At 45.1% G+C, this 251328-nt stretch overlaps 3 protein-coding genes and 1 pseudogene across 4 annotated transcripts; 2 read left to right on the forward strand and 2 right to left on the reverse strand.

The window, feature by feature from the left end:
* Positions 1 to 9633: 9633 nt before the first annotated feature.
* Positions 9634 to 11964, forward strand: LOC112253329 (kelch-like protein 23). Its single transcript, XM_024425329.2, has 3 exons — positions 9634 to 10661; positions 10831 to 11242; positions 11364 to 11964. Exons 1-3 carry the CDS (start codon positions 9698 to 9700, stop codon positions 11665 to 11667), a joined length of 1680 nt encoding a protein of 559 aa, XP_024281097.1. The 5' UTR covers positions 9634 to 9697; the 3' UTR covers positions 11668 to 11964.
* Positions 11965 to 89830: 77866 nt separating this feature from the next.
* fbn2b (fibrillin 2b) lies at positions 89831 to 214098 on the forward strand. 2 transcript variants are annotated; one of them, XM_042323054.1, is made up of 64 exons: positions 89831 to 89950; positions 91669 to 92009; positions 104472 to 104554; positions 104870 to 104971; positions 111667 to 111762; positions 111890 to 111985; positions 121380 to 121577; positions 128556 to 128681; positions 139141 to 139266; positions 159162 to 159314; positions 160028 to 160267; positions 171100 to 171243; positions 171467 to 171586; positions 171777 to 171902; positions 172046 to 172168; positions 172310 to 172585; positions 172856 to 172909; positions 173159 to 173284; positions 173559 to 173684; positions 174193 to 174312; positions 175909 to 176046; positions 176118 to 176168; positions 176343 to 176468; positions 177017 to 177244; positions 177607 to 177732; positions 184066 to 184194; positions 184365 to 184490; positions 185801 to 185926; positions 186146 to 186268; positions 186351 to 186476; positions 187131 to 187256; positions 188883 to 189005; positions 189276 to 189524; positions 189614 to 189736; positions 190062 to 190184; positions 190322 to 190483; positions 190644 to 190712; positions 190825 to 190950; positions 191121 to 191246; positions 191403 to 191552; positions 192557 to 192628; positions 192852 to 192977; positions 193302 to 193427; positions 199252 to 199377; positions 199493 to 199609; positions 199717 to 199845; positions 200085 to 200204; positions 200531 to 200656; positions 200867 to 201019; positions 201192 to 201257; positions 201375 to 201500; positions 203257 to 203376; positions 203652 to 203774; positions 204446 to 204577; positions 204795 to 204920; positions 205099 to 205305; positions 205477 to 205602; positions 205719 to 205841; positions 209091 to 209207; positions 209549 to 209677; positions 210588 to 210707; positions 210981 to 211212; positions 211580 to 211739; positions 211894 to 214098. In XM_042323054.1, the coding sequence occupies exons 2-64, from the start codon at positions 91831 to 91833 to the stop codon at positions 212263 to 212265; spliced, it is 8664 nt and encodes a 2887-aa protein (XP_042178988.1). In that variant the 5' UTR covers positions 89831 to 89950; positions 91669 to 91830; the 3' UTR covers positions 212266 to 214098. The 2 variants fall into 2 exon arrangements, with proteins under 2 accessions (XP_042178988.1, XP_042178990.1); XM_042323056.1 differs by having other exon boundaries at positions 201195 to 201257.
* A 3327-nt stretch (positions 214099 to 217425) lies between these two features.
* Positions 217426 to 250846, reverse strand: LOC112223281 (cortexin-1-like). Its single transcript, XM_042323057.1, has 2 exons — positions 250678 to 250846; positions 217426 to 220213 (listed from the first exon to the last, which is right to left on the reverse strand). The coding sequence occupies exon 2, from the start codon at positions 219187 to 219189 to the stop codon at positions 218920 to 218922; it is 270 nt and encodes an 89-aa protein (XP_042178991.1). The 5' UTR covers positions 219190 to 220213; positions 250678 to 250846; the 3' UTR covers positions 217426 to 218919.
* The window catches only part of LOC112253277, a 52726-nt pseudogene continuing 48557 nt past the window's right edge, over positions 247160 to 251328 (reverse strand).

Raw genomic sequence — 251328 nt, forward strand, 5'->3', positions numbered from 1 at the left:
TGGTTTCCATGGCCGAATATCCGCACAAGTCTAAGACCACCATGCGCAATGCCAACGTCGGCTGGAGTGGTGTAAAGCTCGCCGCCATTGGACTCTGAATCACGCTTCACCATCTGGCAGTCGATGGACGAATTTGGGTTTGGCGGATGCCAAGAGAACACTACCTCCCTGAATGCATAGTGCCAACTGTAAAGTTTGGTGGAGGAGGAATAATGGTCTGGGGCTCTTTTTTATGGTTTGGGCTAGGCCCGTTAGTTAAGGTGAAGGGAAATAAGCTACAGCATACAATGACATTCTAGACGGTTCTCTGCTTCCAACTTTGTGGCAACAGTTTGGGGAAGAACTTTTCCTGTTTCAGCATGACAATGCCCTTGTGCACAAAGCGAGGTCCATACAGAAATGTTTTGTCAAGATCGGTGTGGAAGAACTTCACTGGCCTGCACAGAGCTCTGACCTCAACCCCCTCGAACACCTTTGGGATGAATTGGAACGCCGACTGTGAGCTAGGCCTAATCGGCCAACATCAGTGACCAACCTCACTAATGCTCTTGTGGCTGAATGGAAGCAAGTCTCCGCAGCAATGTTCCAACATCTAGTGGAAAACCTTCCCAGGAGAGTGGAGGCTGTTAAAGCAGCCACGGGGGGGGGGGACTCAATATTAATGCCCAAGATTTTGAAATGAGATGTTTTTGACGAGCAGGTGTTCACTTACTTTTTATCATGTAGTGTCTAAATATTTGTGGTCATGTAGGCTATTATACTGAACAAAAATATAAACCCAACATGCAACAATTTCAAAGAATTTACTGAGTTACAGTTCATGTAAGAAATCCATCAATTGAAATATATTCATGGGGCCCTAAGCTATTGATTTCACATGATTGGGCAGGGGTTGCAGCCATGGGTGGACGTGGGAGGGCATAGGCCCACGCACCTGGGAGCCATGTCCAGCCAATCAGAATGAGTTTTCCCCCACAAAAGGGCTTTATTACAGGCAGAAATACCAACACTTTACGTGTTGCGTTTATATTTTTTGTTCAGTATACATCATTACCTTATCTCCTGACATAGTAAAACACTTCAAGATGGAGGGGAGAGTCCTGGAATTCTTTTAACTTTTGGCTCGATGCCTTGGGCTCACTGCTCTTGGCAGATCTTTACTTATCTTACCAGGACTGCAGTCTCTCTAGCCAACTTCGCTTATCAGTTCTAGTTACATGGTGCATTTAGACCACATCCACTGTGCCACTCACGCAGTACACTATTTAGGATGAAAATAAAGTGGCATTACATTTTGATCTATCTACAGATAAATAATTGCCAGTAGCTGGTTTAAATGTAAATGCTTTCAAGAGTCAACAGTGTTTCCCCTATATTCATTTCGCAGCCATGCACCGCTTAAGACCCCAGGAAGACCCGAGCCGCCCACAAGCGTCTCTTTGTTTGTGCCCACAAGCTTGAGTAGCCCCCTACAGCAGCTAAGAATTACAGCCTGCTGATCACAATCAACAAGCCTCCCTTCCTGGAGGATGAAAAGAGCTGTTCAGCCCCTCTAACTTAGCTATAAATGTGACACTATAGCCAGCAAGCTACCAACCCTCCACAATGTTCTTTTTACAGTGGCTGCGGTTCCGGATTTTCTGGAACCCAGATTTTTTTTTACTAAAGATTTCTACATATGTGCAGGATCATCTGCGCACTTCCCCCTCCAAGTTTCAGCTGCTGCTCAGTGTTCACTCACTCTGTGACACCGCTGCTGCTTGTACATGAAGAATTACACTACCGGTCAAAAGTTTTAGAACACCTACTCATTCAAGGGTTTTTCTTTATTTTGACTATTTTCTACATTGTAGAATAATAGTGAAGACATCAAAACTATGAAATAACATATATGGAATCATGTAGTAACCAAAAATGTGTTAAACAAATCAAAATATATTTTATATTTGAGATTCTTCAAATAGCCGCCCTTTGCCATGATGACAGCTTTGCTCAAAAGATTTTTAAAGATTTTTTCTTTAACGAGTCAGATGCAAAGGATTTACTTCAGACACCCAACAAGGCCCTCATCCCCAATATTCGCAGGAGAAAGAGACAGAGATATTGGGGACGTAGGTCTGGGTGCCTTGTAAGGATCCGATGGCGAGTGGGTAATCTGCCTTTGCCATTGGTCCTATTAGCCAACATGCAATCATTGGATAATAAAATAGCCAAACTACGAGCACATATATCCTACAAACGGGACATTAAAAACTGTAATATTTTATGTTTCACCGAGTCATGGTTGAACGCCGACATGAATAACATACAGCTTGCGGGTTTCACGCTTTTTCGGCAGGATAGAACAGCTGCCTCCGGTAAGACAAGGGGTGGGGGTCTGTGTATATTTGTAAACAACAGCTGGTGCACGAAATCTAAGGAAGTCTCGATGTTTTGCTCACCTGAGGGAGAGTATCTCATGATAAGCGGTGGACCACACTATTTACCTAGAGAGTTTTCATCTATATTCTTCGTAACTGTCTATTTACCACCACAAACCGATGCTGGCACTAGGACCGCACTCAATGAACTGTATACGGCCATAAGCAAACAGGAAAACGCTCATCCAGAGGTGCCACTCCTAGTGGCTGGGGACTTTAATGCAGGGAAACTTAAATCAGTTTAACCTCATTTCTACCAGAATGTTAAATGTGCACCAGAGGGAAAAAAACTCTAGACCACCTTTACTCCACACACAGAGACACGTACAAAGCTTTCCCTCACCCTCCATTTGGTGGCAAATCTGACCATAACTCTATCCTCCTGATTCCTGCTTACCAGAAAAAAACTAAAGCAGGAAGCACAAGTGACTCGGTCAATAAAAAAGTGGTCAGATGAAGCAGATGCTAAGTTACAGGACTGTTTTGCTAGCACAGACTAGAATATGTTCCAGGATTCTTCCGATGGCATTGAGGAGTACAGCACATCAGTCACTGGCTTCATCAATAAGTGGATCGATAACGTCGTCCCCACAGTGAATGTACGTACATACACCAACCAGAAGCCATGGATTACTGGCAACATCCGCACTGAGCTAAAGGGTAGAGCTGCCGCTTCCAAGGAGCGGGACTCTAACACGGAAGCTTATAAGAAATCCCGCTATGCCCTCTGACGAACCAGGCAAAGCGTCAATACAGGACTAAGAATGAATCATACTACACCAGCGCCGATGCTCGTCGGATGTGGCAGGGCTTGAAAACTATGACAGACTACAAAGGGAAGCACAGCCGCGAGCTGCCCAGTAACATGAGCCTACCAGACAAGCTAAATTACTTCAATGCTCGCTTCAAGGACTGTAACGCTGAAACATGCATGAGAGCATCAGCTGTTCCGGACAACTGTGTGATCACGCTCTCCATAGCCGATGTGAGTAAGGCCGCTGGGCCAGATGGATTACCAGGACGTGTACTCCGAGCATGCGCTGACCAACTGGCAAGTGTCTTCACTGACATTTTTCACCAGGCCCTGACTGAGTCTATAATACCAACATGTTTCAAGCAGACCACGATAGTCCCTGTGCCCATGAACACTAAGGTAACCTGCCTAAATGACTACCGAACCGTAGCACTCACATCTGTAGCCATGAAATGCTTTGAAAGGCTGGACAGAAGCTCACATCAACACCATTATCCCAGAAACTCTAGACCCACTCCAATTTGCATACCGCCCCAACAGATCTACAGATGATGCAATCTCTATTGCACTCCACACTGCCCTTTCACACCTGGACAAAATGAACACCAAAGTAAGAATTCTATTCATTGACTACAACTCAGTGTTCAAGACCATAGTGCCCTCAAAGCTCATCACTAAGCTCAGGACCCTGGGACTAAACACCTCCTTCTGCAACTGATCCTGGACTTCCTGACGGGCCGCCCCAGGTGGTAAGGGTAAGTAACAACATATCCACCACGCTGATCCTCAACCCGGGGGAACCTCAGGGGTGCTTGCTCAGTCCCCTTCTGTACTCCCTGTTCACTCATGACTGCATGGTCAGGCACGACTCCAACACTATCATAAAGTTTTCAGATGATACAACAGTGGTAGGCCTGATCACCGACAATGATGAGACAGCCTATAGGGAGGAAGTCAGAGACCTTGTGGTGTGGTGCCAGGACAACAACATCTCTCTCAGCGTGATCAAGACAAAGGAGATGATTATGGACTACAGGAAAAAGAGGGCCGAGCATGCCCCCATTCTCATCGACGGGGCTGAAGTGGAGCAGGTTGAGAGCTCCTTGGTGTCCACAGCAACAACAAAGTATCATGATCCAAACACACCAAGACAGTCGTGAAGAGGGCACGACAAAGCCTATTCCCTCTCAGGAGACGATTTGGCATTGGTCCTCAGATCCTCAAAAGATTCTACAGCTGCACCATCGAGAGCACTGGTTGCATCACTACCTGGTATGGCAACTGCTTGGCCTCCAACTGCAAGGCACTACAGAGGGTAGGTAGTGTGTACGGCCCAGTACATCACTGGGGCCAAGTTTCCTGCCATCCAGGACCTCTATACCAGGCGGTGTCAGAGGAAGGCCCTAAAAATGGTCAAAGACTACAGCCACCCTAGCCATAGACTGTTTTCTCTACTAGATCCAAAAGACTTCTTAACAGCTTCTACCCCCAAGCCATAAGACTCCTGAACAGCTAATAAATTGGCTAACCAGACTATTTGCATTGACCCCCTCCCTCCCGTACGCTGCTTCTACTCTCTGTTTATTATCTATGCATAGTCACTTTAACTCTACATGTACATATTACCTCAATTACCTCGACTAACCGGTGCCCCTGCACATCAACTCTGCACCGGTAGCCCCTGTATATAGCCTCACTATTGTTATTTTACTGCTGCTCTTTAATTATTTGTTCCTTTTATTTTTTACTTATATATTGTTTACGTAACACTTATTTTTCTTAAAGCTGCATTGTTGGTTAAGGGCTTGTAAGTAAGCATTTCACTGTTGTATCCGGCGCATGTAACAACAACATTTTTATTTGATTTGATATAGTTACAATAGAAGTGCCCATCCAAAAAGGCTCAAGGTCATTGGCCACAGATAAAATTACGGCAAATCACGTTGTATGTACAGTAGCTTTGATTGGACTGATCATGTCAACATCATATTTTCAAAATCTTAGCTAAGAGTCATCATCATGAATCAAGTCGACAATCATTTTTAATGCTTGTCCTATGAAAAGAAATAATGAAGAGAAATTACAGATAAAACGTAGTTGTGTTCATCGGACATTGGACATAAACATTCCACAACAAGTTGGAAATCACAAATTCAACAATGAGTGGTTTGGAAGGAATTAGTGACAGAGGCTAACTGCAAGCATTGCAATGCAATCACTAGCCTGCTATTCAATAGAGTGGCTGTATGGTCCCAAATCTGCGATTAAGGGGCTCTTTTCCAGGTTTTAAATGATAAGCATTCAACATTGGTCATGGTGTCAATGAAGCATGAGTGGTGCCGCACTCAAAGCAACTGTTAACTCGGAACTGCGAAAACTTGACTTCAGTGAGTTCAAGACAACTGGGAAGTCAGGAATAAACGAGCTATGACTGGGAAAATACGTTTTGAACAGTCATCCAACTCCGAATTGTAAATCTGGCCTCTTTCTAGAGCTACGACCTGAAGACCAATGATGTCAACATGATTCAACCTTGTTTTTTTTCCAAGTTCCCAGTTGTTTTGCCCACGAAGAACCGTCGCGCCACCTTCCTGTTCAAATGAGCACAGCATAATAAGGTGAGTCCAAAAATGCATTGTATGCTGCTACATAAATTATGTAATATGCCAGGGAGATATGTATACTGTAGCTAGGAAATTAATACTAAGTGTATGTTGTGTAATAAGATATTAGTAGCCCATGTGCCTCACCCTAATAATTTGGTCTATTTACCCCACTTCCTTTCACCTACTGTTCTGACTTAGTGGTGCACAGGTAACCTATAACCTGTTTTAGAGAAATGTAATCATTGAATATTGTAAAAGCTTTCATTGTCTGCTTACTATGTAAAATTATGTAAAATCATTCATTGTCTGCTTTATTTATCCTACGGTTCTGACTTGGTGTACAGGGAGAACACTGTAAGAATGGCCCATGTTCTGAATTCTGTCGCTGTACATTTCAAAAGTGTTAAACAAATAGTTATATTGACTACGCCCATCCTAGCTCGTTCATTAATGTCTTCATCTAAATGACGGATTGCCTCTTATCTGCTTGTCGTCCCCTTATGCCGTAGTTTGTACATCTCAATTGTCATAGGAAACCACATTTGTTTAAGCAAGTCAGCCATATCAGCTATGTTTGCTTAAAAGGCAGTAAATGAGGCTAAATGAACTATTTCGCTGCCAGACAAGGCTCCGCTGATAGCCAGGTGTAGCAGTGGTAAGATGTTGGGACTGCTGTTGGGACAGCTTTATGTAGGCCCTAACAGTTGGTGGACACCGTTTGTCACCGTTATAGTGCAATTAATGTATTGCTTAGTGTTGTGCTGTGGCTTTGCTGGCATGCATCCCACTTGTTGTTTTTTTTGCCCAAACAAGATGTATTTGCTAAATCGCCACTGCTTAAGTATCAAAAGTAAAAGTACAATTAATTTCAAATTCCTTATATTAAGCAAACGAGACAGCACAGTTTTCTTCAAATTTGACCATTTTCCTGTCAAAATGTAAGGTATACTTTTGGGTGTCAAAAATATAAATAGTAAAGTAAAGTACAGATACCACAAAAACAACTTAAATAGTACTTTCTTTAAAGTATTTTTACTTAAGTACTTTACACCACTGCTATGTAGGCAAGCTATATGTATGTAGCATATCAACCAGCAAAACACAGATAGGCAGTCAATAGTAATTTAATGCGCAAACATTGGCTGTTGGGAGGCAGAGTTCTCTGGATATATGGCAGCATAACTATAAAGATGACATAACACAAAACACTGATAGTTTTGCCACAATACAATGTGTAGACAGTCTTGCTTGTGCTACAGCAACATCCATTACAACAGACAGACTTTATAATATATATGTTTTTGGAATGTTCTTTCAAATCGCCGGCAAGTTTTTATTTCAGCTGTTCAGAAATATGAGGCAGAGACATTGGCTACATCATCATGTCGATCAAATTGGTTGAGGGTGCAGAGGAGGTTGAGAAAAGCATAGAGTAAAGAGAAAAACTTGAATGTGTGTGCAAAATAACATGCACAGAAAGTGATTTGGATCCTTAGTTTTGAGAAAGAAGTTTCCAGAAGGGCGGTATGAAGGTAAAAACACTGTTTTCTGAGCCTCTGCTTTCTTTTGAATACACAAATGTGGTTGAAATAAAAAATACTGACATTTAGTCCTTCAAAAAGAGTACTAAAGTAGTACTACTTAAGCAGTACTTTAAAGTATTTTTTACTAAAGTACTTTACACCACTGAGGTTAGGGGAGGGTTTGGCCAGGGTAGGCCGTCATTGTAAAATGAGAATTTGTTCTTTAGTAAGGAGTATTGGTGTCTCTGAGGGGTCTTTGGCCTGGTTAACTAACTACCTCTCTCAAAGAGTGCAGTGTATAAAGTCAGAAAATCTGCTGTCTCAGCCACTGCCTGTCACCAAGGGAGTACACCAAGGCTCGATCCTAGGCCCCACGCTCTTCTCAATTTACATCAACAACATAGCACAGGCAGTAGGAAGCTCTCTCATCCATTTACATGTATATTTATATCCTTCCCAGGATTGTGTGTACAACAAAGCTTTCTTAGTCTCCAACAAGCTTTCTCTACCCTTAACCTTCTTCTGAACACCTCCAAAACAAAGGTCATGTGGTTTGGTAAGAAGAATGCCCCTCTCCCCACATGTGTGATTACTACCTCAGAGGGTTTAGCTTACTTGAGAGTATGACTAGACAGTACACTGTCCTTCTCTCAGCACATATCAAAGCAGGCTAAAGTTAAATCTAGACTTGGTTTCCTCTATCGTAATCGCTCCTCTCACCACAGCTGCCAAACTAACCCTGATTCAGATGACCATCCTACCCATGCTTGATTACGGAGACGTAATTTATAGATCAGCAGGTAAGGGTGCTCTCGAGCGGTTAGATGTTCTTTACCATTCTGCCATCAGATTTGCCACTACTGCTCCTTATAAGACACATCACTGTACTCTATACTCCTCTGTAAACTGGTCAACTCTGTATACCTGTCGCAAGACCCACTGGTTGATGCTTATTTATAAAACCCTCTTAGGGCTCACTCCCCCCTATCTGAGACATCTACTGCAGCCCTCACCCTCCACATACAACACCCGTTCTGCCAGTCACATTCTGTTAAAGGTCCCCAAAGCACACACATCCCTGGGTCGCTCCTCTTTTCAGTTCTCTGCAGCTAGCGACTGGAACGAGCTGCAACAAACAGCTGTTAAATTGTTGTTCAATTCATCCAACGTATGCATCACACAGAACGTGGTTTTCATATCTTTCTGAATATGTCCTCCTTATTGGAGTTCCACCTGCAACTGGACACAGAGGTTTATAAGACACCGGCCCCTTCCAAATCGAGAACAAAGAAAGTATCACCAAGTAAAGTTTAGTCAAAAATATCTTTACTGCTAATAAACAGCATATTAGATCTGCAGCTGAGGTTGGAGTTTACATGGCTACCCTCCATAGAGGATTGTTTTCTAATTATGTTTACTGACTGGCTTTAATATACTTTCGTTACTCGCAAACATAAGTGTTGCAGGAGTGCTGACAAACTTATTTAAGTATGCGCAAGTTGTCATTTGTCCAAAATACGAAATAAACTACTTTCGAGCACTCTGGTTGTCTTCAGACTAGCTCTTGTCCATGCGCACACAGCTCGTAATGCAGATCCGACTCATGCCCATGGACCTGCTCGCACATTGCGTCGAATTGTCAGAACTTTAACATATTTCACTTTGGTGAGTAAAGATAGAGGGCATTGAAGTAGACTCAAGCCACATGTAATGCCATGGAGCAGAGCTAGGTGTCTCTATCTAGTCAGAATGATAAGTAAAGACTACAAAAATATTTAAAAGTTGAACCCTTTACAAAATGTATGGAAATTAGCTCAATTATTTTTGTTTATTCATTCAAACAAGACGAACAAAACACGAACTCCCGGCCATTTTCGCTGTTCCGTAAATTCAGTGACAGTTTGACCTGATTAGTCCTCCAATCTGACGGTTTTTGTGTGTAGTTGAGACCATAACAATAGAATATTCTATTAATAATAAAGAGGTGTTTTTTTCCATAGTCTAAATATGTTTCATAGAAAAAAACCTGACCTGATATTTATTCATTTCCCTCTGTGCAGAAATCTCTCATGTTCGGGAAAGAGCAGGGGTCACATGCAGGGGCTACAAAAAAACATGTAAATTGATAATTCTCTATTTAACACATAAAGCTGCGATTTATAAAGGAGCCAACATTATAATTCAATGTTATTACATGGGTCTTTACAAACCCCTTTCACCCACAACAAATAGTTTGGTATGCCTGCTGTCTGGTTGGCACATAGGCCACAGTTATATTTAGCTTGTGTTTTGCAAACTGACCTGACCTATTTTCCCCATTGGTAGCCAACAGAGAACCAGAGAAAGGTCGCACCAGAGAAAGTAAGACGAGGGGAGGACCGTGGCTGTTGTGACATGGCCTGCAGAAATCCAGAGCTGGTGCCGTATACTGTAAGAGCAACACCTTCTCCTGTGTTATGCCCCGATAACAATAGTTCCAACGAGGAGGCTGAGATAAATGTGAAGATACCTGACACAGTTCTTCACATAGAGACAGAATCCTTCTTTGTGAACCGTCAACAGCTGGCTCTTCAGAGCCCCTATTTCCGTGCACTTTTCTATGGCGGCGGCAGAGAGAGTGGCAAGTGCCACGTTGAGATCAAAGGTGTGGGTGCGGACCAGTTTCATGTCCTGATGGAATACACCCAGACATCCAAGCTATCTCTCAGCAGAGACAATGTCCTGAGGATCCTAGAGACAGCAGACTTCCTCCAGCTGGAGAGACCCAGGCTCCTATGCTGCAAGTTCCTGGAGAGAGAGCTGCATCTAAGCAACTGCTTGGGCATGATGTCCTACGCTTGGCAGCTGGGATGCCGGGAGCTCTACACAGCAGCACGTGAGGTGGCTCTAACCCACCTACCTGCTATCGCAACAGAGGAGGACTTCATGTATCTGTCTAAGGAGAGTGTGGCGGACCTTCTTGCCAGTGATAAACTATTTGTATCCAGGGAGGATCAAGCCTTGGAGATGACCTTACGCTGGGCAACCTTTGACCCCAGTCGGGAGGAGGACTTCATGGAGTTGGTGGAGCTGGTGCGACTAGAGAGCCTGTCTCTGCCTTACATCACTGATCTGCTTACCAGGCTCAAAGGATCTGACCCACAAGCCAAACTCATCTGTAAACTGAATGACAATTTTCCTACTAGCTGGTCTATGGGCAGGTCCATACCTCGGGCCAGCGAGACACTGTACATACTCGGAGGGCCCCATGACCAGGACAAACAGTCTCTCTACCAGTTTTACCCCCACAGTGGGAGATGGCAGTCCCATGCACCACTTCAGAGGAAGAATCTCACACAGTACTCTGTGGCAGCAGTAGGTAATGATTTGACAATTTGACACCCTTTCTTATTCTGAATAAATTAAGTCAGCTAAAGTGATCCATGAACTTACTATCAGTATGCTATCGGGAGCATGTATACTTGAATAAGCCATAGGAGTCATAATTCAAGTAATTTATGCCAGGCTCTTGTTTCTTCCTCTCCCAGGAGAAAACATTGTAGTCACCGGAGGAAACTTCCGTGATGAGATCTTTTGGTACAGCGTGGACTGGGTGCGGATATTCCAGTGTGGGAACAAGCGCTGGGTGGATGGCCCTCCGCTGCAGAAGTCCAGGCACAGCCACTGCTCTGTGGGCCTGGGGCAGGAGCTGTATGTCCTGGGGGGCACCATGGACGAGGGGCCTGTGGCCCATGTGGAGAAGCTGCCGCTGGGAGCACAGGTCTGGGAGGATGTCAGCCCCATGGTGCGGGCTGTGGATAGGGCTGCCACCGTTGCTCGCGATTTGTGTATCTATGTCGCCTGTGGACTGGATGAGAATGGGGAGGTGTACAGTGGCATTCAGAGATACCTGGTGAAGGACGACCAATGGGACGTGGTCACCTACTCCCCTCTGCCCAGGTAAGTGAAATCAGAGCTTGCACTAGTTCTGCTAGGTTGAAAGTCATGGAACTAGCTAGGTTGCATCAACAGACTTTTGTCTGGGGCAGGTTCCTTATAAAAATAGATTTATGTCCCATAGGTATGACCTTCTTGCAACAGTGCTCAACGGGGCCCTCTATCTCTTGGGAGGTCAGGCATTGCGGCTAGATGTGGAGACAGACGAATGGACAGTTCTAGAAGAAGAATGTCTGGACAGAAAGTTCTTTGGTGGCTGCACCACAGTCAATGGGCAGATCTACCTGCTGAGCGAGCGAAAGATGAACAAAGCATTCCCCAACATGGTACTGATGGATCCTTACATCGACACCTGCATGGAAATAGACAATGCCATACCCTGTCCTGTGCCTGTCCGTGGCTGTGTTACCATGCGCTTGGTCACATGACACTGGTGAGTTGCCAGTAATCATTTAGCAGTTCACATCCTTCTCACCAACTCCCTCTCCCCAATATAAGAGATATTCTATTGAAATGGTCAGACACTTATCAGCTATTGATTTTGTTTTTGAATGGAAAGGTACAAACACATTTATCAATAGTTTGATAAAGGTTATTTATTGATTTTGTTGAACTGGCCAGAGTGAACAAACTTATGTGTGCATTCAGAACAAGATGTGTGTCATTGCCATTTGTATCGTTGCACTAATAGAACTTGTAATAAAATAAACATCCAATAATCATGATGGAAGGCCCAGCGCAGTCAAAAATGTGATTTCCCCATGTTTTATATATGCAGTACATTTCCACACTATGAGGTTGTGAACATTTGAACATGCTGATAATGCCCTTCATCCCACCAAAATAGTCAAACATTTCAGGCGGTCTTTTCAAACAGCTCTTAAAAGGGAATTATCATAATTTTCACAATTTCACAGTTAATAGACCAAGAGTTCCAAACCTCTCTGCCAATAACAGCTAGTTTTCAGTTTTCCCCTCCCCACTCAGACCACTCCCAGACAGTTCTAGCTAAATTCTTGATTAAGAAATTGCTCTTTGCTAAGAAGATATTTTTGTATGTGTTTGAGCATTACAACTGTGAACTTTAATACCTTCAAAACAAAGCAAGTGTTTTGGTTAAGCAGAGGTTGTTGATTCTGCTCTTCACAAGGCCTCACTGTCAGCCCTAGCTATGGAAACAACATGTCCCTAGTATAACATAAGGGTGTAACACTGGTGTTACAGTACAAAAGCAGCATTAAGAGTGTGAGACACACCTAGACCCTGGTAACAACATAGTCAGTCTCAAAGAAGTGTGTTCCTACCCTGGTCCCAGATCGGTATGTGCTTTAGTAATCCCATATGATTATCGCTGTCATTGCATGACAAGCTCATACAGATCTCTTATTCCAGTGTGAGATAGAGATGATTGTGATTGACACGTCTCTGGGCAAAAGAGTAATTCCAAACCCCCATCTTTTCACAGCACAGTAGTATCATGTCTTTAGTGCTTGAACATTTTGTCAATCAATGACATCACATTTTTGCAAAAGCTCCTGTAACCAATATGAGTAGTAAAATTGTATCAATTGAGACTTTCCAGTTATAGATTCAGACAGAATCTAAAACATTGTCATATTTTCTAACAAGTGCTTGTGACAAAGTGAAAGTATTCAAGTTCAGTAGCACAGAGTAAAACAACCTATTGGTGAAACATGCTGCAAACTCCTCTCTGTTGTCACAGGGATATTCATATAAAACAATTATAGAAAAACATTATTTTTTTCTTATAAAATGTTAAATGCCTGGTCATGACGCTGCTCCATAAGGCCCCCGCCCCAACGAATAGGCATGTTCTCATTTTCTTCACTAGAGGGCGATATCACAATTCTAACAAGGAATATGGCCAGTATGACAAATTGATGACAAAAAATGAGAATGCTTGGGAAGTTTGTATAAATTGTCAGCTAAAACCACAAAGCTAGAGTAACTGCACATTTAATTCTAGAGGCTGTCAATGTTGCCTGAGATATCCTTAATTTTAATAAAAAGCTAATTGTTTAAATGTATACATTTTTCTAAATTCTACCATCATACTTGTGTTATTAATGTCAGTTGTTAGTATAATGAACAAAAAAGGCCATAGATTACTAGGTTGTTTCTTTTGATCTAAAAGTAAAACCAGTGTTCTTGTTTGGCCAGACCATTATTTTGACAGTGCAGTAAACAGTAATGTACTTCAATTGCAGTGAAGTATTATCTTAAACTGTAAATTAAATGACAAATGGACTGCATTGACAATATATAAGCCATTTATAGTGCATACAGGCTCTCTTCTTTTCCCTCTGTCAATTAGGTTGGTATTGTGGAGAAACTACAATGCTGTTGATCCAACTGATGTATTTCACCATTGGCCTCATGGTGAAATCCCTGAGCGGAAGTATTCAGACCCCTTGATCACATTTTGTTGCATTACAGCCTTATCCTAAAATTGATTTTTTTTTTAAATTCCCTCAATCTACACACAATACCCCATAATGAAAAAAAGGGTTTTTAGACATTTTAGCAAATGTATTAAAAAATTTAAAAAACTGATCACATTTACTTAATTATTCAGCCCCTTTACCCAGTACTTTGTGGAAGCACATTTGGCAGCGATTACAGACTCAAGTCTTCTTGGGTATGACGCTACAAGCTTGGCACACCTGTATTTGGAAAGTTTCTTCCATTCTTCTCTGCAGATCCTCTCAAGCCCTTAGGTTGGATGGGGAGTGTCACTGCACACATCCAGAGATGTTTGATTGAGTTCAAGTCCGGGCTCTGAATGGGCCACTCAAGGACATTCAGAGACTTGTCCCGAAGCCAATCCTGCGCTGTCTTGGCTGTGTGACTGAGTTTCATAGTAAAGGGTCTGAATACTTAAGGTATTTCTGTTTTTGCAAACATTTCTAAAAAACGGTTTTCACTTTGTCATTACGGGGTTGTGTGTAGATTGATGAGGATTTTTATGTATTTATTCCATTTTAGAATAAGGGTGTAACAAAATGTGGAAAAAGGGAAGGGGTCTGAATACTTTCCGAATGCATTGTATATTAATGATATATTACCAGCATATACTGTGGATGGAGAAGAAAACGCTTTGGGCAGTCTGCTGTTCATATTTCCATGATTGGTTAGGTTGTTCAGGACACAGTTGTTGGCAAGCAAAGCCAGTTTGGAATTAAGAGTGCCCTTTCTCAGTTCCCAGCTAGTCTCTCTGCCTACTCTTCAGGCTCGCTTTCCTCATCGCTCATCATATATGCACATACATATATATACATACACACACACAGTGGGGCAAAAACGTATTTAGTCAGCCACCAATTGTGCAAGTTCTCCCACTTAAAAAGATGAGAGAGGCCTGTAATTTTTATCATAGGTACACTTCAACTATGACAGACAGAATGAGGAAAAAAACATTTAAGGATTTTTAATGAATTTATTTGCAAATTATGGTGGAAAATAAGTATTTGGTCACCTACAAACAAGCAAGATTTCTGGCTCTCACAGACCTGTAACTTCTTCTTTAAGAGGCTCCTCTGTTCTCCACTTGTTACCTGTATTAATGGCACCTTTTGAACTTGTTATCAGTATAAAAGACACCTGTCCACAACCTCAAACAGTCACCCTCCAAACTCCACTATGGCCCAGACCAAAGAGCTGTCAAAAGGACACCTGAAACAAAATTGTAGACCTGCACCAGGCTGTGAAGACTGAATCTGTAATAGGTAAGCAGCTTGGTTTGAAGAAATCAACTGTGGGAGCAATTATTAGGTAATGGAAGACATACAAGACCACTGATAATCTCCCTCAATCTGGGACTCCATGCAAGATCTCACCCAGCAAAAATCCCAGAACCACACGGGGGGACCTAGTGAATGACCTGCAGAGAGCTGGGACCAACGTAACAAAGCCTACCATCAGTAACACACTACGCCGCCAGGGACTCAAATCCTGCAGTGCCAGACGTGTCCCCTGCTTAAGCCAGTACATGTCCAGGCCCGTCTGAAGTTTGCTAGAGAGCATGTGGATGATCCAGAAGAAGATTGGGAGAATGTCATATGGTCAGATGAAACCAAAATTTAACTTTTTGGTAAAAACTCAACTTGTTTGGAGGACAAAGAATGCTGAGTTGCATCCAAAGAACACCATACCTACTGTGAAGCATGGGGGTGGAAACATCATGCTTTGGGGCTGTTTTTCTGCAAAGGGACCAGGACGACTGATCCGTGTAAAGGAAAGAATGAATGGGGCCATGTATCGTGAGATTTTGAGTGAAAACCTCCTTCCATCAGCAAGGGCATTGAAGATGAAACGTGGCTGGGTCTTTCAGCATGACAATGATCCCAAACACACCGCCCGGGCAACGAAGGAGTGGCTTCGTAAGAAGCATTTCAAGGTCCTGGAGTGGCCTAGCCAGTCTCCAGATCTCAACCCCATAGAAAATCTTTGGAGGGAGTTGAAAGTCCGTGTTGCCCAGCAACAGCTCCAAAACATCACTGCTCTAGAGGAGATCTGCATGGAGGAATGGGCCAAAATACCAGCAACAGTGTGTGAAAACCTTGTGAAGACAGAAAACGTTTGACCTCTGTCATTGCCAACAAAGGGTATATAACAAAGTATTGAGATAAACTTTTGTTATTGACCAAATACTTATTTTCCACCATAATTTGCAAATAAATTCATAAAAAATCCTACAATATGATTTTCTGGATTTTTTTCTTCTCATTTTGTCTGTCATAGTTGAAGTGTACCTATGATGAAAATTACAGGCTTCTCATCTTTTTAAGTGGGAGAACTTGCACAATTGGTGGCTGACTAAATACTTTTTTCCCCCACTGTATATATTTAAGTGACAGGCCAAGGTTGTAAATCTCTCCCGAGAGGCGCAGTGGTATAAGGCAGGCTTTGTCGCAGCCGGCCGCGACCGGGAGACACATTGGGAGGCGGACAATTATCCCAGCGTCGTCCGGGTTAGGGCGGGTTTGGCCGGCAGGGATGTCCTTGTCCCATCTCGCACTAGTGACTCCTGTGGCGGTCCGGGCGACGCTGACACAGTCGCCAGGTGTACAGTGTTTCCTCCGACATATTGGTGCGGCTGGCTTCCAGGTTAAGTGGGCGTTGTGTCAAGAAGCAGTGCGGCTTGTTTGGGTTGTGTTTCAGAGGACGCACGGCTCATCTATCTTCGCCTCTCCCGAGTCCGTACGGGAGTTGCAGCGATGAGACAAGACTGTAACTACCAATTGGATACCACGAAATTTGGGAGAAAAAGGGTTTTAAAAAATAACGGACAATTACCAGATGGTACAGAAGAGAAATTATTGATAATGCCAATAAATCTTACAAACACTATGCTCTAAAGGTAGTACTCTGGGACACTTATATCTACTGTATATTGAAAGAAAAGGACTGTACACCATAATAATCTTCAATGATTCATGTATTCTCTGTAGGGACACGTTTTGTCTGCTGTGTGTTGAACGTTTAGGATGAAACACGTCCATACAGAGAATAAATAAATCAATGAAGATAATGTATAGTGTCAATTTCTATCATTATGGGCTTTACTTCAAGGATTCAGCACCAAGCTACTTCTGACAAATAATCTATTATTGTACTGTATCATGGTACCAATGAAATCCCTACTAGGCAGTAAGGTAAATGATGATGACTTTAGTCTACTTACCTTGCCCATGAAGACAAACTTGTAGACCATGCGTAGGATCAGGCAGGCCCAGAAGATGTGCAGAGCTTGCAGCACAAGTAGCAGGGCATTGAAGAAGTATTAGGAAAGGAAAGGCTGGAAGAAATCTAAAGTAACAAACAGGGTATTGTGGACTATTCTGAAAATCAGGAAGTAGTGTCATAGAAAACAGTAAATGAACCCTTCCTCAAGCCTTGCATTTTGAACATTTCCTACATGATAGATGTTTTATTGTCACAGACCAGATAGGTATAGTGAAATGTGTTGTTTTATAGGTTCAGCCATAGTAGTATGGCACCACTGGAGCAAATTAGGGTTAAGAGCCTTGCTCAAGAATACATCAACAGATTTTTAACCCCCAGATGGCTCAGGTATTCAAACCAGTGACCTTTCGGTTACTAGCCCAATGTTCTACCTGCTAGGCTACCTGCCACCCTACTTCTGAACACATCCATCTGATTTACAGTAGACACTATGTACTCTATTCTGACTTTAGTTTAGTTAATTAATTAGACCATTTAAAAAAAAAGCATACATGCACATGAATAAAATCATGGAGGATAACACAATAAAGTCTGGGACCTATTTCCATTGTGGTCCTCTTGAGACAGATGGCTAGGCAGGATCCAACACTGTTGAACACAGTTGAGATGTGCGTACATCAGAATCAATGGAATATTTGCATTGAGGCCTACATTTGATTTACACATGTACAGTCGAAGTCTAAAGTTGACATACACCTTAGCCAATGTCACGATCGTCGTAATGAGTGGATCAATGCGCATTCGTGATTGAAGTTCTACATCTTTATTACGGTGAAACTTTAAACCAATAACTAAACTTGAACAGTAGTGGTGCACAAACACAAAACAATATCCCACAAAACACAGGTGGGGAAATGGCTACCTAAATATGATCCCCAATCAGAGGCAACGATAAACAGCTGCCTCTAATTGGGAACCATATTAGCACCAACAAAGAAATAGACATACTAGAACACCCCCTAGTCACGCCCTGACCTACTACCCCATAGAGAAAGAACCAAGGGCTCTCTATGTTCAGGGCGTGACAGCCAAATACATTTAAACTCACTTTTTCACAATTCCTGATATTTAATCCTAGTAAAAATTCCCTGTCTTAGGTCAGTTAGGATCACCACTTTATTTTGAGAATGTGAAATGTCAAAATAATAGTAGAGAATGATTTATTTCAGCTTTTATTCCTTTCATCACATTCCCAGTGAGTCATAAGTTCACATACACTCAATTAGTATTTGGTAGCATTGCCTTTAAATTGTTTAACTGCTAACGTACTGCTAACCTACAAAGCATTACATGGGCTTGCTCCTACCTATCTCTCTGATTTGGTCCTGCCGTACATACCTAAACGTACGCTATGGTCACAAGACGCAGGCCTCCTAATTGTCCCTAGAATTTCTAAGCAAACAGCTGGAGGCAGGGCTTTCTCCTATAGAGCTCCAGTTTTATGGAATGGTCTGCCTACCTATGTGAGAGACGCAGACTCGGTCTCAACCTTTAAGTCTTTATTGAAGACTCATCTCTTCAGTAGGTCCTATTATTGAGTGTAGTCTGGCCCAGGAGTGTGAAGGTGAACGGAAAGGCTCTGGAGCAACGAACCGCTCTTGCTGTCTCTGCCTGGCCGGTTTCCCTCTTTCCACTGGTATTCTCTGCCTCTAACCCTATTACAGGGGCTGAGTCACTGGCTTACTGGTGCTCTTTCATGCCGTCCCTAGGAGGGGAGCGTCACTTGAGTGGGTTGAGTCACTGATGTGATCTTCCTGCCCCCCCCCCCCTTGGGTTGTGCCGTGGCAGAGATCTTTGCGGGCTATACTCGGCCTTGTCTCAGGATGGTAAGTTGGTGGTTGAAGATATCCTTCCTGTTTGGGGGTATCATCGGATGAGGCCACAGTGTCTCCTGACCCCTCCTGTCTCAGCCTCCAGTATTTATGCTGCAGTAGTTTATGTGTCGGGGGGCTAGGGTCAGTTTGTTATATCTGGAGTACTTCTCCTGTCTTATCCGGTGTCCTGTGTGAATTTAAGTATGCTCTCTCTAATGCTCTTTTTCTCTCTCTTGGAGGACCTGAGCCCTAGGACCATGCCTCAGGACTACCTGGCATGATGACTCCTTGCTATCCCCAGTCCACCTCGCCGTGCTGCTGCTCCAGTTTCAACTGTTCTGCTTGTGGCTATGGAATCCTGACCTGTTCACTGGAAGTGCTACCTGTCCCAGACCTGCTGTTTTCAACTCTCTAGAGACAGCAGGAGTGGTAGAGATACTCTTAATGATCGGCTATGAAAAGCCAACTGACATTTAGTCCTGAGGTGCTGACTTGCTGCACCCTCGACAACTACTGTGATTATTATTATTTGACCATGCTGGTCATTTATGAACATTTGAGCATCTTGGCCATGTTCTGTTATAATCTCCACCCGGCACAGCCAGAAGAGGACTGGCCACCCCTCATAGCCTGGTTCCTCTCTAGGTTTTGGCCTTTCTAGAGAGTTTTTCCTAGCCACCGTGCTTCTACACCTGCATTGCTTGCTGTTTGGGGTTTTAGGCTGGGTTTCTGTACAGCACTTTGAGATATCAGCTGATGTACGAAGGGCTATATAAATTGATTTGATTTAACTTGGGTCAAACATTTCAGGTAGCCTTCCACTAGCTTCCACAATAAGTTGGGTGAATTGTGGCCCATTCCTCCTGACAGAGCTGGTGTAACTGAGTCAGGTTAGTAGCCATCCTTGCTCGCACACGCTTTCTCAGTTCTGCCCACAAATTTTCTATAGGATTGAGGTCAGGGCTCTGTGATGGCCACTCCAATACCTTGACTTTGTTGTCCTTAAGCCATTTTGTCACATCTTTGGAAGTATGCTTGGGGTCCTGACTGATGTCTTGAGATGTTGCTTCAACATATCCACATCATTTTCCTCCCTCATAATACCATCTATTTTGTGAAGTGCACCAGTCCCTCATGCAGCAAAGCACCCCCACAATATGATGCTGCCACCCCGATGCTTCACGGTTGGGATGGTGTTCTTCGGGCTTGCAAGCCTCCCCCTTTTTCCTCCAAACATGACGATGGTTATTATGGCCAAACAGTTCTATTTTTGTTTCATCAGACCAGAGGACATTTCTCAAAAAGTACGATCTTTGTCCCCATGTGCAGTTGCAAACCGTAGTCTGGCTTTTTTATGGCGGTTTTGGAGCAGTGGCTTCTTCCTTGCTGAGCGGCTTTTCAGGTTATGTCGATATAGGACTCGTTTTACTGTGGATATAGATACTTTGTACCTGTTTGCTCCAGCATCTTCACACGGTACTTTGCTGTGGGATTATTTTGCCCTTTTCGCACCAAAGTACGTTCATCTCTAGGAGACCGAACGCGTCTCCTTCCTGAGCGGTATGACGGCTGCGTGGTCCCATGGTGTTTATACTTGTGTACTATTGTTTGTCCAGATGAACGTAATACCTTCAGGCATTTGCAAATTGCTCCCAAGGATGAACCAGACTTGTGGAGCCTTATAAAAGATTCTGAGGTCTTGGCTGATTTCTTTTGATTTTCCCATGATGTCAAGCAAAGAGGCTCTGAGTTTGAAGGTATTCTTTGAAATAAATCCACAGGTACACCTCCAATTGACTCAGATGATGTCAATTAGCCTATCAGAAGCTTATAAAGCCATGACATAATTTTCTGGAATTTTCAAGCTGTTTAAAGGCACAGTCAACTTAGTGTATGTAAACTTCTGACCCACAGGAATTGTGATACAGTGAGTTATGAGTAAAATAAACTGTAAACAATTGTTGGAAAAATTACTTGTGTTTTGCACAAAGTAGATGTCCTAACCGACTTGCCAAAACTATAGTTTGTTAACAAGAAATTTGTGGAGTCGTTGAAAAACACGTTTTAATGACTCCAACCTAAGTGTATGTAAACTTTCAACTTCAACTGTAAACGATCTATAAAATGACTATAAAATGGACCCTAAGTAATATTATTACTACTTTTATTAGACTTGACCTTCATAATACACTAATAAATTGTTGCGCCAATTTGTGAAAAAGCCTCTAGTCTCACCGGCCAGGGAAGACCACTAGTCAATGGTGTATATAGCCAATATACCACGGCTTAGGGCTGCAACTCGGATTGCCTGGACACAGCCCTTAGCCATGGTATATTGGCCATATACAACAAATCCTCAAGGTGCCTTATTACTTAATTATCATCTGGGTTTACTAATATAGCACAGTGGTTGAGCAAATAGTAATGTACAGTACAGGGATGATATTGTATGAGCTCCCAGTTCCTACTCTCTGATGGACAAGTGTAGTGGTTTTCTCTAACATACATTTCACATTTTAGCTATTTACGCTTTTATCCCGAGCGACTTACAGGAGTAATTATGGTTAAGTACCTTGCTCAAGGGCACATTGGAATATTTGTTACCTAGTCGGCTTGGGGATTCGAACCAGCAACCTTACTGGCCCAACACTCTTAACCGCTAGGCTACCTGACACCTTGTCCCCTTCTGTTCCAATGTCTCCCATTGACTGCTTCTAAAGGAGGTATTCTTCATGCCTGGATCCTCACCCCAAGCCACACATATTTCATCAGGCTCAGATGAGAGAGACAATGTTTATTATGAGATAATATCAAGGCAATAACTAGACTTTACGGAGTTTGTTTAAAAACACTTTTAGTGTTTTAGTGAATAAATGTGACAATAGGAGTCGTATTTCAGAGCTGAAAGTCTCGAGAGGTAAGAAAAGTTTACCCCCAAGATGAGTTTTGCTTTCCACAAAAAAATTGCTACTTAAAACCAAATGTGTTTGATTGCTATGAAAACAGAGACATTCATGGTCAAAATAAGATGAGGATGTTATGTGAATAAACAATCCCTGTATTCAAATCAAGTTTACAGTGACCTCCATGTCAGCCAAGAACCTTGCTTAAATAACCACACAACCCATCAAAACAGTCTGTGGGAAAATGGTAATGCCAAATTAGCTTGAGCATGTATGATAAGAATAATTATTGTATTCCTATTTTACTTGACTTTAGTTTACTGTGTGTATGATTTGTGTGAGACTTGTAAGCTGAGACTGATCTCCTACCTCTAGGAGGAAGTCTGAGGAATAGTGAACTACCATCACCTGAGTGCCAACGTGCACATAGTTGGCATAGTACGAGAACCCGATGAGGAAAACGGTAGCAATGTGGTGGATAATCTGTTCTTTGAAATCCTGGAAACAAACAAACCACACAACTGTAGAGGATACTATAACCTGGGCTTCAGCAGTCCTTCACCCCTGGTGCTGTAAATCAGTCAGCAGTGTACAGTACTGGTTGATTTATCAACATTACAGAATGCCGAAAAAGCTGTTTAAAGAAACAGTACAAATAAGATCTATATTGTATTCTGAAAGTATTCAGACCCATTCCCTTTTTCCACATTTACTGTAGTTACAGCCTTATTCTAAAATGGATTAAATAAAACATTTCTCATCAATCTACACACAATACCCCATAATGACAAAGCAAAAACAGGTTGACATTTTTCAAATGTACTAAAAATAAAAAACAGATGCCTTATTTACATAAGTATTCAGACCCATTATTTTGATCCTCGAAATTGAGCTCCGTTGCATCTTGTTTCCACCAATCATCCTTAGAGCCCACCTTGGATTCTACCTGTGGTAAATCAAATTGATTGGACATGATTTGGAAAGGCACACACCTGTCTATATAAGTTCTCCCAGTTCACAGTGCATGTCAGAGCAAAAAGGAATTGTCCGTAGAGCTCCGAGACAGGATTGTGTCGAGGCACAGATCTGAGGAAGGCTACCAAAATGTCTGCAGCATTGAAGGTCCCAAGAACACAGTGACCTCATCATTCTTAAATGTAAGAAGATTGGAACCACCAAAACTCTTTCTAGAGCTGGCCGCCCGGCCAAACTGAGCAATCTGGGGAGAAGGGCCTTGGTCAGGGAGGTGACCAACAACACGATGGTCACTGACAGGGCTCCTGAGTTCCTCTGTGGAGATGGGAGACAACTATCTCTGCATTACTCCACCAATCAGGCCTTTATGGTAGAGTGGCCAGACGGAAGCCACTCCTCTGTAAAAGGCACATGACAGCCCGCTTGGAATTTGCCAAAAGGCACCTAAAGGACTGTCAGACCATTTTTTTATTTCACATTTATTTAACTAGGTAGGCTAGTTGAGAACAAGTTCTCATTTACAACTGCGACCTGGCCAAGATAAAGCATAGCATCGTGAACAGACAACACAGAGTTACACATGGAGTAAACAATTAACAAGTCAATAACACAGTAGAAAAAAAGAGAGTCTATATACATTGTGTGCAAAAGGCATGAGGAGGTAGGCAAATAATTAAAATTTTGCAGATTAACACGAGTGATAAATGATCAGATGGTCATGTACAGGTAGAGATACTAATGTGCAAAAGAGCAGAAAAGTAAATAAATATAAACAGTATGGGGATGACGTAGGTAAAATTGGGTGGGCTATTTACCGATAGACTATGTACAGCTGCAGCGATCGGTTAGCTGCTCAGATAGCAGATGTCTGAAGTTGGTGAGGGAGATGAGATGTTGGCTTTAGGGATGATCAGTGAGATACACCTGCTGGGGCACGTGCTACAGGTGGGTGTTGCCATCGTGACCAGTGAACTGAGATAAGGTGGAGCTTTACCTAGCATGGACTTGTAGATGACCTGGAGCCAGTGGGTCTGGCGACGAATATGTAGCGAGGGCCAGCCGACTAGAGCATACAGGTCGCAGTGGTGGGTGGTATAAGGTGCTTTAGTAACAAAACGGATGGTACTGTGATAAACTGCATCCAGTTTGCTGAGTAGAGTATTGGAAGCTATTTTGTAGATGACATCGCCGAAGTCGAGGATCGGTAGGATAGTCAGTTTTACTAGGGTAAGTTTGGCGGCGTGAGTGAAGGATGTTTTGTTGCGGAATAGAAAGCCGACTCTAGATTAGATTTTAGATTGGAGATGTTTGATATGAGTCTGGTAGGAGAGTTTACAGTCTAGCCAGACAGCCAAGGTACTTAGAGATGTCCACATATTCTAGGTCGGAACCATCCAGGGTGGTGATGCTAGTCGGGCTTGCGGGTGCAGGCAGCGAACGGTTGAAAAGCATGCATTTGGTTTTACTAGCGTTTAAGAGCAGTTGGAGGCCACGGAAGGAGAGTTGTATGGCATTGAAGCTCGTTTGGAGGTTAGATAGCACAGTGTCCAAGGACGGGCCGGAAGTATACAGAATGGTGTCATCTGCGTAGAGGTGGATCCGGGAATCGCCCGCAGCAAGACCAACATCATTGATATATACAGAGAAAAGAGTCGACCCGAGAATTGAACCCTGTGGCACCCCTATAGAGACTGCCAGAGGACCGGACAGCATGCCCTCCGATTTGACACACTGAACTCTGTCTGCAAAGTAGTTGGTGAACCAGGCAAGGCAGTCATTAGAAAAACCGAGGCTACTGAGGCAGCCGATAAGAATATGGTGATTGACAGAGTCAAGATACACTTTGGCCTGAATGCCAAGCGTCACGTCAAGAGGAAACCTGGCACCCTCCCAACAGTGAAGCAGACATGGCAGCTCTGCTTCTAGCTCCTAAGCAACTTTGTAATATTCTTTTTTGTTTGTTATTTCTTACATTAGCCCATAATGTTTTTTTTACATACAGCCGGAAAGAACTTTTGGATATCAGAGCGGCGGTAACTCACCAGCATTACGACCAGGAATACAACTTTCCCGAATTGGATCCTTTGTTCGTACCCCCCAGGGCAATTGAACTTATCCCAGAGGTTGCTCCAAGTCGCTGCCGGCAGAGAAGAGGTATTCGGAGTGGACTTCTAGTCCGACTTAGGTGGCAGGCACACCCTCCACTACTTCCAAGTATATTACTCGCTAATGTTCAGTCTCTGGAAAATAAAGTAGACAAGCTCAGGGCGAGGATCTCCTTCCATAGAGCCATTAGGGACTGTAACATACTCTGTTTCACGGAATCATGGCTCTCGGGATATACTGTCAATGTCCATACAGCCAGCTGGGTTCTCAGTTCATCACGCAGACAGGAATAAATAACTCTCCGGGAAGAAGAAAGGCGGGGGTGTATACTTCATAATTAACTATTCATGGTGTGATTGTGATAACGTACATGAACTCAAGTCCTTTTGTTCACCCAACCTAGAATACCTCAATCAAATGCCGACTGTATTACCTCCCAGCAGAATTCTCTTTGGTTATAGTCACAGCCGTGTATATTACCCCTCAAGCCGATACATTGACAGCCCTCAAGGAACTACACTGGACTTTATGCAAACCACATATCCTGAGGCCACATTTATTATAGCTGGCGATTTTAACAAAGCAAATTTGAGGAAAACACTACCTAAGTTCTATCAACATATTGACTGTAGTACTCATTTAGGGACATCACTAGATCATTGCTACTCGCCTTTTCGAGATGCCTACAAGGCCATCCCCCACCCTCCCTTCGGCAAATCAGATCACGACTCAATTTTGCTCCTTCCTATAGGCAGAAACTCAAACCGGAAGTACCCGTGCTAAGTTCTACTCAACGCTGGTCTGACTAATCGAAATACATACTTCAAGATTGTTTTGATGACGTGAACTTTGATATGTTCTGGCTAGCCTCTGAGAATAACATTGACGCTTACACGGACACAGTGACTGAGTTCATCAGGAAGTGTGTAGGAGATGTTGTTCCAACGGTGACTATTAAAACCTACCCAAACCAGAAACCGTGGATAGATGGCAGCATTCACGCAAAATTGAAAGTGTGAACCATGTCAAGGTGACTTGGAATATGGTTACATACAAACAGTGTAGTTATTCTCTCCGTAAGGCAATCAAACAAGCCAAACGTCAGTACAGAGAATTTAATTGGAGTTGCAATTCAACGGCTCAGACAAAAGACATATTTGTCAGGGTCTACAGACAATCACAGATTACAAAGGGAAAACCAACCACCTCGCGGACACAGACGTCTTGCTCCCAGACAAGCTAAACACCTTCTTCGTCCGCTTTGAAGATAACACAGTGCCATCGATGCAGCCTGCTCCCAAGGACTATCCCAGTCTGCTGTCCTCACTTGCTTCAACATGTCCACCATAGCTTTCTTGGGTACAGGAACAAAAGGTAACTGAACTAAATGACTATTGCCCCATAGCACTCACTTTTGTCATCATGAAGTGCTTTGATAGGCTAGTTAAGGATCGTATCACAGCTACATTATCTGACACCCTAGACCCACTTCAATTTGCTTAATGCCACAATAGATCCACAGACGATGCAATCGCCATTGCACTGCACACTGCCCTATCCCATCTGGACAAGAGGAATACCTATGTAAGAATACTGTTCATTGACTATAGCTCAGCCTTTAACACCATAGTATCCTTCAAGCTTATCATGGGTCTGAACCCCACCCTGTGCAACTGGGTCCTGGACTTCCTGACGGGCCGCACCCTAGTGGTGAAGGTGGGAAACAACACCTCTACATCGCTGATCCTCAACACAGGGGCTCCACAAGGGTGGGTCCAACTCAATCATCAAGTTTGACGACAACAGTAGTAGGCCTGATTACCAACAATGACGAAACAGCCTACGAGGAGGTGAGGGCCCTGGCAGAGTGGGGCCAGGAAAATAACATCTCTCTCAATGTCAACAAAACGAAGGGGCTCATCGTTGGGACCATCATTCCAAAGCTTGGACAGAGTGACTGAAAAACAGTGTCTATCTCAAGGTCATCAGACTGTTAAATAGCCATCACTAGCCGGATACCACCCGGCTACTCAACCTTGCCCTTCAGAGGCTGCTGCCCTATATTGACATGGAATCACTGGCCACTTTTTAAATAATGGAACACTAGTCACTTTAATGTTTACATACCGATTTACTCATCTCATATGTATATACTGCATTCTATTTAACTATATTAGTCAATGCCACTGACATTGCACGTCCTAATATTTATACATTTCTTAATTCCATTCTTTTACTTTTAGATTTGTGTGAATTGTTAGATACTGCTGGAGCTAGAAACAAGCATTTCCCTACACCCACAATAACACCTGCTAAATATGTGTATGTGACCAATAAAATTTGATTTTATTTGGTGGCAGCATCATGCTGCGGGGATGTTTTTCAGAGGCAGGGACTGTGAGACTAGTCAGGATCGAGGGAAAGATGAACGGAGGAAAGTACAGAGAGATCCTTGATGAAAACCTGCTCCAGAGCGCTCAAGACCTCAGACTGGGACGAAGGTTCACCTTCCAACAGGACAACGACCTTAAGCACACAGCCAAGACAACGCAGGAGTGGCTTCGGGACAAGTCTCTGAATGTCCTTGTGTGGACCAGCCAGAGCCTGGACTTGAACCCGATCTAACATCTCTGGAGACCTGAAAATAGCTGTGCAGCGACTCTCCGCATCCAACCTGACAGCTTGAGAGGAACTGCTGAGAAGAAGGGGAGAAACTCCCCAAAATACAGGTTTCCCAAGCTTGTGTCATATCAAAGAAGACTCGAGGCTGTAACCACTGACAAATGTGCTTCAACAAAGTACTGAGTAAAGGGTCTGAATACTTACGTAAATGTGCTGTTTTGTTATTTTTAATACATTTGCTAAAATGTCTAAACCTGTTTTTGCTTTGTCATTATGGGGTATTGTGTGTAGATTGAAAAAAATGTTTCCCTCAATTTTAGAATAAGGCTGTAATGTAACAAAATGTGGGAAAAAAAATCAAGGGGCCTGAATAGTTTCCGAATGCACCGTACGTGACACAATCTGTGGAAAACAGGTAGATGTTTCATCAGTACAGCAGAGGGAATAGCAGGAGAGAATAATCAGAATAATTAGGTGGGTGCTTATAATTGTCCTATTTCACACATGTACAAGTGTGTATTAATACTAATGTGTGAATTGAAAATGTGTTTTTTGCAGATCCCAAACTCCCTTTTCACCTTGTCGGCTTGGGGATTCAAATAAGTGACCTTTCAGTTGCCCATTTGAATGAGGAGAGAATGGGAAGGCTTGGCAGGGAGCAGGTAACCTGGGTCCTGAGGGGCAGGACTAGTGTATAATTACTAAACCTCTGTGGACAACGTCCAGATACATACTGTAGTTATCATTGAAAACATCAACCACCTCTGCAGGCAGTTCCTTTGAGGAAACATGACTCTACAAAAATGAAAAGGAAGTTTCAGCAAAACAAGCTGGAAATCTGCTGTGAACACTAACTATAATCTGGAATGGAAAGTAATGGTTTTCCTATGAAAGCTGAGGCCGTCCTGCGGTTTAGAGTCACTATGTGTGTAGAAAGTTTCTTTGTTGCCATGCCATTAGCTAAAATCATATTCCACATTTTTTGTTGTAGAGCTTTTTGAACCATAATCCAGGATTCTCTAAATAGACTGAACACTGACGAATGGTAGAATGTCCGGCCTAATTTATACCGAAACAAACATCCTCTTAGATAACAATTAATCATTAGGTCATAAAAATATGTGTTCACATCTTTGATGTTGTCTCACCTAGCTATTTTAAGATTAATGCACTAATTGTAAATCGAGCATCTGCTAAATGACAGTAGTTTGTGTGAGGTGACAGAAGTGACACATACCTTCCGCTTTACATCCAGACAGAACAGCAGGGACCAATAGAAACCAAGCTCTGTGATGTAATACCAATAGTGAGCCTCAGCGACAGGCTGCAGGGAAAGAGAGAAACAAAACAAACACCAGGGGGGGGGGGTAAAGGTTACTGACCATGACCCTGGGTGCATCCCAATCGTCTAAAATGGCTTCCTTTTCATTTCCTCTTCACTTTATCTGCACTGATCTGACAGAAAAGGAAAGTTGAAGCCTAAATGGACGTATTTGCTTTCCCCTGTCCGGTTCTCACACTTAAGCGGGGATGATGAAAAAATGGAAACCAGGGAGAGTAAGGAGACATTTTGAGACCCAGCCCAAGTAGGGAGGACTATCAATCAATCACATGTATTTATAAAGCCCTTTTTACATCAGCAGATGTCACCAAGTAACTCATACAGAAACCCAGTCTAAAACCCCAAAGAGACAGTAATGCACATGTAGAAGCTCGGTGGCTAGGAAAAACTCCCTAGAAAGGCATGAACCTACGAAGAAACCTAGAGGAACCAGTCTCCGAGGGGTGGCCAATCCTCTTCTGGCTGTGCCGGTGGAGACTATAATAGTACATGGCCTTTAAGGCTAGATCGTTCTTCAAGATTTAAAAACTTTCATAGTTGACCAACTGGGTCAAATAATAATCACAGTGGTTGTAGAGGGTGCAACAGGTCAGTGCCTCAGGAGTAAATGTCAGTTGGATTTTCATAGCCAAGCATTCAGAAAACGAGGCAGGTGAGAGAGACTCCCTCCCCCAGTGGTGCACTGGGAGAGATCAGTCAGTCGGAAGGTTACCAAGGAGGCCCAGCAGCAGCAGATAGACACTCAGCCCATGCCAGGCCGGAGTCCACACAGCTGAGTATTTACAACATGGAGCTCTGTGTTTGGAGGTCCTCCCTTGACTGAAATAGAAAAAAAGTTTGAAAACCCTGTCCTTTAGCAAGCGTTCCAACGCCTCCGCAGTCTAGGGCTTGACATAAAAAACCAGAGGGGATATGTACACGCAAAAAAAAAAAAAGTGGTGATAAATCAAAATGGCTGTGACGCTTTAACTGGAACAGAATATGGAAAAGTATGACCTTGGCATCCCCTAATCTGAACCATAAATTTATACACTAAATTAGTACAGACTATATTTAACACCAAGTCAAATGTTTTGATGAAATTGGCCCCAAATCCCAACTGTTTACTGTGTCCCCTAAATCAGGTAGGCACATTCCTTCATATGATGTGACAGTGCCCTGCAGTCAAAGTTGCAAAATTAATTTTGAAATGCATGAATATAAATATTCAATGCTTTCCATCTATTATCTAACTTAACAATGATAGCCCCTTGAATCTCTCAATCAATCAGATCACTGCTGGCAGGCACTACTGATGCAAAATAAATGTTGACTCTAAGATGGCAACCACCTCACTCTCTCCCATTTAACCAGTGGATACAGTTACAATTAGAAGTTATACCATTGCAATTATCGACAGCAACAGCTAGTCTTTGATTGGGTAACATGCAGAAGACACATTTCAGTTGAATGCATTCACTTATGCAACTGACTAGGTATCCCACTTTCTCTTTGAGGCCTGGAAAAATGTATTTTACTCTGTAAAGAAAAATCTCAGCTAAAGCCCCACACATACAAACTAGTTATATGAATTGATTTAGACTTTGTGCTTTCTTCCCACTGGGAAGGAGTGGTACAAGGGGGAGGGGGGTGCATCTGATCAAATCAAATTGTATTTGTCACATACACATGGTTAGCAGATGTTAATGCGAGTGTAGCGAAATGCTTCTAGTTCCGACAATGCAGTAATAACCAACGAGTAATCTAGCTAACAATTCCAAAACTACTACCTTATACACACACAAGTGTAAAGGGATAAAGAATATGTACATAAAGATATGAATGAGTGATGGTACAGAGCAGCATAGGCAAGATGCAGTAGATGGTATTGAGTACAGTATATACATATGAGATGAGTATGTAAACAAAGTGGCATAGTTTAAAGTGGCTAGTGATACCTATATTACATAAAGATGCAGTAGATGATAAAGAGTACAGTATATACGTATACATCTGCGATAAATAATGAAGGGTATGTAAACATATTAAGTAGCATTGTTTAAAGTGGCTAGTGATATATTTTACATCAATTCCCATCAATTCCCATTATTAAAGTGGCTGGAGTTGAGTCAGTGTCTTGGCAGCAGCCACTCAATGTTAGTGGTGGCTGTTTAACAGTCTGATGGCCTTGAGATAGAAGCTGTTTTTCAGTCTCTCGGTCCCAGCTTTGATGCACCTGTACTGACCTCGCCTTCTGGATGATAGCGGGGTGAACAGGCAGTGGCTCAGGTGGTTGTTGTCCTAGATGATCTTTATGGCCTTCCTGTGACATCGGGTGGTGTAGGTGTCCTGGAGGGCAGGTAGTTTGCCCCCGGTGATGCGTTGTGCAGACCTCACTACCCTCTGGAGAGCCTTACGGTTATGGACGGAGCAGTTGCCGTACCAGGCGGTGATACAGCCCGACAGGATGCTCTCGATTGTGCATCTGTAGAAGTCCAGGACCCAGTTGCACAGGGCAGGGTCGAGACCCAGGGTCTCGAGCTTGATGACGAGCTTGGAGGGTACTATGGTGTTAAATCCTGAGCTGTAGTCGATGAACAGCATTCTCACATAGGTATTCTTCTTGTCCAGATGGGTTAGGGCAGTGTGGTTGAGATTGCATCGTCTGTGGACCTATTTGAGTGGTAAGCAAATTGGAGTGGGTCTAGGGTGGAGGTGATATGGTCCTTGACTAGTCTCTCAAAGCACTTCATGATGACGGAAGTGAGTGCTACGGGGCGGTAGTCGTTTAGTTCAGTTAGCTTTCTTGGGAACAGGAACAATGGTGGCCCTCTTGAAGCATGTGGGAACAGCAGACTGGGATAGGGATTGATTGAATATGTCCGTAAACACACCAGCCAGCTGGTCTGCGCATGCTCTGAGGGCGCGGCTGGGGATGCCGTCTGGGCCTGCAGCCTTGCGAGGGTTAACACCTTTAAACGTTTTACTCACCTCAGGCTGCAGTGAAGGAGAGTCTGCATGTTTTGGTTACGGGCAGTGTCAGTGGCACTGTATTGTCCTCAAAGAGGGCAAAAAAAGTTATTTAGTCTGCCTGGGAGCAAGACATCCTGGTCCGTGACTGGGCTTGTTTTCTTTTTTGTAATCCGTGATTGACTGTAGACCCTGCCACATACCTCTTGTGTCTGAGCCGAATTGCAATTCTACTTTGTCTCTATATTGACGCTTAGCTTGTTTGATTGCCTTGCGGAGGGAATAGCTACACTGTTTGTATTCGGTCATGTTTCCGGTCACCTTGCCCTGATTAAAAGCAGTGGTTCGCGCTTTCAGTTTCATGCGAATGCTGCCATCAATCCACGGTTTCTGGTTTGGGAATGTTTTAATCGTTGCTATGGGAACGACATCTTCAACGCACGTTCTAATGAACTCGCTCACCGAATCAGTGTATTTGTCAATGTTGTTGTTTGACGCAATACGAAACATATCCCAGTCCACGTGATGGAAGCAGTCTTGGAGTGTGGAATCAGATTGGTCGGACCAGCATTGAACAGACCTCAGCGCGGGAGCTTCTTGTTTTAGCTTCTGTCTGTATGCAGGGAGCAACAAAATGGAGTCGTGGTCAGCTTTTCCGAAAGGAGAGCGGGGGAGGGCCTTATATGCGTCGCGGAAGTTAGAATAGCAATGAGCCAAGGTTTTGCCAGCCCTGGTCGCAATCGATATGCTGATACAATTTAGGGAGTCTTGTTTTCAGATTAGCCTTGTTAAAATGCCCAGCTACAATGAATGCAGCCTCAGGATATGTGGATTCCAGTTTGCAAAGAGCCAAATAAAGTTTGTTCAGAGCCATCGATGTGTCTGCTTGGGGGGATAATATATACGGCTGTGATTATAATCGAAGAGAATTCCCTTGGTAGATAATGCGGTCGACATTTGATTGTGAGGAATTCTAAATCAGGTGAACAGAAGGACTTGAGTTCCTGTATGTTGTGACCCCACCACGTCTCGTTAACCATAAAGCATACGCCCCCGCCCCTCTTCTTACCAGAAAGATGTTTGTTTCTGTCGGCGCGATGCGTGGAGAAACCAGCTGGCTGCACCGACAGCGTCTCTCGAGTGAGCCATGTTTCCATGAAGCAAAGAACGTTACAGTCTCTGATGTCCCTCTGGAATGCTACCCTTGCTCGGATTTCATCAACCTTGTCATCAAGAGACTGGACATTGACGAGAAATATGCTAGGGAGTGGTGCGCGATGTGCCCGTCTCCGGAGTCTGACCAGAAGACCGCTTCGTTTCCCTCTTTTACGAAGTCATTTTTTGGGGTCGCCGGCTGGGATCCATTCCGTTGTCCTGGGTGAAAGGCAGAACACAGGATCCTCTTCGCAAAAGTCATATTCTTGGTCATACTGATGGTGAGTTGACGCTGCTCTTATATTCAGTAGTTTCTCGACTGTATGTAATGAAACCTAAGATGACCTGGCGTACCAATGTAAGAAATAACGCGTAAAAAAAAAAAACTGCATAGTTTCCTAGGAACGCGAAGCGAGGGGGACAGAGATGGGGGGAATCTAAGGGGAGACTCGGGATGGATGGGTGGGAGTGGGACAGATAAACAGCTTTGGTTGCAGGGTGGGATGGGAATACCTGTAACCCCCCTCTGAAAAAGAAAAATAACAAAACTAAATAAAAAGTTGGTCACAAAAAAAATGTCTGTGACGTGAACCAAACACCCACCACCAAACAGTACTCGCCAAGGCTCCAGAGAGAAGCTTACTGGGCCATTTAACACCAAGAAATCACATCCTCCCTCCCTGCAAGGCACAGAAAACAGCCAGGCTTCAACAAAGAAAAGGTCAACAGCATTAGGGGGTTACAGTGCCATAATCAGTTTAAGTTTAGATAGAGATGCCATGATATTTGTCCTTGTAGCGTTTTCTCTGTTTCAGGTCATGACCTCCAAAGGTAAAGAGGGAGGGGTTAAGTCCCCTAGAGGAATGTCATTACTGTTATCAATACCTCCAGACAGACATAATTGCCAATGGTGAGAGAGTGAGTTTCCTGAGATTATCCAATGCAGTGTTCTCAAATCTTGTTTTGGGACTCGACTCTCAATGGTGTGGGATGCGGCTTATTCCACTGGAAACATTGGATGTATTTACTTAGTGGGTGACAGGAAAATTCCATAGGATTTTGATGAGTGACGGGACAAATATGTTTGGGAACCACTGGTTAGAGTGAACTGTTCTACTCACTTGTTTTGGGTAGCTTCGCCAGCACTCGCTGTGGTCACAGAACTAGGGGGTCTGAGGGGTAGAACAAATGGTCACAGAGAGGGCCTGTTAGAAGTAGTAGGCCTGCATGGAGCAGTAGCACTGTACAGGATAAAGGTTGAAACAGTGAATGTGCTTAATATATTACATCAAATCAGATACGCAAGTGCTGCCACAAATGCAATGATGTAGAAAACAAACCTCCAATTGCAAAAACCAACTAAACAAAATATTTGTCATGAGACAATAACTTAGTATTCTTTCTATAATAAACTATACCTTGACCTGTTATGAATCACATGAATAGGCCTACATAGAACCCTGAATGAGAGTTGACTCACAAGGCTTCTTGGTGTTGCTCGGTCTGTGTTGGTTTCGGCGATGGTGAAACCACGGTTCCATCTGTCGCTGACTGAGACCACACTGCTTCCCCAGGCCCAGGACCTCACTATGAACACAGACGGGACAAATCAAATCAAATTTATTTATATAGCCCTTCGTACATCAGCTGATATCTCAAGTGCTGTACAGAAACCCAGCCTAAAACCCCAAACAGCAAGCAATGCAGGTGTAGAGGCACGGTGGCTAGGAAAAACTCTAGCAAGGCCAAAACCTAGGAAGAAACCTAGAGAGGAACCAGGCTATGTGGGGTGGCCAGTCCTCTTCTGGCTGTGCCGGGTGGAGATAACAGAACATGGCCAAGATGTTCAAATGTTCATAAATGACCAGCATGGTCGAATAATAATAATAAGGCAGAACAGTTGAAACTGGAGCAGCAGCACGGCCAGGTGGACTGGGGACAGCAAGGAGTCATCATGTCAGGTAGTCCTGACAAATGCTCAGAGAGAGCAGCTCCACTGTCCCTTTTCCCAAGAAGACAATCAATATAATATCTTTCATATACAGATTTTTCAGAGCGATAATCCATTACCTACTTCAGTGCCTTAAAATGATCTCAACAGGTGTTTTATCACAAGTTCATTAGAACAGAATTCCAATATTTACTGTATGTAAAAGAAATAAGGACGTTTCTTAAAATGACAAATGTCTTTAATCCCACCATGTGTCTTCCCCTTATCCCTGCTCTGTGTAAGCTATACCCCTTCCCCTCCGCTCCTCCCTGACACTTTACACTACCCAGGCTTGTGTTTCTACTGCACTGTATAATGGCTGCTGTGTGGGGAGGTACTTCATTTCCCTAGGAGGCTCCTAGTAGTAATAGTAAGACAGTAGCCTGTCACTTTATGTAAATGCCGAGCACAGAGACAGACAAACCACTCACCTAAACCGCCAAAGTTTTTGGGGGAAATCTGTAACATACTGTACCAATGAGCAGGGCTCTACAGTGCGACCATTTTACTTGCATATGCGCCTAAATATTTTGCTGCAATCTGGATTTTTTTTATTTTTAGGAGCACCGGTGTGCTTATAAAAATGAAGGATTCTAGCTTTATATTTTTCATTGTACTCCGAAAAATGTTTACTTAGGCTCCTTGTTAAAAAGGTCAGCATAGAGCCCTGCCAATAAGGTGGTTCCACAATATGGGTGGGGCTAGTGTTGTCCTGGTGAATGTATATGTTGAGAGCATTTCCCTTCAGGGAACATCCAGGGAACATCAATAGGGAGCCCATTTGCTTCATGAAAATGTGAGGTTTGAAAATGAGACAATAAGCAGACTGAAGCCTGTCAAGTCAAACAGCCAGGCAAGTAATAGCGTACCAACAACATAGCCTGGTTCAACAAAGTGCAGAAGCAATGTGTGAATTACGCCGTAGCCAGGGGTGGCTCAGCTCCCCTGAATGAGACTCCAGCCACTTTAATAAATGGGAATTGATGGAAATTGATGTAAAATATATCACTAGCCACTTTAAACAATGCTACTTAATATAACGTTTAAATACCCTACATTATTAATCTCATATGTATATACTGTACCCAATATCATCTACTGCGTCTTTATGTAATACATGTATCACTAGCCACTTTAAACTATGCCACTTTGTTTACATACCCTACATTACTCATCTCATATGTATATATTGTACTCAATACCATCGACTGCATCTTGCCTATGCCGTTCTGTACCATCACTCATTCATATATCTTTATGTACATATTCTTTATCCCTTTACACTTGTGTGTGTATAAGGTAGTAGTTTTGGAATTGTTAGGTTAGATTCCTCGTTGGTTATTACTGCATTGTCGGAACTAGAAGCACAAGCATTTCGCTACACTCGCATTAACATCTGCTAACCATCTGTATGTGACAAATTGATTTGATTTGGATGGGTCAGGTGGTCAGGAAAAACTCTTGGTTCTACACTCAGAAAAAAAGATGCCATCTAAAACCTAAAAGGGTACTTTGGCTGTCCCCATAGGAGAACCCTCTTTCCACAGAGGTTCTACATAGAACCCAAAATGGTGCTACCTGGAACTAAAAAGGGTTCTACGTGGACTCAAAAAGGTTTATCCTATGGGGACAGCCGAAGAACCACCATGGAACTCTTTTTTACTAACACGGAAACCAAACCGGCTGCGCGCGTGCGCCATCGTGCATAAATGGATTTTGTCCCCCCACACCAAAACATGATCATGCCACGCAGGTTAAAATATCAAAACAAACTGAACCAATTACATTAATTGGGGACAGGTCGAAAAGCATTAAACATGTATGGCAATTTAGCTAGCACTTGCTAGCTAATTTGTCCTATTTAGCTAGCTTGCTGTTGCTAGCTAATTTGTCCTGGGATATAAACATTGAGTTGTTATTTTACCTGAAATGCACAAGGTCCTCTACTCCGACAATTAATCCACACATAAAACGGTCAACCGAATCGTTTCTAGTCAGCTCTCCTCCTTCCAGGCTTTTTCTTCTCTGGACTTTATATTGCGATGGGCCACTTTCATAAATTAGGTGCTTTCCCGCCACTGACCTCGTTCATCTTTCAGTCACCCATGTGTGTATAACCAATGAGGAGATGGCACGTGGGTACCTGCTTCTATAAACCAATGAGGAGATGGGAGAGGCAGGACTTGCAGCGTGGTCTGCGTCACAAATAGAACTGACTTCTATTTTAGCCCTTGGCAATGCAGACGCTCGTTGGCGCGCGAGCAGTGTGGATGCAATCATTTCAAAATTTATTTCAGCGCACGCGAGCGGTGTAGTCAGGGTATAAGACTACACTATTCCCCATAAAAGTGCACTATTTTTGACAAAAGCCCTCATAGTGCCTTGTGGGGAAAAACTCCTGGCCCTAAGTATAATTTGAGATGCAATCGTTATCTCCTAAACAACAAAGAGTAGAGAAGGAACATGAGAGCTCATCATGTCAATATTCATCAAGGAGCATGACAAATGCACAGACAACCACTGGAGCCTCTTCCATTCCCATGCGCTTAGAGTCAGGCCAGACAACCTTTGTGCTTAACTGGTACTACTCCTTCAGGGACACTTGATCTGTGTTTGTGCGTCTGACTGAGAGGGTGTGTGCATGCGCTTGGGTGTATGTGCGTATATCAAATCAAAGTTTATTTGTCACGTGCACTGAATATAACAGGTGTAGGTAGGTGTAGGTATTATGCATATATTATGAACAGAGAGTAGCAGTAGTGGAAAAGAGGGGTTGGCGAGTGGTGGGTGTAGGTACACAATGCAGATAGCCCGGTTAGCCAATGTGCCGGAGCACTGGTTGGTCGGCCCAATTGAGGTAGTGACTATGCATATATTATACACAGAGTAGCAGCAGCATAAAAATAGGGTTTGGGGGGGGGCACACAATGCAAATAGTCCATGTAACCATTTGATTACCTGTTCAGGAGTCTTATGCCTTGGGGGTAAAAACTGTTGAGAAGCCTTTTTGTCCTAGACTTGGCACTTCGGTACCGCTCGCCATGCGGTAGTAGAGAGAACAGTCTATGACTGGGGTGGCTGGGGTCTTTGACAATTTTTAGGGCCTTCCTCTGACACTGCCTGGTGTAGAGGTCCTGGATGGCAGGCAGCTTAGCCCCAGTGATGTACTGGGCCGTACGCACTACCCTCTGTAGTGCCTTGCGGTCAGAGGCCAAGCAATTGCCATACCAGACAGTGATGCAACCAGTCATGCAACCATGCTCTTGATGTTGCAGCTGTAGAACCTTTTGAGGATCTCAGGACCCATGCCAAATCTTTTTAGTTTCCTGAGGGGGAATAGGCTTTGTCGTGCCCTCTTCACAACTATCTTGGTGTGTTTGGACCATTCTAGTTTGTTTTTGATGTGGACACCGAGGAACTTGAAGCTCTCAACCTGTTCCACTACAGCCCCGTCGATGAGAATGGGGGCGTGCTCGGTCCTCCTTTTCCTGTAGTCCACAATCATCTCCTTAATCTTGGCTACGTTGAGGGATAGGTTGTTATTCTGGCACCACACGGCCAGGTCTCTGACCTCCTCCCTATAGGCTGTCTCGTCGTTGTCTGTGATCAGGCCTACCACTGTTGTATCATCGGAAAACTTAATGATGGTGTTGGAGTCGTGCCTGGCCATGCAGTCGTGGGTGAACAGGGAGTACAGGAGGGGACTGAGCATGCACCCCTGTGGAGCTCCAGTGTTGAGGATCAGCGTGGCAGATGTGTTGCTATCTACCCTCACCACCTGGGGGCAGCCTGTCAGGAAGTCCAGTTGTAGAGGGGGGTGTTTAGTCCCAGGTTCCTTAGCTTAGTGATGAGATTTGAGGGTACTATGGTGTTGAACGCTGAGCTGTAGTCAATGAATAGCATTCACATAAGTGTTCATTTTGTCCAGGTGGGAAAGGACAGTGTGGAGTGCAATAGAGATTGCATCATCTGTGGATCTGTTGGGACGGTATGCAAAGTGGAGTGGGTCTAGGGTTTCTGGGATAATGGTGTTGATGTGAGTCATTACCAACATTTTAAAGCACTTCATGGCTACGGACGTGAGTGCTACGGGTCTGTAGTCATTTAGGCAGGTTGCCTTTGTGTTCTTGGGCACAGGGACTATGGTGGTCTGCTTGAAACATGTTGGTATTACAGACTCAATCAGGTTCGAGATGGTCAGTGATCTGTTTGTTGACTTGGCTTTCGAAGACCTTAGATAGGCAGGGCAGGATGGATATATGTCTGTAACAGTTTGGGTCCAGGGTGTCTCCCCCTTTGAAGAGGGGGATGACCGCAGCAGCTTTCCAGTCCTTGGGGATCTCAGACGATATGAAAGAGGTTGAACAGGCTGGTAATAGGGGTTGCGACAATGGCGGCAGATAGTTTCAGAAATAGAGGGTCCAGATTGTCAAGCCCAGCTGATTTGTACGGATCCAGGTTTTGCAGCTCTTTCAGAACATCTGCTATCTGGATTTGGGTAAATGAGAAGCTGGGAGGCTTGGGCGAGTAGCTGCGGTGGGGTGGGGGGGTGGAGCTGTTGGCCGAGGTTGGAGTAGCCAGGAGGAAGGCATGGCCAGCCGTTGAGAAATGCTTGAAGTTTGATTATCATGGATTTATCGGACCTGTTTAAAGGTCTTACTCACGTCGGCTACGGAGAGCATGATCACACAGCCGTCCGTAACAGCTGATGTGCTCATACATGCCTCAGTGTTGCTTGCCTCCAAGCGAGCATAGAAGTGATTTAGCTCGTCTGGTAGGCTGTTGTCACTGGGTAGCTCGCAGCTGTGCTTCCCTTTGTAGTCTAATAGTTTGCAAGCCCTGCCACATAAGACGAGCGTCTGAGCCGGTGTAGTATGATTCAATCTTAGCCCTGTATTGATGCTTTTCCTGTTTGATGGTTTGTTGCAGGGCATAGGAGGATTTCTTGTAAGCTTCCGTGTTAGAGTCCCGCACCTTGAAAGTGGCAGCTCAACCCTTTAGCTCAGTGTGAATGTTGCCTGTAATCCATGGCTTCTGGTTGGGTTATCTGGTTATCTACGTAGTCATTGTGGGGACGACGTCCTCGATGCACTTATTGATAAAGCCAGTGACTGATGTGGTGTACTCCTCAATGCCATCAGAAGAATCCTGGAACATGTTCCAGTCTGTGATAGCAAAACAGTCCTGTAGTTTAGCATCTGCTTCATCTGACCACTTTTTTAGAGACTGAGTCACTGGTGCTTCCTGCTTTAATTTTTGCTTGTAAGCAGGAATCAGGAGGATAGAGTTGTGGTTGGATTTACCAAATGGAGAACGAGGGAGAGCTTTGTACACGTCTCTGTGTGTGAAGTACAGGTGATCTAGAAATGTTACCCCTCTGGTTGCACATTTATTAACATGTTGATAGAAATTTGGTTGAACCGATTTTAGTTTCCCTGCATTACAGTATCCGGCCACTAGGAGCGCCGCCTCTGTGTGAGTAGTTTCCTGTTTGTTTATTTCCTTATACAGCTGACTGAGTGCGGTCTGAGTGCCAGCATATGTCTGTGGTGGAAAATAAACAGCCACGAAAAGTATTGATAGTGAGTCGTGTGGCCTGCAATTTATCACAATATACTCTACTTCAGACGAGCAAAATCTAGAGACTTCCTTAGATTTTGTACACCAGCTGTTGCTTACAAATATGCACAGACCACCCCCCCTTGTGCTGTTCTATCTAGCCGGTGCAGAGGATATCCCGCTAGCTGAGTATCCATGTCGTCATTCAGCCACGATTCCGTGAAACATAGGATATTACAGTTTTTGATGTCCCGTTGGTAGGATATTCGTGATCGTACCTCGCCTAATTTATTGTTCAATGATTGCACGTTGAGGAGTAGTATTGACGGTAACGGCAGCTTTCCCAGTCGCCTTCGCCGGGTCCTGACCGGGCATCCCGCTCTTTGTCCGCTGTACCTGCGTCGCTTCCTCTTGCAAATAACAGGGATGTCGGTCCCGTGGGGTGTTTGGAGAATGTCTTGTGCGTCGTCTTTGTTGTAGAAAAAAATCTTAGTCTAATCCGAGGTGAGTGATCACTGTCCTGATATCCAGAAGCTTTTTTGCCGTAAGATACGGTTGCAGAAACATATCCAGTGCCTGCTGAGAAACCATTGTGTGTGCATATATTCTACGCTTTCTCAGACACTACAAACACACCTAGTCGTCAGCATCTGCTGTATCCCAACCCATGTCTATCTACTGCACATCAGCCTGATAGAGAAACACACCATCACCATCCTGCCACAGCCTGAAGCAATGTGAACCCAATCCCCTGAGAAGAACACCTAACAGCAAGGCATTTCACAACCCCAGCAAAAACAGACAACTCATCAGGCATGTAGCTACTGTCTACTAGGAATACTTCCAAAGGGCACCAGCATAACCCCCACAGACAGAGTCATATTCACTAAACACGAAATGGAAGTTAATGGGACAAAACAGGGATATACTATCCATTAAGAAATGCTTGTTTTCATTTCGATTGCAAAACGTTTTACTACAGCGTGCCCAAATAAATGTGACCCAGCTCACCTCTCAAAGACATAGTGCAGGGCAATGAAGCCCAGGGCCAGAGGCAGGGTGTAGAGCAGGTCCTGGGGTAGAGGGTACCGGTCCCCCTCCTCCATCTCTATGTCCTTCCACGTAAACCCTGGAGGCAGCCAGTACTCCTCTTTCCATAGCCACTGGTCAAGCAATCCCTCCATCCTGCCAAGAGGAGAGGTGAGGGAGGGAAAGAGGTATATTGTTTGAGAGCTCCAGTCTCACAAGTGGCGGTCCCTGGTGAATCGGCTGGGAGCCTGCAAATTAAAATATGGCAAGCTAAATGGAGTGAACAAGACGCTGTGTCCATGATTCAAACTTCCCAGACAAAAAAAATGTTCTAAGTGAGAGCCAACATGAAATCTGTGTGAGCCTTAAAATACCATACATTCCTCATTAGTGTAGCAACTCCTCCAATTGCAATACAGTAGCCTACATAAAAAGCTAATAACCCAGAGCATGTTATTATGATTGTCTGTATGTCTGTAAATCCCCAATGTTGTATTATTATCTCTTGTCAAGTTGATAGAATTGTTGTTGAGTGGATGGATGGACCTCGCCTCCCTGAACAGCAATGTAAACAGTTCCTCCCATTCATGATCGGGCACCTCACTCCATCAACCTTGCGAGATTTAATTGCATGCCTTCTTCAGCGTATAGAATTTCTCTGCATTTATCAGCCTGGTGAAATGTCCCAATGAATTCTCGCACCATAACGAAGAGATGGGAACATTACGGGTTTGGCATAGCACTTTGATTAATAGCTCATAATGTAGCCAATGTCAGAGATAGAGACCCCAAACAGCCCAAAACAAACAACGGTTTCAGTCAAATTAAGAGTTGCGCTGGCTATGCCTTGAATGACTACATAAAATACGAGGTATATCCTATACATTACAGCTCCGCAATCTTCAACAAACATGCCTCAATACGACACCAAAAACAACCGAGATAAATAGATCAACAATAGCCAACTATTATGTAGCCTAAAAAAAATACATCAATTCGCCAAAAGGCATTATGGAAGACGATAAGTGTAACTTGCTATTTATTTAAATTGAAAACAACATTGGGATTACCTGTCCTCGCTGGAATAATGGGACGGAAAGCACAGTGTTGTCACAGCGGTAAACGGGCAGGGGGAGCCAGCGGTAAATTGTCGGAACTAGAAGCACAAGCATTTCGCTACACTCGCATTAACATCTGCTAACCATGTGTATGTGACAAATCAAATTTGATTTGATTTGATTTGATTTGATTTAATTTAATTTAATTTAATTTAATTTAATTTAATTTAATTTAATTTAATTTAATTTAATTTAATTTAATTTAATTTAATTTAAACGGGCAGGGGGAGCCAGCGGTAAACGGGCAGCTCGACTGAAACGAAACAGTTCTGTAAGGTGACATACATTAAACAGAAAACAACTACCCACAAATCAAGTGGGAAAAACAGGGTACCTAAATATGGTTCTCAATCAGAGACAACGATCGACAGCTGCCTCTGATTGAGAACCATACCAGTTCACATAGAAAACCAAAACTAGAACAACACATGCCCACCCCAACAACAGAATGCCCACCCCAACTCATGCCCTGACCAACCGAAACAAGAAACATAACAAAGGAACTAAGGTCAGGACATGACACTCCTGGCCCTTGCATGACTTCCATTCACCAATCATTCTAAACCACATGCATCCCCTCTTCCCTAACTCATTAAGAATTTAGGAACATTTGGATAGCCAAATCCAGACTTAATCATTGAACCCAAAAATAATCCCACCACCCTAGAGATGCAGCGTCTCCTTGAGGACGCTGTACTGTTCATAACCTGGTCAATCTGGCAACCATCTCCTTTTTCCATGCTGCTAGGCTATATGTGGCTTTCGGCCAAAACCAACAGTCTTCTGAAGGGAAGGGGCTCTCCAGAGTTTCCCTAGAGGACCACCATGGCTCTACAATGCATGGCTCTGTCTGTTTCTAACCTGCTGTTGAAGGTATCCCCCCCTGTAAAAATGTTACACTGTCTTTCCTCAGGAATTCAGGGTGTGTATAGAGTCGAGGCACCTGAGATGGGGATACAGCATGTGTCTAATGTCTGCTCTCTGATCATCTGACTGTCAAGGCATATTTATACTCCTATCAGATTCCAAATAATAGCCTGGAAACTGGAATACATTATATTAGGGTGTGGACTTGAGGCGCTAGTGAAATATTCTTAAATTCATTCTGATTAACTAAATTAGCTTAACATTTCTGGAAAAGCTCTCTGTTAAAAAGTAAACACTGTCATTTCAACGACTGACTAACCAAACACAAGTGTACCACAGGAGGTTGGTGGCACCTTAATAACGATCGGTCCCTTTCTTTTCAATTTTCACCTAAAATGACACATCTAACTGCCTGTAGCTCAGGCCCTGAAGCAAGGATATGCATTTTCTTGGTACCATCTGAAAGGAAACACTTTGAAGTTTGTGGAAATGTGAAAGAATGTAGGAGAATATAACACATTAGATCTGGTAAAAGATAATACAAAGAAAAAAACAACGTTTTTGTATCATCATCTTTGAAATGCAAGAGAAAGGCCATAATGTATTATTCCAACCCAGGCGCAATTTAGATATTGGACACTAGATGGCAGCAGTGTATGTGCAATGTTTTAGTCTGATCCAATGAATCATTGCATTTCTGTTCAAAATGTTGTCTCAAGACTGCCCAAATGTGCCGAATTTGTTTATTAATACCTTTTCATGTTCAAAACTGTGCACTCTCCTCAAACAATAGCATGGTATTCTTTCACTATAATAGCTACTGTAAATTGAACAATGCAGTTAGATTACAAGAATTTAAGCTTTCTGACAATATCAGAATGTCTTTGGAAATGTTATGTTCTTGTAACTTATCCATTAGCCTACGTTAGCTCAATCAACCCGCAGGGGACCCACCAATCCTGAAGAAGTTTTATTTGGGGAGGATGGGCTCATGGTAATGACTGGAGCGGATTGAGTAGAATTGTATCAAAAACATCAAACACATGGCTTACAGGTATTTAATGACATTCCATTTGCTCCAATCCAGTCATTGTTATGAGCCGTTCTCCACTCAGCAGCCTCCAGTGATAGTGTACTCAGTGAGCAATTCAACAAAATGTACATCAGATTCTACTGTAAGTTTAACTTGACACTCTAATCTAATTTAACCTACGAATGTCAGTCTTTGTTATCACAACCACTCTAAATGTGATTTACAGTGATGTGTCTGTAGCGGTAGCTATTACAGTGAAAGCTGTCCCCAAAGGCACCAGCTACACAGGTCACCATGGAGATACTGTGACCATAGCAACCATGATGTTGCTGCTTGTTCTTGTGACAGGTTTACATTAGTATGTAGGGTTGAGACCTCGATAGTATCTCCACAGGGAGAGAAATGACCTGGTCCTATAGGTTGTCGTCATCTGTTAGCATTTAATGTTTGTCACCAGAACTACAAGCAGCACTGCTTTCAACATGCACATAAGGCTTTTTCATTCCCCCATGCTGGGTAGCCTACTCAAACACACATGCATACACACACACACACACACACACACACACACACACACACACACACACACACACACACACACACACACACACACACACACACACACACACACACACACACATATGCACACAGGCATAAAGTTGACACACACACGCACACACCCATGCACGTCAGGCATAAAGTTGACCCCCCCTGTGTTTTCACTTTTCACCCTGCTATCACTCTGGGCCGTCAGTCCGATGGTTAAGCTGTCACAGGGCATGTTTGCCATAGAGCCCTGGCTGCAGCGATTTGATTTATACCCTCAAAGCAATCACTGAATCTGTGAGAAGCAATGTGGTTATTAGACCCACGCTGGAATGTAGTCTGACAGACTGGGGTGTTCAGGCAGCCTCCCTCGGCAGCCAGCCAACCTGCAGACAGCATCAAAGTGCCCTCTGAAGGCCTGAGTCATTACACACAGAGGGGGAAAATAAACAACCTGAAAAGAACAGATGGACATTTGTCCCCCACCAAGCCGGGAGGTGGTAACTTCTTGAAACATTGTAGGGAGAAGAGAAACTCTGCTCGGTTTTGGTCTTGACCTGAAGCCAGAGAACATTTTATAGTGCGGATTTCTCATGATCAACAGGCCAATGACCTTTGTGAAAACAGTGTGTCATTTGGAGGGTTGTGGTGTGTGTGTGTGTGTGTGTGTGTGTGTGTGTGTACCTGTTAGATGTGTGTTACCACCGAAAGGGACCAGTGACGGTTGTCCAAACATATGAGTCCTGAGCTTATGAACTCATATCCTGTTCAAATTAACCAAGGTGATCAAAATGACAGCGATGACTAATGTAAGTGGACAAAGTTAACCTGTTTCAGACAGACTGAGAGTCACCCAATCTGCACAGCAACGAAGTGCGCTGAGAGTCAGAAAGCAAGTCAAGGGAGTGAGTGTTTTAATAAATTTGAACAACACACAGACACGACACCGGAACAATAACGCCTGGGGAAGGAACCAAAGGGAGTGACACATATAGGGAAGGTAAACAGGGTCCAGTTGAGTCTGATGATGCGCAGGTGTGTGTAACGATGGTGACAGGTGTGTGCCATAACGAGCAGCCTGGTGACCTATAGGTCGGAGAGGGAGCACACGTGAGAGCAACACATTGACATGAATAATTCATTCTTCATGCTTCAAGGTTCAAAGTCAAAGCCATCAATACCAGCCATTACGAAGCTGAGCTGAAATACAATACAGAAATGATCCAGAGCATTTCAACACAGTTTGCTGTTTTCCCTAACTTCAGTGTGTTGTCTTGTAGACAGTGAAATCCCTTCCTATTGATATCTACTGTAGTTCATTCAGGGACAAGAGTTTTCACAGGAATGTTGTTTATAAATTATGTGGTAATGAAGGGTTGGTGGATGGTATAAACGACCCTCCTGAACCCCCAATTACTGTAAAAAAAAATAATACTGTACTTTATTTTGTAATAAGAGGTTTCTGAATAATGTTTTCCGACTGTTAGAAATGATGGTGTGATGCTGGCTGAAAAATGGAAGGTTAAACTGACCATAGCTCTTGTCCTCCCTTAGCCTTGGTTAATGGAGTAGACATCTCTAGTCTGCCAGTGATCAAAGCTGTTCTTCTCTGGCTGGACTTCACATAGATCCAGCTTAGACACAGCCCCAGCCCCAGCCACAGAGAGGAAACAACATTTAAACAGACAGAGAGGGTGTGAAACACGGCGAAAGGGGGAAGATAAAATAAAGTGGACCTAACTGGCTGCCAAGATTCTGTGGGTTAAGCAATACCACAGACATGCAGTCCCAAGGGGCAGAGGGGTGGTTGGGGAGGCCCCGCTCGGCTGCAGACTCCCAGCCTCCAGCCTGATACCTCTCGCAGGGCCAACAACAACACAGCCAGGGAGGTAGGGAATGTGGACAGGAAACCAATATTTTACATCTCCGCTAAGCTGCTGAAGACCTGGCCGGAGTGGAGTCACATTTTGCCCAGAGAGAGAGGTCCTCCAGCAGGAAACACCCCCTGCTTTCCCACGGGATCCTCCTGACCCAAGTTCACACGCATGCAAATGTAAAGGACCTCACACTGCTTGCTTAGCAAGTACCACTTCCTCCTGATTTGGCACATACCTAGCTCAAACCCGGGACCTCTGCTTCACAAACACACATGACCGTCCTCCCTCAAGTACCTCTACCGGTCGGGCCACTCAAAGGCTAGCTATTGACCGGCGCAAACATGGACACCTAATGCTGAGGAGTACGTTTCACACATCTCCATGTTTTTTATTTATTTATTTTTATTTTTTATTTATTTTACCTTTATTTAACCAGGTAGGCAAGTTGAGAACAAGTTCTCATTTACAATTGCGACCTGGCCAAGATAAAGCAAAGCAGTTTGACAGATACAACGACACAGAGTTACACATGGAGTAAACAAACATACAGTCAATAATACAGTATAAACAAGTCTATATACAATGTGAGCAAATGAGGTGAGAAGGGAGGTAAAGGCAAAAAAGGCCATGGTGGCAAAGTAAATACAATATAGCAAGTAAAACACTGGAATGGTAGTTTTGCAATGGAAGAATGTGCAAAGTAGAAATAAAAATAATGGGGTGCAAAGGAGCAAAATAAATAAATAAATAAAAATTAAATACAGTTGGGAAAGAGGTAGTTGTTTGGGCTAAATTATAGGTGGGCTATGTACAGGTGCAGTAATCTGTGAGCTGCTCTGACAGTTGGTGCTTAAAGCTAGTGAGGGAGATAAGTGTTTCCAGTTTCAGAGATTTTTGTAGTTCGTTCCAGTCATTGGCAGCAGAGAACTGGAAGGAGAGGCGGCCAAAGAAAGAATTGGTTTTGGGGGTGACTAGAGAGATATACCTGCTGGAGCGTGTGCTACAGGTGGGAGATGCTATGGTGACCAGCGAGCTGAGATAAGGGGGACTTTACCTAGCAGGGTCTTGTAGATGACATGGAGCCAGTGGGTTTGGCGACGAGTATGAAGCGAGGGCCAGCCAACGAGAGCGTACAGGTCGCAATGGTGGGTAGTATATGGGGCTTTGGTGATAAAACGGATTGCACTGTGATAGACTGCATCCAATTTGTTGAGTAGGGTATTGGAGGCTATTTTGTAAATGACATCGCCAAAGTCGAGGACTGGTAGGATGGTCAGTTTTACAAGGGTATGTTTGGCAGCATGAGTGAAGGATGCTTTGTTGCGAAATAGGAAGCCAATTCTAGATTTAACTTTGGATTGGAGATGTTTGATATGGGTCTGGAAGGAGATTTTACAGTCTAACCAGACACCTAAGTATTTGTAGTTGTCCACGTATTCTAAGTCAGAGCCGTCCAGAGTAGTGATGTTGGACAGGCTGGTAGGTGCAGGTAGCGATCGGTTGAAGAGCATGCATTTAGTTTTACTTGTATTTAAGAGCAATTGGAGGCCACGGAAGGAGAGTTGTATGGCATTGAAGCTTGCCTGGAGGGTTGTTAACACAGTGTCCAAAGAAGGGCCGGAAGTATACAGAATGGTGTCGTCTGCGTAGAGGTGGATCAGGGACTCACCAGCAGCAAGAGCGACCTCATTGATGTATACAGAGAAGAGAGTCAGTCCAAGAATTGAACCCTGTGGCACCCCCATAGAGACTGCCAGAGGTCCGGACAGCAGACCCTCCGATTTGACACACTGAACTCTATCAGAGAAGTAGTTGGTGAACCAGGCGAGGCAATTATTTGAGAAACCAAGGCTGTCGAGTCTGCCGATGAGGATGTGGTGATTGACAGAGTCGAAAGCCTTGGCCAGATCAATGAATACGGCTGCACAGTAATGTTTCTTATCGATGGCGGTTAAGATATCGTTTAGGACCTTGAGCGTGGCTGAGGTGCACCCATGACCAGCTCTGAAACCAGATTGCATAGCAGAGAAGGTATGGTGAGATTCGAAATGGTCGGTAATCTGTTTGTTGACTTGGCTTTCGAAGACCTTAGAAAGGCACGGTAGGATAGATATAGGTCTGTAGCAGTTTGGGTCAAGAGTGTCCTCCCCTTTGAAGAGGGGGATGACCGCAGCTGCTTTCCAATCTTTGGGAATCTCAGACGACACGAAAGAGAGGTTGAACAGGCTAGTAATAGGGGTGGCAACAATTTCGGCAGATAATTTTAGAAAGAAAGGGTCCAGATTGTCTAGCCCGGCTGATTTGTAGGGGTCCAGATTTTGCAGCTCTTTCAGAACATCAGCTGAATGGATTTGGGAGAAGGAGAAATGGGGAAGGCTTGGGCGAGTTGCTGTTGGGGGTGCAGTGCTGTTGTCCGGGGTAGGAGTAGCCAGGTGGAAAGCATGGCCAGCCGTAGAAAAATGCTTATTGAAATTCTCAATTATGGTGGATTTATCATTGGTGACAGTGTTTCCTATCTTCAGTGCAATGGGCAGCTGGGAGGAGGTGTTCTTATTCTCCATGGACTTTACAGTGTCCCAGAACTTTTTTGAGTTAGTGTTGCAGGAAGCAAATTTCTGCTTGAAAAAGCTAGCCTTGGCTTTTCTAACTGCCTGTGTATAATGGTTTCTAGCTTCCCTGAACAGCTGCATATCACGGGGGCTGTTCGATGCTAATGCAGAACGCCATAGGATGTTTTTGTGTTGGTTAAGGGCAGTCAGGTCTGGGGAGAACCAAGGGCTATATCTGTTCCTGGTTCTACATTTCTTGAATGGGGCATGTTTATTTAAGATGGTTAGGAAGGCATTTAAAAAAAAATATCCAGGCATCCTCTACTGACGGGATGAGATCAATATCCTTCCAGGATACTCCGGCCAGGTCGATTAGAAAGGCCTGCTCGCAGAAGTGTTTCAGGGAGCGTTTTACAGTGATGAGTGGAGGTTGTTTGACCGCTGACCCATTACGGATGCAGGCAATGAGGCAGTGATCGCTGAGATCTTGGTTGAAGACAGCAGAGGTGTATTTAGAGGGGAAGTTGGTTAGGATGATATCTATGAGGGTGCCCGTGTTTAAGGCTTTGGGGAGGTACCTGGTAGGTTCATTGATAATTTGTGTGAGATTGAGGGCATCAAGTTTAGATTGTAGGATGGCTGGGGTGTTAAGCATGTTCCAGTTTAGGTCACCTAGCAGCACGAACTCTGAAGATAGATGGGGGGCAATCAGTTCACATATGGTGTCCAGAGCACAGCTGGGGGCAGAGGGTGGTCTATAGCAGGTGGCAACGGTGAGAGACTTGTTTTTAGAGAGGTGGATTTTTAAAAGTAGAAGTTCAAATTGTTTGGGTACAGACCTGGATAGTAGGACAGAACTCTGCAGGCTATCTTTGCAGTAGATTGCAACACCGCCCCCTTTGGCAGTTCTATCTTGTCTGAAAATGTTGTAGTTTGGAATTAAAATTTCTGAATGTGTGCTGCATTCACCCTCAGACTTACTCAACAGAGACCCCAGCATTGGGCTGAGCGCAACTGTAGATCCAAGTCACTAGGCACTACTGTAAAGGACGTCACACTGTTTGCTTAGCAAGTACCACTTCCCCCCGATTTGGCACAAACCTGGCTCGAACTCCGGGCCTCTGCTTCACTAATACAAGTGACCATCTTCCATAAAGCGTCTCTACTGGTCACCCCACTCAAAAGCTAGCTATTGACTGGCGCAAACGTGGACACCTAAGGCTGAGGAGTATGTTTCCAACATCTCCATGTGCTACACAAGAACACACACGCAAGTATGCACACATGCAAGCACACACACACACGCAAGAGCACACATTCACACAAGCGCACACACAGACACAGACACACACACAGGAAAGCTGGCAATGTCTCCATGTGTGCCAGGTGTCTGGACTGCTCCCTGCGGTTGCCTACACAACAGGACCACTGTTTCAGCCTGCATATAAAACACTGATGGGTACTTTTCTCACTCAGAGAGAAAAACTCATAAATTCTACCCACCACTGTACCTGACCTGCCTCCTCCCCTCCTCAATCCTTCCACCCTGTGTTGTTTTTCATCCTGTTGTTTTTGGCGTGGACCCTCTCAGACCCCCAGAGCAACGCTGAGCTCTAAAGATAACAGAACAGACCCTCTCTTAAGACACACCCACTCCCAAGGCATTGGACAACACAACAACTTGGAGACATGAATGTTGCTCTGGGGCCAGCTAATTGAAAATCTTGCCCACTGACAGTTCTCGGAGCCTGACCTCATTCCATTGTGAATTCCATGAGTCTTGCTATACCTAAAATTGTTGAGTTTTGGCCCAATGCATTGGGGCTCCCGACAGCTCTGTGGGATAAAGTACATACAAAACCAAATCAACACATTATTTAAAACCCCTTGGCTGCTGAAATGTATCATTGTTGTATTGTGTTACATAGGAAATTAACCCATTTGGCTTGTCTATGTATAACTTTGTGAATGGACTTTGTTGAAATAGCTGTTTCGGATGGCTTTTACAATGTAGTAAGTGGGATCAAAATAATTTTATGTGTCCAAATATATCCTGTACTGCCATATAGTATGTCAGAAACATTTTATGAACTTGACTCTGTGCAGTTGTTATATATTTTAAGGAATTTCTGGTACAGGTAAAAATGTCCAAATAAAACATTATAGCATGACTTAACATGAGCTTGAGTTGATACTGGTGTAATACTATAATGAACACTACTTAGATGAATGCCAAAACAGTTCCCATCATGCAATGATGACTTCCACCCTGGTTTCATGTTTTTTCCATCTGAGACTGTAATGTGTACTCTAATCATTTGGAAGCAGGTACAGGGAGTGAATTTAATAAACAAACCAACATGAAACAAAACAAGAAACACGGGTAGCATGCCGACAAGAAACACAGGAACATAAACAACAACGCCGGGGGAAAGAACCAATGGGAGTGACAGACATAGGGGAGGTAATCATGAAGGTGTTGGATTCCAGGTAAGTGTCATGAGGCGCAGGTGCGCATAACAATGGTGACAGGTGTGCGTCACAACGAATAAACTGCCGATATCGAGCACCAGAGAGGGAGCGGAAGTAGACGTGACAGACACAATGCAGAACCTTTCCGATGGTTGTCCTTATTGGTTTTATTGGAGGGGTGGGTTCGAGGCAGAGGGGAGGCTGAAGAGATGACTGTGATCCCTGCCTCCCAGCAGGTCTTAATCAACCACCGTCTGTCTGTATGTCCATATGTCTGCTACCTCTCTGAGCATAAGTGGTCAGATCATCTTATCAGTTTGTAAGCGCATGGGCCTGGTTGAAACTTTATCTGGGCCCAGGAGATGATGAGATCTCTTCTCTGACCAGAAAGCTACCATTCAAGCTACCAGTAATCAGCTCTGCCAGCTTTATAATGTCAAAATATGTTTGTTACTTACCAAATATGCCTGCCCTTCCTGCAACTATCATCATTTACTGCCGTTACGCCCGGTATGTCCTTCCAAAAAAGGTCTAAATAAACATTTACAAGCAACCGGAAACCAGGTGCCTCTTCCAGTCAAATGCATTGAAATGTTTTTAGTTACTAGTACATTTTTATTTAGACCTTTGTGCTTGCTATTTTTGCAACCAAACCCATTTAGCAATTTGATTTTGACAAGAGACAAAAATGTGTTTACTCGTTACTGTGTAAACAGTGCATTGTGGGTTTGATTGAATTAAGCCCAAGAGGTTTGTCTGTCCTATTATCTCTCTCTGTGTCTCCATAGTGGAATTCAGTGGAGATAATAGAAACACTCACTGACGCAGCAAAAGCACAATGGAGACATTGTATGTCATCTGTTTGGAATGTAAATGTCAATTCTGCATTCTTATACATTTTCTATAACATTGTGTCAACAGTTAAATGGTGATATGCATTGCAAACTAAAAAGACACCACAACCAAAAGTTAGGTATTATTATATGTATTTTTACTATTTTCACAAATGTACTCTATACGGGGAAAGCATGAGATCTGCTATGTTTTGTCACATCATGTACAAAATCAAATTCTTTGCACATATTGTTTCAATGTTCTGCAAAGCCAAAGCCAAGTTATGCAAAGTAGTGCAGTTGGCTGACTGGCCAGTAGGTGGCTCTGCTTCTCCAAAACCTTATCTAAATGCCAGGGGCCTCACATCAGACATGTGTAGGCACAAATCTGTGCGTAAATCGTGCATGGCATAATGTCCACGCAAAGTGTGACCATGGGTATGTACTGTAAGGATACTGCTTGTCAAGTGTGGAATGGGGAAAATATACACTACCGGTCAAAGGGGTTTTAGGGGTTTTCTTTATTTTTACTATTTTCTAAATCAAATCAAATCAAATTTATTTATATAGCCCTTCGTACATCAGCTGATATCTCAAAGTGCTGTACAGAAACCCAGCCTAAAACCCCAAACAGCAAGCAATGCAGGTGTAGAAGCACGGTGGCTAGGAAAAACTCCCTAGAAAGGCCAAAACCTAGGAAGAAACCTAGAGAGGAACCAGGCTATGTGGGGTGGCCAGTCCTCTTCTGGCTGTGCCGGGTGGAGATTATAACAGAACATGGCCAAGATGTTCAAATGTTCATAAATGACCAGCATGGTCGAATAATAATAAGGCAGAACAGTTGAAACTGGAGCAGCAGCACAGTCAGGTGGAAGTTGAAACTAGAGCAGCAGCATGGCCAGGTGGACTGGGGACAGCAAGGAGTCATCATGTCAGGTAGTCCTGGGGCATGGTCCTAGGGCTCAGGTCAGTTGAAACTGGAACAGCAGCATGGCCAGGTGGACTGGGGACAGCAAGGAGTCATCATGTCAGGTAGTCCTGGAGCTCAGGTCCTAGGGCTCAGGTCCTCCGAGAGAGAGAAAGAAAGAGAGAAGGAGAGAATTAGAAAACGCACACTTAGATTCACACAGGACACCGAATAGGACAGGAGAAGTACTCCAGATATAACAAACTGACCCCAGCCCCCCGACACATAAACTACTGCAGCATAAATACTGGAGGCTGAGACAGGAGGGGTCAGGAGACACTGTGGCCCCATCCGAGGTCACCCCCGGACAGGGCGAAACAGGAAGGATATAACCCCACCCACTTTGCCAAAGCACAGCCCCCACACCACTAGAGGGATATCTTCAACCACCAACTACATTGTAGAATAACAGTGAAGACATCAAAATGTCCATGAAATAACACATATGGAATCATGTAATCAAAAAAGTGTTAAACAAATCAATATATATTTTATATTTCAGATTCTTCAAATAGCCACCAAAGAATCTCAAATATAAAATATATATTGATTTGTTTAACACTTTTTTGATTACATGATTCTCTCAACCAGCTTCACCTGGAATGCTTTTCCAACAGTCTTGAAGGAGTTCCCACAAATGCTGAGCATTTGTTGGCTGCTTTTCCTTCACTCTGCGGTCTGATTCATCCCAAACCATCTCAATTTGGTCCATTCACCCACACCGCGTCTCACAAAGACACGACAGTTGGAACCAAAAATCTCAAATTTGGACACGAACATTGGTTCTAATGTCCGTTGGTCGTGTCTCTTGGTCCAAGCAAGTCTCTTCTTATTGGAGTCCTTTAGTAGTGGTTTCTTTGCAGCAATTTGGCCACAAAGGCCTAATTCACACAGTCTGAACAGTAACTTGAACTCTGAAGCATTAATTTTGGCTGCAATTTCTGAGGCTGGTAACTCTAATCAACTTATCCCCTGCAGCAGAGGTAACTCTTGGTCTTCCATTCCTGTGGCGGTCCTCATGAGAGCTAGTTTCATCATAGCGCTTGATGGTTTTTGCGACTGCACTTGAAGAAACTTTCGAAGTTCTTGACATTTTCTGTATTGACTGACCTTCATGTCTTAAAGTAATGAGGGACTGTTGTTTCTCTTTGCTTATGTGAGCTGTTCTTGCCATAACATGGACTTGGTCTTTTACCAAATAGGGCTATCTTCTGTATATCTTCTTCTACCTTGTCACAACACAACTGATTGGCTGAAATGCATCAAGAAGGAAATAAATTCCACAAATGAACTTTTAACAAGGCACAGCTGTTCATTGAAATGCATACAAGGGGACTGACTACCTCATGAAGCTGTTTGAGAGAATGCCAAGAGTGTGCAAAACTGTCATCTAGGCATTATTCTACAATGTAGAAAATAGTAAAAATAAAGAAAAACCCTTGAATGAGTAGGTGTTCTAAAACTTTTTGTGATAATAATCCATATAAAATCAAAAGGTGGAAAAAGTACCCATTTGTCATACTTGAGTAAAAGTAAAGATACCGTAAAATAAAATAATTCAAGTAAAAGTGACTATAGCTCAGCCATTAACACCATAGTTCCCTCCAAGCTTATCATTAAGCTCGGAGCCCTGGGTCTGAGCCCCGCACTGTGCAACTGGGTCCTGGACTTCCTGACAGGCCGCACCCAGGTGGTGAAGGTAGGAAAACACCTCTACTTTGCTGATCCTCAACACTCCTGTACTCCCTGTTCACCCATGACTGCGTGGCCACGCACGCCTCCAACTCAATCATCAAGTTTGCAGATGAGGGCCTCCCGGGTGGCGCAGTGGTTAAGGGCGCTGTACTGCAGCGCAACTGCGCCACCAGAGACTCTGGGTTCGCACCCAGGCTATGTCGTGACTGGCCAGGAGCGGGAGGTCCGTGGGGCGACGCACAATTGGCCTAGCGTTGTCCGGGTTAGGGAGGGTTTGGCCGGTAGGGAAATCCTTGTCTCATCACGCACCAGCGACTCCTGTGGCGGTCGTCTCTCCCGAGCCCGTACGGGAGTTGTAGTGATGAGACAAGATAGTAGCTACTAAACAATTGGATACCACAAAATTGGGGAGAAAAAGGGGTAAAATTAATACAATTTTAAAAAGTTTGCAGATGACACAACAGTAGTAGGCCTGATTACCAACAATGACGAGACAGCCTACAGGGAGGAAGTGAGGGCCCTGGCAGATTGGTGCTGGGAAAATACCCTCTCCCTCAATGTCAACAATATGAAGGAGCTGATCGCTCCCATCCACCGCAGTGGAGAAGGTGAACATCTTCAAGTTCCTCAGCGTACACATCACTGACAATCTGAAATGGTCCACCCACACAGACAATGTGGTGAAGAAGGTACAACAGTGCCTCTTCAACCTCAGGAGGCTGAAGAAATTTGGCTTGGCCCCTAAGACCCTCACACACTTTTACAGATGCACCATGGAAAGCATCTTGTTGGGCTGTATCACGGCCTGGTATGGCAACTGCACCGCCCGCAACCGCAGCGCTCTCCAGAGGGTGGTACCCTCTGCCCAACGCATCACCGGGGGCACACTGCCTGCCCTCCAGGACACCTACACCACCCAATGTCACAGGAAGGACAAAAAGATCATCAAGGACATCAACTGCCCGATCCACGGCCTGTTCACCCCGCTATCATCTAGAAGGCAAGGTCAGTACAGGTTTAACAAAGCAGGGACCGAGAGACTCAAAAACATGTTTTATCTCAAGGCCATCGGAATGTTAAATAGCCTTTTATAAATTCACTTTCCAGCCTCCACCCAGTATCCTACCCTGAACCTAGTCACTGTCACTAGCCGGCTAACACCCGGTTACTCAACCCTGCACCCTAGAGACTACTGCCCTGTGTTTATAGGCATGGAATCACTGGTCACTTGAATAATGGAACACTGGTCATTTGAATAATGTTTAGATACTGTTTTACTCATTTCATATTTGTATACTGTATTCTAATGTATTCTAGTCGATGCCTCTCCGACATTGCTCATCCTAATATTTAAGGTATATATTTCTTAATTACATTCTTTTACTTTGAGATATGTGTGTATTGTTGTGAATTGTTAGATCCTACTGCACTGTTGGAGCTAGGAACACAAGCATTTCGCAACACCCTCAATAACATCTAAATATGTGTATGTGACCAATAAAATTTGATTTGATATCATACCAAGTGGAATGTCTTGGATTTACTTACAGAACAATGCGAAATACTCTGAGACCAGGTTGCATTTCATGGTAAAGTGTTGTACACTGAGTATACAAAACATTAAGAACACCTGCTCTTTCCATTACATTGACTGAACAGGTGAATCCAGGTGAAAGCTATGATTCTTTATTGATGTCACTTGTTAAATCCACTTCAATCAGTGTAGATGAAGGGAGGAGACAGGTTAAAGAAGGTTTTAACCCTTGAGACAATTGAGACATGGATCGTGTGTGTGTGCCATTCAGAGTGTGACTGGGCAAGACAAAAGATTCAAACCGCACCGGTTTGTGTCAAGAACTGCAACGCTGCTGGGTTTTTCACGCTCAACTGTTTCCCGTGTTTATCAAGAATTGTCCCACCACCCAAAGGACATCCAGCCAACTTGATACAACTGTGGGAAGTACTGGAATCAACATGGGCCAGCATCCCTGTGGAATGCTTTTGACACCTTGTAGAGTCCATGCCCTGATGAATTGAGGCTGTTCTGAAGCCAAAAGTGGGTGCAACTCAATATTAGGAAGGTGTTCCTAATGTTTGGTATACTCATGTTGATTATTTAAAGGGAAGATTTTGACCATATGTGGCTAATTACGGCCGTTTCGAAATAGAAATAGCCAAGGTCGTTCACAAGCACTGAGGCTGAGAACAATTGGTATTCATCAATGTTATCTGTTTGATAAATCACACTTTTTCTATGCATATCCTTCTAAATTCCGTTCGTAAGTAGTATTTTAGAATAGTTTCTAAACAATACTATCGGTAAATAGCCCACCCATTTTTACCTACCTCATCCTCATACTGTTTTTATTTATTTACTTTTCTGCTCTTTTGCACACCAATATCTCTACCTGTACATGACCATCTGATCATTTATCACTCCAGTGTAATTATTCGCCTACCTCCTCATGCCTTTTGCACACATTGTATATAGACTCCCCCCTTTGTTTTCTACTGTGTTATTGACTTGTTAATTGTTTACTCCATGTGTAACTCTGTGTTGTCTGTTCACACTGCTATGCTTTATCTTGGCCAGGTCGCAGTTGCAAATTAGAACTTGTTCTCAACTAGCCTACCTGGTTAAATAAAGGTGAAATAAAAATAAAATAAAATAAAAAATAAATGAGCCCCTTGAACTTTTTTTCCAAGGCTTTCACCACAAAACCTTTAAATCAAATGAGCCTTTAATAAACCTCTATGGCATCGGTATCCCCCCGCGGGACGGTTGAGCTAACGTAGGCTAATGGGATTAGCATGAGGTTGTAAGTAACAAAACATTTTCCCAGGACATAGACATATCTGATATGGGCAGAAAGCTTAAATCCTTGTGAATCTAACTGCACTGTCCAATTTACAGATCTATTACAGTGAAAGTATACCATGCTATTGTTTGAGGAGAGTGCACAATTATGAACTTGAACATTTATGAATAAACCAATCAGGTACATTTTGGGTAGTCTTGATACAACATTTGAACAGAAATGCAATGGGTCATTGGATCAGACAAAAAATTGCGCATACACTGCTGCCATCTAGAGGCCAAAATCTAAATTGCACGTGGGCTGGAATAATACAATATGACCTTTCTCTTGCATTTCAAAGCTGATGATACAAAAACAAAATGTCTTTGTATAATATTTTAAGGAAGGTCTAATGGTAATCACATTTTTTTTAAATTAAGTGGTTTGGGAAGGAATCCCAAATCAACAACATCCTTTTCACAAAGGAATACTAAATGGTGAATTGGTCCAATTGACGGACATCTTTAGGTAATGTAATCATATCCCATTCTCTGACTGTTTTTGGTTTCTTTATCTCTCCTTTCACTCCTCAGATGGTTTTCCCAGAGAGCTAGTCATCTTTTCCTCTCCTCTGTCTGGCTCCTTGAATCCCCTCTCTCTCTCCCGCTTTCCATCTCTCTGCTCTCTCTCTCTTACTCTCTTTGCACTCTCTCGCACTCTCTCACCCATCTCTCCCTCTCACCCATCTCTCTTCCCCCTCTCTCAGCTTTCTACTTTCTACAGATATGGATGGGTTTACAGGAATTAAAGTACAGTAGTTGTAATCTAAATTGTAATGTCAGTAAACATTCCAACTGATTGTCTGTATGAACTTTTAAGAGGGAGTAAAGTGCAGAAACAGTTAGATGAACTCCTAGTTGTCATCTTCAACACAAGTGGGCATTTTGTCACAGAGATTTAACCCTTTGCCAGGGTGATATGAGGAAAATAGGTCTGACTCTCCTCCCTCTGTCACTGAAACTTCAGTATGTCTTCCATCCAGCTGTTTACCCCTATGATTTGTGTGTGTGTGTGTGTGTGTGTGTGTGTGTGTGTGTGTGTGTGTGTGTGTGTGTGTGTGTGTGTGTGTGTGTGTGTGTGTGTGTGTATGCACGTGTGTTTGAGTAGGCTACCCAGCATGGGGGAATGAAAAAGCCTTATGTGCATGTTGAAAGCAGTGCTGCTTGTAGTTCTGGTGACAAACATTAAATGCTAACAGATGACAGTGTGTGTGTGTGTGCAGGCATACATGCCTGTGTGTTGAGCGATTTTATGTAAGTACTTGAGCACTTTCCCATCTCGAGAGGAGGTGAAAAGGTAAACCCAGAGCGGGTCTTGACTATCAAGTATAAAGTCATGATCTGGCTGTATTTATCAAGTAAGGCAAAGCTACAAAGCCTGTCTCACCCACCTGTTTATAGCCTTAATTAGCAGCCATACGCTAGGTCAAATGAAGGGTACTTCAAAGACCAGGGGTCAGTGTTTACTGTCCATCTCACTCAGTAACGGCCTGATTCTGACCTGAGTTAAGCGCCTGTAAATGGAACATGATTATCTTTTTATGAACTTTTCTCTGTATGCGTATTCTGACCTTGAACTTAAGCATGTGAATAGCATGCTATTCACACACATTACCCCATAATGACAAAACAAAAACGGTTTACTTTTTTTTTTAAATATCACATTTACATAAGTATTCAGACCCTTTACTCAGTACTTTGTTGTGGCACCTTTGGCAGCAACTGAAGCCTCAAGTCTTCTTGGGTATGACATTACACCTGTATTTGGGGAGTTTCTTCTGTTCTTCTCTCCAGATCCTCTCAAGCTCTATCAAGTTGGATGGGGAGCATCGCTGCACAGCTATTTTCAGGTCTCTCCAGTGATGTTCGATCAGGTCAGTAGTGGAAAAAGTACCCAATTGTCATATTTGAGTAAAAGTAAAGATAACTTAATAGAAAAACATTACTGTAAAAGTAATGTAATGTAATGTAAATAATAATGTAAATAAAACCAATAAAATACTACTTGAGTAAAAGTCTAAAACTATTTGGTTTTAAATATGCTTGAGTATCAAAAGTAAGTGTAATTGCTAAAATATACATAAGTATTGAAAGTAAAAGTATAAATAATTTCAAATTCCTTATATTAAGCAAACAAGACGGCACCATTTTATTTTTAATTTTTAAATTACGGATAGCCAGGGGCACGCTCCAACACTCAGACATCATTTACAAGCAAAGCATGTGTTTAGTGAGTCCGCCAGATCCGAGGCAGTAGGGATGACCAGTGATGTTCGCTTGAGAAGTGTCACGCCCTGACCTTAGAGCTTTTTATGTCTCTATTTTGGTTTGGTCAGGGTGTGATTTGGGTGGGCTTCTATGTTCTTTTTTCTATTTTTTTGTATTTCTTTGTTTTGGCCGGGTATGGTTCTCAATCAGGGACAGCTGTCTATCGTTGTCTCTGATTGGGAACCATACTTAGGTAGCTTTTCCCCACATGGTTTTTGTGGGTAGTTATTTTCTCTTTAGTGTCTGACAGGACTGTTTCGGTTTCGTTTATTTCTTTGTTATTTTGTTCCAGTGTTCAGTTCAATAAAAGTCACGAACACTTACCACGCTGCGCTTTGTTCCGATTCTTCCTCTTCAGACGACGACACCCATTACAATAAGTCTGAATCAGACCATTTTACTGTCCTGCTAAGCATTCAAAATATAACCTGTACTTTTGGTGTCAGGGAAAATGTATGGAGTAAAAAGTATACAAATCAATTTCGAAATGTAGTGAAGTAAAAGTAGAAGTTGTCAAAAATATAAATAGTAAACTACAGATTCCCAAAAAACGACTTAAGTAGTACTTTAAAGTAATTTTACTTATGTACTGTACACCACTGGATCAGGTTCAAGTCCGGGCTCTGGCTGGGCCACTCAAAGGACATTCAGAGACTTGTTCCGAAGCTACTCCTGCGTTGCCTTGGCTGTGTGCTTAGGGTTGTTGTCCTGTTGGAAGGATGAACCTTCGCCCCAGTCAGGTTCTTAGCACTCTGGAGCAGGTTTTCATCAATGATCTCTCTGTACTTTCCTCCGTTCATCTTTCCCTTGATCCTGACTAGTCTCACAGTCCCTGCCACTGAAAAACATCCCACAGCATGATGCTGCCACCACCATGCTTCACCGTAGGGATGGTGCCAGGTTTCCTCCAGATGTGACGCTTCGCATTCAGGCCAAAGAGTTCAATCTTGGTTTCATCAGACCAGAGAATCTTGTTTCTCATGGTCCGAGAGTCCTTTAGGTGCCTTTTGGCAAACTCAAAGTGGGCTGTCATGTGCCTTTTACTGAGGAGGGTCTTCCGTCTGGCCACTCTACCATAAATGCCTGATTGGTGGAGTGCTGCAGAGATGGTTGTCCTTCTGGAAGCTTCTCCCATCTCCACAGAGGAACTCTGGAGCTCTGTCAGAGTGACCTTTTGGGTTCTTGGTCACCTCCCTGATGAATGCCCTTCTCCCCCAATTGCTCAGTTTGGCCGGGTGGCCAGCTCTAGGAAGAGTCTTGGTGTTTCCAAACTTCTTCCATTTAAGAATGATGGAGGCCACTGGGACCTTTAATGCTGCACACATTTTTTGGTACCCTTCCCCAGATCTGTGCCTCGACACAATCCTGTCTTGGAGCTCTACGGACAGTTCCTTCGCCCCTCATGGCTTAGTTTCTGCTCTGACACACTGTCAACTGTGGGACCTTATATAGACAGGTGTGTGCCTTTCCAAACCATGTCCAATCATTGAATTTACCACAGGTGGACTCCAATAATGTTGTAGACAAATATCTTAAGGATGATCAATTGAAACAGGAGGCACCTGAGTTCAATTTCGATTCTCATAGCAAAGGTTCTGAATTCTTAGGTAAATAAGGTATTTCAGTTTTAAATTTTTAATACATTTCTAAACATTTCTAAAAATCTGTTTTCTATTTGTTGTTATGGGCTATTGTGTGTAGATTGATGAGGAAAAAAATATATGTAGTCAATTTTAGTATAAGACTGTAGTGTAACAAAATGTGGAAAAAATGAAGGGGTCTGAATACTTTCCGAAGGCACTGTGTTCTATTGAGTCTGTCGACAAAATTCTAACTAAAAGGTACATCGTATTTTTTAACTCCACAAGTAAATCTGTTGGCTAGCAAGTGGGAGGGTTTTCAGCAGTTGATTTGCATTTATTCAGCACGCGCAAGGGAACCATGCCTGCAAAGCCTGTAACGCACCTTAAATCTGAATACAAACTACTGAGAAGTGCGTAGGAAAGGCATAAGTAAGAAATGCATAATTTGCTACATCGGAATCGGGCCCTAAGTATTTGAGCCTACTCGCCCATAGCCATAACCGTAACCCATAACCCCTAAACCATGGTCCAGACTGTGTCGGCATGCCCACTTGTGTTCTAGTTCTTCTGTTGTTGTATCTGCTGTGATATCAAAGAACAGGGAGTGCTTGGCCAATTACAACAAAAGATTCAGAGAATGAAGTCTTCTGAGTAATCAAACAACGGTACAGAGGCATAATGACAACAATGGCAAACTCCAGTCCATGTTAATTTAAGATATTTTTATATTGGTTATGGCATCTTTGATCTTTTTGTTATGAAACGTCATTGCACTCATTATTGAACTACAATAGCACGTTTGCGCATGGAAAGGATGTGGTGCAGATTATATTTATCATCCAAAACAAGTCAGTAAAACAGAACATCATCATTAGTCACACATTACATCATTACATCATTGCATCAAAAATGCATGAAGAACTGCCCAGACATAAAAGCAGCAGATCCTTTGCCAACCAAACCATCCAATTCAAAGCATTTCGATTTATGACCATAAGATGGACCCTATGTATCATACAATGTCTGCATCCTGCAAGAAGTTCTCTCCTGCGAAGTTATTCTATCTGGCTCCTGAGAGGCGTAGCAGTCTATGGCACTGCATCTCAGTGCACTACCGACCAGGCTGTATCACAAATTCCAGGCTGTATCACAACCGGCTGTGATTGCGAGTTCCATAGGGTGGCGCATAATTGGCCCAGCGTTGTCTGGGTTAGGGTTTGGCCGGGGTAGGCCGTCATTGTAAATGAGAATTTGTTCTCAACTGACTCGCCTAGTTAAATAAAGGTTAAATAAAAATAGCTCTATTCACCAATTGTGAACCTATAATTCTAAAGCTTCTTAAGTGTATGACCATACAAGCCTCTATGATGGACCACTGAGAGCAAATGGCTAATGGACAGATTTCTCGGAAAGAGCCTGAGGCAGAAGAGCCATCGTAAATACCTACCTGGCCTCTAAGCCACCACCTGGCCCCTGTATGGCCCCTACTCTGCTTTAAAGCAAAAACAGGTGAGGCCAGCAATAAAATGCCCTTTTCATCCAGTTTCCTCTTACCACCTAACGGTATACATGCACTTATTGCTTACAACTATGTCACAGCTGTTGCAGGTACATAGATTAGGTTTAGAGGTTAAACTTAGACTTAGAAGTAGCTCTGAGGGATTTTTAAACTGAAGGCATAGAAGCTTACTGTATGTGTCAGAGATATTAGCCGATGGAAAGATGGAGCTACAATGGAAAGTAAGTTGACAGATTCAGGATGTCTAAAGCAATGGGGTCTTCAGTTTGCTGATTTACTGATGAGCGTGTTCACACACGCACACACACTTAGCCCAGCTCTGTTCTTCTGATCTGGGCTGCTGGTTGGAACACGCTGAGCTGCCTTTCCTGCCTGGACCTCTCATTGTCTCTGCATGACATCATAGAATTTCTTGGTGAGGGCATCTTTCTTGATCATTTCTGTAATGACTATCATTATCAGCCACTATTAAAAGTCTGCACTGGCTTTTTTGACGAGTTTCCTTTGGCCGTGAAAACAGGTTGCGAGACGGAGGTGGAAAGAACAACAGGGAGGTAAGTGGAACCACATTATTTGGGTGATTAGCATCTAGCTGTGTGTTGGATAATGCGCTGGCCAAGAAGTTCTATCTGACGCTAAATCTGTTTTCTTATCGTCAACACCATCATCATCAGCACTGATTTCATCCCCGTCATATTCATCATCATCTTCATGATGTAGGTAATCTCAAAACCCCTTTTCATACATTTCTATGAACATTTACTACAGTATTTAACATTTACTCCAATATTTTGTCTACATGTAATTGCACGTTATTTTACGCAAAGCTCCTTGTTTGAGTAGATAATGGCCCCACCCACTTACAATGGGCCAGATAACAGGTAGTAAACCCCAAACACAAAGGTTAGAATAGCTTCTAGTAAATCCACTCTTATCTAGCGTCACTAATGACAGCTAAGAATGTGAGGTATTTGGAGGGTTGTCACCCAGACCAGGCAGGGCTTATTGTTTCCTCACCGGCCTGTGATCTCCTGTGAGGATTAACTGTGATCTCCTGTGAGGATTTAACTGTGATCTCCTGTGAGGATTAACTGTGATCTCCTGTGAGGATTAACTGTGATCTCCTGTGAGGATTAAACGGTAAAGGGCCCAACACACGTCACGCAAACTATGCAAACACAGCGACAGAGCACCATTTTCCCACATAGTTCTACGTACTTTTATGTGGCTCAAATTTATAAACTAACCGTATATGATGCTCCCTTGCTCTGTTTGCTTGAAGTGTGTATCGGCCTTAACATCTCACACCTGAGAGAGTGAGAGAGAAGGCCCCTGGTCATTGGTATTTAAATAAGGATCCATCCCACCTGTTCCCAGAGGTGTAAAATCAGATCTTCATTAGGCATGCAGAGCGACACCAGGCCACACCAGACCCTCCAGGACTGAACTGAGCCACCCCTGCAGCAGGACAACAAATGGATGTTTTAAACCTCCCTGATCCCTTGTACCACAGGCACAGGGTGCGTCTCATCTCAATAGTCTAAAGAGACTTCCTCTCCTCAGCTCCTCTTCAATTCAATTACATGAAACATGCTTGTCTGGGTCTACAACAAAAATGTGGGCTGTTGGGGGTACTGGAGGATTGGAGTTGGGAAACACTGCTCTACTGCTTGGCCCATTAGTGGGGCCTTGCTCCCGCTGTGTGTGGAACTTGACTGATCAAGGTGAGGAATTTGCCCTACATCTCTGTCGAGAGCAGGAGCTGTAAATCAGATGACCAGTATGTGCTAACAGCTGTTAATGAAGATGGATGGGCTGAGGAGGAGAAGGGTGGCAGTGGAGGCTGCATTCCTCTAGTCTAACGTGTTTACAACTCACTTACACACACACACACACAAACTTGTCAGTGTATAAAACAATGTTTGCGTGTGTGTGCATGTATAGCATTGAATGTATATATAAACTGTTGTGTGTGTGTGTGTGTGTGTGTGTGTGTGTGTGTGTGTGTGTGTGTGTGTGTGTGTGTGTGTGTGTGTGTGTGTGTGTGTGTGTGTTTGTAAGTGTGTTTGTAAGTGTGTGTCTCTGTAGATGAGTAGGTGTGTCCGGCATAGTGGTTGAATGTCACCTGATGTATAAAAGATACTCAGGGCCTCAGTCTTGAAAGGATGGCACTGGCGGCTAGAATGTGTCGGTGGAGTGGAAGGAGGGAGCCATGGCAACAGGAATCTAAGTGAAGGGTTGTTGTTTCCTTGTAGGGCTCCAAAAGGGCAAAAATCTTGCAGGGACTATTTTAAAAATGAAGTCAAGTTGCTAGGTAGCAGAAGCCACGTAGCCATTTTGGAATGGCACGTAGAACGTTGCGTGGAATAACAAAGGATAGTCAGCCAATCAGGCTCCTTTACTGTTCAACACAATGTTCTACATGCCATTCCAAAATGGCTGCTCCCAGCTGTGGCTTCCAATACTTAGCATGAGGATGAAAAAGACAGTTGTATTCAAAACTATCAGTTTTCAATCTTCTCAATTTGTCAGTGGGGATAATGGGATAATTACAAGTCCAGCAACATCTTTCATCCCTGTATTGAGGTACGTTTTCAAGCCAAAACTCGGTGACGGCTCCCCGTTCAGACTTGTAGGGAGACACGACCCACAGGTCGAAACTATTCTGGCTAACAAGATTGTAGGGGCGGACATAGGGAAGCAATGCTGTTTACAACTGTATAGAGATTGCCGCAACTTTTGTACAGATGTCCTACCTTAAGTCACTGTTGTAACAGAGAATTTTCCTGTGCAAAAGAAATGCAAATTACTACAATTACCTCAATATTTGAGGATTACAAAGAATTCTAAAGTTTGTCATTTCCACTTTAAAATGCCAGACTTGATTTATTCTAACTAAAATTTTATAAACCCCTACAAAGATGTCCATTAATTATGATCCACATAATAATTAACTTGTCCTGTAGCTGCAGGATTATTTTCCTGCTGTGAGAAACTGGTCAAATTAAGATATGACATCTGTAGCTGTTCAGAGGTAACATACCACATGTGGAGAGCTTGGCTATATCCAGCTTTCCTTGCTAATCAAGTCACATGCAGCATTGACATTGCTGTGGCTCACAGACTACAGAGCAAAATCAAACAGCCAAGCCTCAACAAGTAACAGATGCTATAAACCATGTTCAAGAGAGGCTTATAGTCTTCATTTCCTTACCGAGACCACACACATTTAAAATCACGTTTTTGCTCTTTTACTCTCCTTAACTATTTGACAAACAGTTACCATAAATGTGCCAACAGGGGTCAATTTTGACTCCATGGGGTAAAGAATGTCAATTTCAGAACCCTTTTAAAAAACATCTTTCTGAAATGTTAAGACTTTGTCAAGCAGCTAGTTACAGATCCAAAACCACAATTTACCATGATTTCTGTGTTAGTATGGAGGAATTTAAAATATGCCCTCTTTTCTATGCTAAGATGAAAATGTAGACTCAATAGAAAACATTGTGATTAAAGCACCAGATTTGCCACAGAGGTAGATAGATGTACAGTGCCTTGCGAAAGTATTCGGCCCCCTTGAACTTTGCGACCTTTTGCCACATTTCAGGCTTCAAACATAAAGATATAAAACTGTATTTTTTTGTGAAGAATCAACAACAAGTGGGACACAATCATGAAGTGGAAAGACATTTATTGGATATTTCAAACTTTTTTAACAAATCAAAAACTGAAAAATTGGGCGTGCAAAATTATTCAGCGATTACAGCCCTTTATGTCTTTCAGTTTTGCAGCAAACTCCTCTCCAGAAGACCTGCCAGCTTGTTCTTCAGTTCTCTCTTTTAACGGACAGATTCAGTCGATTTGATTACAGTGAGGATCTCTGAGGTCTGGACTTTGACTTGGCCATGCAGTGGTCTGATACTCCTTCCATTTCAATATTATCGCTTGCACAAGTGCTCCTTGGGATGTTTAAAGCTTGGGAAATCTTTTTTACCCAAATCCAGATCTCGGACCTGCCTGGTGTGTTCTTGTTCTTCATGATGCTCTCTGCGCTTTTAACGGACCTCTGAGACTATCACAGTGCAGGTGCAATGTTGACCTAAATGACAATTTTTCAATTTGTTAAAAAAGTTTGATAAATCCACTTCAATCCACCTGTGTGTAATATCTTTATGTTTGAAGCCTGAAATGTGGCAAAAGGTCGCAAAGTTCAAGGGGGCCGAATACTTTCGCAAGGCACTGTATGTACCCTGAAAATATATAGATATTGAGCCACCTCATATTTGCCCCCTGGGGGGCATGGCAGCCAAAATAAAAATAAAATCAGTCGATGTCTCTATACCGAATCAAGAGTCGCATCTTTCAGATGCAGTTGGATCTGAGTTGATAGCCCATAGGTTCCAAAGTTACAGCTAAATGTCTGATACCACCGGCACCCATATCACCTATATTGCCATATCGGTGGCCATCTTAGATTTGTCAGATTAGCTCAATCGCCAATTTCTCAGCCTCTGAATATCACAGAAACACAACAAATTGAATGAATAACAGACATATGTTTGTAACAAGTTGCTATGGATGAAATATATTAAAATATCTGTTCAAAACATGAAAAAGACATTTTGAAACATCAAATTTGACTATGCAATATATGCTAATTTTGAAGAATTTAAACAATTTACTTGTTTTACAAAAGGTTAATCAAATAAAAATAATCACTGCTTCGCATACATTGTTTCGCAATCATTACCAATTTGGGGTCAAAAATGACCCACATTGGCGCTTTTAAGCAAATAAATATGTTCACGCTTTTAGGGTTAACCGCCACCTCAAACAGTACCTCAAAGTTAATGTTGACTCCGACTCTTTTTTAACACTTGTGTATTGACAAATGTTTCCACCTCGCCACTTCGCTTGCTGGGCTAACAGCTGGGCCGCTCCTGTCCCACCTTCCATGGAGGCCCACCCCACTCCGACCCCCTACTCCACCCCACACAGCCCCCTCCAGGCAGCGGGGGGCAGCGGGACACTTCAAAGCCTCCGCCTGTGAGTTCCAGTGGGGTGACCAGCCACAGCACAGGCTAACAAGATAACACTAGTTAATGCCGAGTAAACAGACGTTTGAGTTGGGGTGTGAGGAATAGCTTCTTACTGGACCCACTGAAAAACAGTGGTGTCCCACATCAACTGTTACGGAGGACTTTCCAACCCCACTCCACAGACTCCATGGTGGCACAAAATAACTGAATGTGTACAAAACAGTAGCAACAATAATGCTGTGCTTGTCATCTTTGTTTTAGGATGTGTACTGATTTAACATTGCTGTGACCTAGTAAAGAGGATGAATGGGATGTGTGTGTGTTAATTGGCTCCTCAGCCCCACTATAAGCAGACAGCAAATACAGCTGGCCACCTGATGCCCTTAACCTAAAATGGTACCGTGGGGGTGTCTGTATGTTAGCAGTTCTAAGTGTGAAAATTGACTGATTGTCTTTTCAGATCTTCCCCGGTGTCACAACGTGCAGTCCTGTGTTGCTAGACTAACCACCCTTTTGGGTTATGTAAAACTCCTGGGTGGTCCATTGATACAGTTTAACAGGCACAGAGAATGTGTTACAGGAATAAAACTCCTGGGTGGTCAATTGATACAGTTTAACAGGCACAGAGCATGTGTTACAGGAATAAAACTCCTGGGTGGTCCATTGATACAGTTTAACAGGCACAGAGCATGTGTTACAGGAATAAAACTCCTGGGTGGTCCATTGATACAGTTTAACAGGCACAGAGCATGTGTTACAGGAATAAAACTCCTGGGTGGTCCATTGATACAGTTTAACAGGCACAGAGCATGTGTTACAGGAATAAAACTTCTGGGTGGTCCATTGATACAGTTTAACAGGCACAGAGCATGTGTTACGGGAATAAAACCCGACAATAGAAAAAGTGTCACAGTCTCTGTCACGTTCTGACCTTTATTTCCTTTGTTTTGTCATTATTTAGTATGGTCAGGGCGTGAGTTGGGTGGGCAGTCTATGTTTGTTTTTCTATGTTTTGGGGCATTTCTATGTTTCGGCCTAGTATGGTTCTCAATCAGAGGCAGGTGTCATTAGTTGTCTCTGATTGAGAATCATACTTAGGTAGCCTGGGTTGCACTGTTTGTTTGTGGGTGATTGTCTATGTTAGTGGCCTGTGTCAGCACAGGTCTATTTTGTAGCTTCACGGTCGTCATTTGTTTATTGTTTTGTATGCAGTGTCAGTACTTTCTTTATTAAAGATTTACCATGGACACTTACCACGCCGCATTTTGGTCCGACTCTCCTTTTCGCCTCTCCTCTTCGGAAGAAGAGGAGGAAGACCGTGACAGTCTCAGGGAATGTGGCAGGATTCGCAACAACATTCAAGTATTCTATTCATCTTTTTTTGGACAAACAAATTGTCATCAACCACTTAAATGAAATACTGAAAACATGAAGACATACTGACAAAAGCAAAACACACACACTCCCACAAAGTGCTGACAGAGCCTCTCCTTCATATCCATCTGTCTTGGGAGGCACTGTGAAAACAGCTGCATGAAGTGTGTGAGACGTGGGATGCAGGTAGGTAGGGCACTCTGCAATGAAGAATCTTAGCATCTGTTGTTTAAACCCCTAATGATCATGCAGGCTGTCCATCCATTTATTGAGGGTACACTTTCTTTACTGGAGTTTCACACTCATAAAAGGCTTTTTGTGGCTTTTCCACTGCTCATACAGGCAGGCCAGACTGATGAGGTGTTGTTGTGGTCAAGCAGATTTTGAGCTTGCAGGGCACAGGGTCATTTCAACCTCTCCATCACGGTTAACAACACCACAGTGTCACCCTCCCAGAGTACAAAGAACCTTGGCGTGACCCTGGACAACACCCTATAGTTCTCTGCAAACATCAAAGCAGTGACTTGTTCCTGTATGTTCATGCTCTACAACATGTGTAGAGTACAACCTTATCTCACACAGGAAGTGGCCTAACCCAGGCACTTGTCATCGCCCGTCTAGACTACTGTAACTCTCTGTTGGCTGGGCTCCCCCGCTTGTGCCATCTAACCTCTGCAACTTATTCAGAATGCCACAGCCTGCCTGGTGTTCAACCTCCCCAAGTTCTCCCATGTCACCCCGCTCTTCCACCGACTCCACTGGCTTCCAGTTGAAGCTCGCCTCTGCTTCAAGACCTTGGTGCTTGAACTGCCCCCTGTAAGGGGAACTGCCCCCTGTAAGGGGAACTGCCCCGCCCTACCTTCAGGCTATGCTCAAACCCTACACCCAGCCCAAGCACTCCTTTCTGCCACCTCTGGTCTCTTGGCCCTTCAACCCCTACCGGGGGTCAGCTCCCGCTCAGCCCAGTCAAGGCACTTCTCTGTCCTGGTATCCTAATGGTGGAATAAGCTTCCCCCTAACGTTAGGAGAGCGGAGTCCCTGCCCATCTTCCGAAAACATCTGTAACCCTACCTCTTAAAAGAGTATCTTAAATAAATCCCACAGCTACAGTATATGTGAGAGAGAGGCTTATTCATTTAAAAAAATGTTCTTCTTTGTCCAGGTCTGTATGATGATACTTTGCCATGCTGCATCCAGCCAGGGAGCTAGGGAGGTGGATCTGGTTTCAGTGGACTGAGTGACCCAGCTCAGCCGGTCGAGTTTCAGTGTAAATAATTGGAGGAAGAATGAGTGAGATGAGGCCCTGCTGTTCAAACAAGCACAGATCATACTGAGGGCTAGACAAGGCACCAAGATTTATTATCATGGTGGGAGATGGTGTTTCTCTCAGATACATTCAGTAAGAAGCAGCTTCCTGTTCACCACTTCACTAATCTAACTCTGACAGCATCTTGATCAGAGAGGCACAGATAGAGGTACATATTTATAAAGTAGGCTACATACAGTGCCTTGCGAAAGTATTCGGCCCCCTTGAACTTTGCGACCTTTTGCCACATTTTAGGCTTCAAACATAAAGATATAAAACTGTATTTTTTTGTGAAGAATCAACAACAAGTGGGACACAATCATGAAGTGGAACAACATTTATTGGATATTTCAAACTTTTTTAACAAATGAAAAACTGAAAAATTGGGCGTGCAAAATTATTCAGCCCCTTTACTTTCAGTGCAGCAAACTCTCTCCAGAAGTTCAGTGAGGATCTCTGAATGATCCAATGTTAACCGAAATGACTAATGATGATAAATACAATCCACCTGTGTGTAATCAAGTCTCCGTATAAATGCACCTGCACTGTGATAGTCTCAGAGGTCCGTTAAAAGCGCAGAGAGCATCATGAAGAACAAGGAACACACCAGGCAGGTCCGAGATACTGTTGTGAAGAAGTTTAAAGCCGGATTTGGATACAAAAAGATTTCCCAAGCTTTAAACATCCCAAGGAGCACTGTGCAAGCGATAATATTGAAATGGAAGGAGTATCAGACCACTGCAAATCTACCAAGACCTGGCCGTCCCTCTAAACTTTCAGCTCATACAAGGAGAAGACTGATCAGAGATGCAGCCAAGAGGCCCATGATCACTCTGGATGAACTGCAGAGATCTACAGCTGAGGTGGGAGACTGTCCATAGGACAACAATCAGTCGTATATTGCACAAATCTGGCCTTTATGGAAGAGTGGCAAGAAGAAAGCCATTTCTTAAAGATATCCATAAAAAGTGTTGTTTAAAGTTTGCCACAAGCCACCTGGGAGACACACCAAACATGTGGAAGAAGGTGCTCTAGTCAGATGAAACCAAAATTGAACTTTTTGGCAACAATGCAAAATGTTATGTTTGGCGTAAAAGCAACACAGCTCATCACCCTGAACACACCATCCCCACTGTCAAACATGGTGGTGGCAGCATCATGGTTTGGGCCTGCTTTTCTTCAGCAGGGACAGGGAAGATGGTTAAAATTGATGGGAAGATGGATGGAGCCAAATACAGGACCATTCTGGAAGAAAACCTGATGGAGTCTGCAAAAGACCTGAGACTGAGACGGAGATTTGTCTTCCAACAAGACAATGATCCAAAACATAAAGCAAAATCTACAATGGAGTGGTTCAAAAATAAACATATCCAGGTGTTAGAATGGCCAAGTCAAAGTCCAGACCTGAATCCAATCGAGAATCTGTGGAAAGAACTGAAAACTGCTGTTCACAAATGCTCTCCATCCAATCTCACTGAGCTCGAACTGTTTTGCAAGGAGGAATGGGAAAAAAATTCAGTCTCTCGATGTGCAAAACTGATAGAGACATACCCCAAGCGACTTACAGCTGTAATCGCAGCAAAAGGTGGCGCTACAAAGTATTAACTTCAGGGGGCTGAATAATTTTGCACGCCCAATTTTTCAGTTTTTGATTTGTTAAAAAAGTTTGAAATATCCAATAAATGTCGTTCCACTTCATGATTGTGTCCCACTTGTTGTTGATTCTTCACACAAAAATACAGTTTCATATCTTTATGTTTGAAGCCTGAAATGTGGCAAAAGGTCGCAAAGTTCAAGGGGGCCGAATATTTTCGCAAGGCACTGTACACAGACAGACAGACAGACAGACAGACAGACAGACAGACAGACAGACAGACAGACAGACAGACAGACAGACAGACAGACAGACAGACAGACAGACAGACAGACAGACAGACAGACAGACAGACAGACAGACAGACAGACAGACAGACAGACAGACAGACAGACAGACAGGTTTTGAGGGGATAGATTTGATGTTTACAGAAATGCTCCACTTAGTTCTGAGGCCAGGGTTTCTGGCATAGTCCCTGAAGAGCTGTGTGAATCTGATCTGGAGGTCCACTGTGTGGAAAGGGGAAATGGATGGGGATGAAAAGGCATTGACTGTGTTTGCATGGTCAATGTCACTGTGTAGAAAGGGGAAATGGATGGGGATGAAAAGGCATTGACTGTGTTTGCATGGTCAATGTCACTGTGTGGAAAGGGGAAATGGATGGGGATGAAAAGGCATTGACTGTGTTTGCATGGTCAATGTCACTGTGTGGAAAGGGGAAATGGATGGGGATGAAAAGGCATTGACTGTGTTTGCCATGCTGCATCCAGCCAGGGAGCTAGGGAGGTGGATCTGGTTTCAGTGGACTGAGTGACCCAGTGTGGAAAAGGGAAATGGATGGGGATGAAAAGGCATTGACTGTGTTTGCATGGTCAATGTCACTGTGTGGGCTAGATCCCTGGCGTTCACCGAGACAAAACAAAAGCAGACTCTTGCTTTCTCTCCTTCTTTCAAAAAAGAGAAAACGATCTCATCCCACCAGACCACGAAGCGCTGGTGAAACTTGAGCTTTGCTTTTGCAATTTCCCTCTGCCCAGGCTGCCTTTGCTTAAGCCCTTACCCTGCGCTGAGCGTCAAATACCCCCACAAGGAAGAAGAGGGATAGCTATAAACACTAAGGCACTATAAGACAATCGAATATAAGATACTATTCCATGAATAAGGCCAGGGCTCTAAAATCATTAGCAACGGCATCCAGTTAAAACCTGAGGGTGGAATTCAATATGTACTGTATGTATTCCAGCCAGGCCATGAGTTAGTGCCTCGCCAAACGGACACGACATGTTTATGATATGCTTAAGTGCAAACATCTCGGTGGGGGGAGCCGTGTGTGAGAGAGAGAGTTATCGAAGTCGTTACAGTTGGAGCTCTGCATGTTTCCTTGATGAGGCATCAGTCACCTCGATCAGACTTGGAGAACTACAGTCATAATGTCCAGGATAAATGTTTAGTTGGAGAACTACAGTCATAATGTCCAGGATAAATGTTCAGTTGGAGAACTACAGTCATAATGTCCAGGATAAATGTTCAGTTGGAGAACTACAGTCATAATGTCCAGGATAAATGTTCAGTTGGAGAACTACAGTCATAATGTCCAGGATAAATGTTCAGTTGGAGAACTACAGTCATAATGTCCAGGATAAATGTTCAGTTGGAGAACTACAGTCATAATGTCCAGGATAAATGTTTAGTTGGAGAACTACAGTCATAATGTCCAGGATAAATGTTTAGTTGGATAACGACAGTCATAATGTCCAGGATAAATGTTTAATTGGAGAAATACAGTCATAATGTCCAGGATAAATGTTTAGTTGGAGAACTACAGTCATAATGTCCAGGATAAATGTTCAGTTGGAGAACTACAGTCATAGTGTCCAGGATAAATGTTCAGTTGGAGAACTACAGTCAAAATGTCCAGGATAAATGTTTAGTTGGAGAACTACAGTCATAATGTCTAGGATAAATGTTCAGTTGGAGAACTACAGTCATAATGTCCAGGATAAATGTTCAGTTGGAGAACTACAGTCATAATGTCCAGGATAAATGTTCAGTTGGAGAACTACAGTCATAGTGTCCAGGATAAATGTTCAGTTGGAGAACTACAGTCAAAATGTCCAGGATAAATGTTTAGTTGGAGAACTACAGTCATAATGTCTAGGATAAATGTTCAGTTGGAGAACTACAGTCATAATGTCCAGGATAAATGTTCAGTTGGAGAACTACAGTCATAATGTCCAGGATAAATGTTCAGTTGGAGAACTACAGTCATAATGTCCAGGATAAATGTTTAGTTGGATAACTACAGTCATAATGTCCAGGATAAATGTTTAGTTGGATAACGACAGTCATAATGTCCAGGATAAATGTTTAATTGGAGAAATACAGTCATAATGTCCAGGATAAATGTTTAGTTGGAGAACTACAGTCATAATGTCCAGGATAAATGTTCAGTTGGAGAACTACAGTCATAGTGTCCAGGATAAATGTTCAGTTGGAGAACTACAGTCAAAATGTCCAGGATAAATGTTTAGTTGGAGAACTACAGTCATAATGTCTAGGATAAATGTTCAGTTGGAGAACTACAGTCATAATGTCCAGGATAAATGTTCAGTTGGAGAACTCCAGTCATAATGTCCAGGATAAATGTTCAGTTGGAGAACTACAGTCATAGTGTCCAGGATAAATGTTCAGTTGGAGAACTACAGTCAAAATGTCCAGGATAAATGTTTAGTTGGAGAACTACAGTCATAATGTCTAGGATAAATGTTCAGTTGGAGAACTACAGTCATAATGTCCAGGATAAATGTTCAGTTGGAGAACTACAGTCATAAAGTCCAGGATAAATGTTCAGTTGGAGAACTACAGTCATAATGTCCAGGATAAATGTTTAGTTGGAGAACTACAGTCATAATGTCCAGGATAAAAGTTTAGTTGGAGAACTACAATCATAATGTCCAGGATAAATGTTCAGTTGGAGAACTACAGTCATAATGTCCAGGATAAATGTTTAGTTGGAGAACTACAGTCATAATGTCCAGGATAAATGTTCAGTTGGAGAACTACAGTCATAATGTCCAGGATAAATGTTTAGTTGGAGAACTACAGTCATAATGTCCAGGATAAAAGTTTAGTTGGAGAACTACAATCATAATGTCCAGGATAAATGTTCAGTTGGAGAACTACAGTCATAATGTCCAGGATAAATGTTTAGTTGGAGAACTACAGTCATAATGTCCAGGATAAATGTTCAGTTGGAGAACTACAGTCATAATGTCCAGGATAAATGTTCAGTTGGAGAACTACAGTCATAATGTCCAGGATAAATGTTCAGTTGGAGAACTACAGTCATAATGTCCAGGATAAATGTTCAGTTGGAGAACTACAGTCATAATGTCCAGGATAAATGTTCAGTTGGAGAACTACAGTCACAATGTCCAGGATAAATGTTCAGTTGGAGAACTACAGTCATAATGTCCAGGATAAATGTTTAGTTGGAGAACTACAGTCATAATGTCCAGGATAAATGTTTAGTTGGATAACTACAGTCATAATGTCCAGGATAAATGTTTAGTTGGAGAACTACAGTCATAATGTCCAGGATAAATGTTTAATTGGAGAACTACAGTCATAATGTCCAGGATAAATGTTTAGTTGGAGAACTACAGTCATAATGTCCAGGATAAATGTTCAGTTGGAGAACTACAGTCATAATGTCCAGGATAAATGTTCAGTTGGAGAACTACAGTCATAATGTCCAGGATAAATGTTTAGTTGGAGAACTACAGTCATAATGTCCATGATAAATGTTCAGTTGGAGAACTACAGTCATAATGTCCAGGATAAATGTTCAGTTGGAGAACTACAGTCATAATGTCCAGGATAAATGTTCAGTTGGAGAACTACAGTCATAATGTCCAGGATAAATGTTCAGTTGGAGAACTACAGTCATAATGTCTAGGATAAATGTTCAGTTGGAGAACTACAGTCATAATGTCCAGGATAAATGTTCAGTTGGAGAACTACAGTCATAATGTCCAGGATAAATGTTCAGTTGGAGAACTACAGTCATAATGTCCAGGATAAATGTTTAGTTGGAGAACTACAGTCATAATGTCCAGGATAAAAGTTTAGTTGGAGAACTACAATCATAATGTCCAGGATAAATGTTCAGTTGGAGAACTACAGTCATAATGTCCAGGATAAATGTTTAGTTGGAGAACTACAGTCATAATGTCCAGGATAAATGTTCAGTTGGAGAACTACAGTCATAATGTCCAGGATAAATGTTCAGTTGGAGAACTACAGTCATAATGTCCAGGATAAATGTTCAGTTGGAGAACTACAGTCATAATGTCCAGGATAAATGTTCAGTTGGAGAACTACAGTCATAATGTCCAGGATAAAGTTCATAATGTCCAGGATAAATGTTTAGTTGGAGAACTACAGTCATAATGTCCAGGATAAATGTTCAGTTGGAGAACTACAGTCATAATGTCCAGGATAAATGTTCAGTTGGAGAACTACAGTCATAATGTCCAGGATAAATGTTTAGTTGGAGAACTACAGTCATAATGTCCAGGATAAATGTTTAGTTGGAGAACTACAGTCATAATGTCCAGGATAAATGTTTAGTTGGAGAACTACAGTCATAATGTCCAGGATAAATGTTCAGTTGGAGAACTACAGTCATAATGTCCAGGATAAATGTTCAGTTGGAGAACTACAGTCATAATGTCCAGGATAAATGTTCAGTTGGAGAACTACAGTCATAATGTCCAGGATAAATGTTCAGTTGGAGAACTACAGTCATAATGTCCAGGATAAATGATAGAACTGTCATAATTCCAGGATAAATGTTCAGGAGAACTACAGTCATAATGTCCAGGATAAATGTTCAGTTGGAGAACTACAGTCATAATGTCCAGGATAAATGTTTAGTTGGAGAACTACAGTCATAATGTCCAGGATAAATGTTCAGTTGGAGAACTACAGTCATAATGTCCAGGATAAATGTTCAGTTGGAGAACTACAGTCATAATGTCCAGGATAAATGTTCAGTTGGAGTCCAGTTGTGACTTTCATGCACTAAATTCCTGCCATTATTTTGGATCCCCATGAGATGAAATGTGCTTTTGAAAATTAAAGATGTTCTCCTCACATCTGAGAACCATTAGTCCAGGGAACTGTTAGCAAGCAAAGGATTATTACTGCTATCTTGGAATCTTGTTACATTTATTTCTCTCCCTTTCTTTTAATTTCTTTTCTTTTTTCACTTCTGTCTTTTCACAGTCACAAGGATCATGGAATTTCTGAGTCCTTTTCCAGGAAGTCTTATTGCATGGCCCACTGATTCCAAAGCTCTCCAAACATCACCCATATAACAGACCCTGTCTCCATCCCCCTCTCCCTCTCTCTGTCTCCCCTCCACAGTATGTTTGAAAGAGGCAATAAAGCATGGCTAAGGTGCTATGTTCACTGAGTCCTATCAGTGAGGGAGCCTCACTCACATGTACGCTTCCTCTGGTTCTCACGGACCTCACTGAAAACATGTGAGGTCAGTCCACCCCAGCATAAGTGGATCAGTGTGTTTGTGTGCTTTTTATGAGATGACACAGTCTCATCCCTAAACACTGTTCCCCTTTGTCTCTAGTCATCTTCTTTGAAGTGCTGCATTCTTCAGACACGGCATCACTGGGGCTGTGCAGCTGGCTGCTGGGGGCAGAGGAAAGGAGATCTCGAGGTGAGGTGAGCCTAGCTAGGTTAGTCTCTTTCTGAAGGAGGATGGGTGGAGAAGTGGGGAGTTGGAGCAGCATCACACATAAAGAGCCGGTGAAGAGTTTTAATTCGCTCTAAGCTCAAAGAACTTCGAAACAGACAGAGCTAGGTAAAGGCTGTAGTTAGGATTATGTAAAGTGGCGGGGGTACCAAATATAGCCCCAGCCCGAAGCTCACTCACTCATATCGCCGTCACTCAGATGTTTTAAAGAACACGCCGAAACAAATCACAATAAAAAGACGGAGTGTTGTTGGTCAAAGGGATTTATGGGAAAGTTTGGTGTAGCCAACTTCCGCCTCTCGCCACAAAATGGCCCCCTTTTCCTCACCACATGGTACCCAGCAACCCTCTTTAATGATCTCCATGAATCTCCTGTGTTGACCCCAATGGCGACTACCCTCCTTCTCTCCGACCACAGTCTCACTGACGGCCTCAGAGGGCCTCAATTAAAGATGGCCGCTGTTTTTCCAGGGTGGTTTTCCTTCCATTTTATTCCTGTGAGGAGGGAAGACCTTATTTTAATCCTCCCGGGCCCTTAACCACCAGACCACAGGATTCCTAGCTGGGAGCATCTCCACGCTCAGCCACGCTCCACCCAGACCCCTCGGGCGTGACCACAAACCCCAGGATGATGACATTTCCAAACCTCCGTTCAGCCCCACCTCACCACCTCCCTGACCTTAACACCACCCCTTAACATGAGTGTTATATTATAAACGGGGTGTAATGATGGAGTGCAAAGTGGAAACTTGAATCTGTGTCATTCAATGGAGGATGGAGAAATTGTGCTCTTTAGTTTAGTTTTTGAAGCTTTTGGGGTCATCAATGAAGCATATCTTGACTTTGACTTATTTGTCCAGTTAGGGAGAAAATAATGAATTGTCCTCAAAGACTTCCATATGTCATTCTCTCTCACACACAGGCGCAAACACACAGAAGGGGAGAAATATCCAGAGCTTTGCATGTGTCTGCCATCTACAGACTGGAGGATAATAAATGACAGAGTAGTAACCTTAGAGTCTGTCATACTCTACCATGGCCTATTTATTGCCTTAACTCCCTTATCTTACCTCATTTGCACTCACTGTATATAGACTTTTTGTTTTCTTTTGTTCTACTGTATTATTGACTGTATGTTTGTTTATTCAATGTGTAACTGTGTTGTTGTATGTGTCGAATTGCTATGCTTTATCTTGGCCAGGTCGCAGTTGGAAATGAGAACCTGTTCTCAACTTGCCTACCTGGTTAAATAAAGGTGAAATAAATCAAATAAAATACTGAAAGACCCACTCCCAGAAAGATTTTATCCAACATACATCCAACACTTGCTCTGCTGAAACATCCGAGCATATACAGCTATCACATGTCAAAGGAAATCTTCACCAACCCTTTCTGACATTTATGCAGTGCCTATCAGAACTTTGATAGCCTTTGATAGTGTTGAAAAGTTGTTTGCATAGTCAACTTACACACAGTACTGACACACACACACACACATACCCCACCAGACATGCCACCAGGGGTCTTTTCACAGTCCCCAGGTCCAGAACAAACTCAAGGAAACGTACAGTATTACACAGAGCAATGATTGCATGGAACTCCTTCCATCTCATATTGCTCGAATGAACAGCAAACGTGGTTTCAAAAAACAAATAAAGCAACACCTCACGGCACAACACCTCTCCCCCATGTGACCTACTTGTGTGTATGTACTGACATGTATGTGTAACTGATATATGCACGAACACACACACACACACACACACACACACACACACACACACTCTCTAACACACACTCTACACACACCCATGCGTTATTATTATTTAGTTGTATTGTTTCTTTTGTTAAATGTGGGTAAATGTGTGTGTATTTAGTTGTAGTTTTTTAATGTATGTAAATTGTAAAGCCTTTTTTTCTCTAATTTCTTTTTCATTGTGTTGGACCCCAGTAAGGTTACCTGTCGCCATTGGCGTCGGCTAAAGGGGATCCTAATAAAATCCGAAATCAGGGCTTCTACTGTTCCGCTTTTCCCCCCCGAACCAAACTATGGATTTTTCCAGACATTTCTTTCCAAAGTTGTCTGGCCCATATAGGATGTGGCATTATGATTCATTACTATGAGCAGGATGAGTAATGTACGCTATTTATCCCTGCTGTGGGCCTGTCAGTGAGCTGGTTTGTCTGAGTGATGTATCTCCCTGTTCCAGGGCCGTCCTCTAAGATCCAGGCCCCTGGTGTTTTCACAAGGTTCAGACAGCACCAGGAAGGAACAACCTGGGCATGGGACCAAGAATCTGTCCACTATATTTATTCCTCCAACCCATCTACCACCGTCCCTCTCCTCTCCGACAAACAAGGACAGACTGGGACCAAAAAGCTGCCTTGGCATTTCTAACACAACGGCCCATTTACCTTCCTTGCGGCCCTCACAATGGACCATTTTTTTCCCTTCAGGCCCCAATTATTAGCCAGATAATTATCATTTTGCACAAAAAAAACAAAGTTAGACAGGCCCACTGTGCTAAAAATGGACCGGCCCATCTGACATTTGCCCGAAATGCCGGATGGCCAGTCCGCCCCTGCTGACACACAACACAGAAAATGAAAAGTGACATCCCTAGAAGTCTTCTCATGAGGAACTGGATGGGAGTGCCGAAAGGGGACTGGCTGGGCCCATATGGGCACCAAATGGGTCCTCGTCTGGGTTCTGTAACACTTGTCATTCCTCATATACAGAGATCTCTGGGAAGGACACCAGCCCCAATGCTCACTGTACTACACCACCGACTGTATTCCTGCTCATTGCAAGTCTGGAAGATGTTAGACAAATAGATTTTTCTTTTTTTATGGGGCATGGCATCTCACAAGAGTCCTTTTAAAACTGACGTGCAGGACTTCTAATAGCATACTTAAACATGCAATAACAATATTTAATGCTGACCATGCACAATCTATAAAAATGTGCCTTGTGGCAGGATAATAATGCATCTATCACACCTCAGTCCAGATGACCATACTGTATCTAAAGCACTACTATGTATGTAGAATACACCAGATGACCATACTGTATCTAAAGCACTACTATGTATGTAGAATACACCAGATGACCATACTGTATCTAAAGCGCTACTATGTATGTAGAAAACACCAGATGACCATACTGTATCTAAAGCGCTACTATGTATGTAGAAAACACCAGATGACCATACTGTATCTAAAGCGCTACTATGTATGTAGAACACACCAGATGACCATACTGTATCTAAAGCGCTACTATGTATGTAGAATACACCAGATGACCATACTGTATCTAAAGCGCTACTATGTATGTAGAACACACCAGATGACCATACTGTATCTAAAGCACTACTATGTATGTAGAATACACCAGATGACCATACTGTATCTAAAGCACTACTATGTATGTAGAATACACCAGATGACCATACTGTATCTAAAGCACTACTATGTATGTAGAATACACCAGATGACCATACTGTATCTAAAGCGCTACTATGTATGTAGAACACACCAGATGACCATACTGTATCTAAGCGCTACTATGTATGTAGAACAGATGAAGATGAAGATACTGTATCTAAAGCATAAAGCACTACTGTGTAAAGAGAACACCAGATGACCATACTGTATCTAAAGCATAAAGCACGACTGTGTAAAGAGAACACCAGATGACCATACTGTATCTAAAGCATAAAGCACTACTGTGTAAAGAGAACACCAGATGACCATACTGTATCTAAAGCATAAAGCACTACTGTGTAAAGAGAACACCAGATGACCATACTGTATCTAAAGCATAAAGCACGACTGTGTAAAGAGAACATCAGATGACCATACTGTATCTAAAGCATAAAGCACGACTGTGTAAAGAGAACACCAGATGACCATACTGTATCTAAAGCATAAAGCACGACTGTGTAAAGAGAACACCAGATGACCATACTGTATCTAAAGCATAAAGCACTACTGTGTAAAGAGAACACCAGATGACCATACTGTATCTAAAGCATAAAGCACTACTGTGTAAAGAGAACACCAGATGACCATACTGTATCTAAAGCATAAAGCACTACTGTGTAAAGAGAACACCAGAAGACCATACTGTATCTAAAGCATAAAGCACGACTGTGTAAAGAGAACACCAGATGACCATACTGTATCTAAAGCATAAAGCACTACTGTGTAAAGAGAACACCAGATGACCATACTGTATCTAAAGCATAAAGCACTACTGTGTAAAGAGAACATCAGATGACCATACTGTATCTAAAGCACTACTCTGTAAAGAGAAGACCAGATGACCATACTGTATCTAAAGCACTACTGTGTAAAGAAAACACCAGATGACCATACTGTATCTAAAGCACTACTGTGTAAAGAGAACACCAGAAGACCATACTGTATCTATAGCACTACTGTGTAAAGAGAACACCAGATGACCATACTGTATCTAAAGCACTACTGTGTAAAGAGAACACCAGAAGACCATACTGTATCTAAAGCACTACTGTGTAAAGAGAACACCAGAAGACCATACTGTATCTAAAGCATAAAGCACTACTGTGTAAAGAGAACACCAGAAGACCATACTGTATCTAAAGCACTACTGTGTAAAGAGAACACCAGAAGACCATACTGTATCTAAAGCACTACTGTGTAAAGAGAACACCAGAAGACCATACTGTATCTAAACGATAAAGCACTACTGTGTAAAGAGAACACCAGAAGACCATACTGTATCTAAAGCACTACTGTGTAAAGAGAACACCAGAAGACCATACTGTATCTAAAGCACTACTGTGTAAAGAGAACACCAGAAGACCATACTGTATCTAAAGCACTACTGTGTAAAGAGAACACCAGAAGACCATACTGTATCTAAAGCACTACTGTGTAAAGAGAACACCAGATGACCATACTGTATCTAAAGGATAAAGCACTACTGTGTAAAGAGAACACCAGATGACCATACTGTATCTAAAGGATAAAGCACTACTGTGGAAAGAGAACACCAGAAGACCATACTGTATCTAAAGCACTACTGTGTAAAGAGAACACCAGAAGACCATACTGTATCTAAAGCATAAAGCACTACTGTGTAAAGAGAACACCAGAAGACCATACTGTATCTAAAGCATAAAGCACTACTGTGTAAAGAGAACACCAGAAGACCATACTGTATCTAAAGGATAAAGCACTACTGTGTAAAGAGAACACCAGATGACCATACTGTATCTAAAGCATAAATCACTACTGTGTAAAGAGAACACCAGATGAACATACTGTATCCAAAGCACTACTGTGTAAAGAGAACACCAGATGACCATACTGTATCTAAAGCACTACTGTGTAAAGAGAACACCAGATGACAATACTGTATCTAAAGCATAAAGCACTACTGTGTAAAGAGAACACCAGAAGACCATACTGTATCTAAAGCATAAAGCACTACTGTGTAAAGAGAACACCAGATGACCATACTGTATCTAAAGCACTACTGTGTAAAGAGAACACCAGATGACCATACTGTATCTAAAGCACTACTGTGTAAAGAGAACACCAGATGACCATACTGTATCTAAAGCACTACTGTGTAAAGAGAACACCAGATGACCATACTGTATCTAAAGGATAAAGCACTACTGTGTAAAGAGAACACCAGATGACCATACTGTATCCAAAGCATTACTGTGTAAAGAGAACACCAGAAGACCATACTGTCTCTAAAGGATAAAGCACTACTGTGTAAAGAGAACAGCAGATGACCATACTGTATCTAAAGCATAAAGCACTACTGTGTAAAGAGAACACCAGATGAACATACTGTATCCAAAGCACTACTGTGTAAAGAGAACACCAGATGACCATACTGTATCTAAAGCACTACTGTGTAAAGAGAACACCAGATGACCATACTGTATCTAAAGCACTACTGTGTAAAGAGAACACCAGATGACCATACTGTATCCAAAGCACTACTGTGTAAAAGACAACCAGATGACCATACTGTATCTAAAGGATAAAGCACTACTGTGTAAAGAGAACACCAGATGACCATACTGTATCTAAATGATAAAGCACTACTGTGTAAAGAGAACACCAGAAGACCATACTGTATCTAAAGCACTACTGTGTAAAGAGAACACCAGAAGACCATACTGTCTCTAAAGGATAAAGCACTACTGTGTAAAGAGAACACCAGAAGACCATACTGTATCTAAAGCATAAAGCACTACTGTGTAAAGAGAACACCAGATGACCATACTGTATCTAAAGCACTACTGTGTAAAGAGAACACCAGAAGACCATACTGTATCTAAAGCACTACTGTGTAAAGAGAACACCAGAAGACCATACTGTATCTAAACGATAAAGCACTACTGTGTAAAGAGAACACCAGAAGACCATACTGTATCTAAAGCACTACTGTGTAAAGAGAACACCAGAAGACCATACTGTATCTAAAGCACTACTGTGTAAAGAGAACACCAGAAGACCATACTGTTTCTAAAGCACTACTGTGTAAAGAGAACACCAGAAGACCATACTGTATCTAAAGCATAAAGCACTACTCTGTAAAGAGAACACCAGATGACCATACTGTATCTGAAGCATAAATCACTACTGTGTAAAGAGAACACCAGATGAACATACTGTATCCAAAGCACTACTGTGTAAAGAGAACACCAGATGACCATACTGTATCTAAAGCACTACTGTGTAAAGAGAACACCAGATGACAATACTGTATCTAAAGCATAAAGCACTACTGTGTAAAGAGAACACCAGATGACCATACTGTATCTAAAGCACTACTGTGTAAAGAGAACACCAGATGACCATACTGTATCTAAAGGATAAAGCACTACTGTGTAAAGAGAACACCAGATGACCATACTGTATCCAAAGCATTACTGTGTAAAGAGAACAGCAGATGACCATACTGTATCTAAAGCATAAAGCACTACTGTGTAAAGAGAACACCAGATGACCATACTGTATCCAAAGCATTACTGTGTAAAGAGAACAGCAGATGACCATACTGTATCTAAAGGATAAAGCACTACTGTGTAAAGAGAACAGCAGATGACCATACTGTATCTAAAGCATAAAGCACTACTGTGTAAAGAGAACACCAGATGACCATACTGTATCTAAAGCACTACTGTGTAAAGAGAACACCAGATGACCATACTGTATCCAAAGCATTACTGTGTAAAGAGAACACCAGATGACCATACTGTATCTAAAGGATAAAGCACTACTGTGTAAAGAGAACAGCAGATGACCATACTGTATCTAAAGCATAAAGCACTTCTGTGTAAAAGAACACCAGATGAACATACTGTATCCAAAGCACTACTGTGTAAAGAGAACACCAGATGACCATACTGTATCTAAAGCACTACTGTGTAAAGAGAACACCAGATGACCATACTGTATCTAAAGCACTACTGTGTAAAGAGAACACCAGATGACCATACTGTATCCAAAGCACTACTGTGTAAAGACAACACCAGATGACCATACTGTATCTAAAGGATAAAGCACTACTGTGTAAAGAGAACACCAGATGACCATACTGTATCTAAAGCACTACTGTGTAAAGAGAACACCAGAAGACCATACTGTATCTAAAGGATAAAGCACTACTGTGTAAAGAGAACACCAGATGACCATACTGTATCTAAATGATAAAGCACTACTGTGTAAAGAGAACACCAGAAGACCATACTGTATCTAAAGCATAAAGCACTACTGTGTAAAGAGAACACCAGATGACCATACTGTATCTAAAGCACTACTGTGTAAAGAGAACACCAGAAGACCATACTGTATCTAAAGCACTACTGTGTAAAGAGAACACCAGAAGACCATACTGTATCTAAACGATAAAGCACTACTGTGTAAAGAGAACACCAGAAGACCATACTGTATCTAAAGCACTACTGTGTAAAGAGAACACCAGAAGACCATACTGTATCTAAAGCACTACTGTGTAAAGAGAACACCAGAAGACCATACTGTATCTAAAGCACTACTGTGTAAAGAGAACACCAGAAGACCATACTGTATCTAAAGCATAAAGCACTACTGTGTAAAGAGAACACCAGATGACCATACTGTATCTAAAGCATAAATCACTACTGTGTAAAGAGAACACCAGATGAACATACTGTATCCAAAGCACTACTGTGTAAAGAGAACACCAGATGACCATACTGTATCTAAAGCACTACTGTGTAAAGAGAACACCAGATGACAATACTGTATCTAAAGCATAAAGCACTACTGTGTAAAGAGAACACCAGATGACCATACTGTATCTAAATGATAAAGCACTACTGTGTAAAGAGAACACCAGAAGACCATACTGTATCTAAAGCACTACTGTGTAAAGAGAACACCAGAAGACCATACTGTATCTAAAGCATAAAGCACTACTGTGTAAAGAGAACACCAGATGACCATACTGTATCTAAAGCACTACTGTGTAAAGAGAACACCAGATGACCATACTGTATCTAAAGCACTACTGTGTAAAGAGAACACCAGATGACCATACTGTATCTAAAGGATAAAGCACTACTGTGTAAAGAGAACACCAGATGACCATACTGTATCCAAAGCATTACTGTGTAAAGAGAACAGCAGATGACCATACTGTATCTAAAGGATAAAGCACTACTGTGTAAAGAGAACAGCAGATGACCATACTGTATCTAAAGCATAAAGCACTACTGTGTAAAGAGAACACCAGATGACCATACTGTATCTAAAGCACTACTGTGTAAAGAGAACACCAGATGACCATACTGTATCCAAAGCATTACTGTGTAAAGAGAACACCAGATGACCATACTGTATCTAAAGCATAAAGCACTACTGTGTAAAGAGAACACCAGATGAACATACTGTATCTAAAGCATAAAGCACAACTGTGTAAAGAGAACACCAGATGAACAAAACATCCACTGTTCCACTAGTTTAAAAACCTGGTCTATCTGGATCATAGCAGTGATGTCATTACCATACTGTACCTGGGTGGTTTTGGTGCAGGCCGGTAGCGTGTTCTGTGAGCGTTCTATATTCTCCATATGTAGACATACGCCCAGCAATGAGTGTGTTGAGAGTAGTGAGCGAAGGGGAGAAAGAGAAAGAGGTAGGGGGGCTAGTTAATGTATTTCCCTGGGATCCTGCTGTACAATCCATACAGACAGTGTTGGTTTCACTCGGCCCCAGAATACATGGGGACATGTGGTTCTGTTTAGCGGATTGGGGGGGGTACCTTTACAGAAAAACACATGATTTCACTTTTCATGTGAAGTTTCACGTATTTTGAACATTTCACGTGATCACATGTGGTTTCATGTTATCACATGTTGCTTTAGATGTTGTTACATGTTATCACATTAACTTTACATAAGATCACATGTGATCATGTGAAATTCATGTGGTTTTTCCATAAGGGTGGAGAGGGCTGGAAGACGGTCATTGGGGGTGTTCAGTCTTTCTTCCCATCACACACTGTGTAAGATAGCCACTCAAAGACCCAAGAGGACTCCAAACTAAGCACATTGCAAATCCTCCCAGTCACTCAAATGCTGCATGTTCAAGGCTAAGCCTGTTCGGCTGTGTTGTTCCATGTGAGAATGGAGTGCCATGATAATTGGCTTAAACATGCAGATGTGTGTGTGTGTCAGAGTTTGTGCATCTGCAAAAGTGTGTGTGTTCACGTGCGTGTGTCTGCGAAAGTGTGTGAGTGTGAGAGAGTGCTAAAACATGATTTCATCCAAATGTTCCTAATTAGTTGTATCACCTTTAGAGCGTGGCCATGCCAGCTGGCCTGAACACTGATTTCTCTATGAAGGCTTGGGAGTGTTCATTAATTTAGTTTGTAGGGAAACACCCACAATCTAAATGTCAACGATCCCAACAGAACAAAAGGAAATGTAAATGATTTGGATATCAGGAGTACTGACATTTGACCTTTTCACTCATTATATCACTGTCTTTTGTTCTCAAAACTCATAACTCCATTGACGTGTTACTCCCTAATTACAGTATTATGTGAGTTTTCAGCATTTTTGTGCATTGTTGTAAAAAGACCCGTATTTACAACTTCCTTACAGAATGGTGAGTGGTGAGGAGACTATTTTAGGGCAGTCCTGACAAACACTGCTTGCTGTGTTTTCCAAACTTGTTTCCTTAGACAAACGGTGTATCCCAACACTTGGGATGTGCTCAGCTGCTCAATAGGCCACCAGTTCATTTGATCTATTTTCTATCAACATTAACAACATTGCATAAAGATTTGTCAATCAATGCGATGTGCCAGGGGCCAACTTTGATTGTAGAGGTGGAGGGGACATAATGCCTACCCGACCGCTCTGAGGCATCTGCAAGGTCCTAAAACACATCATTGCCCTGTTTTGTATCACATTCCAATGATAAAACTGGAGGGGGACAAAAATGCAATTTCAGAATGTCCCCAGTGAAAGTTGCGCCCATGCCCTGTGGGCTACTGCAATAAATAGAAGAGCTATCTAAATAGCATGCGCAAAACTTTTATAAAATATACAGACAATATAGCAATAACGTGTCCTTTAAGTTTGGTTTTAACGTAAACATACTAAATTGCCTGTGATAAATGACAGGGTGTGTCCACTGACCAAAATTTAAAGACAAAAGATCTTATTCAATTATTATGATTGCAAAGGTCCACAGATCACTTCCATGTGATAATTCGTCAAAAACCATAGAACTATAACAACCTTTTGTGGGGGTAATGATGGAATTCTATCCTATTGGCAAGGTTAGTTTGTGTTACACATTTCCATTGATTGAGGATTATTAGTTGACTAATTGCTTTAGTCTAACTGATCATTTGCTTAATTAGACTCGTCTTCATTACACAGCTATAAAGGAAAGTAGCTGGAAAATAGGTCATGTTAGAGGTCTGGCTAAATACTTGCCCACTTTATAACAGAGTCTTATGGAATGTGGGTTTGTCCTGTGGTCCGTTAGTAACCCCCCTCTCTGTGTGTCTTAAAAAAGCACCTCCCCTCTTCCAATCAGTGCAATTCCCTAACTTTTCTCTTTTTCTCAAAGGCTATAGTTCAATATCCCATTCCGAGGCACATATCGCATTTCAAATTCGGACTCGCGGCTCCTCGACTTCAAGGCACTGCAACAATTATAAGGTATCGTGCTATTATGGATTTATGACACTGGTTATCAATTATTCACTATTGTCATAGGACTTTTTTTTTTACCCGAGTTGAGAATGTTATGCTTGTGTTATATAAGAAATGTAATGCGCATTGACCTGCCTTTTCAGTTGTTAATGGTTGAAAGAAATTGTCAAAACTGTTTCGGTGAGGATTATTTTAGGCAAAACTGCAACATCTGTTTTGCCGGCATTTTTTCCGTGGCTGATAAGTATACAGTAGCCTGCCTACGAGCCGAGGTTCTCTGTATGCTTTGGGAATATAATTGGTATGCTGTGTGGTTGGTTATATTACCAAGGTGGTTAGTTTGTTACTTTGCAACTTTGCTTCAAGAGACGATACATTTGTGGTCCACTTCGATATCATGTTTTAATTTTTGTCCCATAAAAAAAGTTGCTGACAAAATGTCTGCATGATATTGCCCAAATGTTGTGCCCCTCAGATATTTAGAAGTTAATTCATTTCACTGTTCAATGTAGTTTTATCTTGTCCTTTAATTAAACGTTTTTCAGAGGTAAGACAAAGGCAAGAACAGTTGATTAGCTGATTTAAGTTTTGAATCTGTCTTTTTTGCAGTGTAAATAACTTACTGGTCATTTGACATTTGAGTCAACAAAAAGGCTATATATACTGCAGTATGTACTGTAATTGATCAGGCATTTCTTTGTTCGGTCTCGCGGATTGATCCGGTGAACATGAACTCCTCCGCATTGCCTACTGTAAATAAAGCCACCAAACGTTTTACCACTGAGGGTGTCGTAACCTATCAAATTTGTGAAAGAGAGGAAAAAACGTTATATGTATGATTTCCAATATTAGAACAAATTATGAATAATATTGCATATTCACATGGCAACGGTCATTTTTGTAATGACTTCCTGCTTTGACATTTCAACATATTATATGTAAAGCAATTTAAAGTGTTTGTGTCGAGAGAGTGAAAGACAGATCGAAAGAAAGAGAGCGGGGGTGGAGTGAGGGAATGCGGAGGAGTATCGTTACCGGTCATTTATCGCTCATCTTTCATTACATTTTATTGAATGCAGTGATGGAGGCTATTTTTCTTCCCCATGTTTTGCATAATAACCAACTATTGAGGAGAAAATGGCCAATCTTTCCTTCCTTCTCTGTAACCCCCTGATGTGGGTTAAACGGTGGTTATATATCACTGGGGGCCAATCATTTAGTCTTAAAGCTGACTTTTAATGAGAAATAATAAAAACCAATGGCTGTCCAATTAGACTTGATAGTTTTTCAACGTAATACGCTTTAATGCTGCTAGGACCAACCTGTAAAAGTGGACTTGCAGGTAAGTAATTAGAAATGAATTCGATTTTGAAATCCAGATACCAGTGAAAGTATATGTTAAACACTGAGTTTAGTTCTCCCCCTGAAAGAATAACTGAAGATTTTCCCAATTAAGGGAGAGAGAAAGAGGGTTGGGGTAGTTTGGAGGGGGGTTTCTAAATAAAATGGTTGATTTTTTAGCAATGACATCAGCATTTAAAAATAAATGTCACTGTCATTTGGCACAGCAACCCATTACTTTTTTCTGCAGACTTGAAACAGGACACATTCCACCCTAAGTACCAATCACTTTTGACCAATACTCTTGTGTTGAGATGGTTAACTTGCACATGTCTGCTGGAGGCCAAAAGCCCTGATGTATGTTCCTGTCTGCCCCCCACCAGCCCCCAACCCTGAAGTGCACACAGGGACTGGGACAGGTCCACACATACGTGTGTGTGTGTGTGTGTAGCTCACCTCAGGTGACATCAACAAAGAGTAAGAGGAAGTGACATCATCCAGTAGTCTTCAGCAGCAGAGCTACGCAGAGCCACACAAAGCAGCCAATGGGAGCAGGGAAGCTGGCCCGGGTGCTGTTGGGATGGGCGGCCGTGTGCTTGGCCTCGGTCCACACTGCGTACGGCCAGGCGGGAGACGGAGGGTACCAAGCCAGCCGCTTCACAGGAAAGGTGGACGAGAGGGAGGTGCAGAGGGTTCGCAGGAGAGGACAGGAGACACTCAGAGGGTAAGGAGTTTGGCTGTTTGCTGAGTATTAAAGCCAGGACAGCAACCATAGGGCGGCGCACAATTGGCCCAGCGTCGTCCGGGTTAGGGCAGGGTTTGGCCGGGGTAGGCCGTCATTGTAAATAATAATTTGTTCTTAACTGACTTGCCTAGTTAAATAAAGGTAAAATAAAAATATATATAAAAAAAATTATTGATTTTGATTTATTTTGAAGAAAGGATGTGCGCTTGTGGGGGTTGTCTGTCTTTGAGTTTATCCATAATGATCCACTGAAACATGGTTATATGATTAGGAAATAGATTAGGCTTAGAATGTGGACAGTTGGACAATTTGGATGGCTTTCCCACTTGAGCTGTCTTGGCAACTTTCTCTTCCACTGCTGTGCTTCCTGGGCTAAAGCCAACATAGTCTTAGTACAACCAAATAATGCTGAATACATAATTGTTCTCCCAAAGACAGCACATGTTCGAAGCTAAAAGGTTGCTTGCAAAACTGAGAGATCCTTGAGTATTTACAGAAAATTGGCATTTTCATGGGAGAGTCTAGGTCAAGGGCTAGGACCAATAATGAAAGTTTGTTGAGTGAATGCAATGACCCAAATCTAAGCAAGCAGGCATTCTGTTAAGTGTATTAGGTAGAGAACACATAGCTGAAGACTGCAGGGGAAAGTTTATTGGCAACAATGTTTTGAGCGGAGGTAATCACTCAGAGTAGGGGTAAAAGGGCAGTAAATTGGGAATTTGCGAAGGCGGGGCTGTTCAAGTTTTCCAGTGGGGTGGATCATAGAAACCACAGAACCCTCCTTCATCATCACCCCCACCGTCTCCCCGTAACCCCCCTCCTCTCCTCCCTCCTTCATCATCACCCCCCCCGTCTCCCCGTAACCCCCTCCTCTCCTCCCTCCTTCATCATCACCCCCACCGTCTCCCCGTAACCCCCCCTCTCCTCCTCCCTCCTTCATCATCACCCCCACCGTCTCCCCGTAACCCCCTCCTCTCCTCCCTCCTTCATCATCACCCCCACCGTCTCCCCGTAACCCCCTCCTCTCCTCCCTCCTTCATCATCACCCCCACCGTCTCCCCGTAACCCCCTCTTCTCCTCCCTCCTTCATCATCACCCCCACCATCTCCCCGTAACCCCCTCCTCTCCTCCCTCCTTCATCATCACCCCCACCGTCTCCCCGTAACCCCCTCCTCTCCTCCCTCCTTCATCATCACCCCCACCGTCTCCCTGTAACCCCCTCCTCTCCTTCCTCCTTCATCATCACCCCCACCGTCTCCCCGTAACTCCCCTCCTCTCCTCCCTCCTTCATCATCATCACCCCCACCGTCTCCCCGTAACCCCCTCCTCTCCTCCCTCCTTCATCATCACCCCCACCGTCTCCCCGTAACCCCCCTCCTCTCCTCCCTACTTCATCATCACCCCCACCGTCTCCCCGTAATCCCAGGGACTGGGTGGGATGTGTGTCAATGGAGCAAGGCAAAGCTTTTACTGTATATTTCCCCCTTTCGGAAAAACAAAGGATGTTTTGTTGGGACTAGTCTTGAATGTCAGCATCAGTTATTCCAATCAGTCTCTCATCTGTCCCAGTTTATGGCTCCCCTGCGCCCCAACGCAGGAAATGAGGTATTCTGATCGCTCTGGGGGCATGACAAGGGACATTTGTTTCACTGCCGCAGGTGACAAAGCAACAGAACCCATGGCAGCAGAGAAAAAGAGAGAGAAGGAGTGAGAGAGAGAAAGCGAGGCCTTCTTGGAATTAAATAGTATTCAGTTACAGTGCAGACATGGGGTGACAGGTAGCCGAGTGGTTAGCGTTGCGCCAGTAACTGAAAGGTTGCTGGTTTGAATACCTGAGTCATCAAGGTAAAAAAAAAATCTGTAGATGGGTCCTTGAGCAAGGCTCTTAACCCTAATTTGCTCCAGGGTTGTGGTACTATTATGGCTGACCCTGTAAAAGACCATACATTTCACTGCACCTATCCGGTGTATGTAAAATATCTTCCTTTTTCAAATTTGAGTGGGGGTAAAGCACACATAGAACTGAGTTGCTGTTTTCTTGTCAGTCAGTGTGATTAATTCAGCAGCCATTGGACAACTCTGCCTGACATAAATTGAGTCTTATTGGAGTCATTTCGTCTGAGAGCCAGCTAGACACAAGGCCACTTCAGGCTTGACCTGTGTCACATTCGCTCAATGGTTGACTCAGAACACACGTAGTGGGCTGTTCTGGTCTAGCAATCTTATCCTTTGATCTGCTCTGTGTAGCAGAACCGTGTTGCATAAAATAATAATGTAGCGAATGCAACAATTTAGAAACTGAATGGCCGGGGGATGCCAGCAGCCTTTTCATGGCAAGTAACAAAGCCTGTAGTTTCTTTCCATATCTTTTAAGTTCTACAACACTATTCTTTATAGGATGACTATATTAGCACCCAACATATACAGATGATCCAAGTTGAAAGCCCCCCTCACAACACAATGACATTGACATGACATGAAATTGGAAAGTCTTTCACTAAACATTGTATACAGCATCAGAGTCACAGATTCCCTCTGCGAGGGAGAGATTATTTTAATAGTGGTACAGCATCAGAGTCACAGATTCCCTCTGTGAGGGAGATATTATTTTAATTGTGGTCATTACACTGGTCTTTGTTTTGTGAACAGTGTTTATCTGCAGGCTGAATACTCCACAGCCCAGGGTTTCAGACTTTACTGTTGTCTTTACAGCCCCCCCAACCACCCACTTTATTTCCCAGCAGTACCTCCTGCTCTGCCTCTGAACTGTCTGGCTCTGAACTTCTGGCCCTCTGGAATCCTCCATGTGAAGAGCCTCCGACACTCTGTCTCATAACTGTTGAGTTTGCACCTTCAAGCCAGGAGCATGTGGCCCCCAGAAGGCCTCTAGCCTATATATTGGTCTGTAAGATCAGAGGACTGAGAAAAAGCCAGAAGATATGCTAGCTGACTACATATGTTGTTGACATTGACCTGAGCCCTGTTTCCCAAAAGCATCTTAAGACTAAGTTCTTCGTTAGAACTAGAAGTCGACCGATTAATCGGAATGGCCCATTTCAAGTTTTTATAACAATTGGTAATCGTCATTTTGGACACCAATCATGGCCGATTACATTGCACTCTACAAGGAGACTGCGAGGCAGGCTGACTACCTGTTATGCGAGTGCAGCAAGGAGCCAAGGTAAGGTGCTAGCTAGCATTAAACGTATCTTATAAAAAACAATCAATCTTAACATAATCATTAGTTAACTACACATGGTTGATGATATTATTGGTTTATCTAGCTTGTCCTGCATTGCATATAATTGATGCGGTGCCTGTTAATTTATCATTGAATCACAGCCTACTTCGCCAAACGGGTGATTTAACAAGCGCATTCGAGAAAAAAGTACTGTCGTTGCACCAATGTGTACCTAACCATAAACATCAACGCCTTTCTTAAAATCAATACACAAGTATGTATTTTTAAACCTGCATATTTAGTTAATGTTGCCTGCTAACATGAATTTCTTTTAACTAGGGAAATTGTGTCACTTCTCTTGCGCTTTGTGCAACAGAGTCAGGGTATATGCAGCAGTTTGGGCCGCCTGGCTCATTTCGAACTGTGAAGACTATTTATTTCTAACAAAGACAGCCAACTTCGCCAAGCGGGGGATGATTTAACAAAAGTGCATTTGTGAAAAAGCACAATAGTTGCACGAATGTACCTAACCATAAACATCAATGCCTTTCTTAAAATCAATACACAGAAGTATATTTTTAGAAACCTGCATATTTAGTTAAAAGAAATTCATGTTAGCAGGCAATATTAAACTAGGGAAATTGTGTCACTTCTCTTGCGTTCGTTGCACGCAGAGTCAGTGTATATGCAACAGTTTGGGCCGCTTGGCTCGTTGCGAACTAATTTGCCAGAATTTTACGTAGTTATGACATAACATTGAAGGTTGTGCAATGTAACAGCAATATTTAGACTTATGGATGCCACCCGTTAGATAAAATACGTAACTGTTCCGTATTCCACTGAAAGAATAAACGTTTTGTTTTTGAAATTATAGTTTCCGGATTTTACCATATTAATGACCTAAGGCTGGTATTTCTGTATGTTATTATAATAGAATTAAGCCTATGATTTGATAGAGCAGTCTGACTGAGCGGTGGTAGGCCACAGCAGGCTCATAAGCATTCATTCAAACAGCACTTTCCTGCGTTTGCCAGCAGCTCTTCGCAATGCTTCAAGCATTGTGCTGTTTATGGCTTCAAGCCTATCAACTCCCGAGATTAGTCTGGCAATACTAAAGTACCTATTAGAACATCCAATAGTCAAAGGTATATGAAATACAAATGCTATAGAGAGAAATAGTCCTATAATAATTACAACCTAAAACTTCTTACCTGGGAATATTGAAGACTCATGTTAAAAGGATCCACCAGCTTTCATATGTTCTCGTGTTCTGAGCAAAGAACTTAAACGTTAGCTTTTTTACATGGCACATATTGCACTTTTACTTTCTTCTCCAGCACTTTGTTTTTGCATTATTTAAACCAACTTGAACATGCTTCATTATTTATTTGAGACTAAATTGATATTATATTAAGTTAAAATAAAAGGGTTCATTGTTCATTCAGTATTGTTGTAATTGTCATTACAAATATATACAGTATATAAAAATCAGCCGATTAATCGGTATTGGGTTTTTTGGTCCTCCAATAATCGGTATCGGTATCTGCGTTGAAAAATCATAATCGGTCAACCTCTAGTTAGAACCTTTGTAGGAGCATCATTAAATCTCAGAGTTGTTTCCCAAAACCATAGTTATTAACATTGCACTTGAAAATGTTTGTAATCTAACACCTACATCATGACCAATCGTAGAACAACTAAGTGCATCATTAGGTTCATTTTTTCCCTCCCGCGTCAATTTATACACAGAAGATCTCCGCTAAACATAGAAACACATGGTTCATCTGTCTCTCTGTGACCTCCGATAACTTCAGAACAGAAAGTTGACTACTAATACAAAGTTACCAATGTCTTTGCAATTGATACAAAGAAGCGATGTATAAAGATGCTTCAAATGAAAACCGAGACGACTGCATTAAAATATAAACAGTATAGGCTATAGGCCTATTTCAATCATATTGGAATACATTTCATGTTCAATTTAGTCATATTTTGCTACTTGTAGGCTACTGTCTGTAATGTGTAGCCTAACATGTGCTCAATGATGTGCCAAGCCGGTGATTTAGTACATTTTAAGGTGTGCAATATTTGCAGCCGTGGGTAGTAATATCTCTCCAGGAGCTGATCCATCGTCAGCATATAATGTTACGGTAAGATTTGAATATAGAAAGGTAATAAGAGAGCAGGGCTCCCTTTCTTTCGAGTTTATTTAGTGCTTTATCCGGGTAGTAGAGAGTAGAGCATTGCAGTAGTCTAACCTAGAAGTGACAAAAGCATGGATACATTTTTCTGCATCATTTTTTGGACAGAAGGTTTCTGATTTTTGCAATGTTACGTAGATGGAAAAAAGCTGTCCTTGAAATGGTCTTGATATGTTCTTCAAAAGAGAGATCAGGGTCCAGAGTAACGCCGAGGTCCTTCACAGTTTTATTTGAGACGATACTGTTTCAATATATAGTGAAAACAATACTGGTCCTAAAACGGAACCTTGAGGAACACCGAAATTTACAGTTGATTTGTCAGAGGACAAACCATTCACAGAGACAAACTGATATCTTTCCGACAGATAAGATCTAAACCAGGCCAGAACTTGTCCGTGTAGACCATTAAGATGAATTGTCAGATTCAACAGAAGATCTCTTTGTTTCTTGGGACCTAGAACAAGCATCTCTGTTTTGTCCGAGTTTAAAAGTAGAACGTTTGCAGCCATCCACTTCCTTATGTCTGAAACACATGCTTCTAGCAAGGGCAATTTTGGGGCTTCACCATGTTTCATTGAAATGTACAGCTGTGTGTCATCTGCATAGCAGTGAAAGTTAACATTATGTTTTCGAATGACATCCCCAAGAGGTCAAATATATAGTGAAAACAATAGTGGTCCTAAAACGGAACCTTGAGGAACACCGAAATTTACAGTTGATTTGTCAGAGGACAAACCATTCACAGAGACAAACTGATATCTTTCCGACAGATAAGATCTAAACCAGGCCAGAACTTGTCCGTGTAGACCAATTTGGGTTTCCAATCTCTCCAAAAGAATGTGAAAGATCCATTGTTGAAACACTCATAAGCCTAAATGCCAATTTATGCTCGAGAATGTTCCCTTAAGAGTCTCATTAGGTCATTAACTAACTGTTTCATAGGAATGTTCCCAGCATGTGCAAAGAATGCTTCCAAGATACCATTCCCTTATTGTCAAATAGAACTTAAGCAGAATGTTGTTACCATGTTTTAGAAGTTAAGATATTACTGTTCTAGACACATTTCATGGGAACATTCAGGTCCAGTTTTCTGTGGTTTAGGAGAAGTGCTTTCAACTTACATATGTGACACAAATTATTACATTATGCATGTTCATTTATACAGTAATTATTATTCAACATGTCCTCAGTTGGGAGTTGAACTTACAACCTCTTGATTCACAGCATTCAGATTGTCCTTCTACGCCACCATGTCTGTGTCAGTTATCAGTTAATTTGACTGTTCTCTCAACATTGATGACTAATTTCAACAATTGAAGGGCTTTCTGTAAAGTTGTCTGATGTTGGTGGGGCATATTAACCTGTTTTAATGATACGCCTGAGTCACTATGCTCAATTAAAGTTTTTCTTGAGTGTACTTTTAACAGAGCTGATATTTACTTCAAAGTGCATTCACCCTATTGCTTACAACTATGTAATTGTTTTAGTTCTACACCGGTGCCTAGGGAGAAGGGGTTAGGGTTTCTTTTGGACAGGGCTTAACTGTACTGGCCAAATAATCACATGCCCTAGAGATATCCCGTATTGGGACAGTGGTTAGAGTGTTTGTCATTGGTGTTGGTGGCCTAGGTTTTAGACCCGCTAAGGGAATCACACTACTGTCACATTCTTAGCAATATATGCTAATGTAATTATTTGGCAATAGTTACAACACACTTCTCTGATCTAATTTGAGTTTCAAATAACAACAACAATGAGTTTCAAATAACAACAACAAACTAATGCACCGGTGACAGTGTTTCACCTTATGCAGATTCCAGCTTTAAATGTAGCGCTGAAAACAGCATTCATTTTCCATATTCGGGCAAATCCTCTTTGCCTGAATATTGAAAGGCCAGGCTTAGCCTGAAGGAGAGAGCAGTAACAACAAACCCAAGCCAAATGGCTAACTGCTCTGTAGAGAGATGGATGTCTGTAGCAAGCAAGCAGTTTATGAACCATTCATTGTTAGAATGTTGTACTCTTGCTCTGTTTTTGTGTATGTCAAAACAGCATTTTTCAAGATTTTTATACTGTATGACCCAAGAAAATCTTGCTTCCCTTTTTTCTGTTTCCTTATCTGCTGCTCTGTTTTCTACTCCCTCCTCTGAGTCCTTCCTCCTCTCCTTAATATCAACTTGTTTTCCTTTACCTCCTACTGATCCCTTTCCCATCGTTCTGTCTTTTCACCGACTAACCTTTCATTTCTGTCTCTCTCCTTTCCCTCTTCTATCTCTCTATATATCTCTTTATATCTCTCTCTGTCTCTGTCTCACACTCTTCCCTTTCTCTGTCTCCCTCTCTCTTTCTCCCTCCTTCCATCATTGTCTGTCTCTGTGCCATCTGGTAATGCTGTTGGAGGTGTACTCTTCTCTGCTCTGCTTTCGGTCGATCTAAAGATCCAAACTACAGATAGTCCTCTATCTATGTTTTTTTCGGTGATTATTAGCAAGCGAGCTGGACACAGTCAAGAAACTGTATGAATGTAGGTCCATTATCATTTCTACACACTTTGGATTTGGTTTTAGTCTATATAAAGTATACTGAGTTGTTATTGGTTGGTATATTTCAAACCACTCGCGGCTAGATTGGACCCCTCGCAGGCCTGGTATATTTAACACCCGTGCATTAGAGTAGCCAAACTCAACCTGAGGACAGGTGTACTGATCTGGAACCCAGAGAAGGGTCAATCCGGACTGGATAACATCGCATTTGTTTTATAAATTCAATACATTATTTTGAGACAGCTTTTAAAAAATCAACCGGTCTCAGCGGTCTCTTTAACTCAGCAAACTCTCTTTCCTGCTCTCTCTCGAAGCAACGCTTACCTCAACTAATGCCCCGTCTAATCCAATTGCGTGATTATATGCAAATACAAGAGGTCGCTTCTTACCCAATCACATGAATCCAAATATCCTCAGTGGAACCTTGGGACAAGGAGGCAGAAAGAAACAGAAAGATTTGACCACGGTTCAACTGTAAATATCAGAGATAGAAGGAGCTTAGTTAGCAGTATCTTTGTTAATATGGCTTGTTCAAAAAAAAGAAAAGTTGACTCTGAAAACCGTATATTCAAAGACAAGTGGATGGAACAGTATTTATTAATTCTCCCCGCAACTAGCACAAACTGATGAGTCTGATATGCAGTGAGTCCGTAGCTCTCGTGGAATGTGCCAATGTTAAGTGCCATTATGACACCAGGCATGGTAAATTTGATCAGAAGTATCCCCTGAACATGGAGGTGAGAACACACCAGATTAACCAACTCAAATCCCCGCTTGAGAGGTCCACCAAAGGCCTTGTCAATTCCCTGACAGCCCAACAACATGCAATGGAGGATAGCTTGGGTTTAGGGAAAACATTTTTTAAAAACTTTTCAGTCGCTGAGATGGTAAAAGAATGCATGTCTGACGTTGGCTGACACCTTACTTGAAGGTAAACAAAAATATCATACAGATCCCACTGTCAGATTCCACAGCAATGAGGGGAACTGAAATATTAGCCAAAGATTTAACTTCACAACTTGATGAGGCCATGCATTTCATTAGCTGTGGATGAATCAACAGATAACACTGATAATTCCCAGCTTCTGGTGTTTGTCAGATTTGATAACAAAATAAAGAATTCATTCTGTGAGGAGATGTTGGGCTTAACAAATCCAGAAGCACACACATGGGGAGAGGATATCCATGAGGCCGTCAAATGGATGCTGACAAAGAGGGGGATAGATCTGAAGTCAGAGGTCTCCATCACCACAGAGCTCCAGCCATGATAGGAAGAGGGAGGGGACTAGTTGCACGTTTGAAAGAGGACCTGACATCATATCACTGCTTCATCCATCAACCTGTCATGTGTGCCAGTCTTGGAAAATAGTATTCTGAGGTCATGACAACGATGATGAAACTTTTTTCAACTTTTTGAGAGCAACATCATCCCTACAACATTGTCTGCTATGAGGCATTCTGACAGAGGCCAATGCCAGTTTTGATGACTTACTACTGCACAACAATGTCAGATGGCTCTGCAAAGGCAGGGTTTTGGAACACTTTTGGAGTAAATCAAAGTTTTTTATTAGAGCAAAAGAGTGACAAGGCAACTCAGTTTTCTGAGTTTTTGGAAGATGAGGAGAAGATGGAAACAGTTGCATTATTGACAGACAATCCATCACACCTTAATCAACTTAATGTGCAGCTGCAGGGATGGGTCAACACAGTGTGTGATACGATAACAGAAGTCCGTGCTTTCCAGAAGAAATTTTGAGTTTTTCAAGAGTGATCTCCAGGGAGACCATGTCCACTTTCCCAATCTTCTGGTGCAAACGCAGGGAGACAAAGATGTTCCCAACCATGTTGATTTCATCCAGAAGTTGATGGATAACTTCAAGGCTCTCTTTAATGACTTCACTGTTGGAAGAGAACTGCTACTGCTCATCCAGAACCCCTTCTTGGTCACAAATGTGACAAAGTTGTCAGAAGAAGCAAAACAGTTCTTCAGATGGGTAGATGTTGCATAACTACAAATGTAGTTGATTGAGCTGCAAGAAAATGTGGCTTTGAAGGAGCAGGCTGGTGATTGTGACTCTGCCACTTTCTGGGGAAAGATGGTGCCTGCAGCTGATGTCCCTCTTCTCAAAAAACTGTCACTATACACCCTGACCATGTTTGGCTCCACATGCAACTGTGAATCAGTCTTCTCCACAATTAACTTTATTCAAAACAAATACCGCACCAAGCCCACCAATGAACACCTGCACCAGTGTCTCAGAGTGGCTCTCACTCCATTTGTGTCAAAGTTCAAAGCATTGGCAAGAGACAGAAAGTGTAATTTCTCTCATTAATGCAGGGAAAGTCCCAGAGTGACTCAACATGAATATTGCATGGCCCACAGTGACTCAACATGAATATTGCATGGCCCACAGTGACTCAACATGAATATTGCATGGCCCACAGTGACTCAACATGAATATTGTATGGCCCACAGTGATTCAACATTAATATTGCATGGCCCACAGTGACTCAACATGAGTATTGCAACAGTGACTCAACATGAATATTGCATGGCCCACAGTGACTCAACATGAATATTGTATGGCCCACAGTGATTCAACATTAATATTGCATGGCCCACAGTGACTCAACATGAGTATTGCATGGCCCACAGTGACTCAACATGAATATTACAAGTCCCAGAGTGACTCAACATGAATATTGTATGGCCCACGGTGATTCAACATGAATATTACAAGTCCCAGAGTGACTCAACATGAATATTGTATGGCCCACAGTGATTCAACATGAATATTGCATGGCCCACAGTGATTCAACATGAATATTGCATGACCCACAGTGACTCAACATGAATATTGTATGGCCCACAGTGATTCAACATGAATATTGCATGGAACACAGTGACTCAACATGAATATTGCATGGCCCACAGTGACTCAACATGAATATTGCAAGTCCCAGAGTGACTCAACATGAATATTGCATGTCCCACAGTGACTCAACATGAATACCGCAAGTCCCAGAGTGACTCAACATGAACATTGCATGGCCCACAGTGACTCAACATGAATATTGCACGGCCCACAGTGACTCAACATGAATATTGCAAGTCCCAAAGTGACTCAACATGGATATTGCATGCCCCACAGTGACTCAACATGAATATTGTATGGCCCACCGTGACTCAACATGAATATTGCATGGCACACAGTGACTCAACATGAATATCGCAAGTCCCAGAGTGACTCAACATGAATATCGCAAGTCCTAGAGTGACTCAACATGAATATTGCATGGCCCACAGTGACTCAACATGAATATTGCATGGCCCACAGATGCTCAACATGAATATTGCATGACCCACAGTGTCTCAACATGAATATTGCATGGCCCACAGTGACTCAACATGAATATTGCATGGCCCACAGATGCTCAACATGAATATTGCATGGCCCACAGATGCTCAACATGAATATTGCATGACCCACAGTGTCTCAACATGAATATTGCATGGCCCACAGATGCTCAACATGAATATTGCATGGCCCACAGTGACGTTCTGTGCATTCAGATGATTATTTTTGTTCAATTCTCCTTTGTTCTCCACAAAACATGCACTTTATTTCATAAGAAATATAAATAATAATAATTCAAGGCCCAGGTACAATGGTTCACAGTGCACTGTTTTGCATAGACAAGTATGCAACCACTTCTGTTCCTCAGCTATGTTGATGCAATGTTGCACATATTTACATTCGAAAGAAGTTGTAATTAATTCAATTTTTTGTCTCATGTAATGTACATTTTATATAACAACATGTTTCCTAAGTCGCAGACAACTATGTTTGTTACTACGCTATACCACAGCACCGAACAAGGACGATATCCATCCACACCAAATAGTAGTTGAGTACCCCTGCATTAGAGGCTCTGAAGACACTAAGAGTTTGGGAGAATTCAGTATGGCCGTTAGGGTACTTGAGGCCAGGTTCATTATGTGTAAACCAGAGACAGACCTGTAGATGTGGTTGGGCCGTTTCCTCAGGGGGATGTTGTGGATAACCTGGCAGACCAGTCAGCCACACTCCGAGCTGTGTGATGACTCTTACATGTGTCAGGTGTCAGGGCAGCCTTCCGTCCAATAATAAAAAATAAAAAACTCCCAGTACCAATCAGCAGGCAGAACCTGGACTCCAGGAGGGGTACCGGGCAGGATGCCAGAAGACCAGAGACCAGGGAGGCTTAGAGAAAGGTGTTTATAAATATCTCCTATTTCTTGGGAAGTTTACATTGAGTATGACTGAAAACAAACTGGTATTTTTGTGTAAGCCTCATTTATAAAATGTCTACCGTTCGGGGAGGCTTCGTATCAACGTTGGGTCCGTTTAGAGTGAAAGCGGGTCTCTGAGCACTTGGAAAATAATCATGACAATGTGTATTTGTTGAGGACTTTGCCTAAATTATATCGGGGCTTGAGTACTGAGTTTGTTTTCCCTGTCTTACCCTTTTGAAGGCCCAATGTGTGTGGCTCTCGCTTCCACTCCTACTGTTGCCCTGGCTGGAAGACTCTGCCTGCAGGGAACCAGTGTATCGTCCGTAAGTACTAATAAGTTATATTACATTATATCAATTTGTTGATGACTAAATAACTTGAGTCATTGTGGGTTGCCTTTGCTAGTCCAATAAATCAAATGGTAGCTTATTGTATTTGTGTAGCTGTTTCCCACAAATGAAGTGCCAAAACCCTGCAGAGCATTTCGCTACACCCGCAATAACATCTGCTAAATATGTGACCATTAACATTTGATTTGATTTGAAAGAGTTGGCCAAGAAGGGAGCCATCCTCTTCCGGCTGGCTGTGTAGAGGTTGCTGTGACATCTATATGACATTGTTTCTCTCTCTCCTCCCAGCAATCTGCCGTAACTCGTGTGGTGATGGCTTCTGCTCCAGACCCAACATGTGCACTTGCGGCAGCGGACAGCTCTCCCCCAGCTGTGGGGCCGGTGCCGGAGGTGAGTCACAACATCTAGCAATTTACCAGAAACCACCCAATACACCCCAACACCACTCAAGACAACCTAACACACACAATGCACCACTACAGCTATAGATACTGGAAAGTACAGAAATCCAAGTTGGCACCACTGTTCCGTGACAATATCACCATTCTAATTTGCTAAATCTCAAATTGAGTTTGCCTAGGTCGCTCTGTGTATTCATGGGTGCGTTCGACATTGCAGCTGACTTTAAAGGCGAGTTGAGACTGACTGATCTAAAAATCACCTTGCATCATAAATAACTACTCAATATTATTTGTAGATCAGTCACAATTTACCCATGATGCACCATGGTTTTGATGCTCTCAAACATGGCCCATTTCTAAGCCTGAAACTTTAAGCCGCTTCAGATGGCAATCTCCGGGTCACAGGGTTTGGGAGGATTAATACACATGGCTGAGGCTCCTAGCCTTTAGAGAAGTACTTCTACAACACTTACTGAGTGTGTTGCAAGCTCGGCTGGGCCCGGGCAGTCTCGTCAGTCACGCCTAGCCCCTTCAGGCCCTTGTACACGCACACTGAGCCCTGAGCGCGGGCCTCCCCGTCTGACCCTGAGGTGTAAAACAGGGATCGACTCCACAGTCCACACTGGTCAGATGCCCCAGAGAGGCCCAACACCAGCTTTATGTGCTGGGAAAACAGTTCCCAAAACCAGAGTATGAACGGCTAACGTCCCTCCATAGACAAGATAGGCCTCCAGGCCTCCAGCAGAGCCGAGCCAAGTGATGTGGTATGAAACAGTATAAAGTCATTTCCCTCAGAGAGAGAGAGAGGCCCTAGAGGCAGGAGCTTCCCATAGTGTGGTAGAGAACTGATTGTCACACTCACTGCACACTCACTGCTCTCATACAGGGGGTTTATGGGCTTTTTACAGACCGGCCTTACAGTATTGGGATTGTCCAGATAAACTAGGACAAGAATAGTAGGTCTAGAGTTTGTTTTGTCTGATTTTTGGCAAAGGGTCCAGAAATATTGTAATTCAACACTGTGAGTTGTGTCTATCAATAAAGACTGTTCTCTCTCTCTGGCCTTCTGGGAGATTTTATGGGGTCAAGGGTCATGCATGTTTATGACTGCTAATGGCATAAATACACCAATCGGCCAGTGCTGGGAAATGGCTCTGTCAAAGCGTGGCCTCTGTTTCATACAGGTTTCGTACAGCTGGGGACTTTCTGTCCAATAAAGCTATATTTGATACTTCATAAAAACCTGTTCTGTCTAAATCAACCCTCCATATGTTTTGATAATGTAGGTTGACCTGTGGCTCTATTTCACTGGGGTGTTCAGTTTCCACTATGTGTCTCAGTGCTTGTTTTTAGTAGGAAAGCAAAGCACTTTGACACCTTACAGAAATTTCAGGCCTTCCTATGTTGCAATACTGTTTTGGGTGATTCAGACTAACAGAAGCTATATAGAGTTTTTGGTAAATACTGTGCATTTCCCTTCCCTTTAATTACATCCAGTCTCTGACACCGTAGTCATTGGTCAGGTTATTGATAGTACTTTTATGGCTCAGAGGCCACATCTGGAATGTAGAGGTTGTAACTACTCAGAAGAAATGAGCAACATGTTTTTGATCAAGCTGTTTATATCTATCTTAACCCATACACGTGCTATAGTCATATAGCTGTGGGTTCATTTCCAGATGTCACAGAGGCAAATAAACTTGATTTATTTATTCTTTATTGATAAAGTTCATCCCATTGAGATTGTCCAAATCATATTTAAGGGAGACCTGTCCTAAGGGAGACCTGTCCTAAGGGAGATCTGTTAATTATCGCAGAATTTGTTACAACATGGTGCCTGACAAATAAATGAATGTAGACAATATAAATATCAGTTGGCCATAATAATCTAGTCTCCAGAGGAGCAGTTGTGTCCTGGATCAGTCCAGTCATGTCAGACTTCTTCCCAGAACTATAATTCCCGTTACCTCACAGTCCCTCAGAAACAGCTGTCAACTAACAGGGTCCAAATGGCCTCAGCACAGCTCAACTGTGGGGAAGTGGTATTATATAGATCTATTACACAGACAGAAGAGCCCCAGATGAAAGCGTTCTGAAGACCTTGGAAACCCTAATCACTTCCAAAGTTCATTTCAACACTATGGACCACAGATGAAGCTGGTCCCAAAAAATATTTGAATGGAGATTCTCCAGCCCTATTTGATTAACTTTACTAATCAGATGAAGTTTTGTTTACTGAAGTCCATAAGTGAAAGATGGAAATGTGATTCAGACAAACTCACCAGACTACACTGTTACTTAAGGCAGATTGATTTGCATGGCAATGAAAAATGTCATGCTGTGAATCGTTTCAGACACAGTTTGTCAACATTTCAGAGCACTTGTATTTGACGACATGACATCTCCATAGTGAACTTGACGTTGACATGTCACTATTCCCAGGAGCTGCATATAAGCCTATACAGAACAGAACACAGTCATAAAGTGCTTCAGTGTTCAGACCCACGACCACTAGTTTCCTGTGCTCTCTCAACCCCCCGTAAAAATCACACAGATGTGGAGGATGCAGGCCGACCCACAGGGCAGCCACACAGAGGTACATTGTGGTTCCCCGGGTCTGTGGGACCCCAACCTCCTACCTGTTGTTCAGCATGTGTGGCGCTTTAGGCACAGGTCACAGGAACGGGCCATCTCGCCCCCTTTCCACCCCCTCCACTTCCACCAACCCCCCGTTAAAGAGAAAACACATGAACCCCTCCAGCCCCTGAATGGTTTGTAACACAAAGGTTCTGTAAACTTAGAGTTTACAACCATGTCTGATGTTCTTCCTATCCCCCCCATTTGTGACCTAGAATCACTTTTTTGGAACAGATGAGAGACCTTTGAAAAATGTACTCTGCTTTGATGAAACCATTGCATGATTACGTCATGCTGGAATTGACATATTTCATGTTTCATTTCCCTGTTGGCCTGAGAAGAGATTAGGCTGAATGCTGTGGGAGTTCAACAATATGGCCCACTGTCCTGGAGCTCTGAGTTGAGCTGAGGTTGAGTCCAGTGAGAATAGACCTGTACACAAACCCATAAACCTGTAGTCCAAAGGCATTCACATGAATCCATCACCAAGTGTCTGCACGAGATGCTAGCCAGGCCTGGGGTCAGAATGGTCGTTAGCTGGACCAGCTGTGTACAGTCAGTCAGAACGCTACTACTGGGTTATATACAGTAACTGGACGTTCCAGAGAAACTGTAGGTGAAGAAGGTTTCCAGGAAATTCAGTCATGCCACCTCAGGAATCACATCCTGTAAAGACAGAAAGAGAAATGGGGATCAATTACAGTAATTAGGGGGGAGGGACAGGCTATAACAGTCTAGCAGAGAACAGTCTATGACTACCCGTCAGGATTCTCACGATGGTGCTGCTACAAAAACATTTTGAGGATCTGAGGACCCATGCCAAATCTTTTCAGTCTACTGAGGGGGAATAGGTTTTGTCGTGCCCTCTTCACGACTGTCTTGGTGTGCATGGACCATGTTCATTTGTTGGTGATTTGGACGCCAAGGAACTAGAAGCTCTCAACCTGCTCCACTACAGCCCTGTCGATGAGAATGGGGGCGTGCTCGGCCCTCCTTGTCCTGTTGTCCACAATCATCTCCTTTGTCTTGATCACGTTGAGGGAGAGGTTGTTGTCCTTGCACTACACGGCCTGGTCTCACCTCCTCCCTATAGGCTGTTTCATCATTGTCTGTGATCAGGCCTACCACTGTTGTGTCATGAGCAAATGTAATGATGGTGTTGGAGTCGTGCCTGTCATGAGTGAACAGGGAGTAGAGGAGGGGACTGAGCACACACCCCTGAGGGGCCCCCGTGTTGAGGATCAGCATGGCGGATCTGTTGTTGCCTACCCTTAAAAGCGGCCCGTCAGAAATTCCAGGATCCAGTTGCAGAGGGAGGTGTTTAGTCCCAGGATCCTTAGCTTAGTAATGAGCTTTGAGGGTACTATGGTGTTGAACGCTGAGCTGCAGTTAATGAATAGCATTCTCACATAGGTGTTAATTTTGTGCAGGTGTGAAAGGGCAGTGTGGAGTAAAATAGAGATGGCATCATCTGTGGATCTGTTGGTGCAGTATGCAAATTGGAGTGGGTCTAGGGTTTCTGGGATAATGGTGTTGACGTGAGCCATGACCAGCCTTTCAAAGCACTTCATGGCTACAGATGTGAGTGCTACGGGTCGGTAGTCATTTAGGCAGGTTACCTTAGTGTTCTTGGGCACAGGGACTATGGTGGTCTGCTTGAAACATGTTGGTATTACAGACTCAGACAGGGAGAGGTTGAAAATGTCAGTGAAGACACTTCCCAGTTGGTCAGCGCATGCTCAGAGTGCACGTCCTGGTAATCCGCCTGGCCCTGCGGTCTTGTGAATGTTGACCTGTTTAAAGGTCTTACTCACATCGGCTATGGAGAGCGTGATCACACAGTTGTCCAGAACAACTGATGCGCTCATGTATGTTTCGGTGTTACTTGCCTCGAAGCAAGCATGGAAGTCATTTAGCTTCTCTGGTAGGCTTGTGTCACTGGGCAGCTCACGGCTGTGCTTCCCTTTATAGTCTGTAATCGTTTGCAGGCTCGAAGCCGGTGTAGTACAATTTGATCTGAGTCCTGTATTGACGCTTTGCCTGTTTGATGGTTTGTCTGAGGGCATAGCTGGATTTCTTATAAGCTTCCGGGTTAGAGTTCCGCTCCTTGAAAGTGGCAGCTCTACCCTTTAGCTCAGTGCGAATGTTCCCTGTAATCCATGGCTTCTGGTTGTGGTATGTACGTACAGTCACTGTGGGGACGACGTCCTCGATGCACTTATTGATAAAGCCAGTGACTGATGTGGTGTACTCCTCAATGCCATCAGAAGAATCCCGGAACATATTCCAGTCTGTGCTAAATGGAGGGCCACATGGAGGGCAAGGGAGAGCTTTGTACACGTCTCTGTGTGTGGAGTAAAGGTGGTCTAGATGTTTTTCCCCCTCTGGTTGCACATTTAACATGCCGATAGAAATGAGGTAAAACTGATTTAAGTCCCTGGCCACTAGGAGCTAGCAGGACAGAAGGCAATGGCAGATTAGCCACTCATCGCCTGATCCTCACAAGGCACCCTGATCTCTTTCCGCAAAATCTCAGTTTCCTTCTCCATCGAATAACGGGGATCTGGGCCTGGTCGGGTGTCTGTAGTATGTCCCTCCTGTCCGACTCATTGAAGACCAACTCTTCGTCCAGTTTGAGGTGAGAAATCGCAGTTCCGATGTCCAGAGGCTCTTTTCGGTCATAAGACACGGTAGCACCAACATTATGTATAAAACAAGTTACGAACAATGCGAAAAAACTAACAAAATAGCATGGTTGGTTAAGAGCCCATAACACGGTAAGATGACGTTTTGTGACGTTTTTGTTCATTTTGGACTTCAGTGAGAGTTTTTTCTGCTGCTCAGGCACACCATTTCTTCTGTAGGCAAGCCGAAGTTCGGAGCCGAAGTCTACGCCCCTTCGTTGGTGATTGGTCAACAGTAGGGATTCTTCAATAAAGTCTTTATTGTCATTCAACGAGAGACGACTCGTTTTCATTTTTTAATTGAGAAATATTGTGTCACACATCTTAGTTAGATATAAAATTACGTTACTCAGATCTCCTCTGCAAAAACGTCAGAAATTACACATTTCTTGAGTTATCTTAGGTTAATTCACACTATTTTGAGTTAGTGTATACTGACTATGGCATCTCAAAATGGACAGGCTTTTCTCCCGTTTTTCAAGTGAAGGTCTTTTAAGGGAGTATGCAGCACATTTGTTCGGTTCGGCTAGCCAAGTTTGGCTAGGCTTCATCCTAACTGAAGCCTGCTGACACTTCTCACTCTGCTCTGGGATGGCTGCTCTCTGCCAGATCTGGTAGGATAGAGCAGAGCAGTGGGGGTCCTGTTTTACATCTCCCCACATCCCCCGAACATACTGTCTGTCAGTCTGTCATTCTGTCTGCCTGCCTGCCTGTCCATCTGTCTCGGGCAGGCTTTTCCTGTCTTTCAGTCTGTCGAAAGCTCACTGCTTTGAGTTCTGAGTATGCTGCTCCTCCAGAATTGAGGTTTTCAGCTCTCAGCACATTCCCATCTATAGGAAACAGCTGGCTCAACTTATAGCCTCCACAATCTGTTTGATTATACTGTAGCTGGAGTGGGGCCTGCCTGGGCCTTGTTTGGCAGTAAAGTGCTCTACAATATACTAATACAATTAAGTATACACAAGTACAGCCCAGAATTGCAGTAAGAGTGCTCTACAAATGTTATAGTACAAAGTGAGTGTTGATATAGTTGAGTTGAACTGAAATGCTTTTAGAGCCCAAATACCAGTATGTAAAAGACAGTCAGTACCCAAGTGTCAATTCCATTGGACGAACTGTTAGTCTTGGCACACGTCTGATACTAGACCTGGCTGTACAACATTGTTCCAAGTTAAACCAAGCACCTGGGGGTCATTGCTTGTGTATGTGACCACCAGCTGGTTGAGTCGAGGTCCTCGGCTAGCACAGGCAAGTTGTTCCGGCAGCATCTGTTGACCCCAGTGTGTGTGTGTGTGTGTGTGTGTGTGTGTGTGTGTGTGTGTGTGTGTGTGTGTGTGTGTGTGTGTGTGTGTGTGTCCCACAGTGCAGAGCTGTAACGTCAGGTGTATGAACGGAGGCAGTTGCCAGGAAGACTCCTGCTCCTGTCAGAAGGGTTACACCGGAAATCACTGTGGACAGCGTGAGTATCTACTTCACTCAGCACTCCCCCGGCTAGTGTGTGTTTGTGTGGCGTGAGTGTGTGTGTGTGTGCGCGTGTGTGTTAGTTTCAGAACCCTAACACACCTCTTCCCCTCTCTTCTCTGCAGCTGTGTGTGAGAATGGTTGCCAGAACGGAGGGCGCTGTATTGGGCCCAACAGATGTGCCTGTGTCTACGGCTTCACTGGCCCGCAGTGCGAGAGAGGTAAGAGCCAGTATTTCCACTTCACTCCTACTATAAACCCACGGGTCTGCTCATAGGTGGCTACATAATCAACACGGGATCCTGGTTCATCCCATAACCCTTGTTTCTGCTCACAGACATTATCAACTGAGGAACAGACTGGAGATGCCAGAGGTATTCAACAACCTTGGAGGATAAATGGAAGTTGACACAGGAATGTTTCTTGATCTTTATTGTTAAAAACCAAAGTGTTTGAAGTGTATGGCTGAAGGCTGTAGCCAAAATACTATTTTTTAAACTAAATACTATAGCCAAAATTATTTGGTATTTAACACTAAAGAAACCTTCTATCAACATCCATTGGTTCTCAAGATTTATTGAAAACCTCTTACAGAAAGACACATCACAACAGTGCCTCTCTCGGGCTCTGACTGAGAGACGCCACATGACACCCAACTTTCTCATCACACACCAACCAGTACTGTGGACATTTGTGAGCCAGGACCTTTAAAGGCTTTGATCTACTGTATATATGAACTTCAGATCAGTCTAGATAAGAGGAACAGTGAAGGACAGCGTTTGATCTTGCCTGATGGAAAATGAGTCTTGGTCCTAGAAGTGAAAGTCCCCTCCATGTACCAATGATGGGGAGTCGAGAGATTTCCTATTAAAGCATATATTAACTTCAAGTCTAGACATAGTGTGACCGTAGGATGACTTCATACAGTAAGTACAGACAGACAGACACGTGGGGGTTTAACCAGGGATTGTAATCTGGATTGTGTAGTGTTGTGGATAGTGAACTCCCTTTTGTAGAAACTACAGCTGAGATTAATGGTTAGGGGGAGGGGCTATGTCTCAGTGGGACTATGTCTCAGTGGGACTATGTCTCAGTATGATTTGGGTCCATGTCATTTCAATACAGTCAATTCTTGAGAAAATTATCTGCGATTTTCTCCCCTGGACTCCCCCTGTTCTCCCCCATTCCCCTTGCTCTCTCCCATTTCCCTTGCTCTCTCCCCACTGCTCTCCCCTGATCTCTCCCCTGGCCTCCCCCTGTTCTCCCCCATTCCCTTGCTCTCTCCCATTTCCCTTGCTCTCTCCCCACTGCTCTCCCCTGATCTCTCCCCTGGCCTCCCCCTGTTCTCCCCCATTCCCCTTGCTCTCTCCCCACTGCTCTCCCCCTGATCTCTCCCCTGGCCTCCCCCTGCTCTCTCCCCATGGCCCCTTGCTCTCTCCCATTCCCCTTGCTCTCTCCCCCTGCTCTCCCCCTGATCTCTCCCCTGGCCTCCCACTGCTCTCCCCCATTTCCCCTGCTCTTCCCCCTGCTCTCTCCCCCTGCTCTCCCCTTCACCCCTGCTCTCCCCCATTCCCCCTGCTCTTCCCCCTGCTCCCCTCCTCTGCTCTCCCCTTCACCCCTGCTCTCCCCCCATTCCCCTTGCTCTCCCCCCCTGCTCCCCCTTCACCCCTGCTCTCCCCCATTCCCCTGCTCTTCCCCCTGCTCTCTCCCCCTCCCTCCCCTTCACCCCTGCTCTCCCCCATTCCCCTTGCTCTCTCCCCCTTTGATCTCTCCCCTGGCCTCCACCTGCTCTCCCCCACCCCCTACTCTCTCCCCTTTGCTCTCCCCCATTCCCCCTGCTCTCTCCCCTCTACTCTCCCCCACCCCCTACTCTCTCCCCTCTACTCTCCCCATTCCCCCTGCTCTCTCCCCTCTACTCTCCCCCACCCCCTACTCTCTCCCCTCTACTCTCCCCCATTCCCCCTGCTCTCTCCCCTCTACTCTCCCCCACCCCCTACTCTCTCCCCTTTGCTCTCCCCCATTCCCCTGCTCTCTCCCCTCTACTCTCCCCCATCCCCCCTAAACAACTTGGGTCTTGTTTTCTTGGAAAACACAACACTGGGGGAGAGCTTCGCAGACATCTGGCAATAAATAAAGTTCCCTTGGAATGACAGAAAAACGTTTCTTTGTGGAGTGCTGTGGACATTTCCTGACAAGGAGTGGAGCGAGGGAAAGAGGGAGAGAGGGGAGGAGGGAGGAGCAGGAGGTAAAAGTCAAAATGGACTCCCCAGCTGTGTACACAGAGGCAGGCACAAACAGTCTCGTCTCTGTGCTAAGAGAAAAGGCAGACTACCGGACCCCAGCAGCCCTACTGTAAACCCCCCCACCCACCGCCCCTGTGTGTGTGTGTGTGTGTGTCTGGTGCCAACCTGTCAGATCCCCTGCTGGCTCCTCACTGTGTCCTGTAAAAATATTACCCCGTCTGTCTTTTTCTCCGTCTTCGCTTGCCGTAGTTTGGAGGATGCTGTAAAACTGTTGCTCCTCCTCAATCATCCACAGAGCATCTAGCCAACGAAAGAAGATATGCTCTAATTCTCACATAAATACAGGACTTCCTTAAGACAACAGCCATCATCTCAGTGAGAATTTACATGTCATTATTAGTACTATCCTGTCCTGTGAAGGCTGTAAAGACGTCCACCTCGATAAACCTTTGACTCACGCTGCCCCAGGGTTTCATTTAGTGGTACTGTGGGATTACTATAAAACCAAGCCCAGAGGTGCTTTGACAGCACAGTATGGCTACAGTGGGTGCGCTGTTTTTCCCTGTTGACTTAATGTCTGTGAAATCTGCAGATATAATGGGTTTCTCTGGCGGGGTGTGGAGCCCAGGAGCAGTATTGGTGAAAGGTATGTGTGTGTGTGTTGCAGACAGTCTGGTTAAGGTAGAGTTACAGCGCAGACTGACAGCCACTCTGGCAACTCTCTAATCAGCTGAGTTTCCCATCCCCAGTCTAACACTAACCCTCCAGCCTGCATCCTAACCACAGCTGCCTTCATCCCCAGTCTAACACTAACCCTCCAGCCTGCATCCTAACCACAGCTGCCTTCATCCCCAGTCTAACACTAACCCTCCAGCCTGCATCCTAACCACAGCTGCCTTCATCCCCAGTCTAACACTAACCCTCCAGCCTGCATCCTAACCACAGCCGCCTTCATCCCCAGTCTAACACTAACCCTCCAGCCTGCAGAATAACCCTAACTCTAGCCTCCTCCATCCTTAGCCTCCTCCATCACCAGCCTCCTCCATCCCCAGCCTAACCCTCCAGCTTACAGAATAACCCTAACTCTAGCCTCCTCCATCCTTAGCCTCCTCCATCACCAGCCTCCTCCATCCCCAGCCTAACCCTCCAGTTTACAGAATAATCCCTAACTCTAGCCTCCTCCATCCTTAGCCTCCTCCATCACCAGCCTCCTCCATCCCCAGCCTAACCCTCCAGCTTACAGAATAATCCCTAACTCTAGCCTCCTCCATCCCCAGCCTCCGCCATCACCAGCCTCCTCCATCCCCAGCCTAACCCTCCAGTTTACAGAATAACCCTTGCCTCCTCCATTCCTAGCCTCCTCCATCACCAGCCTCCTCCTTCACCAGCCTCCTCAAGCCACAGCCTCCTCCAGCCCCAGCCTTCTCCATCCCCAGCCCCCTCCATCCCCAGCCTAACCCTGCAGCCTACAGCCTAACCCCAGCCTCCTCCATCCCCAGTTCTCCTCCATCCCCAGCCTAACCCTCCAGCCTGCAGCCTAACGCCAGTCTGCAGCCTAACCGTAACCCCAGCCTAACCCCAGCCTGTAGCCTAACCCCTAACCCCAGCCTCCCCAGCCTGCAACCTAACCCTAACCCCAGCCTCCCCCAGCCTGCAGCCTAACCCTAACCCCAGCCTCCCCAGCCTGCAGCCTAACCCTAACCCCAACCCCAGCCTCCCCCAGTCTGCAGCCTAACCCTAACCCCAGCCTCCCCCAGCCTGCAGCCTAACCCTAACCCCAGCCTCCCCCAGTCTGCAGCCTAACCCTAACCCCAGCCTCCCCCAGCCTGCAGCCTAACCCTAACCCCAGCCTCCCCCAGCCTGCAGCCTAACCCTAACCCCAGCCTCCCCAGTCTGCAGCCTAACCCTAACCCCAGCCTCCCCAGCCTGCAGCCTAACCCTAACCCCAGCCTCCCCCAGCCTGCAGCCTAACCCTAACCCCAGCCTCCCCAGCCTGCAGCCTAACCGTAACCCCAGCCTCCTCCAGCCTGCAGCCTAACCCTAACCCCAGCCTCCCCCAGCCTGCAGCCTAACCCTAACCCCAGCCTCCCCCAGCCTGCAGCCTAACCGTAACCCCAGCCTCCTCCAGCCTGCAGCCTAACCCTAACCCCAGCCTCCCCCAGCCTGCAGCCGTCCATTCTGCAGCCTGGAGATCCTAGCCCTTTCATTACAAAGCAGATGTGTAAACGCTGACACGGGGAGTTGTTTTGCTCATGTGTTCAGTGATTCTCGTCCATTAACCAGGCTCAGATCCAATAGTGAACATTACTACTCTTATGGGCCCACACAGTCAGCCCAGCCCAGCTAAGGCCAGCCCAGCCCAGCTAAGGCCAGCCCAGCCCAAACAAACCAAGCGAAGAAAACACGGGAGAGCTGGTCCCATGATGACATCAGGCCGATGATGAGGGGATGGAAAGGAGGGAAGGAGTGGAAAGGGGGAAGTGTTGCTATTTCTGTCCCCCTCCTGTAGTCTGTCAACGGCTCCCCCAGTGGAAGGGAAGGATGGATTCAAGTGAGAAAAGTGTGCCATTTTTTGCTCCATAGAGACCGCATAGTGGGACATGCTGCCAGAAAGAGAGATCCGTGACTCTGTAATGAGTAGAGTACAGTAACTACCTCATCGTCATGTTATGCCTTTTATGTCGTTTTAATGACATCGCCAAATGATGTTTTATGTGTCATTGGAAAAGTTAAAAACACACGCTGGCTTTTGAGTCCACTTTTCATAGTGGCACTAAATTTAGATTATTCTCTCTTTAAAAAATTGAAATGATTTGCCCTCAAAAAATGACCTCGTAAATTAATTTGTGAATGGTCCTAAGAGGCACAGTGAAGGACAGCCTTTGATCTTGCTTGATGGAAAATCAGTTGACGTCCTAGAAGTGAGAGTCCCCACAATGTACCAATGATGGAGAGTCCAGAGACTTTAAGCCTGGGTGCCTGACTGTTTCTCCAATCAGTAATGCCACATGGTTGCCTTGCCAAACAACACCGTGACAAGATGACTGAAGCAGAATCAGACTTGAACCCAGGATAAGTCCATTTTGTTCTGAATTAGAGTATAAATTGTTTTTAGAATGAACTTGAGAGGATAAGTAATTGTATCTGTGGAAAGAAAATAATTGCCAGACAGACATTGAAAGAGCGATAACAGACCCTAAAGTACTCTTTTAATGGGTAGCAAGAATTGGGTTGTGTCGGTACTGAGCCCTCTGTGTTCACTTAAGTTTCCACAGTCGTGTGTGTTCTGCATATTTACCCACAGTGGTGGTTTCTGCTTCAAAGAATGCTATCCATTAACTTAGCAGTCAGGCAACACAGCTTTCTGGTGCCAAAAGCCAATTTTATATCACTGGAGAGAGATTGTTATCCTGCGTTTAAGCTTATCTCTCTCACTTTCCCCAAACCTCCCAGTCTCCCACAGTCTCAAAGCAGGGGTTACACAGGGAAGCATTCTAGTGTATCATCACGTTTGGGTGAGTGTCATAAGGAAGGGTTCAGCCTCTTAGAGCCACTTCCAGCTGAAGGGGAAGTAGATTTAAGGGCCGGTTGATAATGCTGTTCACAACAGTAACAGAAACACCACAATGTATGTGGACGCCTGCTCGTCAAACATCTCATTCCACAATCATGGGCATTAATTATGGTCCCCTCTTTTTAATCATTAATCATGGTCCCCTCTTTGTTGCTATAACAGCCTCACTCTTCTGGGAATGTTTTCCACTAGATGTTGGAACAGTGCTTCAGGGACTTGCTTCCATTCAGCCACAAGAGCTGTTCAATGGAGTCGAGGTCAGGACTCTGTGCAAGCCAGTCAAGTTCTTCCACACCGATCTCGACAAACCATTTCTGTATGGATCTCGCTTTGTGCACGGGGCATTGTCATGCTGAAACAGGAAAGAGCCCTCCCCAAACTGTTGCTACAAAGTTGGAAGCACAGAATCATCTAGAATGTCATTGTATGCTGTAGCGTTAAGATTTCCCTTTACTGGAACTGAGGAGCCTGAACCATGAAAAACAGCCCCAAACCATAATTCCTCCTCCGCCAAACTTTACAGTTGGCACTATGCATTCGGGCAGGTGGCGTTTTCCTGGCAACCGCCAAACTCAGATTCGTGAAGTGTGATGGTGAAGCGTGAATAATCACTCCAGAGAATGTGTTTCTACTGCCCCAGAAACCAATGGCGGTGAGCTTTACACCACTCCAGCTGACACTTTGCATTGTGCATGGTGATCTTAGGCTTGTGTGCGGCTGCTCGGCCATGGAAACCTATTTCATGAAGCTCCCAACGAACAGTTATTGTGCTGATGTTGCTTCCAGAGGCAGTTTGGAACTCAGTAGTGAGTGTTGCAACCGAGGACAGACGATTTTTACGCACAATGCGCTTCAGCACTCGGCCGTCCCGTTCTGTGAGCTTGTGGCGCCTACCACTTTGCAGCTGAACCGTTGTTTCTCCTAGATGTTTCTACTTCACAATAACAGCACTTACAGTTGACAGGCGCAGCTCTAGCAGGTCCGAAATTTGACGAACTGACTTGTTGGAAAAGTGGCATCCTATGACGGTGCCACAATTTTTTTCAGCAACGGGTGTGGCTGAAGTAGCCAAATCCACTCATTTGAAGGGGTATTCACATACTTTTGTATATATAGTGTAGCTACTATACACACATTTGAGGAGTTTAGATGCGTGCACACATACAAAAGTAGCCACAAACACATACATGTACACACACACACACACACACACATACACATACAGTTCAGAATGCTCATATCGTTGGGAGGATGTGTAGGACACTGGAGATACCTGGAAAGGATACAGATGTGACTAAATATGGAGGTGTGTTGGTGAAATGCAGAATACAGAAGAGGAGGTTCCAGTGAATGTTTTTGATCTATTGAGCAATTTGAACTGTATTCAGACCAAATTGTTGAATGTTGTTGACTTCTGCCAGTACCTCCTTATACCCCATTCCCATTCCTAACTCTTCTGGCCCTGGAATGTTCATGTTCCCTGATCGTAGTCCACACACACACACTTGCATGGCCTCTTGCATGGCCTGCCTGTCTGGTTCTGAGTCAGTCGGATCTTGTGGCGTTGAGACATAGAGACCTTGGCGTGGCAATTGTTATTCAGTCCATTAAAAGAGCGAACTCTCTGATCGCTCCAGTCTTTTGTTTGGCCTGGCGGGCGGGCGTTTGCACACAGACAGACAGGGCTCTGCTGAACTTGGCTGGAGCCTCCAGCAGTCGACTAAAGCTCTTCTGAAAGGTTTGGCCATGGGAAAGCACAGGCGCCTCCTCACTTTCAGGGCCTCACTGCTGATCAAAGGAATGGCAGCCGGACAGGGATAAATCCACAGCTTTCACTTTCTTTCTCTCTCTCCCTTTATTTCTTTCTTTCTTTAAATTTTAAATGTCTCCCTTCCAAGTCATCTCATACCTTTTGCATGAACAGCTTCCCTATACTGTAGCTCTCACCACTAAGTTCTACACTCTTAGAAAAGAAGGTGCTATCTAGAACCAAAAAGGGTTATTTGGCTGTCCCCAAGAGATCCCTTTGAAGAACCCTTTTGGTTCCAGGTAGAACCCTATTAGGTTCCATGAAGAACCCTTTCCACAAAGGGTTCTACATGGAACCCCAAAAAGTTTTACCTGGAACCAAAAAAGCTTATCCTATGGGGACAGCTGCAGAACCCTTTTGGAACCCTTTTTTATAAGAGTGTACTGAAATTGTTGATTAGATCAAAACCAGATCAAAGCATGACGGACATAAAGGATTGGACCATATGAGTCCAGCTAGTGTGAGTATTCTGATTTACATGAGTTTTTAATGTGTTGACTGGGAGAAGAATAGAGGAGAGGCAGTGTTTGTTAGTTAGTGGGGGGTTGTGGATGTGGTCCAGAGTGATTCAGAGTTCCCATTGGACACATCTGGACCAGGGCCAACCAGGCCAGATTAATCAAGCCCAGATGGCGGTGATCGCCCCAGTGGGTCTCTGCCACTGAGAGGGGGACAATCTTGTCCAGGCAAGATGGTCAGGTCATGGGTGTGAGCAGGAGAGGAGAGGGGACAGTTAGATGTTGCTGGGTGCTGTCTTCTCTCTTTCTCTCACTCTTTCTGCTTTCTGCTGCTCTCTCATTTTCAGTCTGGGCTGGCTGTGATTGACCTTTATTTTAGTTTTAGCACCAGGGAGTTATAAGAGCAGCGCGGCCACAATAATCTGTCCTATCTCTCTGTACATCTCCTTTAGAACTCAAGAGGATCAACTTAAACCACTTCTCCAGGGTTTATGTTAGTTACATTCCTCCTGACAGTGCCTCTCAGACCCTGTATTCTATTTCATTCTCCATCTACAGTACCTCTAATGAATGCTGTATTAGCTTTGGCGCCACTACTGGAGTTAATAAGGCCTTTCCACCACACCAGAAGCCATCATTAGGCCCGTTTGAGTTTTATTACGTGCGATTGAATGGAAATCATATTGCTCAAATGGTTTCAGCATGAGTTCATTGTGTTTGATTCGTGAAGTGCGGTTAACAAGATTATGTTGCTGCGGTCGTTGCCTGGCGAGCAGCGCAGCAAGGTGGCCATTGAAGTCTGAGGACATTGTGTTCTTCTAATTACTTTGTTTCCACACAGTGACACAATGTATCTGTGTTAGTACAGTACAGTCCGAGAGGTTACAAATGTTGTTGGTACGGTCGTGATAGCTTCACCACGGTCCACCAGACCTTTAGACCAGCTTCAGACCTGAGGCTGGACCGAGAATGTTTGTCATGGGAAGGTTGTTATTGATGGGAACCAGCACTAAATGGGTCTCCCATTATATAATGTAGTTATCCCATTAGACAAATGAATAGGAGAATCCACTGTCCAACGCATTTCCGGACCAAAGTCTCTAACCAGGAACGAGCAGCAGCGTACATTTAGTCAAATAGGTTAAAGACGAGGGAGGTAAATAAATTCACCCAGACAGTGCCTGCTCTGACTTAGGCCCCAATATCTCCTACTGCAACATTTAAATGCTACTAAAGGGTGTTCTTACATATTTAGTGTATATTTATATTTAATTCAATAACACTTCAAATTCAATGAAACGTAGCTAGCAGAATTGTGAAATAGACTTGGCTTTCAGTTATACAGAACATTCAGAAGGCCATTTTGAAGAAGTGAAACAAGAAAATGGCTGACTATTTCTCTCTCATAAGGCAGCCCTCCGCACCTCTGATTCAGAGGCGTTGGGGTAATATACGGAAGACACATTTCAGTTGAATGCATTCAGTTGTACAACTGACTGGGTATCCCCCTTTTGCCTTATCTCCCACTAGACTACAGGACCGGGCCCTGTTTTACGCAGGTCAACAACCAGATGTGTCAGGGCCAGCTGAGTGGCATTGTGTGCACCAAGACCCTGTGCTGTGCCACCATTGGACGGGCATGGGGACACCCCTGTGAGATGTGCCCTGCACAGCCTCACCCCTGTCGCCGAGGCTTCATCCCCAACATCCGCAGTGGAGCGTGCCAGGGTAAGACGCACAGACACACACACACACACACATGCATTTTTACACTTGCATATTAACACACCTGGATGATCTTCAGTCTAATAAACTCAACAAGTGAGTCACACACAAACACACTCACCCTCCTCATCACAAACACTATAACCATTACTTGATCTGTCACCATAAGCAACCAAACTCCTGCAGCCTGCAACCACCACCCATACAGAGAGACCAACACACACACACACACACAGAGAGAGAGAGAGAGAGAGAGAGAGAGAGAGAGAGATGGAGAGAGAAAGAGAGAGCTGAGATACACATCAAAGCCAGAGAAAGAGAGGAGAGTTCTCATTTCATCGCTACATGAACTGAAGTTCACCTTCCTTCATCAACATTCCAGCAGCAGACCCAGGCCAGTGTCTGTGTAAATACAGGCTGTTCTCTCTCTCTTCATTGTCTAGCCTCTCTCATCCAGGGTTTTAACCAGCCCAGCCTTACTTATCTTTTATATTTGTCACTGACTACTACCAATGGGCTGTCGTGAGAATGATTATTGAAGACTTCTTAGTAACTAAATATATTCACTGTTGCTATCGAAGTCATTACAAAGGGTAGGTTTAACAGAGCAAATGAAATGTAACCATACTTTATAAATCAGAAATCATCAATGATACTATTTAGGCCTATATAGCATTTGCAAAGTCATCAACAGCTACTGTTTCAATTCAACCCAGGGTTCAACTAAAAATAGACAATACATATAGGCCTAGGGCTTCTTCATGTTAATCATTAATATGATGGATTCACGTCTCCATCTCAACCAAAAATCTAAGTAAATTATTTAACTTTGATTCTTGGTTGAGATGGAGACGTGAATCCAACATATAAATGATTCATTTCCAGACAAACTGGAATTTGTTGACAACCAAACACAATTCATTATCACTTTTTGCAATACAGTACATAGCATATTAACAAATGATATGTTGGATTCACGTCTCCAACTAAACCAACATTAAAAGTGAAAGAATGAGACTAAACTTTATTTAAAGTTTGATTGGATTAGATCCTATTCTTTCAATTAGATGTTTGGTTGAAATGGAAGCATAAATCCAGCATATCAATTATTAATTTGTTTGTAGACAAACGGGAATTGTGTATCCACAAATCATTTATATGTTGGATTCACATATCCATCTCAACCAGAAAAAGTTTAAGAATAAGACTAAAGCTAATCAAACTTTCAGTGGCTCAGATAAAGATATATTTGGTTGCGTTGTCAACCAAACACAATTCAAGAATATTTTTGTAATACGGTAAATAAAATGAAAAACAAAAATGAAGGGTTACAAATGAATGTAACAGTAGTTATTCAACCTTAAGTTTGGGAACACATCCATGGCCACATTTTGAGGTTTGCCTAATGTGACTATAAATGTCTTATGTTCAAGATGCAAAGGTTTCAGGTCTGAGGAGAGCTTCACAATCTGCGCAGAATATTGAACAACATTGATCACTTGCACTATGTACTTTGAATGTAATCTCAACTGCAATCCAAGTCATTTGGTTGTGCTATTAGATAAAACAGTGATAACACGTAGAAATACAACATATCTGACATTGTATTCCCATTTGAACTTTGTTGTGCTTTTAGATTATTGAAAGCATAGTGATAACACATTGGTAATTCAACAAACTTCTGGCTGTCTTTTTGAGTGTGTGAATAAAGGTTGAAATCTCATTGATCAGCGTCTCAACCAAATATTCCCCACATTTCCATGTTAAAATGAGGTGGTGTGCCCAGTGGGTAGGCTCCATAAAGTCCAACCAGATGAAGCAGTGAGGCTGTATCAGTAGATGACATGTACACTCTTAGCAAAAAGGGTTCCAAAAGGGTTCTTTGGCTGTCCCCATAACCATTTTTAGCTCCAGGTAGAACCCTTTTGTGTTCCAGGTAGAAATAACCCTTCTGGGTTCCATGTAGAACCCTCTGTAGAAATGGTTCTACCTGTACCTAAAAAGGGTTCTGCTATGGGGACAGCCAAAAAACCCTTTAAGGTTCTAGATAGCACCTTTTTTCTAAGAGTGTAGAGGTAGCGTGCCCTCTTATGAAACACAGCGTCTCACCCCCCAGCAATGTTCAAACGACCCTCCATGGACTGGAGCCTCTTCCTCTTTGTTGGGATTTTAATAGGATATGTCTAGCCAACACCTTCATCTCATGATAATGGATTGCCTTTATGTAATGTTTTACAAAGGGGGACACTTACCAGCTAGCACATTTGGTTCCTTGGGAGATGTGGGAACATATGTTTTTGGTTTCACTTTGGCTGTATGTGAAAATGTTCCTGTTCTTGGGACGTTTGTTTTTAGGTTACAGGGGGGTTCTGAGAACATTTTACTCTCGATCTTTGAAGGTTTTCCTGGGAGGTTTTATTAACACTCTGAGGTTATTTGGGTGGTTTTAAATAACTTTCTTAACACTTTCAATAAGACTGCAATACATATAGGCAATCTTATTTGGGGTAAAAAAAATTAAATAGGACCCTTGGACATTTATTTTCTTAGGCAATAACCATGCAAACACATTTCTTTTTTTTGTGACCAGTAAGATTCAAACCTATAATCTTCTGTTTTATATCCATGGAATTAGTCCACTGCGCCACCAGGATGTAGCTACTATGCCATGATTTTTTATGCATACAAAGCTGTTAATTTCAGTCTATTCAAACAGACCCCATTTCAAAGGAAACAGGCACTCATTAATCTGGTGGCCAGTTAGTGGGTGTGGCCAACACACCTGAACACACTTAACAAGATAGAGGAAAGAGTTTTATTGATGCTGAGAACAGGATGTATATGTTTCTAAATAGGAAGTGGCTCCTAATCCATGACCAGATTTTTTATTTCTGAGGCTTCATATCCATTAGTGGGAAATCTTGTGGGAATTTGTGTAATGGGTGCGTGTTGGTGGCAGGGAAATCAGGCGCAGGAGAATCAAACTTGGTATAAACGGAGTTGTTTAATCAGTGCTTCACAAAACTCCAAAACCAAAATTACAAGTAATAAAAATGTGTAATTTTGGGACCAGTCATCATGCCGAAACCAGATTAGATAAAGCTAGATAAATCAGAGTTAAATGACAAAAAGATGATATTCACAATGTCACTAAGCGAAAAACAAACAACCAAAACAGCAATAGCTACTACAATGTCAAAACATTATTTTATCATGAGTTCAGTACCATTTGCTTGATTTTGCAGACCCACGACTAGGGTGTATCGTCATTAGCTAGCTAATGTTCATATGCTAGCCAGCTTTAGCTACCTAGCTAGCAAGCTCTAGTCTAGTCCAATGGAAACTGATGCATCCCTGGCTAGCTAGATGACCAGTGGTGACAGTGAGGTCCGTGTATGAGATTCAAGGCCCTAATAAGTACCATCGTGCAGAAATAGCAAAGAAAATACAGTTTGATGATCTAGCTATGTTAGCTAGTAAAGTATAATTTAAAGAAGATGCGAACTAGCTTTGCATGCATGGTAGGATCAGTGTTGTCAAAAATGGTAGACCCTCTAGTGTTGTCAACATTTCAACCAGGACGGATTGTCCTATGGGACGCAAAAATGCCGGCACATACACAGATACAGCTCTCATGCAATGCAGTCAGTACACATTAATTCACATAGCCATGAGCGAGCATGTTGTGAAGTTTAAAGTAGCTAGATGTGTCATCTCCATGAGCTAGCTGTACATCTTGCTGTCACACAAAAAATGCATACAACAAAATATCACTCAATACATTGCATATTGGTCCACAATTCCTCTGACATTTGGCTCGTAGTTCTGGCACAGGAACGAAGTGAAGACAGTTTTCAGGGACCTACCAGATCACAAAAACAGTGAGCAGAGAGGGGGAGATAAAAATAATGGTTAGGGAGAAATCAACCATAAGACCACTAGGTGTCATCGTATACAGACAGATCAAATTGATTTCAACAGTACTTGATAGAGTCCACTCGTTTGCTGCACTGGTGTAAAATCTCACTATTGCATAAGATTTGTATATTAACATATCTGGGACATTTTAGAGAACACTTCTTATTTCATATAAAAAAAATATATAAATATTTTTTGTGGTATCCAATTAGTAGTTAAAGTCTTGTCTCATTGCTGCAACTCCCGTACGGACTCGGGAAAGGTAGAGAGCCATGCATCCTCTGAAACACAACCCAACTGCACTGCATCACTGCATCTCAGCGTCACTACAGACAACCTGGTTTGAATCCAGACTATATCAGAACCGGCCGTGATAGGGAGTCCCATAGGGCGGCGCACAACTGGCCCAGCGTCGCCGGTGTAGGCCATCATTGTAAATAAGAATTTGTTCGCCTAGTAAAATATATTTTTTTTTAAACTAGGCAAGTCAGTTAAGAACAAATTCTTATTTACATTGACAACCTAGGAACTGGGTGAACAACAGATTTTTACCATGTCAGCTTATCAATTTGACCTAGCAACCATTTGGTTACTAATGCTCTAACCACCACACCAGTGTGTTGGAGTAAACACCTTGCAACCATGTCAGCATACATGCACCCAACCACCACAGGAGTCACTAGAGCACAATGGGACAAGTACATCCCTGCTGGCCAAACCCTCCCCTGACCCAGATGTGTCCCGGTCACGGCCGGCTGTGATAGAGCCTGGACTTGAACCAGGATCTCTAGTGGCACAGCTAGCACTGTGATGCAGTGCCTTAGACCACTGCACCACTTGGGAGGCCTCAGAAAACACTTCTGTTAGACACATACATACCACAGGAGGTTGGTAGTACCTTAAACGGTATCAAATACATCAAACATGTGGTTTCCTTGTGTTTGATGCCATTCCATTCGCTCCATTCCAGACAGATATTTCATTTCAGAATTATTTATAATTAAGTTAGGGTCAGGGATAAGGGTTTGTTTAAGGTAAGGTCAGTTTTAGATGTGGTTAGTCGTTTAGCAAGTCAGCAGTGTCCTCTAAAGTGCATGTTGAGTGTTGACACATTCTCAGTAAGGTGTGCTGAGAGACACATTTTATACAAAAGCTTTTGCACACATTCTAATGAAAAATAGCTGTAAAGAACTGAACAACTGAAAAAGAAATACGATCCTGAAACAGCAGTTAGGCTTTCAAACTTCACTCTGCACACTCTGCACACCTGAATTACCGATGTGACTGAGCGCCTTGGGATTTTGTCAACGTTGTTTCCTCTTCATTACCATGAATAGACGTTGAATTGACGTATGTGCCCACTTCATTACCATGAATAGACGTTGAATTGACGTATGTGCCCACTTCATTACCATGAATAGACGTTGAATTGACGTATGTGCCCACTTCATTACCATGAATAGACGTTGAATTGACGTATGTGCTCAGTGGATTATTTGTCCGCTTTGGCCACAGGACAAAAAGCAAGAAAACAATTGATGCTCGAACTAAATCATACCTCAGATGTGCCCTTAAGACACTTCAAAAACCAAAGTATTCCTAAAATATCCAAAGCTGATTCAAGTTATTACACATTGTACACATTGTACATTCAGCAGACATTGTACATTCAACTCTGAGTCAAATCATTCATTACACACAATTATTGCTAAATTAATAGGCCTGGCCACAGACGTGACTGTATGACAGTTATAGCTTAATAAAATCCTTCCTTCCTGATAGCTTTTCTGTTATAGTATTTTTTATCTGAAAAGTCACGTTCTCTCACTGAGCCTCTATCAGTCTGCCTTTATATAAAGTATACACACCAAGGAAGTCACCTATTCTCCAGAAAGCCCCCGAAAAAAGTCCTGTTGGAACTAGTTCAAAGCACACAAGCACATGAATCCCAATGTAAGGAAAGCATTCCAGACATCATTGGTTTGGATGCTCTTGCCACCGCTGGCAGTCGGCGCTCCTCAACATGAGAGCACATTTTCAGGCTTTGTTAAAAAGGAATAGAGGTCGAAGGTATTCACATGATTAGAAACAGACTGAGTTTGTGTGTGTGTGTGGGGTGGGGTGAGAGAGAGAGGGGGTATAAATCTTGGTTGCTTGGCTGGATACTGGCACGGTGTGCCAACTTCCCTCTCTGAGACTGGTGCAGAGTTAGATGACCAGGTGTGTGTGCACATCTCTGCCCACACGTCGTGTTTCTATGTCCTTGTCTTCATACCATCCAGACACATACCAGTCTCAGCACATATTCACATACCCAGACGAACCCCTCTAGACACACTGAGGGGTCTGTCAATGTGTTTCCACTGGAGATGATGAAATGCCAACACCTCTTCCTGGCTATCATGGCCAGACTGTGAGCTAACGAAGTGTAAATGTGTGAAGAGGGGAGGAAGATGAGGTGATAAATGACTTTTCCCTCTCATTAAGCCAGTTTAAAGAAGACACTGTTTTGTGTTTCCTGGTTACGGTGTCCACTGTCCAATCAGAACCCTACGCATACAGTTCCGTCATCTTTACTCACGGCATGATAGAAAATATACGTGTACATGAACCCACTCCCTGCTCAAACAAGGGCTACAGTCTGGACTGGTCTTGGTTCCTAGGTGGCGGTGCCAAAATATATCCCCTGTTCTGTCCTGCTGTGCCCCTGTAAACTGGTTTTAATGCTGCAACAAAAACTCCTGAAAAACGTATTTTAGCCATATGACCAATCATGATTGGTTGTGGTACAGTGATGTAATGTTTATACCTACTTCCCTTTAAAATCTAAGACACTGTATATCACAGAGCTTAAAATCCACATTTATTTCAACCACATTTATAGACTCCATTTGATTGAAGGTTAGTGGGTGGGCAGTAAAGGTTTAGAAGATTCTTCACTCGTTAAGAGCAGACTCAGAGTACTTAAACAGCATCTCTTAAAGCAACTCGTGTTAAGTGCTGCTTATTTGTGCTAATGGTCTCCATTCTTCTTCCCACCCTCTCCTCCTCTCTCTTCTCTAGATGTGGATGAGTGTCAGGCCATCCCTGGGCTGTGTGCAGGAGGTAACTGTATCAACACAGTTGGCTCCTATGAGTGTAAATGTCCCGCGGGCCATCGCCAGAGTGACACCAGCCACAAGTGTGAAGGTGAGTTACACACAGCTCTCTCACTTAACCCCTGTAGTAATACCATATTATTATACACATTATATAACAAACTGGAATGTATTACTTACACTGAATTCATGTAATGGAAAACATATTGGCCATCATTTTAGTAGGCTTAGCTAACTGAACTCAGTGCCTCAGTTAAGAATTAGAGGAAGGATTTGGAATTGTGAGCATAGATCCATTGTTTTGCTGGGGTTTTGTTATGCACTATCATCAGTGTTTTGAATACTTTTGCCAGACAGTCAGTGGCGATTAGCTTCTGTGGTTATCTGGTCACTGATATGGAAACACACACACACACGCACACACACACACAAGTTAGGGGTCGCATTGCTATATGTTGATTGGGTGGAATTTAAACAATGCATAATGAAGACAGACAGGCTGAGGCACTTTGCAAGGTGGGGGCTGTAGGCCTTGGATGGGTTCCTAGTCTTTGGGGAGGTTGGAAAGAGCTCTGGGACTATTTCAGCCAGTGGTATTTCACCCACTTAACTACACTGTCTGATGTGCTGTCTAGGAGTATAGTTGTGTACACATTGTTTTCCCCTCTACCTGCCAATCACTAGCCTCAGTCCAGTTAGTGGCTCATAGGAACTTGTACTCTAACATCATACTGGACCATACAAGTACATACCAAAGTAGTATACTATACCTTATAACCTCACAACAGTTTAGCTTCAATCTGGAGATTGCATGCCTAACTCACTGTCCCACGCATACCTCTCATTGACATCAATGTAATGTGTCCCTTATGTTACCCAAAGTCTGAATTACAGTACGCACACACATCTCATGTTAGGATTGAGTCCTTATTAAACCAGCCCAGCAGGAGAGAAGGAGTACATAAACACTGACTCAGCAGGGTTATGGTGTATAAACCATCCCCTTGCTCCTCTCAGGCAGAGAGGGGCATTATAATAATCACTGACCTTAGGGACTCATTAAGTCTAGGGTTTTGTAATAGCAAATTCATCAGGCACCCCCTCATAATCAGAACACAACTTGAGTGCGATAAAAATAGTCTACATTGAATTTTTACTATGACGTCTGCAGTGCATGACTGAACGAACCAAGTCTCTGACCCGGGGAAAGTCTCTGACCCAGGGAAAGAACATTTAAAAGTCCCGCCTCTTGGCATCGGATACATTTTTATGCAGGTTTCAAGCTAATTTCCTAAAGTTCTACACATTTTGGCAGAGAGAAAACATCTCAGTTTTAAAGCTTAAAATGCAGTGAGTCCATTTATGTACAAAAATAACATTTGGGGGAAATAGTTTTGAGTTGAAAAATATATAATTGTACTGTGGATACCAATATCCCTGTGAGTCTTCCATGCCCATGTTACCCAGGGTTAGGAACATAAATTGCAGATAAATAATATTACTTTGTATTGTTTTCACAATTGAAACTTATTCAACTTACGGGCCGGCAGGGTAGCCTAGTGGTTAGAGCGTTGGACTAATAACCGAAAGGTTGCAAGTTCATATCCCCGAGCTGACAAGGTACAAATCTGTCATTCTGCCCCTGAACAGTGAACCCACTGTTCCTAGGCTGCCATTGAAAAGAAGAATTTGTTCTTAACTGACTTGCCTAGTTAAATAAAAGTAAAACAAAAATTCCATAGATCCCTTTGCCAAAAGTTGTTTAATCTGTTGTTAGTAATGCCTTCGGAAAGTATTCAGACCCCTTAACTTTTTCCACATTTTGTTACGTTTCAGCCTTATTCTAAAATTGATTAAATATAATGTTTATTTTAGCAATCTACACACAATACCTCATAATGACAAAGCGAAAACTGTTTTTTAGATTTTTTTGCAAATGTATAAAAAATAAAAACAGAAATAGCTTATTTACATAAGTATTCAGACCGTTTGCTATGCGACTCGAAATTGAGTTCAGGTGCATCCTGTTTCCATTGATCATCCTTGAGATGTTTCTACAACTTGATTGGCGTCCACCTGTGGTAAATTAAATTGATTGGACATGATTTGGAAAGGCACACACCTGTCTATATAAGGTCCAACAGTTGACAGTGCATCTTAGAGCAAAAACCAAGCCATGAGGTCGAAGGAATTGTCCATAGATCTCCGAGACAGGATTGTGTCGAGGCACAGACCTAGGGAAGGGTACCAACATTTCTGCAGCATTGAAGGTCCCCAAGAACACATTGGCCCCCATCATTCTTAAATGGAAGATGTTTGGAACCACCAAGACTCTTCCTAGAGCTGGTCGCCCGGCCAAACTGAGCAATCAGGGTAGAAGGACCTTGGTCAGGGAGGTGACCAAGAACCTGTTGATCACTCTGAGTTCCTCTGTGGAGATGGGAGAACCTTCTAGAAGGACAACCATCTCTGTAGCACTCCACGTATCAGGCCTTTCTGGTAGAGTGGACAGACAGAAGCCACTCCTCAGTAAAAGGCACATAACAGCACGCTTGGAGTTGCCAAAAGGCACCTAACGACTCTCAGACCATGAGAAACAAGATTCTCTGGTCTGATGAAACCAAGATTGAACTCCATGACCTGAATGCCAAGCGCCACGTCTAGAGGAAACCTGGCACCATCCCTACGGTGAAGCATGGTGGTGGCAGCATCATACTGTGGGGATGTTTTTCAGAGGCAGGGACTGGGAGACTTGAGGCAAAGATGAATGGAGAAGAGTACAGAGAGATCCTTGATGAAAACCTGCTCCAGAGCACTCAGAGCGTCAGACTGAGGCAAACATTCACCTTCCAACAGGACAACAACCCAAAGCACACAGCCAAGACAACGCAGGAGTGGCTTTGGGACCAGTCTCGGAATGTCCTTGAGTGGCCCAGCCAGAGCCCAGACTTGAACCCGGTCAAACATCTCTGGAGAGATCTGAAAATAGCTGTGCAGCTGCACTCCCCATCCAACCTGATAGAGCTTGAGAGGATCTGCAGAGAATAATAGGAGAAACTCCCCAAATAAATGTGTGCCAGGCTTGTAGAGTCATACCCAAGAAGACTCGACGCTGCCGAAGGTGCTTCAACAAAGTACTGAGTAAAGGGTCTGAATAAACATATATTTTTAATGATTTTGCTTTGTCATTATGGGGTATGGTGTGTGTAGACTGATGAGGGGGAAAAACTATTTCATACATTTTACAATACGGCTGTAACGTAACAAAATGTGGGAAAAGTCAAGGGGTCTGAATACTTTCCGAAGTAATAATATACTCTTGTTATATATTCTGGCCACGGACCTCCTCCCTCCCCACTTTGAGAACTTGCGTTAAGTGATAGGGCAGAGCATGACCAATATTAGGTCCTTTACCCACCTCACTCCTCACCCAGTCAGTTCCAGAAGAGGCTGGTGGGAGGAGCTAAAGGAGGATGGGCTCATTGTAATGGCTGGAAGGGAATGAATGGTAGGGTAGCAAACATATCAAAGATATGGCAACCACATGTTTGACTTTGTTCCGTTTATTCCATTCTAGCCATTAAAATGTGTCCATCCTTCTATTGCTCATCCTACCAGCTTCTTCTGGTCAGTTCCCAGGGCTCCACTCCCTAATATCATTAACTACCATAGAACCAATGCTGGACCACTGATGATTCCCTATTGGGTGATGGAGAGAAACTCAGGCTCTGCTCAAATACTTTGGAAATTCTTCCTTCCTTCCTTCCTTCCTTCCTCAAAGAAGGAGAGAGTTGGTCTAAGAGTTATGTTGGTACTTTTTTTTTGCTTTTACTTGTCCAATCACTTTCCAATCTGTGATTAGTGAAGGAAGGAAGAGTGCATTTTTTGAACAGGGCCTGGGTGTCCAGTAACAGATGTAGAGAGAGAGATCAGCTGGGGGATATCAGTAGACCCTGAGGGTCAATGAAGGGTTAGAAGCAGTCATATACCTGGAGGAAACTCTAAATAAAATAAAATAAAATAAAAATGTATTGGTCGCATACTCAGTTTAGCAGATGTTATAGCAGTTGCTGCTAAATGCTTATGATAAGTGCACAAATCATTTCTAAAATATGTATTTAAAAATTCACTATGCAGAAATCGCTCCACCATTTCCGGGTTGCTAAAATTAGAATAATTTGCCTAATTTCAGTTTGTGACAAAACAAGCAAGTATAGTCTACCGAATCATTGTACCACCTAAACCTCTGTTAAAAATATTTTCAATAACCAAAAATATTGTATTTTCAGGAGTTTGAAACTGGTGTACAAACCCGAAAGTAAAAGACTAAACTTAAAACGGGAAGCATAGAAATAGCGTACATAGAACATATATACCACTTAGAATTGCTTTCAATGAGAATGACAGATCTATAACTCACATTCTATGTGAATTTTGTCAGGTGGCCCAAAAAATTACATATTGCAGCTTTAAAAAACTAAACCAGTTATGTAACCCAAATAGCACTGTAACAGTAATCCAAATGCCATCTATACGTATATACACCGGATGAATTTACACAAGATATACTAAGAATAATATGGACAGCAGTATATATATTACCGTGAGCTATATCAAGAATCTAGTATATACATATGTAACAGTATAGAGTTTACGTCCATCCCCTCGCCCCAACCTGGGCGCGAACCAGGGACGCTCTGCACATGTCAACAATCACCCTCGAAGCATCGTTACCCATCGCTCCACAAAAGCCGCAGCCCTTGCAGAGCAAGGGGAACCACTACTTCAAGGTCTCAGAGCAAGCGATGTCACCGATTGAAAAGCCACTAGCGCGCACCACCGCTAACTAGCTAGCCATTTCACATCGGCTACACATACATATGCTGTGTGTATAAGCAGTGTAACTCAAATGCTATGTACATTAGCAGAAGTATTAGAGTGAGCTATGTCAAGAATACAGTATTTAAATACACAGTACAAAACCCCATAGCAAAATGGATAGAATTGCAGGAAATTAGCTTCCGGACCAGATTCCGGAATATAAATATATACACTACCGTTCAAAAGTTTGGGGTCACTTAGAAATGTCCTTGTTTTTGAAAGAAAAGCAAAATTTTTGTCCATTTAAAATAACATCAAATGGATCAGAAATACAGTGTAGACATTGTTAATGTTGTAAATGACTATTGTAGCTGGAAATGGCAGATTGTTTATGGAATATCTACATTATCAGCAACCATCACTCCTGTGTTCCAATGGCACATTGTGTTAGCTAATCCAAGTTTATCATTTTAAAAGGCTAATTGATCATTAGAAAACCCTTTTGCAATTATGTTAGCACAGCTGAAAACTGTTGTTCTGATTAAAGAAGCAATAAAACTGGCCTTCTTTAGACTAGTTGTCTATCTGGAGCATCAGCATTTTTGGGTTCGATTACAGGCTCAAAATGGCCAGAAACAAAGAACTTTCTTCTGAAACTCGTCAGTCTGTTCTGGTTCTGAGAAATTAAAGTGTTCCATGCGAGAAATTGCAAAGAAACTGAAGATCTCATACAACGCTGTGTACTACTCTCTTCACAGAACAGTGCAAACTGTCTCTAACCAGAAAAGAAAGAGGTGTGAGTGGCCCCGGTGTCAAATTAGTTGGTCATGTGATGGCGGCTGTCCTATCACAGTCCCACTGAAATGCTGGATTGTGCTATGGTCTTATGATGACTGGAGGCCTATTGTCTGGACAAGCATGAGAGGTGACCTATGCCCTGTAGGTTTTGAAGCCTGGTGGAGTGAGAGGCAGCGTATGGGGGTGGAGGTCCTTGAAGGTTAAGTAATTACAGCCCCAAGCCTGAGGCTCCGTACGTGGGCTTTGCTTGGGCCAAGGTGGGGGTTGGATAGTGGATGGGACAGCTTTTAGGGAACATTGTGTTTGAACTTAAGTGGGGCAGTCAGTTTTAGTTTCAAAACATCAAGCATTCCATAGCCCATTAAAGAGTAGAGAATACTGAGTTGAACCATCCATAACTGTGAATGTCCAGATACCTGAAATAGCACAGCTCTGAGATTGAGCGATTCAAACCCCATTTTGTTCGGTTAAGACATCACAGACCACCATCTGTTTTCCAAAGGGAAAATGGGTTTCAAAATGCCTTCCAAGTTTATGCACCAACATGGCCTCATGTTCCTGTGGAGCTAGCCTTGGAGCTGTTAACATGTCAGGGAGGTAGTTCTTCTAGGCCAAAACAATTGACCTGATTTCATAGTTGTTGTTTTTTCCTCTCGTTTTTTGCCCCCTCATTTTCCTTCGATAAATACAGACTACTGGCCCAGGACCAGCTGTTAGCGCTAGAACAAAGAAACACTTATAGAGCAGAGATGATTTTAGTGTTATATATAAGGACCTCCCCATAGCGTCGAACACTTATACATGTAGATACACACACACACACACGGGTTGCAAAGGGTCGGAAACTTTCCTGTAAATATCCTGGAATTTTTCTGGAAATTTTCCATGGGAAGTTAAGCCCTGGAATTTGGGGAATTTTGGTTAAATTCATCAAAAAAGTTAGCTTATAACAGTGAACCTTTTTTTGTGGGATACACATAAGGCAATTCTAAGTATTGTGGCATATTTTGGTTAAACTTTCCCAAATTCAATGGAATTGCAACCCTCTGCATGTGCAGTGCGTTCTTCCATCACATGTGCAGTGCACTCTTCCATCACATGTACAGCTGAATCTCAAGATCTTGCACACTAATGAGATGTGCCTGAGCCAAGGACTACATCCTTTCCGGTAAGTTTTGAATACAATACTGGGTGGGGTGAATATATCTTATATGAAATACATACTTTTTTGTTAACTAGTAAATAGTAGCCTACAGCAAAGTGTGTTTAACTCATTTCTAACTTGTTAACAATTTCTGCTAGTTTGTTTTTGCTACCATGTGGGGGTGTAGCTTGCTTGAGCCTGCTACCTGAGGAGTGTTAATTCACCTGTTTCCATACATATTTCATTTTAAAACATGTATCTTTTCAAAGGAGTTGTTTAATCTAACTGCTTAACTATTTATCTGTACATGGAATTGTATTTGTTTTTTTCCTCATTTTTTTCCTAATCTTTAAAGGAAAATGCCACGGGCACTATCTGATATGTGGAGACATTTCACTGCAGCTAATGTAGCAGGAAAAGCTGTGTACATTTGCAAATAATGTGCCAAATTATATGTGAAGAATGCAACAAAGATGCAGAATCATCTGACCAAGTGCATAAAGTTCCCTCAGCTCTCACAACAAGCAAACTCTGACAAAAGTCCCTCTACTTCTATTTGAGGTGAAAATTATGAATCAGACACCTTATCGATAGCAACAGCTCATGGTCCTCCTGGAATCAGACGTGTTTTTGACTCAATGGAGGAACGTAGTCAGAGAAATGCTGATGAATGTCTTGCTCGAGCTGTGTATGCAACTGGTTCACCTCCGATGCTCACAGGCAAAGATATTTCTGAATGTTCTTCGCACAGCATACACCCCTCCAATCAGACATGCTTTATCTACTAATTTGCTGGATGCAGAGTTCAACAGAGTTCAAGTGAAGGTCAAGCAAATGATAGGGAAAGCAGACTGTATTGCAATCATCTCTGATGGGAGGGTTGAATGTTTGTGGGCAAGGAATAATTAACTACATCATCTCCACCCCTCAACCAGTATTCTACAATTACACAGACACAAGGGACAACAGACACACCGGTCTCTTCATTGCGGATGAGCTAAAGGCAGTCATCAATGACCTTGGACCACATAAGGTATTTGCACTGGTGACAGACAATGCTGTGAACATGAAGGCTGCTTGGTCTAAAGTCACACCCATTGGCTGTGCTGCTCACGCATTGAATCTGCTCCTCAAGGACATCATGGAACTGAAAACAATGGATACCCTCTACAAGAGAGCCAAGGAAATGGTTAGGTAAGTGAAGGGTCATCAAGTTATAGCAGCAATCTACCTCACCAAGAAAAGTGAGAAGAATATGAGAACCACATTGAAGCTGCCCAGCAACACCCGTTGGGGTGGTATTGTCATCATGTTTGACAGTCTCCTGGAGTGGAAGGAGTCTCTCCAAGAAATGGCCATATCACAGTCTGCTGATATGGACAGCCCCCATCAAGAGGGTCCTCCTGGATGATGTATTGGAACTCCTGAAACCTATAGCAGTAGCCATTGTACGGATTGAGGGAGACAATGTCATCCTGTCTGATGTTCAGACTCTGCTTGCAGATGTAAGAGAAGAAATCCGTACTGCCCTGCCCACTTCACTGTTGCTCCAAGCAGAGGAAACTGCAGTTCTGAAATACATCAAAAAGCATGAAGACTTCTGCCTGAAGCCCATATACGTCACAGCGTACATGTTGGACCCCAAGTATGCTGGCAAGAGCATCCTGTCTGGTGCAGAGATCAATGCCTATGGTGTCATCACTACCGTGTCTCACGGTAGTGATGAGGGCAAGGTTCTTGGCAGTCTGGCGAAGTACACTTCCAAGCAAGGGTTTTGGGATGGAGATGCAATATGGCAGTCATGCCAACATCTCATCAGCCACCTGGTGGAAGGGACTTTGTGGATCTTTTTTACATTTTTAACCTTTATTTTACTAGGCAAGTCAGTTAAGAACAAATTCTTATTTTCAATGACGGCCTAGGAACAGTGGGTTAACTGCCTGTTCAGGGGCAGAACGACAGATTTGTACCTTGTCAGCTCGGGGATTTGAACTTGCAACCTTCCGGTTACTAGTTCAACACTCTAACCACTAGGCTACCCTGAGGCTCTTTACCCTGTTGCCTCCATCATCCTCCAAATCCCACCAACATCAGCCGCCTCAGAACACAACTGGTCCTTGTTTGGGAACACACACACACACACCAAAGCATGCAACAGGCTGACCAGCCTGACAACGAGCCATCCTCAGTTTGGAAAGTGACAGATGAGTCTGATGTTCAAGAGGTGGACATTGAGGAGGAAGCCCGAGAGGAAGACAACCAAAGCTTTAGTTTCTAGACTGTCATTTTACAGATGTCTGTTGAAAACATTTTTGGGAGATGTGATGGATCATTTGGGATCATTCAATATTCCCTTTTGTTGTTCAGTGAAATCATCCCATGTGAAGAGTCAGCTCATTTAATTGAAGTTCAATTCGTAACTAAAGCGTTTTTTTGATTGGAAGGATTGGAAGGATTTATTCATTTGCAATTATGTCTACTTATGATAAGGTAATAGGTGTATTTTTCTGTCTCCAAATGATATGGTAAATATATCCAATGCAAAGAACATGACATTTAATTTGTAATAATATTAATTTGCATATATTTCCGTTAATTCCCATATATTCCTGTTAATTCCCACAGAAAGTTTCCACCTCTGAATATTCCCCAAAATGTGCAACCCTAATACACACACACGCATACTGTACAGACATACACAGTTACATACACTTTCTCACACATGCAGAGACCGACACACACACAGCTCTCCATGTCTGAGCTGTGTAAAGTCTGCTCCTATTCAGATGGAATGCTGACGCCACGTTTATTTTGATACTTTTTTATATATGACTTGAGGATAACCTTTTACCACTGCAGTCAGACAATAGTCAGCAGGGGACCCAGTGGCTCTTAACTTTCCACTGTGTGCATCATCACACACACACACACAGCCCAATAGACAGCGTTCATGCATACCCGCCAACTACTCACACACATTTACGGCATGCCACCACGTGTCTCACACACCACGGTATACACACACGCATGCTGTAATTTGACCAAATAAAGGTAATTATGTATGTGTACAGATAAGTGGTAGCACGTCATAAAAACCCAATGCCGTCTAGAAGCTCATAGCAGTGAGAGGCCTTTTCATGTGTAAGGTAATATACTGTAATACACCACACAGAGGAGTAGACCCTGCCAAGTCCTGGCTAACTCACACACATACACACATACACACATACACACAGGCGTGTGCACACACACGTAAACACACACACACACACTAGCTCTTTACTGCTGACTCCCAGGTCTAATGTAATCTCTCTGGGGCAGCTGAATTTCTCTCATGGTGTGCGTGGGAAAAACTCACCATTTAAACCTCTTAAAATCCACCACAGGTATGAAGTCCACTGAGGTGTGTTGGACATTGATAAATGTAGACCAGTGTGAAATAAAGTCATTTGGCAGAAAATGAACCTAGACATTTTCCATTTGATCGCCTCCTCCCTTCAGACCTGGACTCAGGTTGTCTTGACTGAGTCTGGCAGTAGGTCCTGCTCTTGTCTGTAGAGTTATTATGAATAGTGATTATTTGAGGCCCTCAAGTGCATTTTGACAGATGAGATATCATCCACTTCTTCAAATATTTTAGATAGATCCAAAGACTTTGAACAGCTGCTATCAAGGAAAAGCAATTCTTCCAAACAATGACTGTGACAGGGTTTTGATTTACTGTGTGTGATGAAGCTCAGTGGATGCTCTAACTCCAATGATCTAAGTGTTTGTGTGTGTGTTTCAGATATTGACGAGTGCAGCACTATCCCAGGTGTGTGTGACGGAGGTGAATGCACAAACACAGCCGGTAGCTACGTCTGCACCTGTCCCCGTGGTTACATCACAAGCACTGACGGTGCCAGATGTGTAGGTGAGTTACCACTGCTCCCTCCAAACACACCCACCCCCTCTCTCTCCTGTTAGCCACTGACTGCTCACATCTGGACTTCTCCCTCCTGTCCTCCTGTGACTAGTGTTCTGATGAGTCAAGAAGTTCTGCAGCAGGTCTTGACTGCTGTTATAACATTTAGCATTCGCACCTCTGACTCACACCCTGAAACACTACCAGGTGTTAATGTAGAGAGCCTGCAATCACCAGCAACTCGTATCAAAATGGCCACCAGAGAGCTGGTTCTGTTGCTTTTAAACATCATCCGAATGGGAGTCCAATAACTGTCCTTCATTCAAGGCCCCGCTCAAAACTGTCCTTCATTCAAGGCCCCGCTCATAACTGTCCTTCATTCAAGGCCCGCTCATAACTGTCCTTCATTCAAGGCCCCGCTCAAAACTGTCCTTCATTCAAGGCCCCGCTCATAACTGTCCTTCATTCAAGGCCCCGCTCATAACTGTCCTTCATTCAAGGCCCTGCTCAAAACTGTCCTTCATTCAAGGCCCTGCTCATAACTGTCCTTCATTCAAGGCCCTGCTCAAAACTGTCCTTCATTCAAGGCCCTGCTCATAACTGTCCTTCATTCAAGGCCCCACTCATAACTGTCCTTCATTCAAGGCCCCGCTCATAACTGTCCTTCATTCAAGGCCCCACTCATAACTGTCCTTCATTCAAGGCCCCACTCATAGCTGTCCTTCATTCAAGGCCCCGCTCATAGCTGTCCTTCATTCAAGGCCCCGCTCATAGCTGTCCTTCATTCAAGGCCCCGCTCATAGCTGTCCTTCATTCAAGGCCCCGCTCATAACTGTCCTTCATTCAAGGCCCCGCTCATAACTGTCCTTCATTCAAGGCCCCGCTCATAGCTGTCCTTCATTCAAGGCCCCGCTCATAACTGTCCTTCATTCAAGGCCCCGCTCATAACTGTTCTTCATTCAAGGCCCCGCTCATAGCTGTCCTTCATTCAAGGCCCCGCTCATAGCTGTCCTTCATTCAAGGCCCTGCTCATAACTGTTCTTCATTCAAGGCCCCGCTCATAACTGTTCTTCATTCAAGGCCCCGCTCATAACTGTCCTTCATTCAAGGCCCTGCTCATAACTGTCCTTCATTCAAGGCCCCACTCATAGCTGTCCTTCATTCAAGGCCCCGCTCATAACTGTCCTTCATTCAAGGCCCCGCTCATAGCTGTCCTTCATTCAAGGCCCCGCTCATAACTGTCCTTCATTCAAGGCCCCGCTCATAACTGTCCTTCATTCAAGGCCCCGCTCATAGCTGTCCTTCATTCAAGGCCCCGCTCATAGCTGTCCTTCATTCAAGGCCCTGCTCATAACTGTTCTTCATTCAAGGCCCCGCTCATAACTGTTCTTCATTCAAGGCCCCGCTCATAGCTGTCCTTCATTCAAGGCCCCGCTCATAGCTGTCCTTCATTCAAGGCCCCGCTCATAGCTGTTCTTCATTCAAGGCCCCGCTCATAACTGTTCTTCATTCAAGGCCCCGCTCATAACTGTCCTTCATTCAAGGCCCCGCTCATAACTGTCCTTCATTCAAGGCCCTGCTCATAACTGTCCTTCATTCAAGGCCCTGCTCATAACTGTTCTTCATTCAAGGCCCCGCTCATAACTGTTCTTCATTCAAGGCCCTGCTCATAACTGTCCTTCATTCAAGGCCCTGCTCATAGCCAAGCAGAACCCCTTGATTACTTTAATTGAAAAGTTGTGCGCCCCAAAGTCTACCAGGCAGTAGAATGCCATATTTAAATTCTCTTCCGGATCAAGGTTTTGTTGGCCCCCCACTCTCTTTGGCACGCAATCAATTTTTTCATCATCTGTTGAAAATCTCTGCTCTACTTGTTTGTTGTCTTTTGACAAAAAAGGGAAATAGGGTGGAAATGCCAAGGTGACAATGAACAGGGTCAACGTTGATCTGACAAGGAGGCCTCTGTTCTCTTCTGTTCTGCCTGGCCTGGTTGTGTGGCAGATTGTTTAGCGTCAAAGGTAGAAGGCATCTGGACTCACTTAGAGGCCTGCAGGAGAACAAAGCTGACACCACCACGACAACAAGCAAGACAAGACAGAAAGAGTGGGAGGAGAGGAGGAAAAAAACATCAAAACAATCCCCTTTCTCTGTTGAGGGAAGTGAAGGAGGAGTGGGAAGTGAAGGAGGAGTGGGAAGTGAAGGAGGAGTGGGAAGAGAAGGAGGAGTGGGAAGTGAAGGAGGAGTGGGAAGAGAAGGAGGAGTAGGAAGAGAGGGAGCAGAGGGAGCAGAGGGAAGAGAGGGAGCACGATTGAGGCCTCTGTTCTCTTCTGTTCTGCCTGGCCTGGTTGTGTCAGATTGACAAGGTAGAAGGAGGAGGGAAGAGAGTGAGGAGTGGGAAGTGAAGGAGGAGTGGGTCTTTTGAAGGAGGAGTGGGAAGAGAAAGGAGTGGGAAGAGAGGGAGCAGAGGGAAGAGAGGGAGTTCAGAGGGAAGAGAGGGGCAGAGTTTAGCGTCAGAAGGGAGGAGTATCTGGAAGAGAGGCCTGCAGGGGAAGAGAAGGACCACCACGGGAAGTGAAGACAAGAGTGGGAAGAGGGAGCAGAGGGGAAGACAGGGACAGAGGAAGAGAAGGAGGAGTAGGAAGTGAAGGAGGAGTAGGAAGAGAAGGAGGAGTGGCAAGAGGGAGCAGAGGGAAGAGGGAAGAGAGGGAGCAAAAGAGGGAAGTGAAGGAGGAGTGGGAAGAGAAGGAGGAGTGGGAAGTGAAGGAGGAGTGAGGAAGTGAAGGAGGAGTGGCAAGAGGGAGCAGAGGGAAGAGAGGGAGCAGAGGGAAGAGAGGGAGGAGTAGGAAGTGAAGGAGCAGTAGGAAGAGAAGGAGGAGTGGGAAGTGAAGGAGGAGTAGGAAGAGAGGGAAGTGAAGGAGGAGTAGGAAGAGAGGGAAGAGAGGAGGTGGGAAGAGAAGGAGGAGTGGCAAGAGGGAGCAGAGGGAAGAGAGGGAGGAGTAGGAAGAGAGGGAGCAGAGGGAAGAGAGGGAGCAGAGGGAAGAGAGGGAGCAGTGGGAAGAGAGGGAGCAGAGGGAAGAGAAGGAGGAGTGGGAAGAGAGGGAGCAGAGGGAGGAGTAGGAAGAGAGGGAGCAGAGGGAAGAGAAGGAGGAGTAGGAAGAGAGGGAGCAGAGGGAGAGAGGGAGCAGAGGGAAGAGAGGGAGCAGAGGGAAGAGAGGGAGGAGTGGGAAGAGAGGGAGCAGAGGGAGGAGTAGGAAGAGAGGGAGCAGAGGGAAGAGAGGGAGCAGAGGGAAGAGAGGGAGCAGAGGGAAGAGAGGGAGGAGAGGGAAGAGAGGGAGCAGAGGGAAGAGAGGGAGCAGAGGGAAGAGAGGGAGGAGTGGGAAGAGAGGGAGCAGAGGTAAGAGAGGGAGGAGAGGAAGAGAGGGAGCAGAGGGAAGAGAGGGAAGAGAGGGAGCAGAGGGAGGAGTAGGAAGAAGAGGGAGCAGAGGGAGAGAGGGAGCAGAGGGAAGAGAGGGAGCAGAGGGAAGAGAGGGAGGAGTGGGAAGAGAGGGAGCAGAGGGAGGAGTAGGAAGAGAGGGAGCAGAGGGAAGAGAGGGAGCAGTGGGAAGAGAGGGAGCAGAGGGAAGAGAGGGAGCAGAGGGAAGAGAGGGAGCAGAGGAAGAGAGGGAGCAGAGGGAAGAGAGGGAGCAGAGGGAAGAGAGGGAGGAGGGAAGAGAGGGAGGAGGGAAGAGAGGGAGCAGAGGGAAGAGAGGGAGCAGAGGGAAGAGAGGGAGCAGTGGGAAGAGAGGGAGCAGTGGGAAGAGAGGGAGCAGAGGGAAGAGAGGGAGCAGAGGGAAGAGAGGGAGCAGTGGGAAGAGAGGGAGCAGAGGGAAGAGAGAGGGAAGAGAGGGAGCAGAGGGAAGAGAGGGAGCAGAGGGAAGAGAGGGAGGAGGGGAAGAGAGGGAGCAGAGGGAAGAGAAGGAGAGAGGGAAGTGAAGGAGGAGTGGGGAAGAGGGAGCAGAGGGAAGAGAGGGAGCAGAGGAAGAGAAGGAGGAGTAGGAAGTGAAGGAGGAGTAGGAAGAGAAGGAGGAGTGGCAAGAGGGAGCAGAGGGAAGAGAGGGAGCAGAGGGAAGTGAAGGAGGAGTGGGAAGAGAAGGAGGAGTGGGAAGTGAAGGAGGAGTGGGAAGTGAAGGAGGAGTGGCAAGAGGGAGCAGAGGGAAGAGAGGGAGCAGAGGGAAGAGAGGGAGGAGTAGGAAGTGAAGGAGCAGTAGGAAGAGAAGGAGGAGTGGGAAGTGAAGGAGGAGTAGGAAGAGAGGGAAGTGAAGGAGGAGTAGGAAGAGAGGGAAGAGAGGAGGTGGGAAGAGAAGGAGGAGTGGCAAGAGGGAGCAGAGGGAAGAGAGGGAGGAGTAGGAAGAGAGGGAGCAGAGGGAAGAGAGGGAGCAGAGGGAAGAGAGGGAGCAGTGGGAAGAGAGGGAAGAGAAGGAGGAGTGGGAAGAGAGGGAGCAGAGGGAGGAGTAGGAAGAGAGGGAGCAGAGGGAAGAGAAGGAGGAGTAGGAAGAGAGGGAGCAGAGGGAGAGGGAGCAGAGGGAAGAGAGGGAGCAGAGGGAAGAGAGGGAGGAGTGGGAAGAGAGGGAGCAGAGGGAGGAGTAGGGAAGAGAGGGAGCAGAGGGAGAGAGGGAGCAGAGGGAAGAGAGGGAGCAGAGGGAAGAGAGGGAGGAGTGGGAAGAGAGGGAGCAGAGGGAAGAGAGGGAGCAGAGGGAAGAGAGGAGGAGAGGGAGCAGAGGTAAGAGAGGGAGGAGTAGGAAGAGAGGGAGCAGAGGGAAGAGAGGGAAGAGAGGGAGGAGTGGGAAGAGAGGGAGCAGAGGGAGGAGTAGGAAGAGAGGGAGCAGAGGGAGAGAGGGAGCAGAGGGAAGAGAGGGAGCAGAGGGAAGAGAGGGAGGGGAAGAGAGGGAGCAGAGGGAGGAGTAGGAAGAGAGGAGCAGAGGGAAGAGAGGGTGCAGGGAAGAGAGGGAGCAGAGGGAAGAGAGGGAGCAGAGGGAAGAGAGGGAGCAGAGGGAAGAGAGGGAGCAGAGGGAAGAGAGGGAGGAGGGGAAGAGAGGGAGGAGGGAAGAGAGGGAGCAGAGGGAAGAGAGGGAGCAGAGGGAAGAGAGGGAGCAGTGGGAAGAGAGGGAGCAGTGGGAAGAGAGGGAGCAGAGGGAAGAGAGGGAGCAGAGGGAAGAGAGGGAGCAGTGGGAAGAGAGGGAGCAGAGGGAAGAGAGGGAAGAGAGGGAGCAGAGGGAAGAGAGGGAGCAGAGGGAAGAGAGGGAGGAGTGGGAAGAGAGGGAGGAGAGGGAAGAGAGGGAGCAGTGGGAAGAGAGGGAGCAGAGGAAGAGAGGGAGGAGTGGGAAGAGAGGGAGGAGTAGGAAGAGAGGGAGCAGAGGGAAGAGAGGGAGGAGAGGAAGAGGGAGCAGGGAAGAGAGGGAGCAGAGGGAAGAGAGGGAGCAGAGGGAAGAGAGGGAGGAGTGGGAAGAGAGGGAGGAGTGGGAAGAGAGGGAGCAGAGGGAGCAGAGGGAAGAGAGGGAGCAGTGGGAAGAGAGGGAGCAGAGGGAAGAGAGGGAGGAGGGAAGAGAGGGAGGAGTAGGAAGAGAGGGAGCAGAGGGAGCAGAGGGAAGAGAGGGAGGAGTAGGAAGAGAGGGAGCAGAGGGAGCAGAGGGAAGAGAGGGAGCAGTGGGAAGAGAGAGGGAGCAGAGGGAAGAGAGGGAGCAGAGGGAAGAGAGGGAGGAGTGGGAAGAGAGGGAGGAGTGGGAAGAGAGGGAGCAGAGGGAGCAGAGGGAGCAGTGGGAAGAGAGGGAGCAGTGGGAAGAGAGGGAGCAGAGGGAAGAGAGGGAGCAGTGGGAAGAGAGGAGCAGAGGGAAGAGAGGGAGCAGAGGGAAGAGAGGGAAGAGGGGGAGGAGTAGGGAAGAGAGGGAGCAGAGGGAGCAGAGGGAAGAGAGGGAGCAGTGGGAAGAGAGGGAGCAGTGGGAAGAGAGGGAGGAGTGGGAAGAGAGGGAGCAGTGGGAAGAGAGGGAGCAGTGGGAAGAGAGGGAGCAGTGGGAAGAGAGGGAGGAGTGGGAAGAGAAGGAGGAGTGGGAAGAGAGGGAGCAGAGGGAAGAGAGGGAGGAGTGGGAAGAGAGGGAGGAGAGGGAAGAGAGGGAGCAGTGGGAAGAGAGGGAGGAGTGGGAAGAGAGGGAGGAGTGGGGAAGAGAGGGAGGAGAGGGAAGAGAGGGAGCAGTGGGAAGAGAGGGAGGAGTGGGAAGAGAGGGAGCAGTGGGAAGAGAGGGAGGAGTGGGAAGAGAGGGAGGAGGGAAGAGAAGGAGGAGTGGGAAGAGAGGGAGCAGAGGGAAGAGAGGGAGGAGGGAAGAGAGGGAGCAGAGGGAAGAGAGGGAGCAGAGGGAAGAGAGGGAGCAGTGGGAAGAGAGGGAGCAGTGGGAAGAGAGGGAGCAGTGGGAAGAGAGGGGCAGTGGGAAGAGAGGTAGGAGTGGGAAGAGAGGGAGCAGTGGGAAGAGAGGGAGGAGTGGGAAGAGAGGGAGCAGAGGGAAGAGAGGGAGGATGGGGAAGAGAGGGAGCAGAGGGAAGAGAGGGAGGAGTGGGAAGAGAAGGAGCAGAGGGAAGAGAGGGAGGAGAGGGAAGAGAGGGAGGAGTGGGAAGAGAAGGAGGAGTGGGAAGAGAGGGAGGACTGGGAAGAGAAGGAGGAGTGGGAAGATTTGGGGAAGAGAAGGAGGAGTGGAAGAGAGGGAGCAGAGGGAAGAGAGGGAGGAGTGGGAAGAGAGGGAGGAGGGAAGAGAAGGAGGAGGGGAAGAGAGGAGCAGAGGGAAGAGAGGGAGGAGTAGGAAGAGAGGGAGCAGAGGGAAGAGAAGGAGGAGTGGGAAGTGAAGGAGGAGGGAAGAGAAGGAGGAGTGGCAAGAGGGAGCAGAGGGAAGAGAGGGAGCAGAGGGAAGAGAAGGAGGAGTAGGAAGTGAAGGAGGAGTAGGAAGAGAAGGAGGAGTGGCAAGAGGGAGCAGAGGGAAGAGAGGGAGCAGAGGGAAGTGAAGGAGGAGTGGGAAGAGAAGGAGGAGTGGGAAGTGAAGGAGGAGTGGGAAGTGAAGGAGGAGTGGCAAGAGGGAGCAGAGGGAAGAGAGGGAGCAGAGGGAAGAGAGGGAGGAGTAGGAAGTGAAGGAGCAGTAGGAAGAGAAGGAGGAGTGGGAAGTTAGGAAGAGAGGGAAGAGAAGGAGGAGTAGGAAGAGAGGGAAGTGAAGGAGAGTAGGAAGAGAGGGAAGAGAAGGAGGTGGGAAGAGAAGGAGGAGGGCAAGAGGGAGCAGAGGGAAGAGAGGGAGGAGTAGGAAGAGAGGGAGCAGAGGGAAGAGAGGGAGGAGAGGAAGAGAAGGAGCAGAGGGAAGAGAGGGAGGAGAGGGAAGAGAGGGAGGAGTGGGAAGAGAGGGAGGAGTGGGAAGAGAAGGAGGAGTGGGAAGAGAGGGAGGAGAGGGAAGAGAGGGAGGAGTGGGAAGAGAAGGAGGGTGGGAAGAGAGGGAGCAGAGGGAAGAGAGGGAGGAGTGGGAAGAGAAGGAGCAGAGGGAAGAGAGGGAGGAGAGGGAAGAGAGGGAGGAGTGGGAAGAGGGAGGAGTGGGAAGAGAAGGAGGAGTGGGAAGAGAGGGAGGAGAGGGAAGAGAGGGAGGAGTGGGAAGAGAAGGAGGAGGGAAGAGAGGGAGCAGAGGGAAGAGAGGGAGGAGTGGGAAGAGAGGGAGGGGGAAGAGAAGGAGGAGTGGGAAGAGAGGAGCAGAGGGAAGAGAGGGAGGAGTAGGAAGAGAGGGAGCAGAGGGAAGAGAAGGAGGAGTGGGAAGTGAAGGAGGAGTGGGAAGAGAAGGAGGAGTGGCAAGAGGGAGCAGAGGGAAGAGAGGGAGCAGAGGGAAGAGAAGGAGGAGTAGGAAGTGAAGGAGGAGTAGGAAGAGAAGGAGGAGGGCAAGAGGGAGCAGAGGGAAGAGAGGGAGCAGAGGGAAGTGAAGGAGGGAAGAGAAGGAGGAGTGGGAAGTGAAGGAGGAGGGAAGTGAAGGAGTGGCAAGAGGGAGCAGAGGGAAGAGAGGGAGCAGAGGGAGAGAGGGAGGAGTAGGAAGTGAAGGAGCAGTAGGAAGAGAAGGAGGAGGGAAGGAAGGAGGAGTAGGGAAGAGAGGGAAGAGAAGGAGGAGTAGGAAGAGAGGGAAGTGAAGGAGGAGTAGGAAGAGAGGGAAGAGAAGGAGGTGGGAAGAGAAGGAGGAGTGGCAAGAGGGAGCAGAGGGAAGAGAGGGAGGAGTAGGAAGAGAGGGAGCAGAGGGAAGAGAGGGAGCAGAGGGAAGAGAAGGAGGTGGGAAGAGAAGGAGGAGTGGCAAGAGGGAGCAGAGGGAAGAGAGGGAGGAGTAGGAAGAGAGGGAGCAGAGGGAAGAGAAGGAGGAGTGGGAAGAGAGGGAGCAGAGGGAGGAGTAGGAAGAGAGGGAGCAGAGGGAAGAGAAGGAGGAGTAGGAAAGAGAGGGAGCAGAGGGAGAGAGGGAGCAGAGGGAAGAGAGGGAGCAGAGGAAAAGAGAGGGAGCAGAGGGAAGAGAGGGAGGAGTGGGAAGAGAGGGAGCAGAGGGAGGAGTAGGAAGAGAGGGAGCAGAGGGAAGAGAGGGAGCAGTGGGAAGAGAGGGAGCAGAGGGAGAGAGGGAGCAGAGGGAAGAGAGGGAGCAGAGGAAAAAGAGAGGGAGCAGAGGGAAGAGAGGGAGGAGTGGGAAGAGAGGGAGCAGAGGGAGGAGTAGGAAGAGAGGGAGCAGAGGGAAGAGAGGGAGCAGTGGGAAGAGAGGGAGCAGAGGGAAGAGAAGGAGGAGTGGGAAGAGAGGGAGCAGAGGGAGGAGTAGGAAGAGAGGGAGCAGAGGGAAGAGAAGGAGGAGTAGGAAGAGAGGGAGCAGAGGGAGAGAGGGAGCAGAGGGAAGAGAGGGAGCAGAGGAAAAGAGAGGGAGCAGAGGGAAGAGAGGGAGGAGTGGGAAGAGAGGGAGCAGAGGGAGGAGTAGGAAGAGAGGGAGCAGAGGGAAGAGAGGGAGCAGAGGGAAGAGAAGGAGGTGGGAAGAGAAGGAGGAGTGGCAAGAGGGAGCAGAGGGAAGAGAGGGAGGAGTAGGAAGAGAGGGAGCAGAGGGAAGAGAAGGAGGAGTGGGAAGAGAGGGAGCAGAGGGAGGAGTAGGAAGAGAGGGAGCAGAGGGAAGAGAAGGAGGAGTAGGAAGAGAGGGAGCAGAGGGAGAGAGGGAGCAGAGGGAAGAGAGGGAGCAGAGGAAAAAGAGAGGGAGCAGAGGGAAGAGAGGGAGGAGTGGGAAGAGAGGGAGCAGAGGGAGGAGTAGGAAGAGAGGGAGCAGAGGGAAGAGAGGAGCAGTGGGAAGAGAGGGAGCAGAGGGAAGAGAGGGAGCAGAGGGAAGAGAGGGAGCAGAGGGAAGAGAGGGAGCAGAGGGAAGAGAGGGAGCAGAGGGAAGAGAGGGAGCAGAGGGAAGAGAGGGAAGAGAGGGAGGAGTGGGAAGAGAGGGAGGAGTGGGAAGAGAGGGAGCAGAGGGAAGAGAGGGAGCAGAGGGAAGAGAGGGAGCAGAGGGAAGAGAGGGAGCAGAGGGAGCAGAGGGAAGAGAGGGAGCAGAGGGAAGAGAGGGAGCAGTGGGAAGAGAGGGAGCAGAGGGAAGAGAGGGAAGAGAGGGAGCAGAGGGAAGAGAGGGAGGAGTGGGAAGAGAGGGAAGAGAGGAGCAGTGGGAAGAGAGGGAGCAGAGGGAAGAGAGGGAGGAGGGGAAGAGAGGGAGGAGTAGGAAGAGAGGGAGCAGAGGGAAGAGAGGGAACAGAGGGAAGAGAGGGAGCAGAGGGAAGAGAAGGAGGAGGGAAGAGAGGGAGCAGAGGGAGGAGTAGGAAGAGAGGGAGCAGAGGGAAGAGAAGGAGGAGTAGGAAGAGAGGGAGCAGAGGGAAGAGAGGGAGCAGAGGGAAGAGAGGGAGCAGAGGGAAGAGAGGGAGGAGTGGGAAGAGAGGGAGCAGAGGGAGGAGTAGGAAGAGAGGGAGCAGAGGGAAGAGAGGGAGCAGAGGGAAGAGAGGGAGCAGAGGGAAGAGAGGGAGCAGAGGGAAGAGAGGGAGCAGAGGGAAGAGAGGGAGCAGAGGGAAGAGAGGGAGCAGAGGGAAGAGAGGGAGGAGTGGGAAGAGAGGGAGGAGTGGGAAGAGAGGGAGCAGAGGGAAGAGAGGGAGCAGAGGGAAGAGAGGGAGCAGAGGGAAGAGAGGGAGCAGAGGGAAGAGAGGGAGCAGAGGGAAGAGAGGGAGCAGAGGGAAGAGAGGGAGCAGAGGGAAGAGAGGGAGCAGTGGGAAGAGAGGGAGCAGAGGGAAGAGAGGGAGCAGAGGGAAGAGAGGGAGGAGTGGGAAGAGAGGGAGGAGAGGGAAGAGAGGGAGCAGTGGGAAGAGAGGGAGCAGAGGGAAGAGAGGGAGGAGGGGAAGAGAGGGAGGAGTAGGAAGAGAGGGAGCAGAGGGAGCAGAGGGAAGAGAGGGAGGAGTAGGAAGAGAGGGAGCAGAGGGAGCAGAGGGAAGAGAGGGAGCAGTGGGAAGAGAGGGAGCAGAGGGAAGAGAGGGAGCAGAGGGAAGAGAGGGAGGAGTGGGAAGAGAGGGAGGAGTGGGAAGAGAGGGAGCAGAGGGAAGAGAGGGAGCAGTGGGAAGAGAGGGAGCAGAGGGAAGAGAGGGAGGAGGGGAAGAGAGCGAGGAGTAGGAAGAGAGGGAGCAGAGGGAGCAGAGGGAAGAGAGGGAGGAGTAGGAAGAGAGGGAGCAGAGGGAGCAGAGGGAAGAGAGGGAGCAGAGGGAAGAGAGGGAGCAGAGGGAAGAGAGGAGCAGAGGGAAGAGAGGGAGCAGAGGGAAGAGAGGGAGGAGTAGGAAGAGAGGGAGCAGAGGGAGCAGAGGGAAGAGAGGGAGCAGTGGGAAGAGAGGGAGCAGAGGGAAGAGAGGGAGGAGGGGGAAGAGAGGGAGGGAGGGAAGAGAGGGAGGAGTGGGAAGAGAGGGAGCAGAGGGAGCAGAGGGAGCAGAGGGAGCAGAGGGAAGAGAGGGAGCAGTGGGAAGAGAGGGAGCAGAGGGAGCAGTGGGAAGAGAGGGAGCAGGGAGCAGAGGGAGCAGAGGGAGCAGAGGGAGCAGAGGGAAGAGAGGGAGCAGTGGGAGCAGAGGGAGCAGAGGGAAGAGAGGGAGCAGTGGGAAGAGAGGGAGCAGAGGGAGCAGAGGGAAGAGAGGGAGCAGAGGGAAGAGAGGGAGCAGAGGGAGCAGAGGGAAGAGAGGGAGCAGTGGGAGCAGAGGGAGGAGTGGGAAGAGAAGGAGGAGTGGGAAGAGAGGGAGCAGTGGGAGCAGAGGGAGGAGGGGAAGAGAGGGAGCAGAGGGAGGAGAGGGAAGAGAAGGAGGAGGGAAGAGAGGGAGGAGAGGGGAAGAGAGGGAGCAGTGGGAGCAGAGGGAGGAGTGGGAAGAGAGGGAGGAGGGGGAAGAGAGGGAGCAGGAAGAGAGAGGCAGTGGGAAGAGAGGGAGAGTGGGAAGAGAGGGAGCAGAGGGAGGAGAGGGAAGAGAAGGAGGAGTGGGAAGAGAGGGAGCAGAGGGAGGAGAGGGAAGAGAGGGAGGAGTGGGAAGAGAAGGAGGAGTGGGAAGAGAGGGAGCAGAGGGAAGAGAGGGAGGAGTAGGAAGAGAGGGAGCAGAGGGAAGAGAAGGAGGAGTGGGAAGTGAAGGAGGAGTGGGAAGAGAAGGAGGAGTGGCAAGAGGGAGCAGAGGGAAGAGAGGGAGCAGAGGGAAGAGAAGGAGGAGTAGGAAGTGAAGGAGGAGTAGGAAGAGAAGGAGGAGTGGCAAGAGGGAGCAGAGGGAAGAGAGGGAGCAGAGGGAAGTGAAGGAGGAGTGGGAAGAGAAGGAGGAGTGGGAAGAGAAGGAGGAGTGGGAAGAGAGGGAGCAGAGGGAAGAGAGGGAGGAGTAGGAAGAGAGGGAGCAGAGGGAAGAGAAGGAGGAGTGGGAAGTGAAGGAGGAGTGGGAAGAGAAGGAGGTGGCAAGAGGGAGCAGAGGGAAGAGAGGGAGCAGAGGGAAGAGAAGGAGGAGTAGGAAGTGAAGGAGGAGTAGGAAGAGAAGGAGGAGGGCAAGAGGGAGCAGAGGGAAGAGAGGGAGCAGAGGGAAGTGAAGGAGGAGTGGGAAGAGAAGGAGGAGTGGGAAGTGAAGGAGGAGTGGGAAGTGAAGGAGTGGCAAGAGGGAGCAGAGGGAAGAGAGGGAGCAGAGGGAAGAGAGGGAGGAGTAGGAAGTGAAGGAGCAGTAGGAAGAGAAGGAGGAGTGGGAAGGGAAGGAGGAGTAGGAAGAGAGGGAAGAGAAGGAGGAGTAGGAAGAGAGGGAAGTGAAGGAGGAGTAGGAAGAGAGGGAAGAGAAGGAGGTGGGAAGAGAAGGAGGAGTGGCAAGAGGGAGCAGAGGGAAGAGAGGGAGGAGTAGGAAGAGAGGGAGCAGAGGGAAGAGAGGGAGCAGAGGGAAGAGAAGGAGGTGGGAAGAGAAGGAGGAGGGCAAGAGGGAGCAGAGGGAAGAGAGGGAGGAGTAGGAAGAGAGGGAGCAGAGGGAAGAGAGGGAACAGAGGGAAGAGAGGGAGCAGAGGGAAGAGAAGGAGGAGTGGGAAGAGAGGGAGCAGAGGGAGGAGTAGGAAGAGAGGGAGCAGAGGGAAGAGAAGGAGGAGTAGGAAGAGAGGGAGCAGAGGGAGAGAGGGAGCAGAGGGAAGAGAGGGAGCAGAGGAAAAGAGAGGGAGCAGAGGGAAGAGAGGGAGGAGTGGGAAGAGAGGGAGCAGAGGGAGGAGTAGGAAGAGAGGGAGCAGAGGGAAGAGAGGGAGCAGTGGGAAGAGAGGGAGCAGAGGGAAGAGAGGGAGCAGAGGGAAGAGAGGGAGCAGAGGGAAGAGAGGGAGCAGAGGGAAGAGAGGGAGCAGAGGGAAGAGAGGGAGCAGAGGGAAGAGAGGGAGCAGAGGGAAGAGAGGGAGGAGTGGGAAGAGAGGGAGGAGGGAAGAGAGGGAGCAGAGGGAAGAGAGGGAGCAGAGGGAAGAGAGGGAGCAGAGGGAAGAGAGGGAGCAGAGGGAGCAGAGGGAAGAGAGGGAGCAGAGGGAAGAGAGGGAGCAGTGGGAAGAGAGGGAGCAGAGGGAAGAGAGGGAGCAGAGGGAAGAGAGGGAGGAGTGGGAAGAGAGGGAGGAGAGGGAAGAGAGGGAGCAGTGGGAAGAGAGGGAGCAGAGGGAAGAGAGGGAGGAGTGGGAAGAGAGGGAGGAGTAGGAAGAGAGGGAGCAGAGGGAACAGAGGGAAGAGAGGGAGCAGAGGGAAGAGAAGGAGGAGTGGGAAGAGAGGGAGCAGAGGGAGGAGTAGGAAGAGAGGGAGCAGAGGGAAGAGAAGGAGGAGTAGGAAGAGAGGGAGCAGAGGGAAGAGAGGGAGCAGAGGGAAGAGAGGGAGCAGAGGGAAGAGAGGGAGGAGGGAAGAGAGGGAGCAGAGGGAGGAGTAGGAAGAGAGGGAGCAGAGGGAAGAGAGGGAGCAGTGGGAAGAGAGGGAGCAGAGGGAAGAGAGGGAGCAGAGGGAAGAGAGGGAGCAGAGGGAAGAGAGGGAGCAGAGGGAAGAGAGGGAGCAGAGGGAAGAGAGGGAGCAGAGGGAAGAGAGGGAGGAGTGGGAAGAGAGGGAGGAGTGGGAAGAGAGGGAGCAGAGGGAAGAGAGGGAGCAGAGGGAAGAGAGGGAGCAGAGGGAAGAGAGGGAGCAGAGGGAAGAGAGGGAGCAGAGGGAAGAGAGGGAGCAGTGGGAAGAGAGGGAGCAGAGGGAAGAGAGGGAAGAGAGGGAGCAGAGGGAAGAGAGGGAGGAGTGGGAAGAGAGGGAGGAGAGGGAAGAGAGGGAGCAGTGGGAAGAGAGGGAGCAGAGGGAAGAGAGGGAGGAGTGGGAAGAGAGGGAGGAGAAGGAAGAGAGGGAGCAGAGGGAGCAGAGGGAAGAGAGGGAGGAGTAGGAAGAGAGGGAGCAGAGGGAGCAGAGGGAAGAGAGGGAGCAGTGGGAAGAGAGGGAGCAGAGGGAAGAGAGGGAGCAGAGGGAAGAGAGGGAGGAGTGGGAAGAGAGGGAGGAGTGGGAAGAGAGGGAGCAGAGGGAAGAGAGGGAGCAGTGGGAAGAGAGGGAGCAGAGGGAAGAGAGGGAGGAGTGGGAAGAGAGCGAGGAGTAGGAAGAGAGGGAGCAGAGGGAGCAGAGGGAAGAGAGGGAGGAGTAGGAAGAGAGGGAGCAGAGGGAGCAGAGGGAAGAGAGGGAGGAGTAGGAAGAGAGGGAGCAGAGGGAAGAGAGGGAGCAGAGGGAAGAGAGGGAGCAGAGGGAAGAGAGGGAGGAGTAGGAAGAGAGGGAGCAGAGGGAGCAGAGGGAAGAGAGGGAGCAGTGGGAAGAGAGGGAGCAGAGGGAAGAGAGGGAGGAGGGGAAGAGAGGGAGGAGGGAAGAGAGGGAGGAGTGGGAAGAGAGGGAGCAGAGGGAGCAGAGGGAGCAGAGGGAGCAGAGGGAAGAGAGGGAGCAGTGGGAAGAGAGGGAGCAGAGGGAGCAGTGGGAAGAGAGGGAGCAGTGGGAGCAGAGGGAGCAGAGGGAGCAGAGGGAGCAGAGGGAAGAGAGGGAGCAGTGGGAGCAGAGGGAGCAGAGGGAGCAGTGGGAAGAGAGGGAGCAGAGGGAGCAGAGGGAAGAGAGGGAGCAGAGGGAAGAGAGGGAGCAGAGGGAGCAGAGGGAAGAGAGGGAGCAGTGGGAGCAGAGGGAGGGAGTGGGAAGAGAAGGAGGAGTGGGAAGAGAGGGAGCAGTGGGAGCAGAGGGAGGAGTGGGAAGAGAGGGAGCAGAGGGAGGAGAGGGAAGAGAAGGAGGAGTGGGAAGAGAGGGAGGAGTGGGAAGAGAGGGAGCAGTGGGAGCAGAGGGAGGAGGGGGAAGAGAGGGAGGAGAGGGAAGAGAGGGAGCAGTGGGAAGAGAGGGAGGAGTGGGAAGAGAGGGAGCAGAGGGAGGAGAGGGAAGAGAAGGAGGAGGGAAGAGAGGGAGCAGAGGGAGGAGAGGGAAGAGAGGGAGCAGAGGGAGGAGAGGGAAGAGAAGGAGGAGGGAAGAGAGGGAGCAGAGGGAGGAGAGGGAAGAGAGGGAGGAGTGGGAAGAGAGGGAGCAGAGGGAGGAGAGGGAAGAGAAGGAGGAGTGGGAAGAGAGGGAGCAGAGGGAGGAGAGAGGGAAGAGAGGGAGGAGTGGGAAGAGAGGGAGCAGAGGGAGGAGAGGGAAGAGAAGCAGAGGGAAGAGAGGGAGCAGTGGGAAGAGAAGGAGGATTGGGAAGAGAGGGAGGAATGGGAAGAGAGGGAGCAGAGGGAAGAGAGGGAGCAGAGGGAAGAGAGGGAGCAGAGGGAAGCCCTCTCTTCCGAGGGAGCAGAGGGAAGAGAGGGAGCAGAGGGAAGAGAGGGAGGAATGGGAAGAGAGGGAAGAGAGGGAGGAGTAGGAAGAGAGGGAGGAGTAGGAAGAGAGGGAGCAGAGGGAAGAGAGGGAGCAGAGGGAAGAGAGGGAGCAGAGGGAAGAGAGGGAGCAGCCCCCCTCCTCCCCCATCCACCAGATTACATGAAGTGAGCGGGGGGCTCCAGGTCCAGGAATGTCAACTCTAGCAGCATAGCGTGGAGAAGCAGACCAGAGGGACATGTTGAGCCCAACACTAATCAGCCCTAATGCCCCGTCCGTCACAATGTGAAAACCCAGTCTGTAAAAGAGAAAGCATGCGTTTGTGTGGATTGCTATAGACTAGCTAGCTACGGGTCTGGTTCCCATTGAAGTTATCATCATCCCCATCACCATTTTCCCTTTCTCCCCCTCTCTGCTCCCATATTCCCACCCATCCTCCCCCAATCATGCCCCCAGCTAGGTTGGTCCTAGGGAGGGAGCCAGGGAGTGATGAGGGAAGCAAGGGGGAAAGTTTGGCTGTACACCCTAGACACACAGCTTCTCATGTATAATATAATTGGCCAGGATTGCTCCACATGGAACTGGTTAATTCCAGACTGCTGCCTCATTAGCAAAGTTAATCAACTTGTACTCCCCGTTCCCCCTTCATATCTCTTCCCCCCCATCCTTCCTCCTGCCCCCCTTCCCCCTGCCCCTCTGTTTCCCCCTCCCCTTCCCCTCTCTTTCCCTCTATTTCCCCCCCTATTTCCCCCCCCCTCTTTCCCCCTGCCCCTCTATTCCCCCTGCCCCTCTATTTCCCCTGCCCCTCTATTTCCCCCTGCCCCTCTCTTCCCCTGCCCCTCTATTTCCCCTGCCCCCTCTCTTCCCCTGCCCCTCTCTTCCTCCTGCCCCTCTCTTCCCCTGCCCCTCTATTTCCCCTGCCCCTCTATTTTCCCTGCCCCTCTCTTCCTCCTGCCCCTCTCTTCCCCCCCTGCCCCTCTATTTCCTGCCCCCCCTGCCCCTCTATTTCCCCCTCTCTTCCTCCTGCCCCTCTCTTCCCCTGCCCCTCTCTTTCCCCTGCCCCTCTCTTCCCCTGCCCCTCTATTTCCCCTGCCCTTCTCTTCCTCCTGCCCCTCTCTTCCCCTGCCCCTCTATTTCCCCTGCCCCTCTATTTCCCCTGCCCCTCTATTTCCCCTGCCCCTCTCTTCCCCTGCCCCTCTCTTCCTCCTGCCCCTCTCTTCCTGCCCCCTATTTCCCCTCTCTTCCCCTGCCCTCTCTTCCCCTGCCCCTCTCTTCCTTCTGCCCCTCTCTTCCTCCTGCCCCTCTCTTCCCCTGCCCCTCTATTTCCCCTGCCCCTCTCTTCCTCCTATTTCCCCCTCTCTTTCCCCCTGCCCCTCTATTTCCCCTGCCCCTCTCTTCCTCCTGCCCCTCTCTTCCTCCTGCCCCTCTCTTCCCCTGCCCCTCTATTTCCCCTGCCCCTCTCTTCCTCCTGCCCCTCTCTTCCTCCTGCCCCTCTCTTCCCCTGCCCCTCTCTTCCCCTGCCCCTCTATTTCCCCTGCCCCTCTCTTCCTCCTGCCCCTCTCTTCCTTCTGCCCCTCTATTTCCCCTGCCCTTCTGTACCTCCTGCCCCTCTCTTCCTCCTGCCCCTCTCTTCCTCCTGCCCCTCTCTTCCCCTGCCCCTCTCTTCCTCCTGCCCCTCTCTTCCTCTTGCCCCTCTCTTCCTCCTGCCCCTCTCTTTCCCCTGCCCCTCTCGTCCTCCTGCCCCTCTCTTTCCCCTGCCCCTCTCTTTCCCCTCTCTTTCTCCTGCCCCTCTCTTTCCCCTCTCTTCCTCCTGCCCCTCTCTTTTCCCTGGCCCTCTCTTCCTCCTGCCCCTCTCTTTCCCCTGCCCCTCTCTTCCTCCTGCCCCTCTCTTTCCCCTGCCCCTCTCTTCCTCCTGCCCTCTCTTTTCCCCTGCCCCTCTCTTCCCCTGCCCCTCTATTTCCCTTGCCCCTCTCTTCCTCCTGCCCCTCTCTTCCTCCTGCCCCTCTCTTTTCCCTGCCCCTCTCTTCCTCCTGCCACTCTCTTCCTCCTGCCCCTCTCTTTCCCCTCTCTTCCTCCTGCCCCTCTCTTCCTCCTGCCCCTCTCTTTCCCCTCTCTTCCTCCTGCCCCCTCTTCCTCCTGCCCCTCTCTTTCCCCTCTCTTCCTCCTGCCCCTCTCTTCCTCCTGCCCCTCTCTTCCTCCTGCCCCTCTCTTCCTCCTGCCCCTCTCTTTCCCCCTCTCTTTCCCCTGCCCCTCTCTTCCTCCTGCCCCTCTCTTCCCCTGCCCCTCTCTTCCTCCTGCCCCTCTCTTCCTCCTGCCCCTTCTCCTTCCTTCTCCTGCCCCTCTATTCCTCCTGCCCCTCTCTTTCCCCTCTCTTTGCCCCCTGCCCCTCTCTTCCTCCTGCCCCTCTCTTTCCCCTCTCTTCTTCCTGCCCCTCTCTTCCTCCTGCCCCTCTCTTTCCCCTGCCCCTCTCTTCCTCCTGCCCCTCTCTTCCCCTGCCCCTCTCTTTGCCCCCCTGCCCCTCTCTTCCCCTGCCCCTCTCTTTCCCCTGCCCCTCTCTTCCTCCTGCCCCTCTCTTTCCCCTGCCCCTCTCTTCCTCCTGCCCCTCTCTCTTCCCCTGCCCCCCTCTCTTCCTCCTGCCCCTCTCTTCCTCCTGCCCCTCTCTTTCCCCTGCCCCTCTCTTTCCCCTGCCCTCTCTTTCCCCTGCCCCCTCTCTTTCCCCTGCCCCTCTCTTCCTCCTGCCCCTCTCTTCCCCTGCCCCTCTCTTTACCCCTGCCCCTCTCTTCCTCCTGCCCCTCTCTTTCCCCTCTCTTCTTCCTGCCCCTCTCTTCCTCCTGCCCCTCTCTTTTCCCCTGCCCCTCTCTTCCTCCTGCCCCTCTTTCCCCTCTCTTCCCCTGCCCCTCTCTTCCTCCTGCCCCTCTCTTTCCCCTCTCTTCTTCCTGCCCCTCTCTTCCTCCTGCCCCTCTCTTTCCTGCCCCCCTGCCCCTCTCTTCCTCCTGCCCCTCTCTTTCCCCTCTCTTCTTCCTGCCCCTCTCTTCCTCCTGCCCCTCTCTTTCCCCTGCCCCTCTCTTTCCTCCTGCCCCTCTCTTCCCCTGCCCCTCTCTTTCCCCTGCCCCTCTCTTCCTCCCCCTGCCCCTCTCTTCCTGCCCCTCTCCCCTCTTTCCCCCTGCCCCTCTCCTGCCCCCTCTTTCCCCTGCCCCTCTCTTTCCCCCTGCCCCTCTCTTCCTGCCCCTCTCTTTCCCCTGCCCCTCTCTTCCTCCTGCCCCTCTCTTTCCCCTGCCCCTCTCTTCCTCCTGCCCCTCTCTTTCCCCTGCCCCTCTCTTTCCCCCTGCCCCTGCCCCTCTTTCCCCTGCCCCTCTCTTTCCTCCTGCCCCTCTCTTTCCCCCCCCTGCCCCTCTCTTTCCCCTGCCCCTCTCTTTCCCCTGCCCCTCTCTTTCCCCCTGCCCCTCTCTTCCTCCTGCCCCTCTCTTTCCCCTCTTGCCCCTCTCTTTCCCCTGCCCTCTCTTTTCCTTTCCCCTGCCCCTCTCTTTCCCTTTCCCCTCTCTTTCCCCTGCCCCTCTCTTTCCCCTCTCTTTCCCCTGCCCCTCTCTTTTCCCCCTCCCCCCTCTCTTTCCCCTGCCCCTCTCTTTCCCCTGCCCCCTTTCCCCTGCCCCTCTCTTTCCCCTGCCCCTCTCTTTCCCCTGCCCCTCTCTTGCCCCTGCCTTCTCTCTTTCCCCCTGCCCCTCTCTTTCCTCCTTCCCCCTCTTTCCTGCCCCTCTCTTTCTTCCTTCCCCCCTCTCTTTCCTCCTCCCCCCCTCTCTTTCCCCTGCCCCTGCCTTTCCCTCTTTCCCCTGCCCCTCTCTTTCCCCTGCCCCCTCTTCCTCCTGCCCCTCTCTTTTCCCCTGCCCCTCTCTTTCCCCTGCCCCTCTCTTTCCCCCTGCCCCTCTCTTTCCTCCTGCCCCTCTCTTTCCCCTGCCTCTCTTTCTTTCCCCTTCCCCCTCTCTTTCCCCCTGCCCCTCTCTTTCCCCTGCCCCTCTCTTTCCCCTGCCCCTCTCTTTCCCCCTGCCCCTCTCTTTCCCCCTGCCCCTCTCTTTCCCCCTGCCCCTCTCTTCCCCCTGCCCCCCTCTATTCCCCCTGCCCCCGCAACCACACCTCTATCCCCACTCCCTATATCATCTGTGTGGTAGGGAGGTGCTTGTCAGGCGTTTTTGTGCTGAAGGCTTCTGAATTTTCTTGTGATCCTCAAGAATGTACAAACACCTGTTTCCTTTCACAACCGTACAGTGTGCCAGTAGAAACGGTCTGTGAACCACATGAAGTGAAACACTGCAGTATTGTGTTTATACTTGGTCACCAGAGTATTTACAGTATGTTAAAGCATGTGCATTATAACATGGTCTGCATAAAGGTGAAAACGGAACAGTAGATTTTCTACATGATCTGAAAGTCAGCCGTGTTACAACACAGGTCATGAGTGATCTGAGTGACTCACCGTAAAGCATACTGACCCCTCTTCCCATCTCCCTTTCTCTCCCCTTCTCCCTCCATCCTCTCCCCCCTCAGACCAGCGTGTGGGCACGTGTTTCTCGGCGTTGGCGAACGGGCGCTGTGCGGGTGACCTGCAGGGCCAGTATACCAAGATGCAGTGCTGCTGTGACACGGGCCGCTGCTGGGCTTCTGGACAGATCCCTGAGATGTGCCCTGTCAGGGGATCCGGTGTGTACACACACACACACACACACACACACACACACTTATACTTATACCACTACTGACCCACAGTCCTAAGGGAGTCCAACCTCCCTTTTGCATATCAATGGCAAGAGTTATTTTTTACATGTGTTATGAATGAACAGCTTGGACAGCTTGGATTATACATAAAGAACCTGCCATTTAACTGACTATGTAAATAATTCACGATCCCACATCCCCTCGCTGTGGGAAAGGGGCTGAAGAGGATGACATCATGACTAAAAACCGAAGGAGAACGATGGAAGAGATCTGGGTGAAGACCATGGCCCTGGCCTCATCCATCTAGCTCACCTACTGCATGTCTATTCCCCTGTGAGAGTGTGTGTTTTCATACTAATTACTTTCATGCATTTGTGATTGTATGAATGAGTGCCAAGCTGTACTCTCACACACACACACAACACACACAGCCTTCATTCCCACCACTCATTATGGTGGGAGGCCTCCCTTTAGCTACTTCCTCCTCTGGGGTTCAGTCAGTGTGTGTGTGTGTTCATACATCCCATCTTTCCAGCCATAATCATGTCCAGGCATTGTTCCAGTGTGTGACTTTATGCAACCATACTGGTACCGTATACCATCAAAATAAGTCAAACTGACCCAAACCATGACAAAACATACATGTCATTTTCATTGAAGATAACCAATATGAACCCTTTCTATCCTTTTCCTCATAGATGAGTACAGAAGGCTGTGCATCGAGGGGGTGCCCCATGGAACAGGTAACGGAGGTTTCCCCCACGGAGTCTTCCCCCACGGCCACGGTTACAGCTACGGCTACAAACTCAACCCCCACGGGCCTAACGGAAATGGTCACCATGGCAACGGAGGAGGAATCGGAGGAGGAGGAATCGGAGGAGGGGGACAGGGAGGAGGAGGCAATGGTTTTGGAGGAAACGGCGGCGGGCGTAATATCGGTGAGTTGGTTGGGCCACGACAAGTGTCCATAGAGTAGTGTTGCATTATTAGCCTGTGGTTTTAACTTTTGTAACAGAGATATTAGAGTGTTTAAAACCTCTCAATTTTTGCCTAAAATGACATACCCAAATTTAACTGCCTGTAGCTCAGGACCTGAAGCAAGGGTATGCATATTCTTGATACCATTTGAAAGGAAACAAGTTTGTGGAAATGTTAATTTAATGTAGGAGAATAACACATTAGATCTGGTAAAAGATAATACAAAGATAAAAACATGCAGTTTTTTGTACCATCATACTTGAAATGCAGAGAAAGGCCAAAATGTACTATTCAAATCCAGGCCCAATTTAGACTTTGGCCACTAGTTGCAGCAGTGTATGTGCAAAGTTTTAGACTGATCCAATGAACCATTGAATATCTGTTCAAAATGTGGTATCAAGACTGCCCAAATGTGCCTAATTGGTTTATTCATACATTTTTAAGTTCATAATTGTGCACTCTCCTCAAACAATAGTATGGTATTATTTCACTGTAATAGCTATTGTAATTTGGACAGTGCAGTTAAATTCTTGTTAATCTAAGCTTTCTGCCCCTATCAGATATGTCTATGTCCTGGGAAATTATTTTGTTTCTTTTGTTTCTTACAACCTCATGCTAATCACATTAGCCTACGTTAGCTCAACCATCCCGCGGGGGGGACACCGATCCTGTAGAGGTTTTAACAAACTATAGTTTTGGCAAGTCGGTTAGGACATCTACTTTGTGCATGACACGTAATTTTTCCATCAAATTTTAATGTTAATTCACTGTATCACAATTCCAGTGGATCAGAAGTTTACATACACTAAATTGACTGTGCCTTTAAACAGCTTGGAAAATTCCAGAAATTGTCATGACTTTAGAAGCTTCTGATAGGCTAATAGACATCATTTGAGTCAATTGGAGGTGTACCTGTGGATGTATTTCAAGGCCTACCTTCAAACTCAGTGCCTCTTTGCTTGACATCATGGGAAAATCAAAAATCAGCCAAGACCTCAGAAAAAAAATTGTAGACCTCCACAAGTCTGGTTCATCCTTGGGAGCAATTTCCAAATGCCTGAAGGTACCACGTTCATCTGTACAAACAATAGTACGCAAGTATAAACACCATAGAACCATGCAGCCATCATGCCGCTCAGGAAGGAGACGGGTTCTGTCTCCTAGAGATGAACGTACTTTGGTGCAAAAAGGGCAAATCAATCCCAGAACAAAGAACCTTGTGAAGATGCTGGAGGAAACAGGTACAAAAGTATCTATATCCACAGTAAAACGAGTCCGATATCGACTTTACCTGAAAGGCCGCTCAGCAAGGAAGAAGCCACTGCTCCAAAACAGCCATTATAAAGCCAGACTATGTTTTGTAACTGCACATGGGGACAAAGATCGTACTTTTTGGAGAAATGTCCTCTGGTCTGATGAAACAAAAATAGAACTGTTTGGCCATTATGACCATCGTTATGTTTGGAGGAAAAAGGGTGAGGCCTGCAAGCTGAAGAACACCATCCCAACCGTGAAGCACGGGGGGACTGGAGGGACTGGTGCACAAAATAGATGGTGCCATGAGGAAGGAAAATTATGTGGATATATTGAAGCAACATCAAGACATCAGTCAGGACACGCAAATGGGTCTTCCAAATGGACAATGACACCAAGCATACTTCCAAAGTTATAGCAAAATGGATTAAGGACAACAAGGTAAAGGTATTGTAGTGGTCATCACAATGCCCTGACCTCAATCCTATAGGAAATGTGTGGGCAGAACTCAAAAAGTGTGTGTGAACAAAGAGGCCTTACAAACCTGACTCAGTTACACCAGCTCTGTCAGGAGGAATGGGCCAAAATTCACCCAACTTATTGTGGAAGCTTGTGGAAGGCTACCCAAAACATTTGACCCAAGTTAAACAATTTAAATGCAATGCTACCAAATACTAATTGAGTGTATGTAAACTTCTGACCCACTGGGAATGTGATGAAAGAAATAAAAGCTGAAAGTCATTATGTCTACTATTATTCTGACATTTCACATTCTTAAAATAAAGTGATGATCCTAACTGACCAAAGACAGGGAATTTTTACTAGGATTAAATGCCTTGTATACAGGGTCAGTTCCAATAGCAGTATTTGCAATGTGCAGGGATCCTTGAGATAAAGAGGTAGATATGTATAGTGGTAAGGTGACTAGGCATCAGGATATACACTACATGACCAAAAGTATGTAGACACCTGCGGGGAGTTGCTTCCTTTCAGTAACAAGAGCATTAGTGAGATCGGCCACTGATGTTGAGCGATTAGGCCTGGCTCGCCCTCGGTGTTCCAATTCATCCAAAAGGTGTTCGATGAGGTTGAGATCAGGGCTCTGAGCAGGCCAGTCAAGTTCTTCCACACCGATCTCGACAAACCATTTCTGTATGGACCTCACTTTGTGCATGGGAGCATTGTCATGCTGAAACAGAAAAGGGCCTTCCACAAACTGTTGCTACAAATTTGGATGCATGGAATCGTCTATAATGTCATTGTTTGCTGTAGCGTTAAGATTTTCCTTCACTGGAACTAAGGGCCCTAGCCCAAACCATGAAAAACAGCCACAGAACATTATTCCTCCTCCACCAAACTTTACAGTTGGCACTATGCATTCGGGGAGGTAGCGTTCTCCTGGCATCCGCCAAACCCAGATTTGTCCTTCAGAATTCCAGATGGTGAAGCTTGATTCTTGTCATGAACCGGCTCAAAGCCCGTAACAAAAGGGAGACAACGTGGAGATAAGGTGTAACATAATAAATATATATTAACTAAAGCAACTAAGGAAAATATACAATGGTGTGTGTAATCAGTAATCAGTAGTGTAAGTGAGTGTTTTGCATGCATGAATGTGATAATGCAGGGTGTTGAAAAGATGCTAAAGCTAACTCAAAAACCACCAAGAAACACAACAAAATCCATAAAGGTGTCTGCATGGAGAGAGTCTCCTCCATGAATGGGGAAGTGGTGTATTTATCCTGAGAGACACCGGGCCCAGGTGTTTCCCATGTAGCGGACGACCCTCCCAACTCCGCCCACCAGCATCCTAATAAGGAAACAACAAAGAGAGAATACGGCAGACAGAGTGGGAGGGTCATCACATTCCCCCCCATAAAACCGGGGACCAACAAGGGCCCCGGAACAAGAACACAGCCCTCTGCGTCCCAACTTGACACAGCTTCTGCGTCCCAAATTGATGAGGGGTACGTGTTCACTTACAATTTGCCCCAGCCAACCTCCTCCCCAAACCTCAGCAACATTTAAGAGAAAAGAAGAAAAAACCAGGAGGGAGCAGACAGGACAGAGAGAACATGACAATACGAACAATGGTCAGTCACGTAAACATTTAGGAACAGGGCGCACGAGAGAGCGCATCAGTAATCACGTTTTCAGTCCCCCGGATGTGCCGCACATCGAGATGGAATGATTGTAAAAATAAACACCATCGCATTATCCTCTGGTTTGGACACATCATGGACCTCAATTAAAGTGAGGGGGTTATGGTCGGTGTAGACCACAATACCCCCGACCCGACATACACTTCCAAATGAGTGCTAGCACTTCCTTTTCAATAACCGAATAGTTCAACTGATAATGGTTAAACTGTTTAGAAAAGAAACAGGCCTCTCAACCCCAGACATATCTGCTGGCAGCAAAACCTGCACCGACTTGATCAACACAGTCCTCCATCCGAGGAAGAGGAAAAGAATCTGGCTTTGTGACACTGTTTACCTTACGGTAGTCCGTACAAAAACGGTTTGTTCCATCCGGTTTACTGACCAAGATACAGGGAGAAGCCCAACTGGAGAAAGAAGGCTCTGATATCTTACTCTCCAGCATGTACCTGACCTCAGCATCTAGACAACGTAGTTTCTCTGAAGAAACTCTATAGGACCGCTGACGAATGGGGTCAGCACCTCCAATGTCAATATCATGTTCTATTAAGTTTGTACGTGTAGGTGTATCAGAAAACAAACCTGGAAATCTCTGAATCAGACCAACCATCTCTTTCCGCCCATCAACAGGTAGGTGAGTGAGAAGACTGTCTAAAATATCCAGTGTTTCTAAATTTTTCAATCTACCCTGCAATATACAATCGTCAGGACCAGGAACATCTTCCTCCTCATGCACAGATCTAGCACGACAAGAACCCAAGGAAACAACGGTATCAGCCAAAAGAACAGGTTTACCGTCCTCTGTAGAATCCCACTGTTCAGTCTCAGAGGAACGTGCATAATAGGGTTAACAGATTTACATGGCACAGCTGGTGTGCTTTCCTCTGTTCTAGAGTGGCAACTAGAAAATTTTGCTCAGTGTACTGGCGCACCACTGTATATGGACCTTGAAACTTGGCTTGAAAAGGAGAACCAACAATTGGCAGCAGAGTAAGAACCTGGTCACCCGGACTAAAGTGACGAGGCTCAGTTCGGCGATCAAATATGCCCTTCATCCTCTCCTGTGAAGATGATAACTTCTCCTTAGCCATTTCACCGGCGGCGTACAGGCGTCGCCGGAATTCACACACATACGATAACAGGGACTGAGGAGGCTCGGGAGACTTCCAGTCATCCTGGAGAACAGATAAAAGTCCACGAACCCTATGTCCAAACACAAGGTCATTTGGACTGAAACCCGTGCTCTCCTGTGAAACCTCCCTAGCGGCTAACAGTAACCAAGGCAACCCCTCCTCCCAATACTTATCCATCTCAGTACAATAAGCTCTCAACAAAGACTTAAGTGTTTGATGGAAACGTTCCAGTGCTCCTTGACTTTGCACGTGATAGGCGCTAGACAAATTGTGTTTAATATGGAGCTGTTGCAGAACCTGACTAAACACATTAGAGGTGAAATTAGATCCTTGATCACTCTGAATGACCTTAGGGATTCCAAACAATGAGAGAAACTGAGTCAAAGCTTTTAACACAGAGTTAGTCGTGATAGATCGGAGAGGATAGGCAGCAGGAAACCTAGTGGTCTGACACATCACAGTGAACAGGTAACTGCTACCCTTTTTAGAACGAGGCAGAGGACCCACACAGTCAATAATCAGATACTCAAAAGTTTGGCTGGGTACAGGAATAGGAAACAAGGGTACCGGCTTAATAGCTTGATTAGGCTTACCAGTTAATTGACAGGTGTGACAAGTTTTGATAAAATCAGAAACATCCCTCTTTAATCTAGGCCAAAAGAAATGTCTTAATATGCGATTGTAGGTTTTCCTCACCCCCATATGTCCAGCAACGTCGCTGTGAGAAGTTTCCAACACCAACTCATGAAGCTTAACTGGTACAACAACCTACCTAATTGCCTCCCCCAAAAAACAACTATCATGAGACACCCACTTTCTCATCAGGACATCCTCTTGGAGAAAATAGCCATGGGCGACATCTCCCAACTGTTCTACAGGCACAATTTGGTCACGCAACTCTTCTAACGTGGGGGTCATCCCGTTGCGCATTGATTAGATCTGAGCGGGTTACAGATAACGGAACAGGGAAAACAGTGACATACTTCTTTGTATTATTATCATTAGTCGGCGCAGTGACCAGTTCGCCACGGCTCATAGAACGTGTCACTGCACACGCAGAGAACACCTCTGGGAAACTCTGTACACTCATCAGGAATCCCAACAAATGACGGCTTGGTGGAAACCACTAGAGATGGAAACACGACAGGCCATACACGCTCACCAGCCAAGTTATTCCCAAGGATAACGTCGATACCCTCAATAGGCAACGAAGGACGCACCCCCACAACAACTTCACCCTTCACCAGCCCACAATCCAACATCAGTTTATGCAATGGAACTGACAGAGTGTTCAAACCTATTCCCCTAATTAGAACACTATTCCCCGAATCAGTCTCAGCAGAAAAGGGTAACACAGACTCCAACACAAATGATTCAGAGGCACCTGTGTTTCTGGATCTTCACTGGCACTAGGTCTTTACTTCCTAACATAGACACAAAACCTTCCATAATGAAATGTAAATAGTCTGGATCAATATGGACTTTCACATTGTCCTGGGCCTGAGGAAATGAGTCATGAGTGAACTGATGTGGAACAGGTGCAGCTAACGCGGTAGGCTTAGATTTAGCGTAAGCACCCTTTGACCTGAGAAGTGGACATTCGTTTTTCCAATGACCTGAACCTTGACAGTAGTGACACTCCTGCTCAAAGTCAGCTTTACCATGGGAGTCAGGCTCAACCCTAGTTGAATAGAACTCTCCCCGTAAACCAAAGTATCTCGGTGAGCGAAGCCCAAATCTATCCGAACGCCCCCACTCTTTCCGAATACGGGGCTCTGCAAAGACACTTGTGAGTCAACAAATACTCGTCCGCCAAAACCGCAGCTTCAGCGACATTCTTTACTTTGTTCGTTAATATACGTGGCAATACGATCATGAATTGTGTCCTTAAATTGCTGATCACACAGCCCTTGGAAAGTCACAACTGCAGAGGCGGAACACCAGCGATGAAACTGTAAAGATAATTGTCACGCAAACTCAACATGAGTCTGCTTATCATCCCTTTTTAAAGTTCTAAATCGTTGGCGGTAAGCCTCAGGGACAAATTCATAAATCTGTAACACAGCTGTTTTAACTTTATCATATCTGGCACTGTTGGCTACACTAAGAGCTGAATGTGCTTCCTGCGCTTTACCAGTCAGCACACACTGCAACATTAAAGTGTGGTCAGAATCAGGCCAACTCCTAGCATCAGCAACCCACTCAAACAACGAAAAGAATGTCTCAGGGTCCTTTTCATTAAACTGAGGCAATAACCGTAAGTTCCCAACAATATCAAATATCTCTGGTGCACGACCAAAAGAGGAACTACCCCTAGGTAAATCTGGGTCACCTTCCCAGAACAAACTCTCCCCTGAGATCTTTCCTTCCCTAACCAACTCTATACGTTCTTGTTGCAACTTGATTTTAGCACGGTCCATCTCTTGTTTAAATGCCAATTCCTTTTCAAACTTTACACGATCATGCTCATGCTTCTCACGATCATGCTCTAGCTTCTCACGTTCATGCTCTAGCTTCTCACGATCATGCTGCCGATCATGCTCTCTCTTCTCATGATCATGCTCTCTCTTCTCATGATCATGCTCTCTCTTCTCACGTTCATACTGCCGATCATGCTCTAGCTTCTCACGATCATGCTCTCTCTTCTCACGATCATGCTGCCGATCATGCTCTAGCTTCTCACGTTCATGCTGCCGATCATGCTCTAGCTTCTCACGTTCATGCTCTAGCTTCTCACGATCATGCTGCCGATCATGCTCTAGCTTCTCACGATCATGCTCTCTCTTCTCACGTTCATGCTGCCGATCATGCTCTAGCTTCTCACGATCATGCTGCCGATCATGCTCGATCTGCTGCTGCCGATCATGCTCTAGCTTCTCACGATCATGCTCTCTCTTCTCATCATGCTCGATCATGCTCTAGCTTCACGATCATGATCATCTCTCTTTCTCATGCTGCCGATCATGCTGCTTCTCACGATCATGCTCGATCATGCTCTCTTCACGATCATGCTGCCGATCATGCTCTCAGCTTCTCATGCTCGTTCATGCTGCCGATCATGCTCTCAGCTTCTTCACGTTCATGCTGCCGATCATGCTCTCTCTTCTCACGATCATGCTGCCGATCATGCTCTAGCTTCTCACGTTCATGCTGCTCGATCATGCTCTAGCTTCTCACGATCATGCTGCCGATCATGCTCTCTCTCGATCATCTCACGATCATGCTCTGCTCTTCTCACGATCATGCTGCCGATCATGCTCTAGCTCTCACGATCATGCTGCCGATCATGCTCTGCTTCACGATCATCATGCTCTCTCTTCTCATGATCATGCTGATCTCTTCTCATGATCATGCTCTCTCTTCTCATGATCATGCTCTCTCTTCTCACGTTCATACTGCCGATCATGCTCTAGCTTCTCACGATCATGCTCTCTCTTCTCACGATCATGCTGCCGATCATGCTCTAGCTTCTCACGTTCATGCTGCCGATCATGCTCTAGCTTCTCACGATCATGCTCTAGCTTCTCACGATCATGCTGCCGATCATGCTCTCTCTTCTCACGATCTTCTCCGATCATGCTCTAGCTTCGTTCACGATCATGCTGCCGATCATGCTCTCAGCTTCTCACGATCATGCTGCCGATCATGCTCTAGCTTCTCGATCACGATCATGCTGCTTCTCACGATCATGCTCTCTCTTCTCGATCATGCTGCCGATCATGCTCTAGCTTCTCGATCATGCTGCCGATCATGCTCTAGCTTCTCATGCTCTCATGCTCTTCTCGATCATGCTGCCGATCATGCTCTGCTCGATCATGCTCTCTTCTCACGATCATGCTGCCGATCATGCTCTAGCTTCTCACGATCATGCTCTGCGATCATGCTTCTTCTCACGATCATGCTGCCGATCATGCTCTAGCTTCTCACGTTCATGCTGCCGATCATGCTCTCATGCTTCTCACGATCATGATCATGCTCGATCATGCTCTCATGCTTCTCACGATCATGCTGCCGATCATGCTCTAGCTTCTCACGATCATGCATGCTCTAGCTTCTCACGATCATGCTCATGCTCTAGCTTTCTCACGATCATGATCATGCTGCCGATCATGCTCTAGCTTCTCACGTTCATGCTGCCGATCATGCTCTAGCTTCTCACGTTCATGCTACCGATCATGCTCTAGCTTCTCACGATCATGCTGCCGTTCATGCTCTAGCTGTAACAGAAGCAGTTCTTTCTGCTGTTCAAAAAGAAGGCTACTAGGACTAACCAATGGAATGGCCATTGTAACATTATGGGGAGACGACAAATCCTCAGCAGAGGCTGGCCCAGTGGTAACTTCAAGAATACCATTCTCCATCAAATTGGCCTTCAATATCAACCTAATAGAATTCTTCAAACGTTTATCACTCATTTCAACCTAGTAGTGTTCAGCGATCTTCAACAGCTGTTCTTTAGTACCTAAATCTAACAATTCCTCTGATGGAACGCCATAGTCACACAAAAAATTATCACTCTTCCCCTCTGTTGAGCACACTAGACCACAAACCGAGAAATTGACAATCACCCTGAGCACCACAGAAGAGAGATGAGATACGGAGCTTCCCCAAAACCTACAATAACTCAACCCTAATCTTCGTGCGGATTTGCGGTGGGAATTCATGCACTGTAGCCCGCTGGCAAGGAAAAACTCCCCAGCATGCTGGCAAATTCCACCAAGCCACGTATGTGCCCCCAAGACAACTAATCAGTCCACAGACACCACACAAAAATAACAAACATTAACCATGCCCAACATATTCCAAAAAATGAAACATGTCGCTAAGCCTATCAGGGGAAAAAGGCTATAGCTCCAGGTAGCAAGTTCCACTAACCTACCCAAATCTCCCACCGAGGTACACAGCCGATTACTCACCTCAGACTGACGTCCCAACAGAAAGTAGAACAAACGTTTCCAGGCTAGGCAGGGCCTGGAAACTAACCATTATACTCTCTCCAACGCAGCACACAACCCAAACAACAAAGGCAACCAATACTGGGCCTATCATACTCAAACTAAATATGCAAACCAAACACGTACCTCCACGGTCTCCCTAACCAATAGTTCTAAGATCCCGGATGAGCCCCCACTTGTCACAAACCGGCTCAAAGCCCGTAACAAAAGGGAGACAACGTGGAGAGAAGGCGTAACAAAATATATATTTATTAACTAAAGCAACTACGGAAAATATACAATGGTGTGTGTAATCAGTAATCAGTAGTGTAAGTGAGTGTTTTGCATGCATGAATGTGATAATGCAGGGTGTTGAAGATGCTAAAGCAAACTCAAAAACCACCAAGAAACACAACAAAATCCATAAAGGTGTCTGCATGGAGAGAGTCTCCTCCATGAATGGGGAAGTGGTGTATTTATCCTGGGAGACACAGGTGTTTCCCATGTAGCTGACGACCCTCCCAACTCCGCCCACCGACATCCTAATAAGGAAACAACAAAGAGAGAATACGGCAGACAGAGTGGGAGGGTTGTCACATTAATCACTCCAGAGAACGTCTTTCCACTGCCCCAGAGTCCAATGGCGGCGAGCTTTACACCACTCCAGCCGACACTTGGCATTGCGCATGGTGATGTTAGGCTTGTGTGCGGCTGCGAGGCCATGGAAACCCATTTCATGAAGCTCCCAACGAACAGTTCTAATGCTGACGTTGCTTCCAGGGGCAGTTTGGAACTCGGTAGTGAGTGTTGCAACCAAGGACAGACTATTTTTACTCGCTTCAGTCCCGTTCTGTTAGCTTGTGTTGCCTACCACTTTGCGGCCTACCATTCAACTGCCAATGTTTCTATATGGAGATTGCATGGCTGTGTGCTTGATTTGGCTGAAATAGCCGATTCCACTCATTTGACGGGGTGTTATGTGTGTGTGAGCAAATTAAGTGTGTGTGTGTGTGTGTGTGTGTTGAGTGGGAGTGTGTGTGTAGAGTCTTGTGTGTGTAGAGTCAGTACAAAAATGAAACTGTCAATGCAGATCGTCCATGTAGCCATTTTTGTTAGCTATTTAGCAGTCTTATGGTTTGGGGATAGAAGCTGTTCAGGAGCCTGTTGGTGTCAGACTTGTTGCTCCAGCAACGCTTGTGGAAGCAGAGAGAATAGTCTATTGCTTTTCATCAACTTTTCTTCACTGTGTTTTAATAAATAATAAACATTGTGTGATAATGTATTGTAATGTGATTGTGTTGTGTATCCTCAGTCCCTGTGTCAGTCAATGAGACCGTTGACGTGTGTAAACATTTCACCAACCTGTGTTTGAACGGCCGCTGTATCCCCACCCCGACCAGCTACCGCTGTGAATGTAACATGGGCTACAGGCAGGACGTACGCGGGGAGTGTATTGGTAAGCCCACTGCAGTCATTACAGTTAGGAAAATGATATACACTACTGCCACCTTCTGACCACACAGACCTTCTCTGGTAGATGTAAAACTCAACGTAGCCTTACACAATAGCATTCATTATTTACCCTTTTTTTTAAACACGTATGGGAGTGTTCAGATTTGTAATTGGAGCATCCTGTGTTGCACTGATAAATGTATTGCCTCCTCTCCTCCCTCCTTCAGATGTGGATGAGTGCGTCAGCAACCCTTGTGTCAACGGAGACTGTGTCAACACACCTGGATCGTACCACTGCAAGTGTCACGAAGGCTACCAGGGCACCCCCACCAAACAGGCCTGCATTGGTATGTTCCAATCACTCACCGGAACCACTACAGAACATGATAATTTTGTATTTAATGGACATACTGGGTACGTTGGCCCACTGACTGACTCTGCTTGTAACAACACCACAAGGTGTCCAGAACAGAAACAGACTGGTACCTAACCTGGCTAACAGTCAAACCAAGCCTCAACTCCCCTCTCCCTCCCCAGATATTGATGAGTGCATCGTGAACGGAGTGATGTGTCGTAACGGACGTTGTGTCAACACTGCCGGAAGCTTCCAGTGCATTTGCAACGCTGGCTTTGAGCTCACTCCTGATGGGAAGAACTGCATAGGTGAGCTACACACATACCTTACTCTCTAACAGCATGGACTACACCTAGAGGCCAGTTACATGGTAATTACATACTGTATGTCACTAGGTTATGCTCATTTGTTTGTGACAGAAAGCCTAATTCACCTCCATTTCTTCAATCAGATCATGATGAGTGTGACACCACCAACATGTGTCTCAATGGAATGTGTATCAACGAGGACGGTAGCTTCAAGTGTATCTGCAAAACTGGCTTCGCCCTGGCACCTAACGGACGTTACTGCACAGGTACGTCATCTGATATCATATCTGGACGTGCATCCTCTCTAAAGGTTTCTTTGTATGGAAATTTGATTGATTCCATGACTGTATTGCAGCCATGTGGGACAAGTACCATCATCATATCTCTCCCCTTCTCTCCTCCCTCAGACATTGATGAGTGCCAGACACCAGGCATCTGTATGAACGGACGCTGTATGAACTCTGAGGGCTCCTTCCGCTGTGAGTGCCCACCAGGCCTGGCCATCGATGTGGACGGGAGAGTGTGTGTCGACACACACATGCGTACCACCTGCTACGGTGCCATCAAGATGGGCACGTGCTCGCGTCCCTTTCCTGGCGCCGTCACTAAGTCTGAGTGCTGCTGTGCCAGTCCTGAACATGGCTTCGGAGAGCCCTGCCAACCCTGCCCTGCCCGCAACTCTGGTGACCGACTAACCCTAACCACACCAGCAAACATCATTGGTTTACATGTGCTGTCGTTCACATCCTGCTAGCCTGGAATCCAAGCTTATATGCTCTGTTTCAGTATTGTTTCACAATATGGTTCATATCAGTTCAGATTCCAGACTAAGATCCTGTAGAACTCTTCCAAATACTGCAGAAGTGATTGTTAGAATTATAATGTCAATTGTGATTTTTAGTTACACTGGATTTATTAGCAGGTGACTTACAGGGTTTTCTCTTGGCTTTCAGCTGAGTTCCAGGCCGTGTGCAGCAGTGGGATTGGCATCACCGCTGACGGCAGAGGTGAGTCATGTGACTGGTGCAGTTTAATGTTAGGTCTCTGTGGTTTGGAGCCTGCCCTACAATCACTGCTAGTTATTCTGGCATTTAACAGGCCTCCCCTCAAACATTCCAATGCATCCCTCAGAAAGGTGTGAATTTCACTCCGAATTTCAAATCAAAGAGAGAAAAAAGGAAAAGTGAAGAAAAGGAATCTGGACGTTGGCGAGAGCTTAAAGCTACGGCTGTGGTTTGTGGTGGGTGTCTCCTCAGACATCAACGAGTGTGCCTTGGACCCTGACATCTGTCAGAACGGCATGTGTGAGAACCTGAGAGGGAGCTACCGTTGCATCTGTAACATCGGCTACGAGTCCGACTCCAGCGGCAAGAACTGTGTGGGTGAGTCCAGGCTTCCTGTATCCAATGTCTGGTGGAAAAAGCAGCAACCCAAATAAAAGTTTATCAGACCTTAAAAGTGGTCAAGTCAAACTGAGTCACATATTTTTCACAACATCTGCTGTATGTTCGTGGTCTTGACTTTGACGTATGAACAAAGTTAGTTTTTCAGCGTGAACCATCTTCTACATGTCAAACAGGGGGGTAGATTGTTTTGGTTGGTTTGTGTTACATGTGATAAGTCAACCCTGTTGTCCTCTTATCCTCAACCTACCAGACATCAATGAGTGCCTAGTGAACCGTCTGCTGTGTGACAACGGCCTGTGTAGAAACACCCCCGGCAGCTACACCTGCTCCTGTCCCAAAGGCTTCGTCTTCAAACCTGACTCTGAGACCTGCGAAGGTGAACACTTCATACACACACCTCACATTTCTAATGCCTCAATATCAGCATACTAATGCGCAACCACAGTTGAACATGCTAGGAGTATCAGAAGTGTGTTGGTATTCCCCTTTCGTTTCATTGACTAAACGTTGTCAAATCTGCTAGAAGTACATACACCTGCAACTGTTTAACACATGAGAGATTGGAGTTAAATACAACATCAGATTTATGAACACGTTGGCTTATATCCTCTATCCTGGTTGAAGTAAACACATGTCTGATCACAGGAGGTTGGTGGCACCTTAATTGGGGAGGAGGGGCTCGTGGTAATGACTGGAGCGGAATAGGGGAATGGTATCAAATACATAAAACACTTGGTTTTCAGGTGTTTGATGTCATTCCATTTGCTCCATTCCGGATGTTATTATGAGCCGTCCTCCCCTCAGCAGCCTCCACTGGTCTATTTGACCCATTTAACTGGCTATTCAATGCCTTCCCTAACCCTGCTCTGATCCATGTGTTTCAGATATCAACGAGTGTGAGTCCAGCCCGTGTGTCAACGGAGTCTGCCGCAACATCGCCGGGTCCTTCAACTGCGAGTGTTCCCACGGCAGCAAGCTGGACTCCACCAACACCATCTGCGTGGGTAAGAGAACGAGGCATCTATCACAACTGCCCGACTCAATCTGACACAAATGAAAAACAACGGATTCCTGAGACAAACTTCTGTCGGAGAATCAACATCAAGCAGACAGAGTGAAAAGTGGGATATGAGCCAAGGTTTCTAGCTTAGTAGGCCTTCTAGAAGGTGTATTCTAATCTAAATAAACAAGTCAATGTCCGCTTTGGACATCTACAGATGGTAATCTGGGATGAATCATTAGAATAAACACCAACATGAGCCTGCCTTGTCAGTCTAATAGATTCCTGTACTTTAGAATATAGCTCTGTTTTCTGTTCAAAGCAGAGTCATATACACTTCCGTTCAAAAGTTTGGGGTCACTTAGAAATGTCCTTGTTTTGAAAGAAAAGATCAACGTCAAAAGCTCAACGCTCAAAAGCTCAGTCTCAACGTCAACAGTGAAGAGGCGACTCCGGGATGCTGGCCTTCTAGGCAGAGCTACTTCTCCTCTTTCTTTTCTGGTTAGAGCCAGTTTGCGCTGTTCTGTGAAGGGAGTAGTACACAGCGCTGTAAGAGATCTTCAACTTCTTGGCAATTTCTCACATGGAATAGCTTTCATTTCTCAGAACAAGAATAGACTGACAAGTTTCCGAAGAAAGTTCTTTGTTTCTTGCCATTTTGAGCCTGTAATTGAACCCACAAATGCTGATGCTCCAGATACTCAACTAGTCTAAAAAAGGCCAGTTTTATTGCTTCTTTTATCAGCACAACTGTTTTCAGCTGTGCTAACATAATTGCGAAAGTGTTTTCTAATGATCAATTAGCCTTTAAAATGATAAACTTGGATTAGCTAACACAACTTGCCATTGGAACACAGGAATGATGGTTGCTGATAATGGGCCTCTGTACGCCTATGTTGATATTCCATTAAATATAATCCGTTTCCAGCTAAAATAGTAATTTATAACATTAACAATGTCTACACTGTATTTCTGATCAATTTGATGTCATTTTAATGGACAAAAAATGTGCTTTTCTTTCAAAAACAAGGACTTTTCTACGTGACCCCAAACTTGTGAACGGTAGTGTAATTAGTTCGAAGGCATGGCTCAGCGGCGAGAATGTAAATTGTGGTCTAGTTTTTGGGTGGGCCTACGGTCTCGGGAGAACAAATGCACATTCCATTTGTTCTGACTGTGCTCTCAGTCCATTAGGACTGCCATAGCCAATGATTCAAGTATATGATGCATTTGTCTCAGTTTGGGCTGAGGTAAGATGGCAGCTGTTGAAAGGGAAACCTGTAGTTAGTTACGTACAACAGATGGTGCTGTTGTGCTTGGAATGATTGGAGTACTGTATACCCATGATGGGCCTTTTCCGCAGGGTTCTCTTGAAGGCCTTCAATTGCTCACATTCTCTCTCTCTTTCTTCCCTCTCTCCCTCCTCTCTCTCTCTCTCTCTCTCTCTCTCTCTCTCTCTCTTCCCTACCCCTCTCTCTCTTTCTTCCCTCTCTCCCTCTCTCTCTCTCTCTCTCTCTCTGTCTCTCTCTCTTCCCTACCCCTCTCTCTCTCTCCCCTACCCCTCTCCCTCTTCTCTCTTCCCCTCCTCTTCCTTCTACAGACAGCATGAAGGGAACATGCTGGCTGAACATCCAAGATGGCCGCTGTGAGGTCAACATCAACGGTGCCACGCTCAAGTCCGAGTGTTGCTCTACACTGGGAGCTGCCTGGGGCAGTCCCTGTGAACGCTGCGAGATCGGTCAGTACAAACACACCTAATAAAGTAATGAAGTGTGAGGTGTGTACTGTAACTGCTGTCTCTCTCCACAGACACTGCCTGCTCTAGAGGGTTCGCTCGTATGAAAGGAGTCAACTGTGAAGGTAAGACACTAATCGACTCCTACACACACACACACACACACACAGTCAACTGTGAAGGTAGCAGACCCTCTGCTTCCCTCCCTGTGGTATTCCATTCACCCTCCCTTCCACAGAAGATGATGAGCCAAAGAGCACAGTGTGTCTAGTAATATTGTCCCTATTTCCTCCCTGCAGACATCAATGAGTGTGAGGTGTTCCCAGGGGTGTGTACCAACGGGCGCTGTGTCAACACCCAGGGCTCCTTCCGCTGTGAGTGTGGCGAGGGGCTCACTCTGGACGGGAGTGGACGCACATGCGTGGGTAAGACACCACTGTCACTAACATCAACTCTGGCAGACACCATGCATTTTTATAATAACAGAAATCATGGCTATTATGTATCTTTGCTGTTGACTTCATACATATACTATATTTAAGCGATAAGGCATGAGGAGGTGCGGTGTATATGGCCAATATACCACGGCTAAGGGCTGTTCTTATGCACAACGCAACATGGAGTGCCTGGATACAGTCCTTAGCTGTGGTATATTGGTCATATACCACAAACTCCTGAGGTGCCTTATTGCTATTATAAACTGGTTACCAACATAATTAAAGCAGTAAAAATACATGTTTTGTCATACCTGTGGTATACGGTCTGATATACCACGGCAGTCAGCCAATCAGCATTCAGGGCTCAAACCACCCAGGTTATAATACACTATAAAATATGAATGATAACCTACATGGGAGAAAAGACAATCATACAAATTTGGTGAAAACAAACATTAGCATTGTTAGGATATTGAGGCATTAGCCGTAAAGTTCTGCATGTCTGACTGTTGTCCGTCCATCTGTCTGTCCCTCAGACGTGCGCAGTGAGCAGTGCTACATGAAGTGGCACGAGGATGAGTGTGGCGAGCCACTGCCCGGGCGCTACCGCGTGGACATGTGCTGCTGCTCCGTGGGCGCGGCCTGGGGCATTGACTGTGAGGAGTGTCCCAAGGCGGGAACCCCGGAGTACAAGGCCATCTGCCCCAGAGGACCAGGCTTTGCCAACCGAGGAGACATCCTGACTGGCAGACCCTTCTACAAAGGTAGGCACTAACACTCATTATCTAGTCTCGGTAACACTTAATTTGCATAGTGATAATGTAGCATTCACAACATATTCATGAAGCCTTCATGAGTATCACATAAAGAGTCATAATCTTCTGAACACCAGTAGGTATGTTTCTTATGCTAACAGCTTCCGAGTAAAGTCCTACTGCTTCACTGATGAGCTACACACAAAACAAGTACACCATTATGACCTCATGCCAGCAGTTGCAAACCAACCACAGCATCTAATCTCGTTAACCACTAGGCATTTTTTTTAGATGGTACAGAACGTACTGGATTCCATCTTGAATCCCAGCGCTAACCGTTGATGTTTGTCCGTTGTGTTGTCCCTCCATAGATGTAAATGAGTGTAAGGTGTTCAACGGCCTATGCTCCCACGGAACCTGCCGCAACACCATCGGCAGCTTCAAGTGTCGCTGCAGCAGTGGCTTCGCCCTCAACATGGAGGAGAGGAACTGCACAGGTACGGAGAGAAGGGGAGAGAAAGAGAGAGAGCGAGTGATAAGGGGGAGAGAGAGATAATTGTTTATTCCATAAAAAAGCATTTTAAAATCTGTATGATTAAAGCAGAAATCTATATATTTAGTAAGTATCCTTGAATATGAATTATAGTTGAAGTCAGAAGTTTATTTCAAGGCTTACCTTCAAACTCAGTGCCTCTTTGCTTGACATCATGGGAAAATCAAAAGAAATCAGCCAAGACCTCATAAAAAAAATTGTAGACCTCCACAAGTCTGGTTCATTCTTGGGAGCAATTTCCAAACGCATGAAGTTACCACGTTCATCTGTACAAACAATAGCACGCAAGTATAAACACCATGGGACCACGCAGCTGTGATATCGCTCAGGAAGGAGACACGTTCTGTCTTCTAGAGATGAACGTACTTTGGTGCGAAAAGTGCAAATCAATCCCAGAACAACAGCAAAGGTGAAGATGCTGGAGGAAACCGGTACAAAAGTATCTATATCCACAGTAAAACAAGTCCTATTTTGACATAACCTGAAAGGACGCTCAGCAAGGAAGAAGCCACTGCTCCAAAACCACCATAAAAAAAACAGACTACAGTTTGCAACTGCACATGGAGAAATATCCTCTGGTTTGATTAAACAAAAATAGAACTGTTTGGCCATAATGACCATTGTTATGTTTGGAGGAAAAAGGGTGAGGCTTCCAAGCTGAAGAACACCATCCCAACCGTGAAGCACGGGGGTGGCAGCATCATGTTGTGGGGGTGCTTTGCTGCAGGAGGGACACGTGCACTTCACAAAATAGATGGCATCATGAGGATGGAAATTATGTGGATATATTGAAGCAATATCTAAAGACATCAGTCAGGAAGTTAAATCTTGGTCGCAAATGTGTCAATGACCCCAAGCATACTTCCAAAGTTGTGGCAGAATGGCTTAAGGACAACAAAGTCAAGGTATTGGAGTGGCCATCACAAAGCCCTGACCTCAATCCTATAGAAAATTTGTCGGCAGAACTGAAAAGCGTGTGCGAGCAAGGAGGCCTGCAAACCTGACTCAGTGTTACACCAGCTCTGTCAGGAGGATTGGGCCAAAATTCACCCAACTTATTGTGGGAAGCTTGTGGAAGGCAACCAGAAACATTTGACCCAAGTTAGATTTAAAGGCAATGCTACCAAATACTAATTGAGTGTATGTAAACCTCTGACCCACTGGGAATGTGATGAAAGAAAACAAATCTGAATAAATCACTCTACTATTATTCTGACATTTCACATTAAAATAAAGTGGTGATCCTAACTGACCTAAGACAAGGAATTTTTACTTGGATTAAATGTCAAGAATTGTGAAACTGAGTTTGAATATATTTGGCTAATGTGTATGTAAACTTCTGACTTCAACTGTATGTAGTATTTGAGAATGTTTTAGGGGCAAAAAATATATATATAGATTTTTTTTTTAAACACTCCTGCTAGGTACAGACATCAATTCAATGTCTATTCCATTGAAATTATGTAGAAACAACATGGTTTCAACCAGTGTGTGCCCAGTGGGCTGTTTGTTGGCACAGATTCATTTTCGCATGAGATCAGTAAAGTAATGATGAATATATTATATTATATTATTATGCTGAATATTATATTATAATGCTGAATATTATATTTCTGTAATGTGCATTCTTCCCTCTGTCTCTCCTCCCTCTGTCTCTCCTCTCTCTCCTCTTTCCTCTGTCTCTCCTCCTTGCTCTGTCTCTCCTCCCTCTGTCTCTCTTCTCTCTCCTCTTTCTCTCCTCTCTCTCCTCCCTCTGTCTCTCCTCCCTTCGCTGTCTCTCCTCCCTCCTCTGTCTCTCCTCCCTCCTCTGTCTCTCCTCCCTCCTCTGTCTCCCCTCCCTCCTCTGTCTCTCTTCTCTCTCCTCTTTCTCTCCTCTCTCTCCTCCTTGCTCTGTCTCTCCTCCCTCTGTCTCTCTTCTCTCTCCTCTTTCTCTCCTCTCTCTCCTCCCTCTGTCTCTCCTCCCTCCTCTGTCTCTCCTCCCTCCTCTGTCTCTCCTCCCTCCTCTGTCTCTCCTCCCTCTGTCTCTCTTCTCTCTCCTCTTTCTCTCCTCCCTCTGTCTCTCCTCCCTCCTCTGTCTCTCCTCCCTCTGTCTCTCTTCTCTCTCCTCTTTCTCTCCTCTCTCTCCTCCCTCTGTCTCTCCTCCCTCCTCTGTCTCTCCTCCCTCCTCTGTCTCTCCTCCCTCCTCTGTCTCTCCTCCCTCTGTCTCTCTTCTCTCTCTCCTCTTTCTCTCCTCCCTCTGTCTCTCCTCCCTCCTCTGTCTCTCCTCCCTCTGTCTCTCTTCTCTCTCCTCTTTCTCTCCTCCCTCTGTCTCTCTTCTCTCTCCTCTTTCTCTCCTCCCTCTGTCTCTCCTCCCTCCTCTGTCTCTCCTCCCTCTGTCTCTCTTCTCTCTCCTCTTTCTCTCCTCCCTCTGTCTCTCTTCTCTCTCCTCTTTCTCTCCTCCCTCTGTCTCTCTTCTCTCTCCTCTTTCTCTCCTCTCTTTCCTCCCTCTGTCTCTCCTCCCTCCTCTGTCTCTCCTCCCTCCTCTGTCTCTCCTCCCTCCTCTGTCTCTCCTCCCTCTGTCTCTCTTCTCTCTCCTCTTTCTCTCCTCCCTCTGTCTCTCCTCCCTCCTCTGTCTCTCCTCCCTCTGTCTCTCTTCTCTCTCCTCTTTCTCTCCTCCCTCTGTCTCTCTTCTCTCTCCTCTTTCTCTCCTCCCTCTGTCTCTCCTCCCTCCTCTGTCTCTCCTCCCTCCTCTGTCTCCCCTCTCTCCTCTGTCTCCCTCTCTCCTCTGTCTCCCCTCTCTCCTCTGTCTCTCCTCCCTCCTCTGTCTCTCCTCCCTCCTCTGTCTCCCCTCTCTCCTCTTCTCTCCTCTCTCTCCTCCCTCTGTCTCCCCTCCCTCCTCTGTCTCTCCTCCCTCCTCTGTCTCTCCTCCCTCCTCTGTCTCCCCTCTCTCCTCTGTCTCCCCTCTCTCCTCTGTCTCCCCTCTCTCCTCTGTCTCTCCTCCCTCCTCTGTCTCTCCTCCCTCCTCTGTCTCCCCTCTCTCCTCTTTCTCTCTCTCTCTCCTCCCTCTGTCTCCCCTCCCTCCTCTGTCTCCCCTCCCTCCTCTGTCTCTCCTCCTCCTGTCTCTCCTCCCTCCTCTGTCTCTCTTCTCTCTCCTCTTTCTCTCCTCTCTCTCCTCCCTCTGTCTCCCCTCCCTCCTCTGTCTCTCCTCCCTCCTCTGTCTCTCCTCCTCCTCCTCTGTCTCTCCTCCCTCCTCTGTCTCTCCTCCCTCTGTCTCTCCTCCCTCTGTCTCTCTTCTCTCTCCTCTTTCTCCCTCTCTCCTCCTTGTCTGTCCTCCTCCTCTGTCTCTCTTCTCTCTCCTCTTTCTCTCCTCTCTCTCCTCCTCTGTCTCTCCTCCCTCCTCTGTCTCTCCTCCCTCCTCTGTCTCTCCTCCCTCCTCTGTCTCCTCCCTCTGTCTCTCTTCTCTCTCCTCTTTCTCTCCTCCTCTGTCTCTCCTCCCTCCTCTGTCTCTCCTCCCTCTGTCTCTCTCTCTCTCCTCTTTCTCTCTCTCTCTCCTCCTCTGTCTCTCCTCCCTCCTCTGTCTCTCCTCCCTCCTCTGTCTCTCCTCCCTCCTCTGTCTCTCCTCCTCTGTCTCTCTCTCTCTCTCTCTCTCCTCCTCTGTCTCTCCTCCCTCCTCTGTCTCTCCTCCCTCTGTCTCTCTCTCTCTCCTCTCTCTCCTCCCTCTGTCTCTCTCTCTCTCCTCTTTCTCCTCCCCTCTGTCTCTCCTCCCTCCTCTGTCTCCCTCTGTCTCCTCTCTCTCTCTTTCTCTCCTCCCTCTGTCTCTCTTCTCTCTCCTCTTCTCTCCTCCCTCTGTCTCTCTCTCTCTCCTCTGTCTCCTCTCTCCCTCCTCTGTCTCTCCTCCCTCCTCTGTCTCTCCTCCCTCCTCTGTCTCTCCTCCCTCCTCTGTCTCTCCTCCCTCTGTCTCTCCTCTTTCTCTCCTCCCTCTGTCTCTCCTCCCTCCTCTGTCTCTCCTCCCTCTGTCTCTCCTCCTCCTCTGTCTCTCCTCCCTCTGTCTCTCCTCTCCTCCTCTGTCTCTCCTCCCTCTGTCTCTCCTCCCTCCTCTGTCTCTCCTCCCTCCTCTGTCTCCCCTCTCTCCTCTGTCTCCCTCTCCTCTGTCTCCCTCCTCCCTCTGTCTCTCCTCCCTCCTCTGTCTCTCCTCCCTCCTCTGTCTCTCTCCTCTTTCTCTCCTCTCTCTCCTCCCTCTGTCTCCCTCCCTCCTCTGTCTCTCCTCCCTCCTCTGTCTCTCCTCCCTCCTCTGTCTCCCCTCTCTCCTCTGTCTCTCCTCTCCTCTGTCTCCCTCTCCTCTGTCTCTCCTCCCCTCTGTCTCTCCTCCCTCCTCTGTCTCCCCTCTCTCCTCTTTCTCTCCCTCTCTCCTCCCTCTGTCTCCCCTCCCTCCTCTGTCTCTCCTCCCTCCTCTGTCTCTCCTCCCTCCTCGGTCTCTCCTCCCTCCTCTGTCTCTCTTCTCTCTCCTCTTTCTCTCCCTCTCTCTCCTCCCTCTGTCTCCCTCCCTCCTCTGTCTCTCCTCCCTCCTCTGTCTCTCCTCCCTCCTCTGTCTCTCCTCCCTCTGTCTCTCCTCCCTCTGTCTCTCTTCTCTCTCCTCTTTCTCTCTCTCTCTCCTCCTCTGTCTCCTCCTCCCTCCTCTGTCTCTCCTCCCTCCTCTGTCTCCTCCTCTCTGTCTCTCCTCCCTCCTCTGTCTCTCCTCCCTCTGTCTCTCCTCCCTCCTCTGTCTCTCCTCCCTCTGTCTCTCCTCCCTCCTCTGTCTCTCCTCCCTCTGTCTCTCCTCCCTCCTCTGTCTCTCCTCCCTCTGTCTCTCCTCCCTCTGTCTCTCTTCTCTCTCCTCTGTCTCTCCTCTCTCTCCTCCCTCTGTCTCTCCTCCCTCCTCTGTCTCTCCTCCCTCCTCTGTCTCTCCTCCCTCTGTCTCTCCTCCCTCTGTCTCTCCTCCCTCTGTCTCTCCTCCCTCTGTCTCTCCTCTCTCTCCTCTGTCTCTCCTCTCTCTCCTCTGTCTCTCCTCCCTCTGTCTCTCCTCTCTCTCCTCTGTCTCTCCTCCCTCTGTCTCTCTCTCTCTCCTCTGTCTCTCCTCCCTCTGTCTCTCTCCTCCTCCTCTCTCTCTCCTCTGTCTCTCCTCCTCTGTCTCTCCTCCCTCCTCTGTCTCTCCTCCTCTGTCTCTCCTCCCTCCTCTGTCTCTCCTCCCTCTGTCTCTCCTCCCTCTGTCTCTCTCTCTCTCCCTCTTTCCTCTGTCTCTCCTCCCTCTGTCTCTCTTCTCTCTCCTCTGTCTCTCCTCCCTCTGTCTCTCCTCTGTCTCTCCTCCCTCTGTCTCTCCTCTGTCTCTCCTCTGTCTCTCCTCCCTCTGTCTCTCCTCTGTCTCTCCTCCTCTGTCTCTCTTCTCCCTCCTCTGTCTCCCTCTCTCTCCTCCCTCCTCTGTCTCTCCTCCCTCTGTCTCTCTTCTCTCTCCTCTGTCTCTCCTCCCTCTGTCTCTCTTCTCTCTCCTCTGTCTCTCCTCCCTCTGTCTCTCTTCTCTCTCCTCTGTCTCTCCTCCCTCTGTCTCTCTTCTCTCTCCTCTGTCTCTCCTCCCTCTGTCTCTCTTCTCTCTCCTCTGTCTCTCCTCCCTCTGTCTCTCTTCTCTCTCTCTCTCTCCTCTTTCTCTCCTCCCTCTGTCTCTCTTCTCTCTCCTCTGTCTCTCCTCCCTCTGTCTCTCTTCTCTCTCCTCTGTCTCTCTCCCTCTGTCTCTCTTCTCTCTCCTCTTTCTCTCCTCTCTCTCCTCCCTCTGTCTCCCCTCCCTCCTCTGTCTCCCCTCCCTCCTCTGTCTCTCCTCCCTCCTCGGTCTCTCCTCCCTCCTCGGTCTCTCCTCTGTCTCCCTCCCTCCTCTGTCTCCCCTCCCTCCTCTGTCTCTCCTCTGTCTCCCCTCCCTCCTCTGTCTCCCCTCCCTCCTCTGTCTCCCCTCCCTCCTCTATCTCCCCTCCCTCCTCTGTCTCTCCTCTGTCTCCCCTCCCTCCTCTGTCTCCCCTCCCTCCTCTGTCTCCCCTCCCTCCTCTGTCTCTCCTCCCTCCTCTGTCTCTCCTCTGTCTCCCCTCCCTCCTCTGTCTCCCCTCTCTCCTCTGTCTCCCCTCCCTCCTCTGTCTCCCTCCCTCCTCTGTCTCTCCTCTGTCTCCCCTCCCTCCTCTGTCTCCCCTCCCTCCTCTCCCCTCCCTCCTCTGTCTCCCCTCCCTCCTCTGTCTCTCCTCCCTCCTCTGTCTCCCCTCCCTCCTCTGTCTCTGTGTCTCAGATATTGATGAATGTCATATCTCTCCGGACCTGTGTGGCCACGGCACCTGTGTGAACACCCCTGGCAGCTTTGAGTGTGAATGCTTCGAGGGCTATGAAAGTGGCTTCATGATGATGAAGAACTGCATGGGTGAGTCACGCCCACAAACAGACACACACTGCCCTCTAGCTGACTGGAGAGTGGGAGAACTTCCTCAGAGATCCTCTGTGCAAGTCATTTTTGACAGCTGACCTCATTGCACTGTCCCTCTATCGTCCTCCCTCTCGTCCTCCCTCTCTTCCTCCCCCTCTCCCCTGCAGATTTTGATGAGTGTGAGCGGAACCCTCTGCTGTGTATAGGAGGCACCTGTCTGAACACAGAGGGGAGTTATGAGTGTGAATGTCCCCCCGGACACCAGCTTAGTCCCGATGGTTCCTCCTGTGAAGGTAGGTCATATATCCATCCACAGTGGACACTATACATTACACACACACACACACACACACACACACACACACACACACACACACCTAGAATACGAGACACTATACATTACACACACACACACACACACACACACACACACACACACACACAAACACCTAGAATACGAGACACTATACACTACACACACACACACACACACACACACACACACACACACAAACACCTAGAATACGAGACACTATACACTACACACACACACACACACACCTAGAATATGAGACACTATACACTACACACACACACACACACACACACACACACACACACACACACACACACACCTAGAATACGAGACACTATACACTACACACACACACACACACACACACACCTAGAATACGAGACACTATACACTACACACACACACACACACACACACACACACACACACACCTAGAATACAAGACACTATACACAACACACACACACACACACCTAGAATACGAGACACTATACACTACACACACACACACACACACACACACCTAGAATACGAGACACTATACACTACACACATACACACACACACCTAGAATACGAGACACTATACACTACACACACACACACACGCACCTAGAATACGAGACACTATACACTACACACACACACACACACACACACACACACACCTAGAATACGAGACACTATACACACACACACACACACACACACACCTAGAATACGAGACACTATACACTACACACACACACACACATACACACACACACACACCTAGAATATGAGACACTATACACTACACACACACACACACCTAGAATACGAGACACTATACACTACACACACACACACACACACCTAGAATACGAGACACTATACACTACAGTTTCCTTATTTTTTTTACATCATCCCAAAGTCATCTGGAATGCATTTTTAAGTTAACCAGACATTAACCCCCTTTTTAAACATTTTTTGAATTTATTTTACTGTTATTTTACCTACCTGGTTACCCTACCTAGTTGACTGAGAACATATTCTCATTTATAGCAACAACCTGGGGAATAGTTACAGGGGAGAGGAGGGGGATGAATGAGCCAAATGTAAACTGGGGATGATTAGGTGACCATGATGGTATGAGGGACAGCTTGGGAATATAGCCAGGACAACGGGGTTAACACCCCTACTCCATAAAAGTAATCTCAAGATATTCTACTACTTTCTATGTTGTCTACTGTGGAAGCTAGTTCTTTTGATTTAAGCTGACTGTCATGTCCTCTTTGTGTGTTTCCAGATGTGAACGAGTGCCAGCTGAGTGACAACCTGTGTAAGAACGGCCACTGTGTCAACATGGTGGGGAACTACCAGTGCTCCTGTGACACTGGTTACCAGGTTACACCAGACAGACAGGGCTGTGTGGGTGAGTGACCACTGACTGAGACATGTCATCATTTGTCTTTGGGGGAGGGGGTGCCATACTTCAGTGTACAGAAATACCTGACATAAGTAAGTTTACAAAAATGATCATTAACAGAATTTGCTGATCACTTCAAAGCATTTTTTTATATCAGAAAAGGCCATATTTGAGTTTTGTTTGTGTGTGTGTGTCTATACTTACCTGTAACCCATCTGATTGCAGATATTGATGAGTGTACCATCATGAACGGAGGCTGTGACACACACTGCACCAACTCAGAGGGCAGCTACGAGTGCAGCTGTAGTGAGGGATACGCTCTCATGCCTGACCTCAGGACCTGCGCTGGTACGTATGTCACTGGGATACACACACACACACACACTCATGGAAAAGTCATGTTAACACTCACTCTGTCACACCCGTGTAGATATAGATGAGTGTGAGGACAGCCCTGATATCTGTGATGGAGGCCAGTGCACCAACGTGCCTGGAGAGTACCGCTGTCTCTGCTACGACGGATTCATGGCCTCCATGGACATGAGGACCTGCATCGGTGACTATTCTCTTTCCACTGCTCTCTTTGTCTCTCTCTCTCTCCCCACCTCTCTCTCTCTCTCCCCACCTCTCTCTCTGTCTCTCTGTCTCTCTCTCTCTCCCCACCTCTCTCTCCCCACCTCTCTCTCTGTCTCTCTCTCTCTCCCCACCTCTCTCTCCCCACCTCTCTCTCTGTCTCTCTCTCTCTCCCCACCTCTCTCTCCCCACCTCTCTCTCTGTCTCTCTCTCTCTCCCCACCTCTCTCTCTGTCTCTCTCTCTCTCCCCACCCCTCTCTCTCTCTGTCTCTCTCGCTCTCCCCACCCCTCTCTCTCTCGCTGTATCTCTCTCTCTGTCTCTCTCGCTCTCCCCACCCCTCTCTCTCTCTTGCTGTATCGCTCTCTGTCTCTCTCTCTCTCTCTGTCTCTCTCTCTGTATCTCTCTCTCTGTCTCTCTCTCTCTCTCTCCCCCCCCACCTCTCTCTCTCTCGCTGTATCTCTCTCTCTGTCTCTGTCTCTCTCCCCACGACTCTCTCTCTCTGTTTCTCTCTCTTTTCCTATCTCTCTCTCTCCTCTTTTCTCTCTCTGTCTCACTCTCTCTCTTTGACCCTGTTAGACATACTCCTCTGTCCCCTCTCCAAGACCAGTTAGCTCATGTTCCTGTGTGTGTGTCCAGATGTGAATGAGTGTGAGCTGAACCCTAACATCTGTCTGCATGGGGACTGTGAGAACACCAAGGGATCCTTCATCTGCCACTGCCAGCTGGGGTACTTTGTTAAGAAGGGCTCCACCGGCTGCACAGGTACAGTACACGTACAGTATACACACATGCACACAGACACACACGCACATGCCCACAGACACATGCACACAGACACGCATGCACGCACACACATGCACACAGACACACACGCACATGTACACAGACACACACATGCACACAGACACACACGCATATGCAAACAGACACACACGCACACACACATGCACACAGACACACACACACACACACACACAGACACACATGCACACGCACATGTACACAGACACACACGCACACACACAGACACACATGCACACGCACATGCACACAGACACACACGCACATGCACACAGACACACATGCACACGCACATGCACACACACACACACACACACACACACAGACACATATGCACACTCACATGCACACAGACACACACGCACATGCACACAGACACACATGCACACGCACATGCACACAGACACACACGCACACACGCACACACACAGCACCATGGGCTACACACACATACTGGTAGAGCAAGGATATTACTGTAAAACACGATCTCAGTTATGTCACTGCCATAAAGCTTTGGTCATGTTTAACTTCCGAGTACAGATGATAATGTACGAACCAGAGTACAGACGATAATGTACGAACCAGAGTACAGACGATAATGTATGAACCAGAGTACAGATTATAATGTATGAACCAGAGTACAGTCTATAATGTATAAACCAGAGTACAGACTATAATGTATGAACCAGAGTACAGACTATAATGTACGAACCAGAGTACAGACGATAATGTATAAACCAGAGTACAGACTATAATGTATAAACCAGAGTACAGACTATAATGTATGAACCAGAGTACAGACTATAAAGTATAAACCAGAGTACAGTCTATAATGTATAAACCAGAGTACAGACTATAATGTATGAACCAGAGTACAGACTATAATGTATGAACCAGAGTACAGACTATAATGTATGAACCAGAGTACAGACTATAATGTACGAACCAGAGTACAGACGATAATGTATAAACCAGAGTACAGACTATAATGTATAAACCAGAGTACAGACTATAATGTATGAACCAGAGTACAGACTATAATGTACGAACCAGAGTATAGTCTGTACCCTGGTTTATACCTTAGTCTGTACCCTGGTTTATACCTTAGTCTGTACCCTGGTTTATACAGACTGTGGGTACAGACTGTGAGGTATAAACCAGGGTACAGACTAAGGTATAAAACAGGGTACAGACTAAGGTATAAACCAGGGTACAGACTATAAGGTATAAACCAGGGTACAGACTATAAGGTATAAACCAGGGTACAGACTAAGGTATAAACCAGGGTACAGACTATAAGGTATAAACCAGGGTACAGACTATAAGGTATAAACCAGGGTACAGACTATAAGGTATAAAACAGGGTACAGACTAAGGTATAAACCAGGGTACAGACTATAAGGTATAAACCAGGGTACAGACTAAGGTATAAACCAGGGTACAGACTAAGGTATAAACCAGGGTACAGACTATAAGGTATAAACAAGGGTACAGACTGTGAGGTATAAACAAGGGTACAGACACAAGGAGAGAGGAACTAACATTTTATGTATTTTCCTCTCTTGATCTCTCTCTTATTTCTTCCAGATATTGATGAGTGTGAGATTGGGGCTCACAACTGTGACATGCATGCTGCCTGTCTCAACGTTCCCGGGAGCTTCAAGTGTCGTTGTCGTGACGGCTGGGTGGGAGACGGCATCAAGTGTGTAGGTGAGTACACTATAGTGCTGGCCTGGGGGGAAAAAAACTGATTCCTCTGTTCAGCCCTCTATGTCCAGGAGATGTGACCACTAGGCGGTAGGTAGTGTTGGGCCAGTAACTGAAAGGTTGCTAGTTTGAATCCCAGAGCCGACGAGGTGAAAAATATGCCGATGTGCCCTTGAGGAAGGCACTTAACCCTAATTTCTCCAGGGTCTCCATTGATAATGACTGACCCTGACTGTGACCCCACTCTTGTTTGACCCTTCTCTCTCCCCATAGACGTGGATGAGTGTTCCACTGAGGAGCACAACTGCAATCTCAATGCAGACTGTGTCAACACCCCCGGCTCCTACCGCTGTGCCTGCAAGGAGGGCTTCAATGGAGACGGCTTCTCCTGTTCTGATATGGATGAGTGTGCTGACAACGTGAACCTGTGTGAGAATGGCCAGTGTCTGAACGCTCCGGGGGGCTACCGCTGTGAATGTGAGATGGGCTTCACCCCCACCGAGGACAGCAAGGCCTGCCAGGGTCAGAATGACACACTCTTCTTTTTCACTCTGTGATTCATTTTATCACCGTAGATCCTGACTGATCCTCTCTGTGTTTTCCATTGGTAGATATTGACGAATGTAACTTCCAGAACATCTGTGTGTTTGGAACGTGTCAGAATCTACCGGGGATGTTCCGGTGTGTGTGTGACGACGGGTACGAGCTGGACCGCAGCGGAGGAAACTGCACTGGTGAGCAACACACACCCTCTACCACACACTGACAACTCTGCCACAGCATCACTCTGTACCAACCCAATCTGGCATCCCACATATTTCTCCATCAATTTGGACGTTCTATTCCCTCACTGTACCTCCTCAATCTCAGGAATGCAGCCGCAGCAAGTCTGTGAGATTAACAGGGGTCTTTCTGCTTTCTCAAGTCCATTCACAGTCTGAGAGCATAGCTTTCATCAAGTGTATGTGTCGTGTTAAAGTGTTTGTGTGTGACTCTATGTGTGTTATTTAGTGTTGGTCAAAAAGTGTGTGTTTCTGGCTCTGTGCGTGTGTGTTCCAGACATTAATGAGTGTGCGGACCCTGTGAACTGCATCAATGGCTTGTGTGTGAACACACCCGGAAGCTACCTGTGTAACTGCCCTCCAGACTTCGAGCTCAACCCTACTGGAGTGGGCTGTGTGGGTAAGTACTGGACAACTGGAATCAGAGCAATGCTAATGTCTCGTAGCCATGGAGATGAAGACACCTCAGCCAATGAATGATTGGCAGAAGGTGTTGATGGGTGTAAGTGTAACAATAGTTTATTTCCCTCCTCTCAGACACGCGAGTGGGCAACTGTTTCCTGGATACGTTGGCTCGCGGCGACGGGGGCATCTCCTGCAGCGCTGAGATCGGCGTGGGCGTCACCCGCGCCTCCTGCTGCTGCTCCCTAGGGGGAGCCTGGGGAAACCCCTGTGAACTCTGCCCCCAAATCAACTCCAGTACGTACAATACAGCTTGGTCGAACCAAAACATGACAGACATTTTCTTTTTGAAACATACGGGGGGGAAACGATCTGAGCTAATCGTGCCCAATTCCACTTGTGTTTTTGAGGGTATGTTGTGCTAGTTTGATGTTTCGTGGTATTTTTTGGTCTATAGCCGAGTACAAGACACTGTGTCCTGGAGGAGAGGGCTTCAGACCCAACCCCATCACTGTCATCCTGGAAGGTAACACATCCTCTCTGTCCTATTCTTCTACTCGTCCTGATCTTATTATTCCTCTGTTTGTATTGGAGTATGTCCCAACAAACTAAACCGGACTCTCTCTCTGCCCCACAAGACATTGATGAGTGTCAGGAGCTGCCAGGCCTGTGCCAGGGTGGTAACTGTGTCAACACCTTCGGCAGCTTCCAGTGCGAGTGCCCTGCAGGCTACTACCTCAATGAGGAGACACGCATCTGCGAGGGTAAGAGGGCAAAGGTCGCAGAAGGGTCAGATGTCAATACGGTCTGTAAGAGGGGTAGCTGTAATGTCTGTACTGTCTAAGTTGGGTACTTATTCAGTACTGTACAGTTAGAGGGGTATTATGTTAGTACTGTGGGTAACTGTCTATATTGTCTGTTTGTGTGTGTCTAGATATTGATGAGTGCACAGCCCACATTGGAATCTGTGGCCCTGGTACCTGCTACAACACCTTGGGGAACTATACCTGCGTGTGTCCTCCTGAGTACATGCAGGTCAACGGAGGAAACAACTGCATGGGTGAGTCAGACCACACTCGGTGGTACATATACAGTACTGTATATATGTGAATAAACAGTTTACTAATGGTTTATAAACCATAATGGATTCTAAACAGTTATTGAGTTGTGTATTTATGGTGAGTCATACTCAACCCTCTCTCTGGTGACATCACAGATATGAGGAAGAGCGTGTGTTACCGCAACTTTAACGGCACGTGTGAGAACGAGCTGTCGTTCAACATGACCAAGAAGATGTGCTGCTGTGCCTACAACGTTGGCAAGGCCTGGAACAAGCCCTGTGAAGCCTGCCCTACCCCTGCCACCTGTGAGTTGGAACATAAGACACACAGACATATTATCTCCAACACTTTCAATACAGCCCCTTATTATGTTCTTAATATGGTCTTAATATGTTCTTAATATGTTCTTAATATGGTCTTAATATGTTCTTAATATGTTCTTAATATGTTCTTAATATGTTCTTAATATGGTCTTAATATGTTCTTAATATGGTCTTAATATGTTCTTAATATGGTCTTAATATGTTCTTAATATGGTCTTAATATGTTCTTAATATGTTCTTAATATGGTCTTAATATGGTCTTAATATGGTCTTAATATGTTCTTAATATGGTCTTAATATGTTCTTAATATGTTCTTAATATGGTCTTAATATGTTCTTAATATGGTCTTAATATGGTCTTAATATGGTCTTAATATGGTCTTAATATGGTCTTAATATGTTCTTAATATGTTCTTAATATGTTCTTAATATGTTCTTAATATGTTCTTAATATGTTCTTAATATGTTCTTAATATGGTCTTAATATGGTCTTAATATGTTCTTAATATGTTCTAAATATGGTCTTAATATGTTCTTAATATGGTCTTAATATGTTCTTAATATGGTCTTAATATGGTCTTAATATGGTCTTAATATGGTCTTAATATGGTCTTAATATGTTCTTAATATGGTCTTAATATGTTCTTAATATGTTCTTAATATGGTCTTAATATGTTCTTAATATGGTCTTAATATGGTCTTAATATGGTCTTAATATGTTCTTAATATGGTCTTAATATGTTCTTAATATGTTCTTAATATGGTCTTAATATGTTCTTAATATGTTCTTAATATGTTCTTAATATGGTCTTAATATGTTCTTAATATGGTCTTAATATGTTCTTAATATGGTCTTAATATGTTCTTAATATGTTCTTAATATGTTCTTAATATGGTCTTAATATGTTCTTAATATGTTCTTAATATGGTCTTAATATGTTCTTGGTGCATAAGTTCACTCAGTTGTTTTGTCCTCTCTCCCACAGCGGAGTACCAGTTACTATGTGGGAACCAGGCTCCTGGGTTCATCATAGATATCCACACAGGCAAGCCCATCGGTAAGGTCATTAGGTCAAAGGTCAAATAGGTCATAATGGCCTACTGCTCGCTCAAAACATAAACTGATCAATATTGTCGTCATTATTGTAATTTTACCACTATGTCTGTGTCTATTGTAAATCGTGCTTTTGAAGACTTAATCGAGTAGAAAGGGGCTTTGTGAGTGAAAGAGTAGCTAACATAGCATGATGTTTCTGTATTGTATTCTGTATTGTTCTGCAGATATTGATGAGTGTCGAGAGATCCCGGGGATATGTGCCAACGGAGTGTGTATCAACCAGATAGGAAGCTTCCGCTGTGAATGTCCCGTGGGTTTCAGCTATAACAATATACTGCTCATCTGTGAAGGTAAGGCTCAGAAACACACGCAACTACACACACACACACATACTCACACTCAGTCTATACATAATCTCTGACACACAAAACAATCGCTTACATTTAGCAGACACTCTTATCCAGAGCCATTTACAGGAGCAATTAGGGTTAAGTGCCTTGCTCAAGGGCACATGGGGAGATTTTTCACCTAGTTGGCTTGGATTCAAACCAGCAACCTTGTCACTTTTCTGTTTGGTCCTCCTCAGCTTCTGAATGACTTCATACTGGGCTTTTACAAGACAGCTATGACCACTGTGACTGACGGTTGCCTGCTCTTGTTTTTCTTCCCTCCAGATATTGACGAGTGTAACAGTGGAGACAACCTGTGCCAACGCAACGCCAACTGTATCAACATCCCAGGGAGCTACCGCTGCGAGTGCTCGCCAGGCTTCAAGCTGTCCCCCAGCGGGGCCTGCGTGGGTGAGTCCAGACTCTGTGCCTAGGGGCAGCAGGGATTTACCATCTCAGAACAATAGGGGGTTGGAGGGATTATGCTAATGGTTTATGAGTGACGTGTACTACAGTGATTTTCCCTGTCGAGAGGGAAAATGTATGAGAGTTAGATGGTTTATTAGTCAATGGGAAAACACACTGAGATTCAGTGCCTTTTGAGGTCTGAATTTGTCAGAAAAAAAGTTTAATTTCACGTAATTTTAACATTCTGTCAAAAAGAATGAATGAATGTTAAAATGAAAAAGTTAAATCAATATTTTAGTAAGTGCCTACTAGCACTTCCTATTCACAGCCCCTGTCAGCCCTTATATGTTGAAAATGGAAGATTTTGTCATCAATAAGCACCTTATTTGGAACGCAGTGGCTGTACAGTAGCATGCTATATATGATGTCAGAGCTCAGTGGCTGTACAGTAGCATGCTATATATGATGTCAGAGCTCAGTGGCTGTACAGTAACATGCTATACATGACATCAGAGCTCAGTGGCTGTACAGTAACATGCTATACATGACGTCAGAGCTCAGTGTCTGTACAGTAACATGCTATACATGACATCAGAGCTCAGTGGCTGTACAGTAACATGCTATACATGACATCAGAGCTCAGTGGCTGTACAGTAACATGCTATACATGACGTCAGAGCTCAGTGGCTGTACAGTAACATGCTATACATGACATCAGAGCTCAGTGGCTGTACAGTAACATGCTATACATGATGTCAGAGCTCAGTGGCTGTACAGTAACATGCTATACATGACGTCAGAGCTCAGTGGCTGTACAGTAACACGCTATACATGACATCAGAGCTCAGTGGCTGTACAGTAACATGCTATACATGACATCAGAGCTCAGTGGCTGTACAGTAACATGCTATACATGATGTCAGAGCTCAGTGGCTGTACAGTAACATGCTATACATGATGTCAGAGCTCAGTGGCTGTACAGTAACACGCTATACATGATGTCAGAGCTGAGTGGCTGTACAGTAACACGCTATACATGATGTCAGAGCTGAGTGGCTGTACAGTAACACGCTATACATGATGTCAGAGCTGAGTGGCTGTACAGTAACACGCTATACATGATGTCAGAGCTGAGTGGCTGTACAGTAACATGCTATACATGACATCAGAGCTCAGTGGCTGTACAGTAACATGCTATACATGACATCAGAGCTCAGTGGCTGTACAGTAACATGCTATACATGACATCAGAGCTCAGTGGCTGTACAGTAACATGCTATACATGATGTCAGAGCTCAGTGGCTGTACAGTAACATGCTATACATGATGTCAGAGCTGAGTGGCTGTACAGTAACATGCTATACATGACATCAGAGCTCAGTGGCTGTATAGTAACACGCTATACATGACATCAGAGCTCAGTGGCTGTACAGTAACACGCTATACATGACATCAGAGCTCAGTGGCTGTACAGTAACATGCTATACATGACATCAGAGCTCAGTGGCTGTACAGTAACATGCTATACATGACATCAGAGCTCAGTGGCTGTACAGTAACACGCTATACATGACATCAGAGCTCAGTGGCTGTACAGTAACATGCTATACATGACATCAGAGCTCAGTGGCTGTACAGTAACATGCTATACATGACATCAGAGCTCAGTGGCTGTACAGTAACATGCTATACATGACATCAGAGCTCAGTGGCTGTACAGTAACATGCTATACATGACATCAGAGCTCAGTGGCTGTACAGTAACACGCTATACATGACATCAGAGCTCAGTGGCTGTACAGTAACACGCTATACATGACATCAGAGCTCAGTGGCTGTACAGTAACATGCTATACATGACATCAGAGCTCAGTGGCTGTACAGTAACATGCTATACATGATGTCAGAGCTCAGTGGCTGTACAGTAACATGCTATACATGACATCAGAGCTCAGTGGCTGTACAGTAACATGCTATACATGACATCAGAGCTCAGTGGCTGTACAGTAACACGCTATACATGACATCAGAGCTCAGTGGCTGTACAGTAACATGCTATACATGACATCAGAGCTCAGTGGCTGTACAGTAACACGCTATACATGACATCAGAGCTCAGTGGCTGTACAGTAACATGCTATACATGACATCAGAGCTCAGTGGCTATACAGTAACATGCTATACATGACATCAGAGCTCAGTGGCTGTACAGTAACACGCTATACATGACATCAGAGCTCAGTGGCTGTACAGTAACACGCTATACATGATGTCAGACCTCAGATTCTCCGCTTCACAACACTGTATGGGTTTTGACTGACAGCTGTTATAAACTTGAGCACCTGACGTGACAAGAAGATGCCCGATCCTTCCTGCTAATTGGGATACTTTTGCCCATTTGTTATTGTCTGAGTGAGGGAAATGCTGTAAATGGAGAGGAGTCGATGTGATCTGAAAGATGAGATGTTGGGTATTATATTAAATACCACTTTGATGTCATACAAGTAAACCACAGACCCATGAGTCCAAATGTGCACTTCACATTTCCATATTTTAAAACTCATGTCATTTACAGTATCAATGTTTATGATGTCTATGTTTGCTCCACAGTTACAAGGAGGACATGAGTTATACCCTGGGTTGTCCTGAACATAATGAGCCTTTGTCTGTCATATTGTGATCAAAATTAGCCACGGAACATACACTTGAATGCAGTCATGACTGCGTTCTATGCATTCCAAAATTACAATCTGTTTGTCTGAAGTGCTTTTTGAAAGCCTAACACTATAATATCGTATTTTATAACTTAGCTGGCCATGTTTTCAATAGAATAAGCTTTCAAATGATGCCCATCTGACCCAGATTGGGATTTAAAATGGACCGTTTTTGGATTGCGTGAACAATAACAGTAATTGTGTGATGGTGGGGATTCAGGGCTGTGTTCCAAACAAAAAACTACAAGTGTGCTGCTTGAATTTTTATTTATTTTTATTTATTTCACCTTTATTTAACCAGGTAAATTACATCTGTTTGTCTGGAAGTGCTTTTTGAAAGCCTAACACTCTAGCTCCTCAACGGCAAAGCTAGGAGAGATCAAAAAAGCACTTTATAGTTGAAGGCTCTTTCCTTGAGTAGTAAGAGTGGAGACACCAGATTTAAGGGGGGGATTTTAACAGGTTGACCGTAACAGGGTTGAGGATTCTTTGATCTAAATCAGCCATAAATCCCCTTGTAACAGGAGGAATAATGGAAGCTTGTTGTGTACAACAGGGAGTGGCAACAGGGAGTGGCAATTGAATGTTTATTGTTAAAACCTTTCTAGCCTGTCTATCTCTGGGTAACAGGGTTGATGTGTTACTCTAGCCTGTCTATCTCTGGGTAACAGGGTTGATGTGTTACTCTAGCCTGTCTATCTCTGGGTAACAGGGTTGATGTGTTACTCTAGCCTGTCTATCTCTGGGTAACAGGGTTGATGTGTTACTCTAGCCTGTCTATCGATGGGTAACAGGGTTGATGTGTTACTCTAGCCTGTCTATCTCTGGGTAACAGGGTTGATGTGTTAAAACCTTTCTAGCCTGTCTATCGATGGGTAACAGGGTTGATGTGTTACTCTAGCCTGTCTATCTCTGGGTAACAGGGTTGATGTGTTACTCTAGCCTGTCTATCGATGGGTAACAGGGTTGATGTGTTACTCTAGCCTGTCTATCTCTGGGTAACAGGGTTGATGTGTTACTCTAGCCTGTCTATCTCTGGGTAACAGGGTTGATGTGTTACTCTAGCCTGTCTATCTCTGGGTAACAGGGTTGATGTGTTACTCTAGCCTGTCTATCTCTGGGTAACAGGGTTGATGTGTTACTCTAGCCTGTCTATCTCTGGGTAACAGGGTTGATGTGTTACTCTAGCCTGTCTATCTCTGGGTAACAGGGTTGATGTGTTACTCTAGCCTGTCTATCTCTGGGTAACAGGGTTGATGTGTTACTCTAGCCTGTCTATCTCTGGGTAACAGGGTTGATGTGTTACTCTAGCCTGTCTATCTCTGGGTAACAGGGTTGATGTGTTACTCTAGCCTGTCTATCTCTGGGTAACAGGGTTGATGTGTTACTCTAGCCTGTCTATCTCTGGGTAACAGGGTTGATGTGTTACTCTAGCCTGTCTATCTCTGGGTAACAGGGTTGATGTGTTACTCTAGCCTGTCTATCTCTGGGTAACAGGGTTGATGTGTTACTCTAGCCTGTCTATCTCTGGGTAACAGGGTTGATGTGTTACTCTAGCCTGTCTATCTCTGGGTAACAGGGTTGATGTGTTACTCTAGCCTGTCTATCTCTGGGTAACAGGGTTGACATGTTTTGCTCGACCCGCTCAGTTTTCCACCACAAAACACCAGAAAATGAGCAAAAAGAATAACCTGCTTTTACACTATGATTTTACTATTAGGGGCTGTATTTTCAGCTGGCGTGAAGCCAGCGCAATTGTCAAACGCACACTAGTTTGTGATTTCGACCTGTTTAAGATGACACTTTTCTGTATTTGAATCCTAGCGCTAGGATTGGAAATGTACCTGTCTTATATGATCTGACGCACAGTGCCCATACGCTCATGGAACAAGAGAGATGTTATTTTTGTGCCCGTAAACCTTGTATTAATAAACATAAAAAACTATTGTTTTTTTTCCATTTCATTTGATCACAAACCAAGCAGAGCCTCCCCTCCTGTCAATGAAGGCAGTTTTTTTCTGCCCAATGCATTTGCCAAGTAGTCAACACTATCATAAAGAGGTTGGCTCGTGAGACCGTTTTGAAACAAATCTTAATCACCAAAGATTGGAAGTTTGGAAGCATCCCCTTTAATAAACTGTATCAATCCACAATGGACTAGGAAGTGCCGCCATGCAGCCGAATTGGAGTTGATGACAACGCAAAGACCATCAATAACTTACAGAACTTGAGACCATGGCATGCAGTATTAAGCCATGAAACGCGTTAATATGCCAGTGAGTGGCCAGTGATTGGCCAGTGAGTGGCCAGTGATTTGCCAGTGATTTGCCAGTGATTGGTCAGTGAGTGGCCAGTGAGTGGCCAAGCCCTTGTCACGCCTATAATTGATTTATTCATAAAAACCCAGCCCTTTTGCGTCACCGCCAGCTATTGCGCTCATAATTCCTGCAATGAAAATAGCTCAAATGTTTCTGACACACCCCCGGATCTGTAGCCCTATCGTCAGCGCTTAGATTGACCATTGGGTTAGGTTTGTTTATAAAATAGAACCTTAAATGTCCAATGTTTCTTTTGATAAACAATAAAATAATCGTTTCACCATATTAAAATGAGAGTTCACGTAACAGGGTTGACCTTAAAATGAGGGACAGAATTTATCACTAATCAATCAAATGAATAATTATCTTCAGAAATGACTTTGTCAAAGCAACAAAATAACTAGGGATTTACAAAGATGGTGAAAACTTGGAGAAATGTTGGGGTTAAAGTGGATTCAAATCTTCCTAGAAGTCAATGCTGCATTTTGGCACTTTAGCAAACCAGATGTATTGAATTCTCCATGTGGTCTATATTAAAGGAGCTTCAATATAACAGGCTTTTAAAATTCAATATTGGTGCACAATTTCTACTTAAAATATCAAAGGGAATGACCCATGTAATGTATTTCTCAGAGTCAGTTAGTTAATGCTGGAGCTGCCTTCTTGGCCTGGTCTCCCTTGGAAAACCGATTATTGATCTCCATGGAATTTCCTAGTTAGATCATTCATTACAAATGAACTAAAAAGTGTGTATGATATATGAATCAATGAATCTTCTCTCCCTAATGTGTGTAGACCGTAACGAGTGCCAGGAGATCCCTAACGTGTGTAGCCACGGAGAGTGTATCGACACCCAGGGCAGCTACCGCTGTCTCTGCCACAACGGATTCAAGGCTACCGCCGACCAGACCATGTGCATGGGTAAGTAAAGAGTCCCAGTAAACTCAATAGACTTACAATAGCAGACACAGTAGATCCTCTATAGTTTGGTTTCAATGAACTCGTCTCAGTCTCACCTGGTCTCGCTCCGTCTCAGATATCGATGAGTGTGACAGACAGCCGTGTGGGAACGGAACCTGTAAGAACACAGTGGGCTCCTACAACTGTCTCTGCTTCTCTGGCTTCGAGCTCACGCACAACAATGACTGCATGGGTACGTACTCGATCACATCCCAGCGCACATCTTAGAAAATAATGATCATGTTTGAAGCATATTTTGAATGATAAGATAAAAACAAACTATCTCGATCCACTTTCCAGACATTGATGAGTGCAGTGCGTTGGTGGGTCAGGTGTGTAGGAACGGCCAGTGTATCAACGGCCTGGGCTCCTTCCAGTGTCTCTGTCAGGAAGGCTACGAACTCACCCTAGACGGAAAGAACTGTGTTGGTAAGTCAAGTCAACTTCCAGGCAGACCAGGAACAAATACATATTGTGTCAAATCATTTCAAATACTTGACCCACACTTGATTTAGTTTGCCCTGTACAATGGAACCAAGGGAATAGTCCAAAAAAGTGCAAACTCCAAGCTAAATCAAGTATTTGTTTTAATGTATGTCTGATCCGGCGTTGGTGTGTATGAGATGAAGGGTATTTCTAGTGAGGAGTCTACCACTGTCATTTGTCAGATATCAATGAATGTGTGAGTCTTCCTGGGACCTGCTCTCCTGGAATCTGTCAGAACCTGGATGGATCCTTCCGCTGTATCTGCCCAGCTGGATACGAGGTCCAGAACGATCAGTGTATAGGTAGGAGTCTCCTTCACACACACACACACACACACACACACACACACTGGACCACCACGAGGAACATGACTCCATGACATCTGTACATACTGATCCCACCTGCTCACACAGCTAGAGCCATAATATGCTCACAACTACACATCAGGGTGTCAATGACCATCCATCTGGCCCAACACACACACACACACACCGTATGTGTAACGGCCGTATAGCCTTGTGCACTGTTGGGGTGACACGTTTATACACACACATACACCCATACACCATCTGGCTTTGCAGTTTAAAACTCATCCCCTCTCCCTCCTGTCATCCCTCTCTCCTCCCAGATATCAACGAGTGTGAGGTGGAGCCCAATATCTGCCAGTTTGGCACGTGCACCAACACCCCAGGAAGCTTCCAGTGTATCTGCCAGAATGGCTTCGTTCTGTCTGACAATGGACGCCGCTGCTTTGGTGAGGGAGAGAACCCTCCAAGTTGTCACTAAATGGCCATGTTAGAGAGTACAATTGTGGAAATATATATTCTCAGATTTGTTAGTCGCAGCACTTCTGTTCTTTCTAGTGTGGCCAAAAAGTAATAATCTTTTTTATACTGTCTCAGCCTCACTGGTGGTAGTCAAGTGTCTACTCTCCTCCTGACTTGGTTGTTTGCAACCCCTACAGATACTAGAGAGAGCTTCTGCTTCACCCGCTTTGAGTCTGGCAAGTGTTCTGTACCTAAAGCCTTCAACACCACCAAGGCCAAGTGCTGCTGCAGCAAGATGCCAGGCGAGGGCTGGGGAGACCCCTGCGAGCTGTGCCCACGCGATAGCGAGGGTGAGTCACACACACGACATGTTCCACACACACACAGTACTTTTCCAGTCAATGTAGTGATAAAAATGCATTCTTCAACTCAAGCCAGTTGATATGAGCTAAACCAAAATGATCCTGTCTTGTTATCAGTCCGTAGATCTAACCTCTGACCTCTGTGTCCATGTGTCTCCAGCAGCCTTTGACAGCCTGTGTCCCTACGGCCATGGAGCCTTGCCTGGACGAGGGGACGCCCGTGAGGGTGAGTGACAGACTGGGCCACCCCCAGACATACCCACCCCTCAACTGCATCAGCTCTTTGATGACCCCATGCCAAAACTCTCTGGTCAATAAACTGTCCTTGTCTGTCTTTCTGTAGATATGAATGAGTGTCTGGACAACCCAGGCGTCTGTCAGAACGGTGTCTGTATCAACACGGATGGATCGTTCCGCTGCGAGTGTCCCTTCGGGTACAACCTGGACTACACTGGGATCAACTGTGTTGGTGAGCTGACCTCTATTGGGGGGATGAAGATTTTTTAAATCTTTATTTTAGCAGGGGGTCCTATTGAGACCAATGTCTATTTTACACGGGAGTCCTGCATTTACACAATTTACAAATACAACATAATACACCTATACAAAATTACAAAATACACTTCAGAGAAACAATCACATTCCTCAACAAAGAGGTCCCCAATCAACAATTTGAACTGCCTGAGAGGCACCGGTACATCTAGTTGTAGGGAACTCTGTAGATTGATCCATACATGGAATGCAAAGAAACTAAAAGCTGATTTACCTAACAAAGAGGTCTCCAGAGTTAGCCATCCCTGCGACCGGGTATGGTAACATGTACGTCTAAAGTTTAGCAATGATGTTAGCAAAGGTACTGCAGACGTTTTTGTAAGAGAGCCTTATACATAAAAAGATATCAAAAAGATATCAATGCATCAAACGATGACTGTAATAAACATCACTGATGGATAAACCAGCACTGTGATAAACTTTCTGATAAACAGAATGCAGTGAATGTAATAAAACTGTGATAAACTGTAGTGCACTGTGATAAACTGTAGTGCACTGTGATAAACTGTAGTGCACTGTGATAAACTGTAGTGCACTGTGATAAACTGTAGTGCACTGTGATAAACTGTAGTGCACTGTGATAAACTGTAGTGTGATAAACTGTAGTGCACACTGTGATAAACTGTAGTGCACTGTGATAAACTGTGCACTGTGATAAACTGTAGTGCACTGTAATAAACTGTAGTGCACTGTGATAAACTGTAGTGCACTGTGATAAACTGTAGTGCACTGTGATAAACTGTTAGTGCACTGTGATAAACTGTAGTGCACTGTGATAAACTGTAGTGCACTGTGATAAACTGTAGTGCACTGTGATAAACTGTAGTGCACTGTGATAAACTGTAGTGCACTGTGATAAACTGTAGTGCACTGTGATAAACTGTAGTGCACTGTGATAAACTGTAGTGCACTGTGATAAACTGTAGTGCACTGTGATAAACTGTAGTGCACTGTGATAAACTGTAGTGCACTGTGATAAACTGTAGTGCACTGTGATAAACTGTAGTGCACTGTGATAAACTGCAGTGCACTGTGATAAACTGCAGTGCACTGTGATAAACTGTAGTGCACTGTGATAAACTGTAGTGCACTGTGATAAACTGAATCTAAAGGCTTTAATGTAATGGCAGCTGAGTTCATATAGATGATGTCACCATAGTCTAGAACTGGGAAGATCGGTCAACAGAATGATTTGCTTCCTGCTATTTAACGAGAGGCATGACCTATTTCTATACAAGAAGTCCATTTTTATTCTCAACTTATTAACTAACTGATCAATATCTTTCTAAAAGACAGCGTTTCATCTCTCCAGATGACCAGATATTAATAAGCAGGGACATCCAAAGTACATGTCGAAATCATCAGATAAATGTTTGTGTTCTGGAAAACAACATACACTTGGCTTCATCTGCATTCAGCACCAATTTCAGTTCAACAAAGATTTTCTGTAAAGAAATGAATGCAGATTTGTAGCTCAGAAAGAGCCTGGTTAACTGTGGGGGTGTCCACTTACACGACAGTCATCAGCATACAAGTGCAGGTTACCATTATTTACAGATAAACCGATGATGATGATGATTACATTTACTGTCCTTCAAGAGGTCATACTACCTGAGGCCAAATGAATGAACATTACTGTTCCTCTTCCTCCCCTCCTCCCTCTCCCACCCCAGACACTGATGAGTGCTCTATAGGGAACCCCTGTGGTAACGGGACCTGTACTAACGTGTTGGGAGGCTTCGAGTGCTCCTGTCATGAAGGCTTCGAACCCGGACCTATGATGACCTGTGAAGGTAAAAGAGGGGGTCAATGCAAGTAGTCTAGGTAGCCATTTGATTAGATGTTCAGAAGTCTTATGGCTTGGGGGTAGAAGCTGTTTAGAAGCCTCTTGGACCTAGACTTGGTGCTCCGGTCCGCTTGCCGTGTGGTAGCAGAGAGAACAGTCTATGACTAGGGTGCCTGAAGTCTTTGACAAGAGACTCCAGATTCTACAATTTGTCTTGTATGATAGAATGCTCATGTACTCATCTCTCTCTCTCGCTCTCTGTCTCTCTCTCTCTCTCTCCAGATATCAACGAGTGTTCTCTGAACCCCCTGCTGTGTGCCTTCCGCTGTGTCAATACTTTTGGTTCGTACGAGTGCATGTGTCCCTCGGGCTACGTGCTGCGAGATGACCACCGCATGTGCAGAGGTGAGGGGACATGCCATAACCTACCTCCACACAGGAGTCTCTCTCTGTCTCTCTCTCAATTCAATTCAATTCAATCTCTCTCTCTCTGTCTCTCTCTGTCTCCCTCTCTCTGTCTCTCTCTCTCTCTCTCTCTCTCTGTCTCTCTCTCTCTCTCTGTCTCTGTCTCTGTCTCTCTCTGTCTCTCTCTGTCTCTGTCTCTGTCTCTCTGTCTCTCTCTGTCTCTCTGTCTCTCTCTCTCTCTCTCTCTCTCTCTCTCTCTCTCTCTCTCTCTCTCTCTCTGTCTCTCTCTGTCTCTCTCTCTCTCTGTCTCTGTCTCTCTCTCTGTCTCTCTCTCTCTCTCTGTCTCTCTCTCTCTCTCTCTCTCTCTCTCTCTCTCTGTCTCTCTCTCTCTCTCTCTCTCTCCATCTCTCTCTATTTCTCACTCTCTCTCTCTCTATATATCTCTCTATTTCTCACTCTCTCTCTCTCTCTCTATTTATCTCTCTCCATCTCTCTATATCTCTCTATTTCTCACTCTCTCCATCTCTCTCTTTATCTCTCTATTTCTCACTCTCTCCATCTCTCTCTATCTCTCTGTTTCTCACTCTCTCCATCTCTCTCTATCTCTATTTCTCACTCTCTCCATCTCTCTCTATCTCTCTCTGTTTCTCACTCTCTCCATCTCTCTCCAGACCAGGATGAGTGTTCAGAGGGGCTGGATGACTGTGAGTCCAAGGACATGTCCTGTAAGAACCTGATTGGCACCTTTATGTGTATCTGCCCCCCTGGCCTGCAGCGCAGACCTGACGGAGAGGGTTGCATGGGTGAGTCATACACACACACACACACACACACACACACTGCAGGAGAGAAGTAGGACACTTCTTGAAAATGATTACATTTTATTTCACACTGTTCTAAACTCTCATCTTCTCCTTCGCCCCCTCTCTTCTCTCTCATCTTCTCCCCTCTTCTCCTTCGCCCCCTCTCTTCTCTCTCATCTTCCTCTCCTCTCATATTTCATCCTCCTCCCCCTGGCAGACCTGAATGAGTGTCGTGCAAAGCCTGGCATCTGTAAGAACGGGCGCTGTGAGAACACAGTGGGAAGCTACCGCTGTGTGTGCAACGAGGGCTTCCAGCCCAGCTCCACCGGAACGGACTGTATCGGTGAGCATATCACCTCAAAGGATTCTGCAGAAGGATGCACAACCCATCCATGCAATTTCAATGTAACCACATCAAAACAAAATAATGAAAGAATGTATCACCCCTTCCACACACACATTTGATATACAGCAACTGCATATTGCTGACTCATCTCTCTCTCCTGCCTCCACCCCTACAGATAACCGTCAGGGCTTCTGTTTCACCGAGGTGCTCCAGACTATGTGCCAGCAGGGCTCCACCAATAGGAACAGTGTCACCAAATCTGAGTGCTGCTGCAACCTCGGACGTGGCTGGGGACCCCAGTGTGAGCTCTGCCCTCTGCCTGGCACCGTGCAGTACAAGAGGATGTGCCCACTGGGACCCGGGTACACCACCGACGGCAGAGGTTAGAGAGGGGAGAGGATGTGAGAACGGGTTGAGGGAGGGTGATAGGGATGTGTGTGTGTGTGTGTGTGTGTGTGTGTGTGTGTGTGTGTGTGTGTGTGTGTGTGTGTGTGTGTGTGTGTGTGTGTGTGTGTGTGTGTTTGTCTAACCTCCTTGCCCACTGTTGTTGCAGACATCAATGAGTGCACGGTGATGCCAGACCTGTGTAAGAACGGCCAGTGCATCAACACCATCGGATCGTTCCGCTGCCACTGCAACGTGGGTTATACCACCGACTTCACCGGCACCTCCTGCATTGGTATGACCCATCTCTCTCTCTCTTACTGGGCCTTGGACCAAACCATCCTGCCTCGGGGTAGACATGGCCCTCATTCTGATCATATTACTTATTACTGTTTCCTGTTCTTTTTTTAGATATGGATGAGTGTTCCGCATCTCCCAGGCCCTGTAACTTCCTGTGTAAGAACACAGAGGGCAGCTACCTGTGCTCCTGCCCCAGAGGATACACTCTGCAGCCTGACGGAAAGACCTGCAAAGGTGGGTCAAATCAAATCGAATATTATTTGTCACATGCTTCTTAAACAACAGGTGTAGACTAACAGTGAAATGCTTACTTACGGGCCCTTTGTCAACAATGTCAGGGAAGATAGAAACCAATATACACAGGCAGTTAGAAAAGCCAAGGCTAGCTTTTTCAAGCAGAAATTTGCTTCCTGCACAAACTCAAAAATGTTCTGGGACACTGTAAAGTCCATGGAGAATAAGAACACCTCCTCCCAGCTGCCCACTGCACTGAGGCTAGGAAACACTGTCACCACCAATTGAGAATTTCAATAAGCATTTGTCTACGGCTGGCCATGCGTTCCACCTGGCTACCCCTACCCCGGTCAACAGCACTGTACCCTCCACAGCAACTCGCTCAAGCTTTCCCCATTTCTCCTTCTCCCTAATCCAGTCAGCTGATGTTCTGAAAGAGCTGCAAAATCTGGACCCCTACAAATCAGCCGGACTAGGCAATCTGGACCCTTTATTTCTAAAATGATCTGCCAAAATTGTTGCAACCCCTTTTACTAGCCTGTTCAACCTCTCTTTCGTGTCGTCTGAGATTCCCAAAGATTGGAAAGCAGCTGCGGTCATCCCCCTTTTCAAAGGGGGGGACACTCTTGACCCAAACTGCTACAGACCTATATCTATCCTACCCTGCCTTTCTAAGGTCTTTGAAAGCCAAGTGAACAAACAGATTCAATATCATAACCACCATCGATAAGAAACATTACTGTGCAGCCGTATTCATTGACCTGGCCAAGACTTTCGACTCTGTCAATCACCACATCCTCATCGGCAGACTCGATAGCCTTGGTTTCTAAAATGACTGCCTCGCCTGGTTCACCACCTACTTCTCTGATATAGTTCAGTGTGTCAAATCGGAGGGCCTGTTGTCCGGACCTCTGACAGTCTCTATCAGTGTGCCACAGAGTTCAATTCTTGGACCGACTCTTCTCTGTATACATCAATGATGTCGCTCTTGCTGCTGGTGATTCTCTGATCCACCTCTACGCAGACGACACCATTCTGTATACTTCTGGCCCTTCTTTGGACACTGTGTTAACAACCCTCCAGACGAGCTTCAATGCCATACAACTCTCCTTCCGTGGCCTCGAACTGCTCTTAAATACAAGTAAAACTAAATGCATGCTCTTCAACCAATCGCTGCCTGCACCTGCCCGCCCGTCCAGCATCACTACTCTGAACGGTTCGGACTTAGAATATGTGGACTACAAATACCTAGGTGGTTAGACTGGTTAGACTGTAAACTCTCCTTCCAGACTCACATCAAACATCTCCAATCCAAAGTTAAATCTAGAATTGGCTTCCTATTTCGCAACAAAGCATCCTTCACTCATGCTGCCACACATACCCTCGTAAAACTGACCATCCTACCAATCCTCGAATTCGGCGATGTCATTTACAAAATAGCCTCCAACACCCTACTCAATAAATTGGATGCAGTCTATCACAGTGCCATCCGTTTGGTCACCAAAGCCCCATATACTACCCACCACTGCGACCTGTACGCTCTCTCGTTGGCTAGCCCTCACTTCATACTCGTCGCCAAACCCACTGGCTCCAGGTCATCTACAAGAAACTGCTAGGTAAAGTCCCCCCTTATCTCAGCTCGCTGGTCACCATAGCAGCACCCACCTGTAGCACGCGCTCCAGCAGGTATATCTCTCTGGTCACCCCCAAAACCAATTCTTCCTTTGGCTGCCTCTCCTTCCAGTTCTCTGCTGCCAATGACTGGAACGAACTACAAAAATCTCTGAAACTGGAAACACTTATCTCCCTCACTAGCTTTAAGCACCAGCTGTCAGAGCAGCTCACAGATTACTGCACCTGTACATAGCCCATCTATAATTTAGCCCAAACAACTACCTCTTCCCCTACTGTATTTATTTATTTATTTGTTTATTTTGCTCCTTTGCACCCCATTATTTCTATTTCTACTTTGCACATTCTTCTACTGCTTATCTACCATTCCAGTGTTTTACTTGCTATATTGTATTTACTTCACCACCATGGCCTTTTTTTTTGCCTTTACCTCCCTTATCTCACCTCATTTGCTCACATAGGATATAGACTTATTTTTCTACTGTATTATTGACTGTATGTTTGTTTTACTCCATGTGTAATTGTGTTGTTGTATGTGTCGAACTGCTTTGCTTTATCTTGGCCAGGTTGCAATTGTAAATGAGAACTTGTTCTCAACTTGCCTACCTGGTTAAATAAATGTCAAATAAAATTCATTTTAAAAAATGTAGAGAGAAAAAATTTAAATAATAGAAAAATGCTAACACTAGAAAAGGTAGAAGCTGTTCAGGGTCATGTTGGTTCTAGACTTGGTGCATCGGTACCGCTTGCCTTGCGGTAGCAGAAAGAACAGTCTATGACTTGGTTGGCTGGAGCCTGCTATAGAGGTCCTGGATGGCAGGGAGCTTGGCCCCAGTGATGTACTGGGCCGTACGCACTACCATCTGTAGCGCCTATCAGTCGGACGCCAAGCAGTTGCCATACCAAACGGTGATGCAGCCAGTCAAGATGCTCTCAATGGTGCCGCGGTATAACTTTTTGAAGATCTGTTGGCCCATGCCAAATCTTTGTTCAGGATGTCCAGGATCCAGTTGCAGGGGGAGGTGTTCAGTCCTAGGGACCTGAGCTTAGTGATGAGCTTGGAGGGCACTATGGTGTTGAACACTGAGCTGTAGTCAATGAACAGCAATCTCACATAGGTGTTCCTCTTGTCCAGGTGGGAAAGGGCAGGGTGGAGTGGAGTAAAGATTGTGTCATCTGTGGATCTGTTGGGGTGGTATGCAGATTGGAGTGGGTCCAGGCTGTCTGGGATGATGGTGTTGATGTGAGCCATGACCAGCCTGTCAAAGCATTTCATGGCTACAGATGTGAATGTTACGAGGCGATAGTCATTTAAACAGGTTACCTTGGTGTTCTTGGGCACAGGGGCTTTGGTGTTAAGTTATTACTCAGGGAAAATGTTAGTGAAGACACTTGCCAGCTGGTCAGAGTACACATCCTGGTATTCCGTCTGGCCCCACGGCCTTGTGAATGTTGACCTCTTTAAAGGTCGGCTACGGAGAGCGGGATCGCACAGTCATCCAGGGCAGTTGGTGCTCTAATGCATGGTTCAGTGTTCATTTTCATGAAGCGAGCATATAAGACATTCAGCTCGTCTGGTAGGCTCACAACATCCATATTTTTACCCCTCAATTCCAGATCTGGATGAGTGTTCCACCAAGCAGCACAACTGTCAGTTCCTGTGTGTCAACACCATCGGAGGGTTTACATGCAAGTGTCCTGCAGGTTTCACCCAGCACCAGACCGCCTGCATTGGTGAGTATTTCTTTTTTGTACCTTCATTTAACAAGGCAAGTCAGTTAAGAACAAACTCTTATTTTCAATGATGGCCTAGGAACAGTGGGTTAACTGCCTGTTCAGGGGCAGAACGACAGATTTGTACCTTGTCAGCTCAGGGATTTGAACTTGCAACCTTACGGTGAACAAGCCATGAACAAGATACACACTTTGTTTCGGACAATTCTACTACCTAGAAAAGTTAAAGAACCCTTAGACTTAGAGCTGGTAGTTCCCCTAAGCACCTCACTTGCACCTAATTTGAACCCAAACATTTTTTTGAATGAAATCTCATGAATGTGTATCTTCATCTCTCGTAGACAACAATGAGTGTAATGGGCAGAACAGTGTGTGTGGCTCCAGAGCCTCCTGTGTCAACACTCCCGGCAGCTTCAACTGTGACTGTGGGAAAGGCTTTTCTCTGGACACCACTGGCCTGGAGTGTGAAGGTAAGGATCCAACACACAAGCACGCATGCAGACACACACACACAATCCCTGCCATAAGCACACACTCACACACTCCCTGCCATAAGCAGACACACACCCCCGCCATAAGCAGACACACACACTCCCGCCATAAGCAGACACACACACTCCCCGCCATAAGCAGACACACACACTCCCCGCCATAAGCAGACACACACACACCCGCCATAAGCAGACACACACACTCCCCGCCATAAGCAGACACACACACTCCCCGCCATAAGCAGACACACACACCCCCGCCATAAGCAGACACACACACTCCCCGCCATAAGCAGACACACACACTCCCCGCCATAAGCACACACATATACACTCCGCGCCATAAGCACACTCACACACACACTCCGCGCCATAAGCAGACACACACACTCCCCGCCATAAGCACACACACACACTCCCCGCCATAAGCAGACACACACACACCCCGCCATAAGCACACACACACACTCCCCGCCATAAGCAGACACACACACACCCCGCCATAAGCAGACACACACACTCCCCGCCATAAGCAGACACACACACTCCCCGCCATAAGCACACACACACACTCCCGCCATAAGCAGACACACACACTCCCGCCATAAGCAGACACACACACACACCCCGCCATAAGCAGACACACACACACCCCGCCATAAGCAGACACACACACACCCCGCCATAAGCACACTCACACACACACCCCGCCATAAGCAGACACACACACACCCCGCCATAAGCACACACACACACTCCCTGCCATAAGCAGACACACACACTCCCCGCCATAAACACACACACATACACTCCACCAACTTTTGCAAGATGTAACCCAAAATGCCTTATGGAATGTCTAACTTCCCCATGTCTGTGACCTCTCCTTCAGATGTGGATGAGTGTGGTAGTAACCATCGCTGTCAGCATGGCTGTCAGAACATGATGGGAGGTTTCCGCTGTGGCTGTCCTCAGGGCTATGTGCAACACTACCAGTGGAACCAGTGTGTGGGTGAGTGGGACAGACACACACCAGTCACAAGACCAGTCACTTACTTAAACACTTTTTGCTTCAAGGGGTGCATATGGCCACAAGATATGTCACTGCCCACTATTGAGACACAGGAGCTGTCCTCTGTGTGTCATAATCTCAACTCAGGACCTAACTTACCAAGTATCTGCATCGATCAACTAAATCTGATACCGTGTGCACATCGTGCTTAGGCTGGTCTTTTACTCATTTTGACCCATCAATCTATCTTTCTCTCTCTCTTTCTCTCTGTAGATGAGAACGAGTGTTCGGGCGTGTCTGTGTGTGGCTCGGCCTCCTGCTACAACACCCTGGGCAGCTTTAAGTGTGTGTGTCCATCCGGTTTTGACTTTGAACTGGGTGGGGGTGGGTGCCAGGATGTCAATGAGTGTTCCATGGGCAGTAACCCCTGCAGCTTCGGCTGCTCCAACACAGACGGAGGATACCTGTGTGGCTGTCCTGGAGGTTACTACAGGGCTGGACAGGGGTGAGTGGATGGGAGACTCAGCCGTACATTGACTGACTGACACCAGGGATTCCCCAATGGGTTGTGGCTTGTGGCTGATTCCTTATGGGTTAACGGCTCAAAACTTGGTCTTGGTTGCAACCATTGGTTTTATTCACTTATTGGGTGAAGATTTTTTTTTAAATCAAAAATATCTTAAAGACTTGAAAAGCTTTAGGTTGGTCACAGCACAAACATGTATTTGGAACCACTGGGAACCTCATACAACACAACACTGTATAAACAGTCACACTTATTTTCTCCACAAGAAAGAGTATCTCTCAGTGTTAAGGAATGTGAGTTCTACTGTGAGTCCTGACTTCTCTCTCTCTTTCTGTTCTCTCCCCAGTCATTGTATTTCAGGTCAGGGCTTCCAGGACCAGTTTAGCTCAGAGGGAGATGATGAGGACAGTCTGTCTCCAGAGGCCTGCTACGAATGTAAGATCAACGGAGACGTCGGCAAGAAGGGCCGACACAGACGTCACTCTGCTGGAGACAACGACCTCAAGGTGCTATTGCTACTCTCTTTCCTCTTCTCTTTTTCTGCTATTTTGAAGTCTCTCACTCCTCAAATCTACAGGTTATAAATGTGTATGTTGTGTGTATGTGTATGTTTTTTATTATGTTGCTATGTGCTGACCCTCTCCTCCCTCATCTCCCCAGGAGGTGAGCATGGCCAGCCTAGACACCCAGGAGTCCATCCCCATGAACCTGAGCCTGGCCTCGCTGCACAACAAGGAGCCCCTGCTGGAGCTGCTGCCGGCCCTGGAGCCCCTGGAGCACCATGTGCGCTACGTCATCACCCACGGCAACCAGGACGAGCACTTCCGCCTGCTGGAACGCCACAATGGGAAGAGCGTGCTGAGGTTGGGCAGGAAGCCACCTCCCCCTGGCTCCTACCGCCTGGAGATCGCTAGTCTGCCCCTGTTCGGGCCGCGGCGCCTCCGACAGCTGGAGGAGGAACACGACAGCGACTACCTGCTGGGAGAGATAGGAGACGCCTTGCGCATCAAGCTGCACATCCACCTGAACTGAGCTGCAAGCACTCCAACCCTCCCTAACCTCCTTCCTTCCCGCCCCTGGACTAACCTTATCATGACCCCTCTGATCTTTGACCTTAACCCCAGGACCATCCAATAAATTGGGGTAGGGTGCTTTGAAAGACTGAGTCAACCAGCCCAACCACCACTTTGTAATTGTCAAGTATTTTATTTTGTTTCCCTGACTACCCACACCCCTCCTTGCCCTCCTTACTGTATCTACCCACCCCAGACCCACCCCTCCTATAGATGTAATATCTTAATTTGAGCCAGTTTGCTACAGCAGGAAAATAATTATACAGCAACAGGAAATGTGAATTATTACGTGGATTATAATTAATGGCCATTTTTGTAAGGGTTGATAATTTTTTTGTTAGGGCAAATCAAGTCTGAAATTTCAAATTGGAAATGTATATACTACAATCAAATATACTACAAGTTTGCATTTCCTGCTGTGCAGGAACATTTCCAGCAACAAAGGAGTGATCAAATTAAGATCCTACATCTGTATTCTACTTGGAGAACGAGTGGATGAGATTACAGAAAGGTGTGCAGTGCTTGGACCACAAAACCCTGCCATTTTAGATTTTACACACAAAATGGCTGACGAGAATCGATTCATGCCTTCGACCTCCATGAACCTCTGGGATGAAGTAGAAATGGAAGAAGATGCATAAAAAATCTGAAAATTGTTGAAATGCTAAATAATGTGCTATAAAGTGGGGGGGTTGAGCGTGTGTAGGACAATCTTCTTATGATGATGTGGAAAGGTAAGAACCACTGATTTGCTAAAAGAGTTATAAGGGTATGTGTTGGTGAATGGTGGTCCAAGCAGTCCCTCACCTGTCTGTAATCTCTGTGAAATCACAACACTGGGGTTAGAGGTCATGCTTCGCCCTACTCGGTATTCTGTGTCATTTAATGTATTGTACTGTCAAAAAACTTCACACGAAGGACTGCAACATTTACACATGTCAGGTTTAACAGCAATGGAGAGTTGGTCACCATGCATAGTATACAACTCTAGGAGTAAATCACCATCGATAAGCAGGGACCCTCTGGTGTGATGACATGTGCTGCCGGCCCGCGTTCTGTTACCTCAATGCGTTTCACTCATGTCCTCCATTCACCATACAACGCTGTTGTAATGCTGCCTCTGGCCAGGAGAGGGCCACACTGTCCCTCAGCATGAACCATGTCCAGTGTCTCAGAGACAGAAGAGGAGGTAGAGGCCGCCCCTAATCACTGGTCCAGGATCAGATATTGTTTTATCTCCCTAATGGAAGGTGGGAATCGCGGTTAGGGTACTCTGATCCTAGTTCAGTGGTTAGGGGTGATTACTACCTCAAGTCCTCTCTCCAAAAGACTGCTAGGACATTGTAATAGTGGTGCTGCAGTTTTATATCGTGCACTGAAACTGCTCTTTGAATTTAATCAGGGAGATTTTGCTTAGAAACGCAGCAAACATCCTGAGGGATTCGGCTTTAGTCAGAACTTTATTTTGAAGCTTTTCTGAGAGTTGGCATTCTGACTGGTAGTGGGAACTTATTGGATGGCTGAACCAACTGCAGCCCATAGAGAAACATAGCTGGAGAGGAAACATATTGTAACAACCTCAATGGTACATAACAACGTTACCACAACAGACAGGTAACGTTTGGGATTTTTACAGAACACACATAAATGCGGGCACAAACACACAGGTGAACACACATAAATGCGGGCACAAACACACAGGTGAACACACATAAATGCGGGCACAAACACACAGGTGAACACACATAAATGCGGGCACAAAAACAAACAGGTGAACACACATAAATGCGGGCACAAACACACAGGTGAACACACATAAATGCGGGCACAAACACACAGGTGCACAAACACACAGGTGAACACACATAAATGCGGGCACAAAACACAGGTGAACACACATAGGCGGGCACAAACACACAGGTGAACACACATAAATGCGGGCACAAACACACAGGTGAACACACATAAATGCGGGCACAAACACACAGGTGAACACACATAAATGCGGGCACAAACACACAGGTGAACACACATAAATGCGGGCACAAACACACAGGTGAACACACATAAATGCGGGCACAAACACACAGGTGAACACACATAAATGCGGGCACAAACACACAGGTGAACAACATAAATGCGGGCACAAACACACAGGTGAACACACATAAATGCGGGCACAAACACACAGGTGAACACACATAAATGCGGGCACAAACACACAGGTGAACACACATAAATGCGGGGCACAAACACACAGGTGAACACACATAAATGCGGGCACAAACACACAGGTGAACACACATAAATGCGGGCACAAACACACAGGTGAACACACATAAATGCGGGCACAAACACACAGGTGAACACACATAAATGCGGGCACAAACACACAGGTGAACACACATAAATGCGGGCACAAACACACAGGTGAACACACATAAATGCGGGCACAAACACACAGGTGAACACACATAAATGCGGGCACAAACACACAGGTGAACACACATAAATGCGGGCACAAACACACAGGTGAACACACATAAATGCGGGCACAAACACACAGGTGAACACACATAAATGCGGGCACAAACACACAGGTGAACACACATAAATGCGGGCACAAACACACAGGTGAACACACATAAATGCGGGCACAAACACACAGGTGAACACACATAAATGCGGGCACAAACACACAGGTGAACACACATAAATGCGGGCACAAACACACAGGTGAACACACATAAATGCGGGCACAAACACACAGGTGAACACACATAAATGCGGGCACAAACACACAGGTGAACACACATAAATGCGGGCACAAACACACAGGTGAACACACATAAATGCGGGCACAAACACACAGGTGAACACCAAAACTCACTGAAAACAAGCATCCATCAGCTCACAATTCTTTTTTTATCAGAGAAAAAGGTGCTAAATAATTCCGTCTCTGACATGATGTACAAAAAAAAATCAGTCTTGAATCTTGATTGCAAAAACTGTCATTCTTACTAGGTTTTATGTTTCGTGTTTGTCTGTCTTTTGTAATGTCTTAATGCTGAAAACCAATATTATCGAACTTGCTTCTTGAAAATGTAATTGTATATTTTTAAGTGAAATGTAGATGTTTTTTATGTTGTTTTTAAAAGCGTCAAGGCTGCCCAAGATTGAATGCCTTAAAGTGCTGGTGGCTTTGTTTGCACAGAAAAGATCAAATCAAATCCTAGAGTGGCATCCATTTTGTGATCATGCAGTAGATTAGAACACTGTACCTATCATTGTCCTTCTCAGCTCATACTGTAGTCTCTGAGCTCATAATGCTGTCGGTTAGTGGGTGCGGATTGCCAGTAGCCTGATCCCAGATCAGTTTGTGCAACAACCATAGCACAAACAGATCTGGGACATGGTTGGATTGAGTGTCAGAGACCAAAACACACTACTATAGCAGCATTCCCACTCTACAGTTTGTCTCTCTATCGTGATGTTGACACTGTAACAAGCCTATAGGATCAATGCAAAAACATGGCCATCTATCGCTCACTCTGGCAGTGAGTGTCCCTAGCCCTGTTTATACCTGCCGCTAGCATACATCCTTAGTCCCAATCTCGTTCTGATCTCGTCCTGATCTCGTCCCATTCTTGTTCTGATCTCTTGCCGATCTTGCTCGTTTACACTTATAAGATCTGATTAAAATCAGTTCACAATAAGTCTTTTGAATCACCTACACCTGTCTAAAATGTGGGCACAATCAGAATGAGGACAAGATCAGAACAAAGGACGCATGTTAGAACCAGGTATAAATGTGGCTTCTGTCTAGTAACCTATTTCTGATGCTCAACTATGATTTTGCTCTCTGAACATCCAAGGTTACTGCACTGTTCCCACAGCCTGGGCTATATTTATGCATAACCATTTTTCGAACATGGGAACATTGTATACTTTATCTTTTTTTTGTCTGTCCGTTATTTTATTTGCCAATACATGTTAAGGAAATAATGTGCGTGTGCGTACTGTATCTCAGCTTCAGTGTCAAACTTGAACTTCACTGGTATCGCTCAATCAGTCAGTTCTGATTTGAATTTGAGGGAAACAAGAACTTGAATGTCATTTCTTTAGAGGTGCACAGGAGGGTGTAGAGAACACAGACAGACTCAACACCTGGAGCTCTCTCTGAAACCAGCTGATGGTTTCCATGACAATCATTGAGCCATACCATACCTCTAACTGGGGCAAAACTGAACATCCCTGACTAACTAGTCTTTTCTTATTTTCCAAACTCTTATTTTATGCTGGAACGAATCTAACATTAATTGGGTGTACACATGTTGCTTTCTGTCAAATCTGAGTGATTCTCATCATTTTGTAAACTTTTGTCAGTGACATTTAATGGCAATAAAAGTATTGTGGGTTATATTTTTAAAGGATTGTCTTGGAGTTTCATTTTCCAGCTCGATGAATGTCCCATTAGCGCTTCGTTAAGGTGATTAAAGTGAGTTAATGTGCTGATATGTTTTATTGATTTTACAGGAAGAGTTATCGGTAACTGCCAAAATAAAGGAAACACCAACAAAGTGTCTTAATAGGGCATTCAGCCACCACAAGCTGCCAAAACTGCTTCAATGCACCTTGGCATAGATTCTACAAGTGTCTGGAACTCTACTGGAAGGATGCAACACCATTCTTCCACAAGAAATTCCATCATTTGGTGTTTTGTTGATGGTGGTGGAAAACACTGTCTCACTCACCGTTCCTGAATCTCCCATAAGTGTTCAATTGGGTTGAGATCTGGTGACACACACACACACACACACATACTTTAAACCCCCTATGCTCCTTTGAGATCTCTCTTTCAGTCACTGAGATCTCTTCTTCTAGCCATGGTAGCCAAAATAATGGGGCATTATTAATAACTGGGCATTTTTATACATGACCCTAAGCATGATGGGATGTTAATTGCTTAATTAACTCAGGAATCACACCTGTGTGGAAGCACCTTCTTTCAATATACCTTGTATCCCTCATTTACTCAAGTGTTTCCTTTATTTTGTCAATTACCCGTATCTACCCATTCCAACCATTCACCCCCACACAGGAAATTGAAGAACCCCATTTTATTTCACAGAATGAAACTTTGCGTAGCAAAAACAAAGCAGTTAGGAAATATATCTACTTACAAATCTTGAAAACGCAAGCAAAGCTGCCTGCTCTGACTCCCCTCGTCCCAAGACCTGGCTACCTCAAGAATCACAGTCCAACGATAAGATTGAGAGAGCTACAAACCACAGAAAACACTAGCAAAAGGAGACTCCAAACTTGAGTCGGAATACAAAAATAAAGTATTTCTGGTCTTTCTAAAAGTCGCAGTTGTAGAGTTCATTTTCACCAAGCTTGGCAGGGTGGCTAAAGCAAACAGGTCAACCAAAGAATATGTAGATATAGATAGTAAATATATGGCTTTGTTTCAGTTATACAGACACAAAACACACTAATAATATTTCTATGAAGACAAATCACCCGTTTGGTTTCTTAAAGAGGTGACTGTATCTGTAAACACAGTTGTAATATAATAATAATCTGTCAGAGAATAATATTGGTTAAAAAGGTCGTAACTACTGAATATACTGTAACAAATCATCAACTGGAGGTGCAGAAACAGGTGAGATGTAAATACTGCAAGATACTATTATGTCTAGGTTTATTCTGTAGTTAAGAGATCTTGTTTGTAATCCCAGATCACAGGATGTTTGAAATGGCTTGGTAGCTCTCCCCTGCATTTTAGCCAGTCTACAGGGACTACAGCAGGGGGAGATGCAGCAGAGGGTTTTAAGGCAGCAGTGCAGTATAGCCCCTTTCTACCTCTTGGTCTGAGTTTCAAGGAGGCTGCTCTTGAGGGTTCTGATCTCGGTCTGGGTCTTGAGGGTTCTGGTCTGGGTCTTGAGGGTACTGATCTCTGTTTGGGTATTGAGGGTTCTGATCTCGGTCTGGGTCTTGAGGGTTCTGAACTCTGTTTGCGTCTTGAGGGTTCTGATCTCAGCCTGGGTCTTGAGGGTTCTGAACTCTGTCTCGGTATTGAGGGTTCTGAACTCTGTCTGGGTATTGAGGGTTCTGAACTCTGTTTTGGTCTTGAGGGTTCTGATCTCGGTCTGGCTCTTGAGGGTTCTGAACTCTGTCTGCGTATTGAGGGTTCTGAACTCTGTGTGGGTCTTGAGGGTTCTGATCTCGATCTGGCTATTGAGGGTTATGAACTCGGTCTGGGTCTTGAGGGTTCTGATCTCGGTTTGGGTTATGAGGGTTCTGATCTCGGTCTGGGTCTTGAGGGTTCTGATCTCGGTCTGGGTGTTGAGGGTTCTGATCTCGGTCTGGGTCTTGAGGGTTCTGATCTTTGTCTGGGTCTTGAGAGCTCCAGTCTGAATACTTGTATGTTTCTACAGCAGGGCCAGTCAAACTGCCCCCTTTAAACCCTACCAGGGTCGTTTTCATTAGGGAACACCGTAGCAAAACGTTGTGCAACAGAAAAAACAAAAACAAGCCTTCCTTATTGGACAAGTTCTGGTAGTCCCTCTCTGTTTCAGTCCGTTTGGTGCCTAATGAACACGACACAGGTCTAGACCAGGGCGTAGTCAAACTGCCCCCTCTCTGCACCCTCTTTGTGTTCGGTCCAGGAGGAGGATGGCATGCGGCTGTAGGGGTCCAGCAGGATGCGGAAGCAGCGCACCAGCAGGAAGACAAGGAAGAGCATGAGGAGCCCCACGAAGGCAAAGGCCGTCCTCTGCTCTGCGTCACCCCCCACCAGAGGAGGACTGCTGGGGGCCCCAGGAAGGGAGGGCCCAGGGGACAGCAGCAGCTCATAGTCCAGAGTGGGGACATCATTCATCCTCCAAGGGGTCCGGTGGCAGAAATGGCACACAAATTGGATGGTGGAGGTAGTGGGCCAAAGGGGTACGGAGGGACGGATGGACAGTGATATGTTCTATTCAGCCTTTGTTAATCCAGGTTAGTCTTTTTTGATTAAGTGTCTTCTTCAAGAGAGATTTGATCTTGATCCCTTCTGACAGGGTTATAGACAGACAGTATGATCAGTACCAGTACCTCTTCCGCTCACAGTGACCGACCCATAGGCAGTAGTAGATGACTACAGAACATGTGTTTATCAGAGCCCTGTCGTATCCACTCTCTCACACAGACATCCACCTTGACAGACCGGACATGACACAGGCACCTGTCTGTGTGGATAAACACAGCAGTACAGCACAGGGCAACAGCGTACTGTACTAGTAGTACTACCCAGGTTCCTCAATGGGAGCTAATTGTGTACAGATGCGATATACCCAGGTGTTGTCTGTAGTGGATGCTAATCACAGCCAGGCGAGACGTAGATGTGTAAACGAGCTGACAGCATGACAGCAGCATGTGCCTGTGTGTGTGTATATACTTGCGTAAACAATATGAGAGGCTAAAAGGCTAATCAGATCAGAGGGGGGGGATCAGTGGATCAATGATGCTGAATGTGAAAGCAACGCACAGCATTAGATGCTAAGTAAGCCTTTTCTCCAGGGAAGGGGCAGTTAGTGGGTTTGAAAAGCAGAGCTATGTCTATAGCCCAGTGTGGGTCTAACAAGTAAACACTCTCACCCTCCCTATATGGTGTGTACTTTTAGGATTAAATACGTGGTGAAAGATGTCCATCTGTCTGTGAATGGGTTTCAACAGTCACTGATGATAACTGTCAAAGGCCCTGAGTCCTCGGTAGGGTATTACTGTGTTGAAGAAAAGGATCCTCTGAGAGAAGAGTTGGTTTCCTCTGGTGTCCTAAGCCAAGCATTAATCCAGGTCTGTAACCCAAGACTAACTGCTTCTCCTCCACGCGACTTCCCTGCTTCCTCCCCTTAAAACACAACCTGGAAGCACAAGAAACACAGTCAACATTATGATCACTCTGACTAACATCAATATAATGTTGTATGCATTATTTATATGCGTTATGGGACTTATAATGATTAGGTTGAAGGTTGACGCTCACAACCATGAGCCTTAATAGACCATAGCCAGAACAGAGAACATTAAAACCCTGCAAACTCCACTAAATACTCTAATCAAATCAAATCACATTTTATTAGTCACATGTGCCGAATACAACAAGTGTTACTTATGAGCCCCTAATCAACAGTGCAGTTTTAACAGTGGCAGTAGTGGGAGAGGGGAGGGGGGGGGCAATAGTAGTCTGGGTAGCCATTTGACTAGATGTTCAGGAGTCTTATGGCTTGGAGTAGTGCGTTGCGGTCAGAGGCCGAGCAGTTGCCATACCAGGCAGTGATGCAACCAGGATGCTCTCAATGGTGCAGCTGTAGAACCTTTTGAGGATCTGAGGACCCATGCCAAATTTTTTCAGTCTCCTGAGGGAGAATAGGTTTTGTCGTGTCCGCTTCACGACTGTCATGGTGTGCTTGGGCCATGTTAGTTTGTTGGTGGTCTCTGACCTCCTCCCTATAGGCTGTCTCGTTGTTGTCGGTGATCAGGCCTACCACTGTTGTGTCATCAGCAAATTTAATGGTGGTGTTGGAGTCGTGCCTGGCTGTGCAGTCATGAGTGTTAGACTCAGGTGAATAAATAACAATAACATTCTGACATTTCCCAGCTGCTGTAGTGAGTATTACACTGACATTCTGCTTGATTACACTAATTTACTGGATGATTATAGCAGCATTAGAAGAGCATTAGCTGTAATGAATACATGCTTATCAACAATGATGGGTGGTTCCATCAATCCGGTACCTTTTGCGAAGGGTAACTTGGTATCATTTTAGATTTTTTTTAACATTCTGTCATAAAAGAGCAGATGTTCAACTTCATAAAAAAAACATGTTTTCCCATCTCAAAAGGTTAAATAAATGTTAAAAAAGACTATAGTAAGTGTCAAACAAAGTAACAGGGTTGACGGTTTCATCTTAAATCAACCATAAATCTCCTCGTGACAGGGAGAATGGAAGCATGTTGTGTGCAACGAGGCATGGAAATTGACTGCAAAAATATATATATAAAAATTTTAAAAACGCTAAAACAGTTCTAGCCTGACTATCTATGGGTTGACATGCTATGCTAGATGGACTCAGTTTTCCACCACAAAACACCAGAAAATGGCCACAAAGAGTAGAACCAGCTCACCTGCTTTTACACTATGATTTGACTATTAAATGTTCAATGTTTCATTTCAAAAATATATTTTATAGGGAATAGTTTCACCACATTAAAACATGACATGGTTGACCTTAAGATGAGGGACAGATATAAATGAATTACAATTCACATGAAATTCATTCTAATCTTCAGAAATGACTTTTCAAAGCAACAAAATAACTAGGGCTTTATAATAATTGTGAAACTTGGAGAAATGTTGGGATTATTCCTATTAGTGACACAGGGTTGACGTAGGGACATGTTAAAATGCTGCATATTGGCATGTTACCGTGTGGTCTATATTACATTTAATATAACAGGCTTTTAAAATTCAGTATTGGTGCACAATTTTGACTTTAAATATCAAAGGGCACTCTTTTTGTGGAACAACCCTGATCATGCAAATTCATTCATCAGTGCATTGTTTCAGCAGCTCATTTGCTCATTGAAAGAAAAATGTGCAATCAAATGGCTTCTCATTAATTATATAAATCTCCCTGTCGACCGGAACAGGTTTAAAATCAAGAGGGCGTGAGAGTGAGAGCAAGAAAGAGAGAGAGACAGAGAAAAAGATAGGGGAGATGGATGGACAGAGCAAAAGCACCTGCAGTGAATGAGCATAAGTATGGAGAATCAAGTGGAGGGTTGGACAGAGCCAGGTTGGAGTACAGTTATAGCATCCTCTATCTCTCCTCTAGCTAGCCGACCTTGGCCATGATTCACACACAACGCTGACACATTACTGTATCTAGAAAGAAGTATGTAACATTGTACAGTCGTGGCCAAAAGTTTTGAGAATGACACAATTATTAATTTCCACAAATTAATTGCTACTTCAGTGTCTTTAGATATTTTTTTCAGATGTTACTATGGAATACTGAAGTATAATTACAAGCATTTCATAAGTGTCAAAGGCTTTTATTGACAATTACAGGAAGTTGATGCAAAGAGTCAATATTTGCAGTGTTTCAAGACCTCTGCAATCCGCCCTGGCATGCTGTCAATTAACTTCTGGGCCACATCCTGACTGATGGCAGCCCATTCTTGCATAATCAATGCTTGGCGTTTGTCAGAATTTGTGGGTTTTTGTTTGTCCACCCACCTCTTGAGGGTTGACCACAAGTTCTCAATGGGATTAAGGTCTGGGGAGTTTCCTGGCCATGGACCCAAAATATCGATGTTTTGTTCCCCGAGCCAGTTATCACTTTTGCCTTATGGAAAGGTGCTCCATCATTTTGGAAAAGGCATTGTTCGTCACCAAACTGTTCCTGGATGGTTGGGAGAAATTGCTATCGGAGGATGTCTTGGTACCATTTTTAAAAATGTATTATTATTTATTACAAAAAACACAAGGAAGGAGTAACATTAAAGTATTAGAACAGGAAGGACAAACAATACAGCATCAAGACACTATCAAACATGTATCAGTCTTTCTGCAGCAGAGCCATCCTTATGTGTGAGGGTGTCTACTACCACTATCAAACATGTATCAGTCTTTCTGCAACAGAGCCATCCTTATGTGTGAGTGTGTCTACTACTACTATCAAACATGTATCAGTCTTTCTGCTACAGAGTCATCCTTATGTGTGAGTGTGTCTACTACCACTATCAAACATGTATCAGTCTTTCTGCTACAGAGTCATCCTTATGTGTGAGGGTGTCTACTACTACTATCAAACATGTATCAGTCTTTCCACAACAGAGCCATCCTTATGTGTGAGTGTGTCTACTACTATCAAACATGTATCAGTCTTTCTGCAACAGAGACATATCCTTATGTGTGAGGGTGTCTACTACCACTATCAAACATGTATCAGTCTTTCTGCAGCAGAGCCATCCTTATGTGTGAGGGTGTCTACTACCACTATCAAACATGTATCAGTCTTTCCACAACAGAGCCATCCTTATGTGTGAGTGTGTCTACTACCACTATCAAACATGTATCAGTCTTTCCACAACAGAGCCATCCTTATGTGTGAGGGTGTCTACTACCACTATCAAATATGTATCAGTCTTTCTGCAACAGAGCCATCCTTATGTGTGAGTGTGTCTACTACCACTATCAAACATGTACCAGTCTTTCTGCAACAGAGCCATCCTTGTGTGAGGGTGTCTACTACCACTATCAAACATGTATCAGTCTTTCTGCAACAGAGCCATCCTTATGTGTGAGGGTGTCTACTACTACTATCAAACATGTATCAGTCTTTCTGCAACAGAGCCATCCTTATGTGTGAGGGTGTCTACTACTACTATCAAACATGTATCAGTCTTTCCACAACAGAGCCATCCTTATGTGTGAGGGTGTCTACTACTACTATCAAACATGTATCAGTCTTTCTGCAACAGAGACATATCCTTATGTGTGAGGGTGTCTACTACCACTATCAAACATGTATCAGTCTTTCTGCAACAGAGACATATCCTTATGTGTGAGGGTGTCTACTACCACTATCAAACATGTATCAGTCTTTCCACAACAGAGCCATCCTTATGTGTGAGGGTGTCTACTACCACTATCAAACATGTATCAGTCTTTCCACAACAGAGCCATCCTTATGTGTGAGGGTGTCTACTACCACTATCAAACATGTATCAGTCTTTCTGCAACAGAGACATCCTTATGTGTGAGTGTGTCTACTACCACTATCAAACATGTACCAGTCTTTCTGCAACAGAGCCATCCTTATGTGTGAGGGTGTCTACTACCACTATCAAACATGTATCAGTCTTTCTGCAACAGAGCCATCCTTATGTGTGAGTGTGTCTACTACTACTATCAAACATGTATCAGTCTTTCTGCAACAGAGCCATCCTTATGTGTGAGGGTGTCTACTACTACTATCAAACATGTACCAGTCTTTCTGCAACAGAGCCATCCTTATGTGTGAGGGTGTCTACTACCACTATCAAACATGTACCAGTCTTTCTGCAACAGAGCCATCCTTATGTGTGAGGGTGTCTACTACTACTATCAAACATGTATCAGTCTTTCTGCAACAGAGCCATCCTTATGTGTGAGGGTGTCTACTACTACTATCAAACATGTATCAGTCTTTCTGCAACAGAGCCATCCTTGTGTGAGTGTGTCTACTACTACTATCAAACATGTATCAGTCTTTCCTCAACAGAGCCATCCTTATGTGTGAGGGTGTCTACTACTACTATCAAACATGTATCAGTCTTTCCTCAACAGAGCCATCCTTATGTGTGAGGGTGTCTACTACTACTATCAAACATGTATCAGTCTTTCCTCAACAGAGCCATCCTTATGTGTGAGGGTGTCTACTACTACTATCAAACATGTATCAGTCTTTCCACAACAGAGCCATCCTTATGTGTGAAGGTGTCTACTACTACTATCAAACATGTATCAGTCTTTCCTCAACAGAGCCATCCTTATGTGTGAGGGTGTCTACTACTACTATCAAACATGTATCAGTCTTTCCTCAACAGAGCCGTCCTTATGTGTGAGGGTGTCTACTACTACTATCAAACATGTATCAGTCTTTCCTCAACAGAGCCGTCCTTATGTGTGAGTGTGTCTACTACTACTATCAAACATGTATCAGTCTTTCCTCAACAGAGCCATCCTTATGTGTGAGTGTGTCTACTACCACTATCAAACATGTATCAGTCTTTCTGCAACAGAGCCATCCTTATGTGTGAGTGTGCGTGTGCATTATAGTGATATAAAATACATGTCATAGTTTCCTTTTTCATGATCACAATCTTGTGAAACCCGAACCCTCCAAGATCCCCCCCGCAGTTCCCCAATAGCTGTCCCTCAACCATTCGAGACCCTCCCACAGTCCCCCAGGAAGAAAAAATAGTTGAAATTACAATTAACTCCATTCCCCACCCCCAATAACCCCCCAATGCACCAACAACCAAGAGAATGAACTAAAGAGAAAAAAGGAAAACACAGAAGAAAACAGCAAACAACAATGCAAAAAATGTGTAACTAGCCTCCTGGGTGGCACAGTGTCCTAGTGCTAGCTGTGCCACCAGAGACTCTGAGTTCGTGCCCAGGCTCTGTTGCATCTGGCCGTGACCGGGAGGTCTGTGGGGCGATGCACAATTGGCCTAGCGTCGTCCGGGTTAGGGAGGGTCTGGCCGGTAGGGATATCCTTGTCTCATCACGCACCAGCGACTCCTGTGGTGGGTCGGTCGCAGTGCGCGCTAACCAGGTCGCCAGGTGCACGGTGTTTCCTCTGACACATTGGTGTGGATGGCTTCCGGGTTGGATGCGCACTGTGTTAAGAAGCAGTGTGGCTTGGTTGGGTTGTGTTTTGGAGGACGCGTGGCTTTCGACCTTCGTCTCTCCCGAGCCCGTACGGGAGTTGTAGCGATGAGACAAGATAGTAACTACTAACAATTGGATACCATGAAAATGGGGTAAAAATGTTTTTAAAAAACACACAAAAATGTGTAACTAAATAATGCATTTAAAACAAAGGACATCAAGGACAACTGAAATCATAACAGCAATGCCTACTGTATATGTTTGTGTGCATGTCTGGCACTATTACATGTATGTGTGTGTTGTTTTGAATGTGTTTATTTGAATGAGAGTGTGTGTATAGGCATCTGTACAAACACCTGCACGGCATCAGCCTCAGGCAAACCGGCATTAGTTGTAAAAACACTGCCACTTAGTGTCATTCAAATGTACTTTTATTATGTTTTATTTTGACTTTTTTTCCCTTTATCTTTTGACCATCATTCTCTCTCTCACACAGCAGCTCCACTCCCACTTGTCTCCAATTCCACATACCAACCCTCAGCTTCCCTCAGCCCACTCCCATCTATCTCTGCTGGTCACCCACTTCGTGTTTCTACGCAACAAATATCTTTCAACTATGCTATGATGTTTAACGTACAATTTCAATCTAATCGAATAGAATCTACAGATTGCATGTTGAAGATAAATACTCTTTACTAAGAGTGTTAGTATATTAGTAATTGACTGACCCGGTCTCTCCAGATCTCCTAACAGTAATATTTCTAGGGTCAATTTTAGATCAATGCTATGCATTTTCAGCCATTCCTGAACCTGAGACCAGAAACAGGCTACCTGAGGGCAATACCAAAATCTGCAGCGCTTCGATGATTTTATGCCCCAAATACTCAACATTTTGTTGGTGGCAAGAATTCTATATAATAATTTTAGCTGAAAAGCACCAAGTCTTGAATCTTGCGTTGTTTTATATATCAACTCAGACACCCTGTACCATGGAATCGGTACATCAAATCTCTTCCCAACTATTTTGCAATCTGTATGGCACAGTTGTCAACATCCTGGTCCTCAAATGAAACTGGTATACTTTCCTATTTATGCTATTTTTATTCCCCCGCCAGTTTTGATCCTTTATATTGGACAGACAGACCAGTTCCCTACCTCCTCCCGCTGCCACCCGCCTCCTCCATTTTTGGGGCAATGCTGTAATCAATTGGTTGTACTCTTGGATTGAGCAGACCTTCCCGTACAATTCTGATAACTCCATGAAGGACATAACACTACCATTACAATTTACAATATCATTTAAGAACAAAATACCCATTTCAAACATCTTTCCCATAAATACAGGTATTTTATCAACCAGCCATAATATTTGTGGTAATATTTGTTCTATCTTTCCAGGGGGATGAAATTGAAATTGTAGCCAGCTCTGCAATGCTTGTTTGAAAAAGACAGATACTTTGAAAAAATAATCATTTTCAATTCATCGAAAATGAGACATGGCAATCTGCACAAAGGCAAAAAGGACCTTTTTAAACAATGGATGAGCTTTTTAGTCATCTACTTGAGAACCATGTAGGGTTCAAATAAAACTTTTGAATGAGTGAAGCTTTTAGAGAGAGGTTTAGTGCTTTTATATTTCAAATCAAATCAAATCAAATTTTATTTGTCACATACACATGGTTAGCAGATGTTAATGCGAGTGTAGCGAAATGCTTGTGCTTCTAGTTCCGACAATGCAGTAATAACGAACAAGTAATCTAGCTAACAATTCCAAAAAAAAAACTACTGTCTTATACACAGTGTAAGGGGATAAAGAATATGTACATAAGGATATATGAATGAGTGATGGTACAGAGCAGCATAGGCAAGATACGGTAGATGATATCGAGTACAGTATATACATATGAGATGAGTATGTAAACCAAGTGGCATAGTTAAAGTGGCTAGTGATACATGTATTACATAAGGATGCAGTCGATGATATAGAGTACAGTATCTACGTATGCATATGAGATGAATAATGTAGGGTAAGTAACATTATATAAGGTAGCATTGTTTAAAGTGGCTAGTGATATATTTACATCATTTCCCATCAATTCCCATTATTAAAGTGGCTGGAGTAGAGTCAGTGTCACTGACAGTGTGTTGGCAGTAGCCACTCAATGTTAGTGGTGGCTGTTTAACAGTCTGATGGCCTTGAGATAGAAGCTGTTTTTCAGTCTCTCGGTCCCAGCTTTGATGCACCTGTACTGACCTCGCCTTCTGGATGACAGCGGGGTGAACAGGCAGTGGCTCAGGTGGTTGATGTCCTTGATGATCTTTATGGCCTTCCTGTAGCATCGGGTGGTGTAGGTGTCCTGGAGGGCAGGTAGTTTGCCCCCGGTGATGCGTTGTGCAGACCTCACTACCCTCTGGAGAGCCTTACGGTTGAGGGCGGTGCAGTTGCCATACCAGGCGGTGATACAGCCCGCCAGGATGCTCTCGATTGTGCATCTGTAGAAGTTTGTGAGTGCTTTTGGTGACAAGCCGAATTTCTTCAGCCTCCTGAGGTTGAAGAGGCGCTGCTGCGCCTTCCTCACGATGCTGTCTGTGTGAGTGGACCAATTCAGTTTGTCTGTGATGTGTATGCCGAGGAACTTAAAACTTGCTACCCTCTCCACTACTGTTCCATCGATGTGGATGGGGGGTGTTCCCTCTGCTGTTTCCTGAAGTCCACAATCATCTCCTTAGTTTTGTTGACGTTGAGTGTGAGGTTATTTTCCTGACACCACACTCCGAGGGCCCTCACCTCCTCCCTGTAGGCCGTCTCGTCGTTGTTGGTAATCAAGCCTACCACTGTTGTGTCGTCCGCAAACTTGATGATTGAGTTGGAGGCGTGCATGGCCACGCAGTCGTGGGTGAACAGGGAGTACAGGAGAGGGCTCAGAACGCACCCTTGTGGGGCCCCAGTGTTGAGGATCAGCGGGGAGGAGATGTTGTTGCCTACCCTCACCACCTGGGGGCGGCCCGTCAGGAAGTCCAGAACCCAGTTGCACAGGGAGGGTCGAGACCCAGGGTCTCGAGCTTGATGACGAGCTTGGAGGGTACTATGGTGTTGAATGCCGAGCTGTAGTCGATGAACAGCATTCTCACATAGGTATTCCTCTTGTCCAGATGGGTTAGGGCAGTGTGCAGTGTGGTTGAGATTGCATCGTCTGTGGACCTATTTGGGCGGTAAGCAAATTGGAGTGGGTCTAGGGTGTCAGGTAGGGTGGAGGTGATATGGTCCTTGACTAGTCTCTCAAAGCACTTCATGATGACGGATGTGAGTGCTACGGGGGCGGTAGTCGTTTAGCTCAGTTACCTTAGCTTTCTTGGGAACAGGAACAATGGTGGCCCTCTTGAAGCATGTGGGAACAGCAGACTGGTATAGGGATTGATTGAATATGTCCGTAAACACACCGGCCAGCTGGTCTGCGCATGCTCTGAGGGCGCGGCTGGGGACGCCGTCTGGGCCTGCAGCCTTGCGAGGGTTAACACGTTTAAATGTCTTACTCACTTCGGCTGCAGTGAAGGAGAGACCGCATGTTTTCGTTGCAGGCCGTGTCAGTGGCACTGTATTGTCCTCAAAGCGGGCAAAAAGTTATTTAGTCTGCCTGGGAGCAAGACATCCTGGTCCGTGACTGGGCTGGGTTTCTTCCTGTAGTCCGTGATTGACTGTAGACCCTGCCACATGCCTCTTGTGTCTGAGCCGTTGAATTGAGATTCTACTTTGTCTCTGTACTGGCGCTTAGCTTGTTTGATAGCCTTGCGGAGGGAATAGCTGCACTGTTTGTATTCAGCCATGTTACCAGACACCTTGCCCTGATTAAAAGCAGTGGTTCGTGCCTTCAGTTTCACACGAATGCTGCCATCAATCCAAGGTTTCTGGTTAGGGAATGTTTTAATCGTTGCTATGGGAACGACATCTTCAACGCACGTTCTAATGAACTCGCACACCGAATCAGCGTATTCGTCAATGTTGTTGTCTGACGCAATACGAAACATCTCCCAGTCCACGTGATGGAAGCAGTCTTGGAGTGTGGAGTCAGCTTGGTCGGACCAGCGTTGGACAGACCTCAGCGTGGGAGCTTCTTGTTTTAGTTTCTGTCTGTAGGCAGGGATCAACAAAATGGAGTCGTGGTCAGCTTTTCCGAAAGGGGGCGGGGCAGGGCCTTATATGCGTCGCGGAAGTTAGAGTAACAATGATCCAAGGTCTTTCCACCCCTGGTTGCGCAATCGATATGCTGATAAAATTTAGGGAGTCTTGTTTTGAGATTAGCCTTGTTAAAATCCCCAGCTACAATGAATGCAGCCTCCGGATAAATCGTTTCCAGTTTGCAGAGAGTTAAATAAAGTTCGTTCAGAGCCATCGATGTGTCTGCTTGGGGGGGGATATATACGGCTGTGATTATAATCGAAGAGAATTCTCTTGGTAGATAATGCGGTCTACATTTGATTGTGAGGAATTCTAAATCAAGTGAACAGAAGGATTTGAGTTCCTGTATGTTTCTTTCATCACACCATGTCACGTTAGTCATAAGGCATACGCCCCCGCCCCTCTTCTTACCAGAAAGATGTTTGTTTCTGTCGGCGCGATGCTTGGAGAAACCCGCTGGCTGCACCGCTTCGGATTGCGTCTCTCCAGTTAGCCATGTTTCCGTGAAGCAGAGAACGTTGCAGTCTCTGATGTCCCTCTGGAATGCTACCCTTGCTCGGATTTCATCAACCTTGTTGTCAAGAGACTGGACATTGGCGAGAAGAATGCTAGGGAGAGGTGCACGATGTGCCCGTCTCCGGAGTCTGACCAGAAGACCGCTTCGTTTCCCTCTTTTTCTGAGTCGTTTTTCGGGTCGCTGCATGGGATCCACTCCGTTGTCCTGTTTGTAAGGCAGAACACAGGATCCGCATCGCGAAAAACATATTCTTGGTCGTACTGATGGTGAGTTGACGCTGATCTTATATTCAGTAGTTCTTCTCGGCTGTATGTAATGAAACCTAAGATGACCTGGGGTACTAGTGTAAGAAATAACACGTAAAAAAACAAAAAACTGCATAGTTTCCTAGGAACGCGAAGCGAGGCGGCCATCTCTGTCGGCGCCGGAAGTATGAAGTCTCAACCCACCCAAGTCATATTCATTATATAGACAGGCTCGTTTTATTTTGTCTGGTTTAGCGTCCTAGATAAAGCGAAATATTTTTTGCTCATATGATTTGAAAAACGAATCATCAGGCAGCGCCATAAGTAAATGAGTAAACTGAGATATGACTAAGGAGTTAATCAGGGCAATTTTTCCATAAATAGACAGGTATTTACCTCTCCATGGTTGCAGGATCTTGTCTATTTTTAGAAGTTTTCTATTGAAATTCATTGTGGATGTCACAACTTCTGCCGAAGTCGGTCCCTCTCCTTGTTCGGGCAGCGTTCGGCGGTCGACGTCACCGGTCTTCTAGCCATCGTCGATCCACCTTTCATTTTCCATTTGTTTTGTCTTGTTTTCCCACACACCTGCTATTCATTCTTCATTACATGTCATGTATTTAACCCTCTGTTCTCCCCATGTCTGTGTGTGTAATTGTTTATTGTCAGGTTGGCACTCTTCCGGCTTGAAGTAAACCCACAGTAAAGTGCTTTGTCCACTCATCTCTGCTCTCCTGTGCCTGACTTCCAATGCACCAGCTACACCCACACCTTGACAGTGGAGAGCTTATTTATATATTTTATGATATGAATACAGAGTATGTCTACTTCACCATCAGCCCATTTCATAGGTAAGCTGCAGGGTAATGTAAAAGATTAATTTTTTAAGGATCCAATACGTAATATTGTACACTTAACATAATTAGGGTTTAGTCCAGAGAGTACAGACATGTTATCTAGATCTTTAATGAGACATTGCAGGGATCTAGCTTGCGGACTTAACATAAAACTTGAGTCATCGGCATACATGACACCTTTGTTTTTAAGCCTTGGATTTCTAATCCTCTAATGTTGTTATTGGATCTGATTTTAATAGCTAGCATTTCGATGGCCATAACGAATAGATACGGTGACAGCGGACACCCTTGTTTAACTCCTCTTGACAATTCAAAACTCTCTGAGAAGTAGCTGTTATTTACTATTTTACACCTGGGGTTGCTATACATTATTTTTACCCATTTTATAGGAGAATTACCGAAATGTTAAAAATCCAGGCATTTATAAATCAAATCCAGTCTTACTTTATCAAATGCCTTTTCAAAATCCGCTATAAATACCATTCCTGGCTTCTTATTAGTTTCATGATGTTCTATTATTTCTAGTAGTTGTCGTATATTATCTCCAATGTATCGTCCATGTAAAAAACCCGTCTGATCAGGATGAACAATATCTGGTAAAAACCCTTTTAATTCAGAGTGCTATGCATTTTGCTAGTATTTTTGCATCACGACATTGAAGTGTAAGGGGCCTCCAGTTTTTTGATAAACTGGGTCTTTATATTTGCCATCTGGGTCTTGTTTTAATAATAGAGAAATCAGACCTTCCTACTGAATTCCATGAGAGATGGTAACATTCTATATTCATGGCTGTGTTCTTAGGCAAAATTGTGAGTGAGCCCACTCCCTTGGCTGAGAAGCAACCCCACACAAGAATGGTCTCAGGATGCTTTACTGTTGGCATGACACAGGACTGATGGTAGCGCTCACCTTGTCTTCTCCGGACAAGCTTTTTTCCGGATGCCCCAAACAATAGGAAAGGGAATTCATCAGTGAAAATTACTTTACTCCAGTCCTCAGCAGTCCAATCCCTGTACCTTTTTGCAGAATATCAGTCTGTCCATGATGTTTTTCCTGGAGAGAAGTGGCTTCTTTCCTGCCCTTCTTGACACCAGGCCATCCTCCAAAAGTCTTCTCCTCACTGTGCGTGCAGATGCACTCACACCTGCCTGCTGCCATTCCTGAGCTAGCTTTGTACTGGTGGTGCCCCGATCCCGCAGCTGAATCAACTTTAGGAGACGGTCCAGGCGCTTGCTGGACTTTCTTGGGTGCCCTGAAGCCTTCATCACAACAATTGAACCGCTCTCCTTGAAGTTCTTGATGATCCGATAAATGGTTGATTTTGGTGCAATCTTACTGGCAGCAATATCCTTGCCTGTGAAGCCCTTTTTGTGCAATGCAATGATGACGGCACGTGATTGACAGAGGAAAAACAATGATTCCAAGCACCAGCCTCCTTTTGAAGCTTCCAGTCTGTTATTCGAACTAAGTCAGCATGACAAAGTGATCTCCAGCCTTGTCCTCGTCAACCCTCACACCTGTGTTAACGAGAGAATCACTGACATGATGTCCGCTGGTCCTTTTGTGGCAGTGCTGAAATGCAGTGGAGATGTTTTATGGGGATTCAGTTCATTTGCATGGCAAAAATGGACTTTGCTATGAATTGCAATTCATCTGATCACTCTTCATAACATTCTGGAGTATATGCAAATTGCCACCATACAAACTGAGGCAGCAGACTTTGAAAATTAATATTTGTGTCATTCTCAAAACTTTTGGCAAAAACTGTACATTGTCATCCCTGCTAATACTATTGTCTACCTCATAGACTTGCTCTCTCTTCCTCCCTCTCTCCCTCCATCCCTCTCCTCTCATCCTCAATCACCAGCTCCCCAGTGGTCTCCACTTCTGACACACAGCTCCCTACAGACTCTGACTGGCTGCCTCCCCAGCTGTAAGGACTGGCTACATGTATGATTACACACAGCACTATGGTCTTTCATTAAAGTACTACATCTGAGAGCTTGAGTGAAGGAACTTTAATATAAAGTGAGAATGGGCAAATTGTGTGTGCGCACCACAGCAACCAGAGACAGATGGCAGCACCACACCACACACAACTATTACATCACAAAACAGTACAGGCATGCAGACTAGCCTGACTAGCTGAGTGTCTGATGCTCCAGAGTCATACATGTCCCTCAGCATGGGGGTTCATCCCAGACACGTGCACACCAGGGTTTCTGTTAGGAAAACGTAGCACCAGACATTTGACCTGCAGCATTTCAATTGACCGGACATTTGAGAAATTGACCTGACCCATATGCATTGGGTGCGTAACCTGATTAGGGTGTCCACCCACAGTGCTCAGAATGACAGAAATCACAATTAGATAATGATAATTCATCTAACAGAACATGCAACTCGAGGATGCAATGGCATATGTCCTTCTTACTGAATTCTGATGTGCACTTTGAGATGTTAGAATAACGATCCACGTTTACTTTTCCTCAACCAACTAGACGAGTAAAGAACAGCAAAATCACAAACCTATGTCAATCTACTATCCTCCATAGTAGAAAATGTTACCTATTCTATTGGTCAGCTTGTCATTCTGTGCGAGAACGAAATAGCCTACCTAAAACAGACTCTGGGACAGTTATAGGACAATAGATCCCAAACTCATACAACCAGTAGACCTCAGCATTACAACAAACATCTCAAGCTAAAGGCTGATGCAACAGAAGAGGAAGTTTAGCTTAAAATGTTGATAAAGTATTATTTCTTCACATTATAAGCACAGCAATGCCCACTAGGCAGTAGGCTACACTCGAATGACAAGAGGAACACCTATGTGAGAATGCTGTTCATTGACTACAACTCAACAACTCGTTCAACACCATAGTCCCCTCCAAGCTCATCACTAAGCTCAGGACCCTGGGACTGAACACCTTTTTTTGCAACTGGATCCTGGACTTCCGGACGGGCCGCCCCCCAGGTGGTAAGAGTAGGCAACAACACATCCGCCACGCTGACCCTCAATACGAGGGAACCTTAGGGGTGTGGGCTTAGTCTCGTCCTGTACGCTCTGTTTACCCATGACTGTGTGGCTGCGCACGACTCCAACACCATCATTCAATTTGATGACGACACGACGCTGGTAGACCTGAACACTGACAACAATGAAACAGCACACCTGGCAGTGTGGTGCCAGGACAACAACCTCTCCCTCAACATCAGCAAGACAAAGGAGCTGATCGTGGACTACAGGAAACGGAGGTGCGAGCACGCCCCTATTCATCAACGGGCTGTAGTGGAGCGGGTCGAGAGCTTCATGTTCCTCGGTGTCCACATCACTAAGGAATTAACATGGTCCACACACACCAACACAGTCATGAAGAAGGCACGACAACGCCTTTCCCCCCTCAGGAGGCTGAAAAGATTTGGCATGAGCCCTCAGATCCTCAAAAAGTTATACAGCTGCATCATTGAGAGCATCTTGACTGGCTGTATCATAGCTTGGTATGGCAACTGCTTGGCATCCGAACGCAAGGCGCTACAGAGGGTAGTGCTTACGGACCAGTACATCATACTGCCATCCAGGACCTCTATACCAGGCGGTGTCAGATGAAGGCCCTAAAAATTGTCAAAGACTCCAGCCACCCAAGTTATAGACTGTTCTCTCTGCAACCGCACAGCAAGTGGTAACGATGCACCATCTGGAACCAACAGGACCCCGAACAGCTTCTTCCCCCAAGACCCTGAACAGCTTCTTCCCCCAAGACCCTGAACAGCTTCTACCCCCAAGACCCTGAACAGCTTCTACCCCCAAGACCCTGAACAGCTTCTTCCCCCAAGACCCTGAACAGCTTCTATCCCCAAGACCCTGAACAGCTTCTTCCCCAAGACCCTGAACAGCTACTTCCCCCAAGACCCTGAACAGCTTCTTCCCCAAGACCCTGAACAGCTTCTTCCCCAAGACCCTGAACAGCTTCTTCCCCAAAGACCCTGAACAGCTTCTACCCCCAGGACCCTGAACAGCTTCTACGCCCAAGACCCTGAACAGCTTCTACCCCCAAGACCCTGAACAGCTTCGTCCCCCAAGACCCTGAACAGCTTCTACCCCCTTTAGAACTCTTTTGACTCATCACATATACTGCTGCTTCCCTATATATGTCACTCCCTTTGGTTCCTTCCATATATATGTCACTCCCTTTGGTTCCTTCCCTATATATGTCACTCCCTTTGGTTCCTTCCCTATATATGTCACTCCCTTTGGTTCCTTCCCTATATATGTCACTCCCTTTGGTTCCTTCCCTATATATGTCTCTCCCTTTGGTTCCTTCCCTATAAATGTCACTCCCTTTGGTTCCTTCCCTATATATGTCTCTCCCTTTGGTTCCTTCCCTATATATGTCACTCCCTTCCCTCTCTCCCTTTGGTTCCCTCCCCTATATATGTCTCCCTATATATGTCCCTTTGGTTCCTTCCCTATATATGTCACTCCTTTTGGTTCCTTCCCTATATATGTCTCTCCCTTTGGTTCCTTCCCTATATATGTCACTCCCTTTGGTTCCTTCCCTATATATGTCTCTCCCTTTGGTTCCTTCCCTATATATGTCACTCCCTTTGGTTCCTTCCCTATATATGTCTCTCCCTTTGGTTCCTTCCCTATATATGTCTCTCCCTTTGGTTCCTTCCCTATATATGTCTCTCCCTTTGGTTCCTTCCCTATATATGTCACTCCCTTTGGTTCCTTCCTATATATGTCACTCCCTTTGGTTCCTTCCCTATATATGTCTCTCCCTTTGGTTCCTTCCCTATATATGTCACTCCCTTTGGTTCCTTCCCTATATGTCTCTCCCTTTGGTTCCTTCCCTATAGTCTCTCCTTTGGTTCCTTATATGTCTCTCCCTTTGGTTCCTTCCCTATATATGTCTCTCCCTTTGGTTCCTTCCCTATATATGCTCCCTTTGGTTCCTTCCCTATATATGTCACTCCCTTTGGTTCCTTCCCTATATATGTCACTCCCTTTGGTTCCTTCCCTATATATGTCTATAAGTCTCCCTTTGGTTCCTTCCCTATAAGTCTCTCCCTTTGGTTCCTTCCCTATATGTCACTCCCTTTGGTTCCTTCCCTATAAGTCTCTCCCTTTGGTTCCTTCCCTATATATGTCTCTCCCTTTGGTTCCTTCCTATATATATGTCACTCCCTTTGGTTCCTTCCCTATATATGTCACTCCCTTTGGTTCCTTCCCTATAGTCTCTCCCTTTGGTTCCTTCCCTATAAGTGTCTCCCTTTGTTCCTTCCCTATAAGTTCCTTCCCTATAAGTCTCTCCCTTTGGTTCCTTCCCTATATATGTCACTCCCTTTGGTTCCTTCCCTATAAGTCACTCCCTTTGGTTCCTTCCCTATAAGTCACTCCCTTTGGTTCCTTCCCTTAAGTCACTCCCTTTGGTTCCTTCCCTATATATGTCTCTCCCTTTGGTTCCTTCCCTATATACTCCCTTTGTCTCTCCCTTTGGTTCCTTCCCTATAAGTCTCTCCCTTTGGTTCCTTCCCTATATGTCACTCCCTTTGGTTCCTTCCTATATATGTCTCCCTTTGGTTCCTTCCCTATATGTCACTCCCTTTGGTTCCTTCCCTATATATGTCTCTCCCTTTGGTTCCTTCCCTATATGTCTCTCCCTTTGGTTCCTTTGGTTCCCCTATATATGTCTCTCCCTTTGGTTCCTTCCCTATATAAGTCACTCCCTTTGGTTCCTTCCCCTATATATATAAGTCTCTCCCTTTGGTTCCTTCCCTATATATGTCTCTCCCTTTGGTTCCTTCCCTATATGTCTCTCCCTTTGGTTCCTTCTTCCTATAAGTCACTCCCTTTGGTTCCTTCCCTATATTTGTCTCTCCCTTTGGTTCCTTCCCTATATGTCACTCCCTTTGGTTCCTTCCCTATAATGTCTCTCCCTTTGGTTCCTTCCCTATATCACTCCCTTTGTCACTCCCTTTGGTTCCTTCCCTATAGTCACTCCCTTTGTTCCTCCCTCCCTTTGGTTCCTTCCCTATATATGTCACTCCCTTTGGTTCCTTCCCTATATGTCTCTCCCTTTGGTTCCTTCCCCTATATATGTCTTCCCTCCTTTGGTTCCTTCCCTATAATGTCTCTCCCTTTGGTTCCTTCCCTATAATGTCTCTCCCTTTGGTTCCTTCCCTATAATGTCTCTCCCTTTGGTTCCTTCCCTATATCCCTTTGTCTCTCCCTTTGGTTCCTTCCCTATAGTCTCTCCTTTGTCAGTCTCCCTTTGGTTCCTTCCCTATATGTCACTCCCTTTGGTTCCTTCCCTATATATGTCACTCCCTTTGGTTCCTTCCCTATAAGTCTCTCCTTTGGTTCCTTCCCTATATGTCTCTCCCTTTGGTTCCTTCCCTATAAGTCTCTCCTTTGGTTCCTTCCCTATAAGTTCTCCCTTTGGTTCCTTCCCTATAAGTCACTCCCTTTGGTTCCTTCCCTATATATGTCACTCCCTTTGGTTCCTTCCCTATAAGTCTCTCTCTTTGGTTCCTTCCCCATGTGTCTCTCCCTTTGGTTCCTTCCCTATATATGTCACTCCCTTTGGTTCCCTCCCTATATATGTCACTCCCTTTGGTTCCTTCCCTATATATGTCACTCCCTTTGGTTCCTTCCCTATAAGTCTCTCCCTTTGGTTCCTTCCCTATAAGTCTCTCCCTTTGGTTCCTTCCCTATATATGTCACTCCCTTTGGTTCCTTCCCTATGAGTCACTCCCTTTGGTTCCTTCCCTATATATGTCACTCCCTTTGGTTCCTTCCCTATATATGTCACTCCCTTTGGTTCCTTCCCTATAAGTCACTCCCTTTGGTTCCTTCCCTATACTCCTTTGTTCCTTCCTTTGGTTCCTTCCCTATTCCTTGGTTCTATAAGTCACTCCCTTTGGTTCCTTCCCTATAAGTCTCTCCCTTTGTCAAGTCTCCCTTTGGTTCCTTCCCTATAAGTCTCTCCCTTTGGTTCCTTCCCTATATAGTCTCTCCCTTTGTCCTCCCTTTGGTTCCTTCCCTATAAGTCTCTCCCTTTGGTTCCTTCCCTATAGTCACTCCCTTTGTCACTCCCTTTGGTTCCTTCCCTATAAGTCACTCCCTTTGGTTCCTTCCCTATAAGTCACTCCCTTTGGTTCCTTCCCTATAAGTCTCTCCCTTTGGTTCCTTCTCCCTTTGGTTCCTTCCCTATAAATCACTCCCTTTGGTTCCTTCCCTATAAGTCTCTCCCTTTGGTTCCTTCCCTATAAGTCACTCCCTTTGGTTCCTTCCCTATAAGTCACTCCCTTTGGTTCCTTCCCTATAAGTCACTCCCTTTGGTTCCTTCCCTATAAGTCTCTCCCTTTGGTTCCTTCCCTATAAGTCACTCCCTTTGGTTCCTTCCCTATAAGTCTCTCCCTTTGGTTCCTTCCCTATAAGTCTCTCCCTTTGGTTCCTTCCCTATAAGTCACTCCCTTTGGTTCCTTCCCTATAAGTCACTCCCTTTGGTTCCTTCCCTATAAGTCACTCCCTTTGGTTCCTTCCCTATAAGTCTCTCCCTTTGGTTCCTCCCTATAAGTCTCTCCCTTTGGGTTCCTTCCTATAAGTCTCTCCCTTTGGTTCCTTCCCTATAAGTCACTCCCTTTGGTTCCTTCCCTATAAGTCTCTCCCTTTGGTTCCTTCCCTATAAGTCACTCCCTTTGGTTCCTTCCCTATAAGTCTCTCCCTTTGGTTCCTTTCCTCCCTTTGGTTCCTTCCCTATAAGTCTCTCCCTTTGGTTCCTTCCCTATAAGTCTCTCCCTTTGGTTCCTTCCCTATAAGTCTCTCCCTTTGGTTCCTTCCCTATAAGTCTCTCCCTTTGGTTCCTTCCCTATAAGTCACTCCCTTTGGTTCCTTCCTATATATGTCACTCCCTTTGGTTCCTTCCCTATAAGTCACTCCCTTTGGTTCCTTCCCTATAGTACTCCCTTTGTCTCTCCCTTTGGTTCCTTCCCTATAAGTCTCTCCCTTTGGTTCCTTCCCTATAAGTCTCTCCCTTTGGTTCCTTCCCTATAAGTCTCTCCCTTTGGTTCCTTCCCTATAAGTCTCTCCCTTTGGTTCCTTTGGTTCCTTCCCTATAAGTCTCTCCCTTTGGTTCCTTCCCTATAAGTCTCTCCCTTTGGTTCCTTCCCTATAAGTCTCTCCCTTTGGTTCCTTCCCTATAAGTCACTCCCTTTGGTTCCTTCCCTATAAGTCTCTCCCTTTGGTTCCTTCCCTATAAGTCTCTCCCTTTGGTTCCTTCCCTATAAGTCACTCCCTTTGGTTCCTTCCCTATAAGTCTCTCCCTTTGGTTCCTTCCCTATAAGTCTCCCTTTGGTTCCTTCCCTATAAGTCTCTCCCTTTGGTTCCTTCCCCCTATAAGTCTCTCCCTTTGGTTCCTTCCCTATAAGTCTCTCCCTTTGGTTCCTTCCCTATAAGTCACTCCCTTTGGTTCCTTCCCTATAAGTCACTCCCTTTGGTTCCTCCCCCTTTGGTTCCTTCCCTATAATGTCACTCTCCCTTTGGTTCCTTCCCTATAAGTCTCTCCCTTTGGTTCCTTCCCTATAAGTCACTCCCTTTGGTTCCTTCCCTATAAGTCTCTCCCTTTGGTTCCTTCCCTATATATAAGTCACTCCCTTTGGTTCCTTCCCTATATACTCCCTTTGTCACTCCCTTTGGTTCCTTCCCTATAAGTCTCTCCCTTTGGTTCCTTCCCTATATATAAGTCACTCCCTTTGGTTCCTTCCCTATAAGTCTCTCCCTTTGGTTCCTCCTATAAGTCTCTCCCTTTGGTTCCTTCCCTATAAGTCTCTCCCTTTGGTTCCTTCCCTATAGTCTCTCCTTTGGTTCCTTCACTCCCTTTGGTTCCTTCCCTATAAGTCTCCCTTTGGTTCCTTCCCTATAAGTCACTCCCTTTGGTTCCTTCCCTATAAGTCTCTCCCTTTGGTTCCTTCCCTATAAGTCACTCCCTTTGGTTCCTTCCCTATAAAGTTCTTCCTCCCTTTGGTTCCTTCCCTATAAGTCTCTCCCTTTGGTTCCTTCCTATAAGTCACTCCCTTTGGTTCCTTCCCTATAAGTCACTCCCTTTGGTTCCTTCCCTATAAGTCTCTCCCTTTGGTTCCTTCCCTATAAGTCTCTCCCTTTGGTTCCTTCCCTATAAGTCACTCCCTTTGGTTCCTTCCATATAAGTCTCTCCCTTTGGTTCCTTCCCTATAAGTCACTCCCTTTGGTTCCTTCCCTATAAGTCACTCCCTTTGGTTCCTTCCATATAAGTCACTCCCTTTGGTTCCTTCCATATAAGTCACTCCCTTTGGTTCCTTCCCTATAAGTCACTCCCTTTGGTTCCTTCCATATAAGTCACTCCCTTTGGTTCCTTCCCTATAAGTCTCTCCCTTTGGTTCCTTCCCTATAAGTCACTCCCTTTGGTTCCTTCCCTATAAGTCACTCCCTTTGGTTCCTTCCCTATAAGTCACTCCCTTTGGTTCCCTCCCTATAAGTCACTCCCTTTGGTTCCCTCCCTATAAGTCTCTCCCTTTGGTTCCTTCCCTATAAGTCACTCCCTTTGGTTCCTTCCCTATAAGTCTTCACTCCCTTTGGTTCCTTCCCTATAAGTCTCTCCCTTTGGTTCCTTCCCTATAAGTCTCTCCCTTTGGTTCCTTCCCTATAAGTCACTCCCTTTGGTTCCTTCCCTATAAGTCTCTCCCTTTGGTTCCTTCCCTATAAGTCTCTCCCTTTGGTTCCTTCCCTATAATAAGTTCACTCCCTTTGGTTCCTTCCCTATAAGTCTCTCCCTTTGGTTCCTTCCCTATAAGTCACTCCCTTTGGTTCCTTTGGTTCCTTTGGTTCCTTCCCTATAAGTCTCTCCCTTTGGTTCCTTCCCTATAAGTCCTCCCTTTGGTTCCTTTGGTTCCCTATTAGTCTCCCTTTGGTTCCTTCCATATAAGTCTCTCCCTTTGGTTCCTTCCCTATAAGTCTCTCCCTTTGGTTCCTTCCCTATAAGTCTCTCCCTTTGGTTCCTTCCCTATAAGTCTCTCCCTTTGGTTCCTTCCATATAAGTCTCTCCCTTTGGTTCCTTCCCCTATAAGTCCCTTTGGTTCTCCCATTGTTTCCTGTTCCTTCTATAAGTTTCCCTTTGGTTCCTTCCATATAAGTTCTCCTTTGGTTCCTTCAGTTTTCCCTATAAGTCTGTCCATTGTTTCCTTTCAGTTATAAGTCTCTCCCTTTGGTTCCTTCCATATAAGTCTCTCCCTTCAGTTCCTTCCCATGTCTGTCCCTTTGTTTTCTATAAGTCTCTCCTTTGGTTCCTTCCCTATAAGTCTCTCCATTGTTTTGTTTTCAGTTTCCTTCCATATAAGTCTGTGCTTTGTTTTCTGTCTCTCCTTTGGTTTTCTATAAGTTTCCCTTTGTTCCTTCTATGCATTGTTTCCTTTGGTTCCTTCCATATGTCTCCCTTTGCATTGTTTCTGTTCCTTCCCTATAAGTCTTCATGTCTGTGCATTGTTTCTGCAGTTCCTTTCCCATGTCTGTCCATTGTTTCTTTGTTTCCAGTTTCCTATAAGTCTGTGCATTGTTTCTTTGTTTCAGTTTCATGTCTGTCCTATTGTCTCTCCCTTTGGTTCCTTCCCTATAAGTTCCCATGTCTCCTTCCATTGTTTCCCTTTGGTTTCAGTTTCCCTATAAGTCTGTGCATTGTTTCTGTTATAAGTTTCATGTCTGTCCCATTGTTTTGGTTTCCTTCCCCATGTGTCATTGTTTCTGTTTCAGTTTCATGTCTGTGCATTGTTTCTGTTTCAGTTTCATGTCTGTGCATTGTTTCTGTTTCAGTTTCATGTCTGTGCATTGTTTCTGTTTCAGTTTCATGTCTGTGCATTGTTTCTTATTTTGTATTATGTTGTGTTTATTGATTAAATCACTCACTCCCTGAACTTGCTTCCCGACTCTTTAGCGCACATCGTTACACTTTGGCTAATAGAAAATGAAATAAATTTGATTTGAAAAACAATAGAACATGAGAGAATAGGCTACTGGTTTCAATGGAAGACTTTATAAAATGATTGCCTCCGCATTTCTATGGTGTGATTTTGGCCTGGCTACTTTGAAGCAAGGAAAGACATACCTCATATGTAGTAAAACGTTCACGTTTCAAACAATTAAGTAAATGTTTTCAAATTGCATGCTGTCTCCAGCTCATTGCAGGTTGTCCCGTGACACACTGAAGCCTGTGTACCATTGTCTATGCACTTGAACAGTGAATGGGAATCGCACTTCAATTTCTAGCTCTTTTAGTAGCTCTTTTAATCGTAGCCATAAAAAAAGATATATTTTGCATTTAGAATTGTTGCTCATTGATTGGTCTTCTAAAAGTATGTTTCACTCCAGCAGCAACGGGAGCTGTAGCAGAAAACTAGGTTATGTATCTGTATGCTGTGCATGTGTGAAAAATAAGACATAATGACTAACAAAAATACACAAGCGCCAATTTAATGCTACAAAATTATGCAAATTACCTATAGACAGATAAGCATAGCCAGTCAAATGTATTCACATAGACTGGTATTTCCATCAATTAATAGGCTAAAAAGCATTCTTCACAATGGGATTCTTTTTCTTCTCCAAGACAATTGGCCTGCATCAATTTTATTTATCATCAAAAGACAGTTAACACTGGCTCACAACCCTTGTGGACACACACAACAAGCTTGCATGCACACATGGACACACACGCACGCACACACACACGCACACACACAGGCATCTCAATTATTTCCTTTGCCACTTGGATGGTAGGAAGACCAGAAATAGAAAAAGGAGGTAGGGATGTAGAGAGGGAAAGTAAGCAGCAGAAACAGACTCCTGGCAGAGAATGTCCCTCTTTGGGGAATGACAAAGAAACAGGAAACACACCTCCCTCCCTGCTGAGTCTGTGGCTCCTTGCTTCTGCCTGTGGCTCTCTGTGTGTGACAGAGACAGAGTACCTATGAAACCGACTACCATTCAATAGGATCATATTCACCCTGAGACAAACATTTTACTAATCACCTGTCACATGTCCCATTGAGCACAGACTCAACTCCACACCAACAATGGCTATGGATTCAATCATCCAATCATAGGTGTGTTCTCAAAGGTCTCTTTCCTTTTACACTACAGTAGGAAAACAAACTATTGATTTTACTTAGAAATTAAAGTTTGCAAGGAAAAATGTGGCAATTTTGCAAAACTGTTTAGAGAAACCTTACACACTATCCATTTGTACATTTCTGATAACTCGTTGCTTTGTCCAAAACTCGTTACAACTGACCTTGACAGTGTGCTAGATAGCGGATAACACAAAGATAGACACTCCCTCTCTCTCTCTCTGAGGAGTCAAGGGAAAGCATTATTCAGTGGCTATCAGTGTGTGTGTGTGTGTGTGTGTGTGTGTGTGTGTGTGTGTGTGTGTGTGTGTGTGTGTGTGTGTGTGTGTGTGTGTGTGTGTGTGTGTGTGTGTGTGTGTGTGTGTGTGTGTGTGTGTGTGTGTGTGTGTGTGTGTGTGTGTGTGTGTGTGTGTGTGTGCGAATGCACGCACACGTCTCTGCCAGCCTGCCTGCCTGCATTTGTGTGTGTGTACAGTCACTCAGTCAGTGGGAAGGGAGGTAGGGAAGGGGCGAGGGGAGATTGTTCAGCTTATTTTCCTCCTCGTTAGTCCTCCCTCCAACCATCACGATCCATCAGGCTCGCTCGCCCACTCCATTACTCCATGAGGACACTTCCTCTCAGCTCTGCTGCTGGAACGAGTCCTCTGAGAGGTGCAGAGGGGAGACCTGCCTTATCACTCTTCATAGAACACCAGCATCTTAACACACACACACTCCGGGTCAGCCTACACAGGGCCATTGGTCACACCGGTGGTGACAGAGCTCATCAGAGTAAATGAAGAAATAGCTAAATGACATTTAGTTACCTTACTGGGCTCTGCTCTACCCTTTCCCTGCTCTTCTAGTGTATACACACATGCACACACAAACACACACACACAACCTGCATTAACATGGCAGGGCAATATCTTTTCATTAGGTCCAACACCATTATTGTATCATCAACCCCCCTCTAACTGCAGCACCTAACTACAGCCAAGAGAGAGAGAGAAGCAACCCCCTCCTCTAAAGATCTAAATGTCCTCCAGTCTCACAGGACTGCAGAGAATTGAATGAACCCTTTCCAATGTTGTGTTTATAAAGATGAATTGGAAAGGAGAGAAGCCTGTCAACAAAACTCAGGTTATTTCCAGCCCCTAAAAAAACTATGTTATTTGTAGGAAAAACATAAGCTGAGGAAATACAGAAGAGGCAACACAGTATGGTCCATAGGAAATCATATTGATGCCATCCATCATGGCCCTTATTGATGTGCTTCTTTGATTTTAGCCGTGTATAGATAGATATACCAGTGTTTGTCCTCTACCATTCATCCCAGCAAGAGGGGACTAATTAAGCAATAAGGCCCAAGGAGGTGTGGTATATGGCCAATATACCACGGCTAAGGGCTGTTCTTATGCACAATGCAAATTGGAGTGCCTGGATACAGCCCTTAGCTGTGGTATATTGGCCATATACCACATACCTCCGAGGTGCCTTATTGCTATTATAAACTGGTTACCAACGTAATTCATTTTATTTCATACCCGTGGTATTCGGTCTTATATACCACAACTTTCAGCCAATCAGCATTCAGGGCTCAAACTACCCAGTTTATAATGAGGAGTATCTCACCAGGTCACCTTGGGCTCCCAACAACAACAAACCAACCAAATTCCAACCGCATCCAAGCCTCTCAGCTCGTTAGCGGCAGTCTATATAAAAACACTATACGCTCACCCACCTCTGTTTATGAGGTATTTTTAGAGACAACCAAAGACAAATGGGCAAATTGGCATCTCCCTTTACAGTAAGCATTCCTCTCAGTCTCAGGCCAGGCCCTGGTCTCTGAACCTCACTGTAGTTAATGATGCTTGCCGCTATTCAAACACTACTGTAGAGATCAAGTTGAGCAATTAAACATACAGCTGTTCCATCTTGAAGTGCCTGTTTAGCCCTCTGCCATCCCCTTCTAGTCGGCCTGCCACTTTAGTGAGAAGAGAAGCACAGTCTTCTTTTAGTGAGTGTGCTTGTGTTGGTGCCAGGGCGAGTGGGGCGAGCAGGGGGCAAAGGGGTGGAGCACTTGAGACTGCTGACCTTTTAAAACAACGCAGCGAATAAAAAGACAGCGAGATGAATTGTATATTCATACATTCTCCAGACATGTCGACTCACATATATAAATGCACTTTTCTCCCATTCACCCTCATAATTTTGAAGTATAAGCCATTCAGGCTATTCTAGTGAGGAAACGGTGGCCTTTGGAGGTTATAAATTGTCTGTGGGTTCCCTGGAAGACATTCCTCACCGTGATACAGCCCAGGCAGAGAGAGGAGGACAAATCTGTTCTAGACAGGAGCACAATGGCCAAGCGTTTTCCTTTTACAAAGGCCACTCTGTTATCCCACAGATGCATCATGCAGACTACTCGAAGCATAAACATGATCAGTCAATTCCAATTCCAATTCCAATTAGTGTTTGGATCAGTTATGAGACAAATGTATTAGAACATGAACATATCCCGTGCTGGGATGGTGTTGTGCTAGACTCAGGGTCATCTGGTGAGAGAGGACAGCAACACACTACAACCCAGCGGGGGAGATAATCTAGTTCAGAGCGGCTGCTTCCACTCCAGGATGCTTGTGTAATATTACTGATTGTCTGAGCCGTCAGTGTGTGTCGCACCGCAGGGAGCCTGTGGCCTTCCATAAAGAGCCCATGCTGCTGATGAAGTAATATTACACTCTTTGAGGTTACTCCATGCTGGCAAAGAAAACAGCCACCTCTCAGAGGGTGGGATGCAGGCATTACAAATTTAGAAGTCTCTCATTGGCACACACACACACACACACACACACACACACACACACACACACACACACACACACACACACACACACACACACACACACACACACACACACACACACACACACACACACACACACACACACACACACACACACACACACACACTACTCAAATTCTTTCTTTCTCTCACTTCATCCATTCTGAGTTTCTATTCATCTCAATTTCCCTGTGAAAAAGCAGAACTGCGTCACTCCAACCCTGCTTCCCTACTGCGTCCCTCCAACCCTGCGTCCCTACGAGACCGCCAGGGTGAAGGGCAGCCTTAGAAGAGCCACTCAGCAGTCACAGAGAATAAGACTCAGTCCAGTCAAACCCACCTGAAATACATCTTTAATTTACATCCCAAATCACACCATGAAATATTCAGTGAGACGAGGGCTTTCCAAAGTGGCAGTGTGTCAGCCCTCTGCCGGGCCCCCCAGCCACTCATCACAGAACCCCCACGTCAGCGGAACTGTCAGACGTGTGTTTGGAGCTGAGACACCACTGAGGAAGAGGCGGCCGGAGGCGGGGCGAGAGAAGAAGAATGGAATGCTAATCCCTGTGACTCACGTCTGTATTCATGAAGGAAAGCGGACGATAGTCGGCCAGGCAGACGAACATCAATCAGAGGTATCTAGGAGGGAGCGTGTGGCAGGGTGGGCAGGAATATGAAGATGTCAGCACTCCCAAAGTCTGAGGACAGCACTTTCCTCTGTTCTGGTCCGCTGTGGGGATCAGGGAATATCAACACATATATTACACGCTCCGCAGGGCACCAACAATACAGAGTCCGCAAAGTCAAAACTAAAAATGTCCCAAGGAAAGGTTGGTAAAGGTTAGAGCAACTCTGAGACAGGATATAATACAATACATTTCAGTCTGTGATAAGAAGACGTGCTGACAGACTGGGACCGGAACGTCCCTCTTTTTTTATCTCTGGCCACAAAGTTACAAAGTCTTTGAAATGAAATTAAGTGAAAAGGCAGTTGAGGACTAAAAATGTTAATAGTCTGGTCAAACTGGTAGCTGGGCTATACAATACATGCTAACTGTCCAGATCCAATTCACAACAGAAGGCATAAATTGAGCACTAACGAATGGATTCAGCAAGAAAGTGAAGTCCCCAAACACAGGATGTTGGTAAAGTCAGAGAGTCAGTAAACTGATCTCTGGGCTAGGGAAATCCTCAAGAATCTCGGAATAATATTTCTCAAAGAAATGCAGCCCAAACACATTTAGAGAAGAAAGGGAGAGTTTAACAGAATATCTCCTAACTGTCAGCAGATTCTAGTCCAAGAAGGCATTGTGCCACAACACAAAGGCAGGTTTAATAGGTCCGGTTTGAGAGGTTAAAGGGTTATCTGTAATGGTGTTCCACACGCTCAGATGAAGAGAGGAGATCATAAAACCTGTCCCAGTGTCAATTATCAAATGGCTCCAGAATATAGGGATGATGAATATTTGAAGAGCGATCTCGGCAGGAAATCGAAACCCTGTGTTTCCCAATCAAGGTTAGAGTTCCATGACCGACGGCTCTGTTCTCTTCCATTGAAATAATTGTAGATGCAGATATGGCTGATGGAAACCGTACGTGCAGCTGCTGGCAGCTACGGCCTTTTGGGAGATGCCAGCTTCTGTTCCAGGGAATAAAGCATGTTAGACATTCAAAACGCAGTGTGTGGCCACATCTGAACTGGCGCTCAAAATTGAATCCCACCACAGTGTGACATTTTCATCATGTTAGGAGCTAGCAAGCTACTGTAAGGCAGGTTTACTCTATAACACAGTTCCTATGTATATATAAGCATTGAGAGCAACAGTGCGAGATGATAAGTGCTATGGAGTGGATAATAGCAGGAGTTTAGTCACCCTGTAGCACTTGACAAGGACATGAGTGCTTTATTAGTGTTAATCCCACAGGTTTCCTCCTTGTCGCTCCTCAGATTACTGGTGTAGATCATCATTACCATATCAGACTAAAGAAAAGAAGCCTCTGATTACTCATTACAGTCAACCAGCTTCACAATAACCCAGGAGGATGGTAATACAATGCAACACAATTCAGATAAAGACTTGGAGGCTGTAGGTCACTCACACCCAGTACAGATTTCCTCAACTCAAATCGCTCTTGGACTCCGGCAACAGACTGAGGCAATAGATGTCCGTTCTGTATGCACAGCGGGGATAGCCAATAGCACTTCCCTGATACAGCTGGCCATGCTGTATCCAATAACACACAGAGGACAAAATGAAAGATACAGTATACACATAAGCTTCTAGATCAGTGTTGGGGAGTAGTGAACTACATGTTGTCAAACTAGAGATTTAACTACATGTTGCAGTAGCTTGGATTCAAATCTAGGTAGTGTTTTCAGTAGTTAATGACTTGTTTTGCCATGTAGCGTTGTAGCTAAATATTGGAACTACACACAACTTTTTTTAGCTAAAATAAAATATGGGTGAATTAGGCAATAATTTATTTTCATTTTCGACATCAGACCTGCTTAATTCTTATTTGAAACATAGTTTTTGTTTTTAATAGGCTAAATGACACATTCTATTCACATCTGACTCCAGTGATCTGTTCTGCAATTTGGAGTTTATAACATTTCAGATGTAGATAATTTATCACTAAGAAGTTTGGATGTAGTGAAAGATGTAGTAACTTCAGTTAAGTAAGGTTTAGCTGTAGTATATCTTAACTTCTTCCAGTGTGAAGTAATTGGTAGCTTGGTAAACTATTTTCCGAGTAGCTTACCCAACACTGCTGCTAGTGTTTCCTATTAACATCAATTACGAACTGGGCAGAGAGCATCAAGCTGGACATAATGAGGTTCAAATGAAACACGTAGTCTTATTGTCAGTTCTAATCTGTTGGTTTTGATTGGTCTAACCACACCTAATAGCTGTTTGGGAGGTGGATTATCTTTATAGCACCATAGATATCTACAAATATTCATTTCATTCAGGTTTTCTATTCTGGCTTGCTTGAAACAAAAAAAGGAACCTGGAAAAATGTCTAGTTGCTAACACACACTGTCATACAATTTCCTGACATGTTGGTCCACCTGATATGGGAAGCTGCAGGTAATTGCATGGTTTCAAATAACTCAAGGCTAACAGTGTTGGAAAACAGTGTGACTGTTGTTGTTGTTTGTTCATGCTCACTGCTCCCTAACAGTCAAGTTATACACTTGTTACATGATGTATTACAGAAATATGACATTGTTGGACATTGTTATTCCGATGAAGTCTGTTCAATGTACCTGTGAATATCCAAATAGATCCCTGAATCTAGTGTTCTCTTTTTAAACTCGAAAATGATCCATGCTCATTAGTCTGGTGTGATATTAAATCATGTTTATATTCACCTTGACACAAAACAATGATATACAGTTTGTTAGGTCCTAGAAAGCATACTGCTTTTACCATAATGAAAAAACATAATAACCCCAAAGGCAATGTATAAACAATTGCACATTATTATTATAATAAATAATAATGACTGAGAGTAACATTTTGTTTTGCTGAATAATATTATGCCAAGACAGTAGGCTATTCCCAATATTCCTCCAGTCAAGAGCATTCACAGAAATGTTTATTGCAGCACTTTGGCAAAGGTAGGCCTACTATGAGTAGCTAATGTGTCTTGGCATTTGGTTGAATTCACATTCTGTATTGACTATTGAGAACGACATTGACTATTGAGACCGATTGACGCAACACGGCATAACCGATTTTTTTTGCATTCGTTTTGTAGAGAGAAACAGCTGACTATATGGCGCGTAATCTATAGTATTATATATCACATAATAGCAAAACAAATAAAAGCTTACAACCCTCTTTAAAAGCCTCTTTAAAAGCCATTAGAAATACTGATACATTTTTGTTGTTTTTTTTATCTGTAAAATGTTCAGTATTATTTTACAAAACATGGACACTTATTGACATGCAAATGCATTTAAAACCCTGTGCCTTAACATTCATTTCCACATTACTACAGTATTTCCAAAGTCACTTCGGAAACACAGACTGACATGACCTGGTAAAATACTTTTACGCGCGCCTCAAAACCTTGCCTTAAGCAAGCTGATAAGAAACAATGTCACGACAATCATTCCTCAAAACTGTATGCTAATAGTGTTCACAAACCTGAGTTCTTGAGGGGTGACAACGCGTCGTTATTGTTAGAAGAGACAGGGTTGGTCAAACTTCGTGCTCTATGATGTGCGCTCTTGCTGGTAGCATGTGTTGCTCATGCGCTCTCCTGTCGGGGCGACTATTTGATGAGTGCTATTGCGCGAGTCTCTTAAAGCACCCCCACCCTCCTCTTCTCTTTCTAGGAGACAGTCATCCAATCAGAAAAAAATATATCACACAATACAGTAACACAAATAATGCCTAGGATAGTACTGTAATTCGAGCATGTACTTTATGTGCACCTCATTTTTTATACAATACAAATAGGCAAACTATAAACAATGTTAAATCTGATTATTAATGTATAGGCCTACAGGTGACTTTGGATCTGATGATAATACATCATACTAAAGTGTGATGACAAATGCATGTTTTCCATTCCATGGAGCACACCAATGCCAGCAGCTGTGTTCCTTTGACACCTCATAAGGCTTCAAAACATAGAGGTGGAATCAATGTACTTAACCCTTAACCCAACGTACTTAACCCTAAGCCCCTTTAGCATCGAAAATATTCACATTACTCCAGCCCTCTATTTTTAGGACTCCCCCATGAGACATTGTATAATTTGAACACTGCTTGCATCATACCACTGCCCTGTAA

The sequence above is a fragment of the Oncorhynchus tshawytscha genome, linkage group LG06 (genome assembly GCF_018296145.1).
Source record: "Oncorhynchus tshawytscha isolate Ot180627B linkage group LG06, Otsh_v2.0, whole genome shotgun sequence".
Lineage (NCBI taxonomy): Eukaryota > Metazoa > Chordata > Actinopteri > Salmoniformes > Salmonidae > Oncorhynchus > Oncorhynchus tshawytscha.

Excerpts from the sequence above, each read along its gene's own strand:
- LOC112253329 (XM_024425329.2), top strand. The coding sequence starts at position 9,698 with ATGGCCTGCAGAAATCCAGAGCTGGTGCCGTATACTGTAAGAGCAACA. Across the intron at positions 10,662-10,830 it reads GTACTCTGTGGCAGCAGTAG|GAGAAAACATTGTAGTCACC; the intron begins GTAATGATTTGA and ends TTCCTCTCCCAG. Across the intron at positions 11,243-11,363 it reads ACCTACTCCCCTCTGCCCAG|GTATGACCTTCTTGCAACAG; the intron begins GTAAGTGAAATC and ends TATGTCCCATAG.
- fbn2b (XM_042323054.1), top strand. The coding sequence starts at position 91,831 with ATGGGAGCAGGGAAGCTGGCCCGGGTGCTGTTGGGATGGGCGGCCGTG. Across the intron at positions 92,010-104,471 it reads GGACAGGAGACACTCAGAGG|GCCCAATGTGTGTGGCTCTC; the intron begins GTAAGGAGTTTG and ends ACCCTTTTGAAG. Across the intron at positions 204,921-205,098 it reads CACCGGAACGGACTGTATCG|ATAACCGTCAGGGCTTCTGT; the intron begins GTGAGCATATCA and ends CCACCCCTACAG.
- LOC112223281 (XM_042323057.1), bottom strand. The coding sequence starts at position 219,189 with ATGAATGATGTCCCCACTCTGGACTATGAGCTGCTGCTGTCCCCTGGG.